Source organism: Vicugna pacos, chromosome 32 (genome assembly GCF_048564905.1).
Source record: "Vicugna pacos chromosome 32, VicPac4, whole genome shotgun sequence".
Taxonomy (NCBI): Eukaryota; Metazoa; Chordata; class Mammalia; order Artiodactyla; family Camelidae; genus Vicugna; species Vicugna pacos.
Genome location: NC_133018.1, coordinates 1,018,893 through 1,245,108, shown reverse-complemented (window position 1 = coordinate 1,245,108; position 226,216 = coordinate 1,018,893). Strand labels below are relative to the sequence as shown.

General features: G+C 47.0%; 1 protein-coding gene and 1 pseudogene across 4 annotated transcripts; one reads left to right on the top strand and one right to left on the bottom strand.

Moving 5' to 3' along the window:
• The first annotated feature begins 34,973 nt into the window (after positions 1–34,973).
• LOC107035079 (uncharacterized) lies at positions 34,974–179,289 on the top strand. 4 transcript variants are annotated; one of them, XM_072953192.1, is made up of 39 exons: positions 34,974–35,096; positions 58,561–58,659; positions 73,236–73,355; positions 76,283–76,411; positions 77,309–77,593; positions 79,219–79,378; positions 80,899–81,016; positions 81,682–81,788; positions 82,571–82,607; positions 82,982–83,052; positions 84,152–84,219; positions 86,677–86,795; positions 89,266–89,359; positions 91,180–91,256; positions 94,286–94,499; positions 96,693–96,835; positions 104,339–104,417; positions 123,056–123,184; positions 123,766–123,855; positions 124,323–124,456; positions 125,667–125,806; positions 127,619–127,760; positions 147,497–147,628; positions 148,987–149,008; positions 149,552–149,640; positions 150,066–150,140; positions 150,231–150,341; positions 151,998–152,070; positions 154,085–154,220; positions 155,584–155,682; positions 156,369–156,429; positions 156,542–156,577; positions 156,653–156,741; positions 156,858–156,952; positions 158,129–158,199; positions 158,556–158,718; positions 164,822–165,036; positions 167,371–167,446; positions 177,253–179,289. In XM_072953192.1, exons 20-37 carry the CDS (start codon positions 124,451–124,453, stop codon positions 164,824–164,826), a joined length of 1,545 nt encoding a protein of 514 aa, XP_072809293.1. In that variant the 5' UTR covers positions 34,974–35,096; positions 58,561–58,659; positions 73,236–73,355; positions 76,283–76,411; positions 77,309–77,593; positions 79,219–79,378; positions 80,899–81,016; positions 81,682–81,788; positions 82,571–82,607; positions 82,982–83,052; positions 84,152–84,219; positions 86,677–86,795; positions 89,266–89,359; positions 91,180–91,256; positions 94,286–94,499; positions 96,693–96,835; positions 104,339–104,417; positions 123,056–123,184; positions 123,766–123,855; positions 124,323–124,450; the 3' UTR covers positions 164,827–165,036; positions 167,371–167,446; positions 177,253–179,289. The 4 variants fall into 4 exon arrangements, with proteins under 4 accessions (XP_072809293.1, XP_072809294.1, XP_072809295.1 ...); XM_072953193.1 differs by lacking the exons at positions 34,974–35,096; positions 58,561–58,659; positions 73,236–73,355; ... (13 more) ...; positions 167,371–167,446; positions 177,253–179,289 and adding an exon at positions 160,289–160,446 and having other exon boundaries at positions 96,691–96,835; XM_072953194.1 differs by lacking the exons at positions 34,974–35,096; positions 58,561–58,659; positions 73,236–73,355; ... (18 more) ...; positions 167,371–167,446; positions 177,253–179,289 and adding exons at positions 126,867–127,055; positions 160,289–160,446 and having other exon boundaries at positions 125,670–125,806.
• LOC102526358 (zinc finger MIZ domain-containing protein 2 pseudogene) lies at positions 95,645–98,238 on the bottom strand (annotated as a pseudogene).
• Positions 179,290–226,216: the final 46,927 nt, after the last annotated feature.

The following is a 226,216-nucleotide window of genomic DNA, read 5'->3' as shown; positions in this document are numbered from 1 at the left end:
TACGTCACCTATAACTCACTGGAATCTACTTCTAAAAATGCTTCCTGCACACAGAAAACAAAACATGGTTCCCAAAGGGCACAGGGCAGGGGAGGGATAAATTAGGAGTTTGGGATTAACAGATACACATGACTCTATATAAAATACAAATAACAAGGTCCTACTGTAGAGTACAGGGACCTATATTCAGCTTCTTGTAATGACATATAATGGGAAAAAATCTGAAGAGAACTATATATGTATTTGTATGTGTAACTGAATCACTTTGCTGTACATCTGAAACTGTTACCGAGTCCCAAACTCTGCTCGCTGCACGACAGGCCAATAAATCGAAAGACAAGGTGTTGGGGAAAAGAGTAGTGACTTTATTTGGAAAGCTGGCAGACCTAGAGGGTGGCAGACTAATTTGTTGGAGAACCATCCTCCCCCAGTCAAAGTACAAGCTCCTTGTATACAACAACAACAACAAAAAGGGCAGGGGAGTGGTTGTCCGTTGCAAACTTCTTGCTGCAGGAATTGTTTGTTTCTGCAGCTGTCCACATGGGTCAGGCCATGGTGCTCCTGCAAAACCTCCAACAAAACAAATGTTATTTTCTATTCTGCAGCTTGTTACCTTTATAGGACTGCAGAAGTGTTACCATCCTTAAAGGTCAGAACCTTGAGAACAGGCTCTGCTGTCTATTTCAGGCTAAATGCAACATTGTCTCACAAAAGGAGCACAGCTGGCAAGACCAAGCCTAGAGCACAGGGCACCGGGTTAAAGGAAAAGGAACAAATCTAAGGTGGACTCAGCCTTGTTCTTTCCTATTACAGCACCAGTATTTGTTATCGTCACTGTTTTTTAAACTGCGTATGAAAGGATGCTCAACTTCACTAGTTATTAGAGAAATGCAAATCCAACAGTGTATTAAAAAATCCAAAGTAATCAAAAGCAGAGCTTAGGACAGTGAACCCTCTGTGCCCATCTGCTGCAAGGATCACGAGCTCCTGCCACTCTTGTTGGACAGACGCTCAACATCCCTGCCCCTAAGCAATTCTGGGTTGGGGGGTAATTAGGTTTATTTATTTTAATGGAGATACTGGGGACTGAAGCCAGGACCTTGTGCAGGCTAGGCACACGCTCTACCACTGAGCTGTACCCTCTCCCCCTACCCAAGCTTTTCTGACACACGTCCAATACATCATTTCAGCCCTGAATACTTAAATGATTCATACTCACTTAACTATATTAAATTACTAATTACACCAATGAACAGGCCCTAAAGTCAAACAAAATTGGCCATGAGTCCTCTGGCCACACAGATGTACATCCCCACCCTGGTCACCTTTCATATGGACCCTTGGCAAGATATTCTGGAAAGGGACTGTATATGGCAGGTTACATACTCCTCAAGATTAGAACAAAGAGAGAGAAGGTCGCATTAGGAAGTTTATCTCACAGCAAAAATGGACAAATCAGTGCTGAAAACAAGGCACATCTTTGTCATTTAACGTAAAATTAATGGAGTCTCGGGGCCAGTGGAAACGTTCTCTGCTGTCCTCCGAGGTACTGCCAGCCACGGGTGGTGATCAAATCCTTGGAATGTGGCTGAGAAACTGAATTTTCAGTTTACTTTGACTAATTTTAATGTGGACACACACGAACCCAGCCTTGAACATAGCCTTTGCTTTCCAGCATTTCCGGTCTGACAGCCCTCCCTGCACAGGCAGAAAGAAGGCACTTCCTGTGCAAACAGGGCAGGAGGCAGCAGGAAGGGGTGGCACCAGTGTCCCCAGAGCCCAAAGTTCCGAGCAGTGGCCCTGAGCATGCTGCTGGATCACCAGCTCCTTCAGAGCTGACGACACCCTGCACCACGCACGGCCCAGCCACTCTCCAGGAGAACGCACCACGGAGAGAAAGTTTGCTTCCAGCATCACATCGAGAGAACTCCCAGAGCCCCACCGTGCACCCAAAGGTGGTCAAGCACAGGGCATCCTTCCCGAATCCGGGGCCCGCAAACGGGTGGGCTCCCCCAACCGCGGTGCCTTCACCTCAGGGCAGAGGACGAGCAGGAGTTCCCATGCCTCCTACTCTCCACCCACCCTGAAACTGTAATAAAGCAGGTTATTAAGCAGAGAAGTGGGCATCAGAGGGTCACAGCATACTGACTGCCAAGAGTTTCCCTTGAGCTCCTCCAAGGTGACAGCAAAGCTAGGACCAAGAGGAGGGAGAAAAGGCTTTCTGTCCCTAACAGGTGAGGGTCCTGTTGTCACCTAACAGACACCCAACGCAGCAGCCAGCCAGCCAGCCCGCCCCGGCTCCACCAGAACCCTCCGGAGGGAGGCTGACCCCCCCGCTCCTGGTCACCTGTGTCCAAATCCTGTGTGCAGAATACATGTGACAGACACCCTCTGGGCCAGCATGCACAGGACCTGCTCCTGGGCCTCCTGCACTAGGAGAGTTGGGGGGACACACTCAAGGAAGGAAAGCATCGACAGTGAGGTACACCTTGGAAACACAGGAAGGAGGGTGGTGTCCATGGGAGCCTATGCAGCTACGAAAAGGCTGAGGAATGTCATCACTTACCCATGTGCTGTGGTCTCCAGGACATATTTACTGTCAAGTGAGAAATGCAAACTGGAGACAGGTGATTGGCCCGCCTGCACCAACAGAGGGCGGGAGGGCATTTGCAAGGTGACTGACCGCAAGAAAGTGGCCCGGCCAGTGGGTGGCATCATGGGGACAGAGCCACACAGACAGAGAGGGATCTCTAATGGTGGTAAAGCGCCTGCCCACTGGCAATGCCACTCCAGATCCTGTCTAACATTTATATTTTAATCAAAAACATGTTTCTTCATCTCACAGGAAAACAACTGTGAGTTACATATGCTTTGTTCTGTGTTTGCCTCTGGGGTGACCTGATGGGGCCCATCCCCAGCAGAGCCCAGGCCCCCCCTACCTGTCCCCACGTGACTCTCACCCTGACCAGGATCTGTGGTTGCTGCCTCTTGGCCAAATCAACAATGTCCTCTCCATTAAAAGTAATGTTTTCTAAACATCCATCAAAGTTTTTCCTTGAAATGTCACTGATTTTCCAGGTGCTAACATCCTTCCAAAGCTGATCTTAGAAAAATGACATCAATATATTCTCTAGTGATTTTCTGATAATTTGCTTGAAAGAGTCACAATTCACAGGTTCAGCAGTAAGAGTCAGAGGTAGGTCTATTCTGCATAATTACGTATTGTTGTGTTAGTTTTTAGTGAAATTCTGAGATGCAGATCCTGCCTGAGTTCACACACAGCTGCTGCCCCCACACGAGAGCGCAGCATCTCTAGTTAGGGGCACTGGGGCGACAGCTGCAGGGCGGCCAGGCCTGGGGGCCCTGGAGCAGCACACGGACCCCTCCTCCTTGTCACACCTGCCTGGGCTCCTCCAGAGCCGGGGAAGCTGCATCCCTGGGGAGGGCCATGTGCAGTGCTGGCAGGGTGGGGGTGAGGACCCAGTCCCCGGGCCTCAGAGGGGCAGCCTGGGGTGCAGCCCCCCCACCCAGTTCCTTGCAGGAACAGGGGGCAGGCTCAGCCATCCTGCCCGGACCCCCTCCTGCCCTGCTCTCCCCAGGGTGGTCCATCCTTGGTGTCCCAAGGACCCCCCCATCTGTAAACTCATGTATCAGACCAACTGTCAGATCTGGCTGTGGCCGGACTTGGGGAAAGGGAGGGGACACCCATCTTCACATCCCTGGAACAGGATGCTTTGATCGGTGCAAAAATCATCTTGAGTGAAAACCTGAAATGATTTTCTAGCTTATATACACCTCTGGATGGAATACACATCCATCTGTGTATAAAATACGATCTTGTCTTTGCCAGTACACAGAGCAGTAAGATCACAGATGATCAAAACAGGACAAGACTTGCCCGTTGTTATGGGGGTCTGCCAAGTCCATTCATACCGAACGAATATTGGAAAACTTTTTTAGCTTGTTTTCATATATAGTTCATAAACTTGAAATGGCTTACAAGAATGGCATTAGAACATTATATCTTACTGCAGTTTAGGTGTATGTGAGTAAGGGGTAAATGTTAGGTATTTTTAAAATGTGCTTGAATGTGCCGAATCCATGATTTGTTTGACTCTGTAACATCTGCATCTACAAGAATGCACCGCTGAGACCCAGGGGCTCAGGGCCAGAGGCTCCCAAGCCTGGGTGGAGACACCTGTCCTCTGTGCCCCCTCCCCACCGCCAGAACCAGCACAGCAGGGCCCCGGCCACCGGGCTGCAAAGTGCAGCGACTCACCTTCAAGACGATGCACACAGGACTCGGGTACGAGGAAAGGCCTGCTTTATGGGGGTCTTCCTTCTACCTGGGCTCACCTGCACTCGAGTAGGCAGGGCTCTCTCCATGGGGTCACCTGGCCCACCGCACCCTCGTCTACCACCGTCCCCACTGCCAGGAAGCTCCGCACCTCGGGGTCCTGGTCCAGGTGGCTCAGGCCTCTCCGTGCCCGGAACTGCCTGGAGTGCCTGTCCGCGGTCAGGTTCACATGCTGCTGGGTGTGTTCAAAGAGGACCAAGTGCCAGTGCTGGTCATCAGCAGCCTGCCCAGGGGGACGCCGTCGGGGCCGGACAGGGAGGGGGCTCAGTATCACCTGAGCAGAGGGAAAGGGGCCATTGGCTCCCAGCCCCAGCCAAGCTTTCAGCCCCCAGAGCCCAGACTGCCGCACTGACCCCGGGCCAGGCCGCGTGCATCCCTGCAGCTCCAGCCTCGGCCTCTCTGCTTTATTTCAAGACCTCATCTGTTCTCCTGGGGAACATCCTCTTGGCTTTGTGCTCGGATCAGTGCTGCTGCTCTGGCCCTGAGGTTGGGTAGCGAAGCCAGGGGACGTGGCCGGGCCTGTAGGCACTTCCTATGGTCACAATGTGGGGCATGAGTTTGTGCTACTGAATTCCGTGGGGACAGCCCGGGAGTGCTGCTCACACCCCACAACACACGGATGCCCCCACAGGGAGCCCGCTGGTCCGAAATGTCAGCAGTGCCCAGACAGAAACCACACTTGAGGGTATAAAGAGCCCCAGCCGGGCCTTATGCCACAGCTCGTCCGTGTTAGTAGTCTGGCGTGGAAACAGCTGTGTATGCAGAGGCCCTCGTCCGTAGTGACTGCTGAAAGGCCAGGGACGAAAGCCCATCGGCAGAGATCACATGCAGTGACCGGACCATTGGTCCCTGGTGGGCCACTCTACCCGAGCTGAGGAGAAGAGAGAGTCGGCCTCTCACTGGTTCCGGGCTGAGGCACGGCCGCCTCTTCCCTCTCTGCGGAAGAGGGTCCTGCCACTCCATGTTATTTTGAATTTCAAAGAAATGATGTCTTTTAATGGACTTCTGGTACTTTGAGCAAGTCTGTAAAGCAGGGAAACTTTTCCAACAAAATCAATCACCTCAGATCCTGCAGAAAAGATAAAAGTGGTTCTAAGTTGTTAGCCTGCTGCTCATCAATGTTTTTAAGTGTGTGGAGCCGTGCAGACACAGAGACACGCACACACACACAGATGCACCGTGTGCACACAAGCACGCACAACACTACACACAGATGCAGTGTGCACGTAGGCACACACACGCACACACACGTAAACAGTACATTTCCCACCTCCTCATCAGACGACAGACGCTCTCCCCAGCAGGTCTTGAGAGACCTAAGGACTGTTTTCACGCGCATGCACTCTGAGAACTCGGGTCTGAGTGGCTGGCCGCCTCGCCCTGTGGCCACGTCGTCCCCAGGCGCTCTCGGCATCCGGCTGCTTCTGCATCTTCCTTAGACACGTTCGATGGCCACCGGTGACCTAACATCGCAGACTCTTGCACAGGACCCCTCTGAAGAACTATTTTGATGATCCCACAGAGACACCTCTCTCACCGCAGGGACCACCTGGACTAACACTGAGATAAACACTCCATCTCTCCCGCGGGCCCCGCCCCACCTGCCCACAGCCTGGGCCGCCCGGCCCCAGGCCTCCTCTGCCCTCGTCGGGCCCCTGCACTCACTTCCTCTGTAAGAAATGGGTCAAACTCCTCTGAAGGCCACTGGGAAGCTACTGGGTCCTGCTCATAGCACACACTTAAGGAGGGGAGAAGGGATCCTGGAAAAGCCCCTAAACTAGGAAGGACCCTCAGCCTCCCTGGAGAAGCCCAGGTGTGCAGACGCCGGATGGAGGTGGTCTGGCGGGAGGTGGGAGATGCTGAGAGCCAGCACGTCGCCCCTGGGGGTCCTCACGGGGGCAGGAGCCTGAGGGCCTGACCCCCCTCCACGCTCCGTATCTCACCCTGGGGCTCTCCACCCCACACATCCAAACCCGTCCCCTCCTGATCCGCAGGATGGGGTGGCGGGTGGGCATGTACCCAATGGGGTAACTTCTTCTAAGACAACGTGATGGAATTACTGCTTCCCATACTGATTTCTGACAAAAGTGCCCACAATGCGGGCAGTTCTGTACATGGAACGTGCTTTCAATGACACATCGTATGTAAAATAAACCATTGATAACAACGCTTGCCCACCTTAGGAGGATTTCTTTTTGAAATTCATGCTTTAAGTTCTCCATCTGGTTGATGTGCTTAAAAGTAATTTGTTTACCAGGTGCACAATGAGTGAATGGGTCATCTCCTACGAGGTATGTTCTCCCACCGGTCACTCCTTCTGAACAAGGGGGACCAGCAGGAAGCTCTGTGGAGTGACATGCAATGACCTGGGGCCAGAGGATGTGCCCCACCAGCATCTGGGATCCGTGCCCACAGGCGACCTGCTTCAGATGGGTTTTCTCCAGAAGGGCAGACAAGTCCCCTCCAGGCACGTGTGTCCTCTCTGTCCCCGAACGGACGTGCCTCTCCCCCAGCAGTGCTCGGAGAGCCTCGGACACGGTCACTCGGTGTCAGCCCCAGCCTTGGCACCGAGGGGGGCAGTGCCAGTAGCCACGGAGGGAGGACAGTGAGCCCTGCTTCCCTCCTGCTCCCCACCCCGAGCACAGATAGGGGCTTCCTGGAACAGAAGCTCCTGTGCAACAGAAATCCGAGGGCTGTTTTCATCCTAAAGGAGGAATTTTAGACACTGTGAAGCAACCGCCCTGCCATCTTGCTTTTGGTGTGAAGGCTGCAGACACAAGGCATGGGGGTTAGAAGGGCTCATATTGTAGGTTTTCCTTTCTCTTCCTTGAAACTTTCTCATTCAGTTATTTGTCACACGCTTTTTAGTGTAGTTTACTTGGATTTTGTGTTTTACAAGCATATCCGATGTCCAAGGTGAAGACAGGGTGAGACGGGATGAAGGAGCCCCAGGGTCTGCCTGGGACCCGCTGACGAGGTGGGGGAGACCGTCCTCCTCACGGGTCTCCTGCAGTGAGGAGCACTCACCCGTGCACAGGATCAGACACACGCGCACACACGTGCACACGTGCACACACGGGAGAACTCGGGCAGCACACACGTGTAATTATTTTGTTGTCCGGAGTTTCTAAGACCGATTCAAGGCTCTTCCAGGTCCCGTGGTTGGGAACTGCCCTCGTCCCCGGGGATGTGCCCGCCGGTCACTGGGGCAGTGGGAACACAGAGCCTTGCTGCCTGCCCCCGTCCCCGAGCAGAGCAGCGGCAGGTCCCCACCCGAGGCTGCCCTTAGAACGTGGGTCTACTCGCTGCAGCAAGGCCGCCCTCGGCCCTTGTTTAACTACAGGAGGCCTCAGGTCTGCGGGCGCTGGCTCCAGGGCCAGCTCCGGCCCAAGCAAGGAAGGAGGTGACTGGCCAGCGTCCCCTCAGCTGTGCTTTGTCCGGCTGGATGTCCTCCCTCCCGTGTGGTTTTGTTTCCTGGTAGCACCCCTGGCGAAGGCACTGGTTGCGGGTCCAGGGATCCATCTGCAGCTCCTGTTCATGGTTCCTCCTCCTCACAGAACAAAGCCCTCATTTTCAAGTGGCTTCACAGCCATGTGGACTGGCTGACTCATGGTCCCAGCTTTTCCCTTCAGAGAGCCTGCATGTAATCAGATAATCCCAACCTTGGGCGTCTGTCCCCCTCTGGTCTTAACCTCAGACCTGCATGGACGCAGGAGTGGGTGGCACCGCTGCCCACCTGTTCCCCTCCAACCACACACCCATTGCTTCATCCATCTCCCCACTGACAGGTCAGGAGGCCCCACCAGGGAAGTGCAGGTTGCCACGGGGATGGAGCAATTGCCATGGGGACACATGCTGGGAAGTTGCCACCAGCAATATGCCCTCGAGTGCTCATGTATGAAGCTCAAAGCAGGTGACACTGAGCTGCAGGTGAAGGGCCGGTGCTGTGACGGGTGTGAGAGGCTGGTGTAACCAACTGTGTACCTTCCCCTGTGTTTCCCCTCAAACAACAGAAAAAGGTTGGGTGTCCAGGCATCAGACACTTCTGTGCAAAGGCCCTGTGGCCACCAGAGACATCCTGGCCCTGTCCAAGGTCTGAAGTTGGGTCCCTGTGGATGCCAGGTGTGCAGGGCAAGGACGTGAGGTGCATATAGAGATGACACTAGGAACCAGGGCCAGTCCCTCCATGGAGACATTGGCTGATGTGTTTGTGGGCTTGGCACATGGCAGGTTCCACCCAGCTGCAGTCTGAGGCCCCTGGGGGGCTGCCTGTTCACGTGGGTAGGTAGGGCAGGTGGGACTCAAACCAAGCTGAGAATAAAGAGTGGAGAGAATTGGGTGGATTAAAACTGAACTTGGAAGGAGGGATATCAGAGCTCGGGGCTGACTGGGTATGAGGTGCCCTGATTTAACTGAATCCGGCATCGGAAAGGCAGGTCTGCTTTCTGAGAGAGGGCATCGGGTGGCCAACAGTCCTTGGAGATGATTCAGAGGGAGGGATGATCCAGTGCCCTGGAGCAGCCGGGGGTGGGAGCTGGTGTCCAAAGAGGCCTGTGTCAGAGGCATAGCTGGACACCAACGTGGAAAGGGATCTGTGGCCAGGAAAGGACTCTGTCACCCAAGGGACAGCAAGGAAGAAAACTACCAGCAGAGCCAGCGGCCGGCACCCTCCTGACCCCCGCGCAGTCGGCAGCTCTGGGCTCTGGCCACCCCCCGGCTCGTCCTCCGGTGGCGGGAGTCCATCTGCAGAGACCCCTTCCCTGGGGGTCCCCGCCTGCTCCCCGCTGCGGTCAGGGTGCCCTGTGTTCCCTATCCCCACGGTCCCCAGTGACCATCCTTGTCACTCAACAAGTAGATGTTCCCTTAATGCCAGGAACCCAGGAAACATGAAACAAGAGACGGTGCTTCAGGGCAGGCGAGCGTGTGAGGACCAGGCAGGGAGGAGGGGGCGTGGAGATGAGTCTGCGGGTGTCCGTCTAGGGTCCAGGGTTTATCCCGACGGCAGGGGCAGGGCCTGGAGCCCGAGGGTGTGGGAGAGCGGGGCCTGTCCAGGGGGACTGGGCAGTGACCGGGATGGAGGTGCGGGCTGGGGTGGGGGGCTGCCCCCTGTCATCCAGGTGGAGGAGTGGCTTGTCCTTGGACCACACAGGGGATGCGGGAGCAGGGGAGCAGGACACCCTGAATCGCCTGTTGGAGGCTGAGGTGAGCCTCTTCAAGGAGGAGCCGTGAGAGGGCGTCTCTCATCACTGGGATCAAAGATGGCATCTCACGCCTCCCAGCTGCGGCTGCGGGGAGGGGTCATCTCCTGAGTCCTCCGCAGACCCTCCTGCTCCCCGTGACAGGTTCTCCTAACTTTAGAGGCTCAGTCAGGCTCCCTGGGGGTGGGTTGGGGTGCCCTCAGCTCCAGCAGCTCCGGGAAATGCGGGGAGACAGGACCTTCCTCAGCACCAGCTCTGAGCTCTGAGCGGGAGGGACACACGGAGGTACAAGCTCAGGGGGCGTCTCGTGTCAAGTGAGCGCCTTCAGAGACTTAGGGTGTCTGGGGGGGAAGTGCGGGGGGCACAGACCCCAGGAGGAACCCCCCGCAGCCAGGATGCCAGGAGGGGGTGTCCTCACCCACCCAAGAGGGGAGACAGTGGCGGCCCGGCAGGCCCTGCCTGGATGCTAAGCCCTGGGTGCCCCTGCGCCCCAGCATCTGACACCTGTCCTGCTACTGTCCACAGCCGGAAACCCACCTCCTGGACCCCGACGGACCCACCCCTTCCCAGCTCACACTCCTGACCTCACACTTCTGTACACCCTGGTGTCATCGCCTCCTCATTAGGGAAACAGACGCACCTCCCATGTCAAACCCCTGACACAGTGCTCCTCGGAGAGCAGGTCCTGACCAGCGTCCGCATGGTCAGTGAGCAACCGGAACTCGGGTCTACATCACTGACACCCAGGCCACGTCTGAGGACATGGGGCTGCATATGGGTGAGACCCCTGCCCTCTCCCCACTCGGGGTTTGTGAAGTGACAGGGTGTTCAGAGAGAGGGAGGGAGACAGAGAGGGAAGGAGAGACATGACAGAGAGAGACAGAGAGAGGGAGAGAGAGACAGAGACTGAGACAGAGACACAGAGACAGAGACGGGGCAGGGCCCAGCCCAGCCTGGCTGAGCGCAGACACTCTGGAGACCAAGGAGAACAGTCTGGATTCTGCCTCAGGTTTGCAGGAGCAGGAAGGTGAGGTTAGGAAAGCCGTGCCCGCCCTCTGGGTGCCCCGTGCGTGGCTGGACTCATGGTGGGGGCACCCGTACACCTCCATGCACATCCTGATCCGGCCCTCTGGGGTCCAGGCGGTCGGCAGGAAGTGCAGGGACCTGGCCTCCAGGGGTGGTCACAGCCAGTGCTGCACCATGAACTCCTGCAAGGCAACAGGCTCCGGTCAGCTGGGCCTCTGCCCCCAGAGCCCTGAGCAGGATCCTTTCCCTTCTTTTGTCTTTCCTGACCCCTGTGTCCACCCCCAGAAAACCAGCAGCCCCCAAGAATAGACATGAAAATCCTGAAACACCTCCCGGCCGGAGAGGCTTGCCTCACACACCCTCCTCCTGGTTCCCACAGGCTGGGGGCCCCCGTGCTCAGGGCCTCAGTGGGGCGGGGTTCCCTGTGCACCAAAGCACAGAAAGAAACAGACTGAGAGCCCCTCACCGCCTCCCCCTCTTCCAGGTGAGGGAGTGGGAAATAGCCTCAGTTTGTAACTTATAATAGAAATAGTTACAATGTGCAGGATTAGAGGGGGCCTGGGAAGGTGACAGTGGTTAGGGAATACATTGAGGACGTGGAAGATGCCCCTGAAGAACACGATGGCTCTCAAATGCGGTTTACACATCACGTGATGGCAAACAGGTTTCCAGTGAGAAAGTATTTTTTAATTGCAATAGAAATCAATAGCATTGATTACACAGGAAAAAACTAAAGGTATTCTCAAGGGTAGTGTGTTCTGCAAAAGATTTTTAAAATTTTCTCAATCAGTTTACTGTGAATGTGGGCACGCTTTTCCCAGAGTGATAGCTGCTCATCATCTTCACATCTTCACAGAAATGCTTCACAGGCCTGAGTTCATTTGCTTCCAAGCAGAGGAACAGGTTCATGTACTGCCTACTGGATACCTTTTCTGGTTCCCAAGCTTGGTGCCAGCATTTGAAAGGGCCTCACTGACTCGCAAGTCCAAACCTGCATCTGACACACAGGATGGGTCCCCAGATCCGAAGACGCAGACCCCCTGCAGGGCAGGCTGCTGGTTCCAGTTCCCAGAGCGCCAGTCCAGGAGGACCCCGGACAGGGCCTCGTGGGAGGGGCAGCGTGTGTCCCGGGGCTGGGGGACGGGCGGCACCACTTGCTGGGCAAACCCCCAGGTTCTCACTCCTCCAGCTGAGCCACGGTGAACGTTGAACATAACCCTGGCTGCTCGAGTTGGGCCCCATTTCTGGAAACACCTCACAGTGTTTTCCCCAATTTCTTCTTGACTTACTTGTTTCTCCGCACTGAGTTTCAGCCTCTTCACCCCAGTGTCAGCATGACTGACGACGTTCCTCTCATTTTCCTTCCTTCAGAAGCTCGGGGGCAGAAATTACCCCACAGAGACACTATGGGGACTGCTGACAGCTAGTGACATGGCCCAGGTTTACCTCAGAGGGAAACCACCTCAAGTTGACGCAGAGATGCCAGGAGAGCCCTTTTCCTGTTTCTTCCACAGTGTCCCCGAGGGGGGATGTGAGCCTGGTCTGCGTTCTTGCTGAGGCTTTCTCGTTATTGTCATAAAGATGATCTCTTCACTCCAGACAGTGACGCAGCCCTGGGAGCAGGGTGGCCTCAGGTGCGGTCTCTGGGGTCCCTCCGGCCATCCCGAGACCCCTTGACCTCAGGAGGGGTCCTTCTGTCACCTCCTCCCCCGCCCGCTCCGAGCACACTGGGTGCCTGAAGCTTCCTGTGCCGCTGTCCAGGGTCCTGACTTGTCCCCGAGCCCAGGGCACTAGGCCGGACTTGGGTTTGCCTCACGTTTTCCTGTGGTAGAACCAGTGCCTGCAGTGTGTCGTCAACACACAAGCCCAGGTTTTACTTTATTATTAGACCAACAAGCGTCTCAAATTTCTATAGCAACCCTGTGCTCATGCCTGGGTCCTGTGCCTGTCCTGGGCTGCTCCACGGTCGGCGTGTGGGAGCCATGCTCAAGCTGATGGTGCACAGAGCACCTGGGTGCTGGAGGAGGCTGTGGACCTCAGACAGGGGCCTGAGACGCTGCATTCCTAAGAAGCATCCAGTGGTGCCAGTGCCTCCAGCCCACAGACATAGTGCAGTGAGAGCCCCAAGTGTTTCGCACCGAGAGACTTCAGAACCCCAGTTTGCACACAGGCATCACTTGCAGGCTTGTCGAGGGGGCACGGCTGGCTGGGTCTCCCTGCCAGAGACCAGTTTAACCTGGGGCTCAGCCTGGGCCTCGGGTACTGAAAAGGCCAGGAGACTCTGCTGGCCTTGCCTTAGACTTGGGCCCCCGCATCCTCTCCCCAAATAGCCCATCCCTAAAGCCACTGAAGATGCAGGTGCTTATGATGAGGTCCTGGCCTGCCTGGCAGGGCCAAAAGCTCCCCAAAACCATCAGAAACTAGACCAACTCTGAATTTTTGTTCAAAAACATTTAATTTTTGGTCAGAATTCAGGGACTCTCTGATCCCCTTTGGCTGTGTTCTGTGTGTGCATTGTCTGTGTGATCTCTGTCACTTTTTTTCTCATTTATCTACCTGGTCAGCATCTTGGGCTCAACTATTAAAAATTCAAGGAATTGTGACCCCAAATTGGTCACAGGAAACTTGGCTGATGTAAAAAGGCTGCCCTCCATCAGTGTGAGCCCTGCTTTCCTACAGAGAGGATGTCTTCCTATTTTTATTGACTCACTTCAGTGCTTTTAAAAATGCATCCCAAACGCCTTCATTGTGATCACGTAAACTTTGTTTCAAACAAACAAAGAAAAACAAGATTGGAATTTAACTGTTAAATTTGCACTGCAGATCTTGTAAAAATTAAATAAGGATTTATTTACAGATGCAGCCCAAACCCTCCAGCCCAACCCGAACAGTCCAGCTTTCTCTGTGTTATGAGGTCGTAGCTGCCTCCACGGGACACAGTGCGAGGTACCCAACCCCCTCCTGAAGACGTCCTCTTCTCCCCATTTCATTCTCCTGCTTACACGTGGAAGACATCCAAGAAGCTTAAAGCTGTGGATGACACACTACGTCTGGTGAATTCTGTTCTGAGTTCATACAAGCATGAAATTCTTGTAGGCAAAAATGTAAGTGTCTCTTGAATGGATGTGGCTTTTATGCTAAAACTTTAATTAATTTCTTTGTATTCTTCTCAAATGTGTCTTCCTGGAATGTGACAGACAGGGCTTGCACAACAGGACCAGCTGACCCGGATTTCAAGTGTTCACTGAATCCGGAATGGCTCACACCACAAATTCATCAGCGTATGTGGGACCTTGAAATCAGAGCTCTAATGGTTCTTAAAAAGAGCAGGAGCTTCCAGCGCTTCTGCAGAAAGTACAGACTGGTCCTCAAGGGCACGACCTCCTGCGGTCTGTGTATGCTGGGGGTGGGGCTGGCCCCCCACTGGGCCTGGCCTGGCAGCTGCAGGGCCCCCTGGGCAAGTGGAGCTGAAGGGAGGAGTCCTCTTTCTAACAGCTGGGAACCAAACCCAAAGTAAACTGGGTAGATCCCTGTGCCTGAGTCCTCCCAGACATTCAGGTCCCTTTTCTGTCTGGAGCCTGGCTTTTGTGGGGGATGAGGTGGAAGGGGAGGGGGAGAGACAGAGCTGGGAGGGGAGGAAACAGGGAGAGCAGAGGGGAGGTGCCCCGTGCCGCCCTCCCCTCCTGCCCGGCCATCCAGAAGGGCCGGACTGGGCCCTGCAGAGCCTGACTGATGTGAGCCCATCCCTGCATCTCTTTCTTCGCTCTGGACGCTTCAGGCAACAAAACTAACCAGCTAACTCATTAAACTAGTGGGGTAAATAGATAATAGTTTTCCAGATGCAGCAGTGGCCCCACTCAAGGCTCAGGCGATTCTGAGGAAAGATTCCAGAGAGAACAGTGTGAAATGGCTGCTTGGACAAAACTGTGTCCTGAACTCTGGTTGTGAACAGCAGGTGCCGTGTGAGCCGCTGACTCTGTGAACATCCTTGTCTCAGCAGAGAAAGCTGCACAAAGTGCCCTGGAGGACGAGCTCCCTGGTCGCTGACCCCCACCTGGGGACTGGTCTTCCTCCACGTGGCCCTTGCACACCTTCCTAGAGTCACTGAACTTGATGGAGTTAACACTCAAGCGTCCAGGGCACTAGAAGCCTCTGAGGGCCGCACGGGTGCTGGTCACCAGTGCCCCCTGCCCAGCAACTGTGAGGTCCCCCCTCTGCCCCGACCAGGCTCCCAGACCCTTCCAAACCACCCTTCAGATACATCCTACAAGATCACGTCTCCCTGGAGAGTCACGCTTCACCTGAAGCACAACAGCGGTCACACAGGAAGGACCAGTCCCATCTCTTCAGTGAGAGTGAGCGTCCCTGCTGATGTGGCCCCCGGCTCCACGACGGGCGGCCTCCTCTCTTCTCGCTCTGCCTGGTAGGCCCAGGCGGCCCCAGAGCCAGTCAGCCATCAGGAGAGATGACAAGTGAAGCTCAAGCAACAGTTTTTCTTTCCTTTTTGTTTTCATCAGCCGGTCCCAGGAGCTCAGTACCTATGGTGAACACCGAGGGCACGGAAGCCGGGCCCGGCGCCGGCTGTGAGCCCGTCTTGCAGGTCCCCAGAGCAGGCGGCCCTGGGCCCGGCTGCAGGCCGGCAAAGCTGCTGCCCGGCACCTGCCCGAGGAGGAGGGGGGCCCGAGGCTCCGGGTCCCGGGATGAAGTCCACGGTGCACAGCAGGCCCTGTGCGGCCTCGTGACTTGATTAGGAAAACCCAGCTCAGAGCGGGGATGCCAGTGCAAAACAGTCCTTTAAAAAGTCGGAGGTCTGCAGACATGCTGGCACAGCTAACCATAGATGATTTTCGTAAACAAGAGCGTTAATGGAGCAATGAAAGGAAACATTTCGGTTAATCAATACTGCCTTTCACAATTGCCCTCTGAAACAAATGCTTAGGGAAGGGCCGGGGTTCTAACAAAGTGTTGATTTACTGTAAAGGCAGCTAAGTACGAACGATGGTGTCAGAGATGCCGAGATCAGGTTGTTTTGTTTTAAGGGAGTAAAATAGGATAATTCTAGTAATTATCAACCAGAGAGATTTTACTCTGTGACAGTGAAAATAGCTCTGGTTAAAAGAAAGTTGAAAAGAGGAAATGCCTCTAAATTAGAATATAAAATAGTAATTGTAGCTTCACTGATGTTTTAAAGAATAGATTATTTCAGCACAACAAGCCAATGTCCTCTTTAAACATAAATAGGGGGAGGGTACAACTCCGTGGTACAGTGCCTGCTTAGCGTGCATGAGGTCCCGGGTGCAATTCCCAGTACCTCCATTAAAACCTAAAAATAGATAAACCAATTACCTCCCCTGCCACCCCCAAAAAACCAAGTTAAAAAATATATAAATAAAGCAAAGCAGCAAAAGACAGACAAATAAGACTATAAAAATGACAGCCTGCTGCACATTAGAGGACACAGCCAGCAGAGTGAATAGGAATTTATGAAACGGGAGAAACTATTTGCAAATCATGTGTCTGACGGGGGGTTACTGTCCAGAGTATAGAACAAACTCACAATTCAGCAGCAGCAGCAACAAAAATGACCCAGTGAGCGGCCTGAACAGACGTTTCTCCAAAGACATGCAAACGGCCAGATCACATGAAAAGATGCTGAACATCAGATAAAGATAGAAACCACCGCGAGATACCGCCTCTCACCCAAACCTTCGATGCCGGATGGTCTCGCTCTTCCCAGCCCCGCGCTCTGGCCCCCAAACTAGGCATTTCAAGCTGTTGTCAGAACCGAGCAGGGTTCGCAGGTTCCGCAAAGACTGCCGCGATGGGCACATGATGGAACGTGTGGGCGTTGCATAGTTCTCTAACAGTCACCAGAGTCAGGCAAACAAAACATCTGCCCCAGAGAAACGTGGCTCAGAGACACACGGTCACTGAGCCCACTGAGGTCTCCACCCAAAGCTCACTAAGCGGCCAGGGTGCAGGACGCACCCTGCAGCCCCCGAGGGGCGACTTCACATTTCTGCCCAGGCCAGACATGGGTCCTTCCATCCTGTCTTGGGAAACGTCAGATCCCAGGAGGAGCAGACGGGCGGACCCCCGGTCCTGGGGATAACTGGGGACAAGGCAAACCTCCCACTGCCCCGCAGCACACGCCAACTACACGTGACACTGCACACTTTCAATGGAAACCACAGGGTTTCTTTCCAACTTTGAGAGCACTGTAAGGTTATTTCACTCTTAGGCACTTACTGAATTATGCCTGTGTCTTGCGTTTGAAAATGCACGAACACCTTGGCAAAGTGATTCTGATTTGAGCTCTGCAGCTGGTGGAGGTGCCGCTCTGATGTGTGAGGATATGTGTGCAGGAAGGGACCTAATGAGATGCCCTCCTCCTGCTGGTACTGCTTCCAGTTCCTGCCACTGTCGCTGGACATCAGGACATAGCTGGTCACCCAGTCGGAGCTCCCATACCTGCCCTGGGTGGCCATGGCCGTGACCTCCACCCTCTCTCCAAGGTCGATCTGCAGCTACTGGTTCCTGGTGGACAGGAGTGGCATTCAGCCCCCAGCCCCTGGTCACAGAAGAAACAGGAGAGGAAGGGGCAGGGAGGAACATTAAGATGCATCTTTGAGGAGGTGACACGTGGCAGGGGTGACTTGGGAACTCTCGGTACTTCCGGCTCAATTTTACTGCAAACCTGAAACTGTTCTAAAGATGTCTAGTAACTTAAAAAAATAAATAAATTACATAATGTCCAAAGGAGAACAGACTCAGATGAAAATGAAAATGCAACAAAGGACATCAAAGAAAGGCAGAAACGTCCAGGAGGATGAAGGTGACAAAGTGCATTCGTCAAGGTCAGGAGGAGCAGCGGGAAGGGGAGGCAGGCACGGGGGAGCGGTGTCTGCGGAGCCAGAGCCGCAGAGCAGGCCTGACGCTTGAACTGCGACCCGAGGAACCTGTCCAGAACCAGAGACACCTCACCAGACAGTAAGGCACGCTACGCAAACCATGGCTAGAAATTCCAGAAATAAACCCAAACACAGGTGAAAATTCAGTCCAGGGCAAAGCAGACTCTCCAAGATCCGGGATGAAGATGGACATTCTAATAAATGGTCCTGAGACAGCTGGGCAGCCATTTGGAAAGAGACAAAACTAAACCCACATTTCACGCTGTACACAATCGCAAACTTCCACTGGGTTGGGGAGCTGAGTGGAAACATGAAATTACACAAACACCAGGAAAAATCCAGGAAGGTCCTCTTCAAACACTGGTTCAGAAAAAGCCTTTTCATGACTCAACATCCAGAGGTGTTAAAGGGAAGACTGACACATTAGACTAATAGAATTTTTAAATGTATGACCAAAAAAGGAAAACAAAAACCAAAAAAACCCCAGAACAGGTCAAAAGACAAACGGAGAGAAAACACCTTGCAACTCGTGTCAATCGTATTGTGATGGAATGTCCGTGTGCTGGGGTGCGTGAGGCCATAAAGGGAGGTCCCCAGGACACAGGGTCACAGGGAAGTGGCCCTGAAGGTGCAGCCAGAAGTGGACACATTCATGAAGGTCACCCCTGCTCCCCTGGGCAGGCTGTGAGGGCTGGCGGCTCCCTGGGCAGGACACACCCATCGCCCCACCCCAGAGGGCCTGCAGCCGGACTTCAGGGGGAAAGGGGGCTTGAGGCCACCTCCTTTCCCACGTGGACACGATGCAGCCATTGTAAGTGCAGGACACACAGCCCCATGGGCCCACCTCGGACAGGTTTTATCACTGTCGCCCTCCATCCCAGGAAATTTGCCACAAATTCAGACACTGCCAGCCTGACCCTCCTCCCATCCGTGTCTCCGGGCCTGGGGTCTGCACCCCCATGGAATGCTGAGCCCCCAGCACTTGCAGATGCCTTCAGAGCTCCCCAGATCCCCATCTGGGCAGGCTGGACGGGTCTGAGCCCGGGGATCCTGGCCGGACAGATGTCAGCACGTGCTCCAGACACGGTGGGTGTGGGAGCTGTGGTGCCGGGTCACATGTCTGCATAAGTGTGCAGATATGTGCAATGCGTGCACACACCTGTGTGAGTGAGTGCGCACATGTGAGTGTGTGCACACCTGTGTAAGTGCACATGTGTGTGTATGTGTGCAAATGTGTGTGTGCCTGTGATTTCTTTCCCACTCCATCCCCCTAAGACACAAAGGGGCTACTTTTTTAATGGCTGCTGTTCACTTCTGAGAAAATCAGTATTTGGGGGATCTGACATTTCTGAAGACTTCTTTCAGCTTTATTGTGTAAAAGATTTTTTGGACCAAAGCATTATTTCTAACTCTCACCCCAATTCATTCATCAAGTTGTCACACAGCCCAGCTTTTGGTACCTTCCAGCTGTCACATGTACGTGGTAGGGAGCAGTGGCCGCTGAGCAGGCAGGTATGGAGCAGGTGTGCACGGCGGGGAGCAGCCCACGGGGGCCCAGCTACAACCTGTGTTCCTGGAGGGACGGTGGGAACTGCAGGGAGCGGGCGGCAGCCAGCAGAGGAGCAGGAAGAAGAGAAGAAAGATGTGTGGGGAGGGTCTGCCGGCCCCCGACACCTGCCCCATCCTGGCAGGCATCCCTGTGGCACTCTGCTCATGTGTCAGCTTTAGCAGAGCTGTGTCTTTGGTGGAGCTGGCCTGGTGCACAGCATGGCCGCGAGGGTGGCACAGGGTATCGTCATCCTCTGTGGGTTGGGCACCTGCAGGGATGACCTATCATCTCTCCCAGGAGGAGCTCAGGACAGAGGCACAAAGGCTGCAGAAAGAGCCACCCCAGAAGTTGCCCCATCCAGAGTCAAGGGCTTTGCCTCACTCGGACCAGTGAGCCTGAGGGCTGCCATCCACCCACGACCACATCCAGTGCAGGGACAGGCCCTGGCCAACTCTGCTCTGGCCACACTCACTCAATAAGCCAAACACGCCTGCGTGTTTCAGCTGCTCCAAACCAGTGAGCACCCATGCAGACAGCCCGGAATCCATAAATGACTTTGCTCCTGAAATGAACTTCCTAACGTAGCTCCCACACATTGTTATTGAGATTTCAAGGAACTCCTGTATGCCAGGTACTGCATGAATAAACTATAATATTGTAACAACCTTCTAACTGATGTTAATAAAAATGGTTTTTACATGCCAGAGGGTAAAATTACTTTATAGAAAAATTCTTAGTTGTTTACTTTCTTTAAATATGATGTCTCAATGACTTTAAATATCAATATTAGTGACATAAAGACATTTTCTAAAATTATACACAAACTATTGTTTTTCTACCTGAATCTTCCATACCATCTTCCACGCTGTCTGAGTATTTATTTCCCGTGCATTACACTGCTGGACTTGGCTCAGCCTCCCATCGTGGAAACCAAGGATGCATGCACAACAATCATGCCTCAAAAATTTACAATAAAGACCAGAAACGTGCCACACGGCATGACAGGAGCTTGCTTGAGACCACACGTCCCTCCTGCGCCCACGCACCGGGAGGCAGGACTCCTCTGCCTCCTTCCAGCGCCACAAGGCCAGGTGCCGGCTGACCAGGGACCCAGCTGCTCAGAGCCCTGAAGTGTTCTCACCAGCACCAGAAGCTGTTCCTCTGCCTTGCCTCCTCTTTCCCGTGGAGAACCCCGCAGAGGCTCAGCCTGAGCCCCTCCGCTCCACCCACCCCCCTTCTGCCTCGTCCTGAGACCTGGTCCCCTCCACCCACCCTGCATGCGGTCCGTTGACTCCAGAGAACCCAGGAGTAATGCTGACCTTTTTGGTGACATCAGCCACTGTCAGTCACCTTCACACATGAAGACATCTGCACAGAACACTCTCAAGATGTGGTCCTTTACATTCAGCTGCTCTACCTGACTTCATGCTTCACAGCTTGTGCATTTTGTACTGCTTACAGGTAATCTTCTCTTTTTTACTGCTGAGTAATACTCCATCCTACAGAAATAGCGCACTTTGTTTATCCACTCATCTACTGGTGAATGTTTGGGTGATTTCCATTTTATTTGGCATTTCCCTGATGGCTAATGATGCTGATCATCTTTTCATGTGCTTTTTAAGTTTATTTTTTATTCTTTTTTGGGGGGAGGTAATTAGGTTTATTTATTTATTCAATAGAGGCACTTGGGATTGAACCTAGGACCTCATGCCTCCTCCTAGGCACTCGCTCTACCCCTGAGCTACACCGTCTCCCTTCTTTTCATGTGTTATTGTCCATTTGTACATCTTCTTTGGAGAAATAGCTTCTCAAATATTTTGTCCATTTAAAAAAACACATGTTTAATTGTTGAATTGTAAGGGATCTCTATATACCCTGGATTGACAATCCTTTATCAAATGTACGATTTGCAAATGTTTTCTCCCATTCTGTGGGTTCTTCTGTCATTTTCTTCATGGTGTCTTTCAAAGCAAAAAAAAATTTAATTTTGAAGAAATCCAATGTATCTATTTTTTGTCATGTATGCTTTTAATGTCATATATAAGAAAATATCTTCTAACCCAAGGCCATAAAAATTTATTCATATGCTTTAAGTTTTGTCATTTTGTAGGGGAGGATGTAGCTCGGGATAGAGCTTGTGCTTAGCATGTACAAGATTCTGGTTTCAATCTCAGTGGCTCCATTAAAAAATTTAAAAAAGAGGTTAGTATTTTTAACTCTTACATTTGGGTCTATGATTCATTGTGAGTTACTCTTTATCTTTGGTGTGAGTTAGGAGCCCAACTTCAGGCCTTGGCATACGGCTATTCAGTTTTTTCAGCATTATTTGTTCTTTCTCCCACTGGATTTTTCTTGCCCACCATCCCCCTTGAAAATCAATTTACCATAAATGTGAGGGGTTCTTTCTAGTCTACAAATTGTATTCCATTGATCTACATGTACCACTTGTGGGTGTTATGCGAGAGCCACAGTGTCTTAATTACAGTAACTTTGGAGTCAGTTTTGAAACCAGCAAGTGTGAGTCTTCTAAATGTATCATTTTTCAATATTGTCCTGGTCTTTCAGATCACGAGTGTTTATGAATTTTAGAATCCATTTGTCAATTAGTGACAAAAAGGCACCTGGATTTTGAAAGGGATTGCACTGCCTATGGATTCCTTTGGAGAAATAGCACCATTTTAGAAAATGTGATGTCTCCTGATATGTGACAGGGCTGTCTTGCCGTTTGTTTAGGTCTTCTTTCATTTCTCTTAGCAATATTTTATATATTTCATGTATCAATTTTCATTCATTTGTAAACTTATTCCAAGGTAGATAGTTATCTTGTCTGTGAAAACAAGCCATGTTGCTAATGTATTTTTCATCTGTGTGGGTTAAGCCCTTCCCCCCTTAATGCCCTGGAAAGACCTCTGGTACAATTCTGCACAGAAGTGGGAAGAGTACGCATCCTCACCTTAGTCCTGATCTTAAGGGGGAAATACTCATCTGCTTATTCTCCTCCCGTGCTCCAGCCCAGGGCCTCTGCTCACTTCCTCTTCACGCCAGCAAGCATCTCCCTATTCTGTATCCTCCTTCCCCCAAAAGGGGAGCTTTCCCACATCCCTCCCCTGATTCCACAAAAACAGAATGACATCTGGGAGACATGGTCTTTGTGGAAGAGAGTTTTTAAAAAATGCTACCAGATTAATATTTTCTATATATTAATGAGGAACATATGTGGCAGTGTACACTTTATATAAATTACAAAGCTTGCAAAAATATAAGGGACACGATTCTATTAATAATTATTCAGAGAAATGGAAAGTGAAGAGAAAACATTGAAGATGGCTTTGCTTTTTGCCCAAGTCAGCTCTGGGCTTAGTCAGGTCAATGGAGTGACTCTGGAAGAACCCCAAGTCCATTGTCAGTGTCCTGGAAAGTCCTAACAGTGGCCACACTGATAGTACCTGGGGCAGAGGCGGGTGGTCAACACGGCAGGACCTGTGAGAAAAGTCCTGTCTCCATTCTGACTTGTTCAGGAACTTCTATGCCCCAGGCCGAAGATCTGGCGAGGACAGTACTGAAAGCTGAAGTGTGGAGAGGTCCAAACTAAGAGTCAGAAAGAGCCTCTCCTTCCCTTGTTTTTCCCTGTTAGAGGGACACTCTGCCACATCTCTGTGCAGATCTGTCCCAGTATCTTGTGGCTCATGACCGAGTCACCAAAGGTAAGAAGTCTAGTGCTTCAGCAAGAGAGATGTGGGCCAAAATAGCCTTCAAGGCCAAAGCTCAAGTTTCTGAAGAAATAGATTTATTTCTAAAATTAGCATCTTTCCAAAGGAGATCACGATCTGCAAAGCACTCACTGTCACAGCCCGAGAGGACAGGACCAGGCTGAATTTGGGTTGCTTATGAGAGGTGGTCAGCTCTTTTCAAAAGCCAAGCAGAATTTTGTAGGATCAAGGGCCTCTGGATAAACCTTCCTCACACAATAACTCCTAAAAAAGAAGACTCAGAAAGTGTGGCAGCCACCTGACCCTTTAGTCATCCTGTGATTAATGAACTCAAATATTTACCAAGTTTGAGAATGTGCCACACAGTGGGCTAGGAAAGCCAGGATGAGTAAGACGGTCCCATCACCAGAACATCTGATGCTAAACAGACATGCAGCTCAGACGCTGTGCTGAGTGGATGGAGCTGCAGGGCACTTTCCTTAATGTGGCTTCCATGTCTCTCATGTGTCACCCAGGACCTGAACCCAGCTTGGGCTCAAACTCCACAGAAACGAAGCCCCTCATTCTTTCCACCCCAAAGCAGTAGAAATTCCAGGAGTAAATGAAGTTCCCCTGACATCCACCAGTTTGTTTATTTGGCGTTTTTTCTGGGTGGACATTCCTCTATTTCTGGACAGTGGCAAGTTTGGAGAACATTTTGGTTGGTAGAACAAGTCATGTTCAGAGACCAAATTTAAAGGCAGTGCAGCCTTAGCACCTGGCCGTGGGTCAGGCTGTCACAGGCTCTGGTGGCTTAATCCTGAAGAATATTTAGAATTGCTGTTTTCTCCAAGGAGCCCATTAAAAGCCCCTTGGGGTCATTGGGACCCTCTCACCACTCTCTCCAGTGCAGTTCTCAATGCTCAAAGCCACACTTGTAGTTCAAGAGCCTGTTCACCTCAGAAATGGGCAGTTGACAAGCGATGCTGTGGGCTTGCAGCTGGAAGTTTGAACTCCTTGGCTCGTCTCCCTCGGATGGCATCCAATGACATCGTCCAGCTGGAACAGAAGAGTGGGAGGTTACCACGTGGCCCTCTATGTCATCTGCAACCCGGCCTCCAGGTTGTTTGTGGCTGTTTTTAAAACTAGCCTTTCCCCTGGGATGAGAAACCAGGATTCTGTGACAGTGACTGTTAACCACAGTCCTCTCAGAAACCTGAGGAGTTGACCCCCACTTGTCTCCACTTCTCCTGACTGACCAGTTATGAGAACTTAAGTGGGAGCTGAGGGCCCAGAGTAAAGCTGCAAACAGCCCATCATTCAGAGTCAGGCCCTCTCTGAGAAGTTATGTTCATAACAAGATACTATTTATAGTAAGTTTTGTGATTGTTTCTATGCAAATTATTTCTAAATAATGGCTATTAAATTCTTCATGTGGCAAAAATTATATGACTGCTATAATTGCGTATATTCATGGGCAGAATAAAGACTCCATGTGAGTGACCTCAAGCTCCAAAGTGAGGGTTGAAATGGATGGCATTTTCTCAGGGAGCATCTGTTTAGACAGTGCTGGTCAAGCTGTCCTTTTCCTTCACCCGGGCAGGGCCTGCACAGGGTCATTAGGATGGGCCATGAGTCTGGAGATCAGAGTTTTAGCCCCGGTGAGTGACCGTGGGCAGGCTGTGCACACTGTGGAGTGTCAACTTTTCTGTGTGTAAAGTGAAAAAAACAAGCCATTGTCCTAGGGATCAGGTTATTATTTTCCTACAACTAAACGCCATATATTCAGAAGGTACTAAAACTCAGTGACCCATAAAGAGGAGTCATAAGGAAGGAGATTTCTTCACAATGTATGGATTTTCAGACAAATGACAATGAAATAATGAATGCTCTGGAATTTAAAAACTAAATAAATGCTCGGTACTTATAACCTAAGATGATATACAAAGAATTTTCCATTCTTCATATATTTCTGTTTGAAAAAGGTTTCCTCACAAAAAACCCCAAATAGCCAACACAATCTTGAAAAAGAAGAACGGAGCTGGAGAAATCATGCTCCCTGACTTCAGACTATACTACAAAGCTACAGTAATCAAAGCAGAATGGTACTGGCACAAAAACAGACACAGAGATCAATGGAACAGGATAGAAAATCCAGAAATTAACCCACACATATATGGTCAATCTACAACAAAAAAGGCAAGAATATACAATGGAGAAAAGGCAGTCTCTTCAGTAAGCGGTGCTGTGAATACCGGACAACTACCTGTAAAAGATTGAAAGTAGAACATTCTCCAATACCATGTACAAAAATAAACTCAAAATGGATGAAAGACCTAAATATAAGACCAGATACTACAAAACTCCTAGGGGAAAACACAGGCAACACTCATGGACATACATTACAGCAAAATATTTTTTGAACCAGCTCTTTGAATACTGGAAATAAAAGCAAAAATAGACAACTGGGATCTGATTAAACTTAAAATCTTTTCCACAGCTGACGAAACCATCAACAACATGAAAAAACAACCTACAGAATCGGAGAAAACATTTGCAAATGATGTTACTGACAAGGGACTAATTTCCAAAATATACAAACAGCTCATACACCTTGTATCAAAGAAACAAGCAACCCGATCCAAAAATGGGCAGAAGACCTAAACAAGCAATTCTCCAGTGAAGACATACAAATGGCCAATAGGCACATGAAAAAAATGCTCAGTATCACTCATTGTAAGAGAAATGAAGATCAAAACTACAATGAGGTATCACCTCACAACAGCCAGAATAGCCGTCATTGACAAGTCTACAAGTGATAGATGCTGAAGAGGGTGTGGAGAAAAAGCAACCCTCCCACACCGTTGGTGTGAGTGTAGACTGGTGCAGTGAGTGTAGATGGAGGACAGTATGGAGGTTCCTTTAAAAACTGAAAATAGACTTACCATGTGTTCCAGCAATCCCACTCCTGTGCATATATCCAGAGAAAAACAAAATTCAATAAGACACCTGCACCCCAATGTTCACAGCAGCACTATTTACAATAGCCAAGACATGGAAACAGCCCAAATGTCTATCAACAGATGCCTGGATAAAGAAGCTCTGGTACATATATACAATGGAACACTACTCAGCCATAAAAAAGAATAAAATAATGCCTTTACAGCAATATGGATGGACCTGAAGATAGTCATTCTAAGTGAATTGGACCGGAAAGAGAAAGAAAAATGCCATATGACATCATTTATATGAGGAATCTAAATAATAATAATAATAATAATAATAATAATAATAATGACACTAATGAACTACTTATTATTTATAACTAAGATGATTGATTTCTTGAATATGTGTAAGCACATTTGACTGTCCTTTATGATTGGATTACCGCATTCTGCTGATTCTTATTTTGTGTTTGGCTTTATTCCTTTGATAACTATGTAAATTTAAAAAGCTAAAGCTCTAATCTGTTCTTAGAAACAGTAACGAGTACATATATGTAAACTAAAAATATGTGCAGTATACTGTATACATGTATCCACATGCAATGTAAGGTGTATGTGCAGTCAAACTGTAATAACTACCTAATAAAACTGAAAAATGGGGGGGAAAAAGGAAAGAAGGAAGAAAAAAAATCACCTAAAGCAAAATGTCTCTTGAACTAACCCTGCAAAGTGATCACTGTGTGAATTGACAGGGCTTCTTTGTGCGTCCCTGTGACTGAGCAACTGGTTTGCTTACAGGAGGGCATAGTTGGGGTCTGAATCTCGGTATTAATATTGGTACAAGTTACTACAATTCATTTAATAGACTACAGCTCTAATTTCAGCCAAAATATATTTCTAAGCTTAGACATAAATTGTGCCATAAACCTGACTTTTAACCTAGTCTAAAATCTCACAGAAGGGTATGTGTCAGCAAGGGAAGAAATTGTGGTATCAGTATGTAGCCATTCTTTCAGTGAAAGAACAAAAAACAAAACAAAAGGGTTTCCTTGCCCCTCCTTGGCTGTGTTATAAAGCAGTGGTTCTGGAGTCTGGCTGGAGATTAGAATCATGTAGATGGTTACAAAATATCAGATGTCTAGGCTGTGCCTCTGATCAATAAGATTAGGATCTCTGGGAGAGGAAACCAGGCATCAGCACTTTTTAAAGCTCTCCTGGTGATTCTAACACTCAACCAAGTTGGAGAACCATTGTTAGAAGATTTCCTGTTACTTGTTCAATCAGTCCTCTGCTTCTTTGCTGGTTTCACCTCCTCCCTCCAACCCTTACCCAGGTACTCCTCGAAGCTCAAGGTAGAAATTCCTTTATCAGATATGGTAGGGACTAGTAATTGGCTCATTATGTCAAAATTGATTAAAGCAAGGAATCACTTTAAAAAATTCATGCTGTTGTGGATGGCAGGGAAAGGCTGCCCCCCCCCCCCGTCCCAAAGTGCCCACCCTTTTGCAACACGACATTGCTGCTCCTCTCAGCACGAGCTCAGGTTTGTACTCACCACTTTGACTCTGATGTGGTCTTCTGACTTGCACTGATCATGGAATTCAGCAGGTGTGATGCTGTGGAATTCTAAGTCCAGGCTACGCAATTTCTGTCCTTGCTCCCCTGGGTACCACCCTGAAGCCAGTGCATGAGGAAACCCAGGCCAGTCCCTTGAGGACGTTGGACCACAAGGAGGGCTGGCCAACCGACAGCCAACATCGGTGCCATGAATGTGGCTAAGACCATCCTAGACCACAGGCTCCAGGCGAGTCCCCAGGTGGCCCAGCCACATGATGTACCCTGTGAACCTCGGCTTTAAATGTGGAGCCACAGACTCGCCAGCAAGTAAGATGAGTGCTATTCTGAGCCACAAAGTTTTCAGCTGGTTGTCACACATAACTGAGTCACATGTACAGAAATGTTATTCTGGCTTGAACAATCTTCAGTCGCATGATGGAGGCCTTTTTATTTTAAACAAAGGGTCATCAATTAGTATTTTCTTTCTGTTCCTATATTATCTTTCTTGCATAAATCACACCCATAATATGGCTTCTGCAATTCCAAGTTTTGGAATTTTCAAGCTAGTTCAAGAAGTTAAGGGCATTTGTGGGGGGTGGGGGTGGCTCAGAGGTAGACTGTGCTTAGCATGCGTGAGGTCCTGGGGTCAATCCCCAGTACCCCTATCAAAAAAACAAAACAAAGATATTTGTGGAGTAATCTGATCCAGATTCTTTCTCAAATTTTACACTATTTTCCCAAACAATTCCAGTTTTCTCCTCTACACGTAACTTGGTAGCATATTTTAATGACTCACTCTTATCAAGTTTTTCCAAAGTATTTTCAATCTGATTTTCCTAGAAAAACTCCTCTTTTTGTACTCACATTTAATCAGCTTACGCTTTAGTTAAATTATGGAATTATAACATGCACAGTTGGCACAAATGGGTTTAGGGACAAGCACTACTGGTTTTTGTTAAGCACAAAACTACCTGGGAGGGGAAATACAAGACATACTGGTCGGCTCACGAGCAGCCCTCACTCAGCACGCCTGAACGTGGTCACCACATGTTGCGATTTGGATGAGGGGAAGCCATGAAGATGCTGCCTTTTACACCTGGTTCTCATCCTTTATATGGTACTACGTGCCCTCCCCCTTCAAGGCATGTCCGCAGCCATTGTTTCAGATCAGTTTCAGAGGTAGAACTAAACTCTGGATTTTTGGAGCTGCAAACTTCTTCCCCCTCAATTTCTGACCCTGATCTTCTATTACACATGTGGGCTGAAATGATTATTTACACACTGTTGTATCACTACTCCTCAGCTGTGCCAGTTAATGTTATGTGTCAACTTGGCTTAGCCACACTTCCCACGTGTTTGGTCAAACATCAGCCTAGATGTTGCTCTGAAGGTAGTTTTAGATGAGATTAACATTTAAATCAGTTGACTTCAGGTAAAGCAGATTGCCCTGCAGAGTGTGGGTGGTTCTCACCCAAGTTGAAAGTCTTAAAAGAAATACTGACGTCCCCTGAGGAAGAAGGAATTGTACCTCTGGACAGACTGGAGTCTCTGGCTGCAGCATCAGCTCTCCCCTGGGCCCGCTGTCTGCTTCTGGACCTGCAGGATTCAGACCTGCCAGCCCTACAATCTCATGAGCCCTTTGCTTAATGTAGTTACCTACGTACCTGTCTAGCTATCTAGCCATCACCTACCTAGCCTGTTGATTCTGTTTCCCTAGAGAACCCTGGCTGGTGCTGGTGCCTTAGTCTTTCTTCTCCAGAGTGTAAGCTATTTAATGCAGTGACCAGAACTGTTCCTTGTACAAGCGTGTACCTGCTGTCAGCCTGTGGTAGTTCATTGAGGGCAAGACTATGTACATCGTTTGTGTTTTAGGTCTATCACAGTGTCTGACACTATAAATGTTTCTTTAATGAATAAATCTCTTATAATCAGATGATTGATTAATAGCCACTGAGAGAAAATGTAAGTAGAGATGTTTAAATCCTATGCAATGCCCAGATGAGCATTGCCACCCGAGCTACATGCAGCAAACATAGCGTTGGCAGCCCACAAAGTTCTAAAAGAAAGCCAACTTGGATTTTGGTTTAATGTTTTCTTTCCAGAAATAAATATTTACAGAAGGAATATGAAGGTATTGAAATTCAAAATAGGCAGTTTTAAGGAAAATATTTTCTGTACACAAACATAGTAAACCTATAATATTTCTTACTGTTAGGAGATTTTAAAGATTGAAACTGTAATTTCAAAAAAGATATGGATAGATTTGTGGCTATCTTATTTCTTACAAGGAAATTATAACTATTCATGGCACATTAGCATTTTGAAACTGACATTGTAGAAAGTATTCCCATTTTTTAACAGAAAAAATGTGGAAGTAGAGACTGAACCTTGGGTGGATTTCACTGCAGTTCTATCAAATATATAATTTTAATGTTCAGAATATAAAGATTAAAGGTCATAAGTGGGTATCTGTGAAAACCAAATGAACTCTAAAGTTGTATTTTTATGTGATACTTTCTTTTTACATTAACAGATTTTTTAACATGTGTTATAACAAAGAGAAAACTCACTCCATTATGTCACTTAGGTACCCAACGGCAAAGAGAAATAGGTTTAATAGTTTTTCCCCAGTAGTATGGAGAGGGAATGGGTCATGATTACAATACAGGTTGATACGTTTCAGGTTATTTTCAACTCAAGAAAACTGCAAGCTTCCATATTATATCATTTATATGTAATTCCATATATGAAGTGTGCTTCTTGAATCTCCAAGGATCTGGCTTAGATGCTTGAGATCAGCTATTGTCAAGTGCAAGCAGTAATTCACTACATATTTGAATATGGTGCTGAAACTATTAAGGCTTATAAGAGGTAGCCTCTTGGTAACCACGATAACTTCTCTTTGATAGGAAATTTCTTTGCTTTAAAAAAAAAAAGGTGCTGATGGCTATGCAGTAGTAAAATGTCAGGCTTCAAACTAAAATTGCATATTGGGTATCATGGGAATTTAGTGGGACAAATTGCCAAATATCTATAATTCTTCCCGCCACTACCAAGCCTCAGAGTTATGTAGTTATTTCAAATTCATAGAATTCTTACATTCATAAACCTATGAGAAGAAAATAGAGCAGAATGTTTCACAATCTTTGAAAATGGGAGGTCTAAATATTATACCAAAACTATAAATTATAAAGGAAAAAAATAATAAACATGACCAAAAAAACTAGTGATTAGTACTGGATATGAGACAAGTGTGAGAAAAAGCACAACCTATATGACAAAGAGCTAAAATTACTCATTTATATGAAGAACCTTTAGAAAGAGTAATCATGAGTAACACGATGACCAACATGGTAAAGGGCCGCAGACTTGAATGGACAGTTAGAAGAGTAAACAATGACTCGTGAATGTGAAAAACGTGCTACTTCAACAAAATAAGTGGCATTTAAACTAATGACATATGATTTGATACGTTTTAGGTTGGCAGAGACTAAAGAGTGGGACTGCACCTGGAGCTGACAGTAACCGAATGAAACAGGTGCTCTTCTGAACTGTCATTGGGGCTGTAAATTTTACATTAATAAATTAACAGTCATTATGGAAGATGAATTTGCAACATTCTTTTTTTTGAGAAGTAATTATCATGTAAAAACATTCTCTAAAAATTTTTTACTTACCCTAAAATTTTAGCTATTTATACTAAAATGGAAAGCAAGATAGCCAAACGTATTAAGTTTTATGTGACGTGACAGTGAATGGGCTGTGAGCGAGGAGGGCTCGCAGCAGACTTGATGAATGAAGTGTATGAGCTTGCGTGCGGGGACTGAATTCTATTGTTGCGTCCTATTGTATTTGCATCTCAGCTGCGCTCTGTACAGATGAGCTTGCAGGTAGGGACTTAGGTAAAGAAATGGTTGCTGTTTTCTAAAGTGTTTATGAACAAAGACATTATTTGTGTCCCCTTTGAATCATAGGATTTCAGGTCATATATTATTTCTGGGCCCAATTCCATTCTCAAAATGTAAAACTCACAATTTCATAGTGTATGATTCAGTGGGTTTTTGTATATTCATGTGGTTTTGCAGCCATCAGCACTAATTCCAGCAAATTTTCATCACCTTCCAAAGAAATTCCTAACCCACTGGCATTCACTCCCCACTCCTCCTCTCTCCAGTGCCTGGAAACCACTACCCGACGTTCTGGCTCTGTGGCTTTGCCTGTTCTGGACAAGCACAGTGGACTCAGAATACGTGGCCCTGTGGGTCTGACCTCCATGTTAGCATAACGTCGTCAAGGTTGTCCACCTTACAGCACCTGTCAGCATGTTATTTTTCGTAGCCAAATAATTATTCCATTTTATGGATAACACAACGTTTTGATCATCTATTCAACTGTTGATGGACATCTGAGAGGTTTTCATGTTTTGGCAGTTGTGCATAGAGCTGTACTGAACATACACGTACAAGTTTTTGTTTGAGGACCTGTTTTCAGCTCTTTCACATGTACACCTAGGAGTGGAATTCTGGGTCCTCCGGTGACTCCACATTTACTTTTTGAGGACGTGCCGAACTGTTTTCCAAGCTGGCGGCACCATTTTACATCCCACCAGGAAGACACCCTGCTGTGGAGTCAGAGTTCCGGTTTCCTCACATCTTCACCAACGCGTGTAATTAGCTCACCTTGTGACTCTAACCACCCTAACTAGTGCGCACCGACACCTCATCAGGGCTCCGATTGGCAGCCCCTGTTTACTAATGATGTCAAGACTTTTGCTCATTTGTACATCATCTTTGGAGAAATACCTAATCAGATCTTTTGTCCATTTTAACTGGGTCATTTTTTATTACGTACGTGTAACTGTCCTTTACCTGTTCTAGATACAATCCCTTATCAGGCAGACGGTGTTCACATATTTTCTCTTGTTCTGTGGGTTGTCTTTTTCACTTTCTTGACAGTGTCCTTCGAAGGTCAGAAGTTCTTAATTTTTATGGAGTTCAGTATTTTCTTTAGTTGCTATGCTTTTAGTGCCACATCTAAGAAACCGCTGCGGACACTGAAGTCACACTGCCCTGGGCAGCAGCGACTAATACACTTCCATGTGAATGTCTCAGAAGTGCTCCCAGGAGCCACCTCAGCCCTGGGAGACACCACTTAGGTGAGAAGAGGGCCAGCCGTTTGAGCTGGTCCCCAGGAAGGCACAGGCAGGCAAGATGATCAGCAACCATTCCTCGTGCCTGGGTCCAGTCTGCCCTTTCTTGTCCCGGTCCTGGTGCAAGGCTGTGGGTGGTCATCCTCACAGCCTCTGCCATGCTGGGGGGCAGGGACTCGGACCCAGGGAGGTAAACCCTCTGTTCTTACAGAGTTTCAGGCAGCTTTTCTTAAGTACTTCCTTGGTTGCTGAATGCTTTGGGTTAGTTTCCAGAACTCAAAAAAAGTTTATTGTGATAGTTTTGCTAGTTTAGTCATGATTTCCTCGAGGCATAAACATCTGGATTTCCTCACTCTGCCATTTTGCTCCTCTTTCTTTATTGAAGAACAGTTCGCTGCATACAGAATTCTTGGTTGACTGCTTTTTAGCACTTTGCCTATGTCATCCCCTTGCCTTCTGCCCTCTGGTCTCTGATGAAAAACCAGCTGTTAATATCATTGCGGGTGCATCTTACGTGATGAGTCTCTTCTGTCTTGCTTTCAAGGCTCTCTCTTTGCCTTTCGGTAGTTTCATTTTTCTAGGTGTAAGTCTTCTTGGCCTTATCTTTCTGGGAATTCATTTGAGTTCCTTAGAAAAAGAGAGATGAAATAAGACCCCAGAGAGTCACAGCTCCCTCCGGTCTCCCCAGGACTGTCCTGGGCTGTGCTGGCGGAAGAGCTCTGCAGACAGAGGAGCGGAGTCTCCACGGAAGACGAAGAGCTGCAGGAACCCTCGTTCCCAAGGCCCAGGCTGCTTCCTCGTGATGCTCCTTTGTGAATCTCCTGTTGCATTTGATGTGCTTGTTTGCAGGACCAAATGATCTCCAGTCCTCTCCAAGATCAGATTTATGAATAAAACTATTCAATGCTTGTAAGATGAACATAGGTGTGAACTTGATTTTTGTAGAATTTAGATCAGTGGCTAGGGGATTTCTTTCCCCCATCATGTCCCTCCACTCTGCACAGCCCCAGACTACTCCTCCACACACAGGCTGTCTATCTAGCTGCACTGGGCCCCTGGCTTTCGTCCTGCCCCTCCTCCTCCAGACTGGACTGCGGGATCTGGGGCCATGCACTGTCCTGCTACCACTCTTCCCAGACAGGCCCCTCCTGCCAATACCGGCAGAGGCTGTGCTGTCCTGGTGAGGCACCTAGCTGCTGGCCGGTCCATACATGCAACTTAAAGGGTGAGACAGTGAAAGTAAGGTACTCTCTGCTCCCGGGGAGTCAGCAGAGCACTTGACTCCGAGTGGTTCTCTCTCCCTCCCTCTCACACCAGGGAGCCTCCAGGACTGGGGTCTTCCTTCCTTCCTGTGGGTAGTGTCCTTCCCCTCCAACCCTGTGGCTGCTGTCATCTGCAGGGACTGGGATCTTTCAACTGACATCTCATCCTCGTCTGGCTCCCCCTCCCCCACGTACAGCCCAGCCCTAGCCCTAGCCCTAGTCCTAACACTAACCCCTAACATCTAACCCTAACGCCTACCCCAAGTCCTAACCCTAACCCAGCCCCTAACCCTAACCCTAGCCTGAACCAGAACCCCAAACCCGAACGAGAACCCAAACCATAATCCTATACTAAACCTTAACTTGATCAGACTCCTAACCCTAACCTTCTCCTCCTCCTGCTCCTCCTCCCCTCTAACCCCTAACCCTTCTCCTCCTTCTCCCTTAACCCTAACTCTAGCCCCAACCCCAACCCCTAACCCTAACACCTACCCCAACCCCAACCCCTAACCCTAACACCTACCCCAACCCCAACCCCTAACCCTAACACCTACCCTAACCCTAACCTATCCCTAAACTCTAGCTCTGGTCCTGACCCCTAACCCCTAAAACTAACCCTAAACCCTAAACCTAATTTTATCCCTACCCCTAGCCTTAACCCTAACTCCTCCTCCTCCTCCCAAACCGTAACCTTAGCAATAAGCCTAACAAAAACCCTAACCCTAAAACTACCCCTACCCCTCCTCCTAACCCTCAGCCCTCACCTGAAACCCTAACCCTAACCCCAATCCCTAAACCTGATCGCGACCCCAACCTCAACATTAACACTAACCTTGAACACCAACCCCAACCCCAACCCTAATCCAGAGCCTGCTCCCGCAGAAGGTCCTGGACTGGGTCCAGTTCCACCAGTCCTGCAGGGAGACCCTGTGGTTGCTTCTTAGTGTGAGGAGAGGGAACCCCATTTTGGAGGTTCAGTCGGAGACTGGGCCTGGCCAGGGTCTGGGGGGCACTAACGGGGAGAGGGAGGAGAGCAGAAGTGGAGCCGAGGGGAGTGGGGCCGACAGGTGTGGCCCCGCCCGGGGCAAGTGGTGGTTCTGCTTAAGTGTGGACCCGATTGGCGGTGGGCTGGGGGCATTGGGGATGGAGATTTGGCGGGATGGGCAGTAGGGCGGGCAAGGGGGCAGCCCGTCCCCCCGCCCGGCCCCGCCCAGCCCCACTGTCCAAGAGCTGTACAGCAGGAGACCCCGCCCCAACGTCCGCGTTGCGGGCGGGAGGAGGAGGGGCGCGCGCATGCGCGTGCGCATGCGCGGACGCACAGACGCCGGAACCCGCCCAGAGCGTGAAGAAGCTGGGCGAGAGCCGGTTGCTCCTGGACCGGCGCCCGGAGGAGGAACGCGGCCTGGGGTCTGGGCCGCCGCGTGCCGTCGTCTCCGCTGCCGCCGCCGAGCAGGTAAGGGGGCGCTGGTGGGGGCGCGCAGGTCTGGGAGCTGAGTGAGGCCTGGGCTGTGCCGTTGGGGAGGCGCACAGGGAGGGAGGGGTGCGCGGGTGAGGCCCAGGCCGCGCGTCCCGTTAGGGCCCTGAAGCGGGTCCGGGTTCGCCGCCCTGGTTCGTAGTGTACCCCGCCTCCCCACATTAGTAGCTCCTGAACGCCGCGTCTTCGTTGCCTCTTATACCCGGGTGTGGAAAAGCAGGTGCAGCTCCGGGAGGTGAGAGGGCTCTGGACGGCCAGGGAGCACCTCCGGTTGGCCCTCAGGCGGGTGCGTTGCTGTCGCGGGTCCCGGCGGTGGCCGCGGTGGGATGGGGGCTTCCCCGTGCGAGCCCCTGGAAGTGTTCGCTGTTCCTCCGCTGCCTGGACTGGGGCGGCCTCTGCTTCCCCATGTTTGCAGGGTGCACGTCTGGCCGTCAGCCTGCCCCTGGGAGGCAGACGCTTGCTGTCTGGGGGCGGGGGCGGTGGCGGTGGCGGTGGCATCATCATCAGCGGAAGCGGGGAGGGGAGGCTGCCCCTCGGGAGCCAGTCATTTGCTCCCATCTGCCCCGTGGCCTGACCAGGGGGTGGTCTCTGCCGCTCCAGGTTCACCGCACCCACGTTTTTAGGTCGGTGTGCTCCCAGGAGGCTGGCATGGTGCGGTCAGGGGGCAGGGGCAGCGGTGGCGGGAGTGGGGCTGCCCTGTGCAAGCCCTTGCGTGTACTCCCATTTCCCCAGGGCCTGGCTTGGGGGCGGCCTCTGCCGCCCCAGGTTTGCAGGGCTGACACGTGTAGGTCAGCCTCCTCCCTGGAAGCCTGCGCGGTTCGGTCAGGGAGCGGGGAAGACTGCAGAGGTGGCAGCTGAGGCGGCGGGAGAAGGGGGCTGCCCTGTGCCAGCCTGTGGGTTTGCTCCCGTCTCCCCCGCGGCCTGGCCCGGGGGCGGCCTCTGCTGCCCCAGGTTCGCTGGAGGCTTGTCCTCAGTCAGCCTGCTCCTGAGAGGCGGGCAGCGGCGCAGTGAGTGTGCTGGATAGAGGCAGCGACAACGGGAAATGGGAGGAAATCCCTGCTCTAGCAGGGGCAGCCCCAGGCCTGCCCACTCGCCACCGCAGCCGTGGCCCGGCCCGCGGATCGCACCCCGTCGATTGCACCCCGCCTGCCTGTCAGGAGCAGACTGACAGGGAGAAGCGCTTTCCAGGAAGCCGGGGCAGCAAGGCTGCCCCCAGGCCAGGCCATAGGATAGATGGGAGCAAGGCTCTCCCAGGGCAGCCCCCCTCCCCCACGGCCTCTGTGGCTGCCTGCTGTCCATCCCGGGGCTCGGCTGCACCCTCCCCTCTGGCAGCGCCATCGACCATCCAAGGCCCACTGGCTGGCGAGTGAGCGAGCAGTGTGCAGCCTGGGACCACCCTGACCCGTCGCCTCAGACGGAGGCCCTGGGCACAGCGGGGCAGGGCACCCAGGCGGGAAGTGGAACTGCGTCCAGCCCTGCCCGCCTGCACTCTGCCCGGGATCCCTGTCTGGTGGCTGTCACCACGGTGATGGGAGTGTGGAGCGCCCCATCCCCGCGGGGTGAGGGGTGAGGGGTGAGGGGTGAGGGAGGGTTCAGCTGAGGTAGCCAGTGCACTCTGGGTATGGGGGGTTCGCACAGTGAAGGGGGACAGGCTGAGGGGTGAGGGGGCCAGCCTTGGTGAGGGCCCCTTGGAGTTGAAGTACCAGGTGAGGGGTGGGGGGTAATCCCGGGATGAGGGGGGAGGGGTCTATCTCTGGATGGTGGGGGAACGTGGGGTGAGGCATGAGGGGTCAGCTTGGTTTTGTGGGGGCTGTAGCTTAGGACCTAGTGGGGCCTGGGGACAGGTACTTAAATGTGAGGAGAAGGAGCCTTGTCTTGGGGGTCAGGTAGGGGACCGGGCATGGCCTGGCGGGAAGGTTAGTGTGGGGGGGGGTGGGAGGGAGAGGAGGCAGTGACTGGGCGGCGGGCGGCGAGCAGGGGGAGTGGGGCTGGGGTGTGTGGCCTGCACCTGGTCGGTGGCGGGGTGGGGACCCGGCCGGCCCAAGCCTTGGGGTGGGCCCGCTGCCCGGCCGCCCCGCAGCCCGGCCCCAGTCGCAGCGAGTCTAGTGCAGGAGCCCCAAGCCGAGGGTCCGCGCTGCGGGCGGGGCGGCAGGAGGAGGAGGGGCGCGGACGCGGGAGCGCGCCCAGAGCGTGCGGACGCTGGGCGGGAGCCGGGCGCTCCTGGACCGGCGCCCGGAGGAGGAACGCGGCCTGGGGTCTGGGCCGCCGCTTGCTGTCGCTTCTGCTGCCGCCGCCGAGCAGGTAAGGGGGCGCTGGTGGGGGCGCGCAGGTCTGGGAGCTGAGTGAGGCCTGGGTTGTGCCGTTGGGGAGGCGCACAGGGAGGGAGGAGTGCGCGGGTGAGGCCCAGGCCGCGCGTCCCGTTAGGGCCTTGAAGCGGGTCCGGGTTCGCCGCCCTGGTTCGTAGTGTACCCCGCCTCCCCACATTAGTAGCTCCTGAACGCCGCGTCTTCGTTGCCTCATAATTATACCCGGGTGGGGAAAAGCAGGTGCAGCTCCGGGAGGTGAGAGGGCTCTGGACGGCCAGGGAGCACCTCCGGTTGGCCCTCAGGCGGGTGCGTTGCTGTCGCGGGTCCCGGCGGTGGCCGCGGTGGGATGGGGGCTTCCCCGTGCGAGCCCCTGGAAGTGTTCGCTGTTCCTCCGCTGCCTGGACTGGGGCGGCCTCTGCTTCCCCATGTTTGCAGGGTGCACGTCTGGCCGTCAGCCTGCCCCTGGGAGGCAGACGCTTGCTGTCTGGGTGCGGTGGCGGTGGCATCTGTGGTGGCATCATCATCAGCGTAAGCGGGGAGGGGGGTCTGTCCCTGGGATCCTGTGGATTTGCTCCCTTCTCCCCCATGGCCTGATGGCGGCCTGTGCTGCCCCAGGTTTGCGAGTCGCTGGTGACAGGTCAGTCTGCTCCTGGGAGGCGATCTCGGTGCGTTTATTGTGGGGGGGCGGCGGCAGCGGCAGCGGCAGCGGCAGCGTGAAATGGGAGCAAATCCCCGCGCTCGCACGTGGCAGCCCCAATCTCGCCATCGCTTCAGTAGCCCTCTGATGGCAAGGCGCCTGCCTTCCAGGAGCAGGCTGACCTGTAACCGGAGTCCCGAGAACCTGAGTCAGCAGAGCCTGAGCCCAGGGCGGACCGCGGGGGAGTTTGAAGCAAATACGCAGGCTCGCAGGGGCAGACCCTTTAACCCGCCATAGCCACCGCTGCCTCTGACCACACCGCGCCCCCCTTCAGGGAGCAGTCTGACCTGGGGATGTGCCTGGGGCAGCAGAGACCGCCCCCAGGCCACGCCACGGGGGAGTTGGGGGCAAATCGACCAGCTCACCAGGGGAAGCGCCGTTCTCCTCGCCGCTGCCCCGGTTTCGCGGGACACTGGTTTCCAGGACAGTGGGCTCCCAGGAAGCAGGAGCGGTGCATTTAGGGGGCGGCGGCGAGGAGGGGGGCTGCCCCCCCCACGAGCAGGTGGACTTGCTCCCATCTCCCTCGGGGCCTGTCCTGGGGGCGGCCTGCGCTGCTCCAGGTTCGCAGGACGCATGTCTTCACGTCAGTCTGCTCCTGGGAGTAGGGCGCAGTGTGGTCAGGGGGCAGCGTGAGCAGTGGGCAAAGACTTAGGAGGACTGGGCTCTAGCCTAGGATAACTAATTCTCCTCTTTTCTCTTGCTTCCTCAGTTGGTGGCTGTAGCGGCTTTTCCATTAAAGGTTATTACCAGATACTGAACATACGTTTCTGTGCTACACAAAAGAAAAACTTTTTAAAAGTCTATTTTTATGTATAGTGACTAACATTTGTAAATCTCAAACTTCCACATTTATCCTTTCCCACTCCCTTTCCCTGGTAACCATAAGATTGTTTACTAAGTCTGCAAGTCTGCTTCTGTTTTGTAGGTGAGTTCATAGTGTGTTTTTTTTTTAAGATGGTACACAGGACTGGTATCATATGGTATTTTTCTTTGTTTCTAGCTCACTTCACTTAGAATGATGATCTCTAGGTCAAACCATGTTGCTGCAAATGGCATTATTTTATCCTTTTTATGGCAGAGTAGTATTCCGTCATATAAATATACCACATCTTTATCCAGTCATCTGTTGCTGAAAATTCAGTTAGGTTGCTTTCATGTCTTGGCTATTGTATATAGTGGTGCTATGAATACTGGGGTGCATGTATCCTTTTGTATTTGAGTTCCCTCTGGATGTATACCCAGAAATGGAATTGCTGAATCATAGGGTAAGTCTATTTTTAGTTCTTTGAGGAATTTGCATACTGTTCCATAATGGCTACACCAAACTACATACCCACCAGCAGTGTTAAGAGGGTTCCCTTTTCTCCACACCCTCTCCAGCATTTATCATTTATGAACTTTTGAGTGGTGGACATTCTGACTGATGTGAGGAGATAGCTCATTGGAGTTTTGATTTGCATTTCTCTCTGATAATTAGCGATATTGAACATTTTTTCGTGTGCCTATTGGTCATTCGTATGTCTTCGTTGGAGAAATGCTTGTTTAGATCTTCTGCCCATTTTTGTTTTTTTGTTATCAAGCTTTATGAGCTGATTATATAATCTGGAAATTAAGCGTTTGTCAGTTGAATCATTTACAAATATTTTCTCCCCTTCTGTGGTTTGTCGTTTTGTTTTGCTTATGGTTTCCTTTGCTGTGCAAATGCTTGTAAATAAGCTCAGTTAGGTCCTATTTGTTTATTTGTACTTTTATTTCTATTGCTTTAGTAGACTGCCCTAGGGGAACCTTGCTGAGATCTATGTCCCATAATGTTTTGCCTTTGTTTTCTTCTAAGAGGTTTATAGTGTCTTGTCTACATATTCAAGTCTTTAAACCATTTTGAATTTATTTTTGTGTAATGGGGTGAGGGAGTAGTCTAACTTCATTGATTTACATGCAGCTGTCCAGTTTTCCCTACACCATTTGCTGAAGAGACTGTCTTTACTCCATTGTATATTCTTGCCTCCTTCTTCAAAGATTAATTGACCAAAAGTTTGTGGGTTTACTTCTGGGCTCTCTATTCTGTTCCATTTATCCCATATGTCTGTTTTTAAACGTATCAATACATGCTGTTTTGATTGTGGCTCTGTAGTGTTGTTTGAAGTCTGGGAGGGTGATTCCTCCAGCTTCATTCTTTTTCTTCAGTAATACTTTGGTAATTCCGGGTCTTTTGTGATTCCATATAAATTTTGGGATGATTTGTTCTAATTCTGTGAAAAATATCCTGGGTAATTTGATAGAGATCGCATTAAATCTGTAGATTGCTTTGGGTGATGTGGCCGTTTTAACCATATTAATTCTTCCAATGCAAAAACATGGGGTATCTTTCCATTTCTTTAGGTTTTCTTTAATTTCCTTAGTCTTCTTTAATTTCCTTAGTGTTTCCTTAGCATATGTCTTTCATTTGCTGGGTCAGGTTTATTCCTAAGTATTTTGGTTTTTTTTGGATGCAGTTTTAAAAGGAATTATTCCTTTCGTGTAAGAAATGTCACTGGTTTCTGTATGTTGATGTTGAATCCTGCTACCTTGCTGAATTGTTTTATTAGCTCTAGTCGTGTTTGTTTGGAGCCTTTAGGGCTTTCTATATGTAGTATCATGTCATGCGCATATAATGACAGTTTTACCTTTCCTCTTCCAATTTAGATCCCTTTTATTTCTTTCTGTTGTCTTTAATTGTTCTGGCTAGGACTTCCAATACTATATTGAATATAAGTGGTGAGAGTGGGCATCTTTGTCTTGTTCCAGATTTTAGTGGAAAGGTTTTCAGCTTTTCTTGGTAGAGTGTTATGCTGGCTGTGGGTTTATTATAAATAGCTTTTATTATGTTGTGGTATGTTTCCTATACACCCACTTTGGTAAGACCATGGGCTCAGTGCGTTCATGGGGCTGGGATAACGGTAGCAGAGGTAATGGCGGCAGTGGGAGGAGAGGGGCTGCCCCTCAGGAGCCAGTCATTTGCTCCCATCTCCCCTGTGGCCGGGGCTGGGAGCGGCCTCTGCTGCCCCAGGTTCACTGTACCCTCGTCTTTAGGTCAGTCACCTTAGGAGGCTGGGATGGTGTGGTCGGGGGCGGGGGCGGCAGGAGAGTGGCTTCCGCCTGCAAGCCCTTGGATTTAGTGCCATGTCCGCTGTGGCCTGGTCTGGGGGCAGCCTCTCCTCCCCCAGGTTTGCAGGACTCACATGTGTAGGTCAGCCTGCTCTCTGGAGGCCTGCGAGGTTTGGTCAGGGAGTGAGGAAGACTGCAGAGGTGGCGGTGGCAGCTTTGGTGGCAGGAGAAGGGGGCTGCCCTGTGCCTCCCTGTGGATTTGCTCCCATCTTCCCAGGGGCCTGGCCTGGTGGTGGCCTCTGCTGCCCCAGGTTCCCTGGAGGCTTGTCCTCAGGTCATGCTGCTCCTGAGAGGCGGGCACTGTGCATTCAGCATTTGGGGACTGCAGCAGTGACAGTGAGAAATGGGAGCAAATACCTGCTCTAGCACGTGGCAGCCCCAGTCCTGCTGTTGCCACTGCCGAGTCCCCTAGACCCCCCCCCCCGCCTGCCTCCCAGGAGCAGGCTGACAGGGAGAAGTGCTTTGCAAGCTGAGGAACTGCAGCTGCCTCCAGCCCCGCCTGCCCGCGCCCTGAGCCTGGGACGGCTGACTGAGTGCCCGCACTCGCTCAGGATCCTTGTCTGGTGGCTGTCGCCATGGTGATTGAAGCCTGGACAGCCCCGCCTGCACGGGGTGAGGGGTGAGGGGGTCAGCTCAGGTTAGGGGTGCACTCGGGGGAAAGGCCAAGGGGTGAAGGGCTGCTGGGAGTGAGGGGACCCCGCTGAGGGGTGGGCAGTCATCCCGGGGTGAGGGGGGATCATCTTGAGATGGTGAGGGGGACCCTGGGTGGGGCATGAGGGGTCAGCTTGGTTTGTGGGGAGTGTGAGGGCGGGGACCTCAGTGTAAGGAGAAGGAGCTTTGTCTTGGGGGTCCAGGTTGGGTACCAGGCCTGGCCAGAGGTGGGGAGGCGGTGACTGGGTGGGGGACTGTAAGCAGGGAGGTGGGGTTGGGGAGTGTGGCCTGGTCCAGGGCCCGTGGTGGTGCTGGTTGAGTATCAGGACCCAGTCGGTGGCAGGGTGGGGGCGTTGGGGCTGGGGATCTGGAGGGGCGGGCCACAGGGTAGGCCCTCCCCAGCCCGCCCAGAGCAGTGGAAGCTGGGCGGGGGAGCCCGGTTCTCCTGGACCAGCTACCCAAGGAGGAACACGGCCTGGGGTCTGGGCTGCCACTTTCTGTCGCCTCTTCTGCCTTCACCAGTCAGGTAAGGGGGCGCTGGTGGGGGCACGCAGGTCTGGGAGCTGAGTGAGGCCTGGGCTGCACTGTTGGGGAGGTGCACAGGAAGGGGTGTGTGGGTGAGATCCAGGCCGCACGTCCTGTTAGGACCCTGAAGTGGGTCCGGTCCCCCGCCCTGGTTCGTGGTGCCCCACCCCCCACATTAGTAGTCTCTGCTGCCGCTTATACCTGGGTTTGGGAAAGGGGGTGCAACTCCTGGAGGTGGGAAGCAGCTGGACAGCCAGGGAGCACCTCCCACTGGCCCTCAGGTCGTGGCCTTCCTGTGTAGGTGGACCAGCCTGGCAAGTGGAGGCCACCCCAGACATTCTGCTTCACAGTTGACCTGGGGCAGAATAAGGGGTGAGGCCTGGGCCTTTGGGAGCTGGTCTCCCTGCCACCGAGATCAAAAGCATTTGGCAAGTCTATTTTTAGTCTTTTGAGGAATCTCCCTACTGTTTCCCACAATGGCTACACCAAACTGCATTCCCACCACCAGTGTAGGAGGGTTCCCTTTTCTCCGCAGCCTCTCCAGCATTTCTCCTTTGTGGGCTTTTGAATGACGGCCTTTCTGACTGGTGTGAGGTGATACACGTTGTTGTAGTTTTGATTTGCATTTCTCTGGTAATTAATGATACTGAGGATTTTTTCATATGCCTATTGGTCATTTGTATGTCTTCATTGGAGAAAAGGTGTGTTGTATGAGCTGTTAATATATTCTGGAAATTAACCCCTTGTCAGTCTCATCTTTTGTGAATATTTTCTCCCACCTTGTAAGTTGTCCCTTTGTGTTACTTATGGTTTCATTTGCTGTGCAAAACCTGATAAATTCAGTTAGACCCATTTGTTTGTGTATTTGTGCCTTCGTGTCTGTTTGCTGGGGTAGACTGCCCTAGGAGGACGTTGCTGATTTGTGTCCCCGATGTTTTGCCCATGTGTTCTTCTAAGCGGCGTGTAGTGTCTTGTCTTAGGTTTAAGCCCTTAAGCGAGTTTGAATTTATTTTTGTGTATGGTGTGAGGGGGTATCCCAGCTTCATTGATTTCCGTACAGCTGTCCAGTTTCCCCTGCATCATTTGCTGAAGAGACTGTCTTTCCTCCACTGTATGTTGTTCCTGCCTCCTTTGTAGAAGACTAATTGACCAGAAGTTTTTGGGTTTTCTCTCTGGACTCTATTCTGCTCCCTTGATCCGTATGTTTTTTATTTTTTCCCCTCCTTTTCCAGTTTTATTAGGTAGAGTCACTATAGTTCGACCGCACATACACATTCTACTGCACATAGATGCGTATATACAGTATACTGCACTTTTTTTTTAGTTTCCATAAATGTACTCCTTAACATTTCTAAGAAGAGATTAGGGTTTTAAACTTACATAGTTATCAACGGAATAAAGCCAACTACAAAATAAGAATCAACAGAGTGCTGTGGTACGACCATAAAGGACAGTCAGATGTGCTTACACACATTGAAGAAATCAAAATGAAAATTAGTGCATTTGCGGCCTTATTATTACTGTTACTATTTTTTGGATTCCTCGTATAGATGATGTCATGTGGCATTTTTCTTTCTCTTTCTGGCCCACTTCACTTAGAATGACAATCTTCAGGTCCATCCATAGTGCTGCAAGTGGCGTGATTTTATTCTTGTTTTGTGGCTGAGTGCTGTTCCATTGTATATACACGTACCACAGTTTCTTTATCTAGGGAACTGTTGATGGACATTTGGGTTGTTTCCGTGTCTTGGCTGTTGTAAAGAGTGCTGCTGTGAACAGTGGGGTGCACGTGTCTTTCTGAATTTTATTTTTCTCCAGATAGTTCCCAGGAGTGGGATTGCTGGATCACGTGGTAGGTTTATTTTCATGTTTTTGAGGAACCTCCATACTGTCGTCCATCGTGGCTGCACCAATCTACACTCCCACCCACAGTGTTGGAGGATTCCCTTTTCTCCAACCCTCTTCAGCATCTGTCACTTGTAGACTTCTCAGTGATGGCCATCCTGGCTGGTGTAAGGCGATATCGCATTGTAGTTTTGATCTGCATTTCTCTGACAATGAGCGATGCTGAGCATTTTTTTTCATGTGTCCTGCTGGCCATTTGAATGTCTTCTGTGGAGAACTGTTTGTTTAGGTCTTCTGCCCATTTTTGGATTGGGTTGCTTGTTTCTTTGATATTAAGGTGGATGAGCTGTTTGTATGTTTTGGAAATTAGTCTCCTGTCAGTCACATCATTTGCAAAGATTTTCTCCCATTCCGTAGGTTGTCTTTGCGTTTCGTGGACGGTATCTGTAGTTGTGCAAAAAAGCCTTTGAGTTCAGTTAGATCCCACTTGTTTATTTTTGGTTTTATTTCCAGTAGTCCAGGAGCTGGTTCAAAAATACATTGCATTAATGTTATGTCCGCGAGTGTTGGGCCTGTGTTTTCCCCTAGGAATTTTACAGTATCTGGTCTTCCATTGAGGTCTTTAATCCATTTGGGGTTTATTTTTGTACATGGTGTTGGAGAATGTTCTGATTTCAGTCTTTTACAGGTTGCTTCCCAGTTTTCCCAGCACCACTTATTGAAGAGACTGTCTTTCCTCCATTGTGTATTCTTGCCTCCTTTGTCATGGGTTAATTGACTATACGTGCGTGGGTTTATGTCCGGAATTTCTGTCCTGTTCCATTGATCCTGTGTGTCTGTTTCTGTACCAACGCCATGCTGTTTTGATTGTAGCTCCGTAGTACTGTCTGAAGCCTGGGAGGGTTATTCCTCCAGCTTCGTTCTTTTTCTTCAGGAATGCTTTGGTAATTCCAGGTCTTCTGTGATTCCGTATAAATTTTAGGATGGTTTGTTGTAGTTCGGTGAAAAAATGTCCTGGGTAATGTGATAGGGGTCGCATTAAATCTGTAGATCACTTTGGGCAGCGTGGGCATTTTGACATTATTAATTCTTGGAATGCAAGAACACGGGATGTCTTTCCATTTCTTTAAGTTCTCTTTAATTTCCTTAGTCAGGGTTTTGTAAGTCTTCACACAGCAGTCTTTCACTTCCTGGGCCAGATATATTCCTAAGGGTTTTAATTTATGGATGCGGTTTTAAAAGGGATTATTACTTTTACTTTCGTGTAAAGAAATACCACAGATTTCTGTCAGTTGATACTGTCTTCTGCTGCCTGGCTGAATTGTTTGATTAGCTCTCGTTTTTCTGTGGAGGCTTTAGGATTTCTTACCTGTAGTTTTAGCATGTCATCCGCATATGATGACAGTTTTACCTCTTCTCTTCCAATTTAGATCCCCTTTATTTCTTTTTGTCGTCTAATTGCTGTGGCTAGGACTTCCACTGCTTACTATGTGGAATTGAAGTGGTGAGAGAGGCCATCCTTGTCTTGTTCCAGATATTAGCGGAAAGGCTTTCGGCTTTTCACTGAAGAGTATCATGCTGGCTGTAGGTTTGTCATAAATAGCTTTTATTATGTTGAGATATGTTCTGTCTCTACCCACTTTGGGAAGACGACGGGCTCAGTGTGGTCAGGGGGCTTGGGAGGAAGGTAGCAGAGGTAGCAGTGACGGTGGGGGGGGCTGCCCCTCGGGAGCCAGTCATTTGCTCCCATCTGCCCCGTGGCCTGACCAGGGGGTGGCCTCTGCCGCTCCAGGTTCACCGCACCCACGTTTTTAGGTCGGTGTGCTCCCAGGAGGCTGGCATGGTGCGGTCAGGGGGCAGGGGCAGCGGTGGCGGGAGTGGGGCTGCCCTGTGCAAGCCCTTGCGTGTACTCCCATTTCCCCAGGGCCTGGCTTGGGGGCGGCCTCTGCCGCCCCAGGTTTGCAGGGCTGACACGTGTAGGTCAGCCTCCTCCCTGGAAGCCTGCGCGGTTCGGTCAGGGAGCGGGGAAGACTGCAGAGGTGGCAGCTGAGGCGGCGGGAGAAGGGGGCTGCCCTGTGCCAGCCTGTGGGTTTGCTCCCGTCTCCCCCGCGGCCTGGCCCGGGGGCGGCCTCTGCTGCCCCAGGTTCGCTGGAGGCTTGTCCTCAGTCAGCCTGCTCCTGAGAGGCGGGCAGCGGCGCAGTGAGTGTGCTGGATAGAGGCAGCGACAACGGGAAATGGGAGGAAATCCCTGCTCTAGCAGGGGCAGCCCCAGGCCTGCCCACTCGCCACCGCAGCCGTGGCCCGGCCCGCGGATCGCACCCCGTCGATTGCACCCCGCCTGCCTGTCAGGAGCAGACTGACAGGGAGAAGCGCTTTCCAGGAAGCCGGGGCAGCAAGGCTGCCCCCAGGCCAGGCCATAGGATAGATGGGAGCAAGGCTCTCCCAGGGCAGCCCCCCTCCCCCACGGCCTCTGTGGCTGCCTGCTGTCCATCCCGGGGCTCGGCTGCACCCTCCCCTCTGGCAGCGCCATCGACCATCCAAGGCCCACTGGCTGGCGAGTGAGCGAGCAGTGTGCAGCCTGGGACCACCCTGACCCGTCGCCTCAGACGGAGGCCCTGGGCACAGCGGGGCAGGGCACCCAGGCGGGAAGTGGAACTGCGTCCAGCCCTGCCCGCCTGCACTCTGCCCGGGATCCCTGTCTGGTGGCTGTCACCACGGTGATGGGAGTGTGGAGCGCCCCATCCCCGCGGGGTGAGGGGTGAGGGGTGAGGGGTGAGGGAGGGTTCAGCTGAGGTAGCCAGTGCACTCTGGGTATGGGGGGTTCGCACAGTGAAGGGGGACAGGCTGAGGGGTGAGGGGGCCAGCCTTGGTGAGGGCCCCTTGGAGTTGAAGTACCAGGTGAGGGGTGGGGGGTAATCCCGGGATGAGGGGGGAGGGGTCTATCTCTGGATGGTGGGGGAACGTGGGGTGAGGCATGAGGGGTCAGCTTGGTTTTGTGGGGGCTGTAGCTTAGGACCTAGTGGGGCCTGGGGACAGGTACTTAAATGTGAGGAGAAGGAGCCTTGTCTTGGGGGTCAGGTAGGGGACCGGGCATGGCCTGGCGGGAAGGTTAGTGTGGGGGGGGGTGGGAGGGAGAGGAGGCAGTGACTGGGCGGCGGGCGGCGAGCAGGGGGAGTGGGGCTGGGGTGTGTGGCCTGCACCTGGTCGGTGGCGGGGTGGGGACCCGGCCGGCCCAAGCCTTGGGGACGTTAAGCCCCTGTGCGCACTCAGCCCTCCTGACTGGAAAGGGTACGTCTTTGCAGCTGGGTGAGGTTGGAAGTCTGGGCTCCTCTGTTTAACCTGGCTTGACAGGGGTGTGTGAACATGAGACACCGTTTTTTGTTTTCAGTTTGGTTTTCTGTATTGTTTGGTTGGGGAGTGCAAAAGTGCTAACATCCTTAAAGGTCAGAGCCTTGGGAATAGGCTCTCCTGTGTATTTCAGGTTAAAGGCAACACTGTTTTACAAAAGGTGCAGAGCTGGCAAGAAAGCAGGGCACCAGGGGGTTAGGGTCAGAGGAACAGGTGTAATGTGGAGTTAGATTTTTTCTTTTCTATTACAATCACATGTGCCCTTGAAGGTATGATGGTGATGCGGTCCTCAGTCCGTGAAAAGGTATAAGGTATTTGATGTGTTGATTCTCAGCTGATCTGTGGGGGATTTAACAGTGTACTTAAGATGAGTGACAGTGCGCGAAGACCTGCTGGGGTTTACGGGTGGATGATGTCGTAAGGGTTCAGAGGAGTTGTGGCCCCTGCCGTCACGGTGACCGTGAACTCTTCCTCACCTGCATCACTGTCCTCGTCACTGCTGTCAGCATTTATTACTTAGATGACTCTTTGTCAGGCACTGGACCAGATCCTTTGCACGCCTGGCTACAATTCATCCACTCAAAAATCCTATGAGATAGTTATTAGCATCTCCTTGTTTTTTATCAGTTAGAAAAATTAAGACTTAGAGAAGTTAGTTTATTTCAGGTCACACAGCCAATAAATGATAAAGCTGAAACCCAGGCTTTCTCCCCGTGAGTCATGTGTAACTGTCACAGCGACTGTCTCCTGTGGAAGAGACACGGCTTCAGTCTGGCTTGGGAGGAAGGTCAGGTCTTAATATGCAAAGTCTGTCCAACGTGGTGGTCATCATTAACTTCAGAAATAGCGTCCCGAATGCCAGCGTGGGATGGATTTTTCCACATCATTCAATAAATAGAATATATGAAAGGCAAGTACCTTTATGGGGAAATTTGCCTTAGTGCAGAATCAGGTTAAGGATTATTGCAAGAGCCTACATTTTCAGAATGTCTTACGCTGACTGTTATTTCTGGGGGAGTTTGGTGATGAGGTTGAGGTAGCAAAGAACAAGAGAACATTGCAGGACTTTTCTATTTTTTGGACCAAAGAGAGAGAGGGGGATTTTGTGTGTGATTTGATGAGACATTTTTCTTTCCTTTTTTTTTTTTTTTGAGACTTGCTTACTGATTACACTTGCCGAATTCTTCCATAAAGGAAGAACAACCAGAGGTCTTCTCTTGTGTCTTAAGGCAGTGTGTCGGTTTTGTTTAAAATTTGGGAGTTGAGCAGATTTCCCCTGTGGTCAAAAACTGATGAGTCAGCTAGCATCTCCATACCGATATTTCCCTCTTCAACCTCCCCCAAAATCCCAGACAGGAAACTTGGCCCAAGCCACTGGTGTGCATGCCCATTCCCAGTGCTCCCAGACCTCTCTCAGTTAGAACCTGCTGCTGCCACACAGGTCCACAGATGTTTGAAGCCCTGCCCTCACTGTTCCGGGCTCCTGCCTGCCTCCCTGATAAGGTAAATGGAAGTTGCATGCATGGGGGAGGGGCGCTGGCTGCTTTCCTTGAGCTGAGACACCGGTGTCCTGAGTGTTCTTTTCTTTTTTTTTTTGATTGAGTTATAGTCAGTTTACAATGTTGGGTCAATTTGCAGTGCAGAGCACAATTTTCAGTCATACATGAACATACATGTGTTCATTGTCACATACTTTTTCACTGTGAGCTACCCCAAGGTCTTGTGTATATTTCCCTGTGCTATACAGTATAATCTTGTTTATCTATTCTACATATGCCTGCCAGTGTCTACAAATTTCAAACTCCCAGTCTGTCCCTTCCCACCCACCTGCCCCCGTCAACCACAAGTTTGTATTCTATGTCTGTGAGTCTGTTTCTGTTTTGTATTTATGTTCCTTTTTTTTTTTTTTAAGATTCCACATATGAGTGATCTCACATGGCATTTTTTTTCTCTTTCTGGTTTACTTCACTTAGAATGACGTTCTCCAGAAACATTCATGTTGCTGCAAATGGCGTTACGTTGTTGGTTTTTATGGCTGACTAGTATTCCATTGTATAAATATACCACTTCTTCTTTATCCAGTCATCTGTTGATGGACATTTAGGCTGTTTCCATGCTTGGCTACTGTAAATAGTGCTGCTGTGAACATTGGGGTGCAGGTGTCTTGTTTGAAGTAGGGTTCCTTCTGGATATATGCCCAGGAGCGGGATTCCTGGGTCATACTGTAAGTCTATTCCTCGTCTTTTGAGGAATCTCCATACTGTTTTCCACAGTGGCTGCACCAGACTGCATTCCCACCAGCAGTGTAGGAGGGTTCCCTTTTCTCCACAGCCTCTCCAGCATTTGTCATTTGTGGACTTTTGAATGATGGCCATTCTGACTGGTGTGAGGTGATACTTCACTGTAGTTTTGATTTGCATTTCTCTGACAATTAGTGATATTGAGCATTTTTTTCATGTGCCTATTGATCATTCGTATGTCTTCATCGGATAATTGCTTGTTTAGGTCTTCTGCCCATTTTTGGATTGGGTTGTTTGTTTTTTTCTTACTAAGTCGTATGAGCTGCTTATATATTCTGGAGATCAAGCCTTTGTCAATTTCATCTTTGGCAAAAATTTTCTCCCATTCCGTAGGTGGTGAATTTGTTTTGCTAATGGTGTCCTTTCCTGTGCAAAAGCATGTAAGTTTAATTAGGTCCCATTTGCTTATTCTTGCTTTTCTTTCTATTGCTTGGGTAGACTGTCCTAGGTGTCCTGAGTATTCTGATGGAAACTCCCCAGGTAGGGCTATTCAAGGAGGAAGGACAAGCCTGGGCAGCCGAGAACCTGAAATTGGAGAGACTGAGCCATATTAACACTAGGGGAAGGGTGCCTGTTTTTCCCATGGATTGCCAGTAATCACAAAAATGCTTGATTCCTCCTAGATTGCATTCAGTTGTGCTGCATTTAAGCATCATACGTTTATCCTTTTCCTTGACGTTTGGAGGGTATGGTTAGTATGGTGATAGAGCACAGTGGTGAGTGCTGAGGCAGCCTGCCAGGTGTGTGGGATTTGAAATAAATCCTAAAGCTGAAGATGTGGGATTTCTTTTTCCTGCTCTACTTTCAAAGCCATAGGAATTCAAATAGTTTAATAAGATTATAAGTTACTCCTGTGAACTTAGTACATCACTTGGCAAGAGGTCTTTGCCAGAGTGGGCTGAGTCTTAGCCAACAGATAAGTGAAAATCCAGAATGTTGGCACATAAAGGTAAGGCTCCTTTGCAGCGTGGACAGACCCACGCAAGGTGTGAAGACGAGGACAGCTTGCTCCAGGAGAAGCCCAGCCTCGGGCCGAAGTGCACTCCTGAGGGAGGCTGCTGCATGGGCTCTTCTTACTTTGTTCTGGGACTAGTGCCGGGCTGAGTTCTGATGGGGCGCATGCCGTGGGCTTGCCCCAGGGGATCGAAGCCCAGCCCAGCCCCTGTGCCGTCCTGGAAATGGGGGGGGGGCACAAAGCAGCATGTGAGCATCACACAGAGCAGGTTAGAAGAGACTCTGAAGGAACGAGCAGGGGAATCTCTGGGCGGTGAGATGGCTGGCCGCTTTTGTTTCTTCTGTGATTTTCTGTGTTTGCCCAATATTTCTATAATAGACATGACCTGAATTTATAACTATATTTTCAAAATATTCAAAAAGAGATCCATTCGAAGAAAACGAGATGAGGGGAGGGATAAATTAAGAGTCTGAGAGTAACAGATACACACTATATATATAAAATAGGTAAACAATGAGGTCCTGCTGTAGAGCACAGGGAACTATGTTCAGTACTTGCAGTGGCCTATAGTGGAAAAGAATCTGAAAAAGTCTAGACATGTATGTACGGCTGAATCACCCCGCTGCACACCTGAAACAGCATTGTAAATCAACTAGGCTTCAATTTAAAAAAAAGAAAATGAGGTAAACTTGTGTAAAATGAACCTAAAACAGGGAAGGAAAAGAGGGAGGGAGAAAGAAAAAGAACTCTTGTAGAAGTATTTGGGATGCTGAATCACCGTCCTGGTTTCTCATCTTGTTTTCTCATTCTGAAAACCACACATTTGTTTATTATCCAGTGCTAAAAAGAAGGGAGAAGAAAACATTTATGAGGCGTTGACTTAGCTGAAAATAAGTAAAGACTGAAAATAAGGCCTCCTTTCTGCACTCAGGGTGGCTTAGCGAGGGAGTGCGACACACATACGCATGTGTGTGGTCATTAAGCGTCAAACTTTTATGTTTGTCCATGTGCCAGGCACTGTGCTCGGTTCTGTGATTCACAGAGAAGTACATAGAGGTTGTTGCCCTGAAAGGGCTGACCATGTAGTAGAAAGAAAAAAAAGTTAAACTGGTGATTACAGTATAGTCAGCAAGTGTCACAGTAAGGGCAGGACCAGGGCGGCCTGGCAGCACAGAGCAGCACTGAGCCCTGACCTGGGAGGAGTAGGGGTGGTTCATAGGAAGAAGTGATGCCCAAGCTGCATTTTGAAGGATAAGGAACATCTAGCCCGGGCGAGGGGGTGGTGGGGAGCAGTAGCATGTCAGGCTCCAAGGATGTACAAAGGAAGGAGGCAGGAGAGTGCTGTGGCTTATGGGAACTGCAAGTCACCCCGTATGGCACAGCCGTATCTGGGATGGGCAGCCCAGAGTGATGAGTTAGAGCGGCCAGGTCGTGAGGGGTCACGTGCTGTGCTAAAGCCTTTGAGTTCCACCCCAAGTAATCGGAGGACTTTAAAGAAGGAGCATGGCATAGACAGGTGAGCATTACAGAAAGATTCTTTTAGCAATATTGTGCCCCAGTGAGGCAGACTAATTAGGAGAGGAGACTAAGGCAGTAATCTGTGCAAGAAATGAAGTCTCGAATAAGATAGTAACAGGGGAAATGACGAGAATCAAAGAATACTAAGGATATTGATTCAAAAGAATTTGATTGATGGGCTGTGGGACGGGGGTTAAGGGGAGTTGAGACGGCCCCTCGATTTCTGGCTTGGACAGCTAGATGAATGATGGTAGTATTCTCTGAGGGGGGAGGAATGTGGAGATACTAGTCAGAGCATGTAGAGTTTATCATGCCCATTGGACACTATATAAAAAACCTGAAAGCAAACTCTAGACTTGGAGCTCAAGAAAGAGATGTAGGCTCAAGAGTTATTGGGGGCCCATCACAAGCAGGTTGCAGCTGAACTTTTTTGGCAATGAGATTACGCAGAGGGAGCGAGAAGAAAAGAATGCAGAAGACCATGAGGAACATGAATTTTAAGAGGCAGCCGAAGTAGAGGGAGCCCGCCAAAGAGCACAAGCTGGGTTCGGGGCGCTGGGGCAAAGCCAGGTGTATATGGGATCTCGGGTAAGGCTCACTGTCCAGTCAGCCATCCATGGAAGAAAGGGCAAAGAGCGCATGATGAGTGGCAGAAGTGCCCACGCCAGCTGAGTTTGCCTCTAAGTAAAATCTCCCTGGGCATATGTCTGCTGACACTTCATTTCCAGAACGTCTGGGAATACAAGTTGCTTTCTGTTTGTTTAACTGGACATATTGCCTCCTCAAACAAAATCAGGGTTCTGTTGGTAAAGACCATGAGGAAAGCGATTTGGGGAAGGCAGAGGACATTGTTGGCTGTGCAGGGGGAGCCAAGGGAAGCAGGACTCCCTGTGGAGAAGGACTGGTCACTCACCAGTTCAACAAAGATTTCAGAGCCCTCTGTGTGTAGGCTACTCCCAGGCTGATGCTTCAAAGAAGTCCAGAAAGGCAGTGAATGACACTGTGTAGGTAAAGCAACCAGGGGTCCACTTGTGAACTTGGGGTGCTTGTAGGAGAGGCTGATTGCTGTGCATCCAGAAGTGAAGCGGGGAGGACGTGAAGGCAGGGAGTGTACACTAGTCTGGAGGATTTGAATTTGAGTGTAAAGGGAGTGAGACAAGGTTGCAGCCAGAGGAGAGCAGCCAGGATGAAGTGGTGTCAGAAGGAAGGGTGTCAGGAAAGAAACGAACATGCTCATGTTCCCAAGGTAGAGTCAGATGAAAGAGTATGATGATCCCGGTCAAGCGATAACCAATGGAGAGAGGACTCCAGGCGGGCGTGTGTTGGAGAAACACAGCATAGTTTAGCTGTGCATTAGAGAGGAGGAGAGACCCCCAGACCAGAGAGAAGGGTGGGAATCAGTACTCAGTTCACAGTGGGAAAGGCAGCAAATGAAGGGCCTGCCCATCCCTCCGGGAAGCAGGAGGCAAAATGCAGAGATTGTCAGGTAGGAGACTTGAGGAGATAAGTGAAATCTTAAAACAGGCAGTGTCTGGAGAGTAGTCAGGAGCTCTTCTTTGGAACTGGGCAGCCTTATGCTCACATCCTGGTCCTGCCCCTTAACTGACCATCTGAACTTGGACGAGTTATTTAACCTCTCTGTGTCTCATCTGTGAAATGAGGGTAATAACAGAAGCCTGTTACTTGGAGTTGTTGGGAAAACTAAATGAGTTGGTTAATGTAGTACTTACTACTGTGCCTGGCACAACAAAAATGCTCTATGTGTATTAATACAATAATTTTATTGGCAGGACTAAGAGCAAATGCAGTCTGGGGTCATGTAAACTCCAAGATGTAAGTGGTTGATGGAGAGTCTGAGCTTGGCCAAGGAAGCACTGTGTTCTCTAGGACAGAAGGAATCAAGGAAATCCTCAGAGAGGAGAGACACGTGGTTGATACACAGGGTCATGGAGAGCCCATCTCAGGTAGAACAAACACTGGGCAGAGGCAAGAGGCTGTGGAAGAGCGCGCTCTCTGTAGACCTGAGAGGGAGCCGGTGAGGCTCTGGGAGTGGTGTGTGTGTGGGAAGGCTCCTCCCGCCTCCAGTGAGGGAGGAATGAGCAGGCGGTGCAGAGCGGTGAGCCCTAGACTTTGCAGGGCCTTGAGTGCTGAAATTCTGCACTGTGGCCGCAAGAAGTTTGGAAGCAGAGCTGTGACAGGGTCGGCTCTGCCTTTTGTGCTCCTGCTGGTGAGAGTAGCTGATGAGGATAATGGTAGTAATAAGAACAATGGTAATGATGCTACATTTATGGAGTGTGTGCTACGTGCCCAGCTCCCTGCAAGGTGCTACGTTTTGGTCACTGCTCACAACTGCCCTGTGAGAGAGGTCCTGTCACTTCCCCATTTCTCAGATGAGGAGGCCGAGGCACACAGAGCGAGTCAGTGGAGGACACACAGCTGGTGAAGCTGGGCAGTCTGACTCCATCCCCTGCTCCCGTGACCACCACGTTGTCACCACCTCTCCCGTGAGGGCGTGGCTCAGAGGAGAGGACGACAGGTGGAGGAGGGGGTGATGACCTCAGCTAGAGCCCGGGCAGCTTATTGACAGTAGCTCTTCTTAGTCAAGGAGAGCGTGGCTCCCCTGCAAGGGTCTCAGGGGGATGGGGGATGTGTTATGGAGACGCCCGGCTCTCCCAGAGCCCAGCTGATAGCGGGGCCTGTGGCTGGATTCATGGGGCTGCGTGCTGCCAGGCAGTTGTGCTGTTTCTGTCTGGGAACACAGGGCTTTGCCTGTATGTCATCCCCCAGTCTGACTAAATGGCCAGGCTCTTAGTTTCACTCCCCTGTGACTTTGGCTGGTCCTGGCTCTACCTGGCTGAGAGGTCTGAGGCCCACCCCACTTGACCATTCAGTCCCTGGGTTGTAGGAACGTTCTCAATGTGGATGATCCAGGGGTTCAGCCCAGCCCGGGTGGGCCCCTCAGTTCACTCTGAGGCTGGGATGGAGGTGGGGAGGGGTACCACAGGCAGGGAGGCAGCTGCTCTCAGAGCTCCTGTGATCTTCAGTCAGTGGAGCTGGTCACCCTCCTGCAGGCCCTGCCAGCGCCCGGGTTCTGACTGTGTTTTCGTTGTCAGCATCGTGTGGGCTCCATCCTCTCAGTCTCCAGCTCTACCCTGGCCTTCAAGGTTCCCATCACCATGACCATTGCAGCAGCTGCTGCATTCACTCTATATCTGGTCTTCCCTTCCCATTTCATCTTGTCTCCTCTTAAGTGTTACTCTTTTTAAAAAAAACTTACTGGCTTACTACTGCCAAGCCTTCAACAGGTGTTCTCTAATTCGTCTTACTGCGGTCGGCTCACAAGGCCATCCAGCCTGGGACTGATCACTGCCTCAATTCCCCACTATCAGGCCAGGGTAACCCTCCTCTGTCACCACCTTCCAGGATGCACGCAGTGCAGGCACTTCCGTCTATGCTTCCGCTCCTTCCCCCACACCTGGCGGCTCGCCTGGCCCTGAGGACGGCTGACTCCAGACCCTGTCGGCCCCTCTCCTCCAGACAACTCCGTTAGTCTTGGTTCTCCAGTTAGACTGTTGGACTGTTGGAAGCACCCCTCTGTCAGGATGTCTCCAACCTGTATGCAACCAAACACATAACACAATTTGGGAAATTTAATATTCAGTGATTAATGGCTAGATTTATGATCCTTTGGCTTTGGATTTTTTTTTCTTTCAAACTTCTAATTGCACTTTTTAAAGAACATTCCATAGAAGCCCTCGGACTGTGATGTTTGAATATGTGTTAGAGGCAAAGCCAAGTGAGAGGTTTCAGTCCTGATCCCGTTAAAGACGTGCCCATTCTCTCTCTGCTTTTGTTTTGGCCTCTTTTTTAAGCACCATCTTACTTCCTGTTGTTTACCCCGAAGTACCTTCCATGGAGAAGTGCTGGAGTCAGTGATGGGGTAAATCACCCTTCTGGGTGAGGAGTGTGTCACAAGTGGTCATCTCACTCCTGTTTGCCCTCTAGCTACACGTTTATATTGGTGCCTATTTTGAAGTGACTTTTATTACTTGCTGACGATTAAGGTTATTAGCCTAGAGCCCTAGAAAATCTTTGGTTGGACAAAAATGTTTTTCCTGCTCAGTTTCTTTCTACTCTTCCAAGTGTTTGCCACCCCCTCCAGCGGTGTGTTTCTTTCAGGGTCCTGCCTACCCACCTGTCCGTTCTTTCAGACTTCCCTGCAGACACAGCGCCCCCAAACACAGCGAAGAGGAAGGCCTTTGGGTGAACTAGCAGCTGTCCCTTGTTTTCGGGGCGTATAGGAGATCTGTGTTGCTTTGGTTTTCTCCAAAGAAGTTGAAATAGACCCAGAAAAGCTTTGCCAACTGCTGTAGGAGCAAAACCAAATCAACTTTGGTTTTTCCTTCTCAGTACAAATATTTTTCTACCAGTCGTGACTGGCTTTCATTCACAGACGGTTTACACAATTATTATTGTAATAATTCAGTAATTCCTCAGACAGGTACTCTTGGGGGAAAAAGAGGAAAACTGCTTAGAAATAAGATGTGGTAGAAGACATAATGTGGTACATAAAAGTGAGAAATTTTACCATGCACAGCTCTGTGCCCCCCACAGTAGACCAAAGGGAAATGGCTGGATGGTGGGATGGCATCATTTTGTTTCTTTAATGGAAGTATATGGACTCAGTGTTTTAGAAATGGAAAGATAATTATCAGGGAAACATATGTGGGATAACAACTTAATTATTAGAAAAAATAGAATTTTAAACTTTATCAATCCAGCAAAGAAGAAATGAATAAAAATAAATGCAGTGACAATTAGTGTAATTAAGAGAAAACAGATATGATGAAAGTAAACCAAATATAGTCTGATCACAACAGAAGTGAATTTATTGAGATCACTTTTCAAATGACAGACTTAGATTGGTTAAAAAACCAAAAATCCAATTTTAAGTTATTTGTTGGGAACACAGCTAAAACCAAATGAAAACAACTAAAAACATTGAAGGTGAAGAAATGGACAAGGACATGCCAAGCATGAGCAAATAAAAGGAAAGCAGAAGTGGGGATATTAACATTAGCTTAAATGGAACCCGAGACCAAAATTATTAAATAAGAAAAAAGATACAAGAGTACAATTCACAAGGACACTATTACACACATATCCTTTGTACACTGGCCACCATAGCTATGGAAATTTTAAGGCAAAAAATAAAAAGAACTACAGGAAAATATGATTAATCTATAACCATATTAGGGGATTTTTTTCATAATTTGACAAAGTAAACAATGATATACGGTGGTAATAATATAATGCTTTTCTACTCTGTAAACAGAAAATGCACATTTTCTCTTGTGTCTACAGAACGTTTATTAAAAAGTTATTTCTGTAGCCATAGGCAAAAACTTGATACATTTGGGAGTGGAGGAAAGATATTTTACTCATCCCATATTTTGATCCTAGTGTGATAAAGTAAGAATGTGCAATGAATAAAACATTAATAATTAAAATATAAATACTTAAACTTAAGAAAACCTCTTTTAGATGATTCCTGGGTCAAATTGAAAATCAAATCCAAAATGACATTATTTGGAAATTAACAATACTTACATCTAAATTTATGGGGAAATAATATATTCAGAAATAATTTATAGCCTGTTACTTCAATACTATATTTTAAAATAATGAAAATAAACTAAGTATTGCATCTAAGAAAAAAATAAAATTTCTATCAGCAGGCATTAAGGAGATCAACACACAACTGCATGTCTTGTCTTCTATATTCTAATCTTACGGTTACCAGGGAAAGGAGGTGGGAAGGGATAAATTTGGGATTTGCAAATATTAGCCATTATGTGTAAAAAGATTGAAAAAATTTCATATGTATAGCACAGGCAACTACGTTCAATCTTACAATAACCTTTAATGAAAATGAATACAAAAATGCATATATGTATGTATAAGTATGACTAGGACATTGTGCTGTACACCAGAAGTTGACACGTTGTAACTGACTACTTCCATAAAAAAAGTCTGAGAATAGCTTCTTTAAAACACTGCATCTCAGAAATAATTTGTTCGAATAGTTTTAAATACAAAAAGACAAGCATCTTTATGTAATCATGTCAAATTGTCACTTTTTTCTTATTTACAGAAAAACACGTGGCAGCAAGTGTGTTAGGTCAACTGGCTGACTGTCTTTATGTGTAAAACCAAACCAAACAAAAAACCCAACCGTCTGCATCTACCGGAGGTGAGTGGAAACCTAACGGGCTCTGGTTCCCGCTGCAGGAGCAGCGGGGAGAGCGGACTAACCCAGGCGGGCGCTGGCTGTGGCGCGCACGCGCGCGCGGCTGGGGGCGGGGCGGCGGCAGGCTCGCGCCCGGGCTCTCCCGGCGCCGCGCCGGCGTTTGGGGCTTTCAGCAGATCGGGCGGCGGCGGCTGAGGCGGCGGCGGCGGCGGCTGAGGCGCGACGTGTGAGGTCCCAGGCGCGTCTGCGGCTGCTCCGGGCTCCTGCTGAGAAGGGAACGACAGCAGCCTTGAGACCGCCGAGCACACCCCCAGCTGCTTGCCACACCGCCCGCCCTCCCTTTCCAGCTGCGGGTGCGGGGCGGCCCCGAGCGGAGCCCCGCGCTCCAGCCTCGCTCCGCCGCAGCCCTCGGGGGCCCACAGAGCCCCGCGCCCGCCCTTCCTCTCGCCTCTGCGTCCGCCGGTCGGAGCGGCGTCGGTCCGGGAGGTCTCTGGGCGGCGGCGGCGGCCGCTCGTCCGGCTCCACCGTGTCCGCGGGCGGAGGCTCCGGGGCTCCGCGGAGGACGTCCGAGCTGGAGCTCTTGGGGGAGCAGAGCGGTGAGTGCGGCGCCCCTCTCCTGGCCCCCGGCCGCGGCCGCCCGGCTGCGCCGCGCGTGCGGCCCCGCCGTCCGCGGAGCCTCCCTGCCGGCCTCGCGCCCGTGCTCCGCCCCACCCCCGGTCCTTGCCCGTGCTCGCCGCCCCGTCTCAGACCCCGGGTCCTCCGGGCGCCCCCGGTGCGTCGGGCTGCTGTGACCCTTCCGTCCCCGACGCCGCCCGCTCCCGTGGACCTGCCCTCCAGATCCTCACCCCGCCCGGCCCAGCCTCCCGTCCATCCCTTTCCTCCCTGTCTCCGGCGTCTCCCGACCCCCCGCGCCCTTCTTGGAGCCGCACCCTTGTTCCCGCTCCGCTTCCGGTGCGTCAGCTCTGCGGCGAGGCCACCGGGAAGCCCCACTCGGGGACCGGCCCCCTTCAGCCTGGCGCGGGGAGGGTGGGATCCAGGCGTCGCTTTCCCCTGAGGCTGGGCCCGGACAAGTGCGGGCCTTACGGAAGGCGGAAAGTGGGGTCCTGTGACATTGTCGGATGGTTTTCCCCTGGGTAGGGGCTTGCTCTGGGTTCCAGGGGATATATTTTCGGAGGTGACTGGAGGACGGAGCGGTCGGGGAATGAGGGAGTGGCGGCGGCAGTGGCGATTTGTGGCCCTTGGGTTAGGCTGTGGCTTGTTGGAAAACCTGGTTTTTTGTCTTGACTTTCATCCCCGGCAGTTCGTTTGGCAGTGTTGAAGGTTTTCCAGTCTCTGCCAGATGCTGTATCGTGATGCTTTGACTTGGAATTTTTCACGTCACCTCATTTTTCTCTTTACAACATGAAGCTGTGTCTGATTATCCTCGCGGTGCAGACGGCAGGGATTACTGGGGAAATGAGATTTACTCCGTTTCTTGACTGTTTTCCAGTGATATAGTTAGGATTCCTGAGAGAAAAGGCAGAACGAACATCTTTGTTTTGTAGGATTTCCTTTGGAATTAGGGAGTATTAGAGGGGGAATTGATTTATCATTTATTTATCTAAATTAGATTTAAATGTTATGCCATTTTGGCTAAATGATTCTTTTTGGTTAACATTTCATAGTATCTGGTGAGTGAAGTTTTTATGCCATTTACCTCTCAGGCTTCTGTCGCTGTATTCTATATGAGGTATAACATTCTAATTTCATGATGGCTGTCTCTAAATATTTCTTGTGATAGTTGTGCTTTTATGCTGTATTAAGCAAACTTCACACTGTATAATTTAGAGATGATCATCCTCTGTTGTTTTTCTCACACTTTTCCTGACTGTCTTTAAAGTTGAGACATTGAGGTATTAGTTCTTCCAGAGTCATCAGACATTGAGTTGCCTGCTAGGTTAAAGTTTTAGGTTAGGTTATAAGACATTTCTTTCTTTTAACTGGAAAGAAGGTAGCTGATAGAAATCCAGAGCTTTTATTACCACCTTGAACTAATTTATATGGCTTTAAAAGTAGGTTAATAGTAGTTGCAAAATTGTTTCCAGTTAGACCTGAGAAATCATTTTTCTCCATTCATACATAATTTTTCCTCCCTGCCTTTTAACCAAGTCTCCTCTTTGCCTATTTTTCCAGAAGTAAATATGAACTTGTTTTTTCAGTAACTTAGTAAGACTTTTAAAGTGGATCCTTGTTCAGATATTTTATGACAACTTCAAGACATTGCCATACATAAGATACAGCCTTTTGGTCATTATTGTTAAGTATGGTTTGAAGTGCTTGTTGTGTCGTCTAGGGATGTTACTGCCTGCCTTATGTTGTGATGCAGAGCTGTTTAGTGTGCATGAAAAATCCATTAATCTCTGTCCTAGGAAGATTTTAGTATGAATACACGATTACTTAAGTATTTGCATGTTTCCTTTGAATGTCTTCAGTATTTATGTTCTAATTCACATTGCAGAGTTTTATGGCTTTTCATTTCTTTAAGTCTTTACTAACTTCCCCCGCTTCCACTGTAATTCCTGAAACCATCTTAGTGGTTTTTTTTTTTTAAGATTTGATTTTTTTCAGAACGGCCTGAGATTTACAGAAAAATTAAGATCATGCAGAGGGTTCCCATGTATCTTCACCGTGTTCCTTTGTTATTACCATCTTACATTAGTATGGTACTTTGATTATAGTTAATAAACTGATATTGATACATTACTAACTATAATTAATATGGCCTATAGTTTATTCAGATTTCTTTAGTTTTTATCTTTTCTTATTTCACCATTCAGTTAGGTATACCACATTACATTTAGTTGTTGTATCTACTTAGATGCCTCTTAGATTTTTTTTTGGTAATTCATTTACATGCTTTTGAACTCTGGAGCTGTGAGATTAATTATCTTTTGAGGCCATTGTATTGATAAGTGATGCCATCCAGTAGCTTTAACAATGAAAGATCGATCTGTTTTCACAATGTCTGTAGCTTTCTTGTGCACTTCAAACCATACTTAACAATAATGACCAAAAGGCTGTATCTTATGTATGGCAATGTCTTGTAGGATCCATGTCATCTTGATGTAACTCTTCGTGAATTTTTTTACTTTTAGGTTTTAGAATCTCATAATTTAACTTTCAGAGACTAACCTGTGGCAGAGCCTTTCTGTCTCCTTCATAGCATTTACCACATTTATATCTTTTTTTGTGTGTGTATTTTGTCTGTTTCCCATTGCAGAGTGCAAGTCCCTGGAATATTAAAAACTACTATTTATTTGTTCATTGTATCCCCAGTGCCTAGAATAGTGCCAGGCTTTTAGTAGCTTAGCTACCCAGGAAAGTTGGTAAATGAATGATGGTTGAATCTAATAGTAACCAAAGCTAGTAGTCCTCTTGGTTATGATGAAGTCAACATTTTTCCTTATGTAATTAATTGTTTAACAATAATATTTAGAGGGAGGATCTAACTAAGTTCGTTTGTTTTTTAACAGAGGTACTGGGGATTGGACTCAAGACCTCGTGCATGCTAGGCGGGTGCTTGCTCTACCCCTGAGCTATATCCTCCCCCAACAATAACACTTTGTATTACTTGATTGTAGCAGGGATACTCCAGATGCTCAGAGGACAGGGAATCCAATAATTTTTTACCCCGTCAAAAAAATAGAATACAACTGACCAGAATCTTACACTTTTTTTTTGAGTTGAACAAAATTAGTTTTGTTTTGTTAAAGCTATTGTTAAATTATTTGCCTTTAGCATAGCACCTAAAGTATGTCAAATGATTGTTGAAGTTGTGTTCATGGGACAGATTTAAAGTTATATAGACCATTATATTTCAGTGATACACATGGCTTAATAGAGGAATGTTGAAATTCCAAAAGAAAATCAATCAGTCAATCAACCCTTGGGGAACTGAATTCTATCCAAGGCAAAGTATGCTATTAGAGTCATTCAGTAATCACTAGTAAAAATTGCAGATTTCAAAATATTGAATCTGATCATTTTATTATTTTTCTGTTATTTCTGACTTTTCAAAATTGAAGTATAGCAGTTACAATGTGTCAGTTCCTGGTGTACAGCACAATGTTTTAGTTACGCATATACATACATATATTTGTTTTCATATTCTTCTTTGTTAAATGTTATTACAAGGTATTGAATATAGTTCCCTGTGCTATACAGAATTTTTTACATCTATTTTTATATATAGTGGCTAACATTTGCAAATCTCAAGCTCCCAAATATATCCCTTCCCACCCCTTTTCCCCCAGTAACCATAGGTCTTTTTTTTACTCTCTTTCTGTTTTGTAGATGAGTTCATTAGTGTACTCTTTTTTTTCATTTTATAGATTCCACATATGAGTGATATTCATAAGGCATTTTTCTTTCTCTTTGTGGGTTACTTTAATAGTCTCCAGGTACATCCATGTTGCAACAAATGGCATTTTATTTTTATGGCTGAGTAGTATTCCATTGTAAAAATGTACCACAATTTCTTCATCTAGTCATCTGTCGATGGATTATTAGGTTGTTTCTGTGTCTTGGCTATTGTAAATAGTGCTGCTGTGAACATTGGAGTGCATGTATATTTTTGACTTAGAGTTCTCTCTGGATATATGTCTAGGAGCGGGATTGCTGGAGCATATGCTAAGTCTATTTTTAGTTTTTTGAGGACTCTCCATACTGTTTTCCATAATGGCTGCATCAAAATACATTCCCACCAGCAGCATAGCACGGTTCCCTTTTCTCCTCTCTAGGATTTGTTGCTCATGGACTTTTTGATGATGGCCATCCTGACTGGTGTGAGGTATAGTTTTGATTTGCATTTCTCCGACAATTAGTGATACTGAGCATTTTTTCATGTGCCTGTTGGCCAGTTACATGTCTTCAGTGGAGAATTGTCTGTTTAGGTTTTGGCACCAGGGCTGGATTTTGAAATGCCTGTTAGTGTTCTGTCACTGCTCAGGCTTTTAGTAAGGGTGAATGCCGTCTGATGCCCAATCACAAAAATATTCATAAGTGCATCCATGTTTACAGCAAATGGTAGAAGTTAGATTGTAAAAGCTGTATTTAATGCTGTTTTCAGCTATTTGTATGTATTTAATTATGCACATTTACCCTTAAAAAAAAACCCTGAGCTTGCTTTGAGGTCTGGTTTGCTTTAAAATGCCCCCAGAAGATGACTACAGAAACGCTGTACCTTTTTTTTTTCTGGCCTAATCATGAAAGCTTTCCTAAATTCCTAAAATCTAAGCAATGGGGTCATTCTGTACCATCATGACTATGAGCGCTTTTTCCATCGACTACACTAGTTGGAGATTTCCTTGGATGTAAACAAGAAACTGATGGTTTTCATTGGTCCGGCCTACGGCCAGAAGCACGAGAGTGCAGCCAAGTAAGTGAGGTCCCATCGTCAGCCTTCAAACAATGGAAGGTGGCTCTTCTCTCAGGATACCTCAGAACAGTATTTATTTATTAGTGCATGACCATCTGACACCCAGACCAGATGAAGGCACTAGTCAACTTTTATATTTTTAGGTTGGAAATATACTAGAAGTTGTGTTTTCTTCCCAGATCCTAGTGGGTTATCTTGTTTAAGTGCTCAGATGCACACACCCCACTGTGGAAGCCATTGTTTTAGTTTGCCATCTGGGCATTCAACTCTAGTCCTCAGATTTTTATTAGTCTTTGTAAGAGGACATTTCACTATTGTTTTAAAACCAGAGATGCACTGGCTTATTTTATTTTATTTTATTTGGCATCTGTTGAGCTAGATCAAGGAAGACTTCCAAATTTATTCACCATTTCAAAGGAAGGACTGGCATCTATAATACAGTTTTAACATGTATTTAAACCTAGTATAATATTTAAATAACTTTCAATAAAATTAGAAAATGATTGTAATAAATCAAAGATTGTTAGTGAAAAAAGATTTTTTTGTACAAAATATGCTAGGAAAAATTATTTTATTCTCTTTGTGAAGAAATCAACTTAAAATGAGGGAATGGTTTTTAAAATCAGAATGCTTTTAAAGTTTAAATTTAATTACCAATATATATTTAAATAGAAACTGCCATCTTAAATTTCTCAATTTTATTTTGAAAGTTATTTAAAATCTCCATTACTTTTGATAACTGGTGTTACTAATGAAGTAAAGTTGGAGAAATATTATTTTATTGCCTCAGTTTCCTTAAGACAGTTGGCCTTTCAGAGAAGGGGAAATGGTTTTAAATGGCCCAGATTAGGATAAGGAATCCATTTATTGTCCCTCAAGACACTTTTTGATAATGCTTCCCTCATGTACTCTGGGTGGAGAACTGTCATCTACTCCAAGAGACACAAAATAGACTTAGCATAACTAAGAATCAACCATGCTCAACTCAGGAGATACCTTGTTGATCAAAGCTCTTGGTACTGTGCACCCCTAGACTCTTGTCCTGCTGCCAGACAGTGTCTGCAGAAGCTACATCCTTCCCCAGCTCTGTGGCCTTGGTAATTGTGGCCCCAAGGAGGCAGAAGGCAATTGACCAGCAGAGATCAGGAGCTTTTATTATCTTCTGGGGTCCTCTGCACTGTGGGACACAGGTTACAACCCATCCAGGTCTGGCACAGAGAGAATCTTTCAGAAGGATTGCTTAACATCCACAGTATTTTCTGCAGTCTCTTTCTCCTTATGTCCCTCTACTGTTGACAATGGAGGGCCAAGATCTGTACTGACACCCAGGGTCCATGATGACGCCCCTAACTGTACAGTTGTGCCCCATGGTTCACAGGGACACCCTAGGTCTACTGCTGTGCCCAGTCCATATTGTCATCTCTGACTTTCCACCTCTAGGATTAGCACTGAGGCTTTGAGGATCCCAAATCACCTGAATTTTACATGTGGGGAGGTAGGGTTTCTAATGGGAGGGTCGAAAAAGAGAATTAGGGTAACTGAAAGGAGAAGAAAGATAGTACCATCTCTCCTGTGTCAACTTCTTAAGGAGGATGGAGTCGGGGACAAAGTGAAATGTTTTAGACACCTTTGTGTTAATTCTGATTCTCTTAACTCTTTGGCCGCCTCGTGGTTCATAGACCTCTTTAGTTTCAGGCCTCTGTGTTGTTAATTTGACATATCTTCTATCTACTATCTGTTCTGGGACCTCTGTGGCACTAAAAATCATCAAATTATATACAAATCATAGACATTCCTTCAAATATATTTTTTAAGCATGAACTATTTATCAGATCTGTTCCATATGTAAGCTTAAGGTATGCTGGTCCCTGGCATATGTATTTTTCTACTTACAGTATTCAGGAATCTGTTTAAAACAATCTGAGGACTGAAGGATCATTTGAGGGAATAGAATATAAGAATGCAAGTTCCAGGCCAGTTTCTCATCCCTCTAGGGCACACATCTTGGTTCATGTTGAATCCCAAGTGCCTAGAACAGCCTGGAGCCAGAAGGTGCTAAAACCAGTACCAGAGGTCATTTGAAGCTGATGTCAATGGTGGTTTCACCCCAAATTTTATTATGAAAATTCCCAATATCCAAAAAAATGTGAAAGGGTTTCATATTGAGCACTCCTACAGCACATGCTTAGAATTTGACCATACCTGCTCCGTCTCACGCCTGTCCATCTACTCATCTCTTTGTCCATTAATTCATCTTATGTTTAAAGTGCATTTCCAAATGAACTGCAGACATCAGTACTTTCTCCTTGTTTCCTGCTGACCATTTTACGGTTACGTTTCCTTCATTTCCTTTTCCATATTGCTGTCCTTTTGGTGGCTACTATTGCTGGAAAATCTCCTCGGAGCTCTCTGTGGTCAAATACTGTTTGCAAAAAGGAGGCAGAATGTAGTTTCAGAATCTCAGATTTATGAATATGAAAATGAACTAAAAGTCAGGTGTACTAGTTATCTCTTGTTGTGTAACCTGTTATCCCCAAACTCTGGTGTGAACCAACCATAAGCTTGTTTTACTTCTCACAGGTGCTGTAGGTCGGGAATTGGGGAGCCACGTGGTTGGGTGGTTCTGCTTTGAGGTCTCATGAGGCTGTACTCATGGTGTCAGAGCCACAGTCATGTGAAGGCTCCCCCATGTGGGCCCTGCCCAGGCTTCATGAGTGTCCCCATCATGTGGTGGCTGACTTCCCCCAGAGCCAGGAATCCAAGGAAGAGAGAACCAGGGAGAAGCTGTCCTTTTAATGACAGAGCGTCATTCTGCTCTTGAGAAGCAAGTCCATAGGGCATTAGGCACTACCTTTTCAAGGGAGGAGGGTCAGAGAGGCTTTGGACGTACTCGAGAACCACCATGTGAAGGCTCTTTAGAGTAGTGTAGCTCATCCTGGATGTGACTCCACCTGTGACCCGGAGCACCTTCCTTTACCCTTCCAAGCCCCAGTCTCCCGGTGCATAAACTGATGTGTGTTAGAGCTCCTACCTGAAGGACTGCTGTGAGGTGAGATGACACTGTGTGAGCTGCTGAGTCTGGCTTCTGGTCTGTTGATGTTAATGTTAGGAAGTGGCATTTCCATTAAGTATAGAGACAGCAAAAACTGTGGCGCCAGCATCCTTACCCAGACTCTGACATGATGCTCAAGATACAGGAAGAGACTGCATTGTAGAACAGGTAGGAGATGCTGGAAGAGGTACGGCAAGAAAACAGATCATGTGCAGCTGTCCTTTCACCCATGGGCTGCCTCAGGCAGGGCGAGGCGTGGAATAGAGCGCTGAGGGTTGTTAGGTACTCTGACCCACAAGGGCGTCAGTGAGGAAGAGTGTGCTTGGTGTAGGAAATGACAGGGTGACTGCTGGAGAGCCGTGGGACGTGCCTCCCGCAGGCCCGGAGCCCTGTGCTTTAACTTGAGAGCTGACTCCAGGTTGCTGAAAGAAGAAAACAAATTGTTTTACTTTGGCGCCTAGGAGGGACATGTTTTTCAACATTGCAATTACTTTTGATAATAGTATGTATTTAAAATTTCAATCCTAACTTAAAATTAACTTCCAGTTTTTGAGATAAAGTAAGGAGACCTTGATACATCTGACCCCCTTTATCCCCCACAGCTATCTCTGAGCAGTGCCAATGAGATTTATGAGCCTCGATGTGCCCAGGGTGAGATTTTATTCTCAAATAGTACATGCTTACCACTTGAAACCATGGGAATGACTGTCTTCATTCAGACAAGCCCCTGTATAAGCCAAAGCAAGAAGTGAAATTTCGGATTGTTGCACTCTTCTCAGAGTTTAAGCCTTACAGAATGTCTTTAAATATTCTAGTAAGATAAGTACCAGACAGAAAGGAAGTAAGGAGTTGAAGCTGCCTTCCTGAAACTGTCTTGTAAGTTCTGCTCACGTTACTGGTACTGGGATGTCTTAGAATTCATATGGCTGAGCTTCCCTCCCAACATGGGGGTGTCTCTCCAGGAAGGTGAATGGTAGGGCACTGGGTTGGGAGCTCAGGATCTGGGTTCCAGTCCTGGCTTCATCATTGATTAATTCATTTGTGAAACATTTATTAAACTAATGTGTCTTAGGTCCAGAAGGGGCAGGGCAGTCAACAGAACACATTAAGTCTCTGCTCACATCGAGCTGTTTATTCCAGTGGGTAGACAGACGATAAAGTTACATATATATACACAAAGGAATAGGTATGTACATGTGTGTGTTTGTGTGTGTGTGAGACAGAATGTGTGTGTTTACTGTTTTCTGTAGGGTTGTTAGAGAAGCTGTATTTGAACAGAGACCTCAAGGAACTAAAAGAATGAGCCTACACAAACAGGGAATAGCATGTGCAAAGGCCCTGAGGTGGGAGCTTGTTAGGTGCATTGGGGGAACCAGCTGGCAGTACACTGGAGCCCAGGAGGTGAGGGGACAGATATTAGGAGATAAGATCAGATAACGGGTAGGTTGGTTGGAGGAGCGGTTATACAAGATCTTCTTGTATATGTCCATGATATGGACTTTGGACTTTACTTTGAGTGAAATGAGAATTCACTGGAGAGTTCTGAGGAGAGAGGCATAAAGTGATTTGACTTAACATCTTAAAAGGATCACTGCTCTAAGAATGGATTGAGGCTCTGGAATCTGGAGAAGATTCTCTTGAAGCCTCAGTTTCATTTTTTGTAAAATGTATTATAGTAATAATGAAAATGCCTCCCAAAGGTTTTTGTGGGGTTTATGTGAGATGACTTATGTAAAGCATATCGAACGGTGCCTGGCACATAGTACGTGCTCACTGAACACAAGCTGTGGTTAGAATAGGAACCCCCTCTGGCAGGGAGTCACTGGCCTCTGCTGCTTGAACACTCTGAGCTCTGGAGGCAGCATGGTTAGCAGACTGAGTTTTCCTGTGAGAACCAAGCTGAAGACAGCTGAGATCTGGCTGGATCTGGTTTTCTGTGCTTAATCCGAGGAGAATACTAGACATTTGATGATTACATGGGAATGGAGTGACCGGTGCATCCCAGTTTGCTGAGACTCTCTGAGAACTGAAGTGTACCCCTCAGTCTGACACATTGGTTACCCTAAATGTTCTGATGAATAACACAGAATGGAAAGTAAAGTCAGGCTTTTCAGTTCAGTGTATTCTCTTTCTTAGTTTCCTTGTTGTTAGAAGCTAAACAAACAAAAATCTGGCAAAAAACATGTATATGTATAACTTCAAGCCAAGATGTCTGTAGCAGAGAAGGCATTGGTTGGCATGCTCAGTGCGTATTTCTTGAATGGAACTGATGTTACTTCAGAGTTTGCAGCTTTGTGAATTTCTGCCCGTACTCCACTCTCTGCTGCTGTGTTGGAATGAAGTGGGTTGACACAGTGAGTAGTATTTCTCAATTCATGTAACTCTCAGAGCAGCATTTAGAGGTACCTTCATCCCATCCTCCATCATTTATCCACAAATACCGAGAACTGAGTCTATGCCAGAAATTTTATGTAAAATGCAGGATTTAGAATTAAATGTCTGCCTGTGTCTGGCTGTTTTCCTATTCAATCTGCCTCTTTCTGTCTTAGGTAAATAAAAGTCAGCACTGGATAAACTGCCTATTCTAGGCATTAACCTGAAACCCCTGCTGATTCTGGACAGCTGGTCTGTGCATTTTTATAATTTTTCCTCCTTCTGCTCTAGCATCTGCCTTTGAAACTTTGGATTTGTAGATTCCTTGGGCTTCTCTCTCTGATTTTGCACGTAGCCTGTCACATTCGGCTTTCCTAGAGGTGCTCAGAGAGACCTTCTTTTTGCTGTTTTTGGTCCTGGGATCCTGCTGGCCTGGCCGACGTGTGGCTTGCTTGGACAGGGAAGGCAGTTTAGACTGAAATTGCAGCTGGAACGCAGTGTTTGGGACCAGTGAATGAGCATGCGTGTGGGTGCCTGAACGCCGCTCTCTGTATCTGGGTGGTGAGGCGGAGATGTGAACTCAGGTCCAGCCGACTCCTTGCTTGTAATTTGCAGGGGCCAGGTCAGACCACTGATGTGAATGCCTGTACACTGTGTCTGCACTCCTCCACCTGAAAACAGTCTTTCGGGCCAGGGTTCGCCAGACTGTGATGTTTTCTACATTTTTCAGTGTGGGATAGCTGGTTTCTTGGAAAAACTTCCCAGAGAAAAGTGAGCCTTTAGTGTAATGAAAGCTCCTGACTTGGACAGTTAAACTTGCCAGCACAATACCACCTGCAGGCTAGTGTGAAGTGCATCTTAGAACTACGGGAGACCAAATTTGGGTGACCCATGTTGCCCAGCCAAGAATGACTGGAGGATGTAGGTAAAATATTCACCATCAAAGCATATTCAGGCATGTTCAGTGTTTTATTGAAGGATCATTGGATATTATTCATTTCGCATGCCCTGATAACTGACCTCGGGAAGCAAAGGATCTTCAGAGGCCTTTCTATGGTGGAGTAAACCTCTGCCCTAGTTCTGGCTTCCTCTGGCCTGTCTATCCTTACACTGTGTAAACAAGTGCCTTCAACACCGTGATGGCACTTGGCATGCTGGCTTCTACCCTCACCTCCCTTCCCGAAGAAGTTTATTGCTGTTGGTACAGGTGAATGACCTTGTGGGAGCTGGTGCTATTGGCTTGAGGTCTGCCCTGTGACTGTGCTCTGACCCTTTGGCCTGGAGCAGTGGTGGCAAACCCAGAACCTCATCCCTGGCCAGGTGAGAGGCCTCCTGTTAAAGTGATTTGATGTCTCTAATTTTAGGGGCTAGACACACACCTGTGCATCATCCAGGACTCCCGGCAGTGGCAGAAATACTTACGCCCTCCAGCCAGGGATTTCATTGCTTGAGACATTTGGCACAGGCAGCGGGCGCTGTGCTGTGCAGAAGGGATTGATGGAGAGCCACAGCCATCCAGATATGACTCAGAGAGCATAGGAGACCACTCTTCCAGTGTCTCCAGCCACATGGCTATTCCAGCTGTGATGGGCATGTTTCACATCGTACTTGGCTGTCCTGTGTGCATCCCAGCAGGGGGTGGCCACACGCAGTTGCAGGGCTCTGCTGTGATGCCACCGTGCGTTGCATGTTCAAATCCCGATGTGCTCTAAAGACATTCTCTGTGTGCTCCTTGTTGGTGATGTGCCCAGGTCCAGGACAGGCTTGGGACATAAGACGGATCGTCTCATTCACTCCCAGCCCTCCAGATCCTCCAGGCCATCACACTTTTGGTTCCAATTTCCTTTGCTTGTGGGACTGTGGGAGAAATGCGCACCTTCTCGAAAATAATACATCCGTGAACTAGGAACATTTCTTTCCCTATATTTTAAACAATACTGGGAATTAATATTTTTATTTTTGTCAGTGTGACATGAGAAAAACGGGCTTCATTGTTTTATTTGCATTCCCTTAAGTATTAGCGTGTATTTATTAGCTCTTTGTCTTCATCTGCGTTTGATCCTTTGACTCCGTTAACCCTCCCACGCATCACGCCGTGGCAGGCACAAGAGAGCCAGGCCTGGTGACAGTGCTTGCCTGCCCCCGGGCTTGGCGAGGACAGTGACCTGCTTACTCCTGACCTGTTTGTGGTCCTTGGTTTTAACAATTTGTTCCTGGCTCCCTGGACCACTTCCTGCTCAGTTCTCAGCATTGTACTTAACGCTGATTCACATTCTCCCTCGCTCGGGGAGAGAGGTTTCTTATGGCTTCTAATAACCAGGCCAACCTACTACCTCTAGTCAGAGGGGAAGAACAAGGGAAAATATTTGATCCCGGCTGCCAGTTCATAGTCTAGGGAACAAAGAAACACCAAAAGCAAAAAAATAACAATGACATAAACACCAAAACCCCCCCCCCCAAAAAACAAAAAAGGAACCCAGAAAACAAGTGCCTTAAACAATAATAGATGTCAAGAGTGGTAAACTCTAGGTGAACTGGGGCTCTCCTGCCCGGTGCAGGCATGTCCAGAAGGCAAGAAGCTGGACAAGGATGAGCTGGCCTTCCATGCAGCAGTTGCCAAGGCCAAGAGGGCCCTGGGGGCAAATTGCAAACAAATCTATGTTTGGGGGAATATGTGCCTAAAAATGTAGGTGGGGTCAGCTTCCTAAGCCTTTTAAGCTACGCCGAGAAGTGTGGATCTCATCCTGTAGACAAAAGTCACCGTTACCTGCTGGTCTAATATAATGATCGTAGCTAGTGTTCCCTCACTGCTTGTTACATACCAGGAACTGTGCCAAGCATTTCAGTCACTTAGCCTCAGTCTCAGGTCGGTGTTTCGGATAGATGACACAGTCAGGAGAATATGGATTAAGGGGCAAAACTGGAGGAAGGAGAGTAGTTGCAATAGTTAGAACAGAGGGTATGGTGGCTGATTGTGAGGGTGGAAAGAAAGAGACAGACTTGAGAGAAATTAAAGAGGCAGAGTTGACAGGGTCTGGGATGACTGCCAGACTGGCTTGGATGAATATTGCATGAAGCTTTCGTGGTCTGGGAGAGCATAAGAAGACTGAAGTGTTTCGCATGCACCCACTTGATTAAACACCCCTGTGGCACACTTTTGTTGAGTGAAAAGACATGTGGGTATGAATCCTGTATTCCACCATTTACTGGAGCTGTGGTATTGGACCATGGCTATCATTTACAGCTGAGGGCTTACGTAACCTTTCTAGGCATCAGTTTTCTCAACCACAACGTGAGGATAATCGTAGCCCAAGGGAGGATCGGAATGACTGAATGACGTGTGAGTGGTAATGATGAGGCAGAGTGCTGGACACATCGTGGGCCTTTACCGCACAGGGCCTGTTATCCCCACAGTGGAATTTTCTCTCAACACCACCACCACCAACAACAACACGTCTGGTGATGTACATGCTGTAGTGTTTCATGTAGAAGGAAATAATGTTGCCAAGAATTAAAAAGTAGAGCCGAGTAAAGGTGTTCCCGGGAAACTCTGAGAAAAGAAGAAATTTTGATTTGTTGTCTTTAGTCATGTGGAGCTGACATTTTCCAAAATCACCTGTGTCCCACATTTTGGATGTGCCTTGCCTGAGCTTACTGCACAGCCTCATGCATAACCACTTAGGATCCACATGTACGCGGGCCAGCTTTATCTAGTTAAACGTGTGGTTTTCATTGTAGGACCCTGAGTCAAATTTGATCCAACAGTCAGAACAAAGTGATCTTGGAATCATTTCCAAAACTTTCCAGTTATCTTCCCATCCAATACTTGGTGACTGGTCCATTCAAGCTCAAGTAAATGTGAGTATAAATATATTTTCTGGGGGGAATGTTAATATGATTTAAATATGTCGGGTGGGGGAAATATCGCCAAAGTCGTTTATTCAGTGAACAGAAAAACATTAATCTGAGCATCTAGACAATTCAAGTGGTTTATTTTTAATTTACTATTGCTATCAATGGGTTAGCCTTTATTATAACATGTGAGGTTTAATAGTCTTTTTATGTAATATAACATTTGAAGATTAAAACACTTCGCATTTTAGTATGAAACTGATTAAATGATGTTTATGGTACTTATTGCATACATTGAGTATTTTATAACAGTAATAAATACGTAGCTATTATATGGCAAATTTTATGTCCCAGAATGATGATTTTTGATGAACAGTTGGGCTAACCTACTTTATCTTTACTTTAAAAACTCCAGTGACCTTAAACGGCCACATCAATCTCTGTTCCCTAGTCTTTCCTTCTCAGCTCCTTCACCATTTCCTTTGTTTGCTGCCAACTCCCCTAGCTCTGAGATCTAGCAAGGCAGGGGCACAAAAACGCCCCATCCATCCATCCATCCACCCATTCATTCACCCATTCACCCATCTATCTATCCATCCACCCACGCACCCATCCATCCAACCCACTCATTCACCCATCCATCCATCCACCTACCCACCCATCCACCCAACCCACTCATTCATTCACCCATCTATCCACCCACTCACCCATCCATCATCCATCCATTCACCCACCCATCCATCCACCCTCCATCCATCAAGTATGTGTTGAGGACTTACAGTGCCATGACAGATACAAGGAGGCTAAACATGTGATCTCTGTCTTCAGAGATGTGGGAAGATGACTAATGTGACAAAGATTAAGTTAAGCAAGGGTAACAGAAAAACATGAGGTTGTGCAATAGCAGAGGAATTGTGAGGTGCTGAATCCGTGAGGCTCATGAGGTTCCTCCAAGACTCAGGCCAGCTCGGGATAAAGAGGATGTGCTGTAAGCATGAGGGCCTGTGCTTTGGGGGCCAGAGGCTGTCCTTGTGGCCAGCTCCATTCCCCTATCTCTTGTCCAACCTCTAAGGTGTTCTCTAGTCGCAGTCTAGACTGAGCACATTGGTTCAGCTGAATAACCTCCATCCTCAGAGTGCTGCAAGGAGCTCTGCACGGGTGTCTGGCCCCCCATGGATGGGTCACTGGGTCAGGTGTCCATGGTTGGTCCATTCAGAGTCCACCTCAGCTCCATGACCAGGCAGGACAGTCTCTCAGGCCCTGAGGGTGGCAGCCTTAGAGGGATTAATTTGTTCAGTGAGTGATACACAGACTATGTACCAGAGGAGAGAGGACAATAGTGGGGAAAGGCTGGAAGATGTGAGATTGTAGGTTGAAAGATTTATAGGATTTCTCATGTAGTAAGTTTTGGATTTGACCCATCATATTGCTTTAGTAGGAAAAAAGGAAGATAAATGCTCTTAATGAAATTTGGGTGCTTGCAAAATTAAAAATCATTCACAAAAGCTGGTCCTTGCTCACCTCCTTGGTCTTGTTAAATGCCGCCCTTACCCTCGACCTCTGTGCTTTAGGCACAAATTATTCCGTTAGTTTCTTTTTTTTTTTTCCACTAGTTTTTTAAACCCACTCATCTGTCTGATCCCAGAGCCTTCCCCTGTGCTGTTCCCTCTGCCTGGAATGTTGTTTGTCTGCTTGCTGTCCTCCTTCAGGCGTTGTCCGAGGTGGCCCAGCCCCACAGGCATCTCCCCCGCCCTCTGTGCTTCTCTTGGTCCGTGCCTGTCACTGTTAGTTGACAGGGCCTGATAGTCTGTGTGAGGCCTGTTCTCCCTGTGTCTTTGGGACCTAGTAGCCCAGGACTCTGCACACATGTACACGTCAGTATGTAGTAAATGAGTGTATGAAAGCTATATAATCGTCACTTGTCTTGAACTAAACATGATGTCCCCTTTTCCACATTCTGTAAATGTCTTTATCCTTTGTGAAGACAGGCACATCGGTCAGGAACTTACTAGTGGTGATGTCATGTTTTTTCCTTCTAGCTTTACTGAGATATAATTGACAAAATTGTACGATATTTAAAGTGTGCAATGTGATGATTTAATACACATGTGCATTGTGAAAGGGTTTCTTCCAGGGGATATAATGTTAAGGCACACAACGAAGGGAAAATAAGCTTCTTTGTTTAAAAAAAAAAAAAAGGAGTCCTTCAGTGGCCATCAGGGGTCAGTATAGTCCAAGAAATGAGGGGCCTGGACCCAGCCCTGAGCTCTGGTTTTTTGTCTTTCCTTGATTCCTGCACAGCATTCAAGAATGATACACACACACACACACACACACAAATAAATAATATATGTGTATGTATGTATATATATAAAATTACACTTTTCTTTTAGCAATTAATAATGACTATGGAGGAAGTATATTAATTATTTAAGTAGTCACCATTATAGCCCATATTTTAATTTCCCCAAGGCAGTGACAGTATAAATCTTAGGAAGGGGAAATATTTATTTTCAGGAGAGTGTTTTGAAATCCCAGTTTGTCTCTAGAAAAAATATGGAATGATCCTAGTATTACTACTGAAGGACAATGTATTAAAAAAAAAATACAGAACATACCAGAGCTTTGTTTTGTGGTTACAGTGCAGATAATCAGACTGGCATTTTTTCATTCCCCATCCACTAGATCGGGAGAAGACTCCTTTAGGTAAAACACACTTGATTGTCCCCTTGGTATTTCTGTAACTGTAACTGTTTATAGAATAAGAGCAAATGAAATCTTTTAATATACTGTTAACCTTTCTGGGTTACTTACATTGCTTTTGAATTTCAAGTATTGTTTTTCACCTTTAGGCTTTTTAATGACAAGTAATTATTTTGATTGAGTACGATTTCTAGGTTTTTATTTTTCTTTTAATCCCCTCTATTTTGCAGTGTATGATGGTGGAGCAGATAAGACCTGCTGTAAGGGATGCAAGACACAGAACCTCCTAGCCCAGGGCAAGCCCCACCGCCAGCTGGGAGTCCTGCTACTGGACCCACTACAGCCACCCATCCCCTGGGGTAAGTCACCAGGCTGAAGGGGGGAAGGCAGGAGGCCCTTCAGAGAGTCCACCCAAGGTGGGAGGCCTCAGCAATAGAAGAAGGCAGGGAAGCAAGCCACACACAACCTGGCCTCATCCCCAAGTCCTGAAGGAGCATCCTCTGGAGATGCTGCTGGCCCCTGCCAGCCTGGACCAGTATGTTCTGCTCTGGGAAAGGTAGGGGGAGGCAACCATGATCTGCCAATACGGAGTGTCCTCCGGGAGGTCAGAGGCTGTGATTATTTGGTGGGCTCCCAACACCCCCAGGAGGCCGTCACTGCCTCTGAGTCAGTGAGGAGGTGTAAGCTCCCTCTTACTGCACATGGTACCCAATTCCCACTACACTTAGCACTTCAGGTAGACCTGGGCCCCACCCCATGTCCCCAAGGCCTCTTGCATATAACCACAGCTTTTCCCCCAGGAGCATGATGTAGTTTTAAAAAAAAGCACTAGACCAGAAATTTGGGGACCTGAATTATTTTCCTATGCAGTAACAACCTCTGTGGCTCTGAGTGGGCCACTTACCTCCACTTCCTCATCTATCATGATATCTGTGGTTGTGAATATCAAACAAGAAATGAAAGCAACCCCCAAACTAGGCAGCATTCCAGAAAGGTCTGAGACGGTTAAGGATACCATCAGTAGCCACTTTAAATCGTAGGAGATCAGGGGCAATGGACAGAGCACCCCAAACCTGAGAAAACCTAAGCCACTGCTATGAAACAGGTTACACAGGAAGGACCTGCTGGGGACAGAGGAAAACCTCAGCCTGGGCAGAAACCACGTCCAGGTTTTCAAACTTCCTGTCTGGAGTTTCTGTTTATGAGGCAGGCTGCTGTCGGCACCCGGGCAAGCCAGCTTGTGTGTTCCATGTTAGGTGTCACCGCCAGAGCACAGCAACAGGGCGGTTCCACGCAGGTCAGAGGTCTCTACTGCCCATGAAGTGATGACGCCTTTGGCAGAGATTGGCCACATGCCTCTCCTCCTGGTTTCATCTCCAAGTATGTTTTTACTTGGAGGGGAGGGGCTAGAAGGTGGTGCCGACCCAAACTTCACGGACATCACTGGCAACACCACTCTCCACTACGCTGCCTTGTTTGCAAATACTTCAATTGTGGCAAAGCTGCTTTCCTACAATGCCAATATTGAAACAAGAAACAAGGTATAATAGCTCCACTAGCTTTATTTACAAAATAATTTGGAATACAGGGTCTTTTTTAGCTACAGGTGTTACATTTATAGTATGTATACTGAATACAATCTCAGGCCCTGTTACCGTGGAAACAACTCCAAAGCCAAGGCCGGGGCTAGTGAAAGGTGGTGCCCACAGAAAGGGCACTCTGTCTCCCAGCCCCTCCTCTATCCTGGAAGGAACACCGCCCCATTAGGAAGTGCCTGGGAGTGGGTGGTAGGCTCAGAGCCCACGGAAGATGAAAGCCTGGGGCGAGTGAAGTGATGGTGGGGGCTGACTGCCTGCGGAGGCAGAGGTGCTACTGGGATGGGTGGAAGGAGGAAGGAGACCCAGTACCCAGCAGGGGAGCTGGGTGAGTGCACCTGGGCAGGGGAGGCAGTAGGCCACAGGCCCTGAGCACCCCAGAACCTCCAGTTCTATGATCAGGGCAAATGAGGTCAGGTCTTGTTTGACAGCCAGCAAGGGTGTTCACTGGTGCTGGTGGCCACATGGCCTGCTATGTACACGTTGGGGGTCTTCCACACTCAGCCTGGTGCAGCTTCTCAGCGGGGCTGTGGCTACATATGGGGAGCAGGTGATGGCGAAGCTGGTCCTTCTGCTTTTCCTCCGGGACATCCGTTGCCTCCCGCTGCTGCAGCCCTGCCAGGGATGCCCTCCGCTGACATTGTAGGTGCAGTTTTACATATTGGAGGTTCAGGCACTCCCTGTGTGAAAATATTTGGAAAAAACTTAATTGTCTGAGATTTCACTTTAAATGAGATTGCCATCAAAGCATTAAAAGGTACAGCTTTCTTTTATTTATTTATGGCAGCTATTTATGAAAACATTGCTTTTGTTGCAAACAAAAAATTTTTTCAAGTATTTTTCCCTACTCGAATTTCTTTCTGATTAGCATAAAAATAGAAGAAAGCAAAACTTGCCTTGGAAATAGACTTTGTCTTAATACTCAGACAAAAACATCTGACAATATAATCAAAATCTTGCTGCTGTGGATAAGTTCCTGTTTTATTTAAAAAATGATTTATATAAAAGTGATTTCTCTGTCATTGCCCAAGGCTTAAGAGGGAAAAAAGAAACAGACTGGAGAAAGCGGTTGAAATATGCAGGCCAGTTTGGAAATTGGATAATTGGAAATTACCAAGAGGAGGTTTCTGTTTTTGTTTTCCTTCTCCTTCTGTTTATGTAGGTGGGCAAGCTACTCTTCAGTTGTCAGGGATAATCATTCTCATTTTGGGAAAGAGGGAGTGAATTGTAAACTTGGGAGAGATCAGTTTTATGAGGACTCTGAGGGAATCACACTGGTGGTGAACAGGTGATGATTAAGTGGGAAGTAGGAGAGAAGAACAGATAATTAACTGGCCCAGTGTCCTATTCTGGCAGAAACAGCCACTGAGATAAGAGTCTAGACTTGGCTTTCAAATCTAGGATGTCTTGATGGGAAGTAAGGAATGCATAGATAATAAAATCAAGTTGCTTCTGAATTGACTAGCCCCTGTTCTACCGCTGTTTACCCAGGACAATGAAATGCAGTTTTGTTAAGTAACTTTTCTCTCTCACACTTTTCTTTCTTTGTGCAAATCCTCAAATGAGAAAAGGAACTGGCCATGTGGGTAAGAAATGAAACTGCAGTGGTCGGTTGTCTCCTGCATGAGTTCTCAGCTAGAATTGTGCTGGTGAACCACAATCACCTGGGAGAATTTACAAAAAATTTACAAGCCTAGGCTCTACCCTCAAGATTGTGATTGAATAAATCTGGTAAGGCCTGGACCACGGATATTTAGAAATAGTTCCTTGAGATTCTGATACAACCCTTGGTTAAGAACTATTGAATAGATAGGTGTAATACCTGTAAATTCACAGATCTCAAAAAAAGCCCTCTCTTTAGAAGAGTGGGAGTTTGACAGATGCTATTTCCTTCAGTGCTCTCCTTTCCAGCCACATAAGCCTGACTTTAATCCGTCTCTACTTCTGTGCTTGACAAGTTAAAAGAAATATTATTGGCAGTATCTGTGGGCTTGAAGAATAACTCCTTTTTCCTAGCAACCACTGATCATTCGGTGACACTCAGTCTTAGAAATTTGCTTATGGTGAACGATTTAATACGTAGAGCCCTTTAAGGATTTTACACCTTTTGTTACCATCCAAGTCACTAGGCCAACAGGGTTTTCCTGACTGTGATCATAGTAAATCATGACCTTTCTTTTGGTTAAAGCTATGTGGCAGACTCTTGGAATATATCTGTTAGATTCACTGAGTGCTGGCATAATCAAAATGCAGTTTTATTATTTTTATTGCAGTATAGTTGATTTAGTGTTGTGTTTATTTCTGGGGTACAGCAAAGTGGTTCAGTTTTATATATGTATATATATATATACACACACACACACACACACGCATAAACACATACTTTTTCATAATCTTTTCCATTTTGGTTTATTACAGGATATTGAGTATATTTCCCTATACTACACAGTAGGACTTTGTTCTTTATCTATTTTATATATAGTAGTTGGTATCTGCGAATCCCAAAGTGGTCATTTTTCCCCCCACCACCCCCTTTCCCCTTTGGTAACCATCAGTTGGTTTTCAATGTCTATGAGTCTGCTTCTGTTTTGTAAATAAGTTAATTTGTATCATATTTTAGAGTCCATATATTAAGTGGTATCACATGGGATTTATCTTTCTCTTTCTGATTTACCTCATTCAGTGTGATCATCTCTAGGTCCATTCATGTTGCTGCAGATGGCATTATTTCATTCTTTTTTTAATGACTGAATAGTATTCTATTATATATAAGTATACCGTGCAAGATGGCAGTTTCAAACATCCAAACCCATGAAGTTAGTAACAGATGAGAATTGTTTTAATAATTTAGTTTCAGCCATCTTACGAACTAATTGTCCATTTGATTAAAAATAAGAGAAATTGTGATACAGACAGATTGTAGTTTTAGTAGGCGTTGGAAATCCAATTCTTGAAGTGGGTATTATGGGTCTTAATAGCAACTTTTATGACATGTTGGGGCCCAGTTTATTTTCTGTAAAAACGTATGATACTAAAGAAAGGAAAGGTTTTACGTCCAAATATTTGCTTTATACCCAACTGTTTGGAAACACAGCAAACAGAAAAATACAGGTGGGCTGTAGACTAAACGTGGTCCCTGCATATGTTCAGTTTGCCTCCACATATTGAATCAACATTGAAAATTTAGGAGACTCGTGCAGAAATGTGCATTTCAGACTTCTCCTAAAGAAACAAATCTGGTCCCCTTTGAGCCCAGGCTGCTGTGTGGTCTGCTGTGCAGAGGCGGCCCCTTCTCAGTGGGGCGTGTGTTCTCCGGTTTGCTGTCCTCACCTGGGACCTTCAGTTACACGGGTCACCTACTTTGCCTCTGTAAGCATTTGACTTTACAATTCCTGTTATATAGTATATTTTGATAATTATTTTCAAGATTTGAAAGACAGTTGATACTAATTTATGATCTATTTCATATTTTATAATAATCTCTTAAGAATGGGACTGAATTTTTCAAATTAGAATTTATAAGTTGCTTTTTAAAAAAAACTTTTTCTTTACATGTACATGCAAATAATCATACTCCCATTGGAATGTCTGTAAACCTGATGAGGTTGGTCATGGTTGTAGTTGGATAGGTTATGCATATTGCAGACAGTGTATCTTTCCCCTAAGTCTGGTTCCTTAAAAATGCAGTTGACTTAGTAGCTAAATGGTTCTCTGTGGAGCTGTGTTGAGAATTTTGAGAGTAATAGTAGAGCAAAAAGGTGAGTACAGGAATGCCTGGTAGACACTGATAGAAAAGAAGCTTCTTGGAGCCAGTAAATGTTTGAAGTGAGTTTTAGAGAATGACTTTACAGTGAATCTTTTGAAGAGGTCAAGGAGGAACGTTTTAAAGAGTAGGAGCCCAGAGGGGTGAGGGTGAGAGGCCACTCTTTATTTACTGCATATGATATGCGTAAGTTCAGAGACTGTTACAAGTATTACACTCAGTTTTGAAATATGTAGTTTTGTACATTATAAGCTGTTTTTGCTGTTTACAGGATGACCTTACACCACTGTTACTTGCTGTAAGTGAAAACAAAGAGCAAATGGCAGAATTTCTAGTAAAGAAAGAGGCAAATATACATGCAGTTGATAAGTGGAAAAGGTCAGTAGTATGTTCTTTTTTGTTTTTAACCTTAGTGTTGTTTTAGAGTAGTAACAGCCACAATGGAGGAAGTATGAAAAAGGAACAGCTGTCAGGTTGGGGGCCAGTAATATCTGCTGCAGGGATTCACTGGAGAATTCTGAGCAGACGAGAAGGAGGATTAGATTTGAGTAGTAGGGCTCTCTGGTTATGACATAAAGCAGGGATCTACAAGCTTTTCCTGTAGAGGGTCGGAGAGCCCATATTTGAGGTCATGTGGTGTCTGTCCTGTCACCTCAGCTGTGCCATTGCAGCGTGAAAGCAGCTGTAGATAGCAACCGGACAACTGTGCTCTGGTAACACTACATCTACAGAACCAGATGGCAGGGTGGGTCTGTCCTGTGGGCTGTAGTTTGCCAACCCCTCATATAAAGGATGGCAGGCCAGAAATACCGTGCTATTTAAGCGTGACAGTGTCAGTTTATGGTACTGATTCTACTGATGATGTCATTTGTTTTTCTCAGTCTCATAGAGTTTGGTTAGGACTGTGGTCCTTGTAAATAGCCATTCACTTGGAGGTATCAAATTTTGATACATAGCATTCATTTTTTTCACGTTTGTTAAATACAAAGGAGGGGAAGTGGTTCTTATGCATTAATTGCCTACCGGTAGTATACTCAGTATTCACTCTAGGGTAGTCGCCAGGTGTGTTCCCAAAGGAATGCTTTTGAAAAAAGCATCAGTCTTATACTTTTAGTATTCTCTATTTTTCTATTGCTGATTTAAAATTTTTTTTCTTTCAGAGTGAATAGGAGTTCTGAAAGATGATGCTTTAAGCAGGTAGGATTTTATGCATTTTAAAAAATTATATGTTGACTAAGGGAAAACAGAGAAAAGAAACTTAACATTTGTTGACTGTTCTGCTCTGGGTTAGACACTGTGTTACGTGCTTCACATCCGTTACTTCACACAGTCATCACAACAGCTGTGCAAAGCAGCTGTGCTGTTACAGCTGACTTTTCATTCATTAGGCAACTCTGGTTCAGGGGGGTTGAGTGACTGACCCGTGGTTCCATAGGTCACAGGTAGCTGACCTGTGACTTGACCATCAGACAGCCTGGCTCCCAAAACTGCTTTCTTGTCCCTCAGCAGAGATTTTTTGTTTGTTTAAAGAAATGAAATGACTCTTTTTTGTTGTGTATTTTTGTTCTAAGGGCTTCCCAACAAACCTGATCTTGATGACTCGTGGCCTTCATCAGATGAAGACTCAGATTTTGAGTCCAAGGTAAAGTGTTCTCGTGAAATTAATTCTGCTCTGAATTTAGTTTTGTGTAGTATTTACTCTTAAAATTGAGCAGTGGTCTACCTATCACTGTTCTATGTTTGTGTTGGAAGTTTGGTCAGAGTGAACTGTTTTATAAAAACAAGACTAACTGAATTTTCTTTTTACTTTGCTAAATACTGAAGATGGGGTCTGAGGACAAAGTGGAGTAGAAAACATACAGTGACAGGAAAATTGTATTGGGAAAAGTTGTCCCACGATGGAGGAAGCATGAAATGTTGCCAAGGAGACAGATTCTTACTCTGCCTTTTAAACCATCCTGGCGTGACTTTTGTAACACTCCTGCCTAAATGAAATCTTCAGTAGATACAGTTACTTACTGGAATAATCATGGAGTCTTCCTGGGGCTTTTCAGTTCCAAAACTATATTCCATGTGTTGTCTAATTTTTTTTCTTGGACACTTTTTTTTTTGGTACCATAGAGTTGTTAGGAGAGAGGTTTTTTTCCCCTCTGTATCTGTCTTTGATTCTGCATGAAGACTAAAATAATAGCTGGAATTGTAGAAATTTAGAAATTAAAGTTATTTATCCAAATCCATATTATAAAGGGATTCCTCTGTGTTTTCAAAATCATTCCATTAAGAGTATATTCAAAACCCTTGCATCTAATTGGATAATACATGTTTCCTCTAAAATGATAACCAGTTCTCAAAGAAGACTCTTAAGAACCATGTGATAAAACCTACAACTTTAGAATTTTTTTGTACTATAGTTTAAAAAAATATGTCCTCAGAGTCCTTATGTCACATCTAGAATTTCACATTTCAGACATTTTGTAGTATAGTTACTTAAAAATTCATTTTGTAGGCCCTGCATCAGTATAAACTGCTGGAGATTAGGAAACATAATTGTGCATTTCCTGGAGCACCTAGGATAAGGCCTTAAATGTACAAAACATTTTAGTATTTTTTGAATGTGAATACATGAGCAGACAAATGGAATTCTGTATCGTGTTACAGGTAATATAATATGCACACTCTATCATAATGAAATCTATTTGAATTCTAAAAATACGACTTAAGTTTCTATTCCCTTTGTTTAGGATGTGTAAGTTCAGTTGCTGTGATGAGGAAGTACATCATAAGTAGCAAGGAAATAAATAAGTATGTGGTAAGTAGGAAAGAGGTTGCAGTATATCCACTAAGTGTGAGCTTAAAATTTTAGATTAAAATTGTCGAACCTTCTCCTTAGCCCCATTTCATGTTCCGTTAAATGTGTCTTTTCAAGCCATATATTCTTCTTAGAATTCTCATTACCAGTTCTTCAGGTGGAAAGTTGGTGTGTTAGGTAGGAACTTTTTAAAAATCTATTTCTCTCTCTCTCGTAGTAATTTATAGCATTCAGGTAGTGATAGATGACCATGTTCGGTTGAATGACTTACAGTGACAAAATGAAACTCTTTATTATAGTAGTATTTATAAACAAATAGCTGTAGAGTAATACAAATCAGTATCAATAGGGATATATACTAGGAACAAAAGCCTCTGTTTTTTACATATATATGTCATATTTTGGTATTTTTGTAAAATTTGCTGAAGAACAATACATATACTTATCTATATAATTTGTATATATCTTAATATAGAATAAAAACATAAAACAGGCTTTCGTTCATAGTATATCCCTAACAATGCTGATGTATCACATCTATTATGTATGTGTGAAATATATGTATTTCTCCACATACCTTACTACTCTTATTTTTTAAATTTTATTTTATTGAGTTACAGTCAGTTTACAATGTGTCAAATTCCAGTGTAGAGCACAATTTTTCAGTTATACATGAACATACACATATTCATTGTCACATTTTCTTTTTCTCTGTGAGCCTACCACAAGATCTTGTATATATCTCCCTGTGCTATACAGTATAATCTTGTTTATCTATTCAGCATATGCCTGTCAATATCTACAAATTTTAAACTCTCAATTTTTTTTTTATTGAGGTATATTCTTATATTTTCTTTTTTTTTTCATGCCTTAAGTTTGTACTGGACTAGTCATGTCTCATTTTTTTTCTTTTCTTCCTCTTCCTGCCCCACTTATTTTACTTTATTTTTTAATGATTTACTCCTAACCTAATTTTTTCTGTTTAGTATGTGTGTGGCTTTCATTCATGAGTCGTTGCCCCTCAGATTTTCTCTTGTTTTTATTCCTCTTCCTTTGAAGGAGCTGAATTTAAACAATTATTTGTCTTTAGGTTTTTGACCCCTGGAATAGAAGTAGCTTACACTGTTTGCTGTTCTAACCCATCCAAATAAGATCCTGCTAAAAACTATAAGCTCTCATATTCCCCCCGTGAAAGATAATTCATGCATATGTAAATCATGCAAACACATTTCAAAATACAACAATCAATTTAAATTTCTTAATGTTAGTTTTTCAATGGTATTCTTAGCTTCCAAGGGTAAGTTTTTGTTCTAGATCATTTTGCTCTAGAAAGTCATCTAATGTAGCTACCACAGTATTTGTGTAATAAGCAATGAGGGGTAAGGAAAGTAACACCTGGGAGCTCCTGATGTCACTCCTCATAATCCTCACCCCAGGAGAAGATGCAGGTCGACAAAGGTCAGAACCGGGATTGGAGCCCACGTCTGAATGACTCCGAAGCCTGTGCTCTTTGTGTTCAATCATATAGTAATGGGGAATGTTCGAATTATTTTATTTAGTTTCGTACTTGTTATTCTTAAAGCTGTAATTTTCTTCTCTAGAATGTCCTGAAACCAAGCTTCACAAAGCTAAGTTATGGCTCTCAGCAGCCCAGGGAAAACTAAGTTGTTTGAAGTTGTTCTTGTGCTGTTCCCTGATTTGAAATTACAGATATTTTCACCTACCCTATCTTGTTCTCACAATAGTAGAAGGAAGACACGACATTATGAGGCCAGGAATTAGAACCTTTCTTGAGGACAGTTCTGATGGTGAAAATGAAGATGTGGTTGGAACCTTTCCCAAACTGTCCCATCAAAGTCCCAGGCTTTTCTTACCCTGCCTGCCCATCACTGGAGCGTAGAGCTTAGTATGTGGCAGAGCATATGCTTAACATGCAGGAGTTCCTGGGTTGAATCCCCAGTACCTCCATTAAAAAAAAAAAAAAGCCAATATAAAAAATCTGAAGTGTGTAGATCCAAATATGATGTCCATTGTTTAAGTATTTTTCTTTTTTAAACTTTTTTATTTTATAGTCATTTTACAATGTTGTGTTAAATTCCATTGTAGAGCACAATTTTTCAGTTATACATGAACATATATATATTCATTGTCACATTTTTTCTCTGTGAGCTACCTTGAGATCTTGTGTCTATTTCCCTGTGCTATACAGTATAATCTTGTTTATTTATTCTACCATTTTGAAATCCCAGTCTAAGTATTTTTCTTTTGCCACCTTTCTTCATAAGTATCCCAACCACGACCAAGCTTTTCTTCCAGAGCATGCTTCAACCCTCTGAAATTCTTTTGTGCCACTTTATTTTTTTTGAAATATTCAGGAATGGAGATAGGCTTATATGTGTGTTTAAAATTTACAGTGGTAAATGTTCTCATTAATGAATCTGTGACTACATTTTATAGGTATGATGTCAGCATTGAAATTAGGAAAAAAGAAGATACAGAATCTCCTTGGGATTCTGAGGTACTGTCTAGTATCATCATCATCATCATCATCATCATCATCATCATCATTCTAAAATGTAAGCATTGAGTGATGTTCAAACAAATGGAGGGATGCTTTGACTTTACTGCCTCACCTTTGCATTTGCCCATCAGTTTTCTTCTTATATTTTTAATCTACAGTTGTTAAAATCATTCTGCGCTAAATGTCATAGTACTGCATAGTGCACTTCTGTTAATTCTCCAGGCTCACCTAATAAAACCGGTGTATATAACGCAAAACACCAAGACTTAGAAGTCCCAGCAGATTGGTTTGGGCTCTGAAGTTAAGTTTTTTAAAAACTAAAGAATTACTCTTGGTCAGCCTGTGACCAAACATGTGTTTCTTTGGTATAAATGGATGTGTAAAACTCCTAGTGAGATTCAGAGAGAAACAGGTTGAATTAAAAAAAAAAAGTTCTTTAGCTTTGGTTTGGTTTGGTTTGGGTTTTTTTTTTTTATACCACTTTGACCTTGAAAAGACTGCCTGCAACTTGAAGGTATTTGGATTGTCAAGTAGATGTGCAGAAGACATTTTAGGGGAAGCAAAAGTGTGTTTGAGAGTAATAAATATGTGGGGTTTTAATACCAACAATTTGGCTTAGTGATGTTTTAATGAGGAGAACTCATTTTGGATAGTTCAAATAATGTGCATTGAGTACCTTTACGGTGACCGTGCTCGAAGTGATGTAGGTACAGAGCAGTGATGACCTGTTCTCAGGTGACGGCTGTGGAAAGAGGCTAGAAGAGCCTGAGCTCTGGAATCCAGGTAGCTGCTACCTAGTGGCACAGCAGTGTATTTGAAGTCAACAGATGTGGCGTCATCCTGGTTCTGTGATGTGCTGTGGGGTCTTGGAAAAACTTGTTTGACCTGTTTGATTGTCGGTGACCTCATTGGTAAAAATGGTACTGACACCTACCTCTCAGGTATGTGTAGTGAACAGATGTAACAAATGTGAAAACATTGTTGTCTGTAAATGGTGCTATAAAATCTAAGACAGGATGATCACTGTGGCAATGAGTGTTGAGGACTAAGTGTTGAGGACACTTTTAACACCTGAAGGACAATAAAATGGCAGAGTTAAGCAAGGGAAAGTCAGAGCAGGCATGTGGGTTTCTCATTTGGGGTGTGTTACGTTTCAGGAGACTATTATTGGAGATCTCTGATAGGTATAGAGTGCTTTGGTACTTGAGTTCGTGTTGAGATTTGACATGTTTTGACCTTAAAGAAATTCTTGTTCCCGAACACCAGCTGTGTGCCAGGCAGTTAGACACTGAGTGTACCAGTTGAGGGGTTAGGCTGTAGCAGTAGGAACAGAAGAACAAGGGAACAGGAATCCTCTCTCAGTCACAGTAAGTCCTTCACATAATGAACATGGAGAACGTTAGGTTGGACCACAGTGGGGGACTTTGTAGTTAGGATGGGGTGGAGTGAGTGCGGAATTTACGTAGTCAGCACAGCTGTGAGTGTGACCAAATCTGCCAAGTGAAGGAAGGGAAGGAGCCCGTCATGTAAAGGCCCCGGGGAGCGACGTTCTGGGCAGAGAGCACAGAGGGTCCCACCTGCTCATTCCTGTTCCCCAGCACCTTACAGTGGCCAGGAAGCAGCAAGTGGGTAACCGTCCTTATGACCATTTTTACTATTGTGTGTGTAGGAAAAAAATGTGCATCATTAAGGGTGTGGCACATGCACATGGTTAAGAAATAAATTTTCTTACTCTTCCCTTAAGTTAAAGCTTCCTGTACTTTTTCAGAGAGTTGCATAACTATATTTAAAGTTTTTTGCTGTTATTAAAATACCTGTTTTTCTTATTAGTTTGCTAATTTATTCAAGTATTTTTCCTACCAATAAATGTTTTATCAAATAATAGATTGTGCTAAGCCCTTGTTAACTGAAATGAAGCAGCTTCTACAATGTTCTGTTAATACTAAGTGTGACAGACTCCAAGGTTGCTTTTCATGCCAAATATGTTATTTTAATACTAAAACCACATCTGTCCTTAGAAATATTTTTAATTTGTAGCAAGTATACTTACTAAAGAATTTGTTTTAAAAAATATTTATTTAATCTTTTTATTGAAGTGTAGTCGATTTACAATGTTAGTTTCAGGTGTACAGCAAAGCATTCCAGTTATGCATAGAAAACTATTTTTTAAAATGCTTTCCATTGTGGGGTAATGCAAAATGGAGTTAGGCATTTTGAAGTTAATTCTCTGTTGAAATATGAATATAAGTCAATATTTTATCTCTGAAAATATTTACCTTGGCTTTCCATGTTCCATTTACTGAGTGAAAAGACAGGTGAAGCTAAAAGATAGACTTGATCTAGAGAATGTATGTGAAGTTTTCTATTTAAATGTTTGGGTTTCCAAGATACGCTTCTCTTATTTTTAAAGTCTAATTGCTTTTAAAGGAGGAAACAAAGAAAAATTAGGTAAGAAATGCAGGTATTTTCTTAGAAAGGGGTTAGGAAATCTTTATGCAACTCATTATTAATATTGATTTTAACAGAGTATCTCTGAGAGTCTACCACAGAAGTATGTTGATCATTTTTCTGGGGCTGCAGATCAAACAGGAAAAAATATATTAAATGGACAAACAGAAGGTAAGAACTGGATTTTATTAAAAAGTTATTTGACAGACTGTTGATTTAACACATGAATTCTGATGTATTCTAAAAACCAAAGAAAGTCACCTGTTGTATAGTGAGGGAAAAGAGGAGAAAAGGAGGTAAATTGTGTATCTTATCAGATGTCAGCAGCAGATGAAATGGAGAGTGCCGTTTGAGGAGCTAAATTGTTAGCTTCATTTCAGGATGCTCTGTGACCTAGGGACAGTCAGGAAATGAGGGAAAGAGGGGATGAAGAAGTAGAGAGGCAGAGAGGACAGGCAGTGAAGGAGGGAGAAGGAGGGAAGGCCTGTGGGAGAGTGTGTAGGGGGAATGGAGCCACTCAGGCTCTCTGGCCGGACCGCCGGTGCCCAGTGACTCAGCTGTTACCCGCACGCGCAGTACCCATGTTGTGTTACATAGGCATGATTCGCACCACGCAAGCACACTGGTTGCTCCTAGGGGATTGTTGGCTAGATACTGGCTTTATTTGCTTTGATATGTAAGGCGGACGGGATTTTTCGCTGCCGCCATCGAAGCCCGTGGACTCCTCTGCCGTAAAGGCATGTCAGAGATGCGTACGGCTCCCAGAGTATACTTCGACCTGCCCAAATACCCCGTGCACCTGCCAGGCCTTGAGTGCTTGCTGAGTCTCCCAGACACCAGTGGCAGCTGTGGTGCCCATTTCTGCATCTGTAGTGTGCGGAGCTCCATCAGAAGGGGAACCGGGGTGGGGCTGTGTGTTACCACTCGTACTGATGATACCCCCAAATCTCAGTAGCGTGAAGCAGTAGAAGTCTGATGCTTGCTCACACTCACGTGAAGCCCTGCAGGTTTTCCTCCACGTGGTTTCAGTGATGCAGGCTCTTCCCATCTGGTGGTTCTGCCTGTCTTAACCACTTGGCATCAAGCTGGTGGAAAAGGAAAGGAAAAGTATCATCAGATGGTATGCACTGGAGATGTTTGTGGGCCCAACTTGGGAGTGGCTCACACCACTTCCACTCATCCATCCCTGGCTAGTGTCAGGTGACACAGGATGGCAAAGCATTGGAACCTGTAGTCTTGCTGCTTACCCAGGAAGACAAGGAAATCGCTTTAGTGGCCGGCTACAGTGTCTGTCACAGATGACAGTGGGCTCTTAAGTATCTGCCTGTTGGTACAAATTGTTTGCAGGTGAGTAAATTGTTAAGTGAAAAAACCCCACCTGATTGCAATTCAGGATAAGTAAGTTAAGCTGAATGAATACCAGAGAAATCCACACTAAGTGGCTTGGAGTGGGAGGTATAGCTCAGTGGTAGCGCATGAGCTTGCTGTGCTCAGAGTCCTGGGTTCAATACCTAGTGCCTCCCTTAAGGAAAAAAGAAGAAGAAAAAAAAGATACTGGCCTGAGTTCTTTGGGGATAAACCTTGACACATAGGTTAGTTTTCCATTTCTGGCAGAAACAAAGGAGATAAAACAGATCAGTACTAACCAGTGTTCCAGGCAGATTCAGACACAGAGATACTGATCCTTTAAAGTTCTTCCATCGAGTGTTGAAAACAGACTTAATAAAAATAAACTGCTACTTTTAATTTGCTGGTGCTGTCTGAAAACACACAGCCACCTTTCATGTTCTTTTCTTTCTTGGATTTATTTAACACACTGACTCAAGGTCTTCATATTCAGGTCACACCCCGAGCTGTGGTTGATCAGGACAAGTTAGCTACCTCCTAACCTTCTCTGACTACTCTTGTAAAAAGGTCCTAGAAAGAGCATGGACTTTGGCGTTTAATCACTGAACAAGTCAGATGTCTTCTCAGCCTCTGCTGTGTTCCAGGTGTTAGAGATAAAAAGATCCCGAAGACAGAGGATGGCCCTGCAAGAAGCTCACAGTCTACTGATGGAGACAAGAATGTAAGTAAGTGAAGCTGCACAGTGGGGTCAGGGCAGCACTGGCAACATGCTCTAGGGGTTGGAGGAGGGCTCTGCAGAGTAAGAAGTGCTCAGCGTTGAGGGGAGGGGGAAGGGAGGAGTGGGTGAGGAACAGAACAGAGATAAGGGGTAGGCAGGAGCCAGAACACAAAGGATCTTGTGAGTCATGTTATCCTGTAGGTGACTAGGAGCCAATTTTCACTTTGGAGCACAGGGCCAGTGATCAGAGAAACGTTGTCTATTGATGCTGTAATAGAAAAGAACAAATCTGACTCCTGTCAGGTCTGCTCCTTTGGCTCTAACCCTGTTCCCTGTTTACTAGGCTCAGTCTTGCCAGCTCTGCACCTTTTGTAAAACAACGTTGCCTTTAGCCTGAAATAGAAGGAGAGCCTGTTCTCAAGGCTCTGACCTTTAAGGGTATTAACACCTTTGCACTTACATAAAGATAGCAAGTTGCAGAATGGAAAATAGCATTTTGTGGGAGGTTTTACAAGCACACTGTGACCTGACCCAGGTGGACCACTGCAAGAACAAAGAATTCCTACACCAAGAAGTTTGCAGCAACCAACCATACTCCCTCCCCTTTTTAGTAGAAAAGGAGCCTGAATTCTGACTTGGAGAAGATGGTTCTCCAGGACATTAGCCTGCCATCTTCTCAGTCAGCTGGCTTTCCGAATAAAGTCGCTATTCCTTGCCACAGCTCATCGTCTCCCAGTTTATTGGCCTGTCTTGCAACGAGCAGATTGAGTTTGGACTCGGTAACAATGCAAGAATCATGCCAATTTATTTGTAAAAATGGCTTCCCAAAACATCTTTGTGTGGTCTTACTCTATAAAATTATGCTAGCATGATGTGTGTGTGTCTCCTAGAGATTACATTTTTCAGGTTACTGGCATGGAAGATCTCTATGTCACAGGCAGTGAGAGTCCTTGTGTTCCCTGGGCTTGGGCTTGTAAGATGATTTTCTTTTCTCTCTAGAAGAAAGTTGCTCAAAACCAACTCCAAATATAATCTAAATGCATTCCACTTGAGGCTGGGGGAGCATTTCATGTTGCATGGATTTATATACTGGTTTAGCAGCAAGTAACTAATTTTAACAGTCACCTTGCTTATTCCAAAAGAGCAGGGAATGGGGTCGTAGAGGGAAGGAAAATAACTCCGAGATAGTCTAGGACATCGCAGTTACCCAGCGAACACAGGATCACTGGGAGTGTTCATCACTTCGGGAAGCAATAGAGCGAGTCTAACTCTGGACTTCTCCTTAGAACCACGTGGAGAGCTTTAAAACATTCTGATACTCAGTCACATCCCAGATAAATTAAATCAAACTCAGGAATTGGGACCCATGCAGCAACATTTTTGAAAATGTCCTCTTACTAAAACATGAGGCTGAATTCACCCTTTTTCTTTTTTTCAATTTTTTTGCCTTTAGTTTTTTTTTTAATTTTTAATTTTTCTTAAAAAATGCATTAGTTCCCCAAGTGATTTCAATTCACAGCCCAGTTTGAGAAACACTGATCTATTAGATAGGATTACCTGTTAGATGGAAACTGCAAGTTCCAGTTGATCAATTCAGTTCATTTCAGTCATGTGCCAGACTTGGTCCTGGGGGCTGGGACACAGGCCCTGCCTTCAAGTGTGTCGCAGTGTAGGAGGAACCTGGGGATGGCAAAGAGCCACAGACTGGGTGTGGAACGCCAGTACAAATGTGCACCAGTGAAAGGAAGCGGGTGGGGGGGAGCATCCTGGTAAATATTCGGTAACTGTCTTGTTCTGTAGCTGGAGAAACTGGAACATAAATCTAGAAGGACTCGCTAGAGGAAACATTGTATCTTGGATGAGGATGAGAAGCCAGGAAATTGGCTTCACCCTTGTGGGTGGTACACTGTTAACTTCTGCCCATCAACTCCAGCCTCCACTAAGGATTTTAAAGCAAAACAAATCAAGAAGGCTTTTTAAAAAATTGCCTAAAAACAGCAATGTATTTCTAGATAAAATTTGCATACAACACTAACTTGAAAAAAGTGTTTTTCTCTTAAATGTTTAGAGCTTGAAGGGCTCTGCCATGCAGCAGGACAAGATTTTATCTTATTAGCCAAAGGCAGCATTCTCATAGGGCTGTAATTTGTAATATGACAAAGATATTGAGACATTTTTTACCAAAATCTGATAAATGACTCACGAACCACAGTGATTCTTGTTTCTTTATTTTGCTTTCTTTTTCACGGGGGGCCCACTCTGGGCTTTTTCCCAGAGTAGTATCTGCACTTGCTCTTTCTTTTTCACTTTTTTAGATGAGTGTCATGAAGGGTAGGAGTGTTGAGTCCCAGTTCTACTCAGGACTCTGGGACTACGTCTCCTTGTCTGTAAAATGATGACAGTACACGTGGGGCTGAAAAGCTAGAGTATTAGCTTTAACAAATGGGAAAGAACTGTGTGTGGGTTTTTACACTTACAAAAGCTGGTAGCGATGAATAGTGGGGACAGGTGTCACCCTTGAACTTCTAAAGTCTGTTTAGAACATCCGCTTGATATTATCACGTGTTTCCCTAATTAGCTGTGCTCCGGCACCTTTCTGCTATTTGGAGGAAGCCACGCAGTGTCCAGTAACACTGAATTGACAGATTCATACAAAGTCCCTGCATTGTCAATTGGGGTAGGGGGAGAAACTTCTAGGTATTAGTGAACTAAAGCTAAGTAAGAAAAGAATGTAAGAGTAGTTTAGCAAAAATTTTACATGTCCCACAGCAATTTAAAACATAAGGTAATTTATATTACCGCTTACAACGGGCTTCTCAGATATTGTCACAACAAGCACAAAATCAAAAGTTCATTTTCATGATCCAGGGTTCACTAAGAAAGGCCCCTTGTCTTGATATGTATAGAGTAGTGAGTTAGCATTTTAGAAGGCAGGCATTTCTAGGTTCCAGGCAGAAGAGGTGAGCGTACTTTGTGTAAGAATTCTCTGTGGCTTGACTCAGATAATAACAGACCTTTCGCTTTTCCATCAGGACTTGGGAGTTGCCCCGCGGCTGTAGGAGCAGTGACTCGCTGTAATGGAGCTGTTATGTAGAGATGCTAAGATGCAGAGGAAAGTTCTAGAGCATATGGGAGAATGTTTGCTGGAAAATTACTTGGTTAGAACCTGACAGTCTTACCAGCGTCCTGGGGTTGGTGGATACCAGTGAGGCTGTGGATGTCACCGCTGAGCAACTTCGTTTTAAGGTAAGTGAGGGGTCGCTGTCTGTCTACTGAAAAAGGCCAGTTTGCTGTGATGTTCCCAAGGTATAAACATTTCTGACCAGTGCCAGGAGATTTTCTTGTCTGTTGTATGAAAAACTGATCAGGAAAAAAAATCTTCATTTTTTAAGGGAAAAAAAACACGTTTCAACTTGATGCTGGTGTTTTAAATTAAAGCATCAAGTCAGTTTAGACACCTGGCCTTACTTGGTGGTTTTCTAACTTGCCAGTGTTGTATTTTTTCCCCAACCATGAGGGAATCCTTTAACAGAGACAGGCAGACAGGGGACACAACTAGGCTCTGCACTGATGGGAGCAGCAGCTCCTCCTCCCCAACCTGGTGTGACCCCAGGGTGGACATGGGAGATGGTTTTAAAACAATTCTTCACTTTCACAGAAAAGGGGAACTGGAGGGAGCAGCCTAGCCTGCTGGAGAGTCTGTACATGGAACAGAGTCTGAGCCCCACCCTCAGCAGGCAGTAACTTGCTTCCCTCACTGACACCCCCTCCTGTCTGCACTCCTGTGCATACAGGAGGCCCAGCCCACAGAGACCCTGGCTGCGCAGAGGGACCAGCCACTCTGTATCTGTTGGTGTTTCTGTACTATGTACAGTGTTGTGTGTTAGAGCCCCCATCTCCAGCTTCAGCCTGAAGCCTCAGGTGGGCAGATGGACCCCACCCCTCACTGCACACTGTGGGCTGGGTGAGATTAGACCCCAGTAGAGAGTAGCCCTGCTCCTCGCCAGCCAGGACCAAGGGGCCATTGAAATAGAAAGGTCAATGCTGGACAAGATGCAGGCCAGTGGGAGCAGGCAGGGGTGGGGGGACCTGGGGCAACGCTGAGAGGTCAGGGGTGGCAGGTATGTCATGGACCAGGTGGGGCTGGACAGGCATGGGCTGAGTGTGGATGGGGGCAGGGTCAGGCAACTCAGCACAAACAGTTCTGCTGGCTAACTGGGCCAGTGGCTGCCACTGCCTGGGGTCCTCTCCCACCCCGTGCAGGGCTGCCTCCAGCCTCAGGAGGGCCAGGCATCCGGGGCCCAGGCTCCAGGTGTGCGCGTGGGGAGGGGCGCTTGTGTCAGGTGGGCTGGGCTGGGGGGCAGGTATACAACATCTGTGGGCACATCCCCTCAGGTGGAGGTCAGTGGGATCAGTTCTTGGAGAGTTGGCAGGTCATCGTTGCTGTTTGTGGGGAGGTTGGGTGGGCCCAGGTAGGACAGCCACTCATTGGGGTTGGTCAGTTCTGGAAGCAGATCCAGGGCTGGCTCTGGGGCCTCCCCTGCCCATCATGCCTGTGGTAGCACTGAAGGTCAGCTCGCCAATGAGACCCCAGTTCATGGCCCAGGGGCTGCCGGGACCCAGGGGGAGGGTTTGGATGGTGCAGCTGGGGCCCTGGTGGGCCTCCAAGGTTGGGAGTGTGCAGCCCTGGTGGCCCAGGGTTATGGTTCGGGGTCCAGGTGACCTGCTGGTGCCATCCGACCAGGGAGGGAGGCTGCAGACTTCTCTGGTGTTGGGGCTGCTGGGAATGTCGGATTGATAGGGGATGGGAGGTGGCCCTGGGTGAACTCAGTAAGGGTCGAGGTGCTGGGCATGGTGGGCAGGAAGGAGTCCAGAAAGGTCCCTGGTCCCAGGAAGCTGGAACCCTCGCTAGGGTAATCGCCGGGGGCGGGGGCTGGGGGCTGCAAGGTGATGAAGGGAGTGGCACCAGGCCAGGGCGTCGATCATCTCCATCATGCTGGGCATGAGCACAGGGCAGGGTTCACGGTGTGGCAGCACTGGCCCATCCTGCTCCTCCTTGACGTGCACATCAGGCTTCACAGGTACTGGCTTCCCTTCCCGCTGCACGTGGGGCCGATGGGAATCTCATAGTTGAGTTCAGAATGTAAATGAGGATGCCCAGCGTGTACTGGTCCACCTCCAGGCCCTCAGCAATGCTGTCTTACTGCACACAGGGCACCTTTTGGTCTCTCGCTCACAGTTGAGCTGTAGATAAGAGTCTAGCTTGAACCACTGTGTGGTGACAGTCGTGACCTTGGACAGGAAGCTGGATTCTGCTGAAAGTGATGTGACACTTGAGTGACACCTTGGTGACTGTCTGTGCCACCGTGTCCTCTGTTGGGTCCAGGGGTGCTGGGGATGGTGCAGCTGCTGAAGTTCCGCTTTATCTCAATGACGCAGTGCTCAGCAGGCAGGAGGAGACCCTGCAGCACGGAGTGGACGGAAGGCCCGTGCACCAGCTGCGGCATGAAGAGGTGGGAGCTGCGGCAGGTCGTGACAGTGATCTGGATGGTGTTGCGGCCCGGCTGGCACACGTGTTTCAGGTATAAAGGCTTGTGGGAGGTCTTGTCACCACGCTCAATGGTGGGTAGGGTGGCGTTGACGCTGACCCGGACCAAGGCCGGCCAGTTGGTGTTCATCTGCTGCTCCTCTTGGTGGTAGCATTTGAACTGCAGCTCCAGGTCAGGCCTCAGCATCAGGGTCTGGACAGAGTCTCGGAGCTGGAAGGCGTGGTTGCTCACAGCCAGGATGTGCTGCAGGTGAAAGGGCTCGAGGACCATGTTGTCCCGCTCATGGAAGGTCAGCCGCAGCTGGTCACAGGCTGCTGCCAGGGGGTGACAAGTTGCTCACGTTGGGCTTAAGGTCAGGCAGGAAGGGAAATTTGACCTCCTGGCTGGTGGACATGAAGGGGGCGCTGCTGCCGGAGGTCATGGGCGGCGTGGGGCTCTCTGGCAGTGAGGAGCTGGGGTAGCTGGGGACGAAATGGCTCGTAGTGCAGCCCTGCAGGGCCAGAGGTAGTCAGGGACTGGCTTCCGCCCTCCTGCAGGGATAGCCTGTGCCCAGGGTAGGAGGAGGAGACAGGAGGCTGGCCAGGGCCAGGTGCATACTGGGTGGCGCTGGGCCCATGCTGGCCTCCCTGCAGGTATTGCTGCCTGGGCTACACCTCACTGGAGTAGGCTCTCTTGACGCCCTGTTGGGATCGTGTCTGGTCCTGGGGAGGCTCAGGGTGCCCATGCTGGGGCAGGCACTGCCCTGTGTTCAGGAGCACCATGCCCACTGCCCAGGTGTGGGGCTCATGCCCGAGGGGCCCATCAGCCCTCCCACGGTGGTAGAGTTCCTGCTGCTGGGAACGCTGGGCCCCGAGGGACCTCTGTGCTGCAAGAACTGGCAGTTAAAAAGCTGCCCAGCCCTGATTCTTCTGTATTGGCTCAGCTCCTGGCTCTGTCTCTCCTGGAGGGCGACCCCAGTGGCTGTGACCTTGGCTGTGGCAGCAGCCTGGGCAGCCACCACCGCTGCTTGGGTGAAGTTGGTGGAGGGCCTTGTGACATGTGAGGGGAGGCATAGGCCTGCTGGACCCCCCACCGGGCCACCTGCATACCCGATGGTGAAGCCTGAGCCTCCAGGGTAGCCCCCGCGGCCATACACCCATTGCTGCACATAGCCCTTGTTGGTGCCACCCTCACCAAACACCTGCTGCCCCAGGCACTGCAGGGAGTTCAGGGCAGAGCTGCCTCCTGCCACGCTGGGCATCATGGAGATGAGGGGTTCCCCAAAACCTGGTTCTGCGCTCCACTGCAACTCCCCACATGGTTGTGACCACAGACAGCGATCCTACTGGCTGAGTAGCACTTTGTAGCCAAGGCACTGCCTCATAAGCAAAGGGACCATCCCCATCACCACGTGGCATGTGGGGCAGGACAGGTTTCGTGGGGTTCAAGGGACTCATTGGCTTGGGAGCAGCCTAAAGGCCAGGTCTGTGGGCAGAAGGAAGCAGCCCTCACCAGTGTTTATGCAGGACTCAGTTTCTCTGGCTGTGCAAGGCCCGGCCTGACCCCTCACCTCAGTGGTCCGGGATCATCGTTGCTCCACGCACTCAGCCCGCCCTCACTGCTGCCCCACCAGCCGGCTCCCAGGGCACAGTCGCCAATGTTGAATCTTAAATGTACTTATATTAATCATAGTTTAGAATAGCCACATCATTAAATAATAATTTTTTGAAAACATATGTTCTTGGAAATACACCCACTTCAAGTTTTGTTGTTAGATCTGGGGCTGAGGAGGGGCTGGGGAGGGAAAGGGTGCCAAACATGTGTTCGGGCCCCTGGCAAACTCCCAGAGATGTTTCCTATGTCTTCACTCCACTGCCAAAGGGAAGATGGGGACACCAGTGCCCACACCACTGTCCACACCGTGGTCCTCTCCTGCCAGCTGCAGTCCGCGTGGCAGTTCCTGTGACGTCCGTCTCCACAGGTCAGGTTTCTGCTAGGGAAGACTTTAACAGTCTCCTACTCTGCTCTCAACCAGCAACAATTAGTATTAGCAGATGGTTCGTGCCACTGCTGGGGATTACATACAATTTCTATTAAAAACACACACACACACACACACTTTTTACTCAAATCCTTAAGTCAGATCCACATGCTGAACACTTGAGCTCTCCTCTTAGATATAATGAAGTCAAGATAGTCTCTCTCATTTAAATTAAAGAAAAAATGACTCTCACATTTGAAATCAAGTGGGCTGTCTTCCCTCGCTGGGTTAGCCATCTGGTAAGGGGGACTTTCGGAGGACTTATATTCAGGCCAGGAATTTAGGGGAGAAAAAAATCATTATCCTTTTGTCCTTTTGTGCCTCACTCTTTTAATGTGGTCAAACTCTTTTTTTTTTTAATGTTTTCACAGGAGGTTTTTTTCTCCCCATATCTTTCAGATAACACATGGCAAATAAGTTGATTTCTTAATACATTTTACAGTCAAAATTTGCTTTTTTAGAGTTGTGGATCAGAAAAGCACATACCTGATTGAGATCACTTCAGCTCACTGTAAAACAGATTCGACGGGTTCACTCGCTCGATCTACTACATACTTGTGGTCCTTTCAATTACTGTGCCCTTTATCAGGGTAAGGTCAGGTCAGTTTCCTTTCCACATGTTTCAAAAGCTTGTGACTGCCCCCAAAGAGAGGGACTATAACTTTTGCATGTCCTTGGATTTTACTGTTCTATTCAGTTACGTTTTTCAAAAAACAGGTCTCAAAGGCTACTATTGATCTAGTCACTTTCTGGCTGTTTTCTTCATGGGTGGAGGCTGATTAGATCAAGCAGGTAAGATACCTGTTCGGAACAGCTACTTCATAGTAACAATTCTTTTCATCACATACCCTTCAACTTCAGAAAACCATAAATAATTCAAAGTTATAACTTTCCTGGAAATGAAGGTAGCTCGGGTCATTCTTGTTCTACAGAGGAGGCGGTTAAATTTCAGAGAAATAGATTTTTTTAACTTTTTTATTGAGTTATAGTCATTTTGCAATGTGTCAAATTCCAGTGTAGAGCACAATTTTTCAGTTATACATGAACATGCATATATTCATTGTTACTTTTTTTTCACTGTGAACTACCACAAGATTTTGTATACATTTCCCTGTGCTATACCATATAATCTTGTTCATCTATTCTCCATTTTGAAATCCCAGTCTGTCCCTTACCACACCCCGCCCCCTTGGCAACCACAAGTCTGTATTCTATATCTGTGAGTCTGTTTCTGTTTTGTATTTTTTTTTTAAGATTCCACATATGAGTGATCTCATATGGTATTTGTCTTTCTCTTTCTGGCTTACTTCACTTAGAATGACATTCTCCAGGAGCATCCATGTTGCTGCAAATGGTGTTATGTTGTTGGTTTTTATGGCTGAGTAGTACTCCATTGTATAAATACACCACATCTTCTTTATCCAGTCACCTGTTGATGGACATTTAGGCTGTTTCCATGTCTTGGCCATTGTAAATAGTGCTGCTGTGAACATTGGGGTGCAGGTGTCTTTTTGAAGTACAGTTCCTTCTGAATATATGCCCAGGAGCAGGATGACTGGGTCATACGGTCTTATTTCTAGTCTTTTGAGGAATCTCCATGCTTTGTTCTACAGTGGCTGCACCAACCTGCATTCCCACCAGCAGTGTAGGAGGGAGGGTGCTTTATTTTAATAAGCCTGCCCAGCTCAAACACAATGGAGATGGAGCTAGAACCTGAATATTCTTTCTGCCTTTTGTAACTTTATTCATTTTCCCATGTTCTATACATTGCATCTTTGAATAAATTTTTTAATATTCGTGACAATTTTCAGGAAACCATTTGTAAAATACTCATTTTGAAACAGCCTAGATCTCAGTTAGGAACCTGTTGTTAGTTTATGCAAAGCTTGCCTTTTGTTAAGCCATTAAATAAGTAAATTTGTATGTAAAACATATGATAGATAGTATGAACGCATAGTCGTCTAGGCTCATGGGGAGTAGTTTTCTTTTTCTATTTCTAAATAAAACACCCAGGGGGAGGGTAGAACTCAGTGGTAGCACCCATAATTAGCACTCACAGGTCCTGGGTTCAATTCCCAGTGCCTCCATTTTTAAAAAAAAGTTATAAATGAATGAATAAGTAAGCAAATAAAACACCTTGCATGCATTTAAACATTTTAAGAAAAATTTCAAAATCAGTCAGTGTAAGATTAATTTTCTCAAAGGGAAGGAAGGAAGGAAAATCAAGAGAGGTCGATGGCATGAGAAACCTGTGAAATGGCTTTGTGATGTGTCGTTTTGGCTAGGTTGAACTAAATTTCCCAGAATCCCGTTTCTAATGATGTGGGCCATAGGGGAGAGTCTTGGGTGATTTGGAAGCAAAGGACCGGAGCAGCGATTTTGTAGTGTGTACACGCGCGCACACACACACTCACACACAGACACACACACACAGGACTGCTGATCTACTGACGACTCCTGACATGAAGCAGCAGCTTGAGCCGCAGCTGCCTTCCTGCCCCCTGGGTCTTCCCTAGTTTCTCTGACTCTTGGGCCTGGGGTGTCTGTTTAGGTTTGTGACCAAGGCCCTGGTTTCTGCAAGTGTTAGTGTTCTATTGTTGCTGGAACAAATTACCTCAAACACAGTAGCTTGGAACAATTTCTTCTCTTCCAGTTCTGTAAGTTAGTCATCTGACTTGCATCTCACGGGAATAAAATCAAGGTCTTTTGTTCAACCCATGCTTGTTTTGATGGTGAAAAAGAACTTTATACTAGTGAATCCTGTGACAGCAGCATTATTTCTGTCATAAGGAGAAAAATGTAAATGGCGGGGAAATTTTTATTGTAAACACTTTTTCATGATTTTCTTTAAAATCCAGGCATCAATATGAGAAGTATGAGAAAACTATCCCTTAAACACTTTGAATATAGAAGTATTTATATTAGACAGGGGCAAATCATGTATCCCCTTAAGTAATAAGTAAATATATAACCATGGGAAATGAGTTTAAACAGCTTGGTCTGGGTGCATTCACCAACCTTTTTTTTTTTTAAGCAATGAAATTCTTCATGAAATAGGTGAGATTTGAGGTTCTTTTTCAATGAATTCAGAAAAAAATTGGTTTTGGCAGGAGGGTCTTTGCTAATGTATTACAAATCCACTTAGAGGCATCTACATTGATTCCTGTCCCAACTTTCCATCCTCCCATCTGAATCTAAGTGGAATGTAGTTAGAGTTATACAAGTGCAATCAAATCATGCAAGCAGTGTGAAAAATATAGATGTGTAGGTCTTATCACAGAATCCCAACTATTACCGATACAGACAGGTCTTCCTCATGTGACTCTCTCAGGGAAACATTGATCATTACACAGAATTGCCTGGAAATTTGACAGTCTGGAAGAATTTTGAAATTTGGTAATGCCCACCCTTTACACACTGGAGAAAGCACATCCACTGTATCTGCTTGTCTCCATTCATTCAGACGTTCTGCATTTGTTGCTCAGCAGCGTGCTGATGCGGTTCCTGGAAGAACACTGTTCCCTCCAAGAGGGAGCAGTTTCACCACCAGCATCCTGGCGGGTGGCCCTGGGCACACTGGCTCCTCTTTGTGAATCAGTAGTAGAGTGTAAATTCGGTCTGCTGCACACGCAGTGGCACATTCTTGGGGAGTGGCTTTCTAGACCATTTCTTCACACAGTGGCTCACGGATCTTTTTATAGAGTGGTTACTGGAATGCTGGATTTTCGGGTAGTGGCTTCTTCAAGAGATTCCTTGCCCAGTTTCCGACAGTGGCCTTTTAAGTGGCCTTCTCCCACAGGTTAGTGTGGTTGTTAATTGCCTAGTCACGTGGGCTGTAAAGTGAGTTTTCTGGCAGCTGAAGCCTTTGACCTCTTACCTGTTCTCTCTCTAAAAATGAAGAGGATTTAGTCTCTCGTCCTTGCTTCAGGGTGTGGGTGGTGGGTTAGTGTTCTGGACTGGGACAAAAGTGTTTTGGGGAAAAGTAGAGAATTCAAAACAAGTCCGAGGCACGTAGATACTCCAGCTAGTGTCTGCGAGTTTTGAACTAGTGTGAGGAAGTCCAAGTTATGCTTCTGAATTTCTGAACCTGTGTCCACAGTTCCATACTTATTAGCCACGTAGATTCATTTCCATGTGCTTTATTTTCCTATCTCAAAAAAAAAAGGTAACCAGTCAGTAACAGTAGCAAAATGTATGTTAAGAATAAGGATAGAACAGATCTAAGCAGGAGAAAATACACTATGCACATGCTAAGTTCTGTGTAAGTTGTAAGATAATACATATTTCTTGGAGCTATAGATTGTAGCTTATTTATGTTTAGTTCAGGAAAGCCTACTTTCCCCTGGTATTATTTTAAAAAGTCACTCTGCATTTCCTCTTACTGCTTTTACGATTCTGTTTGTTTTGATTGTCAGCCCAGCTGTAACATACTCTGGCGCATGTTTTAAGACAGGGATTGTGTCTGATGGTGTCAGCATCAGTCACTGAATCCTCTTCCAATTACTTTAAAAGATAGTTATATCAAATTCTGAACTCCCCTGAACACCTGGGTATGTTTCTGGTACATGGACTTTGCAGGTACCAAAATGTTTTAGTTACTGTAGCTTTCTATTATTTTCTGATACTTGGTATATTAAATAAAAAATCTCTTGCCTATTTTAGAGAATTTAGAGTCAACATGTCATAATCATTAAAGAATTTCATTTAGGTTCTGGTTAAGAATATGTTGAATCTATAGGTGTACCTGGGACAGTTGGCAGTTTCATACTTTAAAAAAAATTTTTTTCTTTAATCAAAGCTATTTAGCTTTGTCTTTTATTTTTGGAACAGAAAAGGCCTTAATAAAGACAAAACTCAAGAAAAAAAGGAACAGGTATATATCACAAAATTAGAATTCTTTTTTAAATCAAATTTGTTAAATTTCTAAACACAAATCCACAAGCATTCAAAATACATTTCTGGTAATAATTCACAGTATTTTACATTTTCTTCTATGTTAAATGCAGTTTATAATTTTTGCATTCTTTTGCCCAAAATGACGTTTGTTCACCATCAAAAATGAACAAGAGTAAACTCCAGTAAAGAGAAAAATCAATGAATTTAAAAGGGTGCAGAATCTGAAAACAAACTAGCCGCAATGTACGTTTAATTGCTCTTAATTGTAAACTACTTAAATCGCCCTTCTCGGGGTTTAATAATTTAGAATCATTAGTTCCCTTCAAAACATAATAAAATATTTACAGTTAGTAAAATATTAACCGACTAACAGCGTGGCTGTGTTGTTTATAAGAGTGTAACTGAAGTCCCGTAATCATGCTGTTGACATAAGCCTGTGAGGTTAGCGAAGTCATCCTTTGCAAAAATGTAAATGAAGATCTTCAGACCATGGTGTTTATAAAATAGCTCATTAATGACCTAAGATTGAATCTCTCCAACTATTTGCATCATCAGATACAGTAACAGTGATGAATCGGACCGGAAAAATCCTGGCTAAAACCATTTGCATTTTTTTCCAGAAATACCGAAGTCCTAATATCACCAATTCTAAGTTCCTGGACACTGATCTGGAGGAGGATTCTGCAGTTCAACACCAAGGTAAGGAAAGAAACAGCATTATTATCGTTAAGATATTAGTAAAAAATGTGCCTCTCCCCATTTTGAAACGGTTTCAAATGTGGGCAGTGTTAGTAGTTGGTTTTTGCAACACCTCCTCATTCTGACTTGATATTACAGATTAAAAAAAGGTTGTTGATGGAACTTAGTTTGTTTCTTTGCAGCTCCCAGCCTTTTAGCTCTCACCTTGAGTTGCGTTACTTGTGTCACTTTGTTCTCATAGACTTGTGTTTTGCTTTTTCTCTAACTCCTTCATTTGGGGAGGTGGGAGAGGATGGGGTTTGGCAGGGGGTGGGAACCAGGGGGAAGGAAATGCTACCTATGGCTCCCAGGGTGGCTCCCTGAAGGTTTACTGTCCAGCTCACTCCCTTCCTTTCCCAGCTGGTCTTGGACTGAACCCACCGCTGTGCTGGTGCTCTCTCTGTCTCTCTATATATATTTTAATTTGTGGGTTTTTATGTGGGGGAGTAATTAGGTTTATTTACTCACTTATTTTAACAGAGGTACCGGGGGGTTGAACCCAGGGCCTCATGCAGGCTAAGCAGGCACTCTGCCCCTGAGCTATACCCTCCCCCAGCAATTTCATACTATTGAACGTCCTCATGCAAGAACATAGTCTATTTAGGTGCCCTCTTGTGTCTTTCAATTCTTTAGCTGGAACATAACCTGACTATGTTTAGAGAAGAAACAAAACAAAAAGCACCTCCATGATACTTGTATTCGGCCAAATCAAGAGTTCTTTCTTTTTTTTTTTTTTTAAGAAAAAAATTTAGGTGTAATTAGGTTTATTTATTTATTCTTAGAGGAGGTCCTGGGACTCTTACCACTTGAGCTACCCCCTGCCCCCAGGAGTTCCTTTTGTGATTGTTGTTCTAGAAGAGGTCAAATTACTAAATGTGTTAGTTTTTAAAATTAAAAAAAAATACACTAGCTTTGGCCATTTGCACACATAATCTCAGTCCTCTTGTATCACAAAATATCACTCAATAAATACTTGTTATTAGTTGGGAAACGGGGAAGGTTATTTCCAGACCTGTCAGCTTCCACCTCCGGATTTACACCACCTCTCCTGTGGTCAGAGCGGGTGCTCCTGCAGCAACAGGCCCTCTCTCAGTGCTGACTCCTGACACATTTCAAACCTTAGGAAGTATTGGTTTATCAGTTATCAACTGCAGTTCTCACACATCCTAACAGACTCACATCTATGGGCATTTTATGTAGAAGACAAGTAATGGGAGAAGGTGAGATCTTCAGTGTCTTGTAATCGAAGGAGACCTGGATTATGATAAGCACAGAAGGCCGAAAGGGGTTGTGACAACTTGTGTTTGGGCTACAAGTGGAGGCTCTGCTTTTAGGGGCTGTTCTTCTGAGCCCCGGTACCAGCAGACTGCTTTGTGAGCTGTTAAGTTTCCTGATATTAGTCCTTTAAGGGCAACGCTTTTAAGCAGTACTTTAAATGGGTAGACGAACTCGGGAGAGCCATGAGTTGGGGGCTGTGGAAGGAAACGGGTCTGGCTACAGACAATCCTGTGGGAGGAATTCTGGTTCTGTCTACTGGCTTTGGAGCAGCTGCCCTCTTTGTTGATGGTGGGGATGCTCACAGAAGTGTGTCACTCTCCACCTCCCCCAGCCAGGCGGAGCTCAGTGCTTCCTCCTCATGCTCCCAAGCCATCCAGCGTTTATTCTGACTTTGCAGATAACACGTTTCGTGATACTCACCTATGTGTTTGTTAGACCCCCACTACATTAAGCTACATGAAGGCAGGATCGTGTTGTATTTGTCTAGCCCCTACTGAAATTCAGATATTGCAGCATCAACTCACAATTCCCTCTGTGGCTCTTAGTTGAGTGGAATTTTTCTTACCTCTCTCTTTCTTAATAAAGCACCAGAAATTCATTAATTGAGGTTAGTTCAGGTGTTCACATTCATAATTCTCTTCCAGTAATACTATGAGCTTTCCTTATCTTCAAGCAACAGCAAACAGGAGAGTTTGAAGAATCTTCATTCTTCTGGAGAGTTCATTATCCAATAACCTAGTCTATGAGAATTGCTTGTGGAACACCTAAGATTTAACTGGATGATATAAATGCTGTTTTGCATAGAACAACTTCTAAAGATGCTCCCACTCAAGAGTTTCATGTTTATTAATTTGATAGAAGTAATTATATTGTCTATACAGTATTCACTTCCTCTGTTTACCTAAATAGGCAATTAAAATTATGAAAATTACCCAACAAAGATTCATCTTGACCTTAAAGCAGCGTGTACAAGGCAGCCAAAACAGAACAGTTTTATTTTTAATATTTTAAGAATTTTTTTAATTAAAAGAATGAGAAACTAATCCACATAATCTTTGACTCTTTGAAGCACCTTTGGATCCATTTCACTTTGTTTATTTAGTGTCAATTAAGAGATTCCCCAAGAAATGGAAGGAGGGCTGCTGAGGAAGCTGGCTTTGGGAGATGAAGCTATGTTCCTATGGATCGTAAATCTGTTGATGGGTTTCTTCCCCCCACGCCTTTTTTTTTTATAAAACTGCCAGGCCCACTCACTCCCTGTATACAGGATTCTGTGGTTTGTGGAAATTGCCAAGTGTTGTTTGATATGTTGTGTTTCATTAATTTGATATATTATTTACATTAATTTGTTACACCATTTTCAAACACAAACATAGTTGTCTGATTTCTTTCTTTCTCGGGTGATGCAATGAACAGAGAGCAGGAGGATAAAATGTTTTCCTTTAAAAAAGTCCGCTTATACAGGTATTTGTTGAGCGTCTCCTTTGCAGGCAGAATGGGCTGCTGTGGCTCCAGCACCAGCCGTGCTGCTTCAGGGTTAGGGGGCCTCTCAGCCTTAGTCTCCTTGTCTGGGATGAGCAATTAAAATCATGATTTCTACAGTTGTCGGAGGATAAATGAGACGATTCATACAGAGCAGTTGGCATAGTGCCTACCACATGGGGGAATGCTCGGTAAATGGTACCTGCTACATTCTTATCACTGTGCCAGGCCTGGGGGGTGACATAGAAGATGTTTAAGACGTTGACTATGTTTAAAGAGCTTACACTATTAATAATACTTGCTGTATTACATTAAGAATCTTGGGCTCTCCACAACAGGTTGAAACATTATACATGATTCATTTAAAAAGTATCCTTGCCTACAAAATGTACCGTTCATGTAGATGTATAAATTACATTTGATACAGGATATACTTGTACTTTATTATATTGCCTTTTATTGTAAGATTAAAAACACAGCTACAGAAAAATGCATACACAAAAATGTACTGTTTAAGAAATTATTATAAGGCAGACAACCGTGAAGCACCACTCATTTTAAGAACTAAGAATATTGCCAGCTGTGATGGCTGATTTTGTGTGCTAACGGGGCAGGTTGCAGAAAGCTCAATGAAACACTGCTTTCTGGGCATGTGTCTGCGAGGATGTTTCCAGATGAGACTGCATTTGAATCTGTGGACTCAGTAAGGTAGATGAGCCTCTTCAATGTGGATGGGAATCATCCAATCCACTGAGGGTCTGAATAGAACAAAAAGCAGAGAAGAGACATTTGACTCTTTGCTGCTGCCTCACTGTTGAGCTGGGACATCCCCCAACCCATGGACTGGGATTTGCACCGTTGGCTCTCCTGGGTCTCCAGTTGAAGACTGCAGATCAGATGGTGTGACTTCTCGGCCTCAATAACTGCATGAACCTTCATATGTCTGTCTCTGTCTCTATTCTCTGTATATCCTGTTGGTTCTTTTCCTCTAGACTTCCTTTCCTGACTAACACAGCACCCTTTTCAGATAAACCTTTGTGAACATGTCCCAATCACAGCACCTTCATCCCTCCCAAAGTAACCACAATCCTGCTGTGTGTAGTAAGCCCTTCCTTTCCTTTCTTTTGTCATCCAAGTGAGCATCTTTAGTTCAGCCTTGCCCATTTTATTCAACTTGATACATCTTTTATGCCTCTTTTAATCTATAGGTTCCTCGGCCATTCCTTTCTTTCTCTTACAGTGTATCTGTGAAGAACTCAGTCCACAGTCTGGATTTTGCTGATTGAGCACTCATGGTGCATTTCAGCATGTTCTTCTGTCCTTTGTATTTTCTGTAGTTTGGCAGCTGGATCCAGACACTCAGACTTGGGTTCAATCTCTTTGGCAATACTATGGTTTTCATCAGGAGGTTCGTAATGTTTGAATTTTGCTCTTTTGTAATGTTTATAGCACTTGATGTTTAAAGTTTAGATATATTTATTGAGATTGCAAAAAGGCAATGTTTAATTCTACCACTTCTCTGTTTATTAGTTGGCATAATTTTATAAGGAGATGCTCACTCTCACCTCCTAATTGGTTACCCAATGGTAGAGTTCAGATAGGAGTGGCAGTATAAGGATTTGATTCTTTTTTTGTTTATTTACCCAATTTTCAAGATAATGAAGTGGTTCTCTATTATTCTGAGGAGATGACCAATTAGTTTATTTTAATATCATTACAGAATATAAATATATTTGATGGGTTTCTATTGATTGTTATTTTAATCCTCAATATTCATTGTCCTATATTCTTTCAAGTTGGCTCCAAAGTCTTCTGATATCAGAATGACCTTTCCTTGCTCTCTGGTGGTATGTCAAAATATTTCAGGTTATCTGTGTATTGCTTGCTCCTGACCTGGAATCAGCCATTTCTCCAAGAAGCTCTGGTGTCTTTTAATAGGAAATGGTATATCAGGACCACAGTTGAGGCTTCAGAATCACTCATTGGAACTGGGGTTGTCATTGTTCCGAGGTTTTATCAGAGAATTCGTTCTAATATTTCCAGTTTAAATATAGGACTACAGGCTTTGTCCTTTACCTTGTCTTTATTACATCTGGATTTTCTTCTGCCTGTACTGGAGATCTTGGTTCTCAAGGCCTTAGGGGATGATAGATCTGGAATGTCCCCACATTACTCGTTTCCTTTATCCCATGTTACACATGGACAGTCTCAGAGTAACAGAGCTTCTGTTGAGATTTGCTGTCATGATTCCTGAAAGCAGTTAGGTTTGTTTCCATATACTCTGGCTATTTGCCCCCCTTTTAATAACTGTATTGTATCTACATCGTCAGATCATGTTACTCTTTACCGTCTCAAACACCTTTTCTCATTAAATCTTAGTTCCATAAGTAACAACATATTTAGTGCTCAACTCCAGTCTTTCTGTCCATGTCTTTGTAGTCATTTTAGCTGCCTGAAGATCATTCTCTATCAATTCCAAAGGAAAGACCTACGGGAATGATATTCTCTGAGCTCCTACATGCTGGCAGCAGTTTGTGAATGGCCTTTATACATTTTACATTCTTTCCCTTGAGTGTCTTCAATGTGTTACTTCATTTATCTATTTTTTTTTCTGTTGTTACGTGCTGCTGTCAAGAAGTCTATGATCACCTCGTTTTTCCCTTTATAAATCATGTGCTATTTTAGCATAGATGCAAAAGCATTTTTTTCTGTATTCAAAAGTTCATTGGTTTTACTAAATTATGTGTAGCTAATGGTTGTTCTGAGTCAGTATTCTTAGATGCATGTGTTCTAATACGTCGTTTCAATTTTTTTTAAATTTCAGGAATGTTTTCTTGAATCATACTGTTTATGTTTGTTCATTTTCTTGTCTTTTTTCTTTTTCAGGAACTTTTTCCATTTTACTTTTTAATCCCTTTCAGAATGTAAAATGTACCATTTAACCATTTTTAAGTGGACAACCTAGTGGCATGAAGCACATTCATAATGTTGTGCAGCCATGATCACATCACTGTCCACTGTTTCATGTTCCCAAACTGATACTCTCTGCCCATTCAGCAATAACTCTCCATTCCTTCTTACGTCTTCATTTACTTTTAAAAAATTTTATATATATATATATATATATATATATATATATATATATATATATATTTGAAGGGGAGGTAATTAGGTTTGATCATTTATTTATTTATAATTATTTTTAATGGAGGTGGTTGGGATTGAACCCAGGACCTCATGCCTGCTAAACACACTACCACTGAGCTATATATACCCTCTCCCACTTCATTTACTTTTGATTTTCAGATGCTTCATCCTCTTCATCTAGTTCTTTTGAGTTGTTTTTTTTTTTTTGCTGTATTTATTTCCTTTTGTAATCCTTCTGTTCTGTGAGTCTTCATTTCTGAAGTGATAATTTTCGTTTCAACTTTTCTTTAAATCTGTCACCTCATTTCTGAATTCGAATTCTGACTTAGGTCGGTCTTTCATGTCTAGTACCATCATTTTCTTAATGTCTTTTAGTTCATTCTGAAATGCTGCATTATAATTTTGTTCTGTTATTTTGAGCATGTTTCTGGAATGCTGTAACTATTTACAGGATTGTGATTCTATTTCTTCTCTTTTTTTCTTATAGTAATTTACCGTGGGATTTGACCTTCGTAGCTGTCTGTTGCTTGTTTCTGTGTGAATTGAGTTTTCCAGAACTTCAGAAGGAGGGCTTGGCTCAGGTGGATTTTCTGACTTTACAGAACTCCCCCTTCTGTTGTTTTCACGTGATATTAAAAAATATGGTGGCTTGATTTTTGAGCTTTCTTGGCTCCTTTCTTCTCCTGCACTTCATCTGAATTTTTCCTTTCCTTTGTCTCCATTGTCTTGTTCTGCTTGATTTTTGCTCCACTCCCAGAAGTGTCCGCTCACTGTGAAGCCCTGTCCTTACAATGATCTGCCTGGTCACGTTGGAGAGTTCACGAGTGTAGGGATGGATCTCAGTACCGCTGGAGTGGGCAAAGTCATGCCTGATTGCAGCTTCTCTTCTCAGCTTGGCCTGACACACTTTCCCGGAAATGCCTGTTGCTTATTTCTCAGGGTTGTCAGATGCTTTGCTGCATCCCTCTGGTTTCTCTCACAAAGATGGTGATAACTAGTAGGATTTTATGCCTATTAATGGTTTGTCTCCACCTTCTTGTATCTTGGGGTTTGTGGAGATATCTTGCTTAGTTTTATTGGGAAATGTTGTTCATGAGACTTTTGATTTACTACATAAATTGCTTTCTCTGTTTTTATCTGGAGGTTAGGGGAGGTCCACAAACTTTGTTGCCAACCCTGGCACCAACTTCGCAGTATCCTCACATATTTCACTATAGTCTTTTATTACCATATTTTCATTTGAGATTAAATTAAAAATGTAAAAAAATACATCCCAATTAATAGAAATAGAGTTCTGAAGGCAGAGCCTTAAGCAATCTTCTCTGCAGGTAGTCGATCTGAAAGTGATCCCAGAGAGTCAGGGTGTGGGGCAGGGACAGTAAAGAGGAAGAAGGAAAACCAGCACAAGGGTCTGTTATGGGGATGCCTGCCTTACAGACAGCTACCTGAGGCTGGAACCTCTCACAGAGCTTCATAAAATGCGTCTCAGTACTCAGAAACACCTGGACAGCATAAGAACAAAGTGTTCATACACCTGCCCCATTCTCCATTGAGCAGGGCTGGCCCACAGTGTAGGTCCCCACCCTTCTGCGTTGCGCACGGGCACAGGCAGAGTGGATTCCCTTGGGCATCACAAGCCAGGCTCTGAGAAACATCAGGTAGGAAGAGATAGATCCTGTTGACAATGCAGGATGCTGTTTGATTACAGCATCTCATGAAGCTGGTCAAAACCTGTGTGGAACCAGCTAGCATAGCAGTGGATGGAGTAAACACTGGGAGCATGAGGGTATTGAAAGTGTCTCAGGAGGTATTCATAAAGGTTGGGTGAAAGCTTAGTAAAGCATCTAAAAACAGCGTTTTCTTAATCAATAGCCTAAGCAAGTTTCAGAGGAAACGCTTAAAGCACCTGGGAGTAGATTTGAGGTAATGAAACAAATTTTAAATAAACCTAATGCAATCAGCCCTGCTCACCTAAGGATATTTTGAAGTATTCTCATGTCTTTGTTGACTTAAGTCTCTAGAGTTATCTTGGAGGTAACCACATGGAAAGTTAGTGTAAGTGTAAGTGACTCTGCTATGGTGAGCCACAGGAGCTATTAGCAACGTATAATCAAATACAGTATGCGAGGAGACATGCATGTACGTACGTATGGGGGGTGTGTGTGTGTGTGTCTGAGTTCGTATACGGATATTCTGTTCAAAAATATCATTTTATTCAGACTTTAGAAAGGGGCAGGGATACCAGGGTTGTGGCTGGAGGTGCTTTCCTGAGTTCACAGCCAGTCAGCTCAGGATAATCAGATCTTCACCTCTCAACACACTTCAGCCAGGCTTCTGCCCCAATTCCATGAAACTACTTTTCCCTAGGTCACTGTTAACCCTCATGTTCCAGGATATGGTTAGTAAAATCTAATGGAAGTCATTTAAAATTAATCTCTTGGAAACTGACCAATATTTATATGTCTATGTGTATGACAGACAAAAATTATTGTATGAATACAACCATATAGCAGGCAGAACCTTAACCCTAGGTAAGTTAGACATATTTTATTTGATTTTATCTGAGAGCACCTAGGTACCTTTTGTTAAGACACTCATTAAAGTTCTTAAAGTGTTCAGTATTACTACAAATGCTTATATTTTATTTGTCAGTGTCCTGTTTAATTTGTTATTTGTCACTAACCAAGTCATTTTGTAATTAGTATATAATGGGCCTAATTTTATTCAATCTATATAGCACAAAGATGTAATTATTACAGTCTTCCCAGGGAGGTGTCGGGCTGGCAGGCATGGTGGCCCCTAGCTGGGCCAGGTGTGTGCCTGGCTTCAGCCAGGAGGACATGGAGCAGAGTGCACGTGATCTGGGGGGCCAGAGAAAGAATCAGGAGTGGAGAGGGGCAGCAGGTGCAGAGCCCCTGGGCCTGGCAGGTTTGCAGGGGGAGAGCAGCGAGAGCCAGCTCTGAGGGGCAGCCTGCATTGGGAACTCAGGAACAACTCTCCTGCGCTAGCTCTCCTCTAAAGTGTTGTGGCCCCCTGTGTGTCGCTTCCCCCCTGAATGGTGACTAGGCTGGGCTCTGGGTTCGGGACTTAATTGATGCGGCTGGCTCGTATGGAGCAAAACTATAAAGCGATGGGCAGGGATTCCTCCCTGTGATGAATCCTGCTAGTGCAGGCTATGGGTGGTTTTGGAGCCAGAAGTGTAAAGTGCACCTGCTTTTTCTGTCATCAGAGGACTTCAGACAAGGGCTTTCCTGAGGGGCCTCAGCGTGGGGGTCGTGGGGCTTTGCTCATAGTAACCAGCGTGTGTGTCCTGGTGGACAGTGTATCTGACTGAAACTGGCAGGCCTGGTAATCTGTGACTGCAAGAGGACTCTTATTTGTAGATGTGAATTAATTGTATTAGTTATAAGACTATCCCAACAGCCTCATCCAAAAGGAGTCTCATCAGAGCTGACACCACAGAACCCTTTCCCCTCTCCCACACCTTGCAATGAACAGCATTTGAATTTGAGGTTAATGTATATTAAAAACACCATTTTCATTTTACTTCCTTTGTATTCTCAGTGAAAGGTAATAGGTAACCAAAGCAAAAAATGGTGAACTGATGAAACAATGGTCATTTTTGGCAGGTCAAGTTGTTACTCTGGTGCTTAAAAAAATGTCATTAATCAGGATTTTCCAGTAGCCAGATTGTCTGGTACAGGTGGCTGGGTGACTCACAGATTTGGCTCTGATAGTAATTGTAGACTTTGTGACCTTCTCATGGCTTGGAAGGGACCGACTTAGAGTATTTTACACCCCACATCTGGCAACGTGACCAGCAGGCTGTGGGGAGTACTCTGCCCAGGCACATCTGGGCTGGGAGGGCTGTGGACCTACTGAACTGGAATAGTACCAAACACTCCCATCCTGGAGCACACTGCCCCTTTCCCCCACCACCTCGCATCTGTCCTGAGTCAGGAGCTCCACAAGTGGGGACTTACTCTCCCTGATCACCTGTCAAGGGAGGCTGCTTTGTGTCTGTGAGCCTCTCCTGCCACCCCCTTGTGGCCTCCCCTCACTAATTTCCTCTGCTCTTGGTTAAGACGTCCATAAGCATTGAATGACTTACCCCAGTGATCAGGGTTAGCTTCACGAGCACAGTGAATTCTTCATCAAATCATACAAAGTGATGACATAATTAGAGGTTTCTCATCAGAAAGATGTTTTCTGAAATATGACTTCTACGTCACCTTCCAATGCTGTTAATCATTTACTCCCATTCCTTCCAAAGAGCTTTGCACTTACAGTATAGCTGTCCTAAGTGGTGCTGCTGGAGACAGAAATAAACATGGATTTATTTAGCAGTGTTTTTGTGAGCCTTAGGTTTCCTGTGCTGGAAATGAATTAATAACAAAGAGTTTATTTTTATGCAGTTCAGATTACTTTGCATGATTTCTCCCCAGCAATGTGAATGTCTTCCTGTGCCAATCTGTAGCTTCTTTTATTTTTGTCTACTTCATTTTTGAAATTGGTGGAAATTTCACATTAAACATTAAAAGCAGAAAAGCACTTTGCAAAATTTGAGTCACATTGGATTCTGAATACCCAGAATCCAACCAATTCTGAAAATAAATTCTAACATTTTAAAGATTGTTAGAGGATTTGTTACCTGTGGTTTTAGCAGAGTATCTCCCATCATGTGCCTGCATGATGAAATTGAAGAAATTCTGTAATGCTTTTATACTTGAGGAAAAACTTCATGGTTTCTCAGTTACTCAAACAGTTGAACGATACACACACTGATCACAGGTATTAAAGGGAAATTAATCAAAATATTATTTATTGACCTTTGGAATGGATATGCCATGGTCATTCACTGGACACAATAAAAATAACTATGATTCGCCATTTTGGCCAGGTGGAAATCATATTTCAAGCATTGCCACATGTTGGTTATAAGAATTACAAGCCACCAAACAGGAAGTTAGCAGGCAAAGCATTCTCTTAACCGTGGTTAAGAATCATTCTGATCAACCACAGGTTTACGCATATTGTTTCTATTCAGTAACCATCTTCCCAGCCGATCGCCATCTTTTCAAGTAGGTGCTGTTGTCTTTGGTCACAAAGCTTGATCTGGGTGATTTCAGGTTTATTCACAACAAACGCGCTGGTTTCTGGGAGCTAAGCTGTGAGCCTCGGGGTGGATGGTGGGGATGTGGGGCTGCAGACTCCTCTTTAACTCCTGCACATGCTGTTAGAAGGGCGGTTATGTTTAAGGCACGAGCCCCTTCCAGGGCTTAGCAGCAGCTGCAAACAGTAGGTCTGAGCCGACGTGGCCCTCCTGGGAGAAAGGCAGGGGGCGTCCACGTGCAGAGCCAGCTCTGCTTTTCTCTGTGTGGTTTGTGCACTGGCCGCACCTGTGATAAGAGCCTTGGTCAGGCAGCCCTTCGAGGGGTCCCTCACTCTCAGCCCACTATCGGGGAGGGGGAAATGTCTGTTTCTGGCAGTTCCCACACTTGCCCCGAGGAGCTTCAGTTGGGTGACTTAGGGACCACGTCTCCGGATTCGGCACTGACGGTTCCCCATGCTGGGCTGGACTGTGTGTGTTCTTGAAGGCTCTGCCTTCCTTGGAGCATCTCCAAGGAGTTCAGGTCACCAGTCCGATGAGGACAGCTTCTGTGGCCTGTGCCATCTGGCCTTCCAGGACAGCTGCACGGTGACTTCTCTGGAGAGCCGGCCTGGCCCACTTGCGGGATCTGGCGGTGGTGGACTCACTCTCTGCTTGAGAATGGCTCCTGGTGGGCTGATGGGCTCAGGAAGTCAGGACCCCACCTCTCTCCCAGGAGTAAGTGCCTCCATGAGGAACACGGCATTTGTTTGTAGCCAAGAATGGTACCTGCCTTTGAGGGAAGTTTAGGAAGTAAATCTGAAGGATGTGGGGCCATCACTGCACAGCCTCCAGGGCTGGGACAGGGTGGCCAGTCTGGAAAGGAAACTGGTGCCCAGGGCAGCACGACCTGGCCATGGGTGGGCAGCAGGGATGGAGACACCTGGTCTTGCGACTTCATTGATGTCAAGTTGGACCTGAAATTGTCACTTCCACTTCATTTTCAGTTCTGTATTTGTCAACCAAGAAATCCCTCTTTGAAGTAGTTTCTGTCCAGCCACCACATGGGATTTAAGGGCTTTTATTTCCCTAAAAATTTCCTCTTACAGGTCTCATTGTGGGGTGACATTTGTTGCTAAAAAGGAATAAACATTTGCAACCAGTCCATGCTGGTTACAGCAAAAAAATTTTAAAAGTAACTTTGTGAATGTCAGTGGTCATTGTCTTTAAAATACGTGCTATACTCTGCACAAAAGAGAAAAAATATTGCAACAACCTCTTAGAGCCCATGGAGGATGTATTCTAAGCCAGGCAACATAAAATGATCATCTTAACGCTTCATGGAAATTTGTCCTAAGATTTTCACATGATGCTAGCCAGCAGCTTTATATTGGCCATGTAGGTAGCAGTCGGGAGGGAGGATTCTGGAGTTAGCTGGCTTGGGTGGCTGGATGGCTCTGGTGGTCTGTTTGCCCTCATTATGTTTTAGTCCTCTCATCACTAAACGAGGGACAGATGGAATGTTAATGTAATAGTGTTGTCAGGAGAATTACATTAATTTATGATTAAGGCAGAACAGAGTACATGGTAAATAGTCACTATGTGTTCACCATTATGATCATGAAGAAATAAATTCAGGTTCCAGTTTGAGCCGTCCTGCATTGGGCATAATCAAGCCACTTGCTGACTTCCCGTAAAACTTAGATGTTTGTTATTTCAGTCTTTTTTTTTTTTTTTAACTTACTTACATATGGTTTGCCGCCACTTTCCAAAAAGCATTTTGGCTCAGCTTAACCACAGAAGGACAAGGCAGAAGTATAAAAGAGAAATAAACAATCAGAGCAAAGGAATATGGTAAGCACAAGGGTTACTCTAATCCTTTGACATCAGCTCTGAGTCTGAGTTTCCTGGCAGGCAAGTCAGCAAAACCATGAAACACAAGCCCTGATGGGGGCACACTGCATGCTCATTTTTCAGTGAGGACATTTTCTCTAGTGCTAAGTTGTAAAAGATGCTCTCATGGTAGACTTAGTTTAAAGGGGTCGGTTTACATAACATACATCAGTTTTACAAATACAGAGTGTTTTTCATGGTTGTATCTTACAGCAGACTGGGAAGGAAACCAAAAGCAAAATGTGCATAGACAACCCACGAGAGGGTGTAATGACCTTTTCCTCATATTTCCAGGATCTCTGCAGGACCAGATGGGAAACGGTTCTGGAGCTGGTCTTTGGGCTCTGGCTGTCCCCCAGTCTCCTTCAGTTTAGTGTCTGTGTGTCTGGTGGATAACTCGAATTTCTTGGTCTTGTGTTCCTTCTTTTTTCCCACAGCGCTTTCAGGGAGATGCCTAGGAATGTGTCTTAGCCGGAGATGGGGGCTCTTGTCCTGAGTGTGACTGTTGTTCCCCTGCTGCTGCTTCCTCCCAGTCCCCCCACCCCACACCTTCAGGAGGGTGGTCCCTGTCCCTGTGCACCTGCGATGGTGCCTGCCCGCTGTGAGCATCTTGCCCGTCTGTCTTCCCCTTCTGGAAGCACGGTTAGAGGTAGCGTGCCTGGCCGCGTTGTCCCTTGGTCTCCCTAACCGTCTGCGGCTGTGAAGGAACTGCGAGCCAGGGAAGTGTGGGCTCCTCCGTGTGGGCTCCACGTCCCACACTGACCTCCACTGTCTCTCCTCACTGGTCCCTGCCGCCCCTGCCTAGTGGGAGGACGCACCGTCTCGTCCATGTGTCCTGATTCCGACGCTCAGCGGCGAGACCCTGTGCTCTTGCTCACTTGTCACCGTTTCTCTTTTCTGTGTTTCCCCCGTATTTACCCTCCCAGACCTGGTTGAAGGGTGCGTCCCCTGTGGTGTGAGAATGGCTGCTTCAGCTTGGTCACCCCGGGGGTCCTTTGTGCCTCTCAGGGACACTCATGGGGACATCCTGCTCCTGCTCCTGCCCCGAGAAATGGGGAGCCTGACAGACTTGGCAACCCCCCCATTTCCCCCAGAGTGTTTTAGATCCTATCACTCGGTAAGTATTTGAATAAGCAAATCCCCAACCAGCTGACCCTTCGCGCCCTCCAGAGGTTCCTCAGTCACATGCCTTTCCTCTTGCTTCTCTGGCTTGTGTGTCTCACTGAGATACAGACCTTACGAGCACATCAGTGGATTTGCCTGTTTTATGAAACTTTGTCTTCTTTAAAAATAATCTCCATTCTCCTGCATTCTTCGTAGTATTTTGACGGCTTCTGAACAAATTTCTGATTGTTTTCTGATTATATTAAAAACTTAATACAGAATTTATATTATAGATAATGTAGAAATTTTCGTAAGTAGTTGGTGTACTTTGAAACTTCCATTGTGGCCGCTGTATCGCATTCCTTAGTTTACAACATAACTGTCACTTACATGTGGGTGTTTGGTGCCCGCTTCTGCTGGTGAGACTGACATTTTCTGAGCTCATACTCTGTGTCACGTGCCCTGCGGAGCATGGTATGTGCACTGGCTTGTTCGCAGCACCAGCCCCATGAGATCAGCCCCTCAGAAGAGGGGCCAAACTAGGAGGGAGGTCAGTCCTGCGTGGGGTCTGGCGGAGCCGGCTCTGTAGCCGCTGTCCCCAGGGCCCCTCACTGCAGTGCGCTGCGTCTGGCTCAGGGCAGGTGCCGGCCCGGGGACCTGCATGCAGTGCTTGCTGAGCGAGGGGACAGAATCAAAGTACTAACACTCCTTATCTGGGGGTGCCGAGCCTAGAGGTGGTTTTGGTTTCCTTTTCTTTTTTTCCTGTTTGCATCAGACAAAGTGGCCTCAGCAGGACTGTCTGTTAACTCCTAGTGAGGCTGGGGCAGAATGTGCGAGAACTCCGGTTCTCCTCGCCTTCCTGCTCTGTGGCTCTCGCAGTGGTGGCTTGACTCTCTGCGTTGCACAGGGCCATCACCATTCAAGGCTGTCACTCCCAGGTGTGACAGAGATGGTGAAACAGGGGGACTTGTCCCTCGCTGAGGTCCCTGAGCTGCCATATCAAAGACCCTCTGGAGCACATGTGCGGAAACAGAGCACAGGTTGTCCTCAGCTCAGGTCAAGTCAGAGGAGGTTTTCTTGGTCCCCTGAGTAGCCGTTCTGTAACCAGGCTCTTCCTGCCTTGTGGCTTTGCCACTGTCGCCCTGATCCAGCCCAGAGAGGGGCGAGCTGGGGGCCACGTGGGCTCTTCTGCTCCAGCTCCCTTGGCTTCTGTCCTGTGCGCGCTGGCCTCAAGGCCGCAAGGGAGGCGGGGAAGCAGCAGAAGGGATTGTGATGGGCTGTTTCTGGGAAGCCTTCCTGGTTTCATTTTTGGAGTGAAGACACCTCACCTGGAAGTTCCTCAGAAGTGTTTTCCCTCCTGTCCCGTCATGCTGGACCAGGTGTAGCAGGAAGGATGGGACCATCGTTGGGGCTTAGATTCATCTTCAGGCACCTTTGGGTTGAGCTGCACCTGGTGCCCTGAGGCTACGTGGAGGAGGCCCAGCCCTGGGGGCCAAGCCCACTCCTCCTAGAAATCAGGAGGGGGTGGCTGTTTGGTTATTTACCAACAGTGTCTAGTACACGGCTGTTCTGGATTTATAAATTGTCTAGGGCATGTAACACTTCTGTCATTTAATGTCGTAAAGGAACCTTTATGCATCATCCATCTGGTAAATATTTCAAAGATGTTGTAAAGTGAATAGGACAGAGAAGCACCTTCTGAGGACCCACTGAACCCAGTGTTGCGAGTCCCTCTGTGATCCATCAATCACAGGGTTGTTGTCTGATGGATTCATGTGTCTGTCCGTCAGGATTCTCTGCTCATGGCTCCTAGAAACTCTGGCTAACGCTAGCACCATAGAATCCACAGAATCCACCAGAAGAACGTGGACCAGCCTCCATCCTGAGGGAAGGTTGGAGCCCCATGGCAGGTCCTGCGGGAGCCTCTCTGCACTATGTCCCGGCCTTGCTCTGCCAGGTCGAGCGTCCACGGGCTGATCTCTTCCACCCTGAGGTGTGCAAGGCACCTGGGTGGGGGTGGCGCTGGTCCAGGCATACCTACCCAGTCTTGTTCTGTGGCCCCAGGAGACAACCTGTACTTGGCCTTGCCCCAGGAGAACACTGGAGTGCAGATGAGGGGGATGGCGAGAGGCACCAGGTCTCAGGTCATCTCATAGCGTGTCTCGTTCTGTTAAGACAGATGCCACATAGACAGACAGGTGAGACCAGGGTCTGTAGTCCTGAAGTGCAGGGGCGTTCCCAGGGGCCACTCAGGCTGTGACTGTGGCGTGTGCATGGCGTTCTTGGGTGCTGCCTCTCAGCCACTGTCCCTCCTTCACAGTTCCCTCTGTTCTAGGTTAAGGGTGTGCTTTGCAGAGTATTCAGTGTTTTCCCAGGAAGCCAGAATAGGGAAAACCCGGAGGTCAGTGTTGTGTTGTCAGATTCGGTAACTCATTTCCTTGGCTCCCAGGTCTTCCCTTTGTCATGTTGATCCCACTTCTGGAAGCTCGTCATCTGTATCTTCCCAGCCGTCCCTATTTAACAGAGCCCTTGTCCACTTTACCTTGCTTGCTTTAGTTGTCTGTCTTTGAACCATCTCCAGCTTTGCCTGTATGAGACGTGTGACTAGAACTGCACCACGATTTTACACAGACAGGGTGATGCTTTCTGATTTATTCCAAATACCTCTTTGATGAGGGCTAGCATTTTGTTGATGTTTTGGAGGCTGTCATATTTCCTCAGCTAGCCTGAGAGAGAGGTGAGTGTTCACCTTTAATCATCTGACTTGCTGAGCTCCAGCAAATGAGTTACACCTGTTACCATGTTGGAGGTGCTAGCAGAGGTGGCTGCTGGCAGTGGTTACAGGTCTCTGTACTGCACAGTAAGTGGGTTTAGCTGAATAAGCGCCCCTCCTGTCCCCATTGTGACTTGTGAGTTGCCCTGTTGTGGTTTCCATGGAACTAGACTTAGGTAGTATGATAGACTTGGATTAAGAATCTGTCCTGTAGGTTATCAGTAATAAACTAAATACCAACAGTGATCAACTGGCTTTTATATAAAAGAAGACACATTTGATAGATTGGTATTTTAGTGGCAGAAACAGAACTTCTGTCTGTGTCAGGCCAGATTTAGGCAAAGCTTAGCATTTCTGTTGCTGGTGATACTGACCCTCCAACTGCTGCTCTGAGTCGCTCTTACTGTCTCTCAGCTGTTTATCATAATTGGAAGGCGTCTCATAAACTTACCCCGTGTAGCATGTTAGCTGATAATCCCTTAAGATTTGTTAGTCTTCAGCATATTTGCATTGTAATGCTAGTCCAACTCCCTGGTGCTGGAATGATTTGGAGAGTTGAGTGGGAGAAGTAGGCACACACCCTTCTGCTTCCTCGTGAGGCTGCTTCTACTAAATGGATGCTCTCAGATCATTAAGTAACAAAAATGTCGATGCTTTGCTCTCATAACCTCACACACGAATTTTTTCTAGTGTTTTTTTTATGTTGAAGTATAGTCTGTTACAGTGTGTCAATTTCTGGTGTACAGCATAATGTCTCAGTCATGCATATATATACATATGTTCATTTTCATACTCTTCTGATAAAGATTACAAGATATTGAATATAGTTCCCTGTGCTATACAGAAAAATTTGTTTTTTTAATCTGTTTTTAACATTTGCAAATCTCAAACTCCCAAATTTACAAAACTTGTCCAAATTAGCCGCTGTAGCTCAGCTCACTCGTCATGACGATGAGTCCAGTGATCCACTGAGGTTTTCTCTGAAACCCAGACTGCTCGAGTGCACGGTGCTCGGTGGGAAACATCTGGACTATGCTAGTGCATCCAGCCATCCGCATGTGCACCCGCTCCGGGCAGCCTACCATTTTCATGTGATTTTAATTAGTATGGCATAAACATCTGAGTTCAGTAGACAGTTAACAAAGCATCTGAATTTTCTTTCAACAGGATAGCGAGGTGGCCTTAAGCAGTGAATTAAAAAAAAAAACAAAAAACCTTCAAACTCCGTAACCAAAGGGTATTGAAGATGCTTCATTCCAGCAGGCTGGAATCAGGGAGAGGACTGGGATGCCCTGCCTGAGTGTGGCCTGGCAGGGTGTCCTGTCATGCAGTCTGCACAGCTAATGCTGGTTGGGGAGCAGTTTTGGAGGGGGGAACCAAAAAGCTTTAAATCTTTTGCTGAATCATTTTAACGTGCTTCTAAAGCAAGTAAAAACCATCTGTAAAAAGGTGAGAATAATACTGAGTGCCCTCTAGTATTACACAGTTCTTTGCTGTGTTTTCAAGGTCCCTTGCAGCTTACTTAGGACTAATGCCTTTTCGGAGAAGAGATCCGTGAGATGTGTTTTGGATGAAATTTTGCAGTGCTGGCCGCTTGCCAGTTGGAATATCTTTTTAATGTCACCAGTTTAAGGCTTAAAATCCTTTTTATGATGTAAGGGGCCTAGTTTACATTTAAAATGATCCCCTAAGATACATTTTACACTTTCATGTTGGAACGCATTTCCAGATCTTGGCAAAGTTCTCAAACAACTCCCCCGTAGAAAGAGCTTTTTCTAACAGATGAGTGAGCTGGAGAGAGCGAAGCTGATGCTTATCCCTGTTTTACTCCAGACCAGGATAGGCGGATGACAGAACGTGTGGTCCTGCAGAAGCTGAAGCCCATTGCTCCTTACACCATCACCCTGTCCTCCCTGCATCCTGATGTGGAAGGAGGTCGGATGATGGGAAGAGGCGAGACCAGTAAGTGAACCTGGACTCCTGTGGCTGTGTTAGTAACCGTCGTGGGGATGGAGTCACATCTTCCACTGCAAACACTGGGGTGGCACGGAGTTTTGTTAACCTTTAAAAATGCATGTTAGTAATGATCTTCATTGTTTCTGGTGGTTGTTTTTTTTTGTCGGTGGGGGCGGGGGGTAATTAGGCTTTATTTATTTGTTTTTAATGGAGATACTGGGGGTTGAACCCAGGACCTCGTGCACACTAAGCACACACTTTACCCCGGAGCTATACCCTTCCCCCCAAGAGCTAAATTGTTTTTAATATCCTTACTGCAGTTATCTGTCTCTGGTCTTGGAGAAAGATGTTCATTACCTTCTAGGATAACAGACAATGCTGTGAGGCCACAATACATTGTGGAGGGATGAGACATGTACCAGATGATCCCTGCCTTTTTTTTCCTTTATTCACTACTTCAACAGATATTTGTGGGGTGCATACTACAGGGGTTCTGCTGTAGGATTCCCGGGACCCCTCAGTAAACCTGGGCTTCATGTGTGCTGGGTTGTTAGGGTCACACGTGATGTGCTTTCTGTGCCTTTCAGAACCTTTGACTACCGTGAGGAACCGCAGAGTGCATGGCCCTGCCACCAGCACTTTGCACGTTCTCTGGGACCACGCGGAGGGAAATCCTGGTCAGTACAAGCTCGTCTCTGCACTAACAGCAGGTGGTCCGGAGGAACTGGTCATTATTTCCTATAGGGAAGAGTGTGTACTAGTTTCAGCTGTAGCTTGCAAAGTGGCGCTCAAGAGTTAACCAGCTTACTGTAGCACTGAACGAGTTCATGTTCCTTCGGTAGAACGTGAAGGAGGGTAGTTGGTTCGGGCCTTAGAGCCTGGGTGATGGGGGCTTTCGGAAGACTGGGGCTGGGGAGTCGAATCATTCCAGGGACTTTTCAAGAAGGAGTGAGGGCATGTGTAGGTAAGTCTTCATCAACTCTTAACAACAGTTTGTATGGGGTACATCCTTAGCTCCCAGTATTACAGAACCTGCTTCTTGACTTGGCCTTGAGTTAATATTTTGAGTGTTTTATTGTTCAATGTATTATTTCTCATGCAAGGTTTTCAAATCAAGTACTTTACATTTTATTAAAATCTTCAGATGCCGATCCCTGGGAATACCAATGATGCCATTCTTAGGAGTGTGCAGCTGGATGCCCTGTACACCATTACAGTGGTTCCCCTTTATCCTGAGGGTGATGGAGGGCGTACACCAGACACTGGAAGGACATGGAAGTAAGAAGGCAGAAAAATGTAGCGTTTTCATGATGCATTTTGCTTTTTAGTATAGTGTAAAGTTTAAAGTGTAAAGAAAATTTGGGGAATTCATTACGATGGAATAAAAATGTAACAATTACCCATAGTTTACCTCCCAACTCCCACCAGTTGTTAATATTTTAGTGTATGAAATACAAATGTATGACATTCTTCTGAAATAACTTCAGGATTCTTAAGTGTGTATACAGTTATCAGTATTCTCTGTCACTGACAAAAAGTTCATGAGCTTTGCTTTGTGCTTGATAGATTTGTGTGAAGCAGTGTTTTGTCACTGGCTTTCAGTGTCAGTTGTTGAAATCTGTTGGTCATATTAATTGATAGCACATGTCTGCTGATGAAGTGCTTTTTGGCTTTGAAAATTTGTGTGTGTTCATTTGCTATTGACATTTTGAGAAACCAGTTTATAGCGGTTTTACAGTTCTTTGCAGTATTGTTTAAAGGCTTTGGTGCATACCTCTAAATACTATTTGGCTTAAAAACATACGTGCTGATGGCTTAAAGAAAGCAAGTGTGGATGCCTTCTTTTGGCAACAGATTAGTGGTCTAGAAAAACGATGTTATTGCTAAACTGGAGTTTGGAGTTAATACATGAATTTAATTTGCATGTCTTTCTAAGTTCCTTTTGGGGCAGTTAATTGAGAACTGAGTGTATCTTTGATTTGTCCCTATGTTTGCCTTTTCTTTGAATCACAGAAGACATTCAGTGTCTGTTGAATGAGAAGAAATGAATGATTGAAACCAGCTAACCTAGCTGCCCGGATTAGATGGGCGTCCTCGGATGTTGTCAGTTCTCATTTAGAGGCGGAGATAGTAGAATCCTCTTGTCTCTCTCTCCTTGACCTGTGCTGGAAAGCTGCAGCTGCTTTTCCAGTTTCTTGCCCTTGTCCTTGTCCCTTGTCCTTTTTTGGCCAACCCAAAGTACTACTACTTTTACTCCCTTGTTTTAATTGGCAACAACTTAGCGTCTGTAGAGACCAAGGCCCTAGTTGGCTGTTTGGCTAAGTTTGGGTTCGGAGGGTTTTCATCTGCTTTTGTGTGTAGATAATTCAGAGTTTAAGGACGACAGTGTTTTATCCTGCTGCAGAGCGGAAGTTCGGGAGGAGTGATAACAAATGCTCGACACGTGTAAACAGATGTAAGAAATGTGTGTTGGCTTTTCTTTCCTCAGTGGTGGGAAGACTGGCCAGAGATGTCCAAGTGTACAGTCCGATGCCAAACAGCCGGGCCGTTGGCTGGACCCCGCCCCTGGCCAGTGCAACAGCACTGCGTGTGTGTGCTCCCCTGGCTGGCACAAGGCCCCCGGAACCTGTAAGTACTGTTGTCATCGCAGAGCTGGCAGAAGAATTTTGTAGACTTTACGGCGCCTCCTGCTGTGGTTGTGGTGCAGGGCAGTAGATGAGTTGGTGTGGCCCTGGGTCACATGCACTCATTTCCTAATGAACTTAGTCTCGTGTTTGTGTCATGCTTGGGAGCCTGTGAGAACACAGGCCACAAACATGCCCACATACAGTGCTTAAGTGATTGCTTTTGATGAATTAAATCATAAGGGTATTAACTAACTGTAGGGTTAGTAAGCAAAAATGAATTTGGGGAAAATGCAAATTAGCTCTATATGGGTTAAAAAAACCCAGTAGTAAATGCAAGTCATTGATTGACCTTGTCAGTACGCGCTTTCATTGTAACACACATGTCTTTGTTTGGAACCTACCTGAGTTTTGCCTTCACTGGCTCTTAACAGATCGCCCATCTATCTTGGTACTATTCCGTTTTCTAAGTGGATTAATAATACAGAGAGCAGAAATTACTAATTTGAGTAGGGAGAGTATCAGAACACGTGAGGGAAAGTAAATTTATGAGACTTTACAAGAAGAAGCAGGGACCGTGAACAAAGATAAACAGACACTGAGCCTGTTCCAGTGTCGATTTGCACCCTTGTGTGCGGCAGGGCATGTTCAGACAACACTGCCCTTGGCCATCGCATGGAGTAGCTCTCCATTTTAATAAAAAAATCTCTCCCTGAGTAGTGTAGTGTACGTGTACGTGTCTCTAACATTTGGGATGCTTTGGGGTCACTGTCGTAAACCCTGGATGTTGTATGTGAGAACCTTCCCCAGGAACCTAAATGGGAGGTTGTTGAAGTTGCTAAGGGTCAAGTGTGGACTGACATTTAGTGGAGAGGGAATTTCTGAGGGTAAAGTGCATCTAACGCTGTGGCCTGGGCGGATGTCACAAGGTAGCACAGAGGTTGGCTTCTGCTGTGTCTGGGCTCAGCCCTTTGCTATAAACGCTATTATGCTGACTTTAATAAGAGACTCGGTAAGCATTCGGGTTGTCATCAGACAGAATTTGTCATATCCTTCCGTTCCAGATGTGGTGCCAGGAAACACCCACACGGGGCACTTGGAGCAGCTGATTCCAGACACACCCTGTTCTGTGAACATCATTGTGCTCCACTCGGATGGAGAGGGGAATCCCAGCCTCGGCCGGGGCCAAACACTTGAGGCTGAAATCCTTTCCACCCAGTTCCCTTGTGGACTCAGTGAGGAAGGCTGGGCAGGTGAGGGAGGGGTGCTGAAAGCTGCCTCCACCTTGCGCAAGTGAGGGGAGGCCTGGCGCCCATTTCTGCCCGGGTCCCCTGTGTTCACATTTAGGCTGAAGGCCCTCTGGGCTGAGTGAGTGTCATTGGGCCATTGTCTCATCTGGGACCTGAGTTAAGGAGAGGTTTCTTCCCTCCTTTTGCCCTGTGTTGGGTCTTCTCACCAACTGGGCACTTTGAAATGTGAGGGCTTGGCCTGTTTCATTCAGCAGGAAGTAGTCAGGGTAGTTGAAATCCCTTTCTCTCCCAGTCTGTGCATTTAGGTTCCAGCCTAGGCTCTGTCTAGGGAAGTTCAGCACGTAACCGTAGCTCTGAATGGAGCACTTTCTACTGTTTACAGGTCCACGTGAGAAAGGTAGGAGATGCGGATTTTATCACAGGGGAGGAAACACCCCAGAGAGTGGTGAAACCCCTGGGTGCAGTTACTCTGACCTGCATACAGTTCTTTTATACCCCTCCCTTCACCCCCATGTCCACCATGCTCACAGACAGGCCACTAACTCTATTGTGTTTTATTTATTTAGGACCATGAAGTGGACCGAGGAATCTGAGTCTTTAGAAGAGACAACCAGCAGCCTCTCCATACCCTGGGATCACGCTGATGGGCCAGTTCAGCAGCACAGGATCATTTTTTCTCCCACCGTTGGTGACCCAGTCGATGAATATGTGAGTCTGATACTGTTTATTTGAGCATTTTGTAACCTGTTGCCTGGTTGGAGGGTGGAATTAAGATTTCTTCTTTAGAAAGTGCTGTGATGACTGTTGAGCCCTATCTTCTTGTGTGACACTGACAGTGTCCTGTGTCTCTTGTGTGACAGTCACATTTTACATGGTTTCTCTGACCTGGGGATGGTGACGTAGGGCTGTGCTTGGTGGTGCAGTGGGGGCCAAGACTGAGGTAGGAGACCTGGAGCCCCCACTGGAAGTCCTGGACCCGGGACCCTACCCCACAGCAGGGGTCACTGTCTACTCCCTGGTGGTCCTCCCTCCTGGCCTCCTGTCCTGGGGTCCTGCTGGGGTCCTCTCACCTGGCCCTGCATCAGGTGAGTTGCCTTTCAGGAGGTCTGTCAGCCTCCTGGGCTTATTTTTCTTCATAGTGCCTGCTACTTCCCTGTTGGTTCTTTGTGTTTTCTTACATTGATTTGAAGACTTATTTTTAAAATTTGTTACCCGGAGCCACTGGACATCTGACCAGGGGCAGTGTGGTGCGCGAGTGCCAGCTGCACAGAGAGGCCGATGTTGGGCCCCTGCTGGCCTGTGCACAGCGCCTCACAGCCTGGGCTGGACCCAGCCTGGCTGGGAAGACCTCACAGCCTCTACAGGGTGGCCAGGCCAGCCCCATGAGGCCTGAGGCATTTTTTTAAATGTGGTAAAAGTTAATCTTGTATTGGGTCTTTTCTCCTGTGGATACACTTCCTGGTCTGGTGTTTGCAGGTTAATTTAATTTTGTTTGTTTCTTGCTCATGCAGAATACAGTTGATTTTATATACTGATCCTCAATCCAGTAACCATGCCTTAATTCACTTCCTAATTGTGAATGTCTTTGGATTATGGTGGATTTTCCATGCATATAATAATGCCATGCACACACGACAGTTTTCTTGCTTAAAATTTGATCTTTATGTCTCCTGTTTTGCTGCTGCTGTTACTGCATTATTATCCTGACAGTGTCTTCAGTACAGTATCTCTAATAGAAGGTGTGAAAGCTGGCATCTGGTCTGTTTACAGAGAAATTTCTTTCAATATTTGCACACTAGTTGTATTGTTTGTTACTGTACTGAGTCCAGACTCATTCTGCTCACTGCATGACAGGCCAGTAAATCAGGAGACAAGTTGTTGGGACAAGGAATAGCAACTTGAGAAAGCTGGCTGACCCAGAAGATGGCAGACTGATGTCCTGGAGAACCATCTTCTCCAAGTCAGAATTCAGGCTCCTTTTCTACTAAAAAGGGGAAGGGGAATGCTTGGTTCTTGCAAACTTGTTGGTGTAGAAATTCTTTGTTCTTGGAATCCTGTGTTCTTGTAGCTGTCCATGTGGATCAGATCATGGTGTCTCTGTAAACCTCCAACCAAACAAATGTTATTGTCTGTATTGCAACTTGTTATCTTTATATGAATGAAAATGTGTTAATATCCTTAAAGGTCAGAGCCTTGGGAACAGGCTCTCCTGTATAATTCAGGCTACTGGCAACATTGTTTTGCAAAAGCTGCAAAGCTGGCAAGACTAAGTCTAGGAAACAGCACAGGGTTAAAGCCAAAGTAACAGATCTAATGTGGAGTCAGATTTGTTCTTTTTTTTTCCATTATCAGTTCACTTAGATGATCAGATTCAGGAGGTTGCTTTCTTTCCTTTTATTTTCTTTCTGGTTCATGCTTCTCTGAGTGTGTTTCTTCTTGTCTTGATTCTAAATATTATTGGACTCATCGTGCTCACTCACGTTGGATCAGTTTTTGTATTTACTTCCTCTGATGTCACTTTGCATTCCTGTCTAGTAAGAAAACAGTTTTCAGTCTATTTCCTTCCAAAGAATTTGAACAATACTGTGAATGGAATTTCTGTTGGTAAAGCAATAAAGATGGCAGTCTTTATTAGAGATCTTGTACCTCAGAGGGAGGAGTAACTACAGCTGAAGCACCTGGGTAATTGCAACTGCCTACAGGACCTGCCTGCACAGTTGCAGATTTCTGTAAAGGGGAATGGAATTGTCACTTTTGTTTCTGAACAAAAGGCAAAAACTTTGCTGTCTTTTTGTGTTCCTCTCCCGTGCTGTTTGCATTTTCTGGGACTGCTGAATGTGTGATTCCTGTACTTGGGCACCTGGAGTCTTGAAAATTAATGCCTGGTGCAGGATGCCTTCTCTTTATTTTCACGTTGCTCATCCTAAAGTGTTTGCACTGACTCATCAGGATGGGGTGTTAGTGCGGACACATGTTACTGTGCAATAGAGTAAGCCCGTCCCTGCCACCCTGCCTTCCTCACCAACTCCAGGAATTGCAAGAATAGGGCCCAAAATATATTTTCTTACAGAACCACAATTAGTTGCTCAGAGTTAATGATAGCAGCCTTCCTTTATGTAGCAAAACAAAACAAACACGTGTATCAAACCCTCAACACTTCTAATGAGCTGATTCTGGATGTGCTGTTCTTCATTTAAGCTTCATTTAGCTATTTTTATTTAGCAGGAAGATGCCTAAGAACAATGGAGTGTCTGCATTTTATCTTGTGCAGAGACCAGAGCGAACTTGTGTTGATGCTGTTACTGTGGCTTCTGTGGCCTATGCTCCCACTGTGCTGTGACCACTGCCTGTCTTCCTTGTATTTATTCATCTTATTACAGTTTTCAAAGCATCGTTAACCCTGTTCTTTCTCAATACAATTTTGCAGGATAGGAAATGCAGGTTTTCATACTCTTAAGTTTTATATATAACTGAAAATTGAAGTTCAGAGACTTGAAGTGGCCAGGACCAGAAGTGATTAGGTAGTAAGATGTGGTCTAGTAGGGTGAAAATCAGTCTGTACTTTTGCTCTGGTTTCAAGTTTTAGCTACTTGAAAGACGGGTCTGAGTCCTGGCTCTGCCACTGGCTGTCTTGGGAACATTGCTTAACTTCTCCAAGCCACGGTTTCATTCTCTATAAAATTATCTGTGATACAGGTCTTTTTACAGTTGATTGTCTTGTGAGTAAGATAAAATGAATTAAACCCGTAGTATAATGATCACCAAAGGAAGTGTCCAGGGTTACTATTATTACTGTCGTCGTTAAATTTTCACATTATCCCAAATTGCACAGTGCTCTTGTTTGCTTTATATTGAGATACAGTAGACATATAACTATATATTAGGTTAGGGTAAACAACATAATGACTTGGTATTTTTATATATATAATGAAATGATTACTACAGTAAGTTTAGCTAACTTTCATTATTTATATTCACATGCTTTTTTTGTGCTAAGACTCTACTCTGTTAGTAACATCAGATGTTTTGGGTGTTAGTGTTACTTAGTCACCATGTTGTGTATGTGTCATGACCCTGTGTTACTTATTTTGTAAATGGAAGTTTGTATCCTTTGACCCTGTTCAGCAGTGTTGCCCGCTCCTCCTTGCCACACCTTGCATCCACTAGTCTGTTCTCAGGATCTATGAGCTCCTTTGTGGTTTTGTCTTATTTTAGTTTCCACCTGTAAGTGAAATCATGCATGTTTATCTGTCTGATTTATTTCATTTATCATAACGCTCTCAGGGCCAATCCACGTTGATACAAATAGCAAGATTTCATTCTTTTTAATGACTTAGTGGTATTTTGTTAGATATATGCATGCAATGCGTGCCAGACTTTCTTTGTCCATTCATCCAGTGATGGACACTTCAGTTGTTTCCGTGTCTTGATTATTGTAATTAGTGCTACAGTGAAGATGGGCATGCAGATCTCTCAAATTTGTGTTTTCATTTCTTTCAGATAAATAAGAGTGGGATTGCTGGATCATACAGTAGCCCTATTTTTAATATTTGGGGGAACTTCCATGTTGTTTTACATTGTGGCTCCACTAATTTACGTTCCCGGCAGTCCCAGGTTTCCCTTTTCTCTGTGTCTTGCCAGCACTTGTTTATGTCTTGTCTTTTTGATAATAGCCATCCTAACACATGTGAGGTGATACCTTGTTGTGGTATTGATTTCTGTTTCCCTGATGACTAGTGATACTGGTCCTTTTCATGTTTTAATCAGATTGGGGTTTCTGTGTTGTTGTTACTGAGTTGTAGGAATTCTTTATATACTTCGCATATCAGCCCCTTTCAGTTTTATTATTTACAGTTCTTTTCTCCCATTCAGTAAGGTACCTTTGCATTCTATGGTTAATTTCCTTTCCTGTGTGGAAGCTTGGAAGCTTGATGTAATCCTACTTGCTTATTTTTAATTTTGTTTCCTTTGCTTTTGGTGTCAAATCCAAAAATGTACCACCAAGATTGATGTCAAGGAGCTTCCTGCCTATGATTTCTTAACAGTACTTTTATGGTTTCAGGTCTTACATTCAAGTCCTTCGTGTATTTTGAGTTGACTTTTGTCAAGATAGGGGTCCATTTTCATTCTTGGGCATGTACTATACAGGATTCCCCAAACCGTTGAGTGAAGAAATTGTCCTTTCCCCATTGTATATCTTGGCTCCCTTGTCATAAATTATTCATGATATGTGCATGGGTTTATTTATGAGCTTTATTCTGTTCCATTGATTGATACATGTGTCTGTTACCAAGCCAAGGCCATATTGTTGTGGTTGTTTTCACTTTGTAATGGAAGTTGCTGTTTTACAGTTTTGCTAAGAGTTACTTTCATGACTAGTCAATGAATTTTATTAAATACCTTTTTACATTTATCCTAGTTAATCATTATAGTCTCATTGTGCTTTTCTGCTAATTTATATTTATTTTTGAATCTTAACCAGTATTGCATTTTCTAATATAGTCTACTATTATTCTGTTATGTTTACATAATGGCTTAACTCATGTAATAATATTTTGTTTGAATATATACAGCATAGTCCCTTAGTTATATATATATATATATATATATAATATATATATATATATATATATTCCTTTTCATACTTTTTCATTATGGTTTATTACAGGATATTGAAAAAATTTCCCTGTGCTATGCAGTAGGACCTTGTTTTTTTATTTATTTCATATGTGATAATTTGTATCTATAGTAGTTTGTATCTTCTCATCCCAAATGTCTAATTTATTCCCCTGCCTGCTTTCCACTTGGTAATCATAAGTTTGTCTTTTATGTCTGTGAGTCTGCTTCTGTTTTGTAAATAAGTTCACTTGTGGCATATTTTAAATTCAACATAGAAATGGTATCATACGGTGTTTGTCTTTCTCTAACCAAGTTAGTATAATCTCTAGGTCCATGCATGTTGCTGCAAATAGTATCATTTTATTCTTTTTCATGGCTGAATAGTATTCTAGTGTGTGTATGTATAAAATATATGTATATATAAAACACTTCTTCTTTATCCATTTATTTGACAAGGGTCATTTAGGTTATTTCCATGTCTTGGCTATTGGAAATAATGCTGCTTGAACTTTGGGAGGCATGTATCTTTTTAATTTAGTGTTTTCTCTTGATAAGCCCAAGAATGGAATTGCTGGATCACATGGTAGCTTTATTTTTAGTTTTTTAAGGAATTTCCATACTGTTTTTCATAGTGGTTGTACCAAGATGCAGTCCCACTGACAGTGTAGGAGGGTTCCCTTTGCCCATTGTCTCCAGCATTTCTTACTTGTAGGCATTTTGATGATGGCCATTCTGACTCATGTGAGGTGATGCCTCATTGTAGTTTTGATGTGAACCTCTCTAATAATTGCCAATGTTGACCATCTTTTCATGTCATGTGCCTGTTGGCCATTTGTAGTTTTCTTTGGAGAAATGACTGTTTAGGTCTTCAGCCTGTTTGGGGGTTTGGGTCATCTGTTTTGTTGTTGTTATTGAGTTTTATGTGCTATTTGTATATTTTGGAAATTAAGACTTTTTTGGTCACATTGATTGAGAATATTTTCTTCAGTTTCATAGTTTATCTTTTCATTTCTTTATGGTTTGCTTTCCTATGCAGAAAAGCTTGTAAGTTTGATTAGGTCCCATCTGTTTTTTGTGCTTTTATTTCTTGCCTTGGGAGACTGATCTAAGAACACATTGCTACAATTTATGTCAGAATGTTTTGTCTATGTTCTCTTTGAGGAGTTTTATGGTATCATATCTTATATTTAAATCTTTAAGCCATTTTGAGTTTATTTTTGTGTATGGTATGAGGGAGTGTCCTAACTTCATTGATTAATATGCTGCTGTCCAGTTTTCCCAACACCACTTGCTGAAGAGACTGTCTTTTCTCCATTGTATATTCCTGCCTCCTTTGCCAAAGATTAATTTACTGTAGGTCTGTGTGTTTATTTCTGGGCTCTCTGTTCTGTTCTATTGATCCATATGTCTGTTTTTATGCCAGTACCTCAGTTTTTATTACTGTAGCTCTGCAGTATTGTCTGACGTTTGGGAGGGTTATTCCCCCAGCTTCAGTATTTTTCTTAAATACTGCTTTGGTAATTCTGCATCTTTGGTGATTCTATATAAATTTTAGGATTATTTGTTCTAGTTTTGTAAAAAAAAATGTCCTGGGTAACTTGATAGGGATCACATTAAATCTGTAGATTGCCTTGGGCAGTATGGCCATTTTAACAATATTAATTCTTCCAATCCAAAAGTATAGGGTATCTTTCCATTTCTTTAAGTCATCTCTAATTTCTTTAATCAGTGTTTTGTTGTTCTCCATATATAAGTGTTTCAGCTGCTTGGTCAGATTTATTCCTAAATATTTTATTGTTTTGGATGTGATTTTAAAAGGGATTGTTTCTTTACTTTCTTTTCCTATTTCATCGTTAGTGTAAAGAAATGCCACTGATTTGTGCATGTTAATGTTGTATCCTGCCACCTTGCCGAATGTTTTTGTAGTTCTTCTCTGTCCTTCTTGTTTTATACTCTTCCCTTATGGTTAGTTGATTTTTCTTTATTGTTATATTTGTGTTTTCTCTCACTTGTTTTTGCATATCTGATTGTTAAGTAATTATAATTTAAGGTCGTATAATTTCTAAAAGGTCTACTGTTTTACTCCCCCCTCTTTTTTTTGTTTTGTTTTTCTTTTTGATTTTATTTTTTACATCCTCATGTGCCTTGTGTAAGTGTTTACTGTAATTACAGTTTTTTTGTTTTGTTTTTGTTTTTTACAATTTTTGTCTTTTAGTCTTTGTAGTGACTTATTTAGGTGGTTGATTGACAGCCATTGCTTCATTTTTGCCTTTAAAGTGGGACTTCCCCCTTCACATAAGTTCTTATTTCTTGTTCTTTTGCACATAAAGAAAAGCTTTTATTACTATTTTTTAACATTTTTTATTGAGTAATAGTCATTTTACAGTGCTGTGTCAAGTTCCAGTATAGAGCACAATTTTTCAGTTATACATGAAAGTACATATATTCATTGTCACATTTTTTTCACTGTGAGCTACCACAACATCTTGTATATATTTCCCTGTGCTATACAGTATAATCTTGTTTATCTATTCTACATTTTAAAATCCCAGTCTGTCTCTTCCCACCCCCCAACCCCTTGGCAACCACAAGTTTATATTCTATGTCTATGAGGCTGTTTCTGTTTTGTATTTATGTTTTGTTTTTATGTTTTTGTTTTGTTTGTTTTTTTAGATTCTACATATGAGCGATCTCATATGGTATTTTTCTTTCTCTTTCTGGATTACTTCACTTAGAATGACATTCTCCAGGAACATCCATGTTGCTGCAAATGGCGTTATGTTGTCGACTTTTATGGCTGAATAGTTTTCCATTGTATAAATATACCACATCTTCTTTATCCAGTCACCTGTTGATGGACATTTAGGCTATTTCCATGTCTTGGCTACTGTAAATAGTGCTGCTATGAACATTGGGGTGCAGGTGTCATCCTGAAGTAGGGTTCCTTCTGGATATGTGCCCAGGAGCAGAATGACTGGGTCATATGGTAAGTCTATGCCTAGTCTTTTGAGGAATCTCCATACTGTTTTCCACAGTGGCTAAGAAAACCTTTTATTACTTCTTGTAAAGTCAGTTCAGCATTGATGAACTCTTAGTTTTTGCTTATCTGAGAAGCTCTTTAACTGTCTTTCAATTGTGATTAATAACTTTGCTGAGTAGGTGGCCTAGATTCTAGGTTTTCCCCCTTTGAGTACTTTAAATATATCATGGCTGTTCCTTCTGGCCTGCAGTGACTGCTGAAAACCAGCTGAAGGGCTTCCATGAGCCCACCTCTCCTCGTGACTACAGTGAAACCACAACTGACTGCTAAACAAGCATTGAAAAAAAGACTAGAACCTAGCAAAAAAGATCTTCAACTGGAATCATAAAGAGAGAACCACAGCAGGATGGTAGGAGGGGCATTCTTACGATATAATTAGGCCCGTACCCCCTGGGGTGGGCTTACCCACAAGCCGAAGAATAAATCACAAAGACCCTCCCACAGGAGTGAGAGTTCTAAGCCCCGTGTCAGGCTTCCCACCCTGAAGTCCCGACATTGAGAGGAGAAGCAGACCCCGGGACACCTGGTTTTGAAGGCCAGCAGGGCTTAGCTCTAGGAGCCCCCTGGGACTGGGGGAGACAGAGACTTCATTCTCTTGGGAAGCATACACACAATCTCATGTGCGCCAGGTTCAAGGGCAGAGGCAGTGATTTCATAGGAACCTGGACCAGACCTGCCTGCTTGCTTTGGAAGGTCTCCTGGGGACATAGGGGAAGGCTGTGGCTCACCCAGGGGGGCGTAAAAGCTGGTGGCTGACATTCTGGGCGTGTTCATCTATATGAGCTTTCCTGGAAGCTGACATTTTGTTTGGATCATTAGCACCAAAATGTAGCCGCACCCAACAGCCTGTAGGGAAGCCTCAGGCCAAACATACTGGGTGGGAACACAACCCTACCCATCAGTGGATTTCCTGAGACAAATACACCTCTGTACACAGCCCTACCCACCAGAGGTCCAGAAACAGGCTTCACCCAGCAGTGGGCAGGCCCCGGCTCCTCCTGCCAGGAAACCTGCATAAGGCTCTAGTCCAGCCTCCTCCAGCAGGGGCAGATACCAGAAATAAGAAAACAACAATCCCACAGCCTGTGGAAGGAGCTCACAAACACAAAGCAGATTCTACACTGGGACTGGCCGGACCCTGGCGCTTGGGTGACAAGAGAGGAGTGTGCTTCTCAGACACATAGGTCGTCTCCCACAGAGGGCCACTTCTCCAAGGTTGAGAAACATATAAAAATACAAATAGAAAGACAAAATGAGGCAGCAGAAGAGTATCTCCCAGGCCAAGGCACAAGATAAAATCCCAGAAGAAGAAATATGATGAGGAGATGGGCAATTTATCTGAGAGTTTAAAGTAATGATGGCGAAGATGTTCAGAGAACTCAAGAGGAGTATAGATGCACAGAATGAAGTTTTTAGCAGAGTTGTAAAATATAAAGAATACCCAAACAGAATTGAAGAATAAGATCACTGAAATGTATAACACACTAGAAGGAACCAAGAACAGACTAAATGCGGCAGAAGAATAGATCAGTGAGCTAGACGACAGGTTAGTGGAAATCACTACTGCAGAGAAAAAAGAAAAGAGAATGAAAAGAAATGAGGATAGTATAAGAGAACTCTGGGACATCATGAAGTGCTCTAATACTCACATTATAGGAGGCCCAGAAAGTGAAGAGAGAAAGGACCTGAGAAAATTTTTGGAGAGAGAATAACCCAAAACTTCCCCAACTTGGGAAAGGAAATGTCGCCCAAGGCCAGGAAGCGCAGAGTACCACACAGGATCAGCCCAGAGAGGAACACACACCAAGGCACATGGTCATCAAACTGACAAGGATGAGGAGAAAATATTAAAATTAGCAAGAGGAAAGCAACAAAATGACACACAAAGGAGCTCCCATAAGGTTGTCAGCTGGTTTCTCAGCAGAAACTCTACAGGCCAGAAGAGAGTGGCATGACATATTTAAAGTGATGAAAGAGAAAAATTCACAGCCAAGAATACTCTATCCAGCAAGGCTCTTGTTCAGATTTGATGGAGAAATCATAAGCTTCACAGATAAACAAAAGCTAAAAGGATTCAGCACCACCAAGCCAGCTTTATAGGGAATGTTAAATGGCATTCTCTAGTCATCAAACGACAAGAAAAGAGAACAAAAAGAAGGTGAGGGGGGAGGACATACACAAGATTGCTGTGGCTGTTCGGGGTCTTTTGTGGTTCCTTATAAATTGTGGGATTGTTTGTTCTAGTTCTGTGAAAACTGTTGTGAGTGTTTTGACAGGGGTTGCACAGGATCTATAGACTGCTTTGGGTAGTGTGGCCATTTTGATAGTGTTGATGCTTCCAATCCAAGAGCACAAGGTATCTCCATTTCTTTGTGTCATCTTCATTTTACTTCATCAGTGTTTTGCAGTTTTCACAGTATAGGTAACCTCCTTGGCTAAGTTTATTTCTAGGTATTTTGTTGTTTTTGATGCAATGGAAATGTTTATGCCTGTTACAAAATTCTGGTTCTTGAAGTGAGGGGGGAAAAAAAGTGAATGAAAGGCTACAAATGGCAAAGTATCCTTCTCTTTTATGGGTGGGTTGTATTCCGTTACATATATATGGCACATCCTCTTTGTCCGTTCGTCTGTTGTGCGCTTGGGGTGCTTTGTGTCTTCGCAGTCGTAAATAGTGCTGCTGTTAATAGTGGGGTGTGTGTGTCTTTTTGAATTAATTCTTATTTTGTGGTTGGCTTTGTTCCTTTAATAATAACTATGTAAGGTTAAAAAGCTAAAGCTCTAAACCTTCTTAGAGACAATGAACAGTGCATATATGTAAATTGAAAACATGTGCAGTAAAAACAGCTGATAGGCTCATGAGGGATTTCCTTTTCTGTGACACTTTCCTCTTCTCTTGCTGCCTTTAGAATTCTGTCATCTTTCAGTTTTGCTTTCTGAGTGATGACATGTCTTGGTGTTGGTTTGTTTGAGCTGATCCCGTCTGAGACTCTGATTCCTGTGCCTGGGATACCTGTTTCCTTTTTCAGATCAGGGAAGTTTTCAGCCATCATTTTTTCCAGTGTTTTCTCAGCCCTTCTCTCTTTCCCTGCAGGGACCTCTATAATGTGAGTGTTACTATGCTTGAGCTGTCTCAGAAGTCCTTTAGACTCAGGTAACATGCTTTTTCTTCCTGCTTTTCTGATTGGATGTTTCTCATTATTCTAACTTCCAGATTGCTGATGGGTCATCTGTGTTGCCTGATCTTCTGTATGACCTGCAGTTCTTCTCTGACTGGTTCTTTTTTGTGTTTCCTAGTTCTTTTTAAAAATTCTCCGTGCTCATCTGTTCCTTTTCCCAGTGCAGTTATTCTTACTACATTTGCTTTGACCTCTTTGTCATGCACATTATTTCTCTCTTTTCACTATGTTTTTTACTTAAAACATGTTTCTGTGTCTTCTCATTTTAGCTTGCATATATACCTCTGTGAAACTAGGTGAAACAGTTACCTGTCCCAGGATTAGAGGCGTGTCCTTGTGTGAGAGCACTCCTGTGCAGCCTTCTGTGCCCGGCGGGCTTGTTGGGAAGAGCTGGACCTGAAGTGATCCTGCGCTGCCGTCTTCCCTCAGGAAATGCTGGCAGCCCCTGCAATGGGGGCGGCAGGGCTGGAGTCAGGAACTGGAGCCAGTTTCAGGTTCAAGCAGGGGCTTCTCCTCTGCTCAGTGACTGTTCCAGCTCTATCAGGGGGTGACACAGGGTCCCGTGGGGCTGGAGCAGGATCTCTGTGGTGTTGGGTTCTCCTGGGTGAGATGGCAGTCTCTGCTTTGGTTTGGGAGGTAGCTGAGGCCCCTGAGGGCTTGCAGCGGCCCTCCTGTGCTTGTTTTACCTTTTCCCCAGTGTGCACACCTTGGCTAGAGGGTGGGTCGGGACCAGAGAGATTGGGGCTGCAGCCCTGAGCTGGCCCCACTCCGTCAGGCGTGCACAGGAAAGTAAGTTCTGGGGGTGGCAGGCTCTGCCCTGATGCTAGTGCTGTTCCCTGCAGCGTGTGCAGGGACACTCTAGCTGGCAGTGACTAACTGCCTTTTCAGGGGCAGGGCCACACCCAGGCCAGTGCCACTTTCTCCCATGGTGTGCACTCTCACTGGCAGTGGAAGCCTCCACCTGAGTGGGGAGCAGCATCAGAACACGGAGGGCTGGAGCAGAAGCCTAGGGGAGTCTGGGGGCCCTGCCTGAGCCACCCCTGCAAGCCGGCTGGAGCCCCAGGCAGTGTTCAGCCTGCTGTGTCCCTGCTGTGACGGGGAGTCCGCGAGTCTCTGCACAGCTCTTCAAGAGCAGAGTCTCGGTTTCTTACAGCGCTCCAGCAAGCCCTCTGATTTTCACCCAGCTGAGGGGCCTCATAGTCCCAGTGCTGGACCCCGTGCCTGGGTGCCTGACGCGTGGTTCAGACCATGACGTAAGGCGCGGGTGGTTGTCAGGGCTGGAGCACTGCTAGGACCTCACTCTGTCTGCGCACGGATGCCCACAGCTCCTAGTGTGTGTGGCTGGTGGAGGGCCTTGCGGGGGAGTGGTTGTAACTCTGTTTGGCACAGATAGATGGGGCTCATTGTGATTATTCCTCGCAAAGATGGTTACAATGACAGGACATGCCGTCTGGTTTTCCAAGGGCTTGAAAATTATAATGCGTGATGTGCCCCAGCTGCCTAGTGTGAGCAGCATGACTGCAGGTGCTCTGGGTCCAGGAATGCAAACTCCAGTTATGCTCTTGGAACCAAAGGAGCAGGTCCTAAAGGTGCATATTTACCATAAATGCTCTTAGACGTGTCAGTCATAGGGAAACACCAGATTACGAAACGGATGCTGTCTGAGATTAGCATTGAATTATTATAAAATGTAATGAACCTGTAAGATTCTGGATCAAAATTAGTGCAGTGACCAGTGGAAGTGATCCAGATAGTACATACAATAAGAAATGAAGTCCTGAATTTAATCATCTTGTCTGATTTTCTCATTGAGTAGTAAATGATTAGGGTTTTGACTAATGTTTTGATTAAATTATAGAATGTGATGAGTTGTGTGAAAGTCTAAGGATGTTTGTAGTAAGATTAGCATTGTCATGATATAGTCTTGGGGGTTAATGATTCCTGGGATAGATGAAATTGGCTGGCTACGTGTGCTGGGGGAAGAAGACAGCTTGCTAATGCAAGCAGAGACACTGACAGAGAGGAAGGCTAGTGAAAAGTGAGGGCTAGTGTCACTCAGTTGATTCAGGAAGAATGAGCTGATAAGGCTGGTTAAAAGGCTGTAAGGTGTAATATTAATTCAGAAGATACAATTTTTGATAATCATGTTAATGGTATTACTATGTTTGGAATAATGAGTTTTAGCCTTGAAGAAGGGTTAAGACTTTGTACATAATCAGTACAGTAGGCGTTGGATCCCACAGCTGCTAATGATCGTCCTGGTGCAGCCTCACAGGTGGGGAGCACTGATAGTAGGTGTTACGGTAGCTGATGCAGAATGGGTGCTGAGCGTGGTGACAGTTGCTGTAATGAGTAACGATGATATTGTGCCATCTGAGCATAGTAATGAGAGTATTGTGATTTACATATTAGTATCCATAGAGGACACTGTAAATGCCAAAATGATAGTAATATAGACTAATGCCATTTGATAATTGTGAAGTTAATTATTGTATGAGTCAAGATAATGTTTTTGTTTTAACTAATTATTCATCCTAATCCTTTTTAATTCACTCATAGGCTAACCTGATGGCTGCTAGCAGTGAGATTACAGTTTGTGCCATGAAGAGTTTAGTTTTTAGGTTATTGTTTTGATATGCTCAGGGTAGGGGTAGGAGGAGGGCCATTTCTAGGTCAAATAACAGAGAAGTAGTGACAACTGAGAGTGAAAAAATGGAGAAGGTGGGCGTGCTGACCATATAGAGTCACGGCCACGTGTTTGGGCTTGGTTTTTCTGGATAGACACTTACTAGAGGAGGTCAGAGTGTGAGCAGGACAGGCTGTGAGTCTGGCAGTGCACTGGGGAGTGACGGCAGCACAAGCTTTATTGTTCTTTCTCCAGTTACACGGAAAGCCGTAGGTTGGAAGTCAGTTGTACTGTTTAAGTCTAAAGAATAAAATGCCCATCAGTAGACAGCGGCCTGTAGGAACAATCACACTTCATCTACAAAATGCTCTATCAGGCCGCTGATTGAAATCCAAAATGATTAGATGTAAAGGGAAATTTCAGTTGGTGTAGAAAGCACAGAATGAGAAAAGTAGAGCCAGTAATTTTGTGTGGTCAGTGGAAGCTTTTAGCCATGAAAACTACTAAGCCAGAACTCCATCTGCAGTTGTGAATTTTGTGTTCTCCTGAGGCTTGTCGTGATGTAGAACAAGTTCCCAGAGGAACTGTAATGACTCAGACACGTACTGTTTATGACTTCTTTCTGTTAGATGATGGTGAGCGCAAGTGAGGGGAACTTCGGAGGCTCACAGACTGAAGTATTGTTATAGGACCCTTGTGTGTGGTCAGTGTGGTGGTGGTAGGTGGTGTGTGCACACACTTTATCTTTTTTCTGATCAGAGGTAGAAGGTCGTTTTAGGATCTGTGTGCGTTTGCCTGGAGTTGGGGTTCCTGGGGCCAGCTGGCAGGGCAGGGCTGGGGCCCACAGCCTGGATTAGTGTGAGGCCCTCTCACTGGACTCCAGCAGCCACCCCGGGCACCTCATCCCTTCCTCACTGTCAGCACTTGGCCACTTCACGGGGACAGAAATGAGGGTCTCTTTGACTGGCAGGCCCCGCGTGCTCAGTATTTCTAGATTGAGTGAACACCCCCCCATATCTAGACACCAGATCTTCCCACCGCCCCAGAAGGGTTTCTCAGGCCCCCTCGCAGCCAGTACTGCCCCAAAGCACAATTTTGCTTCTGCCCCACCCTGGTAGTTTCTGCCTCCTTGGACCTGGGTGTATGTGAATCATCCAAGTGCAGTGTAGGGGGTGACAATATATAATTATAATCTATAGTTATATATATTTTTGACGAAAATAATAGGGCTTATTTATATGCATGTATCGTATGTACTTAAAATTAATGTCATCTACACGTGTACTACAGGTAAGGACGGCCATATGGGTGTGGTGATACGATTAAGATGGTGTGCTGTTAAGATCTCCTCCGTCTTGTGGACGTTCTGTGTGCCTTTTGCATGCAGTGCTGAGCGAGGGGGAGTGAAGACCTCCCACTCTGCTTGTGCAGTTGGTTCCTCTTGGTTCTGTCATTCTTTACCTCACGTTTTTCAGCTACTGCCGAAGGGAGACCCTGGGAATCTGGAGGAAGTGAAGGGAGCACCCAGCAGCAGGGGGCGGGGGACCTGGATTGGGCAGGACCAGAAAGCATAAGGTCGGAAAAGTTTGCAGAGAGGACTCAGGGTTGGATGGCAGTTGGTGGGGGATCAGGTAGTGGGGCGCATTCTAAAAGTGAGGTCGCCCGGAATGTCCACTGTGAGGATGAGGGGCAAAGGCAGGTGATTGGTCGAGAGAGGGCATAAAGCATCGGGCGTTGCTAAGGCAGCGTTCAGACAGGAGAAGGCTTGGAGGGAGGCGTCTTGTCCCCTTCAACTGCTCCTGAGAGTCCGCTTGACCTGCCGTTTGTTTTCCTGACCTGCTGACCTGCGCCCCTGACTGAACCCTCCTTCTTCCCCTCAAGAGCTTGATTGACCCTCATCCTTTCTGTGACCCCCCTTCCCCTCTCAAGTCCCCAGCCCCTCTTCCTGTCGCACTCCCTCCCCAATCCCATCCCCAACCCCTGCCCCCTCCCCTCCCCTCCCTGTCCCTGTCCCTCCCTTCCCCTCCCCTCTCACCCCCCACCTCCTGCCTGGGGACCTCAGGGCCCTGAAAGGACCAGGACATGGAGGTGATGAGACTGCTGTTCTGGTCCCACGTGCTGGAGTGTATTGGATACGATAATCTGTCTGTGAGTAAACATCGGGCATCAGGCGTCCTCCTTTTTCCTGGGCTCTTTCACACTGTGGTTAAATCCCTGCTTTCTCACGGGGTCCTTGATGGGAACGCATCGTTGGTACAGACCGAGGCCCTCAGGGCAGGTTTCTTGACCAGCCTGGAGCGGCCCTGGCCACTGGTGTCCTCATCAAGATCTGGGTCCTGTCATGACCGCTTGGACCAAACACAGCAGGGTTGACAGGATGAAACCTGAAATGGTTATTTTACTGCATCAAAGAAGGAAGTGTGAATGTACTAAAAGCCATTGAGTTGTATGCCTAAAATGGGGGAATGTGTGAATTGTATCTCAATAAAGCTGTTTTTTAAAAAGTGAGAAACTCTTACTCACTAGAAGTCATAGTGAAACTGGCTCCTGGAAAGCTTGTCAGAATCCTACTTCAGGCTGTGCACGTTCGAGTCCAGTCCCCGTGCAGTGTGCTCTCCTGTGAGTGCGCCCTTCCTGGTGGTGACGTCTGGCAGTCCTGGGAGCAGTGGGGTCTCAGCACTGGGTTGGTGCTGGTCTGTTAAACAGTGAAGTATCATCTGTGCTCTGTGCTTTCTCGTTTAACTTAGAGCAACTTTTTTTTTCTTTGAAGTGTATTCTTTTCAGAAATTTTAATGTAACAAATATTCAATAGCCCTTTAATTTTAAAAATATTTTTATTGAAGTATAGTCAGTTTACAATGTTATGTCAACAGTTTACAACATTCTGTGTACAACAGAATGCTTCAGTCATATAGGAACATACATATATTCATTTTCATATTCTTTTTTTATCAAATTACTACAAAATATTGAATATAGTTCCCTGTGTTGTACAGTATAAGCTAGTTGTTCATATACTTTATATAGATTAGTATCTGCGAATTTCAAACTCCCAATTTTTCCCTTCCCACCCCTTTTCCCCCTTTGGTAACCATAAGTTTGTTTGTTTTCTATGTCTGTGAGTCTGTTTTTGTTTTGTAAGTCAGTTTGTTTGTGTTTCTTTTTTATATTCCACGTGTAAGTGGTATGGTATTTGACATTTACTTTGTCTATTTCACTTAGAATGACAATCTCCAGGTCCATCCATGTTGCTGCAAATGGCATAATTTTATTATTTTTTGTGGCTGAGTAGTATTCCATTACATGAATATACCACAGCTTCTCTATCCCATCATCTGTTGATGAACATTTGGGTTGTTTCCATGTCTTGGCTATTGTAAATGGTGCTGCTGTGAACATTGGGGTGCATATGTGTTTTTGAATTAAGGTTCCCTCTGGACATATGCCCAGGAGTGGGATTGCTGGGTCATTGGTAAGTCTGTTTTTAGTCTTTTGAGGAATCTCCATACTGTTTTCCACAGTGGCTGCACGAAACTGCATTCCCAGCAGCAGTGTAGGAGCGTCCCCTTTTCTCCACAGTCTCTCCAGCATTTCACGTCTGTGGACTTTTGAGTGATGGGCATCCTGACTGTTGTGAGGTGATACCTCATTGTAGTTTTGATTTGCATTTCTCTGATAATTAGTGATATTGAGCATTTTTTCATGTGTCTATTGGCCATTTGTATGTCTTCACTGGAGAATTGCTTGTTTAGGTCTTTGGCCCATTTTGGGGTTGGGTTTTTTTTTCTTATTAAGTTGTATGAACTGTTTATATAGTCTTGGAATTAAGCCCTTGTCAGTCTCATCTTTTGCAAATATTTTATCCCATTTTGTAGGTTGTCTTTTTGTTTTGCTTATGGTTTCCCATTTGTTTATTTTTGCTTTTATTTCTGTTGGACTGCTAGCAACTTCTGAGTCATCCCTTTCCTTCTCATCTTGGAGGCTGCCCCCAGGGACTCTGTGTCCAGCTAGGCAGACGGGAGCCCTGAGAGCCCAGCCGATGTGACACTGAGTGGCTGCAGCTTGCTGGGATGTTTATAATGGGGAAATGCCTAGGAGCGACATGACCAGGAGGTGGACAAGTTTTCATCTTTTCTTTAGTGAAGTGTCCACGTGCAGAGTGTTGATTTTACCGAAGCGGAAAGGGTCCTACGTGTCCTTAGAATTGTCCAAATATAAAGAAAATTCAGGTACATGCTGTGAAATTTTCACTCTCCCCCGAAAAAGCACCTCCACACCCCAAAAAAGACTTGAGAACACCCCATGGACTTAAGTGGGTTTGTTCTGATGGGCGTGCACCAGATTCTTAGGGATCTGGAAGAATCAAGTGTCAGGAACACTTTGCACTGAGGCGGAATCATGCCACATGAACACTCCACCCAAAGAAGAGCCTGTTCTGTGTCCTCTGAGCCCGCGAAGGAGGGCGTTTCTAGGTCATCTTTGTTGGGATTTCTTCCCTCAAAGGGAATGAGGCTGAGTTCTCACAGGTTAGTTAAGCCCTCTTTCCCACCACAGCTTTGAGCATTTGGATAAACTAACTTGTCCTCCTCCTCCGTTGCTCATGGCCGCTGACTGTCAGGACCTGAGTCCACCGGCCCTGCTGGGTAGAGTCTGGGTCGGAGGCAGCTACTGACGCCAGCGCTGAGTGCCGTGTGTGACAAGCATGCCCGCGACAGAGGGGGTTTTACCAGTTAGCAACTAGATGCTGTTTGTCTCTTTATGCCTTTGATCTGCGTGTCTTTCCTTTGTGCTGAGACCCACTGCTCTCTCAGACAGTGGCTACTCAAAGACAGTGCATGTTTCACACCACACATCTTACTGACCTCAACTGTGAGAGCAGCTGGCAATGACAGTGTTACCGACTCCAGAGGCTGCTTTCTAGAGAGGTTTTATTTGCACAAAACGGAAGCTTGGTGTCTAGATTCATACAAATTACATTGTGCATTTATCCCCCTCCTACAGTACTTAGAAATCAAATTTTTACAAAACTATGTGTTTGCCTTTTGTTTTGGTGACCATACATTCCAGAAGTACAAATTAATTTTCATGGTGGCTGTTAATGGATGTAGGTGCAGTACTGTGAAATATGCATGCGAATTCTTTCTGCTGATTATTTTGAATTCTGTTCTTATGCAACTTCATTCTTATAATTTTAATCACATTATACAAGATTATCAATTATACAAATCCTTATTTATTTCAGAAGTCTGACGTTACGTGCTCTGGTTCAGAATCAAAGTGAACATTGAAATAAAACATGGCTTTTAGAAAGTTGGGCTAAAATAAATCATTAATTTTTGCTAGAATAGTAATTTTGGCATTATTACTAGAGCAAGTCTGCTTTCTCACTCATGTCCAATCTATAAACATACAAATAGATCTCTGTACATCTCTCTGTATTTTAACATATTTTCATTGCTATTTTTCTATACGCTTTGGGTGTATTTTTGGCGATATTTCATAGGGATTTATCCAGGTACTTTGTGAACATACAATAGAAGATGGAGGCCTCCCATGCCCTGTAGGTTTGTGTTTGCTGATTTTCAATTTCAAGTTGGCTTCTACATTCATAAGTTAAGTTCTGTTAACTATTTTTGAAATATTTGCAATGTGTGTCAGCAAAGTCATATCTCTAACGTTTTGTAGATCAGGCTTTTTTCTCCAGCTTTAGTGTAGTGTATTTACATGTAATATCAGCACCAGTGAATACGGTTTGTTGATATTTGACATGTGTACACAGCAACGAAACTATCACCAAACAAAGGCAGCAAACATACCCACACTCCCAAGAGCATCCTCCTGCTCCTTTTGAACTCAAGTGTCCCTTCTGTCCTCTCTGAGGGGCTACTTGAGGGTGTGGTTGAGGGTTTCTCAAGATGATTCTCTGTGACAGATAGACTATGAATGTCTTTGAGGTTCCTCATTATCTCCAATATTGTTTCAGGTCGTCCACACTCTGCTTGTCCTTTTCAATCCTGGGCCTGATGTTTATGGGATTCTGTGGAAGGTTATTGTTGTTACTGCCTTCTGGGGAGTTTTTGGTTTTCTCGTTTTCATCTGGAGGACCGTCCTCGCTGTGAGTATTACTAAAGTACCTGACAGTGTCCTTTTAATCACACCTAACAGGAAGTGTTACAGTCACTGGACATTTTATTTGCCTGCCTGGGCCAGAATCCAGGAGTCCAACCCTCTTCTTTGTTTCCTTATAGATTGCTAACTTGAACAGAAATTAATTTTGAATGGAAATTTGTTGCAAAATGCTATCTTTATAGTAAGAACTCAGTGAGCAAGACAACAATATAAGAAGGAATAATGAGAAAATGACAATTTATAAACCCTTTTCTTCAGTAATGAAACAAACATACCAAGTATTTGGTGAGCCCGTCTCTCCCCAGCTGCCCCTGCCTGTGTGTTGGGTGACAAGGGACAGGGAGGCTCAGTGTTCCCTGAGTGACGTGTGACGTTAAGGGAACATGGCGATTTTGTTTGCCCCCCATGGATGCATTCTTCCATAACCACATTATTGCCACTGAATTTTCGACACGGTGATGATACTCCAGTATGTTGGCAAGGTTAGGGGCTGGCCGCAGTCTCTGATCATCACTTAGAGTTTTGAATGAAGAAATATGTTTTAAGGGTCAGGAAAATGTGTCTTTACATGGCGTCACAGTGGAGTCCTGCCTGGACCTTACTGAGCCGTACCTCCTCAGGTGATGACTCGTGTCTGAGTCAGGAAGCACTTGCGCTTCGTGGCGGTGGCCGCCGTCTGCCCTGCTGCTGCTTGTGCTTGTATTACAGCCGTTGCTCACGTTCATTCTCACCTGACGTCTCATTTGATGTCCGTTTGTTTTTAGTGGTCTTGACAAATCTTACGATCTTGTATGTTACAATTGCTTATCGATTCAACAGTCAACTCTGTATACGATTTCAGGAAAGCTTTCATTGAATGAAGGGGTGTATCTTAGTGTAAAGACTTTGCCTTTATTTTTCTTGTAGTTTCTCCTCTCTCGAAGGTTATACAACAGTCCAGGTTCTGGACTTCAGTGTGGATATTTAGTTTGACAAAAGAAAAACAAATCAGATAAATGATGCGTTGGTGTATTTACAACAACATATTATGAAAATAAAATAGTTCAGTGTTATCAAACATAAATATGCATTATGAAAATTAGATTGTTTAATAAAATGTAAACAGATGTTTTGTTCTAGAATAAGATATTTACCATTGTGCTCTCTATCAGAAATGGTGAGTGAAAGATCGTGCCTTAAGTAGGAAATGCTGATTTTTCCTGATTTTTAATCATATGAATCGTTACGCTGAAGAAAAATGATAATTGTAAATTCAATGGATTACTGTTTTGATAGTTTATTAGAAACTATGTATTTAGAAATTATATATTTTGATATCAAATTCAATGTTTCTCCCTCTCCTAGGTAAAGCCTCCAATGTATCAAGGTAAGATACTAGGGTCTACTTTTCTTTGTAATGTTTTCTCAGTATCGGGATTTGATGTGGGTTTTAATTCAACTAAGAGTAAACACAATGACTTCTAATGTCAGACTTCTTAACTCTTGAAAATTTTACTCCTGGGGTGGTGTCTAAATGACACTGCAGAGGACGTTGGCATCTATTGAGATAAGAGACCAGGAGGGTCTGAGGAGTAGGGAGACTAGGATGAGTTTAATTTTGCATAGAAACCTTTAGGAAGCAGGTGAAGAGAAGAGTCTAACGTTTGGAGTGAGCACCTGACCTGACCTGGTCCTTGGTGAAAAGGAAAGACGCTGAAACACTGCTTGAGCCTGTCAGGACTCTTCAGGCTGAGGGAAGGATGCAGATTGCAGCCAGGCATGTGTGTCACAGCCAAGGGGAAACCACCGTAAAGCTAAAAGGTTCATTACACTCATACTGCCAGGCAGATACATCTCTGCTGCTAATTGGGATAATTCAGTTGTACTGGATTTTCCTACCAGTATGAGAAATTGCTTTATCTCCTTTCAGTTACTTTAAAGCAGATAACTGAGAAGATCAAGACTGTTGAGAAAGAAAACAGAGAACTTGAGGAAAATCTATCCGCTTGGGAGCAGAAGGTATTATTGTCCTTTTGATATTTTTTGTGATTTCACCTTCAGTTCCTTGCCCCTCTGGTAGTTCAGTTCTTTGGCTCTCTTTTCTTTCGTCCTGCTGTCCTGTTCCGTATGTTCCATAAGGGGTCTAGATTCACAGCAAGTGTCCTAGATAAAAAAACAGCACAGGGAGCTCTACTTGATGTCTCGCAGTAACCTATGATGAAAAAGAACGTGGAGACAAATAGAGGTACATACATGTGTGAGTGAAACGTGATGCTGTGCGCCAGAAACTGACATATACTTCAGTAAAGAAGTAAATGAAGCAGGTGTCATATATGTACAGCACCACTTTCTGTATTAGTGGAAGGGGTCACACACAAGATAGGTTCGGCTAGCAGCGTAATTAGTATTTGTAATTCTGTTTCCTTTATTACATACTTGCACAGGCCAACGACACAAAGAAATGCATGGAGGAGACCATTAGGCAAAAGATGCTCTCTGAGGAAGCACTGAAGTTTAAGGTACGAGCCTCTTCTTTTCCTGGATTACATTCTGAAAGCAGAAATGAAAATAATGAGTAACTGTTACTGATTCAATATGTTCTGTTGAAGGAGTACATGCCAACCATGGAGAGGGTTAATGAGAGTTTGAAAGGCTTCATTCAAAGTGCTCGAGCTAAGCTGCAGGCAGCACTGGAGCAGACCGCCCCGCGTCCGCGCTCGGTAAGCGCTTGGCTGCTGCACTGGCTGCGGCTGGGCTTCAGAGGCTTTCCGTGCCCTGGGTGGGCTGCGCGCTCCCGCTCCTCCCACTTTTGGCCACGGCAGAGGGTGGGAGCCTGGGAGCAGAACCTCCCTGTGAACGACGACCCAGAATTTCACGGACTAAATGAACCTGCGTGACTTTTTAACTTCAGAGACTAGGAAATAGGTCTTACTTCCACAACCTGGGGAGTTTTCTCACCACTCACACTGCCCTCCAAGATACATAGAAAATGCCAGGAGACACCTGAGAGACGAAGGAAGTTATCTAGCCGAGGTGCACAGCCCTTAGCCCTGTTTATGTTAAAGAGAGAATTTTCCGTGTGAATTTGGGAAAACTTTATATTCCACTAGGAACACTCATTTGTGAGCTCTTTGACATGAGCAGTTTCCCACCCTTGCTTTCCGCTTGTCGTCCAGCCATGTCTTCCGTTGTCCAGTGAGGAGGAAATCTGTGGAGGCTAGGGAATATCTGTGCCTGAATGTCTTTGTTCTACATGTCTTCGTGGGCTTGACATTTGTCCTGGGCCCAGCCTGGATCAGCCGCCATCACAGGAAACTTAGGGGTGGCTGTGGGTCCTGGCTGAGAAGGGGCAGGATTCCACATGGGTTGAAGAGAAGCAACTGCCCATCAGAACAAACCAAGACTTGCTGGAAGAGATTGACAGGCTGGCAGTGGAAGAGGACCAGCTGAAGAAGGAAATGCAAAGCACGAAGGGTCAGAACGAGCTGCTGGGACTCCAGTGCTAGAACTTGAAGAGACCCTGTCTGCTGTGAACTCTCAAATGGAGCAGACACTGTCTTTGACCCCACACTGAGATTCATGCGAAGTCCCAGATGCTTTGAAGCATGTGTAACGGGACGTATGACACTTGCTTTCTATTCTTTTTAAAATGTGTGTGTTCAGAATCATTTCACTGCCTTCTAGAGAGACTGCTCACCAAAGTCTTGGGACGTGTACCAGAGCTAATATATTTATTTTCTATGGTTTGTTTTGCACTTAACACAATAATTTGTTTTTGAAAAAAAAAAAGTTACACCTTTAAGCAGATCACCCTGAGTTTTCATTGAAATCTAAGTTCATGCTTTGTTTGTGTCCTGTGTGAAGATACTGGAAAAAGGAACGTCTCCAGAGACCTTGAAAGACGCTATTTCAATAAACGCTTCAGGAATTTCAGAGGGAAATGCCTCCAGTTGCAGCAGGATTTCCACTGTACACATGAGCTTTCACAAGGAACAACAATCTCATGTCTTAGAAGATTAAATGTTGATGTCTATTCAAGTTACTTTTCTTGGGATTTAGTCATCAATGGGAATGTTCTCTTTTGAAATTGCTCTTAATAAAGCTTGTGTCCACAAAGCCACAGTGATACCTGAAGAAGTGTGTGTGCAGGAGAATGTCCAGCTCAGCAGCAAGAAGAGGGTAAGAAACATTCCTCACCCCAGAGATGCTTACATCAGAGAGTTGAGCGTCACTGTGTTTGTGTCTGTGCTGTAACACATATAAAGCAGATGACCCGTCTTAGCCGTTTCCAAGTGTACGATCCTCTCGTGTTACGTACATTCACGTTGCTGGGCATCAGTGCTTCCTGAACGTCTTTTCTCACATCTGTCTTGCAGGCAGGCACTTTGAAGACCAGATCTGAGGGTTCTATGCAGAGAGCCATGATGACTGAAGAATGCAACCTGGAAGGTATGTTGCTTGTTGGGAAGAAAACCTCATATGCAGGCTTCCTGGGAGATGTTGTGGCTTCAGTCCTAGACCCCTAGAATAAAATAAATATCATAGTAAAGAGAGTGAAATGATTTTTAATTTGGCTTTCCAGTGCATGTAACAGTTATGTTTACGCTACATTGCAGTCTATTAAGTGAGCAATAACCACTGTGTCTACAAACCCCAATGGTCATAATTTAATGAAAATATACTTTCTTACTAAAAACTACTATCCACCACCGGAGCCTTCAGTGAGGTGTTGTCTTTTCATTGGTGGATGGTCTGGAATTGATGTTGGTGGCTGCTGACCCATCATTGTGGCAGTTGCTGAAGATTGATGTGGCTTTTGCAACTTAACGTAAGACCACAGTGAAGTTTGTCACAGGGCAACTCTCCCTTTCAGGAAGAAGTCCTCTGTAGTAGGCAATGCTGTTTGATAGATTTTACACACAGGAGAACATCTTTCCAAATTGGAGTCAGTCCTCTCAAACCCTGCGGTGGTTTATCAGCTAAGTTCACGCACTCTTCTAAGTCCTTTGTTATTTCAACCTTATTCACAGCACCTTCACCAATAGATTCCATCTCAAGAAACCAGTTTCTTTGCTCGTCCATAAGAAGCAGCTCCTCATTCATGCACATTTTATCATGAGGTTGCAGCCAGTCAGTCATGTCTTCAGGCTCCACTTCTAGCTCTAGTTCTCTTGCTGTTTTCAGCACGTCTGCAGTTCCTTCCAGCACTGAGGTCTTGAGCCCCTCAAAGTCATGCATCAGGATTGGAATCAGTTCCTTCCAAAGCCTGGTTCATGTTGATATTTTCACTTTCCACGAATCATGAATGTTCTTACTGGCATCTAAAATGGTGAATGCTTTTCAGGAAGTTTTCCATTTATTTGCCCAGACCCATTGGTGGTATCACTATCTGTGGCAGCTAAAGTCTTCCAAAATGTATTTCTTAAATAATGAGACTTAAAAGTCATAATTACTCCTGATCCGCGGGCTGCAGAATGGATGTTGTGTTAAGCATGGAAACAGCATTCATCTCATGCATCTCCATCAGAGCTCCTGGGTGACCGGTGCATTGTCCATGAGCAGTAATATTTTGAAAGAAAGGTTTTTTTGGTTTATTTTGTTTTTTCCGCTGAGCAGTAGGTCTCAACGGTGGACTAAAATACTCATGTAAATATATGTTCTGTGATCCAGGCTTTGTTCCATTTATAGAGCACAGAGTAGATTTCCCACGATTCTCACAGGACAGAGGATTTTCAGAACGTTAAATGAGCATTGGCTGTGTTAGCCCCTCACAGGAAAGTGAGCCTATCCATTGAAGCCTTGATGCCAGGTGCTGACTCCTCCTCTGCAGCTGCGACGGCGCTGGGTGGCCTCCCCTTGCAGGTCTCTGCACTGAAACCCTGTTGTTCAGTGCAGCCGCCTTCATGAGCTGTCTCAGCTTCACCTCCTGGAGCACTTGCAGCAGCCTCTGGGTCAGCTCTTCCTGCCTTACCTTGCACAGGTATGCAGTGGAGATGGAATCTTGCCTTAAACTTCATGGGCCAGCCCCTGCTGTCTTCACACTTTTCTTTTGTAGTCTCTTTCTCTCAGGGTTCATAGAATTGCTGAGAATTAGGGACTTCCGCTGGATTAGGTGCCTTAAAGTAATGTCATGCCTGTTTTATTAAAGTGATAAGGAACGAACTATTTCAGGAACTACCAAAATGTGACACAGAGATAAGAAATGAGCAAATGCTGTCAGGAAAAAATGTCACCAATGGAATTGCTGGACTCAAGATTGTTACAAATCTTCAATATTTTTAAAAATGTGCATTACTGGGGAGGGCAATAAAATGAAACATGCCTGTAATAGCAATGAGTTTGCACTGGGAAGGTAAAAAGTGGATTCCTGCCTTCAGGATTCTCTCCTTTCTCCACTCCCCAGCACAGCCAAGCTCTTGAGTGCACATGTGCACACACAAAGACAGTTGTTTTATGTTTATAGAGGGTAAGAAGAAAATGCAAGACCACCGTGCTGCATCAGGAGCTCTGAAAGGAGAGGACTCCAATTTCCAAAGGAAGGTGAAGAAAGTACGCTTCCTTGATGAAATCGGTGGACAGAGAACTATGGACACTGAAGAGTAAGACGTTCCTGTGTTAATTGCGACAGTGTGTGAATGAGCGTGTGGAGTTACGTGGCTATTGTAACATGTTTCAGAATGCTTACCACCATATTTCTTTACCATATTCGATCAGTACAGATTGGTGTTTGCTTTTCTGCCTTGATTTCTGTAATCTGCTGCTTCTGTTCATTCTAACTGGTTACCAGAGTCTTGTTTGTATTTAGTTTGAGATCTTAGCAGGTTCTTGGACCAGATTTAGTCACTTCATTATCCGGATCCCCCTAGGTCCGTTTTTATCGTCCTTAGGTTTCAACCACATCAAAGTGTCATGACCTGCCATGTGTCTATCATTTTATTAAACTCTAGACATTGGGTCGAAAATAGAGAAAATTCAAGGCCTAGTGTGAGGTTAACTTGCTGCAGAGAAGGTGGGCATTACGGCTGGCAGATGGTCAGGGCGCCAGCAGCACTGCATCCTGTTAACCCAGTTAGCAGCTGAGATCAGTCAGTGCAGCCAGCCCTCGTGAGGCCCGTGTGTCTCCTGTCCGCCGTTGTTCCTGGCACGTAGCTCTCGTGGATCCCAGCTAAGGCCTGTAGGTCTCTCTAGGGGTCGCCTTCACTGACGGGCCAGGAGCTCCAGCTGTCTGACTGCGGTGCCCGTGCGTAGGGGGCACCGGCTGCCGGGCTGCTTTGCATCTCAGTGGTTTCCTCTGCAGTTACCGGGTGACCCCCGGGGAAGGTGGACCCAGTCCTGGGCTTCCTTCTTCTCCATCTTGGCCTCATGTCCCTTCCTGGCTTGTTAGCAATTTGGTACATTCGATCATGGATTTCATAATTTGCCCAGAGTTTCCTGTCATTCTCAGGGGGAGGTCATGGACGTCACACCCATTAACCTGCTTTCAAAAACAAACGTTTCCCTATATTTCCTAGAGATCAGGCTTTGCTCCAGGCTTTGACTGAAATCAGGGCTCTCTGTGGGAGAAATCAAACAAGTCATGAACGCTTGCTTCACCCTAACGTATTTGGTTGTGATGACTTGGTCAGACCCTGATTCCCACGTTGAAACACAGTGAGCTCGCGCTGCCCCAGGCACAGGAGCCTGAGCGGCACAGAGCGCACCTCACGTGGGCTTTTCCTGTGCGTTTACTTTGTGCACAGATGAGTAGGGGTGGGGACGCTGAAGGGAAGCCCAGATACCAAACACTTGCCAGAGGCCCGAGTGTAATGTTTTCATATCTACTAGTGGGGGCCTTTAATTCTTTCCTCTGTATCTGCCAGTCTGAGCATTTATGGGGAAGGGCGAAAGGGGCATTGAATTCTTCCCTTCCAATTTCTGGGAGGGAAACTGGCAGAATTTCACAGAGTTTCTTTCCCCTCTCAGGAAGGTGGACGTGAACAGATGTGAGCTGGTGGGAAAGCAGCAGCTGTTGGCAGCAGAGGAGAAGGCAAAACTGGCTGAAGAGGAGATACGACAGTACAAGTGAGTTCAGCTCCTCCATACCCACGGCTCTGAAAACCCCTGTTGGATCTTTTGGAAACTTCTCTAAAATGTTTATAGACACAATATCATACACAGACCCAAACAAAAGACATTTGTATACATGCTTCACACAGGAGAAAATGTGTTAAGTTTTACACATGTTAAGTTAAAGGTTTAACTTTAAAAAGTATTAACTTACTAAGAATTTCCCGGTCCCCAGTGCTGGCCAGACTGAGTGGAAGGACGGTTCACAGAGATGTTTCTGAAGGTGCTATAAACAGTTCTCACCCTGAGGACAGCAGTTTGGTGTAGCATCAGTTGCACCAATAAACATGCCCGTGCTGCTGGGGAGACCCACTTGTAAGAAGTAGGGTCAGGATGTAAGGAAAGGAGGAATCACGCTTTGTGAGAAAGATGCTCAGCACAGGACACGTGAGGGAAACGCTGAGAACAGGAGTGGGAATTGTGTCCGCGCAGGACCCGGCAGCCGTTCAGTAGCAGTGACGGGAGGAGTGGCTGCAGCGACAGCTTTGCACCCGCTGTGCTTCTGCAGCCGTGTGCAGTGTGTCTTGAGCGGTGAGATGATGAGTGTGAGTGTGCAGTGCAGATAACGTGGACTGGGGCAGGTTACTTAACAGCATACCCAGAATTGTGTCTTCTCTGATGGAACAATTTGTAACTCATAGGATGAGACTTGAAGAATGTCACGGGCAAATGCGGGAAGCAGAGATCACTTGGAGACACCAGGTAAACTGCCTTCCTCCTGACACACCCAGTCCTTAGCACCTGATGCAGACGGTCACTGTGGCCCTGAGAACCCCTCGCCATGAGGTGTTTCTTGATGTGTTGACTTTTTCAGGTCGCTCTTGCCGAGAAGAAGGCCCAAGACAGCTCGGTAAGAATTTGTTTCCTTCCTTCCCTTTGTGCACAGTTGGCCACAACTGAACATGGATGTGTTTTTCTCCCACAGCTCAGGGCTCAGGAGCTGGAGAGGGAAAACTCTGAGATGAGAAGGGAAAGCTCTGAGCTGAAAAGGGAAGTCGCCCACCTGAAACAGAGGTACAGAACTTTGACACATTTTTAGGGTGTTTTGAGATTTTTAAGGACTGGTGGTTTTGTGCCTAGTAGAGGAATTGGTGGTGTAATTCGTATTGAAGCCATTCTTTATCTTTAAGATTGGATGCAGTCTGCAGATGGAGGCAGGCAGAGAAATACATGAGGCAGGAGCCCACCCCAGGAGGACCACACAGGCTGTATCCTCCCCTGAGAGGTAAGGAGCGCACGGTGAAGTGCAGCAGCTCCGTTTCTGCAGCAGGAGCCGCCCAGTGGGCTGCTTGTCCCTGTGGGTAGTTGTCGGGGTTCTTGGACACCACACCACACACTCTCACTGCAGGGAACAGGTTCACAGCTGGGTGACAAGATGCTGTTTTCTTCACGTGCCACCAGCCAGCAGGGCTCTGTCCCCTGTGAGCGGTGGAGCTCACGCCCCTCCAGGGACTGCGGGCTGCCCCCCAGGCTCTTGGTTGGCTGGCATGGCTGGTTTCTGTGCGCTAGAAGATGTGAGCGTCAGCCCCCTCTTTCCCGCCTGGACACAGTGTTGAAGGCTGAATTCTCTTCTCATTTCAGGAAAATAACATGGAAGACGTTTTAGAATGAAGGCAGTATGTCATAACGAGAAAAACATTTTTCTTCATTTGCCTTGGTGGATAAATATTCTATTTAAGGTCTGCTTTAAGGCAGCAGGCATTTCTTCACTAATTTTGCAGGTCCCTTCGTTCTTATAAAAAAGCTTGCACAGTGACCTAGAGTAGCCAGCTAGTGAGTGACATGACTGCGCAGCCTCCCTCTCCCAGAGTTAACGCGTGACTCTGAAGTGTCCCACCAGCTTCTCCGTGTAACTCACTGTTCCTTTGCTGATGATTACAACATGAGTCATTCTAAGGCCACTTCTTTCACAAATACTTACATGACATGTGGTCACTTGTACAAGACATGTCCTGTCAGACAGAAGGCTTTTAACAGTTTACCAACAGGCTGAGGAGGAAGAGGTGGAGCTCACGGCCGGGGGTTGTTGATCCTCCTCCTATGAAAGACTCTTTTTACTTTAACGTGTAACCTGTGTACAGACTGGTTTGCCCTGAAGTGCGCTGTGAGTCCCCTGTGTCAGTGCCGGTTGCCAGGGATCTGAGCCCTGAGCCCCCATCCACGGTGATTAGCTATGAAAACACCTGAATCAGGGCTCTGTGATGTCCTCGTCACTGGTCAGGGGTCCAGCCTCCCCTTGTCCTCGGGGTCACCTGAGGCGTGAGGAGGCCCGCGGCCTCTGGGAAGAGCCTGGGGCGCGGGCGGGAGTGAGAGCTCTTGGGGGAGGGCACGGACGGCTCGTGCTTCCCTGCACGGCCTCTGTCAGAGAGAATCAGCCTTCAGCACTGCTCTCCCTTCACAGCTTCAGGGCTGGGTGGCGCCCCCATGAGGAATGGCACCTCCTTCCCGGCTCAGGAGGCAGAGGAAACCCAGGTAAATGCTTTTTTCCAGTTCTGTTCCAGTGGTCGTTTTGTGTTGAAATTATCTCTGAAACTACCATTTTCCTATCGAACAATCCTTTCCTGGCCTTGCCGACGGTTTGCATGTTGCGGGACACGTATGCCCTGTGATCACAGTGACGTGTGGCGACAGAGTCTTGTCCCCAAGGCCTCCTGCGCAGCCCGGGCTGCAGGCAGGCCCCGGGGCGGGTGGAGTGCGTGGCGCCGTGCTGCCGCCTGGGCATCCGGTGCAGGGGAGGGTGCCTGGGGCTGACCGCGGCTGCGTTGGTGTTTTGTCGGTGTTGGTCCTTTGGTCTGTCATCCAACACGCCTCTCCCTTCTGCTGCACAGGTCACTGTGGATGTCGGAGGGCCCTGTCCTTTTGCAGGACCAGCTCGCGTGGCTAGCCCCATGAGCCGCCCAGTGCCACCCTTCCGGGGCTGTTGGCCACCTCCACCCGGACCAGCCCCGTGGCCTGTGGGGCCTTGGCCACAGCCACCAATGTCTCCACTTGGTAAGATGAGAGCATGTGCTTCTGTTCCCTTGTTGAGTCCCTGCAGAAGAAGGGGAGGTGTCACTCCGGGGCTTTGCAGTGCCCGGGGAAGCCTGGGTGGGGACATGGAGACGTTCGTCTGCTTTCTTAGCACGCACGTTTGATGGACCGTGTCGCTTCCCCACCCTGACCTGGGAAGCAGGTATCTCCTGTATAGAACGAAGGAGACGTCTAACTTTTAGTCACACCAGTTTGACAGGTGTGCCTCATGCATGGACCATGTGTCGTGTTCCGTGGGGGGTGACGCACTCCCCTCACCTCAGGGCTTTACCGTGTTCCCTCAGGGTGGGGGAGAGAGGGAGGGGGAGAGACATTCACAGCAGCCAGCTTGCCATCAGCACACAGACGTGCCAGTGCAGGGCCCCAGGGTGCAAGAGGGTCACGTGAGCCGCAAAGGCGTGAACAGGGGAGTGTGGAGGGGAAGGAAGATACTGAGGCGTGCCCAGTGAGGATTTGTTGGGTTCACTCAGGTCGAGCTGGAAGGTCACTCCCGGCAGGGCGGGCAGTGCAGGCGGGCCATGTGAATGCAGCGTGAGGTCCGCTCAGAGCCACGTGTGTGTGCAGGGGACTCAGTGCGGCCGTGCACGTATCCCCCTCAGAACCCACTGCCTCCAGAAAACACTCAGTTCACAACCTCATATGAAGTTCATTGTTCTCTTGGGTTTCTGAAAGCTCTGGATGTGTGTGAAAGAAAGCTCTGGATATCAGAGAAACTGAAATGTAGCTTGGCTTGTTGCAGATATTTTGTGTGGCTTTAATTTTCTTTTGCCCCAGTGATTTGAAAAGTGCAGGCAGGATTTAGATCAGCTGAGCAAGGGGCCTTACCCTTCAGCATGAGGCAGGTCCTTTTGGGGAAGTCAGGGGTAATCAAGGGACCCCCTGCAGGACTCCTGTCCCCTTACTCCTGCTCCCTCTAGTCACCATGCCCACTGTCAGCTTGGTATCTCCTCATTTATGTCACAAGATCCAATTTCTGATTCTTTGCTTGAATTCCTGCAGTCCAGCCCCCAACACCAAGACTCAGCGGGGCCCCCACAGGGTCTCAGCTGTGTGTCTGTGAGCCGGGGTGACACTGGCTCCTGACGTGACTGTGAGGAGGGTCGGGTCAAGCACACGAATTACTTTCAAAATGACTGGGACATATTTCTCACTCACCATTGTCATAGCTTAAAAGAAAGTGCGCACAGAATCGTCAGAAGATACCCTGAGAAGTACATTAAATTAAACTGAAGATGTAAGAGCCCAGGTCCAGAGCTTACCATTCTCTGCTTTAAAGATAAGGCGAAGGGTCCCTTTCTTCTATTAAATCTCAGGTCCTACTAGTTAAAGAAGGAAATAGAATAATGAGAATGTGCACATTTTCAGATCTGTGTCTGAGATGTGAAAATTATTTTCATTATACATAGATGCGGAGATTCACATGCAGACTACAGTGTCCATCAGAGGCCATACACACATTAGAGAAGACAAAATAGGAAAAAAAATAAGATCCTATTATAATGAATAAAACTTTTTGCCTTACTTCAAACAGTTTGAAGTTTGAAGAGGACCCCGAGCTGTGGCAATGATACATTTAGAGAAGATGTCAGAGGTGCATTATTGCCTGAATGATTCCCTGCTCCACCCTGCCCCCTCTGCTGTTGTCTCTTCTATTGTCACCCTTAATAAATCTGTCACAGTTCTATGTCAGTGTCTGCGTCCTGGAGGATGAGTGGTCACACCCTCTCGAGGGCACACAGAGTGATTCACAGACATGCAGTTCACAAGCCAGCAGAAACTAGGATGACAGGGCAGACACAAGGTCCCCCTTTGGGGCAGCAGTGACTGCACGGGGCCCAGGAGCTCCTCCTGGGGCGGTGGGCGCAGCCTATGTCTAGATCCAGTGATGGCTGTGTTTCTTCAAGTCTATAAGCACTCACTGGGCACGTGGGGCCTGTCTGTCACACGGGCGTCCGGTCATGAGCTAGATGACCAGAATGGAGTGGCCATGTCTCATGGTCAGGAACAGATGAGGTGCAGGAGGGGCCGCGGGCATCCAGCGAGAGGGTCCCTCACTAACCAGGCCTGTACCCCCCGCCCCGTGTGGCAGCTGCCCCGGCAGCCCCAGTTCCAGGCAGACTCTGAGGGCAGCTGCGGGCAGCAGTGTTCTCAGTAAGTCCCGTGAGCGCCCTTCGTCCTCCCACAGTTCCCTTACTGTGAGCTGGGCGGGCAGGGTCAGCGGGTGGGGCACCACTGCTGCCGAGGGGATGGTGTTGGGTATAAAAAGGGCTCCCTTCAGGCCCCCCAGTCCACTCCACGCTGCCCCTGGAGCTCGTGGGGCCCTCGCTCCTTCCAGGGGGGGGCGGCGGCCAGCCCTGCAGCAGCTCTGGGGTCCAGGCTGGGCCACCAACAGGTCAAGGTGAGACTGCGCTGCCCGGGAAGCGGGGGGAACAGCGGTGCAGCAGTATGTACCAGCAGGAGCAGCTCGGCCACTGGCTCCTCCACTGTGAGCAGGGCCGGGGCACTACTTGGCCGTGAGGGTGGGAGGGCTGGGAGAGCTGGGCCCTGTGGTCCTGGACGGGGCTAGACCAGAGCCCAGGGCCCGAGGACCTGGGGGGGGGGGGGGAGAGAGAAAGACATGCAGGGGGAGAGACAGTGCATGAGTGAGAGAGAGAGGTGGGGGTCAAGTCCTAAAGAGCGACAGGAGGTGACGGGGGCACACCGGGTAGGGGGAGGCAGAGACAAGAGGAGGCAGGAAGGAGGGAGCCAGCCCGGGGTGCGTTGGGGAGGACCTAGGGCCAGGGTGACTGGGAAGGGGAGTTGGCCCATCCTTCACCAAGCCCTGCAACTGCCACTGTCAGGGCCCCAGGGACCGGCAGCCCGCCCAGCTCGACAGGCACCATCGGCCCTCAGGACGGGGCTCAGAGCTGCACCCAGGGCCCTCCAGCCACTTCCCAGGTAAGGGGGACCAGGAGGGCTCCCCCCAGCACCACAGACGTGCCAACTCTAGCTTCAGAGGCCCTGTGAGCAGGCATTGTCCCGTTCCCCATCCCACAGAAGGGAAACAGGCTCCGCCAGCCAGTGAACTTGGCTCTGTCTGCAGGGTTATTCCCTTTCCCAATGCTGCTTTCCCAGGCAGGCCTGTCCTCCTGTCCTAAGAATGGGGCCTGTGATGAGCCCGGGGGCCTGGGTCCCACCCGACTGCCCTCTGGTGCTGGGTGACCTGGGCAAGTAATCTCCCCTCCTTGGGCCTCAACTGTATGACCAATGGCCCTTCTCCCCACCTTTCTGGGAAGTGGGACCCCAGCAGGGCCATCGCTCCAGGCCTCCCAGGCCCCAGGGTGGGTGTGCGGTGAGCTCTGGCACTCGGGGGAGTTCCTTTACGGGTGGGGCGATGGCCCATGTGCACTTACTGTTTTTTATGGGGTCACGTCCTGCTATTTCCATCTGGAATGGGACTTACCTACCATGGAGCCTGAAACTTGGTTTTCCAGATTTTTCTAAATTGGCCCTTGTACAAAAGAGTGGCTCGCCTGGCTGGGATCGCAAACCCAGTCCTGGTGAGGAGGCCCTTCCTACTCCCCTCACCTCGCTGCTCCTGGTCACCCCCAAACTCCAGAGCCATGCCCAGCGCCTGGCATTCCCTGCTCCCCCTCCCCATGCCAAGCCCAGCTTCTCTCCCCGCCCCAGAGGCCCCTCCTCCTGAGGGAAGTTGTGGGGCTCTTAGGGTCAGGACTTCAAGCCCTGTGTCTTGGCAGGGGATGCACCAGCTGAGTGGTGACAGGCCTGGAGGCAAGGGTGGGGCCCTGAGCCCCAAAACGGGCTGTGTAGCCTTGGTCAGGTCACAGCCTCAGCCCAGCATCACAGCCTCACACACCCCTCCAGACCACGTGCCCGGGATGTCACTCAGCCGCACACTCAGGCTCCAGCCCTGCTCCCCACCCCCATGCAGGCACATGGAGGGCACACGTGGGACGTGTAAACACATACAGGAACACACACATGCACAGGGACACACAGGCTCACCCCTCAGCCGCCAGGATGCCAGTTTTTCATTATCTTACATGTCGCTGCTGCAATAGAATCCTTTAATTAAAACATGAATACTCAAATGGTAAATCCTGGAGAGGGTGTGGAGAAAAGGGGACCCTTGTACACTGTTGGTGAGAATGTAGTTAGGTGCACCAATTACAAAAAATGGTATGGAGATTCCTCAAAAACAAAAAATACACTTACCATATGATAAAAGAAACCCACTCCTGGACATATATCCAAAGGGAACCTTAATTCAAGAAGATACATGCACCCCAATGTTCACAGCAGCACTATGTACAATAGCCAAGACATGGAAACAGGCTAGCCTAAATGTCCATCGAGAGATGGCTGGATAAAGAAGCTGTGGTATGTGTATACAAAGGAATACTACTCAGCCATAAAAAATGAAACAATGCTATTTGCAGCAACATGGATGTCCCTGGAGAATGTCATTCTAAGTGAAGTAATCCAGAAAGAGAAAGAAAAACACCACATGACAACACTCAGATGTGGAATCTAAAAAAAAAAAAAGATACAGAAAACAAACTTACATTATCGAGGGGAACGGGGTGGGAAGGGATACACTGGGAGTTCGAGATTTGCAGATACTGACTGGTAAATATAAAATAGAGCAACAAGCTTATACTGTAGAGCACAGGGAACCACAGTCGGTATTTTGTAGTAGCTCATGGTGAAAAAGGACATGAAAATGAATATATGTATATTCATGTACGACTGAAGCGTTGTGCTGTACACCAGAAATTGACACGACATGGTAAACTGACTATACTTCAAGAAAATAAAAATTTTAAAACTTGAGTATTTAAAATAACCCTTGAGAGAAACGGCCCCATCTCACCAAAGGCAGGAAAACGCAGAGACTACAGGGAGAGGGAGGGGAGATGGTGCTGAGAGGCAGGGGAAGCCAGAGGGCAGCTTCAGAGGGGCTGCCAGGTGGAGGCAAACATAGAAGAGAGGCGACAGTTGCTCTGGCCCGAGGAACACCTGCCACCCAGATGCGTGACATGGCCTGTGGCATTTGGACAGGCCAGGGTGGGGCAGGGCTGAAAATGGGCCACGGGCTGACCTGGGCCTCCTGCTGCCTTGCAGCTGGGCTGGGGATGGAGGGACACGCGTGACCCAGCCTCCCCGAGGCAGTGTGAGGGGCGGGGCTCCCTGGGCACAGGCTCAGCTGGGAAGGTCTGGAGCTTGGCACCTGCCTGGCTCAGCTGTGTGCCTTCTGAGTGACTGCTGGGCCTCTGTGGTCTACGTGTCACCCCACCCTGACACACATGCATACACACACACACACACACACACACACACCCTCCCAGTAGAGTGCCTTGTAGGAGATGCTCCATGTGGGGCCACCAGGTGACATAAGCCGGCAATTGGAAAGAGGTTCACACAATGTGTGTTCCATTTGTACTTTTTGCTTCTTTGGTTAGGTGGGATATGTTATCATTTGTTATGCTACTCTTCATTTTTACATGCTGAAATTTATTTATTTATTGAATAGAAAATACGACAATTAGGTAAGTTAAATGGCTAAGAGGTGACACACACACACCAGGATGTGTCATGAAACTTCTGGGTCTTGGCTAACGACGTTAGTGGACAAATGAAGGAGTCCCTGGTGTGACAAGTGAATGTGAGCATCTGGAAACCCAGTCAATATGATGTTTCTACCTTACTGTTCTTTAAAATAAATGATTGCCTCCCTATGTTCCTGCTTTACTGAATTACCCACCGCGCTGGTGAGTCAGCTTCAGATACCAAAACCTGCAAAGTAGTATACAGCATCATATGCTTTCACTCATGAAAAATAAATGCATTAGCTTCCTTTTCTTTGAAGTAAATCACTTTTAATTTTCATCTTATATTTGGTTATCAAGAAGCACACAGAACCCTCCGGTTTTAATGTGACCAGTGCTTTTAGGTCTCTTTATCACATATCCACTTAATGTTAGGTGTGGTGTTGCTAAGTCAGATCCACATCAAGTCTTTTTCTGTCTTTCTTTCTCTCTCTCTTTTTTTTTTTTTTTTGCAGCATAATAGGAAAATCCTGCTTCACACAGGTGCATGGTAGCAGACAAAACAGTACACAACCTGCACACCTCGCAACGCGTGGCTACTCCTGACTCAGGCTGCTCCAAAAATCATTTCGTGAAAGTTCACTGAAGTTGTGCTTCACCTGGGAATCAGATGTTGAATCAGTCAGGTTCTCATAGTCCCATGCCACTAATGAGGCTGGTGTAAGTTACTGTAAGTGGATTTCTAACCCAAGCATTATCATCATTTGTTACAGGAAGATATTAACAGAGCAGAACGCAACCCCCTGCGATGCTGCACAGCAGCCCTGCCAGTGTCTCCATCAACTGTAGGATTAATTTCGGTCAAAAGGTCACTGAGTGTAGGAAAACCAAGTTTTCTTTTGATGACATTTTATCAAATACTATAAAAACTGCCACATTTCCCCCTTACATTGACAGATTAACCTCATTTAATTTAGTGAAAATATCTGCAAGATATACAAGTCTTAGCAGCCACGATAAATTTGTTTAACAATCAAATTTTCAAAAAGCAGAATCCACAAAAAACAATAGTTCACAACGAAGCTCAAAAAGTCTTAAAAGGACTTCACGTCGGGAAAGCCGCCTCGCCTCCATATTTAAAAGAAGTTCTGTGTGCTGGGCACCCAATTCTTCACGTAAAATTTTTAATGATCTGGGCTGATGTGGCCGCGCATTTATATAACTGATGATTTGGACTGCCTGATCTGGCACGTTTTCCAGAGGTCTAGGCGTTACTTTTACTGCAAGTGCAGGTCTATGTAACAGGCAGTGACTACTGGCGTATGTGTGTGCATGTCCCTGTGTGTGCACGTGTGCCCTCCATGTGCCTGCATGGGAGTGGGGGGCGGGGCTGGAGCCGGAGTGTGTGACTGATTATCAAGGGTAACTGATCCATTACATCCAGAAAGAACACTCGACTCCTGATTTCATATAGATTGAGAGGAACGTGCTGGTTGCCAGCAGTGTGTGATGATTGATCTGGTTAACTCTGAGAGGAGGAAAAGATGGATTTGTCAGTCTGGGGCTCTAGCTGGGAGAACGGGCCCTTGAAACAGACTCACCTGGAAAATAAAACTGATGCAAAATGAATGTCAATTACCCAGTTCCAGATGGCCTGTGCACCTTCACTTTCTTGCTCTATCATTTGCTCTGTTACACTTACATAAAGTGCCCATGACAGTAATATCTGAGTGCCCTTTAGACTCTTAAGAAATGCACAATTCATTTAACTGTCCAGTGAAATAACAATCCTTGTTTCTCTTCACAAAGAGGCAGAATGGCAGCGCAACGTGGGCAGAACCTAAGTTAGAAAATCACAAACACTGTACCACATCCCAATATAATTTGTGTGACCAGTTTTTACAAAAGGTTGAGTCTCTCACTATCACCTGGGGTAGGTCTAAATATCATAAATAAATAAATTAGCATTTTGCTCTGAAGATAAGCCTTTTGTGTAAGGTCACTGTCCAAGACTTTCAGAGTCAAGCAGAAAACCCTTTCTGCATCTAGGATTTAGCATCCACCCCCTGCTTTCACTCTACTCTGTTTATCAGGGTATCCGTTCAATCAGATGGTTTGCATTCACTGTCATCAAGGGAAAGAAGCTATTATCTGCCCGAGCTAGAACTCTTGTCTAGTTGGAGGCTCCAGCCCTAAGCTCACATTCTACCTCCACCCCTTACCCCTACTCCCCACTCCCACCTGAGGGTGTTTGGATAACTTGATAATATTAGGGCGTTTTGTTTTTTTAATGGAGGGACTGGGGATTGAACCCAGGATCTCCTGGATACTAAGTGTGTGCTCTACTACTGAGCTATACCCTCCCCCTGATAATATTAGGTTTTTAAATCAAAAAGACTGTGAGGTGAGTTTCCTTGGCTGGTAACATCTGAAACCCACAGCTGGCCTTGTCTATTTCCTACAGCAACACAATGGGATTCTACTGGAAAACAAATTGTATAGCAAGACCAGTTAATCTGGCTACACTAAAGTCCCATCAAACTGCTGAGTGGAGTCAGAACTCTTCAAACAGTGCCAAAGATAGCTTTGTGGCAAGCCACTGAATCACACAGCAGCAAAATAAAAATAAAGGATGACTGACGAACACTTTTGGGTCTCTGTCATGTACTCTGCCAAAGAGCAAAAAACTAGAAATATTCCTCAACATATTCCATTAGGAATAGTTCAGAAATAGTTCCCACACTGGATGGGTAAATATTGCTTCAGAGGCTGGGGACTGCTGCTCCCACAAAGAGGTACCTGAAAATCTTCCTGTTTCCAAGTCTTTAAGATCCAATCATCTGATACGCTGTGCCTTTTGAGAACAAACCAAAGCATTAAGCTTGAGGAACTTAAATTATTAGAACAAAAAGTATTTTTCAATGTATTTGCTAGTGCTGAATTGGATTATTTTAAATAAATGGAAAATGTTGATGTTTCTCTATTGCACTTGCTTTGTTCTTTTTGAAGAATGTCTGTAGTAAAGACAAATAACAACAAAACAGAATATGAATGTCTTTTGCAGGTGGACTCCTAGAATTACTCAGAATCGCTCTGAAGCTGTCTTGTGTTAGCATTCTTCAAGCCAAGAGCACTCAAAGGTAATGAGTCTCTGTACATCTATTACCTAATCAATAAGAAATAGAGCCCCCCGCACTAATGAGTTGCCATCTCAGCAGAAAGACCTTTATTTTGCTTGGATTGGATTTCCTCATTAGTAAAGTAAATGCAAGAAAGTCTGATTTATCTGGATTTTTCCCCCACTGAACAAAAAGTTTATTTGGTGAACCTAGAGTTTTATTTTTCATTGTACTGTGTTTTTTAATTAAAACTGGCCAGTGGAACCTCTCTAGCCCCAAATCACTGTATGTATTAAATTTCGAGGAATCCTAAAGCAACTGGAGAGAATTTCATTTTTAGCAAACTGCAAGGCATTAAAATCAATAAATGGGCTGAAGATGCAATTAATATGCTAGAAGCCTTTAATGGAAAAAAAGGGAAATTTCATATTAACAACCATTGCTTCTCTCAGTTAAAGAAATTTCTAAGCCTGTGTTTTACTAAGTAAACCATGTAATCAGGACAATTGAACAGTAGCTGTGTTTTCATTATAGTTAACATTAATTAGTTGGTTTATTTTGGGTGTGGTTATCATTAACTTAGAGACTTGGATGCTGTTCCCTGTCCAGCTTCTGTGTATAATTCGTAACCGAGAATGCATTCCCGGGAAGGCTTTTAATCCACCATGTTGCTCAGTAGCTAATACGAGACAAGGTTATTCCGGGTCTTGCCAGAGACCAGATTCTCCTGTAGTCACCCCCGTCAACTCCTCTTCCATAAAGATGGCAAGAATAGAGGCATTCAAAAATATTTTGACATTTATTTTGTGCTCTAAAAATACTGATTTGCTTTAGTGATTACAAACCAAGCATAAGAGACTTAAAGTGAAGTGAGACGCCGCAAAGCCACAGGGGGCGTGAAGACGGCTTCGCCCCCCCCACCTCCGGGCCCTGCACAGACAGCAGACTGAAGCGCAGCCCCAGGCTTTCTGAGAAGGAGACCTGTTTTCGTGTTCAGGAAGTTTGGCCTGAGGGCAGCTTCCTGGTCTAGCACACTTCTGGAGGCTTCTGGAGGAGCCCCCATGGAATGCAGGCCTGTGGACACCATCTGTGTGTCCCCCCCACTGCCTGGCTCCAGCTCACCAGCACCTCCCAGAAAAGAGCTTATATCTTTGTCTAACACCCCGATTTCTGCAGCTGCTGCCAGCGGACACCTCTGCATCACTTGCTCTGCAGGCCAGTAGGGCTTCTGCTTGTGTGTCCCCCAAGACTGTAACCAAGGAAGAAAAAGTTGTTAAACACCTACCACCCCCAAGATGCAGCAAGAAGCAACAGGCCCAGGTGCTCAGGCTCCCCATGAAAGAGGCGCGGTCATCAAAGCGCAGCCTGAGGGGCAGGCTTCCAACGAGACGCACATCTAAGTGCTGACCGGAAGCCTTTCCAGAGACCTTGGAAGGTGGGCGCCATCTCTCTACCGCACCCACAAAGCCAGTATCTTTTGGAAGGGGGCTCTCACGTGTGTCTGGCGCCCCATTTTTTGTGTCTAGCACCACGGTTGTTGTGACTGCTGCACAGGGGGTGCTCCTCGATCTCCTGGTTCTGGAGGCCAGGGGCTTGGGTCCCACAGGACTGTAACAATCAGAGAGACAGTCTTGCCAGGACACCACCCCCAGTGTTACGGAAACGACAGGCCCGCCAAGAAACAAACACCACTCGAAGGGTTGGAGTACTCAGATTTATTACGCTGGCGGGCTCAGAGGGGCTTCTGCTCCGAAGCTCTGAGCACCTCCAAGATGTGTGCATGAGGTTTTATAGGGTAAAGTACAATAGACTTACCCTATAATCCAGCAACCCCACTCCTGGGCATGTATCTGGCGGAAACTCTAATTCAAAAAGATACATACACTCCAATATTCACAGCAGCACTATTTATGATAGCTAAGACATGGAAAGATAAAGAAATTGTGGTGTGTATGTGTGTGTGTATATATATATATAAAACAGGATACTACTCAGCCATAAAAAAATAAAATAATACCATTTGCAGCAACATGAATGGACCTGCAGATTGTCATATGAAGTGAAGTAAGCCAGAAAGAGAAAGAAAAATATCATATGATACCACTTACATATGGAACCTAAAGATAAGAGAGAGAAAAATGAACTTATTTACAAAACAGAGACAGATTCACAGACATAGAAAACAAACTTATGGTAACTAGGAGGGAAAGGGGGTAGGGAGGAATAAACTGGGAGTTCAAGATTTATAGATACTAACTACTACATACAAAATAGATAAACAACAAGGTCCTGTTGAATAGCACAGGGAACTATATTCAATACCTTATAATAGCCTATGATAAAAAAATATGAAAAGGAATATATATATATATTTTTATATATATATATGAATCACTGTGCTATACACCAGAAATTAACACATTATAAATTGACTATACTTCAATAAATAAATAAATCAGACTGCTTGAACAATCATCAAGTTCAAGAGACAGCCAAGAGCTAGGGCAAGGTTGAATGACAAGGTTCAACTCTTGAAACAGGCCACTTCTCCAAGACTGAGAAGGGTAACCATTTTGCCTAATACCTGGCAACAAACACAGAGAATCAAGCAAAATTATGAAACAGAGGAATATGTTCCAAACAAAAGAACAAGATAAAGCTCTGAAAAACAAAAAAGGAGACAAATATTTACCTGATTAAGAGTTTTAAATAATGATCATAAAGTTGCTCTCTGAAATTGGGGGAATAAACTTAGTGAGACATTCAACAAAGAGAAAACATAAGACAGTACCAAAAAGAAGTCACAGAGATAAAAAATACAATAACTGAATCAAAAAAACGCTACTAGAAGTGTTCAACAACAGAACTTGTGGAACTAGAGGTAGCACGGCAGGTCCTTCTCAATTACCAGGGGCTCCTCCATGGGACCATACCGCTTCACCACACAGCCGTTCTTGTCAATGAGAAACTTGGTGACGTTCCATTTGATGGCATTTCCCAGGACGCCCTTCCCCTTGGGCTGAACTTTCATCCACTTCCACAGTGGGTGGGCATCGTCCCCATTGACACAGATCTTGCTGAACAAATCGAATCTGACGTTATAGCCAGCGGCGGACTCTGATTTCAGCACTACTGATCAATTTTACAGGAGGGCGGGGCTCACGGCTGAGCGAGGCTCAGGGTGCAGGGGTGCGGCTGAGGCGCTCTGGGCCCTCGCGGAGCCCGCGGAGGCCGAGGGGGACCCCGAAGTGCGCGACAGCAGCTGCGTCATGAAACAGGCCCAGTCCTACTTCGGTTCGGTGAACGCCTCCTACAACGCCATCGTCGACTGCGGAAACTGCTCCAGGCTCTTCCACGCGCAGAGACTGACCAACACTAACCTCTTCGTGGTGGCCGAGAAGCCACTGTGCAGCCAGTGGGAGGCTGGCCGGCTGCTGCAGAAAGAGACTCCCTCGGACGGCCCGGAGCAATGTGAACTGGTGCAGAGACCGCGATACCGCAGAGGCCCGCACATCTGCTTCGACTACAACGCCACGGGAGATGCCCCAGACTGCGGCCGCGGGGCCTCCTTCCCGCCGTCATTGGGCGTCCTGGTGTCCCTGCAGCTGCTGCTCCTACTGGGCCTGCCTCCCCGGCCGGCCGCAGCCTCAAGTCCACGCCCACGCCTCTCGCCGCCTCTGAGTGCTCCCTCCCTGCCCAGGCCTCCCTGCCCGTCCCCTGCTCCCCCGCCCCACACTCCCCGCCTTAGAGCTTCACCCCCTCCCTCACTGAAGGACCTGAGCACGCAGGGCCCCCAAGAGTCTGCACCTGGTGGGCAGGGAGGTGGATTCCCAAAGGAGAGCGTTTCAAGTCTTTGGCCCCCAAGCCACATCTAGCGCCTGAACTGTCGAAAGTGTCCCAAGACCCCTCATTCCCACTTGACTTACTCGCCTCTCCCCCCAGGACTGGGCCAGGGAAGACACAGTACTGGTGCCAAACCAGGCCTCCACTGCCCACCCTGCCCTGAGGCTCCGTTTGTGTGGGAGGCCTAGGTCTTGCCCCAGCTGAACTCCTCTAACCTGGTTCTTCTGCCCTACCCAGGACCAAATCTGGATTCCCTGGGAATCATGGAGGAAGTTGAGATGGGCAGTTTGAGGCCTGTGCATCCCAGCTTAAGTCCTAGCAGAAGAGAGGTCCTTGGGCAGCCCTCCTGCCTCTCTCACGCCTACAGCCACCTCTCCCTCACCAAGCTCTGCAGGTTGCAGGACAGTGACTGGCTCAGACACAACCCCATACACATCTGGAGCCCTGAGGGCAGAAACTGGACTCACATTAAACACATCCAGGAGGACACACACAAACACAGACGTGCACACACACACACACACAAACACACACATACCGTGGGGTGGGGTGGGAGCTGGGGCTCACAAAGCCTTACACAGGATGAAGTGTTGGTGGGAGGGTTGGCACATGCACACTCCATCTCCTGCTCACCATCTGCCTCTAATCTGACCTGCAGCCCAGCTGGTCCTCCGTCTCTAAAGCTGAATGTCAAACAGTGCCAAATGCTGGGGCAAGGGGTGAAGACCCCTCTGTCCCACCCTACCAGTGTCCCCTAAATGCCCTCAGTCCACCAGGTGCTCATTGTAACCATTTCTCACTACTGTCAGGCCTTCAGTGGGACCACATGCCACTGCCTGCACCCCTCGGCAGAGGAACTCTCACCGGACATTGCCCCTTGCCTTAGCGGGGTGACTTGATCACTCCTAGCTGGGTCATCCCACCCCCAGTCTGGCCCACACTCAGGCCTGTGCCCACTTCCACACACACTCCCTTGCCAAACTGCTCCTCCCTGCTGAACACAACACTTGCACACACATAAACACATATACACACTCTGCACACACACAGGCTGGGCCTGGGCTCATAAAAAAAAATTAATTAAGCAAAGGGAAAGGATCAGAGATACTGAAGACAGGGCAGTGGAACTCACACAGAGTAGCAGAAACAAACAAAAAAATTAAGTGAAGATAGCTTAAGGGCTATGGGAACAATCAAGCAAACTGACATTCACATGATAGGGACCCAGAAGGATGAGAGTGAAATAAAAGGGCAGAAAATATATTTGAAGAAATGATGGCCTAAAACATCCTTAATCTGGGGAAGGAAACAAACATTCAGATCCAGGAAGCCCAGGGAGATCCAAACAAAATGAACCCCAAAAATTTTACACCAAGAAACACTATAATTAAATTGTCAGAATTTAAAGATAGGCAATCTTAAATGAGCAAGACAAAAACAACTTTTTATGTACAAGAGAACTCCTATAAGACTATCATCAAATTTTTCAGACCAGAAGGGAGTGGCAGAATTTATTCAAAGTGCTGAAAGGAAAAAAATTCCAACCAAGAATACGCTACACAGCAAAGTTATCATTCAGAATTGAAGGAACGATAAAGAGCTTTGCAGACAAGCAAAACTAAAGAGTCATCTCCAGTAAACCACCCTTATAAGAAACTTTAAAGGGTCTTCTTCAAGCTGAAAAGAAAGGTTGATAATTTGTAATAAAAAAAATACAAAAGTATAACTCTCACTGGTAATGACAAATACATGGTAGAGATAGTGGATTAATCACATATGAAGCTGGTGTGAAGAGTAAAAGGAAGAAGTGAAAATAACGATAAGTACACTAATTAGTTAAGTGACACACAAAATGAAAAGATATAAAATGTGATACAAAAAATGTAGCAGAGGATGTAAAAATACTGAGTTTTAGAATGTTTAAAGTTGTTATTATCAACATGAAATAGACTGTTACAAATATAGGTTGTTATATGTAGGCCTCACAGCAACCACAAAGCAAAAAATCTACAGGAGACACACAAAAGATAATCAAAAAGGAATCTAAGTGTCACACTAAGTAAAGTCACCAAACCACGAAGAAGAGAGCAAGAGAAAAAGAAACAGAGAAACTACAAAACAGCCAGAAAAAAATGAACAAAATGGTAGTAAGTACATACTTCTCAGTAATTACTTTAAATGAAAATGGACAAAATTCTCCAATCAAAAGACATAAAGTGGCTGCATGGATAAAAAACGAGACCCACCTATACGCCGTGTACAAGACACTCACTTCAGATATAAGGACAAACACAGACTGAAAGCAAAGGGATGGAATAAGATGTTCCATGCAAATGGAAACCAAAGAAAGTTGTATAGCTATACTTACAACAGACAAAATAGACTTTAAAACAAATGCTATAACAAAAGACAAAGAGGGGAATTCAATAATGATGAAGGGGTCAATCCAACAAGAAGACATAACATTTATAAATAATTATGCATCCAATATGGGAGCACCTAAATATATATAGCAAATATTAACAGACCTAAAGGGAGAGATAGAGAGCAATATAGTAACTCTTGGGAAATTCAATATCACACTTACATTAATGGATAGATCACCCAGGCAAAAAAAATCAGTAAGGAACATCAGCCTTACGTGACACATTAGATCAGATTCACTTTAATAGCAGAACACTCCATCCAAAAGCAACAGAATACACATTCTTCTCAAGTTTTCATGGAATATTGTCCAGGACAGATCATATATCAGACCACAAAAAAGGTCTTAATATATTTTAAAAGACTAAATCATATCAAGCATCTTTTCCAACCACAATGATATGAAACCAAAAGAAAACTGGAAAAATCACAAATATTTGGAAATTAAACAACAGGTACTGAACAATCAATGGGTCAATAAAGAAATATTAAAAATACCTGAGACAAATGGAAACACAACATACCAACATTTATGGGATGCATCAAAAACAGCTCGAAGAAGGAAGTTCATAGTGACACAGGCCCATCTCAAGAAACAAGAAAAATCTCAATTCACCTAGCTAACCTTACGCCTCGAGAAAATAGGAAAAGAAGAACCAACGAAACCTAAAGTTAGTAAAAGGAAGGAAAAACAGAAATCAGTGTGGAAATAAGTGAAATGGAGACTAAAAAGATCAATGAAATTTAGAGCTGGGTCTTTGAAAAGCTAAACCAAACTGATAAACTTTACCTAGACTCACCAAAAAAAAAAAAAAAAAAAAAAAAAGATAGAGACAGAATCAAATAAAATCAGAAATGAACGAAGAGATTACAACTGACACCACAGAAATACAAATGACCATATGAGACACTGTGGATAATTATATACCAATAAATTGGATAACCTAGGAGAAATGGATAAATTCTTAAAAACATACAATCTTCCCAGACTGAACCATGAAGAAATAGAAATTATGAATAAACTAGTAAGGAGATTGAATCACTATTCCAAAACACCCCCCCAAAATAGAAGTCCAGGACAAGATGACCTCACTGGTGAAGCCAAACATTTAAAAGAATTAATAACTATCCTTCTCAAACTCTTCCATAACACTGAGGAGGAGAGAATGATTCCAAACTCACTTTACAAGGCAGGATGACCCTGATACCAAAACCAGACAAAGATATCACACAAAAAAAGAAAATTACATGCCAATATTGACGATAACATAGATGCAAAATCCTCGACAAAACATTAGCAAACCAAATTCAACAATATATTACAAAATTGTGCACCACGACCCAGTGGAATTTATTCCAGGGTCGCATTGATGGTTCGACATGAGCAAATCAATCAGTGTGATCCAGGACATTGACAAAATGAAGGCCAAAAATTGTATGATCATCTCTACAGATGCAGAAAAAAGCATTTGACAAAATTTAACATCCATTTAAGATAAAAACACTCAACAAAGTGAATGAAGCTAAACTATACTATACACAAAAATCAACTCAAAATGGATTTAAGACTTGAAAGTAAGATGTGAAACCATAAAACTCCTAGAAGAAAACATACATGGTGAGATTTTTTACATTGATCTTGGCAATGAATTCTTGGATCTGACCCAAAAATAAGTGAAACAAATGCAAAAATAAACAAATGGGGCTACACCAAACTAAAAGCTTCTGTACAGCAAAGGAAACATCAACAAGATGAAAAGACAGGGAGAAATAAATGGGAGAAAATATTTGCAAATCATATATACAATACAGGGCTAATATCCAAAATACATAAAGAAGTCATACAACTCAATAGCAAAAAAAGGAGGGGAAGGTACAGCTCAATGATAGAGCATATGCTTAATATGCACAAAGTCCTGGGTTCAATCCCCAGTACCTGCATTTAAGTAAATAAATAAAATAAACAAAAACTTAATTATCTCCCCCCACAAAAAAGAGTGATTAAGTAAATAAAATTAAAAATGTTTTAAAGTGTGCAGAGGATCTGAACATTTTTCCAAAGAAGACATACAGATGGCCAACAGGCACATGAAAAGATGTTCAACATCACTAATCAAGGAGATGCAAATGAAAACCACAATGAGATACCACCTCATATCAGTTATAATGACTGTTATTAAAAAAAAAATGTTGATGTGGAGAAAAAGGAACCCTTGTGCACTGTTAGTGAGAATGTACATTAGTGCAGCCACTGTGAAAAACAACATGGACGTCTCTCAAAAAATGTAAAATAGAGCTACCATATAGTCCATTAATTCTACTTCTGGGTATTTATCCAAAGAAAATGAAAACACTGATTTGAAAAGATATTCACACCCATGTTTACTGTAGCACTGTTTACATTAGCCAAGATATGGAAACAACCTAAGTATCCATTGATGGATGAATGGATACAGAAGTATATGACTGAGATATTATGTTCTATGCCAGAAACTGACACAACACTGTAAACTGACTATACTTCAATAACAAATTTAAAAATAAGATATATATGTAAATGTATATATGTAAGGTATGTATGTAAATATATTATATGTATATAATGGAATACTACTCAGCTATGAAAAGAATAGAGTCTTGCCATTTGCAACTACATGGATGCACTTTGAAGGCATTATACCAAGTAAACTATATTAGACAAAGAAGGACAAATATTGTGTGATTTCATTGATATGTGGAATCTAAAACAGCAAAACAAACAAATCAAAACCAGAAAAAACAAAAACCAAGTTCATAGATAGAAAAAACAAACCACTGGTTGCCAGGGATGGGGGCATTGGGTGAAATGGGGGAAAGGGATGAAAAGGTGCAAATTTCTGGGGACAAAAATAAATAAGCAATAGGGACGTAATGTACAGCATGGTGATTATAATTTATAATACTGTATTGAATATTTGAAGGTTGCTAAAAGATTAAATCTTAACAGTTCTCCCCAAAAACAAATTAAAATTAAAAAATAAAATCATTATTCTGAGAAGAGGCTCTTAGGTTATACCAGATTTTACGAAAGGGCCCATGGTGGAAAACAGTGAACACCTGCCTTGGCCTGGAGGGAGCCAACATCTAGGCTCTGCTAAGAACTCTATGGTGGCAGAGACCAAAGTAAAGAAGCCACAGTATGAGTAACTGGGAAACAGCCCTTAAAGATAGGAACAGATATACCAAATGATTATAAAATCTTGAGACAGATTTGAAAGGCAGGACCAAGAGGACAGAGCCTCAAACGCTGTCAGCATTTTTGGATGGGTTTCAGGTGGTACTCCTTGTAAGCAGCAACTCCATTTTTCCAGGGGTGAAGGCAAAAAATTAGTATCTTTGTGATTGCCCCTTCTTTTGACATCACACAGTCAATCTACTATCAAATCCTGGCTGTTCTATTTTCAAAATACATCTAGATCCTGTTCATCTCACCCAATTCCACCACTGCTACCTGGATCCACCCCACCATCATTTCTCATTCGGATAATTAAATAGACACTTAACTTCTCTTGCTATTTTAGGCAAGACCGGATGCATTCATACAGTTTCAGAAGCACGTGGCAGAGGCATCGTCTTGCATAAGTCTGCAGAAGTCCTCTTATGACACATCCTTTGGGTTCAAAGGAGAAATGGAGAGATAAGGGCTCTGAACATGATGCATAAAAAGTATGTACCTCAAAATAAGTCTGCCTGGGGCTGCCAGCGTTGCAAACGTTTTAAATTGTAGTAAGTCACCACGTCTCAAATGCCACTCGTGGTGAGAGGCGACAATATGAAAAGGTAAATTTTTATCGCCCGGATATGATGAGTGTCTCAGGCTGGAAGAGGTCTCCCGGGAGTTTGCTGGCCAGATGTCAGCCTCAGACAACTGGCTTAAGCCTGACCGCGCCTAGAGCAGCGGGAATCAGGTTTCCCGTGTCTGCCCTCCTTTCCTTCAGATATCGCTGTCCTCTCTGCTTTGCCAACGTTAAGTAATGGGTTCTGGCAACATGCGTCTGCCCGGGACTACTTCATGAGGCATTGGCAACGTGTGTTTCAGTTTGAAATGTCATGAGTGAGCGTCACTGTGTGATAATTATGTGAGAGCTGGGAAGCCCTTAACAGTGAGGCACATCAGAGCCCGGAAGGACCTGTACCCGTTCCAGGGAACTTCAGCCTGGGTGCAGCAACCAAAGCACTCTGGACCCAATTTGGGATGGGAATAGAGGAGGGCGTGAGGTTTCAGTCTTGAATGCAGAGTGGTCTTGGAATCTTTTAAAATCACATACTGTTTAGGCATATTTCTGAATCTTCTGGTACAGAACATTCACCCGACAGCCTTCCGGGGGCACTCCATAAAGGTGTGGTGTGCTGGAGGTGGCCTCGGGAAGGCGGGGGCAGGACTTCCCGGCGGGATGCTGATCATCTTTCCAAAGGAGGACAGACATGCCTCTGGGTAACCAAGGGTTTAATGATCAAGTCCAATGGGTTAAGAACTGAAAAAGCTAAGCAGTGTTAGTACAGAACTGTTGTGGTTTCATACGGAAGGATTACTGCTAAATACTGCTCATCTCTTGTCTTATTCCCTAGCCTTTCCCGCAAAATTGTAATAAATTATCTGACTGTGAGTGTGAGAACAGGATTCAGTATTCAATCCATTTCCTTTCTTCCCGTTCCACATGGCAGAGCAGAGTGGAGTCTCTCTATAGACCATAAATCTTCCTAGAGAAGTACTGGCAGGGACAAGGTGGGTAAGGAAAGCTGGAAGGCATGTTTTTGCTTTATCCATAATTAAAGGGGCATTTGATTCCTGCTCGCTAGACTCATTTTTCATTTGGTTCAAAACTCAGGTAGAAAAAGCTAGCTGTTATATACTGGACGCTCGCAAACTCTGTACATTAGCTGTTTGATAAACAACTCCTTTAAACAATCCAAGAAAGAAAGTAGTATGTGTCCAAGAAATGTTGGCATGAATAAAGAGCTGTGATGGCTGAGAGTGAAGCAGATCCTCTTGGTTGCTTCATGGACAGAAAATGTTACTGAGGGAGTAAAACACGAAGTAGTCCTTGAGGAGAGGAAGAATTTACACATGAGGAACGAGGGGAAGAAACAACCACATACAAGCAGTAGCATCCAAGCACCTGAACAAAAGCTTGAAGACATGAGCTTACGGGGAATACCTCACTATGGAGCAAAATACAGTTAAGTTTGATTAACACACAGCAGGGTCTGGAAAACCAGCTCAGCCTAAGGACACTGAAGTTTGCTCAATGAAAAATAAGGAACCACTAAGGACACATCAACTGTCTCAAATGTAGTCAGAGTTTATCTTTGGATATCTGTGAAATGTTAAAGGAAGTCCTTATGAGAATGTATTTACTGGACATGCATAGTGAAGCTGGAATAATATAAACAAAAATAACATGGCTCATGTTTAAAGGTACTGAAATTCATAAAACTGTGTTGTTTTAATATAGAATGATCAATTTCATACAACTGAATATTATGTAGCCATTAAGATGGTGGCAGAAGAAAATGCTGAAGATATGATAAATATTAAAAGCTGATTAAAATATTAATTAGAGTAGAATCTCAGTTTTTTGAAAGAAAAAGAAAAGAAAGAAAATACATGTATATGTGTATATAAATGCAACAATTGAATATGGAAAAATATAAGATGATTTTTTCTGGGTTAATCTTATGATCAGTTTCTTCTGTTGTTTTCAAATTCCCCATGAGTTCATAATGCTGGAACAGCTTGTGCAACACTCTTCAAGGCACAAAGAACTACTAGTTTAAGAGCCATTTTTATATCTGATTTTGGATGCCAGTTGATGCCTTTCTTACTACTATATATTTCTAGCAACTCCTGTAGGTATATATTAGTGATCGTAGTAGAAAAATGATGGCTTACATGCATTTATGCAGTGCTTTATAACTGATACACATTTTCAGGTGGCACACAATGACTCCTAGGCCACTGTGTATATTTGGCTCCATGCCAATAACCAACCATGTGCTTGAAGAAATTGTATTCCAGAGAAAAATTCACATCTCATACAAATACTTCCTTTCATGTACCTGTGAAACGTGGGCTTTCCCAGAGATCATGGCCCAATGGATTTTATCCGTGTAAGTTAAGAACCCTGTTAATATCAAATTATTGCTAAGTCCTTGAAAGTAACAAGGAATATGGTGCAAAGGGCAAGGCTCTGGGGATAGAAATATAGAGATTAAATATGAATCTAGATATTTCTAACTTTTGATAGCTGTATGACTTCGGGCAACTTCTCTGAGCTTCAGTTTTCTCATCCATAAAAATGTGGGGAATAATTCCTATTTTATAGGATTTGTGTGTAGATTGAATTAAGTGTTATAAGCAAAATATTTAGCACAACTTAGGAGCTCAAACAAACCATTTCTATTCCCTTATTCTGCTGAGAATAGAGACTGATTTAGAAAATCTATACCTGACAGCTCATTGATTAAAAGAAACACCCCAAATCTGTAAACTGGGCCATTAAAACAACAAGGCAATGATATAAATACAATTATTTTTATTGAAGGAGCCAAACTGGTTATAACCTTTGGAATTCCCACATGCCTGTTTTTAACCAATATTGATATACAGTCATACAAAAAGTATTGTGTCATTTTAGGGTCCTGATTAATCTTTCTATCTCTAATTAAGGGGAAAAGATTTTATTTGTGCCCAAGCACCCTATTGCTTAAGGATGATGAAATGATGCCAAACGTTGAACTGAAAAATGTAAAATTTAAATATTCAGATGGTTGCCAATATCCTTAGAAGTCTTGAGTGTTAATTAAACACCTGGAGGCTTAATAGGATTTCTCTTCTTTTCTTCCTATTTGGTCTGAAATTTTGGTCCACATACCAATAAACTTGAGTTTAACTATGATCTGTTTTGATGAATAGTGTTCTAACATGCTGTTTTCTGGCTTAAAAGAAAATTTAACACCATTGATTTTTGAAAATCAGTTATTACGGATAAAGATCCTTGGTTGATAGATGTAGTTTTACCTTTAGCACTTTGACTATGTCACCCGACTTCCTTGTGACCTTTCTTGTTTCTGATGAGAAAACAGCCACTGAACTTAAAGAGAGACTCTTTATACGAGATGACTTGTTTTTCTCTCACTACTTTCAAGCTTTTCACTGTATCCTGGGCTTTTAACACTTTGACTTCACTCTCCCATGGCAGAGCAGCCAGGGGAGAGCGCTCCCGTGAGGTGGGGACAGAGGCAGAAGGACAGGTTGTGGCTCAAACACCAGACTTCACGATTCTCAGTGATGTGGGAGGTTTTTCTTGGGTGACCGTTTCTTCCTTTGCTACATGTCCTTGTGAGAACCTCCAGGGGTGTCAAATGCCTGATTTCTTTAATACCTCTATCAAGTGAAATTGTTGTTTTAGGGGGAGGGGGTCTGCCAAGCTCATCGTTCTGCCATTCTGGAAACCCCAGCTCCCATGATATGGCCTCTTCCTTGTGAAGGAGAAACAGACCACGAGCCATAGTGTGTCGTGTGACATATCATGTCATTAGTTTTGCATTGAGTTTTTTTCCTGCTATTGACGTGTGATCGCATTAGGCCTTGCTTTATTTTGGTTCATGTTAATAGCTCACACTCCTGAATTTTTTTTCTCTCTGAGTTATATCTAGAATCTATCATTGGCAAGACTTCTCACTTTCTTCTGCCAAGACTGTAATTGCTATGCCTTCCTCGCTAGCTTCCGCCCCCCTAAGAGAGCAGTGAGTCCTGCTCACACTCCCCGTCTGCACAACTCAGCTTCGCTGTGTAGACACAGTGTGATCTTTGGAAATCTATTAGCTTCTCTAAAAATAGATGTCTTCACCTGCAAAGTGGAGTTGATATTACTGATAGCTACAAGGATTACTGTGAGGATGAAATGAGGTGAAGTGTTTAGATCATGTCTCGCACACAGAAAGTATCACTAAGCATATACGAAGCCCTTAGTCAGGTCTGGATGCTGAGATGGACAAGAATGTGATACATCATCATGGGGGGGGCTATTTCCTATAAAAACAAATGATTTAATCATAGAAGCACATGTGCTTAAAACATACCCATCTCTACACATAATTATGTACAATGAGAAAAAGGTAAAACTAAAAATCAATGACTGAAATAGTCACTATGGTAGATTAAACTGGTTTTAGACTTATTACACAAAACGTGGCTGTTTTTTCATCGTCTTTCAACTTGAAATATCTCGAATGCATACACAACTTTTCCTCCATCTGTTACCAGCCTATTCTCAAGCCGATGTTAATTAAACAATCTTATCTGTTGTCAGCATATATCAGAAGAAGAAATTACTTCTGATTTTGTCAAGAAAAGTTTTATCCAGGCTTCCCAGGTCTGAACCCCTACCATGCCCTCTGTATTGCCATCTCCATGATGTAATCAGACATTTTATTTGTTGAATCAACTGGGTACATGAAGTACTTGGACACGTGTCTAAAGAATGTGCTTATACAACCTGGGTAATCACTTCAAATCAATGTTAGGTTCATATTTCTCTTTATACACTTGAAGTTCTAATGCTTACAATATAAGCAGCAGCATACATCTCTTGGCTAGGAATCCATTCGGGTTGGTAAAGTGTGAATTTTGCTCATTATTCTTAAGTATATTTGGTGTAAAATCTTGGCGCCTCTCTCTAGCAATAAAAGGAATAACATATAATATTTCCTAATTTCTTACAAAAACAATCTGTCTAGAAATTATGCTTCCTTGTTCTTTTAATGTTTTTATGAAAGAATAGAGAAGAATATGACATAGGTCTATGACTGAGAGGTCTCAATAAATTTCATCCTTTAACTTTTCTCCCAAACTTTGAACCAACTATGCAAGAAGAAAAGCCAGGTGAGAAAATTAAACTGTTTCTTTTAGTTTTGATAACACTGATATGGAGAGTGTGAATTATGTCTGTGGACAAGACTGATATAAGGCACATTTGAGCCCCCAGATACTAAATGTAAGTGTTGGGCCAAAGTTGGTGGAGCCCTGGAAAACTGAAGGCTTCCTCAGTGAGAGACCTACTCAGTGAACCTCAGGGAGGGATGGACCAGGAACAAGGCCTGGCCCCGAGAATGGAACTGGGTCTGCTCCTCTCCCGCTTCCTAAAACTAACCCGGATTCCTGCAAGTGAGACATCTACGTCCAGATCAATTGAATTTGCCCTGGTGACCAACACAGTTACTGGTTCCTGCCTAGGGCTCTATGTCACAGCCACCTACATCCCTCATAATCAAAGGCCTTTTTCCTTATCTTATTCACCTCCTTCCCTTTTGTTAGAACTCTGTTTCTTTTTTGAAGATCTTAGCCTTTTTCAAAATGAAACTTATATATCATATTTAAACATATAAAGATAATAAACATTTTTATAGACACTTTTATAAGCATTTTCTTTTTAGGAATACAGTTAATCCACAAGAAAATAAATGTAGGCAATTGGTACTAATATTAGCCCCCTTTTACAGGTGAGGAAACTGAGGTACAGCATGGATAAGGAACTTGCACTAGGTTACACAGCTAGAAAGTATGGGGCTCAGATCAAACCATGTGCTTAGAGTTTAAGTTCTTAATCATCATCCTCTACCACCTCTCCAGAGAGACTGACAGACAGAAATAGATAGCTAACAGATGTCAGATATAAAAATATCAATTTCTTCAGAGCATCAAATCACAGTACATATTTTTTTTTGTCATTTCATGTGTTGTAGCCAAATCATTGCATTGATAAGGATTCTGGAGTAAATTGTGAGATGCAAACAGAGATGATCAAAATGGTAGGGAAGGGAATGTCTATTACTTCATTGTAGTGGGTGTGGATTTTTCCAGGAAAAGGCACTCATCTTTTCTTTGATTTCATTTTCTGACTTAATAGAATATTTCTAATTTGTATGTTACTACAGAACAAAACCATCATTGCCATTTTATAATTTCCATAGCTGTTTTCCTATAGGTTTAACAGTAATCAGTTTTTCAAAAAATTCTATCCACAAGAAGGAAGAGTTTGGGGGGCCTAGAAGAAGTTTGTGGTGTTAAGTGACTCTTCTGTTTATATATTCCCTCCCTTTCTATGCTTTTGCTTATGAACCTGGAACATCTTGGTACTTATGTATATATTTTAATAGCATAGTTAGAGAAAAGCTTAACTTTATTTATACAATAGTCTTTACTTCATTGGTTCTTTTCCATGTAGAACTATGATGCACTTCAGCAGAAAAATATGTGTGTGCAGTCAGGAAGCAATTTCTTGACTATTCAGTGTAAAAAAATGTAAAAAATATTTTATTCTTAATTAAATCCTTTGATTTTGTTCTGTGAGTTTTTATGTCAGTCATCAGTAATCTCCAAAAAAAATTATACTTGCTTTCCCAACGGTCATGTTTTTAAGTAGATTAAGCCAGCTTTTATCACTTTCTTTTATTTTTTTAATTTTTATTTTTTTAACTTTTTTATTGATTTATAATCATTTTACAATGTTGTGTCAAATTTCAGTGTAGAGCACAATTTTTCAGTTATACATGAACATATATATAATTCATTGTCACATTTTTTCTCTGTGAGATCCTGTAAGATCTTGTATATATTTCCCTGTGTTATATAGTATAATCATGTTTATCTATTCTACAATTTGAAATCCCAGTCTGTCCCCTCCCACCCCCCGCCCCCTTGGCAACCACAAGTTTGTATTCTGTCTATGAATCTGTTTCTGGTTTTTTTTTTTTTAGATTCCACATAAGAGCAATCTCATATGGTATTTTTCTTTCTCTTTCTGGCTTACTTCACTTAGAATGACATTCTCCAGGAATATCCATGTTGCTGCAAATGGCATTATGTTGTCATTTTTCATGGCTGAATAGTATTTCATTGTATAAATATACCACATCTTCTTTATCCAGTCATCTATTGATGGACATTTAGACTGTTTCCATGTCTTGGCTATTGTAACTAGTGCTGCTATGAACATTGTATCACTTCCTTTTAAGTGAATCTTGCAGGATGCAATCATAAACAGCTTTGAGAAGTTGATATTGCTTTAGGCCATTTATTAGAAACTAATAGTAAACCTAGATATTAGATTTTTTTGAAAGTTACTAAAGCTAATTAGTCTTAATTTGAGTCTTAGGAGTTTTTGAACTGTGTGTTGTAAGAATTGATAAATTTAATTGCCTTCTAAAACTCCCACAGGAAGTATATATCTTCCATGAAAAATTAATAAAACCCAGAGAACTAATAATTTACCATCTGTCTGTTTAGGAAAATGTGAGAATGAAGAGTGTTTTCCCTCCAGTGTATGAAAATTTTGAACAAGAATATCCTGTTACTAGGAAGCAGTGAGTTTTTAAACTATATCACGTCTACCTCAGTTGTCAGGTTTTCCCCACATGCTGACAACTTAGATCTTTCTTGACAAAAACAGAAATAGTACACTTGTGACTAAACAAAATTAGCCTTGAGAAATGATTATATCTTCTTAGCCACTAAATACAAAATTCAGTACTTATCTATCTACTTTGGGGTCAAAAAGGAAATAAACATTCTGAAGTCACACAAGTTTCAGATAAATGAAGACAGATATAAGATGGCAAGTCACTCTGGCCATTTGTCGAAAAGGTGTTCCTACCCGAGCTGGAAACAAATAGAAATTCATTCCTAGATAGCTTGAAAAAGACAAGTTACCTAGAATTTATGGGAGAGTAATTTCTTTCCTTGAAGTCATGATAATGAATCTCCATTATCCAACATTTTTAGTTTACCCATGGTCCTCAGAAACGGGAACAAGGATTATAGGTGCCAATGAAAAATAGTTCCCATCTTCTTTCTTTGATTCTCTTATGTACTAGGAAATGGGACTCTCCTTGTGTTCACATTTGCTGAGTATAAAATTTTAGAGACATTATTTCTAAAAGTCATTCCCTAATCTATCATTATTAAGTTCTGGAGTAAGTAATTAAAAAGATAAGCAGTTCTCAACTTAAAAGCACATTATGGCTCCAAACATCCTTTGATTTTGCTTTACTTAAAAATTTAAATATACTTTCTTATAGAAATAATATTATAAATGTTACCCACTTCTCAATTAAAATCATAAAGTTTTACTCCATAAGATAGCCAAACAATAAATACACAGATTTATAATATCAATAATGTAACTTACATTCATCATCTTATGTTACATTCTTTTTTTTTTTCCTACTAGCACAGCCCAGGACTTCTTTTAAATAAATACCGACAAGAAATTCCCATCTGTACAAAATAAGGTGTATGTGTGGGTGTTATTGCTGTCATTGTTTGTAATACTAGAAACTTGGAGACCACAGAAGTGTCTCTCGATAGGTGGGTGGAAGTAGATACAGCTATCTACTAGACATAGGTGAAAGGAACTAGATATGTACATAGTTATAAATTGGAATATTTATACAATGGAATATTGTACAAACTTTAAAGTAAATGAAATAAAGCTACATGTATCACCATGGATAAATCTTAAGATGTATCTTTGAGAGGAAAAAAGCAGGTTGCATAATAATACATGCAATATAATATAAATACTGTGAAATACATAATTGAAATAATGTTCGGAACCACCTGAAATGGTATATATTTTGATCAGCATGTATGTATGTAGTAAAAGGATACAAGGACAACATTAAGAATACACATCCACTTGGGGACAGGGGTCAACTCTAGAGAGGATAGGAGGCTAATACGTTTTCGATTGGATGAGATGAAGTTCAAAATACACATGCAATATTCTCTTTTAAAAATCTCACCCTTTCAGGCAGTCCATGAGGTCAAAATTATTTTCCTAATAATTCTAAAGTGTTAGTCTTTTTCACTGTGTTAACATTTGCACATAAACAATGGTGAGTAAAGCCGCTGGCACCTTAGTGTGATTCAAGGCAGTGGCACCAAACTGTACCTGTGATCACAGATGTGGAATCACTGTAAAAGTGCCAAATTTACTAGAAAATGCCACTTAAGAAGAAAATTTTCATTTTATTACATCTCAAATCTTGAGCAGATGGATTTTTCATATTATGTGTGATGAAGTGCCAAGTTCACAAATAGGACTTCTTCTGCATTCTAGAGTATGATGACGGTCTTGACGAAAAGCACTCATGTGATTACTTGAGTGACAAGTTGAACTGAGTTTTTTGTGGAACATCATCTTGACTGGTAAGAACCATCAGCAGATACACTGTAGTTAACTCAGACTAGAGCCTTTGGCAGACATTTTTTGGGAACATAAATAAAGGTGAGCCTCTCATTTTGAGAAAAGCAACAGATCATGTTTGTTACCAATAATAAAATTTTGCTTTCAAGACAAAATCCAACTTTTGGAAAACATATCTGCCACCACAAAGCTTTTCAGCTTTTCAATCCTTAACACATTTTCCAGGATACGTAATGATAATATAACAAGTGTGACTTGTAAAATAGTATAATAAAATGTGACAAAATTTAGAAGACCCATAAAACTCCAATGACCGGTACATGATGTTATAAAATCTTGCATGGGCAAAATGTCCACACAAGATACAAAACTGACCAACAGATTTTAACGTATAACAGATTAAGGAAACTTCCTCTGTGTTATGTCAGATAACATATTGCAACTAATGTCTAAGAAACTACCGACACCAATATTGCTACCATCAGAAAGGCTAGGAAAATATTCCTTTCTTTTCCAAACATATACAATACACTAAAACAAAACAACAGTTAGCAACAGATTGCATACAGATAGGAGAATCTAGCTGCATTCTATTAAGCCAAACATTAAGGAGATTTGCAAACATATAAAATAATGCCTCTTTTCTATTTTTTTTCTTGTTTTGGAAACTACAAAAAAATACAGTCTACAGAAAAAAGAGACTACAAAAATTTTTTAAAGAGGAAAATAAAATTTAAAAAAATTCATGATTCCATCACCCATGTATAATCACAGCAGACAGCTCAATACATTTGACTTCAGACACTATGCTTTTAGCTTTGACCCTCAAGAATATGTGTCTTCCTTCCCCCCCAAAGGTATCTCAAGTATCTGCTATTGGCTGATGGGGGAGGAGGCAAGGGATGGTCTTCTTCAAGCAAGAACACACACAGATACACACATACAGACATATGTGTTATAACCCCAGGTCATCGTGAAAGATGCTAACCTTACAGAGTTCATGGAAGCATCAAACGTTGAGTACCGCAAACCCCAATTTAACTCCCTTGTCCTTGAGCCTCTTATATGAGTTTAAACTTTATAAATCTGTCCCATATTCTTACTATGTTTTCTCTCAACTGGTACAGAGTGCCCATGGAGTATTCCATAGGGAACCTCTTTTGTATTTTCACATATTATGGTTTTTTCCCCAATCTCTATAGAGCCTTGATCCTTTTACTTTCCCTGTCCACCACCACACACACACACACACACACACCCCCCACACACTTTCCTTGCAGTTGTGGAAATCTTCACAAACTACTTCTTTCAACCCCAACCTCCTCTTCCAGAGGCTGAGATGGGAGAAGTGCCTTTTCCCTTTGTTCTCTGTATCCAAAAAGGGAAAGAAGGAAAGGACGGAGGGAGGCAGCTGGAAGGAAAGAAAATCAAAAAGAAAAACATGGAAAAATGCTTTCTTGATTTCTGAAGGAGGGTAAGAAGAGGCTTCAGTCCTTCCACGCACTTTGCTGAGCACAATACTTTCCCACTTAGCAGAGGGAAGTGGCAATTTCCCCCCTTTATCTACTGGGTAAGGAGGAACTGGAAACTCCACACAGTGTGAACCTAGCAGGATGTTACCCTCCCCAAATATCTCTGGTCTTTTATTGTTACCTAAGATCCTAGGGGAGGGAAGATAAGATCAAAGGGTACAAACTTCCAGTTATAAAATAAGTCATAGGGTTGTAGCATACAGCACAGTGCTGATAGTCAACAATATTACATCGCATACTATTTTGTTGCATCCCATATTGGAAGTTACTAAGAGAATACATCTTAAAAAGTCCTTATCACAAGAGAAAAATAACTATGTAGGGTGATGGATGTTAACAAGATTTATTGTGGTCATTATTTTGCAATATACAGTTGTATCCTCTGGTTCCATATCCCCGATTCAAATTCAACCCCAGGTTGGTAGAATGTGCAGGCATGAAATCTGAGGATACAGAGGCCTGGCTGTACTACACCATTTTATGTAAAGGACTGCAGATTTTGGTATCCCTGGGCGTCCTGGAGCCAATCCTTCTCAAACATCAAGGGACAATTGTATAAAAATATTGAATCGTTTTGTTGTACACTTTAAATTAAATAATGTTATATACAATTACACTTTAATTTTTTTTAAACAAACACAAGAGCCTAGAGGTTGGGAGATACCTCCAGGGGTCTGCAGTGTCTGTCCTACTTCTTCTTTTTTTAATGGAGGCACTGGGAATTGAACCCAGGACCTCATGCTCCACCACTGAACTCCACCCTCCCCCCGGTCCTGCTTCTGAGCTGTCCCACCTCCACAGCCTGTCCTCCTTCCTGCTGTAATGCACCACTTACCAACTTTTTCCTTCTCCTCTGCTCTACCCTTTCTTCTCCACACGTATGCAGCTGTTTTGCCCCTCTTCGGTTTGTTCTCCTCTGTTTTCCTCAGACCTTACTCACAAAGATGAGATCACTAGGCAACATTTAACCTGACTCCTGATTTTTGCTTTACTGGATATACACAAGGCCTTGCCTAATCTGTAGATGCCCCTCCTGGACTAGAAGGAGTGAGAATGAAGAATTAAAAGAGATTGGGGTCAAATAATCTACTTAGGCTATACTTCTTACTCAAATACCATTATTCAATAATACGTTACCATAGATATATAGAAAATTTATACAGTGCTTTATTTCTAAGTTTTATCAATATTTCTAGATGATCTTTATGTCAGTCATGTGTTAAAGTTCAATTTCATTGATGAAATTATGTTTATACATCATTTGAAGAAGGCCTATTAAATTCTGACCACTCAGTTCTATAATGACAGTGATGACTACAGTCATTAACAATACATCTTCCACTAGGATAGCGATTTTACACTAAGTAGGCAAGGAGTGAAAATCACATTTTGTATTCTTCATGTTGTATGTACAACACAATAGTAACAAGACAGTTTAAATCAATTTGGTAGGCATCCTAAAACCAAGTTTAAAACACTGACTTGATATTCACTTGTTCAAACACTTTCATTCATTTTAAAGCCAGTTCTTACAATCACCTAGTTAATTCCATTATACAAAATTTCTCACAAATATAGCTAAATTTTTTATTGTAACCGATGTTAAAATAGTTACAAATAAGCTGGTTGCCACTGTGGCATCAATTCCTTCTGTTCCCCACCAACAGTACTCTGATTTTCCTCGGCGCGTTCACGTCTGCCAGATTCTTAAACACGTGGCTAGGAAGGGACTGACATTCATGCCTGGCTTTGGAATTAAGCCCCGCATGACATGTGTACAAGCTATGGAAGTTGATCTCCTTTTCAGCGGTCTGCCTTAGTGGTGAGAAGCTTGCCTTTTTTGTGACTAGAAAGGGAGCCACTGTGTATAGTCTGAGGATAAAGCTGACAGGAGTGGAGGCAGAGCAGCGACACAAAGAGAAGCTAGATCTTGGTGAAATTGTTTAAACAGCTGGCTGCATCAGTCATGATACAGAGCTAGCTGGACCTCTGGACTTTTAAGATAAAGCCAGTATGTATCTTTTTGGTTCATTTGTTTGTTTCAGTTGCTTGAGTTTTATTTTTCATTGCTCCTAACTAAAAAAAAAATCTGACTCACCTAGAAACCAACATAGAAATTGACTTCAGAATCATATGGAATTATAACATATATGCGCGGAAGAGGTACCACAGCAGATAAATTCAGTTCTGAATTTAAAAAAAAATTGTATCTATTTATTCTAGGCAATGTGGTCGTGCTGAGGATCCAGGGCTTAACAAAAGTGCAGGGTCCCTCTCCCAGGAATGGCCTGCTTTCATTTGCAGGCAAGAAAGACATTTAAAGCTAGTTACACATTAATTCATCCACTTTGATTTTGAACGGGCTTTGAGGAAGAGGGACAGACACATGCAGGCTCATCACAGGGCACTAGACCTAGTCTGGGGGGCATTAGTTCCCTAAGGCTGCCATAAACTAATAACCATAAACTGGGGGGCTTGAAACAACAGGAATCTATTCTCTCACAGTTCCAGAGGCCAGAAGTACAAAATCAGGCATAGGAAGGGCCCTGCGAAGGCTCCCAGGAAGAATGCTGCGTCTTCCTGGCTGCGGGTGGTTGCCGACAACCTTTAGCATTCCTTGGCTTGCGGGCCCATCACACCAGTCTTGTGTCCGTTGTCACATAGGCTTCTTCCCTGAGTCTCTGTGTCTCCAAATCTCTCTCTTCTTAAGGAGTCGGACTTCAACAGATCCTGGAAAACACAGTGCAATTTACAGCAGGGGGGCTAGGAAAAACGTCTTCGAGGAGGTCCTCTTGAGCTGACATCTATGGATGCAGAGGGAACAACAGGGGCTTGTTTTCCTGGCATATGCTGCACTTGCTGCTGGTCCCTTATTTCTGCCATGGCCCGTCGCTGCCCCTGTATTACCCTCCTGCAATAGGGAAGAACTCTGACTCCACGTTAGACCTCTTCCTTTGCTCCTGTGATGTGCACTGTTTCCTGTGCTGGTTCTGCACCTTTTGTAAAAGAATGTTGCCTATAGCCTGAAATATACAGGAGAGCCCATTTTCAAGCCTCTGACCTATAAAGGTATAATATTTTTCCATCCATATAGAGGTTAAAAGTTGCAGAATGGAGGTTTATAGGAACATTATGACCTGACCTAGGTGGACAGCTGCCAAGAACAAAGGATTCAAACACCAAGAAGTTTGCAGCAGCCAGCCACACCTCCTCCCCTTTATAGTATAAAAGGAGCCTGGATTCTGTCTTGGGGAAGACGGTTCACTGGAACATTAGTTTGCCGTCTTCTCATCTGTTTGCTTTCTGAATAAGGTCATTATTCCTTACTCCAACACCTCATCTCCTGATCCATTGGCCTGTTGTGAGGCAAGCAGAATGAGTTTGGACTCCGTAACACAATTAACAAGCAAGGATAGAGAAGAAAGACCCAGCCTTTAGAAGAGATACTGTCAAGAGCAAAGGAGGCACTTTGGTCTAGAAGGGACTGGATCACTAGGCAGATTGTTAATGCAGGGACATGGGGACAGAGAGTAAAACCAAGATCCACTCACTGTAATGAGGGATAATGTGAAAATCAGAGTTAAGGAAAGATATAAAGGTCAGTTCAGATTTGGGGCACATAATCAAAGGAGAGAGGAAGTTGTGTAGAATAGACTATTTGGTGGTTGAATGGACTGGGAGTTCAAAATTTGTAGATACTGACAGGCATATGCAGAACAGATAAACTAAATTATATTGCATAGCACAGGGAAATATATACAAGATCTTGTGGTGGCTCACAGTGAAAAAATGTGCCAATTAATATATGTATGTTCATATGTAATTGAAAAATTGTGCTCTACACTGGAATTTGACACAACATTGTAAAACCATTATAACTCAATAAAAAATGTTTAAAAATATATATTCACTTTGGTTAAAGTGGAAATGGAGACTTAGACTTCTTAGAGGCAGGTCATGCCCACTGGTTAAGTGCCAAGAATTGTTAAAAGAGGAAGAAAACAGAGTATTTGGAATTAGTTAGGGCCTGATAATAACAGCCCAGAACTAAATAGCTTCGCTTTAATAAACAAGCACTGTATGCCAGGCATGGAGCTACTGTCAGGACCTTTATTATTTTTAGTACTCATGCAAGCCTTGTAAGGAATTCCTGTTACCTAAGTTTTCTGATGCGGAAACAACAGAAAGATTAATTCACTAATAAACTCTCACATACAGTAAATGGCAGAGGCTGAATTTGAACAAAGGTCTCTGTGGTTTCAAAACTCAGTCTCATTCCAGCAATAGATACAGCATGATTTGGTGCTAAAAACACTGAACATTCTACTCTTGAGTATGCAGTGGAACTGGAGATTAAGGAGTGAATCCAAGATGTCTGCCCAAGGAAAACATGACTGGTTAAATATGGAAGAAGATGTAAGGGGAAAGAGAGAAGAATCATAGATGATGCTAACAGTTTTTGACTTGGTAGATTATAAGATTGGAAAGACAGAAATGAGAAAAAGTAGAGGGAAAATGCTTTTTGTGGTATGTGTATGGGTTTCTGACAAGAGAAGGACGTGGTTTTGAGTATAACTAATTTAAGTGAAAATATTTTAGAGGCATTTATAAATAACATTTAAGATGAGATATATATTTGGAAGCACATTTTAACTTGATTCTATTTATTAACACCACAACTTGACTGAAAGAAATTAAAAACACAGGCCTTTGTGTTTTCTGTGGCCATTTTTATGATTTAGACAATGAGGAAACTGAGATCTGTTTATGTGTGTGCACTGTCTTTAGGTGACATACCTTTAGGAGTGTACTATCAAATTATATGTATAACATATTATACTTATGTGTGTGTATGTGTATAATAAGCATTTATAATTACCTACAGAAATTTTGACTTAAACTTTTTACAACCAAAATTGAGCTTGTCTTCACTTTTCCTTCTCCTACCAGCAACCCACATGCACAAATATATAGGTCTATACTCTGTTATATATAATCAGATTGTATATCCCTGATTTTATATGTGTGTGTATATACACACACACACACACACACACACACACACCACACTCTAGGATATAATTAATATATATGAATATGTATATACATGAATATGGCTATATACACTGCATAAATTAAAATATGATCCTTTAAAATATGCTTTTAAGAGAGTATCACATCTATGTAAAACTTCACTAGATTTTAATATTTTAAAATTTCAAAAATATGTGCAGAGTTAAGGACATACATATTCAGGTTCAAAGCAATTATAGGAAGAAAGATGTGAGAATTAGGAAGATGTGCTAAAGCTCCTCGCAGGGAAGTATTTGATTAGAGAAATTCAGTCTTGCTCGATGTATCAGGGATGTGCCATTTACGTACAGAAAGAGGCCTTTTCCAGGTTCTGTTCTGTAAGGGGTACTGTTTGGTACTCTAAGTATTAGGATAAAATGTCAGATGATCACTTTTTTACTATGAAAACCAAAAATTTTTATGATCATATAGGAATTTAAGGAATAAGGGCGCATCCTGAGAAATCTAGTAGGGAGTAAGCTTCAGATAATCAAAAGCAATGAAGAGATGAAGAGAAGTCAACACGAGGAATGGTGATGTGAATTTGGAATCATGTAGATATTTTGCATAATTATGAGATTAAATTAAATTTTAACAAAGAAACCAAATATATATATTAAATGAAACAACTGAACCCAAATGGGAACACAGCTTGTGGCATAATTAGAAAAAGGCACAACTCCAAGTGACTTCAAAGCGTGATAATATAGCTCAGCTATAATCTAAGACAAAATGAACTGCAAAAATAAAAACAATTCAACAGCTTTAAGCAATCATAGTGCTGGTGGAAATGCTGCGATTGGTATTCTGAGATTGTTATATATATATTTTTGGACCACAAAACAAAATTACATAATGCTCTATTCATATTCCCAGTGAACTTGAGACCTGACATTTTGTACAGGAGGAAAGTAATTCAAACAAAGATCTAAATTTGAATTGAAAGTATAGACAAGAACTCATGATGTATTTTATATTTTTTTTTCTGAATTCTGCCACTGGAAAGGCCTAGACACAATGAGTGCACCAATGACAACAGATACAACTAGTGCTTAGATTTTTATTTTCAAAAACCATTTTCCAATTAGAAAAAAAAAGAAAAAGAAAGAAACAGGGGTTCTTGAAGATGGAGCTTATTCCAGATCTGGCACCAGATATGAACAAGATGAATGTGAAATACCAGATAGTAAAAAAATGATCAGACTACTAGCGTCATGTCAACAAGACTTACAGCCAAATTGAAGAAATTCCCACTGGCCGAAAATGGGACAATTTGATTCTCAATAAGGATAATAATTGATATATATCAATATATTTAAAGTTATGAATTCAAAATATCAAAATAAACTAACTGTTCACCACTGGAGGATATGGTAAATCAACTTAATATTTTGGAAATAGTGAAGAAATCAAAAGAATTAAGCATTTCTCCTGCCATCCTAATGTGAATTGTACCACCTGATAACCAAATAGTAGGTGAGGGAAAGTTTTGCTTTGGGACTTTTTTTTAACAGAAAAATTCTGGTCAATCAATGAAGAATAAATAACAGATATAAGTATTACTATTTTGCAACTCCAGATGGAAGTAGGCTTTGAGAATCAATGGCTACTATTCAGTATAAGAGAGACAACTAGAGATTGGATGTTTCTTTCTTTTTTGTTTTTAATAATAAGTGAAAGTTTGCACTTTTTTACCACCTTCACCTGTGAGTGAAGATAAATGTACCTTGATTTTAGAATACACCACCACCTATGAAATGGTCTTTAAAAATAAAACACAACTAATCTGATTCTGATAAAGCCCGGAACACTTTCCAGCTGCTAATTTATAGGAGACAGAGATTTAGAGAGATACATTATAAAACACAATGGAGATGCAAATAGCAAATTTCACATTGTGGGAAATTCTTCAAACAACTGACTGTGTCCTCAAGAATGTGCAAGAGAACAAAGAGAAATGAGTGAGGAACTTACAGATTAAAAGAGATTTAAGACATGATAATCAATTGACATGTACAGATCTTCATTCAAACTATTAAAAATGTAACATAAGACAATGGGAAATTTGAACACTACATATTTGATGATATTAAGGAAGCATTACCATTTTTTAAAATTTATAACAATGGTAGGGATGTAGTCAAATACTTGTTTGGAGGAAGTGATATAATGTCTAAGACTTCATCAAAGTAACATGGGAAGAGAGCAAGTGGGTGGAGGTACAGATGAAATGAGACTGGCCATGTGTTGATAGTGACTGAAAATAAGTTATGGGTGTATGGGCTGGGGCAAGGGTTTAGCCTGCACAATACAACTGGTAAAATCACTGACCATCAGCTTGAACCTCACAGTGTACTCTTGCTAGAAGGAATCCTAGCTCTGAGGTATGCCAGTGCTGATTGGCATGGATCTACTCCATGTGGAATAAAATAAGTAGATTAGGTGGAATCTTATTTCCTAGAGAAGAGGATTTGGGCCAAAATCAGGAAAGACATTTTTCTAGCTGCTCTTCGATGACAATGTCATTAGTGCTCTAATTAAAAGTTGTGCCCGGCAGTGTCCTGGCAAGAAATAGATGAGATACTCAAAACTGTTTAGCTGAGGAGATTTTAATAAAGAGACTTTTTGCAGAAGAATGGGCAGAGGGACAGGGACCACTAAAGAGGCAGGAAACAGCAGAGCAGTGGGAAACGGCGGCAGAGGAGAAACTTGCAGAGCCTGCATCTCCTGAGGGCTGGCGCACTGCAGGTGGCCTGCCCACCGGGGGCTGGGGCCATGGGGAGCAACCAGTCCACAACCAGAGGGAGACAGCGTGGAGAGAAGGGAAATACTGAGCATGTGTCTCCTGCTGCCCCTGACCCCCTGCAGGTCCTTTCCACTACAAGCCAATGGGCCAAAGGGGCCAGTGTGATGCAGTCCCCAGAGGTCATTCTCCCAGGACAGGTCATAGACAGATGATGGTGACTGATGGGGACCAGCTGACAACAACCAGTGCAGAATGTATTGCTGTATTATGTGTGTGCACACATGCTGACTACGTTGTGTCATATTATACATATGTGTGTGTGTTCTATATATTACATACAGGTATAATATACATGTAATATACATAGTGGCATATTATGTGTGTGTGTTCTACATATTATGCAGAGGTAGTGTGTGTGTGTGATAATATACACGTAATAATATAGAAACACAGGTAAACTCCATAGTGTGTGTGTATATAGAGAGAGAGATCATTCCAGAGTATGGGTTCATTTTATCTTTCCATCAAATCTTTCAGTTTTGAGATATTAAAAATAATTCACAGAAAAGAAAACACAAATGTCTGATAAACTCTAAAGAGATGTTCAACATTATCAGAAATCTGGGATATGCAAATTAAAATAAGATACTATTTTTTTTAACCATCAAATTGTCAAGTAATTAAACGTTTAAAAATATCAAGTATTGGTGAGGACATTGGTAATGGGAGCTCACACACACTGCTGGGGAGAACACAGATTTGTTTAGGTGCTGGTCCGGTTTGGTGGTGCCTGCTATAGAGACAGTAGAGCAACAAGGTGAAGAGCTCAGATAGATCTCTGTTGTGCCACTTAGTCTCCATATAATCTTCAGTGAATCACTTACTCTCTCATACTTCTCATTAAAAATACTTAACCTCTCCATGCCTCAGTTTCTCTATCTGGAAAATGGGGAAATAACATTTATCTCACACATAAGAATGTCAAGCACATAAGTGCTCGGTAAATATGAAAAATGCCCATAAATCATGAGTCTGCCATTTCACTCCTCTGTTTGCATAAAGAAGCTGACACAAGAATATTTATTTCACCATTATTTGCACTGTTTGTTACAGCAAATAAATGAAAACAAATATTTGTGTTCATTGCTAGCTATGGAAAAATTCCTGACAGAGTGAGTGCATCAAGCATCAGAGAAAAATATATACTTTCCATGGAGCTATATTTTTGAACTCTATTATAGCTGCAAACTTCAATAAAATATTTATAGCTATATCTATATAAAAACTTTAGAAAAATTCTTGGGGAATATATGCAATCTGACAACCATAGTTATTTCCACAAAGGGACTGGGATTAGGGGGAGAGAAGATAGTCAAAGGAGCTCTATATTTATCTATAGTGTTTAAATTCCTATCGGGAAAATTTATTCATGAGACACTTGTGTGATTAAAAATAGAGTGGTTTTTTTTTATTGGGTTCGTCTTTTTTTTTTTTTAACATTTTTTATTGATTTATAATCATTTTACAATGTTGTGTCAAATTCCAGTGGTCAGCACAATTTTTCAGTCATTCATGGACATATACACACTCATTGTCACATTTTTTTCTCTGTGATTTATCATAACATTTTGTGTATATTTCCCTGTGCTATACAGTGTAATCTTGTTTATCTATTCTACAATTTTGAAATCCCAGTCTATCCCATCCCACCCTCTACCCGCCTGGTAACCACAAGTCTGTATTCTCTGTCCGTGAGTCTATTTCTGTCCTGTATTTATGCTTTGTTTTTGTTTGTTTGTTTGTTTTTGTTTTTGTTTTTTAGATTCCACATATGAGCGATCTCATATGGTATTTTTCTTTCGCTTTCTGGCTTACTTCACTTAGAATGACATTCTCTAGGAGCATCCATGTTGCTGCAAATGGCATTACGTTGTCGGTTTTTATGGCTGAGTAGTATTCCATTGTATAAATATACCACATCTTCTTTATCCAGTCACCTGTTGATGGACATTTAGGCTGTTTCCATGTTTTGGCTATTGTAAATAGTGCTGCTATGAACATTGGGGTGCAGGTGTCATCCTGAAGTAGATTTCCTTCTGGATACAAGCCCAGGAGTGGGATTCCTGGGTCATATGGTAAGTCTATTCCTAGTCTTTTGAGGAATCTCCACACTGTTTTCCATAGTGGCTGCACCAAACTGCATTCCCACCAGCAGTGTAGGAGGGTTCCCCTTTCTCTACAGCCTCTCCAGCATTTGTCATTTTTGGATTTTTGAATGACGGCCATTCTGACTGGTGTGAGTTGATACCTCATTGTAGTTTTGATTTGCATTTCTCTGATAATGTGAAATTGAACATTTTTTCATGTGCTTTTTGATCATTTGTATGTCTTCCTTGGAGAACTGCTTGTTTAGGTCTTCTGCCCATTTTTGGATTGGGTTGTTTATTTTTTTATTTTTTTCTTATTGAGTCGTATGAGCTGCTTATATATTTTGGAGATCAAGCCTTTGTCGGTTTCACCTGCAAAAATTTTCTCCCATTCCATAGCTTTTCTTCTAGTTTTATTTCTGGCTAAATTGTAGGTCTTAAGACCCCAGATATCCTCTGTTCTTTTTTGCAGCAGGGAGGCCAAGGTCTGGAGACACTTCTGGGAGGCTTCCTGGAGGAGGAGGCGAGAGCCTGGCAGACAGTCTGCTCTGTAGCTGGGTTAATCTCAGCCACACCCTGAGGCCCTGCCTCCCCACCCCACCCCCGCTCCTTCCAGTCTGTGCCAAACCCCTACTCCTCTGTAGTCCTAGGGGGCAAATCTCTGGCTCCACTACCTGCTGGCCCATTATTATTACTAACACACTGTTGCTTGTGCCTCAAGCAGCTCAGCCTTCCGGATTAAATACAGCTGTGCCCAGGGACTCCTTCCAAAACACCTGGAATTCTGACACCTCCTTGACTGGGGCTGGGAGCACAGCCAGGGTGGCCTGGGAGGTGGGACCCCACTCCAGGGTGTGCTGGGACCCAAGGGGCCACCATGGGCAGAGGATGCCTTGTGCAGGTGGGGCAGCATCAGCCTTCAGGGCCCCAGAAGGCAGCCCCCTAGGAGGGCCAGGTGCCCAGGTTGGGCCAGGAGGTCTTGAGACAGATGGGGAGGGGCCTGGACAAGATGGAGTCTTTAGAAAGAATGAGGGGGCAGCAGCACCTCACCTCACCTGGGCAGGTAGGCCACAGTGCCCCCAGTTTTGCTATGTGTCTGTAGGAGATGCCTCCCACATCCCCCCTCTCCCAGTTTTACAGACAAGGAAATGGGCTTGGAGGAGTCACAACCTCAGTCTGTTCTGAGCTACTGTAACAAAATTCCAGGGATGGGGTGGCTTTTCAACCACAGGGTGTATTTCTCGAAGTCCTGGGGCTGGGAGCCTGAGGTGAAGGCATAGGCAGATGGGGTATCTGGTGAGCTCCTCCTGGTCTGCAGTGGCACCCCCTCCCCGGGGCCTGGCAGGCAGGAGGGGAGGGAGCGTCAGGCTCTTTGATCCGTGGTACTCACCCCATTCAGGAGGACTCCACGTTTATAGCCTCATCACCTCCCAAAGGCCTCACCTCCTAATATGGTCCCCGGGGATAAGGGTGTCAGTAAAGCATGTGGGGAAACTGACATTCAGTCTACACCACCCAGCCCACAGACTCACACTCTGGGGACCCCCTGCAGAACACCACCTCTCAGAACCCCGCTTTCCCACCCCCAATAAGCTGGCACACTCCTGCCCCTCGACCCTGCACGGGGGAGGCAGGAACTGGGAGGGGGACAGAGGGCACCACTGCCCTTGCTCCCCCAGACCGCGGGCACCTCCCCGGTTCTCGGACGGGTACCAGGCACCAGGAAGTGGACTGACCACCGGCCTGGGTCTGCCCCACTCACCTTCTGTCAGAGGCACCAGGTCCCCAGCGGAGGGAGGGGCGGGGCCCTGGGGTGGAGACTGAGGGCTGCAGGGTCCCAGGGAGGCCTGGAACCTGCAGGCGGGACTTGGGCCCGGAGCACCAAGCAAGTGCAGGCCCCTCCTGCAGGCAGTTCCCAGCCTCGGGGGCCTGGCAGGAAAGTGCATTCCCTGTCATGCCAGTCGTGTACTCGTGTGCTCGGAAGGCCCTGGAGCTGGCCGCACTGCTGCCTCTTGGGAAGCTGAGTCAACCTCTGCACCGAGCCTGGGGCCAGAGCAGCCAGGGCCGGGGCTGGGGTGGGGGGTTGCTGGATGACCCTGTGACTCTCAGGGCAAGCGCTGACTTACTGGCTCTGCAAGTCCGTCCTCAAGTCGTTATGCGGTGCTCTTTCAGGATTAAGTCAGAAAGAAACCCTGATGTTTAAAATCACCAGCCAAGGAGCATGAGGACAGCGGCCGTGGAACAGCACGTTACCACCCAGATGCCCTTCCCAGGCCTGAGGCCGGTGTCCGGGGGGACGTCCTGGCCCCACCCGCGCCCAGCCGCCCAGCCACCTTTCCTCGGCTCTTACGTGACACTGAACAAAGTAATTCGGATGTAGACGTTTTTTTCTTGTGAGAAGTTGTCATTAATTTTTTAAAGTGTGCGATATTGTCCTCAACAAAACGTGAGAAATGAGTTGTCTGCTCTTAATAAACATTTTCTAGATAAAGTATTTGTAACTCTATCAATTATTTATCTCCATATATGGAGAATGCATAATTTGTAATAAAATGCAGAAAGGGTTTAATTTTCTGCCCAATATATGAAATTGAGTTTTTGACTAATACATGAATAAATTGACTCTAATCCCTTCCTGTCATACTGCACGGTATTGTTTTAGGTATAAATCTCCTATTTTATAGATGTTTTCAAAAAATTAATCTCTACTATTTAAGACGGGCGTAAATCTCCGTAACAGGGCATTTCTTTGGGTTCCCGTCTTGTCGTTTCCCCGTGCTCCCCCTGAATCATCGACAGCACACGCCAGTCACGCCGGGCCTCCATAAACACTCACAAATGTTCATCATTTACAAAACAGGTTCTGCGTCGGCTCTAATGAGGCGACCCTGGGCCAGCCCGTGCTCCAGGCCGGGGGCGCACATGGCCCTGGGCACCCAGAGGTCGGCCCCTCCCTGCAGGCCCATCCATAGTGCCTGCTGAAGAAGCAGGCCCTGCCCTGCCTGTGCGGCCCCAACTCAAGGAGGGAGAACTGCAAGGTTGCGGCAGAGAGACCAGCAGGGACCCAGGAGAGCCGGCATGATGGGGAGAGGACCAGTGGCGGGACAACAGCAGGGGAGCCAGCCCAGCCACAACCATTAACCCACAAACCTCCTGGGCATGGGGTTGCCAACTAAATCCAGCAACTGTGCACTGAGCACATGTCCCGTCCTGGACACCAGGGACAGGTGTCTATGTCTCCACCAGAGATGACATCTGGTGGTGGGCACCCCAGGCCCAGCTAGGCCAAGCCAGGAAGGCTTCCTAGAGGAGGCGGTATGCGTGGGCTGACTGCTCATCCACTCCGTGACTTGACGCAGCTTGCTGTGTGACCCGGTGACTCTACCTCTGGGCCTCGGTTCCTCTGCCTTGAAGCACAGAGCCCGGGTTCAAGTCCTCAGGAGGCTGAGTGCCAGCCCAGTTTCAGGCTGTCCACGCCCCCCAAGTCCACCTTCTCTGCAAAGAGGGGCTGGCAGCTCTGCAGGGGATAGCACTGTTGGGTGGTCGGTGTCTCAGTTGTGGAGGGGGGGTTCTGAGCTCTGCTCGGCCAGTCACTGGACCCCCTCCTCCTGGCCTCATCATGGGGACTGGGCAGAGGGAGAGTCATGCGACCTAATCAAGATGCCTCCCTGGACTTCCTCATGCTGAAGCAGGAGGCAGAGCCCCTCTCTCCACCTGATCTGGAGGTCCAGCCTGAGGACCCATCAGCTGTGAAGGTTGTCTGTGGAGGGAATGGCAGCAGGGGCTAGGGGGCCTCCTGAGCACTCTGTCCCAGGAACAGTTCACCCCCGTAGTCCTGAGGCCAGCCTGGAGCCCCTGCTGTCCTGAGATGCTTCCCTGGGCCTAGGGGGTTCGCAGCAGAGCCTGGGCACTCGGCCCACGAGAGTCAGTGCTGAGGTTCTGTTAACGCAGGGCTGGGCTGGAGAGGCGCAAAGCCCCGGGGCGCCGGCTCAGTCCCGATGCCCCTGAGACATCAGGCCAGAGTCTGCAGGGTGGGGAGCAGCACGTAGCGCTTCATCACAGATGCCTGGTGACTGGAGAACCAGAGATGCCGGAGTGTCTGAAAACAGACCCGAGTCCGAGGAGTTAAGAGCAGGCCTCTATCCACCTTACCGCCCGTCGCCATGGAACACAGAAAGCCAAAATGCCAGCAGCAAAAGGCATAAAACAGAGGGTGAAATAGGCCAGACACAAAAGGACAAATACTGCGTGATTCCTCTCGTCCCCAGAGTCCACAGATCCAGAGACAGAAAGTAGGATGGAGGTGGCCACGGGCTGGGGGCGGGGGCAGCACTCAGTGTTTAACAGGGACAGTGTCAGTTTGAGAGGATGAGACGTTCTGGAGGTGACGGTGGTGACGGCGGTGGCGGCTGCACAGCAGTGTGAATGTACTTAATGCTGCTGTTCTTTGCACTTGGAAATGGTTAGAATGCTATCTTTTTGTTAGATATATTTTACCACATTAAAGAAAAAAAAAGAATATCTCCCTCTAAAACACCCCCCAACATTGTGCGTCTGTATGCCAGTAACTTGTTTAAAATATGTAAAAATAGTTCCCTGCTTCATTCGAGGTTTACTGAGCAGGGTCACCTGCGGAGAGGCTGTCCTGATTATGCAAGCTTTAACTCAGGACGTGGGTCATTTCAGTTAAAACGAGGGGAAAACATAAAACAGGGCCCACGGAGCTGGAGACCAAGGCGGATCCAGCACTGCCCCGCACAGCATCTTCCTGGACGGCGGACCCTCAGAACGGACAAAGCCGCTGAACACCGTGCCCTCGCCTCTGCAGAAAGCGCCCTGTGTCACAGAGGTGCCCTCTGGGGGTGGGGGGCTCCTCTTTCTCACACTTCCTAAATTTCCTCAAACCAAAGTTGTCATGAAAAGCCACAAGAACCAGAAAACATGTGAAGGCAGGCCTGCCGGCTGCCAGGAGGAACCAGACCTGAAACGGGGGCCTGTCCTCTCAGGCTCCGCCTCAAACCGCCCCCCCCTGTAGATCGCTGGCCCTAGGGGTCTCAGCGGGTGACAGGCCTGGGTGGCTCAGTGCGCAGGCAGCCAGGGTGGGCCCCAGGGTCCCGGCAGACAGGGGCCTGGGCTGTGAGCCCCTGTGGGTACCCCCACCCCTGCCCTGGGCCTTCCCAGCAGCACAGTGTTAACCGTGCCTTTTATTTTCTGTGTTCTGATGCTTTGTCCCTTGGGTCCTTGCTGAGCCTGGAGGGACTGTTCCCACCCCCAGCCCCAGGCCAGCCAATTCCCTAGCCCCAGGAGAGAGCAAACAGCTCCCCAGTTTGCACATTTCACACAAACCAGCCATTTCAGAGCCCACCCCAAGCCCCACCACAGGGCTCCCACACCCCGGCCACTGCCCACCTGCCCTAGTCACCCAGGGCCAGGTACTAGACAACGAGGGACAGTCCCAGTACCCCAGAGCCATGAAGTTACTCCAGCCAGCAGGTCCTGAGCCTGCTCCCCCATCACTCTGTTCCTTCCCTCAGAAACCACAATAAAGGCTCCTGCCCACGATCCCCTCTCCCTCTGTGTGCCAACCGACCCACTTGAGATCTGCGAATAATTATCCTCTCAAACACTCATCTCCTGATCCTGGCTTTGCGATACCTGAACAACAATAGTAAGACCTGCATTTAAAGCACGCGGCCCAGGGCGACTTCACGGGGAGGTGGAGGGGTTATGAGACACCACCAGCCGGTGTGGGGCAGGCAGGGGCCCAGGGGCCCATCCCCCTGGACCAGCTCTTCCCTGTCAGGTGGGGCCTGGGTGCAGAAGGTGGAAGCCTCCCAGGGACCACCAGCTCCTCAGGGTGGCACAGACACCAGGGGGCGTGGAGGTGCTGGAGGCCCGAGCTCTGCCAGGCAGGGGTGTCCAGGCACCCCTCCCCGGGCCGGAGGGCAGTCACCCTGGGAGAACCCAGCTGCCCTGTCAGGCAAGGACGGCGTCTCTGAGGCCAGGGCCGCTGAGGGCTAAGTAGAGTGATTACCAGTGAGGCTCGGCAGCCGGGATTTCCCTTGGGGCCTCCCCATCCTGGGCTCGACAGGCAGGAGAACCTGTCTCCTCCACCGTGGCAGACGGGATGGAGGGACAGCGGCAGAGCAGGCAGGAATCGACTGGAAAGTCAGTCATCAGAGAAGCCATGGGGCTGTTGGGGGCTCAGCCCTGGGCACTCAGGGCCGGGGGACCTGGGGGCCGAGAGCTGGGGAGTGAGGTGGGCCCAGAGCAGTGCTGGGCAGAGGTGGGTCCCATGTCTTCAGGCAGAGTGGGCAGGAGCAGGTATGTATGTGCCCCCCGCCCAGGCTGCTGGGTGGGAGCACGTGTTTGACAGCAAGGAACTGTGCACCCAGCCGGCCCGAAGGCCCAGTGGGTTGAGAAAGGATGTGGGGGACCCCCAGGGCCCAGGCCAGAGGTGGGGCAGGGCTGGGCCAGAGCTGAGACAGAGGGAGGCCAGGGCGTGAGTAAGCAGGATAAGCCAGGGGACAACTGCCTTCTACAGGTGCATCCTGGGAAACTCTCAGAGCCACAGTCTTGGTGGCCAATCCCTGTGAAGGGTCTCTGGCAGAGGAAAAGGGCTCCTGCAGCACAGCCAGCACCGAGCAGGGAGGCCGGCCAGGAGGACAGGCTGTCAGGTGGTCCTCTGGGGGATAGGGTGTGTCCTCGGGCCTGGTGGGCACCAGCGAGGCCCCCCTGACCAGCCTCGTCACCTACAGGATGACTGGGTGGACAAGCAGCGGGGCCCGGAGTCACTGAGCTGCTTCGGAGGGGCAGTGGGTGTCTGGATGTCACAGGTGGAAGGACCTCCCAACACCCCTGGGCCTCAGATGGGATTCGAATCCCCAGCTTGGGTTCTAAATCCTGGCTCCATGGGCTCCCTGCCTCTGCACAGGCCTCTTGGGCACAGGGAGGGCACAAGCCCCAACTTGCCACTAGGCCTGACATCCCCAGGCGCCACCTGGCCTTCCTGCCACCAGCCCCACCCCCGTGTGTGTGTGCCTGTACTGTGTGTACACATACAGATATGTGAACGTGTGTTTGGTGGCTGCCCTGAGGACCAGCCCCCATGTATCCCGTATTCAGAGCATCGTGGGAGCCGATCCCCATATGGAACTAGTTAGGGGTGCGGGAGGACGGCGTCCAGGCCGGGCCTCCTCAGGGCACCAGGCCAGGCCCTGGGAAGCACTGAAGCTACAGACTCGGTCACTCGGGGAAGGACACTCACATCCTGTGTGTGAGAGAGACCCCGCCTTGAAGGACACAGCCCCGCCCAACAGCACAGCAGGTCCCAGACCCCCAGTGGGCTTCTTGCCTGCCGAGAACAGTGACACAGGACAGGCAGAGGCTAGAGGCCTGGAGAGGGTAGGGGGCCCGGCCTCCTCCTCACACAGAGATTACAACCCATTTAATGAAGGGACACCGAGGCACAGGGGTGCAGCATGGCGACAGATGGCACAGCCATTCCGGGGAGGTGGGATTCGCACCCGCTACCCCCAGAGTTGATTCCACCCTGTCGTGGATATTTAGGGGCCCGATTGCCCCGAGACCCTCCCTGCCCACCAGTGCCACCGGTCACGCTGCCACCCCAGGCTGGAGCCAGCTCCCTGAGTGACAGCAATTAGGGCTGCGGCTGGCAGAGCAGCCCGCTCCTCCAAAGCACCTGACGTGGCAGCAGCTCCCCGGGGGCCGCCGCGCTCCGGCTGTGGCTGAGGCACTTGGAATCCGCTGCTTTCTGCTGTAAAAATGGAAACATCCCCTGCGTGAGACACAAGCTGGTGAGGAGAGCACCGCGGCGGAATATCACACCCGCGGAGGGCGGGCGGTGGCCAGGGGCGCGCCAGGCAAGAAGGCTGCCCGAGGGAGCCAAGAGCCTGGGCGTGCAGGGGCGAGGCGCGGCCCCCCAGCCGGATGGGCCCCCCCAGGAGCATGGGGGGCCCTCCCTGCCTCAAGCGGCCGCTTTCCAAAACGCCAACGGAGCCAGCCGCCTGCCCGAAGCTGCTGGAATAGCTGTGAGGGAGGTGGGCGTGCGGGCGAGGGTAGGGGGCGTCCAAACTGGAAAGAGAGCTCCCTTCTTCCCACCAGCGCCCAGAGGCATGATGGCTGGGCATCTGCGGTCCTGCTGCCTGGTGGGGAGTGGGGTCACTGATGGTGTCCAGGCCATGGGGCGGGGCCATGAGCTGTCCCGCCGGGGCTGCGGAAGCAAGTGCACAAGCCAAGCGCACACAGGACCTCAGCCCGCGGCCCCCAGACCCAGTCAGACATGCGTGGGGCCCTGATCTACTCCCTGGCAGCACAGCCCCGGGGGTCGGACTCGCCACTTTCCTGGCCAGGACCCTCCTTCCCAGCCCCCGGCACTGCTCAGCCGCAGGCTCTGCACCTTGGAACTGAGATCTTCCCACCGACTGAACTAGTGCCTGCAAACATCCGCTGGCTCTCAGAGCTGTTTTGTGTGTGTGAAAAGCCCCTGCCAACGGGCTGCTTCTCCCCCCAAACGCACAGTGAGCTCAGCACGGTGCCCATTTGCTCTAAAGACAGTGGACACTGGCTGGAGGAGGCCAAGATCCCCAGGACAGGCCCTGGGCTGTGTCCCCTGTGGGCCCAGTGTGGAGTGGAGCTGGCATTTCCCCATCAGGGCGCACACACGCACACGGACTCACTCTCTCTCATAATTCACACACACACACACAAGAGTACAGTTTCTTGGATGACTCAGAAGGCCATGGCCCCACAGTGTTGGGGGACAGCCTGGGGCCTCAGGCTATCCCCACTGTCTGATCATCACAGAACACCCAGGCCTTCCTGGTCGTGAAGAGGGATGGGCATGGGGAGGGGGCCGGGTAGAGGCCACCATGCTGGTAGACCGTGGGGTCAGGGCTGGGGTTGGGTCCAACCCCTCTCCCCAACTGCCTCCTGTGGCTCAAACACCCAGAGCTCAGAGACCAGAGCCTCCAGGCACAAGGTCCGAGCCTGGCGGGAATCACATGTGACCTGGAGTCATGGGCACCCGACCTCTCGCCCATCCTAGGCGCTAGCTCAGGTGAGCAGTGGGCCATTCACCCTGGTGCCCTGTCCTAGGGAGCCAGGCCTCAGCTCTCCCAGCCTAAGCTGGGAGACCCTGCTTCTGTCCCAAGGGCCACCCCCGCCTGGGAGCTGATGGCCTGATTGAGAGCAGTGTTTAAGTGCCCAGGGAGAAAAATCAATTCTCCTCGTTCCACTTTAATCCATCAGTTCCATTTCTGATGAATTTCCTGGTGCCGGGGGTCATCACGGAGTTATGGTGCCCAGCAGAGGCTGGCTGGCATATCAGGGCTCTGAGGAGGCAGGGGCCGTGCTGGCCTCACCCCCCACCACCGTCCTCACACACACAGTATGGCCCAGGCTCACTGTCTGCCAGGGCCACTCCAGCCTCAGCTGGGGAGAGGTGGACTCGCACAGGTGGGCCCGAGACACATGCAGATACGCCTTCCGTTGCTCAGGTATTTCAGGGGCGAGGCTCAGGGAGGCCTCCAGAGCACAAGGACGGCCCCTCCTATGTCTGAGCAGGAACCGATTCCAGGCCGCCTGCAGACCCAGTTCAGACTCCACCCTGCAGTGTTCCCAGCCCTGAGCCCCCACACACATGAGGGGTCCACGCATGGCCCAGCTGAGGCACTGTGCCCCCAGATCCTCCCCTTCTTGACCCTTCCCTGACCCTCTCCCCTCCACTCCAGGCCTGGACGCCACACAGAGTGTCCAGGTCCCAGACAAAACATCTGAATAGCCAAGGGGCAGAGTCGAGCAGCCCCAGAGCAGAATAGCTGCTGTGATAGGGTAGGAGGGGCCTCAGGTACGTCTGTGTGCCCTGGAGCATTGGGGCCCATCTGCTGCAGGGAAGGGACCCTTGCAAGGGGTGGCTTTGTTCAGGTCCCCGTCCAGCCACCAGGCCCTATTGAGGAGACCCACAGGGGCCTGGACTCTGGGCAGCAACCAGGCTTCCCTCGCTGTCCCCTGGGTCCAGGCAGAGCTCCGGGCCCCTCCCCAGCCTGGGTCCCCAGCCCGGCAGGCAAGGTAGACCCTTAACTGGCCTGAGCCCCCATTCCACCCTGGGCACATGCCATGGCTGTCAAGGGCAACCTAGGTGCAGAGGTCAGACCCCAGCTCCAGCCCCACGTGCTGGGGGCCTGGCCAGGCCTCAGCGCCCGCACCGTGACCAAGCGACACTGTCACATTTGGGGGCCTGGATTAAATGGGTTGATTCAGCTGCCACGCTCGGCACCTCAGAGGAAAGAGCTGGCGCTGGAGGGCAGTGGATTAGACGGCGGTCAATATTTGTGGAATTGAATTGAATCCGTCACCTGGGGGTTGTGTGTGTTCTGGTTAGTTTTGTGGTTTCTGCCGCGGGCGGGTGGGTAACTCAGTGAGAAGGCCTTCGAAGGCCCCAGTCAGAGTTCCACTCACTGTCGTCCAGGTGCAGCCAGCTGTGCTGGGTGGGCTGAGGGTCCGAGGCCGGGGCTGAGCCATAGGCGGAGCGGGTCAGCTGGAGTCTCAGGTTGAGGAGGGGGTCGGCCCTGGCCCCCGTGGTACCAAGGTCCCACAGCACAGGCCCCACCCCAGCCCTGACCCTGCTGGTCCTTCAGGAAACGTCCGTCAGACTAGGGCAGCACGGAGCACCACGCTGCCCATCACCCAGGGTGTGTGGATGGGGGACAGTGACACGAGGGGGTGGGTGCCCAGGGTAGAGGCCTGCTTGGCCTCTGCAGTGCCTCACAGCTGCCCACCAGGAGGCCCCGGGGCCACGAGGAGAGACAGGTGACGACCCACCCCACCCCCAACCCCGGGGATGGTCCACTGACCGGCACGGCACCTCCAGTCCCTGAACCCAAACTGGATTAGCTGTGTTTGGAAAGCAGCAAAGCTGCTTATATTTGAGCAAGTTCTCGGCAGATAACTCGGGACCGAGAGGGTGCCCGGCTGTGAAGTGGAGGCTGATGGGAGCCGGCACTAAAAGAAGTGTTAACTGAAAACAAATCAAGGAAGGGTTTGCTCCCGCTCAGCAGCCGGTTCAGCCCCAGGGACCACAGGAAGCCCCCAGGCCACGCATGGGGCCACGACGGCCCACAGGAAAGGGTGAGGTCCCTGTGTGGCTGTGACCCTCTACATGTCTGGGACCCCGCCCGTGGGAGGCGTGATTTGTGTCATATTATCACATCCATTCCAGCAGCTGGTCCTGCCAGCCAGGTCCTGTCCTGGGGCCTGAACACAGGCCCAGGCCTGGAGGGGACACTGAGGCAGAGCCCGGGGGCAGCCTGGGGGGGCCTCCTTACCTCGCCCCCACAGCCCCCTGCCCTGAGCGCTACCATGCGACCCTCCCAACCCCAGGTCAGCCTGGCCAGGAGGGAGGATAGCAAACTTTCATTTAATAAAAACGCAAATAAAATCCCTCTAGTGTAAAGAGCCCGGCTAGCTTTGGGAGAGTGAAAAGTGAGCTAGAGATGGGAGGGAGGGCAGGCGGCTTTGAGGGCCTCCCCTCCCTGGAGGATGCCACCTTAGGCGCCAAACGTGTGGTCACTGACACCATCACTGTCACCAGGAAAGAAAGCGGCTCAGGGAGGGGCACATACCGCCTCAGCATGGTCTGGGCTCTCACCCAGGGGCCTGCTGGCCCCGGCGGTGTCGCTCCTGCTCCCAGGCCCTGGCAGCCCAAGCCAGCCCCCCACCCCTACCAGGCTGTCTCCTTGGGAGTGCACAGCCCTCGAGCAGGAGAGTGGTCCCCAGGCTACAGGAGACGAGGGCCAGGATGAGACCGAGAAGAGAGCACATGGGGAGGAGGCGGGGTGAGGACAGGCGTGTTCTGGTGAGGGTGGGGCAGGGGACACTGCTCAGAGAGAGGGCTGCTGGGGGCCCACACTCTGAGCAGAGCCCAGGGCCAGGGCAGGGACCACATCCAACCCACGTCAGGGTAGCAGTAATCCAGCTGACAGGGATGGACAGGCATGAGTGGGTAGGAGAGCTCAGCCCTGGGATCCTCTGAGCTCTGCTCTTGGGAACCCTTGGGTCCTGAGTCGGGGTCCCTCAGCCCTCTGTCTGGTTTTGAGCTTTCTGCAGTCAGCACTCGGCATCCCCTCCCCTCACACCCAGCTGAGGTTGCCTCGCTGATTTCGTAGAGCTGGGGCCATCAATTATTTAGCTCCTGCCTCTCAGCCTTCTCTCTGCTAGTACCTCGTAAAGTCGGGGAAGATAAATCTCCTCTTGGCTTGGTTCTGCTGGCAGACAGGGAGCAGGCGGGCACCGGAGACGGCAGCCCTGCCTGGGCCCCGGAGCCAGCACGGAGCACCCTGGGCAGCCCGCGGGGCCCTCTGCTGTTAAACTTGTAAATCAGCAGCTGGTTGTGTCCTGGGGCCACGACGAGAGGTCTGCCCCCATCATAACAGCCGCTGGTGAGGCCCCCGCCCACGCAGGCTGACTTTGGACCTGCCCAGGGCTCAGGAGCTGTGCTTCAGTCTGTGCCTGGTGGAATGTTCCGGATGAGCCCTGGAGCCCAGCCCACAGGGGAGGACCATGGCTTCTTCAGGGTCAAGCAGCCGGGAAGCGCAGGTGCAGGACCTGTGCAGGCGAACAAGCAGGGGAACTCCGTCACACCCAGCGCAGGGGGTGGAAGAGGCTGGCCTAGCCGTGCCTTTGGGAAGCAGAGCCATGCACCCCAACTCCACCCCGTTAGCTCTGGAGCCTGGGATGCAGCCAGGCAAGGGCCAGCACCTGCCCAGGGCGCCCCAGCCGGCCGGAGGTGGGGACACACACAACCCCCGGAACTCCAGCCCAGCCTGTGTCCCAGTGAAGACAGGCGGACAGTGATGTCCTGGAGGTTCCAGTCAGTCCCAGCCACGCAGAGAAAGTTTGTTGGCTGAGTCTACCACCTTGACGTGGCCCGGGTGGGATGTGGGATGTGGGCAAAGGGGGCAGTCCTGAGGCAGCTGATGAAGTGGCCAGGGAGGGGCAGGGCCCACCCTCAGAGCCCCACCGTGCGGACCCTCTACCCAGCAGTCTACTGTTAAACCCCTTAGCGCAATGCAAGACAAGGGCTCCAAGAGCCCTGGTGATTCCAGGCCAGTGGACAAAATGCACGCAGAGCAGAGGAGCCTGGGCCAATCCGGCCCCTTCAGTGGGAGCTGGGGCTGCTAGAGGCACTGCCCAACTGCGCCTCCTCGCCCCTCCTCCTCCCCACTCCCCGTCCCCACCGACCTCCACAGGGCAGTGGCTGAGGCCCTGGTGACAGAGGCCAGAAGGGTCACCCAGTCCTCACAATTAGCAGTACTAAGAGATAGGCGCCCGCGTGGGCTACAGGTCGAGAGCTAATGGAGGCTGATGATGAACTCGGCAAGGCTGGGGCCCACCCTCCTCTCTGACCATTGACCTGAATGTGGCTCTAGCTCTGCCCCGGAGCTAATGGGGCTGCCTCTCAGCGGTTGGGGAGAGGCCGGCCCCAGCTCCAGATAGCCGCCAGCCTGCTCACTGACTCCCGCTCAGGGCACCGCTCCTGGCAGGGCCGTCTCGCACCCCTGGTGTGGGGTTCTGTGTCACAGCAGATCAGACTCAAGACAACCTCACACTCTCCTCCCAGCGCTGCTTCCTGGCCACCAGTCACTCCAGAGGGTCACCCCCCCAGCCTTCGGCCCAGGCAGCCACCAGGACCATGTCCAGCTTTGGGTACTGACCAGTTGATACTGACCACTTCTGCCACAGCTTCAGGGCCCTTGCCATCCAGCAGACCTGTCTCCTCCATCCCTCTGGACCCTGACTTCTGTTAATGTGGCCAGTGGTGGTATATGAGCCAGCGTCCAATCACACTGGGGACTCATGGGACTTTGTAGCGAGATTCTGAGTCTCCTTCTCTGTGACCAGCCCAGCCAGTCTCTCCATCTGACCCTAAATTGTCGGATTTTGTGGGCCAGGACTGGCCAGCCCACCATGGTCAGGCCCCTTCTTGTCCCAGCCGTGTGGAAGCCTGGCCTCATGCACCCTGCACCACGCCTGGCTTGATAACACCTCTGCAGCATCTTCAAAAGCCTCCCTCATGGGCCTTGGGACAGAGCTCCCTCCCTGGGTCCTATCTGCATCTGAGCTCAGTCCTTGGAGGGGCCACAGCAGCTGCCTCAGCCCTTTCACTGGGAGCTCCTTGGGGCTGCGTCCTGAGGTGGGAGCGTCACATCTGTGCTGACAGGGCCCGTGGTGCCTCTTCCACCAGGAACCAGGAAGGAGAGGGTGGGGCCCATCTGGCTTCTGCAGCTCGTGGGTCAGAGCCTGGGAAGTCAGAGCCTATAACAAAGGGTCCCCCAGAGTCCCTGCTGGGAGGAAATAACTTCTGGAACATTCCGGGAGTGCTTCCTGTACACCATGTGGAAACGTGTTTCCTTAGTGACTCATCCTCCCATTTTGCAGGTGCAGAAACCAAGGCTTGGCTGGCACCTCCCATGAGCAGCAGAGCTGGTACTCCACCCAGGATGGTCACCCAGCTGTGCCTCCACCAGGTGCGAACAAAGGCAGGGCCTTGTCTCCAGGAGCCCTCAGGTCTTCAGGAAGCAGAGGGATCCCCCCAGCCCTGCCGCCGCTACCCAGAAGTACCACCCCTCCTGCTTCAGCCACACCTCTCCCCTCCGTCCAGGCCCCAGGAGCAAGGCCAGTGGGGCTGCCGGCAGAGGAGGGCGTTCCATCTTCAGTGGCTCCCTGTCCAGCCCCCGGCTCTGCCCACCTCTCCCTCCTGCTGCCCTCCCCCCACTCCAGGTGCCCCAAACGCCTCCGCAGAGCAGCCCCTCCGCTACCTGCCCGAGTCCTGCCCACCCCATGGCAGTCTGGCTCTGAGAGCTGGCTGGCGTCCCCCGCTCGCTCTGCGCCCTCCTCAGCCCCTCAGCTCCAACCGCTCGTCCCCAGTCCTGACACCACAGCTGCCCTCTGTCTGTCCCCTCAGCAGCTGCACTCAGGCTACTGAGGGAGGGACCTCAGAGTCCTGGAGATGACAGCAAGGGGCTGGCGGACGTAGGCACTGGAGCCACTGAGAGGGGCTGGAGCAGCAGGCAAATATTGACCGAGTGCCACGTGGGAAAGAACTTTCTAAGAACAAAGGCAGCGACATGCGAATCTAAACTCTCAGGTGGCTCAGACTGAACGTACAGGTAAAAGGTAAACAATGAATCGGGCAGTTTTGACACTAAAGTGACAGAAAGTTAATAGCATTATCATAGCAGGAGCCTATCTGAAGCCGAAGCACCGAAACAGGTGCAAACTCAGAGGAAGGAGGGCCCTGGAGCCAGGGGAACGCCAGCCTCCCCGCCCTCCCCCGACAGCAGCCCCACCGCCGCCCTCCAGCAGCACAGAAGTCCCTTGTCCGTGGGCGGCGGGCTGGAGGCAGGCTTGGTGGGCTGGGGTCTCAGCGACCCGAGTCGCCAGAGTGGAACCTTCAGCCCAGCGGGCCCCGCCCGGAATCCGTGCTGGTGGAGCCTGAACCAGTGCGGCAGGCCCGCCGTGTGGACCCGGTGTGGCCACAGCGTTCCTTGTAGCGGCAGGGAAGTTGGAAACAGCTGCAGCAGCCAACAACGCAAAGTGAAAAATGCAGAACAGCCCAGCACAGAGTCACACGTGACCTTGGAAGAAAGAGTGTGCGCACAGAGCAAGGTTGGGAGGAAATAGATAAACCACCACGAACCACTGGGCTCGCCGTCATTTAGAATAAATACAGGAAGCTTACAGATGCGCAAGAGGGCTCGGATGCCCTGGCCGAGGACAAGGCGATCACGCCAGCATCTTCTGCATAGCTGTGTAGGTCGCCAAGTCTTCCCCAGGCTTGGGTCAGCTCTGAGGACCAGGAGGGCAGCCCTGTCCCTGGATGAGGGGCAGCTCTTGGGGTGGGGGAGGATGAGTGAACAGATGGCAGGTGGCTGGAGGGTGAATAGATGGGTGAAAAGACAGACAAATAAGTGCGCAGATAGGCTGGTGGGTCACAGGTGGGTAGACGGATAAGCAAGCCGGTGGAGGAGTGAAGAGATGGATAGGTGACCAGAAGGTGTGTGGACGGATGGTTGGGTGGGTGAATGGGTGGGTGAGCAAGTGGATAGCTGAAGGGATAGGTGAGGGCTCTATGTAGAAGACGTAGTCACTGACCCTCTCCTGGCCTGTGCCTTTGCCCCTCCCTCCCAGGACCTCTGCTGGGCCCACGTCTCCCTGGCCACTACCACAGCACCCGGGACCAGCCCCTCTCCGGGGGCTGCAGGCCAACCCTCTGCCGGGAGCCCTGGTCCCTGGTGCTGCCCCTCCCCTGCGCCCACCCTCTGGGCTGTTCACTGAGCAGAAGGACAGGCCCAGCACAGCCACCGTAAATCTTGCCCCCTTCCTGCAGCCAATCAATCACCAATGAACTCCAAAGCCCCTGGATGTCTCAGTGGCTCAGCCTGGTGGCAGCCTCCTGGCCGTGGGCGCCGCAGCCCCCGCCAGCTCTGGACGCCGTTGGCTCCATATATTGAACTTGAAGCATCGGATTACATGTTTGTTCAATAGCAATAAACTCCCAAAGTTTTATGGGGTCGTAAAACCGCTGCCTTGGCTCCCACTTAGGTGGTGCGCTGCATAATGTACGCAGGCTGGCTTCCCTGCTAATGGGCAGCGGGGTGATTGGGGGCTATTAGCTGGAAACATCACATCTGCACCTCCCAGATTCTCATAAATAAAGCCGCAGGCCGGAGCGCACTGACCTGGCCTCAGAGATCTAGGAGACGTGGGGAGGCAGAGAGGACTGGAGGGAAACACCCAGGAGGTGGGGGTAGATAAGGAACATCCCCTAGACAGGCAGGCTCTGGAGAGACTCCGAGGGTATCCTCTGAGGAGCCAGGCCCCAGTTCCAGGCAGAGGAAAGATGGGGGAGCTGTTGAACCAGGGGCAGAGAAGGGAGTGGTTTGTGCAGAAGCACTGAGGGTGGCAGGGTCCCCAGGAGCCCCAGGGGCCAGTCGGGGATTCCGATTGATTCAGTGAGGGACCCAAGAGCTGGTGGCCTAAACCGCTCTAGGCAGCAGCAGGAGCTGGGGGAACACAGCCAGAGCGACCCTGAGCAGGCAGACGCTGCCTCCTGGAGTGTGCGATCAGGAGGGGCGCCACCTCTGTGGCCCTGGGTCCAGGTGAAGTGCTGCTGGGGAAGAGATGGAAGAGGCAGTTTATGCAGTAGTGAATTCCTCATCTTGGGGGGTGTGCTGCTAGGGGAAGGGGAGCAGGGGTGCAGAGAGAGCCCCAAGGAAAGGCTTCTGCTCTGGTCTAGACCCTCAGCCCCCAAGCACAGACCTGCTCAGGTACCCACAGGTGATGCGTGGGTGCAGTGGCACAAGAGGCCCTGGGGGGTGTGGGGACAGGCCCTCAGCCATGGTGAGGACCAGGGCCATTGTCTGCCAAGCTCTCCCCTTCCCCTCCAACCCCTCAGTGGGCCCAGCACTCTCCGGTCGTCTCCCTCGGGCTTGGGGAGGACACTCAGTGAGTGGGTGACTTTGGCCTGAGCCTTGTAACTTTGCTATCCAGCCAGTTCCTCAGAAACACATCGATTTGCCCAAATCAATATTTATTGCAGCTTCAAAGGCTGGGTGGGGAACAGCAGTCTGATGAATGGAAGCCAAGCAGCCAGCAAGTGGCCCCTACCTCTCAGGCCTCCCCGCCGTGCCTGCCCTGTCCCGACCCAGGGGCACCCAGTGACCAGGTGGTGCAGGTCACTCTGCCTCAGCCATCTGAGTCCTGTTCCCCTCGGGGCTGTTTTCCTATTTCCATGAGCCCCTGAGGAACCCAGGCAATCCAGGATCAGTATTCCCCACTGAAGCCCCTCTCCCAGAATCCAATAACAAAAGCCTCCAGGGGATTGGGGGATCGTGTGAGCAACCCCAGATGCCCCTGGACCTTCTCATCCACACAGGGCACCTGTGTTGGCTCTGGGCCTGGCCAGAGCATCCACCCGAGGAGTCTCCTGGACCTTGGTAGAGGGCTGGCTTGACCCGTGGGGGTTCTCCGTGGGTGGCCTGGTACCAGGGCCCGGTCAGGGTGGGGTTTGCCCAATGCTTCACCATCTGGGATGGGCCAGGGGGCTTCAGTTTGGAGTATCTGCTGATTTCTGGGGTATGAACACTCCCACTGTGGCGGATTCCAAAACTACCAATGGGTCTCACCGCAGTCCAAGCTGGGGAGAGCCAGCTCCACACAGCACGGCCCAAGAACTGCTGCTGCCCTGAAATGCCACTGCCTGGGGCTCTGGTGACAGACAGGAGGGGCTCAGGTGAAGAACAGGAGGAGCCCGCACAATGGGCCCAGAAGCCCAGCCAGTGGGACGGGAGGACAGGCGGTTCCAGCCCACAAGGCGCTAAGAAATTCATTTCGGGAGACCCCAGGCCCTGCCTCACAGATGGCTTGGAAACAGGCACAAGATCTGCCCACTGACAAGCACAGGGAAGGCAAGGGGGCCGGGACTCACCACGGGGAGGTATCACGAGGCCCAGGACCCTCTCAGCCCGCAGAGAGGCACCCCTCAGGGAGTAGTTGGGAGGCATCAAGTGAGCAAACAGAGCTGAGGGGTGGGCAATCCCTGCCCACGAAGAGTTAGCAAGAGAAGACCCCACCCAGGCCCGGCCAGGCAGGCCACTGGCACCACGGCTGAGAGATGGGACAGACGGACCTGTTCCCTCTGGGTGGTCTTCTCAGCAGTGCTCTGGCCCCGGGCCCCCCCACAAGCCCACCCCCGGGAGGGTCTGTGTTCACATCCACCCTGCCCCGTGGGCTCCCTGCTCTCCTTCCCAAGATTAGGCAGGGCCTGGCCACATGCCTGCAATTCCACCACCTGGAGGCACCAACGCTGCATAAACCAGCTTCCCAGGAGACAGGCTGCCAGCGTGAACGGGAGATGACCCTCGAAGGCACTGCTGCCTCTCACAGCCTCAGCTCGCTTGTCTGCAAGACCCTGGAGACACTCGGGCGGGGGAAGGGCACGTGCAACTGGCAGGCTCTTATGAATGGGTGCCCTCCCTGCCCTTCCAAGGTGAGTGGAGGGAGACTCCAAACGGCGTCAGTGTTGCCAAGAGTCAGTGTTGCCAAGAGAGCCACTGAGGGAGTGTGTGTGGAGTGCACGTCTCAGTCCAGGCAGAATCTGACCTCTTGATCAGTTACTGTCCCAAAGCAGGCGTCAGGGCTTCTGCCAGAGACCCAAGATACTCCCTGGACCCTGATCCTAAAACATGACAGCCATCCCTTCAAGGTAAATATTCCTCCTGTGTCAGAGCAGAGCCTCATGGTTTTGCCCTTACAAGCTCCTGACTCCTACTCTTCCCTGGTTTATCTGAATGTGCCTCCTAAATTGCAGGTCTTAAGACCCCAGATAACCTCTGTTCTTTTTTGCAGCAGGGAGGCCAAGGTCTGGAGACACTTCTGGGAGGCTTCCTGGAGGAGGAGGCCCGTCTCTGGTACTCTTTGCCCTCCCCTGATCCTGGATCAATCTTTAATGTAGGATGAAAGTTGAAGAGGAGGCGAGAGCCTGGCAGACAGTCAGCTGTGTAGCTGGGTTAATCTCAGCCACACCCCGAGGCCCTGCCTCCCCACCCCACCCCCACTCCTTCCAGTCTGTGCCAAACCCCTACTCCTCTGTAGTCCTAGGGGGCAAATCTCTGGCTCCACTACCTGCTGGCCCATTATTATTACTAACACACTGTTGCTCGTGCCTCAAGCAGCTCAGCCTTCCGGATTAAATACAGCTATGCTCAGGGGATTCTTCCAAAACAGCTGGAATTCTGACACCTCCTTGACTGGGGCTGGAAGCACAGCCAGGGTGGCCTGGGAGGTGGGACCCCACTCCAGGGTGTGCTGGGACCCAAGGGGCCACCATGGGCAGAGGATGCCTTGTGCAGGTGGGGCAGCATCAGCCTTCAGGGCCCCAGAAGGCAGCCCCCTAGGAGGGCCAGGTGCCCAGGTTGGGCCAGGAGGTCTTGAGACAGATGGAGAGGGGCCTGGACAAGATGGAATCTTTAGAAAGAATGAGGGGGCAGCAGCACCTCACCTCGCCAGGGCGGGCGGGGACTGGGCAGGTGGGCCACAGTGCCCCCAGTTTTGCTATGTGTCTGTAGGAGATGCCTCCCACATCCCCCCTCTCCCAGTTTTACAGACAAGGAAATGGGCTTGGAGGAGTCACAACCTCAGTCTGTTCTGAGCTACTGTAACAAAATTCCAGGGATGGGGTGGCTTTTCAACCACAGGGTGTATTTCTCGAAGTTCTGGGGCTGGGAGCCTGAGGTGAAGGCATAGGCAGATGGGGTATCTGGTGAGCGCCTCCTGGTCCGCAGTGGCACCCCCTCCCAGGGGCCTGGCAGGCAGGAGGGGAGGGAGTGTCAGGCTCTTTGATCCGCGGCACTCACCCCATTCGGGAGGACTGCACATTCATAGCCTTATCACCTCCCAAAGGCTTCACCTCCTAATATAGTCCCCGGGGATAAGGGTGTCAATAAAGCATTTGGGGGACACTGACACTCAGTCTACACCACCCAGCCCACAGACTCACACTCTGGGGACCCCTGCAGAACACCACCTCTCAGAACCCCGCTTTCCCACCCCCAATAAGCTGGCGCACTCCTGCCCCTCGACCCTGCACGGGGGAGGCAGGAACTGGGAGGGGGACAGAGGGCACCACTGCCCTTGCTCCCCCAGACCGCGGGCACCTCCCCGGTTCTCGGACGGGTACCAGGCACCAGGAAGTGGACTGACCACCGGCCTGGGTCTGCCCCACTCACCTTCTGTCAGAGGCACCAGGTCCCCAGCGGAGGGAGGGGCGGGGCCCTGGGGTGGAGACTGAGGGCTGCAGGGTCCCAGGGAGGCCTGGAACCTGCAGGCGGGACTTGGGCCCGGAGCACCAAGCAAGTGCAGGCCCCTCCTGCAGGCAGTTCCCAGCCTCGGGGGCCTGGCAGGAAAGTGCATTCCCTGTCATGCCAGTTGTGTGCACGGAAGGCCCTGGAGCTGGCCGCACTGCTGCCTCTCGGGAAGCTGAGTCAACTTCTGGGTGCCGAAGGGTCGGCCCCCACCCCTAAGCCTGACCGGGACTGTCTTCACGGAGGAGGGGTGGCGCCAGGGCACGGCCACCTGCCACTCGCCAGGTTAACCGCCTGCCACATTGCCCCCTGCAGAGAGCCCACCCTCCCCCAGTCGGGAAGCCCGGGCTCAGGTCTGTGCTCCCGGTTCCTGACATCAATCTCCGAGTTTCCAGCAGAGCTGGCATTCATATCTGGCATTTGGTTGTTTCAGGAGAAAACGGCATCAATATTGTCTGCAGGGCTTCCCTGGCCCCTGGGAGTGGCTCATCGCCACCCGTGAGCCTGGACAACAAGCCGGGGCCTGACTGCACGGCAGAGGCGCAGAGGACCCTGAGGGCCATGTGACCCGCCCAGGGTCTCCCTGCCCAGGCTGCTGCCCCATTGCCCCCTCTAGCACCTCCTTCTTGCAGCCTGAGAGCAGCAGCCCCCACCCCAGAAAGGACCCTTACTCCTGCCCCTTGTGCTGCGCGGGGACCTCCAAGCATGTGGGTGAACAGAGCCCATCGGCATAGAGGGCACAGATGTACAGATGGAGCTGAGTGTGCCTCACCCCTCATTCCTGGGGCTCACACAGCCTCGGACAAGGGGCAGCAGCCTGGGCCTCGGTCTCACCTCTGCGAGGAGTGGCTGTGTGGGGAGACAGCCGAGACCAGGACGGCGGGCCCTGGCCACTGCCCGTGCGAGACTGCAGGCAGAAGGCCCTGACTGAGATGGCCCTGGGGGCAGCCCACCCCTCCGACGCTCCATTCCTGGGCACTTCTCGATGAACAAATACGCCAGAAGGCGTATTGAAATTCTTGACTTGGCTGGACCCAAGTCAAGAATAAAGTGAGCCTGAGGCCCGGGGCATCCAGGGCTGGACAAGCATGACCATAAAGCCACGTCCACAAGCAGGCAGCCAAGGGCAGCCTCGGCCTCAGGACGGCGGCCCAGGGGCCCAGGGGGCCAGGCAGCAGCAGAAGGGGGCCTCCACTCCCCACTCACGGTCCCCCCACCTGCAGCCTTGCACCTGCCCACCGCCAAGCCCACACTCCGTCCGTCCCGCGTCCACCCGCCTGCTTCTTTATTGTTTACTGGCGGGCTTTCTTCAGATGGATTTTTTTTTACTTAAATGACTATATTTTGAAAGGAAACCTTACAGCGCCATGGGAAATGGAAAACAAGCATTGCAGGCAGCAAATAGGCGTCCGTAGAAACAGAATGAAAACAAAACGTGTCGTAAAACCCAGAGAGGCTGGAGCTGCGAGGCCTACAGCTGGTGGAGCCCCACAGAGAACTGGGAGGGTGGGTTCCAGGCACACGGGTGACCCCCGCCCAGGGGTCGGGAAGCTCTTCCTTCATTCAGTGCAGCACCGACGGGTGGGGACATGAAATGTGGGAATCTTGGCCCCAGTTCAGAGGAGGCCTCTAGGGACTGGGACTCCCATCTCCTACCACCTGGCCCAGGCCCTCAGGCCCTGGGCAGCCCCAGCCTCATCCCAGGCCCTTGCATAAGGCCCAGGGCAGAGAAAGAAGACAGCAGCCCCAGCCTGGCAGCATCCAAACACAGACTCAAGGCACTGAGAAGTCCTGGAGGGAACCCCTTAACCTTGTTCAGCCCAGTTTCCTGGGGGAACCTTTCTCCCCTGGCTCTGGCCTGGTCTAGAGGGGTCTCTGGGGAGGGCAAATGGATAGGCAGTCTTCCCAGATAGACCACATCCATCCTGGTTGGTAAGTATATTCATGAATCCAGTTCACTCCAACAGTGACATGAATTCCACCCGGTTGGCATCCGACACTCTTCCTCTCGTGTCCAGCAAAGCACAGGATACACCAGACTTCCCACAGCTCCCCTGACCCAGGCCAGGAGCTATAGCCTCACTTAGCTCAGCCTCCTTGGCCTGAGTGGGAGAGGGGGCCCCGCGCAGCCCCAGCCCTTGTCTATGCGTCCTACAGGTCTTATCAGCACCTTGACTGTCATCTCTCTACCCGAGGCAAAAAGGGGAGGAGATACAGCCCATTCCTGCAAGGAGCAACTTCCTGGGTGGCGGGCTCTTTCCTTGGAGCCAATGGCCAGGGGCATGGTGGGTGGAGGAGCACCAGGGCCAACCCTCCCCCCAAGCCCTGAGCCCATGGGAGCCCCACTGACTGGGAATCTTGGCTAATTGGCCCCGGCTGCCATGTGCTCTCAAACAATTGGTCTGTCACCATGTTTTATGTGGTTTTCAAGGTGTTCCTGGGATTAGTAACATTGGGAGTTGGAACCAGAATGCAGCTGAGTGGCTGGCCAAGGCCAACTGGGCCTCTGGGATGTCCCCAAGCACCCTACAGGGACTCGCGCCCCCTCGAGTCTAGCCCAGACCTTGGGGTTCCCCATAGGGTCTTTCAGCTTGTGAGGGCCTGGGACGCCCCCCTTGGCCTCGGGATGCCAGGGTGCAGTGAGTCCCAGGGGCCACAGCATGACCACAATGGCTCCACAGCCCAGGGAGGACCCGGCTCACCAGGAACACCAGCTCCCCAAAGCCTCCTGTCGCCATTCCATGATGCCAGCAGGGAGAGGAGGCTGCATCCGCATCAGTGTGGGCCTGGGGGCTGGGGGAATGCAGAGGGCCAAGGGAGGATGCAGGGGGCCTGGGGGGATGTGGGGGGCCCATCACAGGGAGGAGGACAAGATTCAGATCAGTGGGGAGGTCATCAGCTCACAGAGTCACAGCTGGACTCTGCCCTGACAGCCCCCAGGTGACAAGGGCCCAGGACTGTGTGTTCCAGCAGGCAGTTAACTGGCCCCTCAGACGAGCCCGTGACAGTGGCCCATGGACAGGCACCCGGGACAGCCTGGCTGTTGACCGAGATAAGAGGACAAACTGAGGCTCTTCAGCCTTGCCATGTCCCTCCTGCCCGCCAGGGAGGTAAGGGATGGCCTGGCCGGGGAGCGGGCTCCCTCCTCGCCGCCCTAGAAGGCCCCTAAGGGCCCCCTTACCGCACTCTCACGGGCCGGGCTGGCTCGTGGAATGCTCACAGCCCCCGACAAAGACACCCGGCCCAGCAAGTGGAAGAGGCGTGATTGGAACCCTGGCCCGACCCCTGCACACTCAGGCCTGTGAGTGCATCTGCCACGAGGACGTGTGCCTGGGCCTCCAGCCCTGCCAGGGAGACTGCATGATGAAGGCTCCAAAGGCACAGCCAGGCTGGCAAGGCCCCAGCGGGGCTGTGTCTGTGGTGGTCCCATGTGGCGGGAGATGCCCAGGGACACCAAAACTTTCTCTTCCCAGTGGTGGTATTCGCAAGGCTGCAGATCTGTGAGCTGCCCCCGAGGAGGAAACACACTTGTGTGTTCCTGGACTTTCTCTGAGCCCCTGTGCTCCTGGGCCCCAGCCCCACTGTGCACCTAAAGCCCCAAATGCAGGCCCCAAAAGAGCCCGGTATCCTGGCCACCACCACACCCCGTCCCTCTGGGTTTGCCCGAAGCCTTGCTTCATGCCGGCTCGGGGCAGCTGGCCCCTCAGGGTGGGAGCCCCTGTCCTGCCAGGAGCCATCTGTCCCCACTGTGCCCCAGGCAGGATCCCCTGCCAGGGACTTCAGAATGGCCACCTGTTCCCCTGGCCACCCCTGAGCCCTCCTGGGGCCGGGGCTTCCAGAGGCCCTGGACAGAGGGTCAGGCCTCTGCTGTGGACCCTGGGCTGTGCTCAGCTCAGCTCTGAGCCAGTCACTGTCCTAGGGGACCATCGAGTCCCACGTGAGGCAGAGCCTGGGCCTCTTTGGATGGTGGGGTGGGTGGACGCTGCCCTAGAACCTGAAGGCACCGTGTGCATCCTCAGGGCACCGGGAACAGCACCGGAAGTCAGTGGCTCCACGGTGGCCAGGCAGGCCTGACCAGCACCAGCAAGGCAGGTGTCCTCAGCCCGTGGAACAGTGGGAAGACTGAGGGAGAGTGACCAGGGCGCGTTCGGACGATCCCCCGTGGCCTGAGGGAGGGCTGGGAGGGACAGGCCCGGCTCTGGGGTAGAGACACGACCCGGGGAGCGGAGACTTTGTCACCCAGAGGGGTGAGAGGTGGAGACATGTGGTGGCCGTGGCCGTGGCCGTGGCAGCTGCGCACTGGCCTCTCAGGGAGCAGAGACAGCGTGGACCATGTGACGGTGACAGCAGATGAGGCCTCGCACTTATCATTAAGTCATCCCCATAGTGAAACCCCTTCAGAGCCAGTAGCAAGGACCAGGCCATCCCTGATGAGGGCCATGGCCCAGGGATGGACCCTGGGCGCCCCCCAGACATGACCAGGGAGCCACCGAGGGAACATAGCATGGACACCAGGGCTCAGGAAGATGGTAGGTCACCCCGGCCGGAGGGTCAGCCAGGCCAGGCAGCAAAAGGTGAGGGCAGGGGACCAGCAAGAGGGCCTCCTGGTGCCCAGCGCATCCGCGTCTGTTCCGTCCTGCGTCTCCTGGGTCTCCTGGCTCCCGTCACTGCGCTGCCTGATCCCTCCCCGCTGCCCTCCCTGGGTGGTCCCCTCCCTCTGGCCCCCCTCCTGTGGCCACATCATCTAGATGTGGCAGCCCCGCCAGCCCCGTGCCCGCCACATCTGCCCCTGCCCTCCCAGCCTGACAGTCAGACCTGGGGGAGCGCGGTGGCCGCTGCCGGCAGAGAGGGGAGACCACCCCTCAGACGCCCGTGTTCCCCAGTGCACCGAGCACATTGCCACTGCTCTACCAGCGACACGGCGGGGCTGTAAAGCCACAAGGACAGGCCTGGCTGACAGCGTCCCCGGGGGCTGGGCTCCTACCCCTCAAGCTGCCCAGGAGACCACCCCACGCCGCCATGAGTCCTCCTGCTGCGGAACGAGCGTGGCAGCCCAGACCGCGCAGCCCAGACCGCGCAGGCGCCAGGGGTGCTGAGGGTCCCAGGCTGAGCCTTCCACTGCCACCCAGGGAGGGCAATTCCTACTCTGCAACCGGCAACCCCCCAAGACCGCCCCCCACGACCGCTCCCCATGACAAGCATCAGCTGCAGCAGGGTGGTGGTGCCGGGCCCTCCCCACCTGAGCGGGCGCCCAGAGCAGCCCCCAGGGGCATGAGAAGCAAAGCTGCCTTCACCCTGGAGCCCCCACCAGGCAGGGAAGGTTTGGGAAATGTGCACACAGAGCCCAGGGGTCCCTGCTGACCTTCCTGGTGGGGCAGCCTTACCTCACCTCATCCCTCACCTCACAACCTCACCTCATACTTCACCTCACACCTCACCTCACACCTCACCTCTCATCTCACCTCACACCTCACCTCACACCTCACACCTCACCTCACACCTCACCTCACACCTCACCTCTCATCTCACTTCATACTTCACCTCACACCTCACATCACACCTCACACTTCACCTCACACCTCACATCACACCTCACCCCTCACCTCACACCTCACACCTCACCTCACACCTCACACCTCACCTCACCACACAGCTCACCCTTCACCTCACACCTCACCTCACACCTCATACCTCACCCCTCACTTCACACTTCACCTCACACCTCACATCTCACCTCACCCCTCACATCACACCTCATCTCAAACCTCACCCCTTCCTTCACACCTCAACTCACACCTCACCTCTCATCTCACCTCATACTTCACCTCACAATTCACACCTCACCTCTCATCTCACCTCATACTTCACCTCACACCTCACTTCACACCTCACACCTCACCTCACACCTCGTACCTCACCCCTCACCTCACCCTTCACCTCACCCCTCACCTCACAACCTTACCTCACACCTCACACCTCACCTCTCACCTCACCTCACCCACATCTCATCTCACCCCTCACCTCACCCACATCTCATCTCACCCCTCACCTCACAACCTCACTTCACCTCACCTCACCTCACCACACAGCTTACCCTTCACCTCACCTCTCACCTCACCCCAACACCTTGCAGGCCCTTCTCACCTCCAAGCCTCCAGGACACTGCCCATCCCACTTCCCCAGCAACAGCCCTCCACGGCCTGGCCCAGCCCATCTGCATAGCCCACCCTCCACAGGGTCCCCCAGTCTCCTCTGCACTCTGGAGCCACTGCTCACAGGAGGGAAACGAGGCACAGACTCTATTTCAGGGCCGTCGTGTTCAGTGGACGAGCTCACGGCTCAGCAGCCCAGCTCGAGTGGCCCATGCACCTGCAGTTGCAGGTGGGGCTGCTGGTCCCCGGCTGTTCTGCAGAGAGCGGCCTCGTAGGCGTAGGTGGGACAGCACCACCCTTCCTCCGGGGAGTGCCTGAGGAAGCGGGGTGACCGATGACTGCAGCCAGCCAGGCCTGCAGCACCAGGACATGCGGGCCTCCTCTCACTGAGTCTGAGGCCGCCTCACAGCCCCGGCACCTCACCTCCATGGAGGCTGAGCCCTGGCCCCTCCAGCCCTGCCCTGGAGCATCACCTCGGCCACCGCCACCCGCACCGCCAACAGGGCTGCCAGCCCGAGAGCGAGCCCGTTGGCGGTTGATTGATGGGTGATTGTTTTACCTCGGAACAGCTGAGCCCCATAATTTGGAGGCATAAATCCCAGGCTGTCGGGCTTGGCTGACATGGAGTGACACCCAGAATTAAGTGGAAGCACCACAATTAACAGCCCATAAAAGTGTTCTAGGCAGAGCCCGGCCAAGCGGGGAAGCATGTCTCCGTCTCCTCTGCGTGGGGTCCTGCGGG

Coding starts and splice junctions, on each gene's coding strand:
- LOC107035079 (XM_072953192.1), top strand. Junction 150,342..151,997: donor CCGCCCCGCGTCCGCGCTCG/GTAAGCGCTTGG, acceptor TCTGTCTTGCAG/GCAGGCACTTTGAAGACCAG. Junction 158,200..158,555: donor AGGAGGCAGAGGAAACCCAG/GTAAATGCTTTT, acceptor TCTGCTGCACAG/GTCACTGTGGATGTCGGAGG.